Raw genomic sequence first — 288,358 nt, forward strand, 5'->3', positions numbered from 1 at the left:
ACAGGCCTTATTGGAACCTCATTGTTCATGTACACAAAGACACCAAGATGAGGTCTCTGCCCAAAAGGGCTGCTGACTGTTTGTACCATACACACTAGAGTAACACAAGCCTGGTAACCTTCAGACCAGCTGCCAGGGATAGTGGGATGAAGCTAAACTGCAGGGCCTGACACAGGCTCCTACAGCAGTAGGAGGGAAGAAAGAACACTCAGCATGCGGAAAAACGCCAGCTTTGCAGGCGGGCTCAGAGAGGCTGGGTCCATAGAGGCAAGCTGAAATATCACAATCTATTGATCCAAACAGGAAAAGCATGCCCTCTTAATATTGAGAATGACTTCGCCCAGTCCAGTAGTCTTAACAAAAGCACTTCCCAATGCAATACTCTCACACTACTAAATCTCTTGGTCAGAATTTAAGCAGAGATGGATGAATTTACGTCAGGTTTCATATCAAAGAGCCATCCACATCTGACCGGGAATCGCATCAATTCCGAGTGAACTCCCCAATGGGAGTTCATCACCACTCACATCCAACAATTCCATCCCAAGATATTGACACTGGTAGCATACGCTTTGCATGTTCAAGAATAATAAGAGCATAACTGATACATGAACACAGCTAAAGCCACAACATATGGTTCAGCCTATTTGCATGCATTTGCATCCCCTGATCATTATCTGTAATTATTATCTTATGTCATGGTTGGGGCAGAAGGGCTTATGAAATGTATAAATAAATAAAAAAAAGCCATATCACAAAAGATCTAACTACCACTCTTAATTAAGACTGAGTGGTTGTTAATCACGGTTAGGCCCTATATCACATGTACATGTATGCATGTAGTAGATGATTGACACTGGTAGTAAAAATGTCATTTCTTTACGACCACATGTGGTTCCTTGTACAAGCTATGTGTATGTTTAATAATTATATTTGTGTTAACTTACCTGGCCAAGATAAATAAATCCGTATTTTGAGGCCACTTCTCTGGCCACACGCTCTCCCCCTGCAATGTGTACGGCCCATTTGTCTGTGAAATGATTTGCATAGACAAGCGATATTTCTAAAAGGATCAAAACAAACGCTGAAATCCGCGTCAAATACACATAGCCATTCATCTTAGGCGGCAATAAGTGATGTATATCCCGTCACTCCCTCTATCACACTTCGGCGGGCGTCCGTCAAATGCCCAAGAACATACACAGAAACAACAACACAACGAACGAACGTAAAAGTGTCTTCTCTACTAGGCACAAGGCGTACAAAAGTCAGCCTTCCGGCTTTCGCTCTCAAATCACTAGCCATTTAACCATTCTCCATCTTTATCCGGTATCGCAGCGCCGCATAGAACTGCCTTGGTCGTATCAACTTGTCCGAGGTCCGCCTCTGATAACTGCTTACAGCGGACTGAGTGGTCCCGTTTCCTCACAACGCTATCGTTGGGAAAATGGCTGGGAATCAATGACAGGAAGTGACGACATGTCAGTTCGGAACATGCGCCATCGGCGAAAAGAATAACAAGTGCTCCAAAAAACTTTCTTCATACCTCTTAGACTATTTTATGTGGATTTCTGATGAAAATTCGATGTTTTGGTAAGTATTGTGCTAACATATGTTTTTCGTACCTACTGAATGCGGTTTTCCTGTAAAGCAAAACAATTTTAATATACCTGGGGCAACACCGGAAAGTTCTGCATAACTTTCGAACCCGCCCTTGTGAGCAACAACAACGCCATACTTAAAGCCTTGACTCGTAAGATGCACAACTGTTCATCATATCAATGATTTTATCCCCCCCACCCAAAGAAAACTCATATTTAGTATTTGTTTTTGTTTGTTTTATGGCCTTCTTTACTGTCAACAGGCCACTACATTGCCAGTCTATCCCAGCAATAAACCGTCGTCCATAATGGGACATGTTCTATTCACTCGGTGTTGATTTGCAAGATTGAAAACACGTCTTTGTTGGTCAGCCTGGCGGAGCAGCTTGCCCTTTCTCGCCCTCTCTCCATGTTAGTTGGTGAGAAACCTCACCTTATATGGCCTAAACCTGCATGAACTCACATGGCTCCTGAGATGCTGATTTGGCATATAGACACACTGCACTCTGAAGAAACCATGTGAGTGTTCGAAAAAGGAAGGGTGGATAATAAAATTTAGCCATATTTTTCACACTTTCTAACGGTTTGGGTACCCTTTGGTTACGAATTACAGAATATGACGTGAGTCCATTGAAGAATGTGCTTTTAGTCTGTATTGGCTGAGAATCATTAAACGACAATCAAACGTACCACCTTAAACTTTCACTACTCCCAATGGCCAAAAAAAAAAAAAAAATTATGCAGGTCAGGAAATGAACAATCTTGACAGTTAGTTAGCAACTAATGACATTTTTTGAACAAACACATTTTGTCACTGTTAACTAACTAAATAGTTAAGTGGTATAGATGGCAGGCTGTGTGTGGATAGAAGTTCAAATCCAGAGGTGGCCACAGGAAACAGAAACTTGACTCGATTAAATAGATCCTGATAACTGGTGTATACATAAACATGTTTAGATAATGTCATGATTCATTGGAAACTAGCGTTTTGTCTGCCCTTATATCGTGCAAATCTGCACCAAAAATACAGGCCATTTTATTTAAATCACTTGATTTTATTAAATCTCACATCTAGGTAATGATGATTTATGCGCTTTTTAACATTTAGTACGTAGAAACAAGCACGAAATTTGTCAAAGAAGAAAAGATATACGTAATCCTGATTTTCAAGGATAGTCAGGAGAATAAAGAATCCTTTCACATACTTCGAAGTCAGAATTTTTTTGCTATTTGGAAGCACTGTTTTCTGTAAAAGGGAGTGTGAACAGTGTTGTTTTCAGTGCATCTTTCAAATTTGTTCCTAAGGGCATTTATAGCAGAAAATAAGTTTTCTTAAATTTAATTTTGATGTACTGTTTATTCTCTAAAATTTCAGACATTACTAAATTACTTATTTTACCCTATTCTTGGCTCTCTATTCATCTCAGAAAGATATGTTCGATGTATTTAGAGGGTAAGATAATGATTTACTGGAAAAATGCGAGTTCTAGGACCAAAAATAAAACTTTACTACCTCTGTTTGCCTGGGAAAGCAAAGTGGCTAGGGAAAGTTGATTAACCTAAATGAACATGAAAGCTTTCCTGTATTAGCCCGTAGAACAGAAGAGCTCCACATAATTAAAAACATTCATGTTGCATGTTCTTGATTTAGACTAAACCCAAAACATGTTAAGCATGACATTCTTCAATATTTTAGATATAAAAACTGCATTTCATGATATTTGAAAGCTGTTGTGTTAGGACTATATTTTGTGTGAGTTTTATCTGGTTTAAAAAGTGTCTGTTTCTTGTTAATCATTCATCTATGCAGTTTCCAGTTGTCAGATACGCTATGAAAATATTGATTTAATTTTATAGTTTTATCTAATGTTTCAGTTATTTTAGTTGGATTTAAAAAATGTATAAATGACATATAACGTGAATATATATAAACAAAATGTACAGTGAGATGCCAGTTGCATGTTAATCATTTAATACATGTGGCTTCATGTGTGTGCTATTTTTTGATACATGTAGCTTCATCAGACCATTGTTGAATAAGGTGAATAAATGTTAGACTCTCAGGTCTTGGGGTAGAGATGTCAACATATAGGCACCATACATTTAAATCAGTATCTTTTTATTTACTTCTAACTATGACTTCTCACTTGTTTCCTCTGTTGCCCAGTAGATTTAAATTATCATTGATGCCCAAAAAATGTATCATTTTGATAAACACTAATATTGTATATCTAGTATTTAACAGTTCTAACAATGGAAGGTGGTGGACCCATAATTTCCGTGTGGGAGATTTTCTTTATTTACATAAATCTACGTTGTTCATATGGTTAGACCGGTGCATGTAGGAGTGCATTGGATTTCCTTGCCCTCCTTTATATAGCAAATTTATCAACTTCAACCACAAAAATATGTCGCCTAACCACCATATGCAGCTTAGACTATTATCTACCACATATCAAAAATCAATCTGCAATGTAATATATCTGCATTTTTTTGTTGAGCATTTTCTCATCCTGTTAACCTCCAGGAAGGTGCAGGGCTAGAATTTAAGGAGAAAGTCTAACTGGCCAGCAGGACCAGTATTATCAGAGTGCTACTAGCCCGACCATAGGTTTACTGGTCCTGACAAAATGAAAAGCCATAACGAGCACTTTAATAAAACGGCTCATTTCTTTGGAAATGAATCATTGGGTGTAACAAGTGTAGGCCTTGCTCGAAACAAAACAATTCCTAATTTTGCATTTACAAATTACATGACCTCATAAGTACTGTATTTCAGCTCAAGTTTCATCTTTGGTATGTAAAATGCACTTGCTGCAGCACGTGTACAAACCTTAAAGTGAAACTTCTGGTGTTAACCGGAACTCTTCGTACACTGCTCGGGTGTTTCCATCTACAAAACTGCAACCATTCTGGAACAGATCCCCCCATCTGACGAGGGCTACTGCTGTTTTTCAGCAAGCCACACTCCATGTATTAGTGACATTACTGCTGCCAATGTACGAAAAAAAAAAATTCACCTCCCAATTCAAAATAAGACAAAGACTTATCACTGAAAGTGTTTGTATATTCTACTGGCTCATCGGACCAGTGCTTTGCAAATTCAAAATACACAGGCCTCGGACCACCGGACCAGCGCTAATTTCGAGTCCTGAGGTGGGTAGTAACTGTGGTCAAATATTTTCATTCTGTAATAAAAACAATGCTCTCATGTATTTTAATTACACCTGTAGGTGCAAACTAACAGTGCAGAAATGTATAACAACAACCTACTGTGTCTCTCTGGCAGTCTTATCCAATCAGTGACCAAGGACTCTTTACAAGGACTCTTTACACATGCATAAAATATTATGCATGTGTAACCTGTACTGTAACATACGTGTACACATTCATTCCTTTTGATTGCTCTTGGTGTGGCTGCATTACCTCCCCTTCGATGTACAGATGTCATACATCATTGAGCACAGTGCATAAAATCACTTTGCTCTGTGTAAAAGCATTTATTCTGACCACAATTCATGCCACATCCTTAATGTAAATGTACAATTTCATTATCCTGAAACATCTATTTTTATTTGGTGATCATCTCAGAGTTTGTGCCTGTATATTAGATCATGGAAAATGAGTGTATCCTGTGCATGCAAGGTATGCGTATTATGTTACAGTGGAAAATAAGTCAAGCTTGACAGATTCAGTTTATAAAAGCCTATGCTGTGCTTACTAAAGAATGTCTCAGTTAAATTTTCTGTGTGAAGTACATATGACACATTTACATTCATGCACAGGTGTATGTTAACAGTCCTTAGCTCCTTTCTGCTGATTCATCAATTAATAATGTGTACATTTTACGTTAACCCATTACACTGATTATTAATATCTACCATTGTGTTCACAGTTACATGTGTTTTTTTAGAAAAATTAGTACTGCTTATTATGGTTTGAGTGACTTTTATGACTTTGTTTTGCGTGGAACTTTTATCATGTATTTGACACACATTGGAGGTCACCTTCAGGACATGTTTGTATTGGACAAGGTATATTCAGGATCTATCAATGTACAGCTGTATGTATACAGTATAGTGTAGTGTAATGTAGGTAAAACACATTTTCACTAACATGCCACCTGATTGTTCCACCTGCTGTATAGTTGAGATATTGTATTGGTTCGCATGTTCAAATCCACCTCTTACTTCTTCGACAACGGCTTATTGTCAGGCAATTTTTTTCAGGTGCTTGTTTAAGTGCATCAGTTTTCTCTACGATATGCCGAGTTTCTAATTCCAATAATCATGCTTGACTCCTGTTGTGTACGGTTGAAATATTCTCGAGTTAGTTATAAATTACTAATCATACATACTTTATATATATATTTAGATGAATATTTATTTCCATGTGCATATAACTGTGTTTGTCCAACATCATATAAAGTGATGCATGTATGTTAAAGTGACTGAATTATATATAATTGTGTACAAGGAGTATACATGTATTATGTATGTATATGACAGTGGGCGTACATAGTGGTCCCTCCCTCACGCGCAGTCGTGATAGTCTGGTGTGATGTACATGTAACATCTGACAAATCCTGCCCCTCCTTAATACTGTACATTTGCATGTACATGCCAACACCCATATATACGACCATGCAAATTCTACCGAGCTTACGATGAATGTACAAATAGTATTGTTAAAAACATACAGCTTCCATTGTTCTCGGGATGTTGGTGGCTAAAAGCAGTCTATGGTGGTTCCTCATGTAGCCTTACATGAAGTTGGCTGAAGACTGCTGTAATTCTTCAGCACTTTTTGTTTTTTTTTTGTTTTATTCATGCGAATTCTGAGGGTATTATTCTGTGTAGACTGGTGAAATTATATTTTTGGTGAAGCCCTGAAATTGGCAGATGCAACCAGTGTAATTTTGTCTTCAAAACTGTATTAAAACCATGTATAACTTGCTTTGGAAGTTGCTATTTCACATGTGAAAAGGTTGAGGAATTAGGGCACATGTACTTGCCTTCCAGCAATATGACAAATCACATATGAAAATGTTTACCGTCATATTAACTAGGCAAAAGTTGGGGATTTACTCATAGGCACTTGAACCAAGGTTTGTAAGGAATGGTTTGTGACATCAAAGGTGTCATCACGGCCATATCTAGAAAAACTTGAAAGGTTCTCATCCCATCTTTAATGGTGACGTGACTGTGCACAAAAACATTTTAACAGGGTAACTCAAAATGATGTTTTCTATGAGCCTTTAAGTCTGTTTGAAAATTGAAAGAAATTTTTATGAAAACTTTTTGTTGGTAAACCGTGGTTTAATTTACTGCCTACCTTTAATACAGCTCGTTTAGTTTGGGCGGCCAACAGGTTGGGAGCCTAAACGTTCTCCAGAACGGGAGTATTCTAGATGTGGCCATGGGCCCATATTTATCAAGCAACTTAAGACTTAAATCATAAAGTCCTTAAACGGCCAAACTCACAAGAACTCAAATGTTGTTTAATTCATGGTTTTACAGTAAAGAATTTGTGTACAAATTTTAAACGTTCGAGAGCAAAGCATTTTATTTGTACCTGTGTTTGAATTTTTGACTTAAATCTTAAGATGTTTGATAAATACAGGCCCAGGTCATATATATCATATAATACACGAGAATAGAGGCAAGGAGGGAAAGTGGGGATTTCCACTTTGTTGAAAAAACCTGCTTTTTCCAGTCCCTGCCAGCAACCTGCGAATGGTTGTGGGTTCCCGAGTTCACTAAAACTTTTGTCTTCTTATTCATTAATAATTACGTATAAGTTTTCTGTTAGTAGAAAATATGTACATGTAGCTCATTTAGGTACCTTTTGTGCTGGGATAACAGGTTTTATAATTTATACACAGTGACAATGGACACAACCGAACCCAAAGACTGCCCAGCTGAAAGTTCCACTGGCTTTATACTTTAATGCTTTATGGTGTTTTATTGGGCACATGTAAGTGTAACTAGGTCAGGAAGGTGTGCAAGTTTATAGAGGTTAAGTAGATGATTTATTATATAAACATATTTGTTATTATTTTGTTAAGAGAGCCATCTGCCAGCTTGTGGCATATGGTTAAATCTATTGTATTAAGCTGTTTACTGTAATATACGTTTATGTCGGCACGTTAAATTGTTATTTGGTAAACCCATTGACTGGCACAATTAGCGCTTGTCACATGTGGACTGAAATTAGCCGGGTAATTAATTATCAATGCAGGGCTGTATTTAATTAAGTGCCGTTTAGTGTGACAAGTTGATGGAGAGATACCAGCATGTACGTGTCATATTTCGTGCTTGGCTGTATGCTGATTTAGTATATTTGGTTTGGCTGTGGGAGAAATTCATATGTAGATAAATATATTCAGAACAATTGAAAGTCCTGAAATTACTCTCATCTTTATGTTCAATGAAAGAAAAAAATGTCTGAAATGGAGGCCGTAAGGTCCTTAAACTACAAGCTTTAAGTGTACCAGTTTTCTGTCACTTTTAAATGTATATGTTTCCAAACTTTTATACTTTATTACACGTTTGAGTTTCCTCTGAAGTTTAGTGGTCATTCACCAATGTGACAGCTGAGAGTTCAAGTCCAGCTCATGCTGGCTTCCTGTTCAGTCATATGTAGAGTCAGCCAGCAACTAAAGTTGCACAGTTTACGTGATTTGAGAGAGTTCTACTCTTTTGTCAGACAGGTGTTTTGAGGGTTGTTTGCAAGATAGGATGATATATTATATACATGTATAATATAGATAATATATATGTAGAATATAAGTTTCAGTGTCAAAAGTAATATTTGAGTACACTTATTTTATGTACATGTAATAATGCACCTCTGTGCTGGGGAGGGGGGGGGGGGGAGAGACCTCAGGACATCTATCATACATGTATATTGGGCCACAATGTATTGACTGTCAGAAAATTTCTGTCAACCAGATCAGTGCATTTAAATATATGATACAGTGTAGTTGCATTTTGCTTTTTTTAACTATACTTTGTTGTGACTAACTCTTAAGTTGATAAGTATAGCACACCTATACCAGTTCCACAGGACTTCTGACATGCAGGTGCTAATATGCATGTTTGTGTGGACATCTTTACGGTCATTCATGTAGCTCTGCGTGTTTAATGAGTGGATGAGCCCACAGATTCTGTATGATTGACCTTGTCTCTATTAATATTTCTTTTTTATGTACATGTAGATGCATGTACATACTCCTTAAAGAGATATATGGCATAGATGTAGGACTTCTGACAAGTTGACAGGCTGATTATGGCATTAGGGAGGATCTGGCTTGTTGTCACGTCAGATATGACAGTGTTTACCGACTGTTATTGACAGATTGTCCAGCAATGTGTTTAGCAGTTTGTGTATTTGTTATGTAGAGGTGTAGTGTGTACCTACATGATCTCTCCGTCAATGAGAAGGAGAAATCAGGGGAATCCAAGCAGGAAATTGCATTAAGCTGTAATTTACCTGAGGGAGAATCTCGTCAGTGTGACTGACTTCAGGTGAGCCCTGAAAGCACAGGTCAGTGCGGGCCTATTGTCACTGTATGCCAGAGCGGGTGCTATCTCCACTGATTTTACCTGGAGGTATGTGCGGAATGCAACCAGTAAACACAAGCACTACGACACCCGTGACTGCAGTTTTAGAAAATTTGTTAACTCTTGAGCATTGACAGATCTAGGCTTCTACGTCCCCCACAGATTTCACCTGTATGTACTTTGCATGTTGCACACCTGGACAGTCTGAAGCATGTAAACATGTATATGTAGTACATAATTTACAGGTGACACAGAACATGGGACTCTACTGGTAGACTGGTACTGTACCGACATTTCGGGGCTTGTTTAAGGTGACAGTGAATAGTATACACAGGTGCACATGTGTAGAAACAGGTAAGTCAGACACACACTATAGAGATTTTTAAGATCTGTTTGTAAACAGATATCTACATGTACATGCATGTATGTATCTGTGCATTTCGAGGCCTTAATTGCTCCTTCTAGAATAATGCAATGTATAGCGGTTTATGTGAAATCGCAAGTGTAATAATTTGTAAAATTGGTGACAGATATTAGTGCTGTTGAAAGTAGAATACTACATTTCTTTACCAGCCTTTTGGAAAAGTAAAGATGCGAGTATGTTGTTCATTAGATGGTCTATCCATATGAGAAAAAGAAGCTTAATATTCCTGCTAGAATTACATAAAATGAACAGACCAGGTGTTCCAAATTTTGGAAGAAGAAGATTACCTTAGTTCCTCAAATTTTTTGGATATGAAAGATCAATTTTTAGTAAAAGACATGAACATTTTTAATTTGATTTTGGAGACAACTACAATGGTTGGATCTGCCAATTTTCAGGCTTTACCAAAAGTATAATTTTATCAGCCTACATACCACCAGAATATACTTAAATGAACACCTTTGCATCAGGTGAAAAGGTTGAAGAATTGCAGTACATTGTATCTTCAATGACTGAATGAAGCAGATCAACCATTCCCAGTTCCTGTAATTAAGTCTTGTAATTGCAGAAGGATTTCATTGATTTACCTGTGTAAACAACAACATATAACTAAACTTGCATGTAGAATGAAAAAGCAAATAATTTCTCTACGCCCTATAGCTCTCTCAGAATGTTTCAAAATATTGATCACAATGGTAGTTGAAATGGTTGAAGAAGTAGGGTATGTCAGTTATGTGGGAAATGAAGACAAACTTTGGTCAATTCTTGGAGATAGCTGCACTTGTATAAATTCACCATTTAAATACTACACCTGTAAATATACAAACATTTGCACAGTACTGCAGTAAATCATGTAAAATTTCAACCATGATTAAGCCGCCAATTTTGCCTGATTCTGATGGTTGTGTTTATCTTGTGACAGTAAATGCATGTACACTATACAATGTTTTGAGGTTTCTTCACAGGGTGGGATAATATTCTATTGTAAAAATGTAAATTTCAGTATCAACAGATATATTGTATGACATTTATTTGCTTGTTGAAAAAGCACTTTTTGAAAAAAACTTTCGACCATGACTAACTTGCTAATTTTTCCTGATTCTGAGAGTTCCATTGTTTTTAGAAAGGTGTTTTGAGATTTGCTTTGAACAAGGGGCAATATTCTACTGGTTTCAGCATCAAAAGAAAATATTTTGTGCCGTGTATTTGCCTGTAAAAATGCACTTTTGTGGACAAAATATTTGGTCGTTTAGAGTATGTTCATGTGCATGGACAATTCTGAATAGTGTAGTCAGTGTTGTCCAGTAGGCAGGTGCCCATGTACATGCACAGAACTGTTACATGATTGTCTGTCTGCCGTAGTATAAGAGATGGACACGTAAAATAGACAGTCACATGTCTACCAGAACTTTACCCTGACTTACCTGTATCTCCACATGTGTCCAGGCACACCTGTATCAAGTGAAATTTATTACTAACAGGTTTTGTATGATTGCCTGTGTTCGAACTGGATTGTTTTATAACAGATTGTCACCGTTAAGGATATACATTTTAGTAGCTCTTAAACATGCATATGTAAATGTCGAGGATTGGCAATATAAAAGTGATCGGGTTTATTTGATGTTGCTGTTTCCTCGTGTACCTGTGGTCAGTAGTACACTTTGTTTTGTTGCCAATGTGATAATGCCAGTTTTTCTTAAGATTTACATGAGGGAATATACATACAGTTATGATGCTTTTTGTTTTGTTTTTGAGTTATTCTTCAAACTGTATATGAGCAGTTAACAGGTATTGATGGACTGTGTGCAAATTAGGTGTGTACTCCAGGGTGTACACATGTGCTTTAAAAGTACATACATGTATGCTCTCACAAATGATAGTCCACTATTCTTGCATAGAGCAGAAAGTGCAGAATAAGTTTTCACAAATAACTGTTTTTTTTTTAGAACTACATGTATATGTTAACTGTTCTGTTCAGTGAAGGCATTTCCTAAACTTATCTGAACCATGTCTACTGATACTGTTGCTGGACATTCATTTCCAGCCCTTAATACTATATCCTATATCTTTATATATACAAGATAATGCTGTTAAACAGCAATGATGTAAGAAACATAAAATGTGTACATGCATACAAATATAAATAAGTGTGACTTTTTCTTTCCTCATTTGAGTGATACCCTCGTGCTTCATAACCTAAGCTTACAGTCTTATTTCACATTTTTGTACTTGTCTTTATTCCTGCATTCTTTCTTTCCAGTGATAAGCATACCCCTGTGATGCCGTAAATCTAAAATGGACTGGACAATCAAGATTGTTAATGTTTGAACAGTAGGAAGACTTGTGTCTGAGTAACTCAACATGGCGAAAGTCAAACGACTGTTCAGGTTCCACAAGAGCACCACTGATGTAAGTACATTTACATGTAAGACTTACCTAGTTCCTCAACGTCAGTACAAGTGTGAAAGAGCAACTTTCAGAGCAATTTATGCACATTTATAATTAGATGTTGGAGTGTTTGAATAAACATCTTGCAAACAAGGTTGAAGAATTATAAGTAAGTATTAAAACATACACACAGCACCATTATGTTATTTTATTATGGTAGATTTAGTGTATTTTAATGCTTGCTTCAAGGTCTCTGCAATTTGACATCAGATTTCTTCTCAGTGTTTAACTCCCGATGTAAAAATAATCATTTATGATTCGATTCTTAAGTTGACCTGTATTGGTCAAGCTCTCTTTGTAGACCTTTATAGCAGAATTTATAGTGTTCATTCATATGGAGGCCTCTGCTGGGATTTAATATTTGTCATTCTCATGGGATCTTAAATTTGAGTTTTGATGTTTAACACATGTACATTTCAGAGTATTGCATAGGTTTTTCAAACATTAGGCATGTTGGATTAAACTGTGCTATGAAATCTATATATATTCTTGAGATTGACCTACAGTAAATCATCTTATTTTAGACACTTCTCCTATCTAACCCAGCAATTCTGTGCTCCTCAAGTATAGATAAATACTCCTACATGTAGAACTGCAGATTCACTTTAGTTTTGTGTTTCTCCCAACCTGTGGATGGTCATGGGTTAGCTCATTTTCCTCCCACCATAATGCTGGCTGCTGTTTTAAGTGAACTTTCCTTATGTACAGGTTATAACACCGATCAAATAAATAAATAAAAAAATGAATTTTTCTCCCATTTGTCTTACATGTATTTTACATAAGAAGACCAGGTATGGTAAATCTGTGTACATGTTTTCTGGGTATCTACAGATCTGTGTTAATATTCCAAGGCCACCTCACTTGTTTAGGTCATGTTGCCCTTATTCATCATGTCTGCTATGAGTTGTATCTATTGTGACACCTTCAGATCATAATTGATTCATGTCTGTAACAGTTGATCACAGAATTGCTCATGGAAACCTAATCATCATACCTAGCCGAACAAGTCTGATTAGTGACATATTATCTGGGTATGGCATTGTTTGGTGAGATAGACATGTCACCATGCATGTATGAAATATAAGGCCATTATGACCTCTGGCTGGCTGACAGCTCTGCCATTATAATGTTTCCATAAAGACCACCTATCTTAATTCATTAACCGTCTCACACATGTGTTGTTTTTTTTAGTAGATTGATTTTGGAGACAATCGTTGGGTTGGTTAATTTCAGAGCTTCAAAAAAAGTATAATTTTATCAGTCTACACAGAATAATGCTTTCAGAATATGCTTGAATAAAACCTGTGCAAATATGCGAAAAGATTAAAGAATTACAGTACCAGTTCTTGAGGCAATATAGACATAATCCACAAGTCTTGATTTGTCTTTGCGTTACATTTGAGCTCTCTCCATATACATGTATTGCCTGAAAGCATTCATAATTGATGAACAGTTTGCTTCAGATAGATGAACATGTTGATTATATGTGGGTAGTGTGACTTCAGAAAACTGAGGAGAAAGAAATTAATCGAAATCACAAATGTACATTATTGCATCACAGTTTGCATCAGTGGAACACAAAGTTGTTTGTGTATTATACACAGATGCCAGACATTGAAAATGTTTATGTTCAGGCTTAGTATGGAGGTACACAGATGAAGGCTAATCCCTATCCAATTACAGGGCAGTTGGAATGTACACTGACATATACGTGCAGATTATCTTAATCCAGACTGGTAATACTTCAACATTCCAAAGGTTTGCCAGCTGTACAGATTACCAAAGAGTACATGTTCCCCTGTTTACAGAGGCTATATCATATCTAAAGAATATTGGTCGTCAGACACATGGAAATATTGTCATGAAACTACATCTCTTTGGTACAGATACTCAGGTGACCAAATCGTAAAACTTGAGATTTTGGTTTATTAAAAAAGTGTAATCGTAGGCATGCCACGATGTACAGGTACATGTATACTTAGCTCAGACCAGCCCTGTGAACCAGGGCTCATATTTATCAAACGTCTTAAAACTGAAGTCAAATTCAAACACAGCTACAAGCGAAAGGCTTTGCTCTTCAAAGTTTAAAATGTGAACACTGATTTTTTGCTACACAGCAACGTACTGACCACAATTTGAGTTCTTTCCTGTTCACAGTTTGGCCATTTAAGGACTTGCAATTTATGACTTAAGTTGCTTGATAAATACTGGCCCTGAGCTAAACTACAGACAAGAAGTGAGATATTCAAAGAGACTTACAACTTATGTTTTGGGGTGCCCATCTGGGGAGTTTCCATCTTTGCAAGGCTCATTACCTTTTACTATCGAATGAAGAATGGCAAAGCAATACAAGTTTTTAAAAACATTCTAGCATCTACATGTACGTGAGTGAGTGCTTGGGGTCTAATGTCGTACTCAACAATTTTTCAGTCATATGACAATGGAGGAATGCTTAGGGTATATGTAATGTGCCTCCTTGTCGCAGTACGGATTTCCATCGCTCTTTTATCTAGAGCTGCTTCACAGAGACGCCTTACCGAAGGCAAGTAAGCCGCCCTACCCAAGCCATTATACTTATACGGATCAACCAGTTGTTGCACTATCCCCTTCATGCTGAACACCAAGCGAGGAAGTTACAACTTCCTCTCGTAAAGTCTTAGGTGTGACTCGACCCAGGATTGATCCTGGATCTACCACTCCAGAAGCGGATGTTTACCAACTGTGCTCTCTGGGCAGGTCTACATGTACAAGAAGTTGGTCAAGTAATGAGGTTGTTGATGACAAGTTACATTTTGAAATATTCTCCTAGTTGAGTTTTCTTGAAATTTAACAAATTCTGGTTAGCAAAATGCATGAACTAAATACTTGTAATCGTATACATCTGCATACAGGTTTGCGGAAACATGCATTCATTCTGAGAAGCTGTACCTGTATATAGGCCAGCTAATTTTGGACGACATGTAAGACTAGCCTAGCCTGGGTCATCACCTGTATGGCACCTGTCTGAATAATGCTTGCCTTGCTATCAGCTAAGCGCTACATTAACTCTTCAGTGGAACACCTGTAATTAGAGCTCAGGTGTTTACAACCGATAAGCCGTAAATATATAACAAATTTGTGCGTTTTCAATTCCCTTACATAGAAACAGCCAAGAAAAAGACACAAGAGACCAGTCACATGGAATTTGAAAAGGCGTTTAGCCTACATTTTCAGTGGATTCAACTCGAATTAATCTTGGATAATTTGTTTTAAAAGAAAGGATATAATTGACCTTGCAGGTTTGTAATGTAAAACAGTCAAATATTTTTTGCTATAAATGTAAAACATTTTATGGTTTAGCATGTAGCATCTACATTTATACAATGAGCTGAGAAAAAGAGGGTTACTCGTGTAATGCAACGATCAAAACAAAGAATTATGGAAGCTTATGAGATAAAACGAATTGGAAGAGAAAGTTGTTATATTTGTAAACTGAGTGCAGCACATACAGTACAAGTACATGTTGTGAGAGAATGTACATGTACTGTTAGTAATTTACATGTAACTATAATATTGTTATAGTATGGCAATTATTATATATTGTTTTCTTCATGTTCCAATTGCTGAAAGCTGATCACTCAGGAAACATTGGCCAGTTGTTACCTTGTATAGCTGTGGCCGTGAACTGTTAAGAAAATACATGCGATACATGTATCAGATTTTATAAATCTGCAAAGTGTGGTTTTACATGGGTGTGTTGTTATCGTATTGTTTTATAAGTGTTGTTGTAATCTATGTAAATATCCGGGTGATATTATTGCTTATATTACTTATTGCCTAATAGATTCCCGATGCTATTATTCCTCCTAACTCCTCATTTGTTGGAGTTTCCTCGGTAAAAGGTGTACATGTAAATTAATTTAATACAGAAACATTAACAAGGCCGTTAACACAGTCATATCACTTTGGTTCTGGAAAACATAAAGTAAATTAAACACAAATAGGATGGTTTACCCATAAAAAGTTGTCATATAAATTTCTCTCATTTACAAAAACTCACAAAGGATGATTTTGAGTTGCATTTTTATCATTTCTTTATGCACAGTCACAATGTCACCTACATGCGTGTTGCCTGAGCATGCGAATCTGACACTTTTATCATGTGCTTATGAATTGTAATGTACATATATGTTGCATACGATGAAAGCCAATACTGTACCATATATATATATATATATATATATATATATATAACTGCATAATCTATGGGTGTACATGTATTTACAAGTATGTTATCTAGGGTGGGTGATCACATTGTGTTATCTGATACTGTTGAAGGATGACTATACATACATGTACATGCCTCGCATTGTCTGGATTATGATCTCATTTGACAGGAGATCACTTCACATCTTCAGTGTACAGTCACTTGCTCTTTTAATAATAATGAAGTCTAGGCATCGCCACGTAAATGTAAAACGTTTCACAAGCTTTCAATCCACATGCCGGACTTATTATCAAGTGACATTACACATTAAGCAGTAGTTTAACAACCACTGGTGGACCTTGAGAAGTGTTTATTGGCCACTTGATAATGATTTCAATTTGTGGATGGAAAGCTTGTCAAACATTTTACATTTACGTGGGTTTACCTCGACTTATAACTGTTGCTCTTATTGCAGCTAGGAGTCTTAAGCTGTATACATTACTTACTCATTTGTTTTTAAAGCCTTAATTAACACTGCCTGTTCATGTACCAGCCTACTGTGGCATGACCAAGACCTTTCAGGCAATTGGATTGTTACAGTGTCCAGAATTTTTAGAGCATGTCTTTGCGCTGCTCGTTCTTCAACTTGTTTTTGCAAAAATGGATATCAAATTTATGTTTTAGATTTTTCTGAGATTCTAAAGTTTATTTTGATTTCACCATTGTACCCATATTTTCACACAGATACATGTATTTCAGCTCGTCTGAAAGTTAGATGTACATAAAACTATGTGTCTACACGTACATGAAACTGTTGCATCACCATAAATGTGTTGTGTAAAAAGAGTGGAGTGGTGGGGCAGGCGAATGGAAGAGTAAAGTTTAATAGCAACTACTGCATGCCCTTAGGATATGAGTAATAAAGAAGAAGGACTTTCACATTAAAATCCACCAATTTTATAAATGTTTAACTTCAGAAATTGGCAAAAATCTAATCTCCGGTAAGGGTCACAGTGGAGAAAGTGCGTGGCAGAATTTTCTCTGCTATCAAGTGCCCACACTCCCTGCAGGGCAGTGCACTCACACCCTGTGATGGTACCCTCTGCCATTATTTACAACAATGCACCAGAGCTCTGAGTGTGCACAGTGAGCGCAGCCTGGCCTGTTTATGCTACTTCTGCATCTATGTTATCACCTTCTGCTAGAGTCCAAGGGTTCTCCAAACAGGCAGACTATCAGAAACACAGACTGATAAATGTAAATGGCTCTTTAGAGAAGAGTCCTACTTCACACCCAGGGCAGTTTATGTTACACCTACTAAAAGCTCTGACAATTTACAAACAGCACTGGAGTCAAGTAGTTTACTGTAGCTGGTTTGCTAATGGTTGTCTCAGGGGGTTTGCTTAACCATGCTGGCAGCATGTTATCTGGGATTCAGGCTTATACATGTACACATAAAACCAAACTTTTTTTTTTTTTGACTTTTTAACAATAGCCTGAAGTGTTCCACTGATCTTGGGAATACCTGTAAATATTTAATACTGTACATGGATGTTTACTGGGTTACATGTACATGTATGTTAATATAAAGGTTGATGGAACTTTCTGTATGGAGTGTGTAGCTCAAGGCTGATATCCTCACCTGCTGATATTTCACGTCTCTTGTACAAAGTGTTTAAAAATGCATGTCTTAAAGGAGAAGAAAACATGGAATTGCGAACATTCAATGACAGAGCATGAAACATTATTGTTATACATCTTTTTTTAATTAAAAGTATTATTTTTGATTTTTTTCTTTCAAGGGTACTTAAGAATATGTTTGTATGGTGAGTTCATGTAGCTGAGACCACCTCTTGAAGTTTATCATCTTTGCATAATAATGTTCTCAAAAAGGATGTGATGCATGTCGAATAAATTTATTTGAATGTAAATTTGTTGCTTATATCCAAACTCATGCATTTGATCTAAATTATGATAATATTTATGAACATATTAAATGATTAAAACTCGGGTTGAACACATCCGTTAGATGAAAAGACAAAATTCTAGCGCAAATATATTTATTTAACATGTTATGTCATAATTAAGAACTGTTTAAGACCATATATATAATTAACTTTTCAAACTCTTTCTTCTGAACTTCATGTAACTTTTATCTTGTCTCCACCTTTAAACAAAGAAAGAACTCATTATGCTGGTATGGCTTTGAGGCGTATTTGGCACTCCACGTCAATTCTGCATCATATTTTTGTACGTGTACATCATGATTTCAGTTCCATCTAAGCTTCATAACCGCTCGTACATACATGTGCACTATACCTGTTAGATTATGCAACATTGGTCACAATTACAAATTACATGTATGACTAAATGTTAGGGATGAGGAAGGTAAAATAAACCCAGCAGTCCTCGTTCAGTGTAGTTAACATGTGGATTTACTTGGTAAGGTTTTGTGTGAATTTGGTATTGCTTACATGTATCCTTTAAGTTTCTTGCAATACAGCAGAAATTTACACCTACATGCACAGGTGCATGCACATGTTTCTACCTAAGACCCATCTTGCTTTCAGTTTCTTACTACATACATTACACTTTAATGTAATGATTTTCATGTACGCCTTGTAAAGGCTGATACATGTACTTTTAGTTTAAACATATAGAATTCTGTTACGTAGATCACAATTATCAAAAGGGTTCATGTGTGAAAATACTAGTAAAATTTGGGCAAGCTTTATTTTAGAGGCACTTACCTGTTGATACACACACTTGGGCTGTTCAAGACACTGTCTTACAGATATGGATGATTTATGGAGGAAAATGTCCGAACCTTTGAGGAGATGATTTCTCGTCTGTCGTGTCATTTCAGTGTTCCAGAGATTTTATCTACAGTATAGTCAGATCAGGCTTCATGATGGTCAATCTTATACCCTGTTTCATAAGGGTGTCAAGGTCAGCACATAATGACAGGGTGTCCTGCCTAGATGCTGCCACAGCATTGTGTTCCAGTGAGGCAGCATGCTAAATACATGTACATGTATGTCAGTACAAGCAGTATTGATATTGGCCTGCTACTGTCACATGTACATATACATGACTGGAATAACGTTGAAAATCGGGGTACACTTCCAGCTACATGTAACAAACAACCTACTGTATTTATCAGTGGATATACAATGTTGATGAATTCCTATGTCAAGTATTTATAAATGTGCAAGGTATCTGCATACTTGTGATATTATATATGCATAACATTATTATTATTATTGTCCATTTCATGAAGCTGTGGTTAGTATACATTACCATATGCAAAGGTTATGTATATAGGGTTGCTGTCAAACAGGGAAATAGTGAAAATAGGTCGGGTTTATTGTACATGTAATTACCAGTGCAGTGATTAAGCATCATGTGAGGGAGCTTGAGGCAGGTACATGTAATGGTAACCAAAACAGAATTCATCTTGTGATCAGCCTCTTGACCTGGGTGTATATCCATGGCTTCATCTAAGTCTACACGGAGACATCATGCACACAAACAGGTAGGAGCAAGCCACATTTGTGGCATTCGTGTGTGCACATTATACAAGTAGGTTATCTTATTTGTGCCATTTGTAAGGATTGTGTTCAAGTGTTTAAAAAGTCTTCTGTTTTGTTTTTTTCTTCGGCACAGTGTATATGCCCCTGCTCTTGGTTTGAGATGAATTTTGTAATGCTTATCATTTCAGTTGATAATGATATGCATTAAATATTGATGCTCAAATCAGTCATATCAATCACCAAATATTGATGAACACATGTACATGTGTCTTCTTACATGTACACGTATATACTCAAATGTACATTTACAGAGAATTTTACGTGTAGTATTTCATCGCAATGAAACGTTTTAACTTTAAAACTAACAGCTGTATGAGATATGTTTACATATTTTATTGGGTGAATCATTGCCTTGTGATGATGATTTTATTTAAAGCATTAGGACACAAAGTGTCCGTTTAGTCTCATCCTCGGACAATCCTAGAGACTTGCACAGAGATTTTTCGGCCACCCATGTTATTTGATGGTCTTGTTGACAAAACCTAATTGTCTTACATGAGGCTCACTAGAGGTAACCTGCCTAAAAATCTGCTAGTCACATTTTGGAAAGTGTTGGTGCTTTACTCATGCAAAATTTCTCATTCATGACACTGACTTCTATCATATAAGTGAAACCTTCTACTTGTGTTGCATTCAAAACCGCTTCGGGAGGCGCTAGATCCAGGGTCAATCCTGGGCCGAGTCATACCTAAGACCTTAAAAGAGGAAGTTATATCTGCCACATGGCGCTCTGTCGCTTGGCGTTCAGCATGAAAGGGATAGTGCAATGACTGGTCGACCAGTATCAGTATAATGGCATGTGCGGGGCGCCTTACTTGCCTTCGGTAAGGCGTCTCAGTGAAGTAGCACTAAATAAAAGAGCGGTGGAAATCCGTCTTGCAACAAGGAGACACATTACATGCACTCTAAGGATTCCTTCATCGTCATATGACGTTAAACCCAAGCGCTCACTCACTCAGTAACTCAAAAACAAACAATCATGTCTATACATGTCATGTTATTTCTAACAAAAGATGGGTGTGAAAAAAAGAGATGTGTTTATAACTGTGATCTGCATGCAGCACTCACAAAATATTGTTTGTGGGGCCTTCATGACAATATAAGCATCATGCTACCTTTCTCTCTGAACGGTACGTGGGAAGGTTTGTCAGCAACCTTGGATGATCACGGGTTTCTTCCAGGCTCTGTCTGGTTTCCTTCCACCATAATGCTGACTGCCGTGATGTAAGTGACATATTCTTGAGTACGGTGTAAAACACCAATTAGATAAATAAATAAACAAGTAAAAACAATACAGGCATTGGACAGTGTGCAAGGTGGCATCACTTGAAAACCACTTGACTTTCCACTGGGGAAAATTTAATCTTCAGTAACTCTTCAGGTCAGTGTATATATAGGTGGGTTACCTTGGGAACTCCAGTTTCCTCCACCCACAAATCTTCTTGAGTATGGTGTAAAACAAGAATCAAGTACCTCTACCTATATGCACTCCAGTTTCCTTTACCCACAAATCTTCTTGAGTATTGTGTAAAACCAGAATCAAATACCTCTACCTATATGCACTCCAGTTTCCTCCACACACAAAACTTCTTGAGTATGGCGTAAAACAATAATCAAATACCTCTACCTATATGCACTCCAGTTTCCTCCACCTGCAAAGCTTCTTGAGTATGGCGCAAAACAAGAATCAAATACCTCTACCTATATGCACTCCAGTTTCCTCCACCCACAAAACTTCTTGAGTATGGCGTAAAACAAGAATCAAATACCTCTACCTATATGCACTCCAGTTTCCTCCACCCACAAAACTTCTTGAGTATGGCGTAAAACAAGAATCAAATACCTCTACCTATATGCACTCCAGTTTCCTCCACCCACAAAACTTCTTGAGTATGGCGTAAAACAAGAATCAAATACCTCTACCTATATGCACTCCAGTTTCCTCCACCCACAAAACGTCTTGAGTATGGTGTAAAACAAGAATCAAATACCTCTACCTATATGCACTCCAGTTTCCTCCACCCACAAAACTTCTTGAGTATGGTGTAAAACAAGAATCAAATACCTCTAAATAAACACAGTGATCTACATGTGTAATAACACCAAACTTTTTCCATATCTCCATAACTGGACTAGGCCCACTTTCACAAAACTTTGTACATGTAAATCAGTTTTTCGCAACTTTTCTCATAAAATGACATCTCCTTATAGCACTGTATTCTTGACCTCTACTTTTTTGTGAGAAAAAGGACTTGCAAAGTTTTGTAGGCATTACAAGCAGTATTTATTGCCTTATTTACTTAAAAAGTTGCCACAAGCCATAAAATCTGCACATCATGATGTTTAACAGGGTACTATTTAACATTAAAACCAGGATCAAACTGCCAAAAGCATAGTGTGATGCTGTGGATTTGACTTTTAATAAACAACCGTTAATATCTGTCTGAGTCTAATATTACCCAAATCTGCTTTGTGGTTTGCAGTTGTCTGAGTGGAACAAGAATGATGACAAGCTGCTTAAGGCGGTGGAACGAGGAGATGTGGCCAAAGTGGATAGTCTCCTGAACCGCAAGACTTTACTGCCCACCAAACCCGGGCCAAAGGGGATGTCTGTGTGAGTGTTACCACAACATAAATATTCACCTCAGTCTATTTGTCTGGTTGTGCGGAGCATTATACTGTCTGCACTGATACAGTTACATTTTATTTGTATCCATAAATCGCTTGTAAGTATGACATTTGAAGAGACGTGACTACTTACATCTGGGTAAAACTTTTAGTTTACCTCTGTAAATGGTGCAAACATGTGAAAGTCACTTTAAAGAAGAGGTGAGTTTTCCTCCGTAAATAATGTGAGTGGCTGAAGCTCAGACAATATCTATGCGGTTCCATGACGAAGAGGCACTTTTGACCATCACTTTGGAAAAAGTTTTAATCTTCAGTAAAAATGTGCCTTTACATGTGAATCACCACATATGTACAGTTGCATTCCAAGGAGACTCAACTGTAAGCTTTGTTACTTGACTGCTCCATATACAATGAAACATTGTTGATATATTTTTGAAAGTGATGTTAAAACTCAAACAAAACATATGTCTATCTTTCTAACATACTTCATAGACTTTTATTCATTTATTTTCACTAAACTGATACAGTTTATTTTCATACCATTGCTAGTTTGAAACTTTGGCCTCTCCTTACCAATGCCCTGGCAGTTGTATGTGTACATGTAGAAAGAAAAAAAAAAGTATGCTTTTGGTTTCAGTGATGTGATTGTGATGTAATTATCATTTCACTCTAGAGAAAATTATTTGAATTAAACACTGTTACAATTAAGCCGCTATCAGGAATAAGTCATTCCACATCTGCACCCAGTGTTCAGATTGCACAGGGAAAAATGAGTGTTTATCTGTCATTGCAACCTGTGACATAATGGAGGAAGCTTTTCAGTGTGGTTATCCATTGTAACATAAGCTGGGTCATAGTTTAACCTGCCTGGTGTGATCCTGCTAGCTGTCAGCAGGAACCTGTCTCTTGTCAGGACGTCAAGGGCAGCTCCATACTGTAATTGAATGGGCGATCTGTAAGCTTACATGGGATACAGTTTTTAGGGCCTGTATGGTGTCACACCAGATTAGCGCTGTGCTGCTATCAATGTGTTAACTGGAGAATTAATGATAAGAGCCACGGATTATCAGTGTGTCTGTGTGTATGTGTTAAGAGGGATTGGGGAAAATGTAAGCTACATGTAACCCTTATAAACATGTATTCACAGGGTCATTCTCAACGGTATACATTTAATGACATGGATATCATGTTATGACATAAGGTATATGTGCCTTTAGACATAAACATATTCATGCACAAACGTTTACATGTCCATGTACATCCATTGCCTTTGCCACTTCAAAATTTACAGTGAAGCAGACTGTGGTCCAGTGCTTGCCTTTCAGTTGCAGGAACACAAAGTGCGCATTTTTGTACAACCATTCCATGAAAGGAAATTTGTAGATCCCCTCGCTTCTACTGCTTGTGAGGTCTTGAAGTGGTCAGTGATGCTTGTGTGGCCATATGCTTAGTTTTAACATTCACCGTATGCTGTCTTCCAGCAATATAGTGTGCATGTCTACACGTCATATGTGGGAAAGCTTGGTGACGAAAGGTCTGTGGTTTTCCCAGGGCATTCTGGTTTCCTTCATCTATAAAACCGACTGCCATTAGCAACCTTGATCGTAGAAATTTCTATATGCAAGTTCCTCCACACATAAACTTCACCATTCGTATATAAGTGAAATATTCTTTTTTTGTGGTGTTAATGACCCCAATCAGAAAAATCATTAAAAAGAACCAATGTATTGTTGACCCAGTGTCTAGTGTCATCTTTTACTCTGAGACAGCACTATACATGTACAAGTCCACAAATGTTGAAATTGTGACCAGTCTGCTACATGGAATCTTTGTATTATAATCAAAATACATTTTTGAGGAATGAGTGATTATGGCTTAATTGCCACATCAGCAATTTTGCAGCCATACCGCGGCAACATTTACAGGAAGATTGATACATGTACATGTGGCAACATGTGCCCTAACTTTTACATGAGTTATGAGAATAAGCCAATAAGCTTACAGGAACCAGATGTCTTTTTTTTAATTTTTAAGTCAAAATGTTGTAAGAACACGGCAGTTGTGTGCCAATTTTCGATCAGTGACCCACAAATTAACCTAAGGGCAGCACGGTTAGTACATCAAATGTCTGTTTCATTTTAATTCAGATTGTATTCCCATTGAGTAATTTGTAGCAGAAAGAATGAAGAAGGAAGTAGAAAGTGTTACTTTGAAATGTTGCTATTTTATTGACAGTAGAAAGCAGCTTCAGCCTCAAACTTCAAAGGCCACTGTCCACGGCAGGGTGTTAATATGTCCAAGCCTGCTCTGTTGTACCTAGTCTAGTAGGGTGTAGCCTTAAATGGAAATGTGATGTGATTGTATAGCTTCAACCATTTCAACCTCGAAAGCACTATTTCAGTGGAATTTATGCATACATTTATTATCGAAATGACACACAAAAAATGATTTGTTTGTGTCACTAAAGATGCATGCTTTATAAAACTGTGCAGATTATTTCTCTACACCCCATATCATTATCAGCTTCTATGGTATACGTCAAAGCATATGTTTGTTGGTTTGCGTGAAACTGTCTTGTTTGTGTTGGTTTCCCAAAACATTTAAAACTGTCTGGTTTGTGTTGGTTTCCCAAAGCATTTAAGTAAAACTGTCTGGTTTGTGTTGGTTTCCCAAAGCATTCAAGTGAAACAGGTTTGTTTGGCTTTCTCAAACCATTCAAATGAAACACAGGTTTGTTTTGGTTTCCCAAGCCATTCAGATTTAAGTGAAGCATTCTGATTTGTGTTGGTTTTACTCTAAAGTATTCATACTTTAGTGAAACTTCCTGATTACTATTGGTTTCCCAATCTCTCCCTTAGTTTTACACCGGGTCTTCAGGGTACTCCCTGATTACTGTTGTTTTCCCAAGCTCTCTCCTAGTTTTACACCGGGTCTTCAGGGTACCCCCTGATTACTATTGGTTTCCCAAGCTCTCCCTTAGTTTTACATCGGGCCTTCATAGTACTCCCTGATTACTATTGGTTTCCCAAGCTCTCCCTTAGTTTTACACTGGGTCTTCAGGGTACTCCCTGATTACTATTGGTTTCCCAAGCTCTCCCCTAGTTTTACCCTGGGTCTTCAGGGTACTCCCTGGTTTTCCAAGCTCTCCCCAAGTTCTACACCAGGTCTTTAGAGTACTCCATGATTACTATTGTTTTCCCAAGCTCTCCCTTAGTTTTACACTGGGTCTTCATGGTGCTCCGTGATTACTATTGGTTTCCCAAGCTCTCCCCTAGTTTTACACTGGGTCTTCAGGGCACCCCCTGATTACTATTGTTTTCCCAAGCTCTCCCTTAGTTTTCCACCTGGTCTTCATGGTACCCCCTGATTACTATTGTTTCCCCAAGCTCTCCCCTTTTTTTACACCGGGTCTTCATGGTACTCCCTGATTACTATTGGTTCCCAAGCTCTGCCCTAGTTTTACACGTGGTCTTCAGGGTACTCCGTGATTACTATTGGCTTCCCAAGCTCTCCCTTAGTCTTCATGGTACTCCCTGATTACTATTGTTTTCCCAAGCTCTTCCTTAGTTTTACACTAAGTTTTCATGGTACTCTCTTGTTACTATTGGTTCCCAAGCTCTCCCCTAGTTTTACACCGGGTCTTCATGGTACTCCCTGATTACTATCGTTTCCCCAAGCTCTCCCCTAGTTTTACACTGGGTCTTCAGGGTACCCCCTCATTACTATTGGTTCCCAAGCTCTCTCCTAGTTTTACACCAGGTCTTCATGGTACTCCCTGATTACTATTGGTTCCCCAAGCTCTCCCCTAGTTTTATACTGGGTCTTCATGGTACTCCCTGATTACTATCGTTTCCCCAAGCTCTCCCCTAGTTTTATACCGGGTCTTCATGGTACTCCCTGATTACTGTCATTTCCCCAAGCTCTCCCCTAGTTTTATACCGGGTCTTCATGGTACTCCCTGATTACTGTCATTTCCCCAAGCTCTCCCCTAGTTTTATACCGGGTCTTCATGGTACTCCCTGATTACTGTCATTTCCCCAAGCTCTCCCCTAGTTTTATACCGGGTCTCATGGTACTCCCCTGATTACTATCGTTTCCCCAAGCTCTCCCCTAGTTTTACACTGGTCTTCAGGGTACCCCCCTCATTACTATTGGTTCCCAAGCTCTCTCCTAGTTTTTACACCAGGTCTTCATGGTACTCCCTGATTACTATTGGTTTCCCCAAGCTCTCCCTAGTTTTACACTGGGTATTCATGGTACTCCCTGATTACTATTGGTTCCCAAGCTCTCCCCTAGTTTTATACTGGGTCTTCATGGTACTCCCCTGATTACTATTGTTTCCCCAAGCTCTCCCCTAGTTTTATACTGGGTCTTCATGGTACTCCGTGATTACTATTGTTCCCAAGCTCTCCCTTAATTTACACCAGGTCTTCAGGGTACTTCCTGATTACTACTGGTTTCCTAAGCTCTCCCCTAGTTTTACACCAAGTCTTCATGGTACTCCCTGATTACTATTGGTTCCCAAGCTCTCCCCTAGTTTTATACCGGGTCTTCATGGTACTCCGTGATTACTATTGGTTCCCAAGCTCTCCCTTAATTTTACACGGGGTCTTCAGGGTACTCCTGATTACTACTGGTTTCCTAAGCTCTCCCCTAGTTTTACACCGGGTCTTCATGGTACTCCCTGATTACTATTGGTTCCCAAGCTCTCCCCTAGTTTATACTGGGTCTTCATGGTACTCCCTGATTACTATTGTTTCCCCAAGCTCTTCCCTAGTTTTATACTGGGTCTTCATGGTACTCCGTGATTACTATTGGTTCCCAAGCTCTCCTTAGTTTTCCACCTGGTCTTCATGGTACTCCCTGATTACTATTGTTTCCCCAAGCTCTCCCCTAGTTTTACACCGGGTCTTCATGGTACTCCCTGATTACTATTGTTTCCCCAAGCTCTTCCCTAGTTTTATACCGGGTCTTCATGGTACTCCCGTGATTACTATTGGTTCCCAAGCTCTCCCTTAGTTTTACACCGGGTCTTCAGGGTACTCCCTTGTTACTATTGGTTTCCCAAGCTCTCTCGTAGTTTCACTCCAGGTCTTCAGGGTACTCACAAACTAAGTGTCCTGTGTTTGTCCAGGTTTCAGATGGCTGCAGGATCTGGTCAGTTGACCATTGTAGAGAGATTCCTGGCTTATGGTGGTGGACATCAACAGCACAGATCTCATGGGTATGAAATTGCACTAAATATGTACTATGTAACTTATGTATAGGTTATTGAAATAACATTGAATTTTCATCAATGTTATATTAAAGGCCACTTATGTCTGACAAATGCATATATAAGTATTTTTTTTTTTGTTTTTATTTTGCCCTGTATACATGAGATACATGTAAGCAGTTTTCTGAATTTGAAGATATATCAATACAATGACAAGTACATGGACTTTCATGTAGTTTGCAAAATATTTTTTTAAAAAATTTCAAGTATGTTAACTTTACCTTTTTTTTTAACTTGAAAACTCCTTTGTGCTAACGCAGAAAGTGATGTCTCAGTTATCAAGGTATTTTATCTATAGGTTTAATATGAATACATGTGCTTATGTACTTATTATAAACACATGTACTTATTTAATGCAACCCCTGCAGGCCGTACTGATGAATAGAATTGTTCTGATATAGATATTTCCCTGATAATTCCAGGTCGTACAGCGTTGCACATGGCTGCCAAACTTGGCTGGCCTCTGATGGTGGAGAAGCTTCTAATGGTATGAGATCTGCGCTATGATGTCATATTTACTACTAAAAAAAAACATGATAAAACAAAGCATGTCTCTTCTGTAAGAGATTTCTTAAGAATTTTGATTACCCATTTTGATTTTCTTTTCGTGTATTGGAACGTATGCATCGTTTCATGTGAACCAATACAATTTTGTGGATGACAGACTGCCAGATAATTATGTGTTAATCTTAAATGTAAAACAGTGACTATACACTGTAGATTATTTGTACTCACAGCTATTAACAAGTTTGTTACATAAAGATACTCTATTAATAACTGTCTATGTAGTTGTCTGTTTCCAGAAGTGGCACTCTCTACCATGTCGGATTTTTAATAAAAGAATGTCACAGTCCAGTGTGCTCTGTGAAAAACACACTACAGGAGAGACCATAGAATTCTTTCATTAGAGATCCGACATGGCTGAAAATGCAAGTGACTAAAACTGACTACTGTCAGACTCTATAGACAGCTATCATTTCCTAGCAATTTGCTAACATGTTAATGGTTTTGCTTTCACATTTTCCAGATGGGAGCCAATCAGAACTGTGTGGACAGTGACCACATGAGTGCTGTACATTATGCCTGCGGAAGCTCCCACTTACCCTGTGTCCAGTCCCTGATTCAGTATAGGGCCAATGTAAACAGTAAAGACAAGGTGAGAGAGCAGACTGATTACATGTACATGAGGACTGAAGAGAGGTTCTCTTTGTTAAAGGGGGGGGAGGGGGTTAGGGGGTTAGAGGAAAGATTAAAGCAAATCAGGTCATTCATTAGCACCGAAGACACTTTATATTTAGATATTACATAAAGACATTTGTCTAGTTTCTTGGCTGGGTGAAATACTTATCTTTCAGTAGTGCAGACAGAAGATTAAAAGTTAAATCAGCATCAAGGAAAATTGGGGGTCTCTGTGGTTGAGGGATTAGCATGCCAGTACGGGGCAATGGAACCTCCACCAGGAGCCTCCTACATGTACCAAAGCAGTCTGTGAGCTGTGAGCTCAAGTCCGGCTCATGCTGGCTTCCTCTCTGACCATGTGTTGAAAGATCTTCTAGCAACCAGCAGATGGTCGTGGGTTTCCTCCTTTCTCTGCCCCGGTTCCCTCCATCCATGATGCTGGCTGCGGTCATAAAAGTGAAATATTCTTGAGTACAACATGAGACACCAGTCAAATAAATGTGTCGAATAAAGGGGGATTGACCACTTTGACCTGCTCCACTTTTCTTTGTGCCTTTGTGACTTTAACCAGTAAACCACACTCACAGGGCCACACATAGGTGGCTTCCAAGAAGTTTATGGGGAGATCATCATTTGGCTTTGTGCCTTTGTGACTTTAACCAGTAAACCACACTCACAGGGCCACACATAGCTGGCTTCCCAAGAAGTTTATGGGAGATCATCATTTGGCTTTGTGCCTTTGTGACTTTAACCATTAAACCCACACTCACAGGGGCCACACATAGGTGGCTTCCCAAGAAGTTTATGGGAGATCATCATTGGCTTTGTGACTTTAACCAGTAAACCACACTCACAGGGCCACATTGGCTTCCCAAGAAGTTTGTGAGAGATCATCATTTGGCTTTGTGCCTTTGTGACTTTAACCAGTAAACCACACTCACAGGGCCACACATAGGTGGCTTCCCAAGAAGTTTGTGGGAGATCATCATTTGGCTTTGTGCCTTTGTGACTTTAACCAGTAAACCACACTCACAGGGGCCACACATAGGTGGCTTCCTAAGAAGTTTGTGAGAGATCATCATTTGGCTTTGTGGCCTTTGTGACTTTAACCAGTAAACGACACTCACATGGCCACACATAGGTGGCTTCCCAAGAAGTTTGTGGGAGATCATCATTTGGCTTTGTGCCTTTGTGACTTTAACCAGTAAACCACACTCACAGGGCCACACATAGCTGGCTTCCCAAGAGTTTATGGGAGATCATCATTTGGCTTTGTGCCTTTGTGACTTTTACCAGTAAACCACACTCACAGGGCCACACATAGGTGGCTTCCCAAGAAGTTTGTGAGAGATCATCATTTGGCTTTGTTGTATGCCTCTTGTTTCTTGCTGAAGAGTTCTGTGGATTTGATTGGTACAAGTGTACAGGAATACCTGTATGCTTTCAGTGTTCCACAAACGTTCCTTGGAGCACACTACAGACGATTTACTGGCAGGCCATTGGCTTTCTACCGGGTGATCTATGAAGATTTTGCACTTTGCATTTGACAAATCCACACTTATAACTTAGAACTGAAAAATGGCATCTGGTGGTAAATTACTGTAGTATTTGACTTAAAAATTGGTCCAATACATTGTGTTTATAGGGACAAATAAAGGTCATGAAACATTACTTTTGATGAAAAAACTTCTTCTTCCCAGTAAGAAATAAACAACCCTCCCCCCCCCCCCCCCCCCCACCAAACAAAAAAAAGGTAAAGAACAACTCTGAATGCCTTTTTAGATCAATGGAACTCTCAGATTCAGACAAAATGAGTGACTTTTTTCATGGATCAAGTTTTGGCCTGGATTAAATACATGTACACTGTTTTAGAAACCATACATCCTTCAAAGACTCTTCTGTAAATGAGCCATGTGTTTTTCTCCCATTCTATTCCAATAGAGTGGACGCAGCCCATTGTTTTACTGTGCCCAGAGGTGGGGAGGTACGCATGTGTAAGCTTCTGTTGGACAACGGTGCTGACATCAACCTGCAAGACCACTTTGGAAGGTTTGTTATTTAGCTAGTTTCGTTATTTAACACATTACAACAACTGTACTTTAAAGAATACATGTACTTTCCATAGTAGGACAAGTGTACTTGTGTTGGGTGTTTACCCTGTCAAAGGTATATTCATCTGAATACATGTTATGAGTGAGAAATGTTAGAATGTCCTGAGGAACAGAAGTTTTTGTATTGGGCTGACATTCCTTGGCCAGAACTTGTTATTTACAGGTACTGTATTTCACCCTTTTTTCAAAGGACACATTATGCTTAAAATGTTACTTTAGTTCCAAGAGAAACAGGGCAGTAAACGGGTCAAGTCTGCAACAGGAGTGCCTTATTATTCCTGTCATAGAGTATGCACTCAATATATTTGTTATTGAATCGAAACTTATTATATTTTTTCAAAGATAATTTTTTTTTTTCAAGATTGACAATTTTCTCTCTCTTCCCACTGTTTAAAAATCCTGCAATAATTCACAAATAATAAGTGAAATTTGAAACTCTGAAAAGGCTTTTTTTTTCTCTTTAGAATCTTTTTTCATCAGCTTTCTTTTAGTAATCAGTTTCTATGGACATTCAATACCATACCTAGCTATTACAGAATGTCCGTCATTGTTAACCCGTTAACAAAACCTCTTTCCTGCTCATGGTGTAGATTTTCATGTTAGGCCTATTATATCTTCAGGCCTAGCTGTATTATATTGATTTAACTCTTTTTTTTTTTTTTTTTTTTTTTACTAAATTATTATGCTGAAATTGTTGTGGTTTTGACATGAAATGTAATTCTATGTTTCTGGTTGCTTTAATTTTATCAGATTTCAGTAAAAAATGTATATATATATATATATATCATTCAGTTTAAGATTGTAACATCCAGAACTGATTTTACCCATTGAAATAACGTTGGCAAGTGTGCCTGTGAAAATTAGTAGTCTCAACAAATCCATATGTGTGTACTGTGAGGACTTAAGGCCTCTGCCTTTGCCACTAACAACCTGCTGATGTTTTTATTTCTCAGCCCTTCTGATCAGGATTGTGTTTGACTTAGAAATCTGATCTCATTGAACACGATGCTGGTATACACATTCCACAAATGCAAACATGTGGGAGAAAAACTTCTGTGTTTATAACGCTTTCCACAGACTGGTTCTAGGTTTTGTAGGTCAGCTGCTCACTGTGATTGTCATTAGGACTGACATCTCTGCTGTGTTAGTATTTAGCTGAAATGAAGTGTGAGAGATAATTTTGGATCATGTTATTTTTTAACCCTGTATGATGAAATAACTGCATTAACTTTAAAAGACTGCTTCAATGGGCCTAAAGATTAGAGCGTCTGCCTCAAAGTAAAGTAATAAAGCATAGATACATACATACATACATGTACATACATACATAATAACTTTTAATAACAAATATACCTATTTAATAACAAAGAACATTAAGAAATTATTTTTTATTCTGATGTTTGAAATGACTCGAGCTATGCAGAATAGTATTCTGGTATGAAAAGCAATATTTACCATAGAAGAGAAAAAACTCAATTTTAGAGTTGGAGTAAGAACAGTTAAATGATCAAACCTGCGCATCTACATGTATAATAGACAAATACACCAAGTACAAGTAAACAAAGGCATATCATTTCAAGCATAATACCTGCTGCCTGTCTGTTTATCAGCCAGGAGATATGTTTACAAATACGTGTAATTCAGTAGCTTTAATCCCCCAGGGAAGCTAACATTTAGCTCTCTGTGTACTGCCTCTTCCTTCAGTTTGTTATTATTCCAGTTTATCTGTGAGACGGGCATTCACTGACATGTATAAATGGACTGCTATTCTAACCTCTGTAGATCCCAGTGATCAAGCCCGACTATGCTAACTCTTCAAGGGTCTATCAGTAATAAGTTTAGATATGTTTGTTGTGGTGTTCCTGGGATGTTTGGAAAGACGTGCATTCAGTGGACACCTACCTGCCCCTACCCTAATTCATTTAAAATTTGCCCCACCTTGTCTGGTCATTTTAGCCAGTATATATGTAATCCTGGCCGGAATATTGAATTTCTTTTTTCTCACATGGTTTAAACAGGCTAATGAACAACATACCCGTATCTTTACCAAACCAAAAGGCTGGTAAAGAAATGTAATAGTCTACTTTCATCACTACTAATATCTGTCCCAAATTTTAGAAGAACTTTTGTAAGCAGCTTAGGTATATGGTTAATGTGTGTCTTAGCAGGAATTTTCCATGTCAGAGGGATTTGCCGGCTTAATCTGGCCAGATAAAGTATAACCTTAGTTGAGTATATGCACATACCAACAATTAAGTTCCTGAGGATTTATAAAGATTTCCACCCTTAAGTTAGCATGGTGAAATTACATGGCAAGAAATTCCATTTACTCTATTTCAGTTCCGGGATCACTCTCCTTACTATTGAAATGTAATAGAACACAGACAAATTATACTTTCCGCCAACTACTGCTGTGTGAAGGCCTGCAGTGCAGTTTAGAGGATACATTTATCTATATTAAGGATTAGAAATTTCGTCCATGACTAACTTGCCCATTTTTCCTGATTCCGTGAGTTCTATTGAATCCGTGGAACATGGAATGATATTCTGTTGGAAAATTGTAAGTTTCAGCACTAAAAAATAATATTTTGTGGCATTTATTTGCCTCTGAAAATGCAAATTTGTGGACAAAATTACAGGTCATTTAGGGTGTATACAACATCTAGTTCACACACACATACATGTATACTGGCAGACTCCTTACTGTACAAACTGTCAAGTACAGTGTTCAGGGTATCAACACGAAAGGGTCTTTAAAACCAACCACTGGGCATTTGAAGTGTTACAGGAAATTTAATACAGCTTGTCTCAGAAGCGATGAGGATATACAACGTAAGTAGTTTTAGGTGTCATCTTTTGTTGGTGTTAGCAAAGATAACACCAGGTCACATGAGGGTTGTTTGTCTCCAGGGTGGCTGACTATCCTATCTCTCATCAGGAGAGTCCTGGGTGGTAATGGGTGACCCTGTCCCTCAGCCCCACAGCTGGTAGAACAGGACTTCAGTGTGGGTTATGTGAGGCGGCTGTTGAAAGGTGACTTAGAAAATTAGGCAAGTGCCACCATAGAGGTGCACATTTTTGTCTGGATTCAGTCAGGCACAATTTGTTAGTCTATGTTGATGGGTCATGTCAGCACAAGGAAAGGTCTCTGGCTGAACACACTAGGTTCTCCAGCAATTATGCATCCTTCACATGCACATGTCTGGGGTTTCCAGTACACATGCGCACTTTTGGTGTCACCATTATACTTGTACATTTCTGATGTCACCATTGTACAGAAGTGTGTCACCATTGTACACATAAATGTGTACACTACTGGTGTCACCATGTACATGTACACTTCTGATGCCACCACTGTAAGTGTACACTTCTGTTGTCACCATTGTATGTGAATACTCCTGTTTTGTCACCATGGTACATGTACACTTCTCATGTCACCGCTGTATGTGTGTACTCCTGTTTTGTCACCATTGTACATATACACTTCTCACGTCACCATTGTACATGTACACTTCTCACGTCACTGTTGTTCATGTATACTTCTCATGTCACAGTTGTACATATACACTTCTCATGTCACAGTTGTACATATACACTTCTCATGTCACAGTTGTACATATACACTTCTCATGTCACAGTTGTACATATACACTTCTCATGTCACAGTTGTACATATACACTTCTCATGTCACAGTTGTACATGTATACTTCTCATGTCACAGTTGTACATATACACTTCTCATGTCACAGTTGTACATATATACTTCTCGTGTCACCATTGTATATGTACACTCCTCGTGTCACAGTTGTACATGTACACTTCTGGTGCTTATACTTATACAAGAAACACATCTTCAGCCAATACGCTCTTTCTCCAGGTTTGTAGTAAATATGTTTTCATCTGATGTCTCCAGCAAATAGGCAACCTATAGGTGTCTCAAGCACCCAAATGATTTATTTTATGTTTAATTTATTGCAGCTGCATTTCCACATAAGTTTCTTACTCTCTGTAAAGCGGTATAAAAAGAAAGCCAAAACTAGCAAAGAAATAAAGTCTAGAAAGCCATGATTGACTTGAAAGTTAAAGTTTTAAGTTTTATGATAGTGGATTTAAAGGTGTAACTGCAAAAATATGTGAATGAATATGTGTGACTTGAATGTACAGAATGTTTGATCATCAACCAGTGGTTCATAGAGGTACAGTTTAGAAGGGACAGCTATATACTTTAAAGTTGTAAAGACCTGAACATATAACACCTCCCTCTCAGCATATCACATGTACTTTTATGTGTAGATCTGATGTTTAACATGTGTTTTTCATTGCGGGACAATAAATTGTCCCAGGGTTTTCACACAGTGGTGGCAGTGGCAATTATGAACTTGTGGAGCATGTAATACTTTTAACAGTCGGGGGAAAAAAATCTAATTTGACAAACAAGCAGGATGACCGAAAACAAAAAATGTGGAAACAAATATTTCTTTATAAGAATTGACTTGGGCAGTCTAATTTGTTCCAGATGGGAAGTTAAGAGAAATTAAACATTGCCTTTCAGTGAAAACCAACCCCTTTGTCATATGCTCTATGCTGTATTTTCCACTCCCATGTTAGGTTGCCAGAGGTTGCTGTTGTTTCACCACACCCCAGTGGGACTTCTGCCCTCCCTCTATTCTCCTGACTTTTTGTTTGATACTCCCTCAATTGATTTGAACAGACCCCCTGAGCATTGGCTACTTATTGTTGTGGATAAACAGGGCGTTGTTTTAAGTACAAAGGCTAATGTCATAATTATCCTGCAGTCAGTTTATATTACAGCATTTCTTGATTGTCCTGTATTAAGGGGCCTGTATATGTTACTGTGTGGAATTTAAGATCCCTTGTTTTGGAAAGTAAGGCTATCTTTACAATGCCGATTTCCTTTTGGCTGAACTCTGAGCTTTGGGTAAAGTATTTGCTGAATACTTATTATTCAAAATAATGTTTGATTGTTTCTGTCTGTTTTGTTTGTCTGTTTTTTGTTTCTGATTGTTTTTGTTTCTGGTTTAATTCCTACGAAATTGCCATGTCAATGGGGACCTGGCAAATGCTCAGCGTAGGACCTTGATGCCATTTTATTCACGTCAAATGATCCATTACCGGTTCATCGTGATGACGCCTTTTTAAAGACAGTGTGACTTTACAGTAGAAACTGTTACGTTGTAACACTGTGGACTACAGTGTATTTTTGACGTAACAATCAAGGTCCTACTTCACATAAGCACCGTCTCACGGGATTAAAAAATATACCAACTAAAATATGTAGCAGTTAAAGTTGTGCTGTGAAAAAGCAAAAAAAGTGGTTATGTGGTTATAATGTACAGCTTGTACTGGTTGGGCTGTGCCATTGTGTCCAGAGGTTTGTCAGGTACCTGCTGAGGTGCGGCCGTCTTCTACTGAGCACTTTGTTTCCATCAACCTGTAAAATATCACCACAGTGACAGTACAAAGTGAAATTGCCGTGTTAAAACACCAAGTCTGTATAAAACATGATGAAAAGACATGTAATGCAACAAAACATTGTAGTCTCTAATGAATTTATATACTGTGTGTTTATGTTTGGCAGAATTTGGATATTATTTTCAAATATATTAAATTTTTGCTTATTTCAGGATTATAAACATGAACTGACACTGAAGTATGTAAGCTTTATGCAAATTCTGCTGAGGACAAAGTTCAAATTTACTTTGAAACATCCACAATAGCATACGAAGGAATGTGCTCTCCATGAACAGTGCATGCAGCGTGTTGTCCATAATTAAAGCTATTTGTATAGCTTGGTACATCTATAGGATACTTTAAACATATTTATTTCTTAATGTGCAGTTTAGGACTTTTCCTAACATACAAAGGGACAACAAATTAAATCTGCTGGGCTTTCTTCTTGGGATGTAAAAATGGCTCTAAAACTACAGATTTTAGAAGGCCCTAGTGGGCAGTCCGGAAATTAAGTAAAAAACTTAGCTGACAGTTGTGATGTCAATGGCGATAGCTGTCAAAACAGATCTGTGGGGAGAAGAGCCTGCATTGAGGCTGCTAAGCTAGTCCCACAAACATAATAAATTCAACACCGAAGATTTTTTCTGTCCATTGATGGAAAATACACATAGGGGAGATATGAAATATTTTTGGAAAAAAACTATTCCCATGATTTTCTCCATTTTGTCCATTTCCCTTAAAACCACAATCCTTTTCATTTGGCCGTTAAGAACAGGCACAGAATTATCATATGCTCTAGGTTTTAATAGGAGAGAAGTATAAAAGGGCGAATGTTGTGTAATATCAGCATCATTCTAATCTGGTGTTGATTATCTTATTTTAATGATTTATGAATTAACGTTTTGTAGAAATCACAGTAATTTGAGTAGAAGTGACAAGACATAAACTATACCTACACTGCCAGTGTCAGAATTATGTTGTAGTGTACTGTGTTTACAGGGGTTAGTTAGGGACTTGCTGAAAGGATTGCACATTACAAATGGCTGAAATAACTCAAACAGATGTGGCAATTGGGGTTTGACTAGCGCCAGGAAACTGAGGGTGACAGGGTGCTAAATGATAGGCGTCCTCTCACACCGTGATATGGTTAACTCTGGTTAACTCGTCGCCTGGTGGCGAGGTCATCAGGTTTGCCAAGTCTGTTGTGAAACAAGCAAAATGTCTCCTGATAATTGAACTGCATTAACCTCAGCATATATTTTCTTTGTGTGTTTGATTTAACCAATGCAGGACTAAGATCTTATTGTAAAGATAAGTTAACATACTGTACACAGAAGATTACAGTACATGTACATCTAAGAGTAACATTGTCTTATTAACTTTTGATGGTGGGTGTCTAATTACATTGTACTTACAATTGTTCCATATCCCCCTTCTATGAAGTTAGTAAGGGTACTGTATACTGGAATCACCCTGTCTGGCCGCCTGTTTTGTCTGTAGACACGATTTTGTACAAACATCTCCTCCCAAACTACTGTGCTGATTTTAATGAAACTATCATCTAAACTTGTGCATGCTGAAGTTTAATTGCAGTTAATTAATAAAATTTAATTATTTCATAATTACTGCTGTTCAGGTACTAATAGTGCTTTCATAGATATTCATGTACACAGATATTTTCCATGGAACTCTTGCTAAAGTATTTGAGACTTACAGCAACCTCCCTTTTACTCTTGCCAACTTGCATACTCGCCCTCACGTGGCAGTGAAAACACTGTCTAAATAACCTGAGAGTTAATACAAAACTCTGCTTCACTCTTTCATAATTCCAAAACCAGGTTTTAATGAAGCTCGCAATTTATATGTGCTGTGCACATTGTTATCTTATCATACTATAATTTCTGGTTGGTATCAGTTGTACTTCCCTGAATATCATCCAGTTTTCACTTCCCTATACCTTTCCATGTTATCTTTCACCTCGTCACCTGCTGGCGAAGTGAAATGCCCGGATGTCTGCAGTCTCGAATTCACCAGTTTCCCTGAAACTTTGTATATATCTTTTATAACATCTACATGCTTAATAATAATGACAGTCTGATCATTATTTTTATTCTTCCAACTGTTGGTGGACAGAAGGGATGTGTTTTGGATATCCGGATTGTAGTTTATTTTACTAAGAACCAGAAAGAGCGATATCCAGCTATACATGAACATGAAACTAAGAGACACCAACCAGCCCCGATGGCACATTTGGTAGAGCATCTGCTTCGGGAACGGTAGATCGGGGTCAATCCTGGGTCAAGTCACACCTATGGCTTAAAAGAGGAAGTTGTAACTTCCTTGCTTGGCGTTTAGCACGAAGGGAATAGTGCAACAACAGGGTGACCCGTATCAGTATAATGGCTTGGGTGGGGCAGCTTACTTGCCTTCAGTAAGGCGCCTCAGTGAAGCAGCTCTAGATAAAAGAGCGGTGGAAATCTGTCATTGCAACAAGGAGGCACATTACATGAACTCTAAGGATTCCTTCGTCATTATATGAATGAAAAATTGTTGAGTACGACGTTAAACCCCAAGCACTCACTCACTCATTCTTAAACACTATTGACACAAATCATAACACATCCCTGTAAAGTGCACTTTACAGGGATGTGTTACACTGGAAATACTAAAATGATAGAATGGAAATCCCCTTGGAACAGAGCTAACATTGCGGTTTAACTAGGAATAACACTGGAAATACTAAAATGATAGAATGGAAATCCCGTGGAACAGAGCTAACATTGCGGTTTAACCAGGAATAACACTGGAAATACTAAAACGACAGAATGGAAATCCCATGGAACAGAGCTAACATTGCGGTTTAACTAGGAATAACACTGGAAATACTAAAACAATAGAATGGAAATCCCATGGAACAGAGCTAACATTGCGGTTTAACTAGGAATAACACTGGAAATACTAAAAGGATAGAATGGAAATCCTGTGGAACAGAGCTAACATTGCGGTTTAACTAGGAATAACACTGGAAATACTAAAACGATAGAATGGAAATCCCATGGAACAGAGCTAACATTGCGGTTTAACTAGGAATAACACTGGAAATACTAAAAGGATAGAATGGAAATCCTGTGGAACAGAGCTAACATTGCGGTTTAACTAGGAATAACACTGGAAATACTAAAACGATAGAATGGAAATCCTGTGGAACAGAGCTAACATTGCGGTTTAACTAGGAATAACACTGGAAATACTAAAATGATAGAATGGAAATTTTGTGGAACAGAGCTAACATTGCGTTTTAACTAGGAATAACACTGGAAATACTAAAATGATAGAATGGAAATCCTGTGGAACAGAGCTAACATTGCGGTTTAACTAGGAATAACACTGGAAATACTAAAACGATAGAATGGAAATCCCATGGAACAGAGCTAACATTGCGGTTTAACTAGGAATAACACTGGAAATACTAAAACAATAGAATGGAAATCCCATGGAACAGAGCTAACACCAAAGTTCAGTAGGATTTGCAATGAATAACACTAACCTCTATAAAGCAAAATCTTTGGCTGTTTGTGAAAACAAACTTCCTGGTATGACCTGATAATATTTCTTATGATGTTAAATCAAGCAGATACGTGTATGATGTTGAATTTGACAGTTATGCTGCAATGACGTCATTAGTGCTTGAAAGTAGAGCAGCATTTGTGACTATCGCTAACACCATTTTTTTTTTTTTTTTTTTTTTTTTTGTGCGTGACGTCACTCCAGATGAAAGTGGAAAGGAACGAAAATTTTTGATTCCCTTTTATCCTTGGAAACGTTAAATAGTGAGCTTTTAATACACCAAAATGTTAGTAGAATTTAGAAAAGCAGTTCAGATCATCTGGGTGTGTGTCATTGAACATACATTTATGTACAGCCCTTGTTGTGTATGTCCAGTCCCAATCAGGGGATACTAAGCCCACACCGATTGTAATTCTTGTTTTGTGAGAAGAATAAATCTTTCATCATTGTCCGAGAGAATAGAAATAAAACTTAAATGTTCTAATTTTTGGAAAACGTGGACTACACTATTTAGAAAGCCTTGAAAAATTGAAAATTATATAAACTTAAATATTGGATAAAATAAAAAGGTAGGTTTTCAGTTTTATTTTCATTCCATTTTTTTTTTTTTTTTTTTTTTTTTTTTGTAATACTTTACCGGCGGCTCAGCCATATGACAAAATAAAATTGATGTTGCTTGAAAAGATTCCTCTGTTCTTGTGAAACCTGAATATAGAGTGTAAATTACTAATACTTTATGGTTATCAACTTTTGTTCACAATCGAAAAGACTTAATAATGATATGATCATTGGTGTATGTCCATGTATATACAGGTAGTTGTGATGTACACAGTTGTACATAAATATGGTTACTGCTTCGGTGGCCTGATGATTAGAGCAACCGCCTTGAAGTCTGGAGACTCGGGATCAAACCTGGGTCGGGACATATCAAAGACTTGATATCACAGACTTGATATCAAAGACGGCAGCACTTTGGTGGCTCTGCCACAAGAAGACACACACATGATGATGGCTATGTCATCAAATTGTTATGTACGGCACTAAACTAAAAGCATACACACATACAGAAATGTGGCAAATCACTACAAGACATGCCAGGCTGATTGGATATATAATATCAAGTTGTAACTATTACATGTACCTGTAGGTTGAAGGCACCATTCAGCAGAGTGATGTGTAGAACTCCGTTTGTGAACTCGGGTCATCAATTTTGGTGATGGAAGATTGAAACATATATTTCCAAAATTACACTTTTTTGTAATTTTTATGATATGTTTGTTACACTTTGTAATGGCGTTATTTTAAAGTTAAACATGTTATTATTGTCATGTATTTTCAGGACAGCCTTAATATTTGCAGCAAGTAAGGGTCACAGAGAGGTGTGTGAGTTACTGCTGAAGCACGGGGCAAATGCAGAGTGCCGGGATGAGGAAGGTATCAGAAACGTTACTCTCACTTTATTACAAGTTGGTTCAACCATACATTGGTCTAGAGATACATTTACATGTAATTCAGAGTCACCCCACGGATTAATCCGATTATGCCCACAAATTTTGTCAAGGTCATCACTGAAGAGGACAAAATTTTGAACATTTTGACCCCTGAAACTGCATAAAATTCCAATATAAATAACTATGCTAGTTTAAGGTCTCTGTTTGACATGCATGAAACATTGTGTTTTTGTGCTTGTCTAGGTCTGAAAGCTGTGGAGTATTCTATAAAAGCTGGTCATACAGACCTCCAGGAAGTATTTGACAATGCACTTGTACAGGCCTCTTGGGAGGTTACAGGAGGTAGGACATGTAATTTCTTGTACCTTTTTATTTTCTTTTTTGCGAATGGATGATCTTGATAAATTGTCAAAAATTACCTTGATTTGACAAACCAAATAGTGTGAATATGTGGTAATGTGGCATAATTCTTCATCCATTTAAACTGTCTCTGCCACTAATATTTTGAAACATTGTAGAGCCTCTCCGGCCGTGCGTGGGAAGGTCTTCCAGCAACCTGCAGATGGTCGTGGGTTTCCACCGAGCTCTGCCCGGTTTCCTCCCACCATAATGCTGGCCGCCGTTGTATAAGTGAAATATTCTTGCATCATTTTCATGATAATTATATGCAGAAAAAAAGGGCTTTAGTGGATCAAAAGGTTAAAGATTTATGGTATGTTATGGTAGACATTCTTTTATATGGTGTTGTGGCTAAGCAGTCAGATCGGTCAGTGTTCAGGTGGCAAATCCAGCTCTTGGCAAGTTGCGAAGCATTCCCCTATTGACCTCTGATTTTCCTGACCACCATCATACAGCTGAAACATTCTGTTAGACCAATCAAAACAATTGTTAAACATGCTATGTCAGAAACCTGTGACAATAAATCCATATTCGCCAATCAAGTTAAATTTTGTATATTTACCACGAATAGCTCAACTGACTACCTTACAGTAAGTTTCAGACTCGTACTTGTACTGTTTATAGTACTAGAATATGTGAGAAGGTCTGCCAGCAACCTGCGGATGGTTGTGGGTTCCCCCGAGCTGTGTCCGGTTTCCTCGCACCATAATGCTGGCTGCCGTGATATAAGTGAAATATTCTTGAGTACATGTGTAAGTTTGAAAAAAAAATTATACATGTAATATGACCTGCGTTTTAAACTTTAGGAACTTTATTACAGATTTTGAATTAAACATGTGCGCAGACACACAACTGATATTTGTGAGAGGAATGATTTAGGCTTTTGAATAATAGTAGCAAAAATTCAGTTTGATTTGAACTGATTTTTTTCCATCAAAGTAAATCAGTACTTTGTGATTGTCAATTTTGTAGGGGACTCAGGTACGCCTGAAGGTACGGATAATAATGTAAGTATTCAGTGCCTAACACAGCTCTTTTCACCATGTGATTACCAGACTTTGCCCCTGCCCCAAAGTGCCCTTAGCAAGATTTCAGCATTTCCGCTGTTGGAAGGGCTTTAGTGACAATAAGCAATTCAAAATGCTTGTAAAAGCCTTCAGACGATCACGCATGAAGTTGGTTGGAGATCATTTGCCTTCTCCCTTTGTATGCTAGATTAAATTAGAAATCTGTATCCAAAAGTTGTTGGGTTACCCGGGGCATTCCCATTTTCCCCATGGAAGAAGCTACATGTACCAGAATACAAGTGTTAAATTCTTAAGTATAATTTTAAACATCTATGATGTAAAGAAATAAATATCCCAGGTTGGGTAATAGAAGCAGGATAGTTTCAGTACAAATTAGTGGGATACAACCAAGCAGTACTGTAGCTAGGACTTCCCCAAATAATGATGCACCAAAATATCAAACAGTTAATGATGTATTAAAAAGTTCATTTGCTGGAATGTTTTTTTTTTTTGTGCAGATCTCCCTTTGCGAGAATCCATTGTTATAGTTTGGTAACCATCCATTCCATCTAAGCATCTTCAAATCTTAGGAGATGGTCGCTCAGTTATCAAATAATTGAAAAATATAAATGTTAAATGCAGGAACAAATGAGTTTTGTTTTTTTTTGGCATCTGACCTATGGACATACTTTCTTTACGCATATAGTGTGTACACATTTATGTACATGTATGTCAAACTCCAGTTGTTTATTTCCTGTGACTTTGTCTTCTCATTTGCCCAGTCCGACATTGTGAATCCCTTCAGCCCTGAAGACTCTCCTACAACAAGTGCCAAACAGTCTGCTCCAAAGTTCCCTAAGGTGAGGCCAAGGTCAAAGGGCATGACCTTCATCACAAGCTTTACACATTTTGATTATTTGCTACTCACACTGCACACACAGGCTATAGTGTTGTTGCTGTTGCATGAGTGAGATGAGTAGGCCCTAATAAGGGCATCCCAATTCCTCAACCTTCTCGCATATGAAAGAACAACTTTAAGTGCAATTTATGCACATTTTTAAGTTGATTTTTTGGAGATAAAACTATATTGGTTGCGTTGGTCAGTTTCAGGGCTTCACAAAAAGTACAGTTTTATCACTCTACGCAGAATAATGCTTTCAGAATATGCTAGAATAAAACACCTTGCAAATATGCGAAACGATGGAGGAATTACAGTTATCATGTTCAGTACATGGGATAAATAGTGCGTGTAAAACTCTCTCCAAGGTAAACATTTTGCCTCTTCTTTTTTGAATACATACATGTATTTTAAAATCATTTAAAGGTTTAATATCAGATTGATTGATGTGTGTCCACAGGGGTCATTTATTTTCCCTTGCTTGCTTGCTTGCCAAAAATCATTTTTGCACTCTACCATGTAAGCATTCATGTTTTATAGTGTTGTTCACACCTCACATTTTGTGTTCTCATTAAAACCTAGAGATATTTATACTGGTAAACATGTATGTTGGCTAGTTTTAGGTGTAACTTAATGTACTAAAGTGCTACAGTGCTACTGAGGACTTTTGAATGTCTAAATCCAAAGAAATCCATAATAATGAAAACCGTACATCATCAAGATACTTGTATCAAATTTATCCTTTTGATTTGCTAAATTTCATACCGGCCACATTGTTAGATAGTAAATGATTAGTCACTGATAGATATTGGAAAAGCTTGCTTGAGCAACTTAGTTTTGAAATTTTAACAGAAGTAACACTGATAAGAAGCCATATAGGGATTCGCTGGCAAAGTTTTGGTGCCATTCAGACATTAAATTAGTTCATTTATTGCCATAGAATCGTTGGACTTGTCTGGGTGAATGCAATCTTAATACAAGTACAATGTGTATGGCCCAAGATTCCAGTCATTTCTCCGTCTGTTTTAAAATTAATTTATGCCTCTGGGCAAAGCTATAATAAGGTACATGATTAATGATAATTAAACCCAATTAAGGTCTAATTGTAGGCAAAAATCTTGCCTCTGTTGTTTTGAGGTTATATTGATACACATTTTTGTATGCCTTCAGCATCTCAGTGAGCTAGGCGTTACATCATCAGATTTTCATTCTTTTCTTTCCGAGATACACGTACAGGCGTGATGTAGACCTGATTTTGTTTCACGGCTTCATCCCGATTTGATTTCAGATTTTTTTATCACTATTCAAACAATTCTGACAATGGTTAATGACCTAATAGTCATGACTAAGCTGCAAATTTCACCTCGTTCTGAGAGGTTCTCTATGGATCTTAGGAACGGGTTTTGAGATTAGTTTGGAAGGTAGCATGATACCTTACCTGTGAACATCTGGGTTTTCATAAATAAAAGTTAAATTTTTGAACATTTATTGGCCAGATTTTGGGTCATTTACCATATTTCACCTCATCATAATCAAACTTGACCTGAGCACGGACAAAAGCTATTTGTAGATGCTATCACATCAAAATTCAATGTAGTGTTAAATGCATTTCCTGCTGAGGCGGAGCACTGTTTTTATGTTCTGGGAACCCATTAGTGTTGAAGTAATGCGTTAATAGCATCTTATTGTCATCATAGATATCGTCATGCAGTGAGTAATAACCTGCTGATCAACATCCTGATTACAGTCACTATAACCTCTATGAGCTTGTGTTTCTAACAATGTAAATTTAGATGGACTTTGGCTTCCAGGATTCACCAAGTGCACCATCTACACCCAAATCACCTCATTCATGGGAGACAACTCCACACTCACCTTCCACTACTGATCAGCGAACCATGGATGCATATAAGGTTTGGAGGGCTCCTTCACTGATGCCATGCATGTGGACATCTTATCTGCACCAGATATTTGTGGTTACCAATAGACAGTTGTGGTTGGCATTAGACAATTGTGGCTAGCAGTAGACAATTGTGGCTAGCAGTAGACAATTGTGGCTAGCAGTAAATGCTTAGTTTCAATTTTGGAACTTCGTGCTCAGATATATAGGTAAATTAATGATTGGATCTGTATTTTATCTCAGAGGATAAGTGTATTAAAACTGTGGTTACAAAGATCATAGAATAGTCCTGAAGACAAAACCCCATATTTATCAAACGTCTTAGGTCTTAAGTGAAAAATTCACTACTGGAGAGTTTAAATTGTGCACAGTAATACCTTATTGCAGAGCTTTGTACTCATCACAGCTTGAGTTATTTCCTCATTTGAGTTTGGCTTTTTAAGCTTTTGTCGTTTATGACGTAAGTCTTTAATTGCTTGATAAATATGAGCCCGGGCCTAAGATTGCAAAAAAAAACAGGCCACATGTTAAGGCTGTGTTAATGCTAAGCTTATGACAGTTTTGAGAGCCTGGAAGTTGAGAAATGTTTCTTCTGCATGCAAATATTTGTTAACTTTCTATTGTCACATTATTTCTGTTTATCATTGATTACCAGGTGAAAATCCTCCCACGTTCTAGCTTCATGTCTTGTGATATCTATGTCAAGCTTGAACTATATTGATTGGTTCTTAATCTAAGGGTTTCTACTCCACTGTCTGTGAATTTTCACTAACAAGAATAATGTTATGTTATGATTAGAAGGTTGATAAAAGCCTCAATTTTCCTCAAATTTGCCCTTTTCAGGAGCTGGAAGAGGAGCATGAGTTGTTAATGGAAGAATTACGGGCCCTGCGGGTCTCTCACATTAAACTTCAGGACAAATTACAGTTCATTACAGAGAGGTCACAGAAATCAGGGGAGGTAAACAGAAATCAAATGATAGCATGTACAAATGTGCAGGCATTCTTGCTCATCTACGAGGAATTCTGACTTCCATAAATTGTTGTCAGAATTTTTAGTAACCAGTGTGTCATGTGATCATTGTGTAAAGTATTTGTTCATGTTTGCACCTCAGATGAGATGTCAATATTTCCGCTCGGTGTAGTACTATGCAGTTTATGTGAAATATTTTCCGTAAACCCTCTAAAGGCAATTAACATGCTGATGATAAGGTGTTAATGTTTTTTAACATGATTTTAAATTTATGCTCATATTGCATACCAAACTGTTGATTTTCTTTCTCCAAGCTAATTGTGATTGTTGACTCATGGTTAAGGATGCACTTCAATTTAACTTCTAGATATTTTTGTAGCAAAGGAGGAAGTCCAGGTTAAGTGGTCTGTCAGTGCTGAAGGTAAATTATCAGTAAAAACCAGAAATGTTTATCCATGTGCACTTGCTTTCAGAATGGAGCTGACAACCAAAGAATTCAAGCACTGGAAAACGAGGTTAGTATCAAGTAGTAGAGTTTCAGTTTTTATATACTAGTGATGAGAAATGTCTACGTTTGAAGATACCACAGGTGACCTGTCATACGTTAATGTTGTTTCACTGATTTCTCAATAAATTTTACAAGGAGATTACCTAGGAACCTGATGACTCTCTTGTAAATGAAGTATTCTTGAATACTGCGTAACATTCTGATAAGTGAATGAGTACAATTTTGCAAAGAAACAGCTTTTGGAGTAAATTCATGTCTCATCGTTTTTCCGTTCTCATAAATGCCTAGTATTCTGCATGGTTATAATTGATTGATTTACATTTGCTGTATATATATATATATATATATATATATATATATATATAAACACTAACAAACAAACGACAAATAACCAGTGAAACTGTATGGTGTTACATATCATGAAAGGAAAACAGGTTTATCAGTTAACAAACCACAGAAGAATGTTGCCATGACAACAGTATGCGTTTGCCACTGATCCAGGTTGGGTCATATGAAAGACTTTAAAAAATGGTACTTGTTGTTGTCTCACTTAGAGCTCAGCACTGGAAGGTTAGAGCAAGGAAACAGGACAGGTTGGCCCAGTGTCAGTATAATGTGACTGGATAGGGTGTCAGACCTGGTGTCTGAGGCATGATATTTCAGTGGTGACAGCACTTTAGTGGCACGGACTCGCACTGCCAGAAGAAGACACTGTATATGTACACACAACTTTAGTCTACTCATATGATTGAAAAATGGCGAAGTCTGACCCAAGCATTCACTCATTCCTTTACTACTGACAGGTATTATGTTCAAAATTTCAACAACTTCTGTGTTTTGCACTTTCATTGTATGCTAGCATAGTGCAGTGTATGAAAATTTTCCACTTTCCAGCTGAAGAAGATCAAGAATTTGTACTCTGCCGAGCAGGAGAAGAATATGCAGCTAGAAACCAAAATAGAGAAACACGGTCTTCGAAGTGAGGTATGTTTGATCTGAATCTGTTAAGCTGACCAGTTATGATCAGTTTTGTTTGCTATAAGGATCAAACATGAAGCTTGTTAATCAAATGTATGAGTTTATTCAAAAATGATGATTAACTAAACCTATAAACATCATGGAACAAACCAATTAAGTAAGAACATACCTTTAGTTATAAAGGGGATAATCTTTTGTTTTTGTTCCGCAGAGTCCCTCAGAGAGCCCTGGTGGTGTGGATAGCTGGGAAGATAGCGATGACGATCTGTTTGGTAATCCTACAGGTAGGTCTGTCTTCATCACTAAACTTGGCTGTACAATTCTTTATCAATATAGTACATTGACATAGTTTGTCACAATCTGTGAATAAATACTGTGATGTAATGTACATATAATGTGTCACAACTTTATCACCAAATGTAATGCTTGAATATAATAATGTTTTCTCAAGACATCTCGATGACAACTTGTTGATCCTAAAGGAAGGTTTTTAGCCTTCTAGACCTGAATATATTCAATTTTGAATGCTTTTTGTAAATGATCTTGGTCTAATGGACCCGAGATTTGAAAGCAGAAGTTCTCTCCCTTGCTCTGTCTTACAAAGCTTACAAAATACGCATAAACCTTCAGTTGCGTCTCTCTTGAGGAAAGTGTAGGAGTTCAAACCTGCAACCAGCAACCAGTGACATAAATATTCAAAAATTTGTTCTGATCTAACTTTGACATTGCATAGGTTATTATACCATAAGATTATATAATGTGTTTCCCTGAAGTGGATGCACAACTTTTTCTCACTTCCAGAAATTCATATTAACTGTGGATGAGTCTATTCTACAACTCTACAAAAGTGATTTAGTGCTCTAGAAAGTGTGCCCTACCATTCCTTGACTACTAGTGATTGAGGACACATTTGAAAAGCAGTTTCTACCACTACTAGTGATTGATGACACATTTGAATAGCAGTTTCTACCACTACTAATGATTGACGAAACATTTGAATAGCAGTTTCTACCACTACTAGTGTTGACGAAACATTGGCAGTTTCTGCCACTACCAGTGATTGATGACACATTTGAATAGCAGTTTCTACCACTACTAGTGTTGACGAAACATTTGAATAGCAGTTTCTACCACTATTAGTGTTGACAAAACATTTGAATAGCAGTTTCTGCCACTACTAGTGTTGACGAAACATTTGAATAGCAGTTTCTGCCACTACCAGTGATTGATGACACATTTGAATAGCAGTTTCTACCACTATTAGTGTTAACGAAACATTTGAATAGCAGTTTCTACCACTACTAGTGTTGACAAAACATTTGAATAGCAGTTTTTGCCACTACCAGTGATTGATGACACATTTGAATAGCAGTTTCTACCACTACTAGTGTTGACGAAACATTTGAATAGCAGTTTCTACCACTACTAGTGTTGACAAAACATTTGAATAGCAGTTTCTGCCACTACGAGTGATTGATGACACATTTGCATTATTAAATGTCAATAAATATCACAAAATAGTACTTTTGAAGGTGTGCTACTACTATTGGATATTAGCCTACCTTCCAAACAGACCTTTAAACATCTTTCTAAGATCAACAGAACTTGCAGAATTAGGCGAAATGAGCCAAGAAGTCAGGGGCAAACTTTAGGTCATTTACCAAAAGCTTAATAATTTAACAGTTTATACTGATGTTTTTGTATTGATTGCAGAGAAGAAGCCCAAGTCTGGAACGGGTAGAGATGACCAGTTAGTGGCCCTTCTTAGGAGTCAGATACTCAGCCTGAGGCAGGAGAATGATCATCTCAAGGAAAAACTTCAGGTGGGAACAGTCACTCATTGTTGATTTTCTTCTTTTTTTAGTATTTAAATGTAACTGTATAAAGTCCCCTAATAGGAGTATTGGAGATACTATATATGACCTTCACCAAAAATTCTTAATTGTCGCCAAAAAGTGAATGAATTAATCACGATAATGCAAAATTTGTCAACTGAAAAATGCTAAACTTGATGTGAAATACGATATATGGTTTTAAATATCAACCTTACAGAGAATTTGCTAAAATTTTGGGAAAAGTTTTCAAATATTAGCCAATAGTGAATAATTTTATTTCTTTGTCCTCCTTTGTTCTTTAAAGGTCATCGTGAAATCTTTCAATGTAACATTCAGATAGGCTTTTTTTAAAAAATCTGTAGTTTATTTCTTTGATTGGTGATTGGTACTAACAGTATGCACCTGTGCCATGCATTTTGTCAAAATGTCAGAACATTAAAAAAATGAGTATCATGTAAACACATGTACATACCATATTCATAGTCGAGATATGAGTTGCTTCCAGTGGCTAATTTTGTTACATGCTTCCATTGTATCTGCTAATATAGTGAAAGGAGAGAGGAAACCAGGTATGTTACAGATGCTTTCACCAACACTCAAATAATGCTGGTATCAATTTGCATTTTGTTTCCCAACCACTGTTACATGTAGCGAACAACTTTACCTTGCAAACAACCTATAAATATATGGCTAAGTCGCCGAGTGGTCTTTTTGAAGCATGTCAAAAAATTTCTGAATCTGGTGACACAAAAGAAAAATATATCTGTTTTAAATTTTGGAATTTTTCCAGTGATGCATTTTAAATTGTTTCCTGCACTGTAAATGTAAATCTAGTGTTGTCTGAAATGGCTCCCCATCCCACCCCATCTCTTGTTTTTTTGTTGGTGTTGCTGATTTGAAGTTTGATTTTATTCTTTATTTTTCATATGTGCACGAGAAAGCATTGTCTATTTATTTATTTATTGATTTATTTATTTGATTGGTGTTTTACGCCGTACTCAAGAATATTTCACTTATACAACGGCGGCCAGCATTATGGTGGGTGGAAACCGGGCACGCCCGGGGGAAACCCACGACCATCCACAGGTTGCTGACAGACCTTCCCACTTACGACCGGAGAGGAAGTCAGCATGAGCTGGACTTGAACTCACAGTGACCGCATTGGTGAGAGGCTCCTGGGTCATTACGCTGCGCTAGCGCGCTAACCAACTGAGCCACGGAGACCCCCGCATTGTCTATTTAAATGCTTCAGAGGAGTGAATGTTAGTTTGCGGCAGAACAATGCGGCAGAGAGGGGCAAGTCAAATAACATAAACCTAGTCAAGTTACGATCCAACTCAATGTTAAAGTAAGAACAATTTCTGGGACAGTCCACTTTTCCACATTTTCACTCTTATTCATTATTTTTATACCCTCCTCAGACTTTCTGCCTGTGTAGCAAAACTTAAACTTGGTGTCGTCTTACATTGAGGTAGCTGTATAGGGAACTATACACATTGGTCAAGGAATCATTTACACAGAGTATATGTCAGGTGAAAGCCCTGCACTGGAAAACAGTGTGATTTAATTTTTGTTTCTCAGCCAAGTAAAATGTATTTGAAACATTACAATTTAATGTGCCATTTTCTAACTACATTGTGACCAGTGAAATGACATCATGTTTTGGCCTTATAATATGCACAGACTAAAACTCCTGCTTTTTGAGATGCATGTACATAAAAAGCAATGAATTTATTCACTAAATGAGCATTTAATGGAACTTTTTCAAGCCGAAAATAATGGTTTGTCATTATTAATACGCTCTAGGCCCCAGCTGACCACCATAGAGTTTGATACTTCAGAAGCATTTTACTCTGTTAAAAAAATCATGAATGGAATCGTTTTACTGGACAGTGTTCAGAGGTCTTTCAGCTGGCATGTCCTTTATCCTAGTGTGTTATAACATAAGCATGTGTGTAGAGATCACAAGTAAACAGGTAAAGATGATGTGTTAAGACATTCCTGTTTATGTTCAGTAATTTCTCATAACTCTTGTTTAGTATCTGTGGTAATGGCGCATGCACATGAAGGTGTGTTTTACCAGTTTTTTTTTTTATATAGGCTGGAATCAAACATAAATCTTGACTGTTCATCATCCAGTCCATAATCTCTTTTTATTAAAGTACCTGTAATTACATCCATGTATACTGAAACACTTTCAATATGCTTAGCAACCAGTGGAACTGAAAGCTGTTCACGATTAATGAAAAACATGTATCATTAGATAAACATGAGAAGAACTATTGCCTGACCACAATATTTCTTTATTTACTTATCTATTTGGTTGGTGTTTTACACCTTACTCAAGAATATTTCACTTATACGACGATAACCAGCATTATGGTGGGAGGAAACCGGGCAGAGCCCGGGGAAAACACAGACTATTCTCACTTATGGCCAGAGAGGAAGCCTGCATAAGCTGGACTTGAACTCACAGCAACCGCATTGGTGAGAGACTCCTGGGTCATTACGCTGCGCTAGCATGCTAACCAACTGAGCCACGGAGGCACCCAACATGTCTTTACCATTCACAAATGTTATGTTTACCTCAATATGTTTTTTGGCTTGAGAAAAAAAATTTTCCACTTTCTATGTTATGCGTTTTCAGGGTGTTTGGTGAATATTTTTCTGTTTCAGGCAAAAGTTCGCAAAATTTGAGGTTACCTATTGCCCTGCACGCCCATTGAGGCATCAGGCAAACATGTTGTACATGTATGATAATCACACATGTTCAACAAAGGTAAGTTAATTGTGACATACAAAATATACGACAAATGTATGTTGAAATATGTCTGACGCCACTTCTTTGTGAAACTGGGCCCTGTTTTTTGTGAGCATTCTGTTGTGATTGTTAATGATATTTGTTTATTTACTACAGAATGACAGCAGTGTAACCAATGGGGTGCCATCTCTGAGCCAGTCGCCGCTGACACACTCTATCAGCGGGCTTTCTGAAGGGGAGTCTGGGATACTTATGAACGGAGAGCGTTCTCGGACACCCAGTGACGAGGGGGATGTTGCACCTAGAGATGAGACAAGCGTTCGGGAAGAGAACCAAATTTTAAAAGAAACCATCAAGAAAATGCAGGTGACATACTCTGCTTTAGTGGAGGCAGGCGACAAGCTTCAGATAGAGTATGATCAGCTGTATGAGGAGAAAATGGTGCTAGAGGAAAAACTACAAGTACTCACCAAGGAAAAGGAAGAACTTACCAAAGAGAACAATATCTTGGCTGCAGAGAATCTGCACGAAGACATTGAAAAATTGTTGAATGAGCTTGAGACACTTCAACAGAAAAACAAGCAATTAGAGAAGGAGAAAGAGGAGCTTAGCCGTCAGCACCTGGGGCTGACAATTAACTCAGGTGTTGACGTGAGTGGTGAGCTGGCACGTGTCACAGAGGAGCGTGACGCACTGAAGCTACACTGTGACGAGCTGGAAGAGACGGCAGCTAGGCTGAAACAGGACCACGATATCGTCATTGAGGAGATTCAGAGCGTGCAAGAGCGATTTTCCTACGTCCAGACGGATAGAGACCAACTGCAGCAGGAATTGGACCTGATCCAAGATGAACTGGAGAAACTAACACAACAGTATGAGGTATGCCAGCAGGAGTATAACCAGCTGGAGCAAGACTATGCGGAGCTGCTGGCCGAGAAGGGCAAATTAGAACAGGACATCCTGAACGTAGAAGTAGGATCCTCATCAGAATCAAACCAGACGATCTCCCCACATGAGCAGGAGGTCCTCATCCAGCAAAATAGCATTCTGTCAGAGGAGAAAGAAGTGCTGGAAAACAAAGTGCTCAAGCTGGAAACTTCCAAACATATGCTGGAAACAGAGCTGGATAGCCTCAAGGACAAAGGAACGCTCAAGGTCAAAGTAAGCGATGATAACCAGAACATTGTTACAACCAGTCCAAACTCCACAATCCCACTGTCAACCAGTCCCCTACCAGACAGCTCAGAGAAGGACAAGCAGATTAGGTCTCTGCAAGTGAGAATCTCACGGTTACAACAGCAAGTTACAGTGAGTTCTGCTCCTTTTCATTTCCTTGGGTTTTTAGCATACCTGTCTATCTTGTTTAAGGCCAGTTATCAAAACTTACATATACCAGTTTTTTGTTTGAAAAGCATGTACTCAGCTACATCTAGGGGTGTTCACCGTGTTCCAAGTAAGATCAACGATGACATAATATCTGAAAAAATCCGACGGTTGACAGAAAATATGCATAATATAGAGGAGTAATAAACAATTATAAAAAATACCCCCAATTGAGTTTTTTTTTAACAAAAATTCCGGGGTATAATTTTCTTCTTTTGGCATAGAAACATAATCTTTGTTCTATGGTTCCTTTTCATGTGTCCTGTAAAGTCTCTTGAGTTACATTGGGTACCTAAAACTAGGTGTGCTGGTGAAGACTTTGAGTCTTAGTCTACCCCAGTTAAACTTTGGGTAAGGCTTTGCTGGATTGGCTTTCTCCGAAATGAGTACTGTGTTAAACGCAAGTGCAAAATAAATTTGTATTTTGTTGTACCCACAGGAGATGGAGAGGAAGCACAAAGATACAGTGAGCACCTACAGAACACACCTCATTAGTGCCGTACAGGTGAGGGTCATCTTACCATGTTTAGTCGTACTGTATCACCAGACCTTCGACCTTCTGGAGTATTCCAGGCAGTCTCTCATACAAGCAGATGTCTATCGCAGGAGACCCTGTGCCCAGTGTCAAAGAATTTCAACAACCCCACACCAGTTAAAATTTTTATTTTGCGGCTGAATGCATCTTTGTTCAATGTCAGAGGAGGGATTAAAAATAAATTTAAAATAAAATTTAAAAAATCGCCTGAATCTTGGGAAATGTGGATTATCCCATCAATTTTTTCTTGTTTGAGATGTATTTTGCATGTGTGTGATTGGAAATCTTTGAAAACAAATCTTTAAAATATAAAGATTGGACAAAATAAATCGCCTGAATCTTGGGAAATGTGGATTATCCCATCAATTTTTCCTTGTTTGAGATGTATTTTGCATGTGTGTGATTGGAAATCTTTGAAAACAAATCTTTAAAATATAAAGATTGGACAAAATAAAAAGGTGAAGTCCTCTCATTTTGAACTTTTTAGAGTCAATTTGCTCATAAAACACAAATTAAAATTCCTGTGGCCTAAATTGCTAATGTACTTTTGTGGCTTACATGCACATGCAAGTCTAGCTTGGAATGTTTCTTGAAAAAACTTAAGTCAGAAACTACATGTAGAGGTGCAAAAACACTTGTTTAGGCAAAACAAATATTTTACATTTCTGGTCAATCCCTTGCTCAGGTTCAGTCTCAAGTCCAGTCATGCTGTAGGCCTTATAATTGACAAGCTTGCTGCATGAACAGGTGCTTGTATACATGCAGTAGGCCAAGCACTGGTATGGCAGGTCAGCCAGCCACCTTGTACTCTTACTATAAACATAAGGTTGGACCACATTCTGGTGGCTGAAACAAGGATGTTTTAGTGCATTTTTACAGCAGTGCATACATATATGTGTATGTGGGTATCTTGAGTCAAGTCTGCTACACTAGAAGCTATCTTTCTACAATTTACATCATTTCTGATGTTTTTACAGGTGGGCGTGGTTTGACTACTTTAAGTTGTCAACAAAATAAAAACGGTTGTTCATTGTGAGATAACAAGGGTGTTAAGAGGCATTCTCTGAACCTTTTGACGTAAGACAGAAGATAAAATTCTTTTTGTGAGTGTGGTGATTGGATTGTCCCAAAACACTTTTTACAACAATGTTTCACAGACAGCCAATCAGAATAAAGAAAGGAACACAGGGAAAATTTGAAGTATTTGAAATTAGGTGTGAAGAGAAATAAAACTTGTTTTCTGTTCATCGTGCTCTGCTGCTTACTGTAGACTGAAGATGATCCATTGCAGACACCGCCATAGTTTTTGTCCAAAGCTTTGAATAGAGAAAAGCGAGCCATTGACAGAAAAGGATGACCGTTTATCATCTTATTGCTGTGTATAGCACTCCCATTCTGTTAAAAACCATTTCAGTCCCACGATGTATAGAGTGCATAGTGAAATCCATCAATTTACAGGTTTTACCCCGTGCTTTTGCAAAACTAGAATAAAACAGTTTAAATGTTGTCTGTCAGTCAGGCACCCTGTCCTTTCTCTGCAAAAACTGCTCCAGATATGTAATAAAATTCTATGTGCAGATTCATGCTTTGTCCACCTGGGTCAAGCTCAAAACCCAGCCAGATCAATGTATTCTATTTCACATATTTGAGGAAAATATTTTTGATTGTTCTTGTTAAAGTAAAAGAAAGTTAAAATGTGAAGTAAGGTTCATCATGAAAACAATTGAAAATTATGCATAAAAGTACTTTCATTTATTTTTTCAGATTGTTTGAGAGTAGTGAAAGGCATTCAAATATTTGAAAACTGTGGTGTGCTTTATGAGCGATACTGACGGTATCTAGGAACTCTGACATCACCACATTTTTTTCCTGCTGTTCATCAGAAGGAAGGACTTTTGGGGAACATTATTTCAGTAATCTTTCCCTCATGGGTAAAAGGAGTTATTCAGTGTTATGATTCCAGTCACCTCACTTTCCTAACCTCTGATAGCATCGTTGATAAAGCCCACCTTAGAAGTCATATGTTTGAGTGCCTTTAACTCTTTTCACAAAAATCAACGAAAATAAATGAAAGTATATTTATCCAAAGTTTTAATTGGTCTGCTCAGTGTTGCCTTTTCCTTAACTTATTCTATGTTTCTGCTCTTCTTTCAGGGTCGGATGCATCCAGAAGTTCAGGAAGCTTTACACCATATTATAGACTTACGAAGCAAGGAGGAATACTGCTGATGTGGGGTGTGGCAGGGGGAGTGGAGGGTGGGGCAGGGGAGTAGTGAGAGTAGTGACTTTCCTCCTCTTTTGAACTCATCAATCTTGCGAGTACAAAATGCTTTCCTCAAAGGGCATTTCGCTCTAGTGTTTTTATGTACTTCATGCTACTCAGGGCTTTGTACAATTTTAACTCTGCTGTTGAAATTTTTTTATGTCCACCATAAGGAGGTTTATCAAGCATGCATCTTGATTTGTAAAATCATTCATGAACTATGTATGTACCAATGCTTGTACATGTTGGTGGACAGCAAGAAGAGTCAGTTTAGCGAGTTGAGAGAGTTCAAGTTTAGAGTTCAGCTCAAGTCTCTTCCCCAAAGGAAATAGGAAATACTTTGTGAAGTTTTTGACTGTTAAAAGTGCAAAGCTGTGACCCCCATCCCCCCACCCCCCAACCTTTCCAGTCTTACCGCTCAGTTATCTCAGGTAATTGGTCAGTCATTGGTCCTTTTCTTCTTGCACCTTGACCACACAGTTTGTCCTCATTAGTAATCCTGAGTGAGAGTGTGTCAGCTCTGTCCATGTTTAATTACTTCTAAGACGTGACTGAGCGAATTAAATGTTATCAGTGGACCAAATACTAAGCTGGTTTAACACCATTGGCTGGGATATAAATTGACCTTGTGGTCATCATAGTAAATTATCTTATTGTCCCTTATCCTATGTGGCTGTGAGGTCACCTCAGCTCGGCCAATCGTTTAGAGATGATAGTGTGCTAGATTAGCCATGTCGTGAAGCTGAATCAGTTTAATGAGTATACCGACAAAACATCCTGTCTTGTAACAAAAAAAGCAGCAAAAAACAAAGATTTGCCGCCCCAGGAGATACGTGTACCTATCCATGTATGTGAATGCAGCAAGACCAGAAGTGTAGCAGTCTAGACGCTCTGTTATTATACTTGCTGTTTGATGGTATTAACTCAAGTGGAACATCCAAGCAGCTGGTAAAAAGGCCTAGACCTTGCCCCAGGCACAATGTACATATGTGAGCAAATTACCGAGCCTGAGCATCGCCCGAAATACCACACGTAGTCCTTCAGAGTCATTACGCCGACAGCCTTTAACTGGTTACGTCTGGATTATGTTTTGAGTAGAGTTAATCTTTTTGTCCTGGATTGTTATCTTGTTGTTTTGTCTCTCTGCTCGGATTGGCTGTCCCATGCACTGCAGCTCCTGTTATTCTGCAGTAACTGCTAGACCGGAAGTACATGCAAATGTAACAATAGCGGAAACAGCTGAGAAATTAGCCCTTTGGCTTTTTCCACAGATTTTCCACGCAGATTAAAATGTTTTTGGTTTACTGTCATTCTTAAGTAATGTAATAAAAACGGTTTTTTTTGTTTTTTTTTTGCAAACCACACAGCCGGTTCAAGAGTTCTAATACTGATAAAGCAGCCAGTAAACTAACCTAACATCCACTTCTATTATGTCTGAAGTCACTCCATTTATTTCAATCTTCCAAAATTCTATACAAGTTGAGTTGTAAAGTTATTATCTTAGTAAACAAGACAACGCAGACAAAACATTCAGTTAAGTTTGTAACAGTCTTAAAATGTAATTAAATTCACTAGATGTACATGTAGTTACTATTTTCTTTACCTTTTGGAACATAACGGAAAAGAAGCTGTAGATGCAATTTTTCCACTGAAAATATTTAACTTTAAATGCGTTGTTGAAAAGTTTTGTTCTGCACTGATGTACATGTAGCAAAATTGATATCTTAGGCCAACTTAAATTTTTTTATATATATATATAACTGTAATTCGTCAACTGTTTCACATGTTTACAAGGTGTTTATTTAACTATATGCTGTGTCGTTCTATATAGGCTGATAAAATTATACTTTTTGTGAAGTCCTTAAATCTGCCAACACAACCAGTGTAGTTTTGTATCTGAGATCAAATTAAAAAGGCGCATAAATTGCACTGAAAGTTGCCCTTTTATATACGAAAAGGTTGGGATTTAGGATCGATACATGTAACAAGCACATTTTGATTATTCATTATTATATGTTGTAAGTTTTTGAAAATTTATAACATAATTTATGTACTTTTAAGTGTGCACTTTAATAAGAAACATAAATGAAGTAGGTTTGAAACACAGGTTTGGTGTTGTGGAGTTCTTGGAAGTTTGAACTAGTCTGCTAATCAGGTATTCTGTATTGTATACATATTATTGACAATGGCAAAAGTTGGTGCTAGTTTCTCCTGTGCAGAAGTGAAATGTTCTGTTTTTGTGATTTTTTTTTCTTACCAGAGATTTCATTATGCATGATAATGTGTACATCCAGTTCTTATCTAATCAAATCATTGTACCTGTGTGACAAGTAGCAGTTATCAGTTGATCTTGCTCTGATTGGACAGCTGACAGATATGTTTTGTATCATGCCTGTTTTGATTGGCTCCTGACTTGTGGTTTTTTATGCTTAATGTCACATGTGATAAGAGATGAGTGTTGCATTTTTTTAACGCAGATTATGCATCAGATAACGTGCTGTGGTATTTTAACTGCCCATCATGACACTCTGGGTCTGCGTTAAAGTTAAATATACCCTAATTTTTCTAATTTTGGGGACAGATATTAGTAGTGTTGAAAGTAGAAAATACATTTCTTTACCAGAATTTTGGAAAAGTAAACATATGAGTGTGTTGTTCATTAGATGGTTTAACCAAGGAGAGAAAAAAAGAAATTCATTCCTGCTACAATTACATATGTATTGGCTAAAAAGAGCAGACCATGTGACCCAAAAATTAGAAGAAATAGGGTAGTACATGTAGTACAAAGGGAAAAACAAATACCCAGCTTTGTGTGAATTGCTATCATTGGAATCTTCACGATGTGCGAGTTTGGAGTTTGTTTGTGTTGGTAGACAGTCACCTGTGCTGGTAATATGGAGCACATTAAAAAACATAATTCATGTTGTTCATTATCTATAGGTAAATCTTCCCATTTTCCTATTTGGGTGGGTAGTTATTTTCAGGCTTTCAGCTGTAAAATGGCTACATCATGGAAGCTTGACGTTTGTAGGAGTTGCAGTAGCGTAAGTATTTTTGAAGTTGCAGCAGACCACATTGACTGAGGTTGCAACATATCTCATTTTTGTTATCTCATTAGGTTGAGTAAAGCATGATACATATTGTATTTCAAGATCAAATTTGTTGTTTGAATTATTTCACTCAACATTTGACTTGAGTTAAAGAGTATAAAATATATGTAATTATGTCACATAAAATATTTTGCTGAAAATAGAGTACACGGTAGATGGCTATCAAAAGATTCATTACCACAATTTTGATTCAATCAGATTCAGTTTGGGTAATGAGAAGTTAATCTTAAAAAATTCAACAAGTCACGCGTTGAAAGAACAATGTCTGTTACTCCGATTTTGTCTTAGCACAGAATAACTGCCGACTCAGCGATAAGCAGCAATTTCCAGCAGCTGGATTATCATAAACATTGTATTAATTGTTATTTTGTAACTACTACGTGTAGAGTATAGAAGAGCAGCTACTTGCCTATTTATTTTATGAACTATTTATACCAGTGGAAGGCCTGAAATGTGTAGTGACCAGTATTATGTAACATTGATTAATCCTCAATTAGGCAACATATGTGTGTATTAAAATGCATCGATGTTAAAGTCTTTGTAAATATGCAATGAACCAGGTGGGTTTTTGCTCTTTACATAAACTAGAAGAACCTTTTAGATCTGACAACTTGGGTTGGGTTAAATGAAAGATAAATACATGTACTACTACATGGTGTATGTTCAACACACATCTTAGTATTGACTTTTTGTCTTCCAAAAACATATCCTAGAGTCTGAAGATTTCCGTATCATAGATGTTGGTTCTCTCACTCTCTTGACTTCTTTTTTTTAATTTGCTGTGTAGGATGGACTAGGTAAATTTTACATACCTAATAAATTTGTCGCCTACATTGGAAGGTGTACTTGAACATCAAATCTCTCCAGATCTTCTCTGCAAGCCTATGAAGTTTATATTAATAAAACATCAAGATCAAGAATTATTGAACGAAATAATTAGTGACTTTAATTAAAAGTCTTACAAATACATATTGATTCATTTATGCTAGTTGTGGAGTCCTGCCTGAAAAGTGAAAAGACAATGCTGTTATATGGCTCCAAAATAATGTTAAATATAACATTTTAAGGCCCAAAAGGAAATCTCCAATGGAAAGTATTGACAAAGTGGCTGTTTCGTTTTATAATGGTGATACCAACTTTATCTTCATGATCTTTAAACTTTCATGTCCAGGACTTTTTATTATGTGCTCTTTTATTCATCTAGTTTTCTTGCTTGATATTAAATTTTCTTTGCATACATGCGTGTGTTTATCTTATTGACATAACACAAAACTGTATGTGCCATGTATATAGATATGTATTTGTACTTACATATGAAATGATGTTTCTGCCTTATGTACCAATAATCTTAATGGAAAGTTTGATACAATATGTAGTTAATTTTACACATATAGTGTATGAGTGTCTTTCTGCGTGCTTGTTTTGCTAATATACAACATGTGTATATTTCAATACATCTTCACGTATTTGTATATCAGAACACTGTTGGTAATATTAATAACTGTAAAAATTGAAGATAAAATATTTTTTTTTTTAAATTCACTATGTTAAATTACAAGTGAAATAATCTTGCACCGCTATGCCCTGTTGGCCGGTCCCTGTTCAAGGTTTAAAATATGGTTTGATAATTATATACATAATTCACAGTGAATATTCAATTGAGATAGTTGTCAAATATTCATTGCTTAATCGTTTATATAGAAAATTCTATATCAATTTTATGAAAGTGTTTCAGCCATTTTGTATTTTTTATACCTTTGTACTTGAAACAGAATGTCATGTTTACTTATAACAAAAAAAAAAGAACAATGGTTATAACAACCATATTTTGTTGATGTTAAGAAGCCTCATTTTTGCATGAAGTGCTGAATAACCAAACTAATGGAGAATGATAAAGCTTTAGTAAGAAAATGTGATGCACTCATTTCATTCCATGTTAAAATATTTGCAGATTGTACTTACCTTTACTGAATACGTTATATACTGTTTCAGGTGACGCAAGTTTTACTTAATTAAAAGAGTTTATGTTATACCTTGACCAACCTGTGTTTGTATTGTTTTATTGTAGGTTATTTTATCATAATCACTAGGCCACAGCAGGTGCGCAGTCTCAATCCAAGTTTTATACCGTGAATTTGAGGATTGTTACGCCCCTATACTGTGTATACATGAGTACATATCTGTTGTCACAAGTTCAGCTGTGTAAACGAACAAAAATGGGTGTTTACCTGAGAAGATACATTGGTTCATCCCTGTGATCTGTCCAGTTCTCTCCAAACATATGACAGTGTACAGTGGTTCTTCACTGAGATATGCCCATTTTCCTAAAGAAAAATGACAAGGTACAGTGGTTCTTCACTGAGAGGTACAGTGGTTCTTCACTGAGATGTGCCCAGTTTCCTAAAGGAAACTGACAAAGCACAGTGGTTCTTCACTGTGATCTGTCCAGTTTCCTCCACACATATGACAAGCTGCAGTGGTTTCCTGGCTGATGTGCTCTGCTTCCTTCCACGCATACATCTGATAACCGACATGTTAGCAAAACATTTAGCTGTGACACCTAGCTGTATTAATTTAGGCGCTTGACATATATGTCAAAACTTCGACATCCCATTTAACATTGTCTCTATATACATTTTTCATGGTAAGGTTCATTCACTTAACGAGCGACCTGTGTGCAAGACGAAACGAAACAATACGCCTTCATGCCTTTGACGTCAATGGTACACGTGGCACCATTTAACTTCATCGAGACAAGGGGAGGGTTCCACAAAGCCATTCCCGACAAATATGATTTTGACCCTTATTTTCGTGCCATAAAGATTAAATTGTCATCATCGCATAAATGTTATCTTTAGACATGGTACAGTCGTTCTTCACCGTGACAATCATTAGACAAATATCTAAAAATTTCGACTTCTTGTACCGTACAAAAATGTGAGTATTGTGACGAGGTTTTGAATTTGAGGAGCCAGAAATGCGTCTTGGGCATTATATATAAGGCAGCACTGTCAGCAGATTGATGTATGCTTGTTTTATGTTATACTAACGCGTTTTCAGTCACATTACGACAAGGAGTTGTGTGAACATATATGTACTGAGTTTTCTTGTGGCAGGGCGAGTCCATACCGTCAAATTAAGTCCTACCGCCATTGAAGTATCATGCCAAAGACGCCCGATATGAAACTCCACCTAGTCACAATACTAGCACCCTGCCAGTTAAGCAGTCCAGAGTTGTGGAGATAACTTATTCCACCTATAACTATACACCCCAAAAATTAATGTTGATTTAACAGAAAGTCTCTTGTCTGAGTGATGCTAGAATGTATTCTGTTATTGCAACAGATTATTCTGGTAAATATAACGCATCTATTCTGTTAATTCAACGTAAAGGTTTCATTAGAATAAGAGGATATTATGTGGAATATGACACATTATTATGTTATAATAACAGACAAGACAACAGATTTCTTTTAAAATGAGATTAGTTTTTTTGAGCGTATAGATTAAAACCGTACAACAGAAACCGAAGATATGTCATAACTTTATTGTCCACTAAAATCAAGAATATTTCACTTATACAACGGTGGCCAGCATTCTGGTGGAAGAAACCGGCCAGAACCCGGGGGAAACCGACGACTATCCGCAGGTAGCTGTCAGATCTTTTTACGTACCACCGCTGAAGAAGCCATGATGGGCTGGACTTGAACTGACCGCGACCGCATTGGTGATAGGCTCCTGGGTCACTCTGCCACGCTGGCACGCTAAACATCTCGACCACGGAGCCCCCCAGCTAGGGTGTTTTTATTCTACACGATATGATGAGTGCAGGTGAAGACGAAGACCGCAAATATCCGGCACAGAGAGATAAATGTATAGACAAGATTCTGCCAAGTTCATTGGTGCATGCGCAAAACGTTTTCTATCGTATAATTGTTCACTAATCTCCCTGAATCCATCTTGAATTCCGTTAAGTTACTATTTTGTAGAAATTATACGCCTGCTCGATAAAACACAATAGTGCGATCTCATTCACGACAAAATCTTGAAAACTTTTTAAGAGTGTACCCGATATACCGAAATCATGCGTTCCTATTTTTCATTTATGCTTTTACATCATATTTTTTATTCTATATGTAATATATAAACCTATGTACAAATCAAATAGATTTTTCAGTATAACAGCATTTTATAAGATTGCATGGCATGTATACCCTTTATTTTGCCGGCCATTCTGAGAATCTTTACATCCTGACTGGTAAATGAAACACAAATATTATAATTGGTCGCTTGACGGAACAATATTATTTTGGATATTGTTATGGTTTGGCTGTTATATGGAGAAAGGCCGAATGTTTCATTTGAACAAAGGAGAATTATACTGTACAGCCATGCATTAGTATATATATGTGTGTGTGTGTCTGTGTAAAAAAAACTTTTGTCGGATTGGTCAATTCTACTGGCGTTTCAGATTAGCCCCAGGCTGTGTAAAAGTTTTATTCCTCTGTATTTTTTCCGGCAAAATAGTTCATTGAAATTATGTAATCTTAAATACAATCTATGTATCTCCGCCCCCTTTTTTTGTGTTTGGGTTTGATCGTTTTCGACCTATCATTATATCGGCCAAATATAGACTGTCGGAATAAATTAGGCAATTGTAAATACATACGATCTGCATGTATGTATCGTATGTATGCGCTACCATATACGAAAGACGCAAAAAGTAGATGTCCAGTTAGCTATTTTTCTTCGTAAAAGAAGGTGAACTGCAGATGTGTAAGAAAAAGGAGAATGCAGACATGACGTCTATATACCACTGAAAGTTTTCTGTAATGTTTATATCCGCACAGCAGATATAAAATTATTACTTTGTCGGGAAAAAAGTAACTATATACGTTTTTTTTAACCTTCAGCAATAGTAACTTGCAAGCCACAAATCTGCATCAAGCCACAATGCAATTAGATACATTTGCAAAACATATCTATATTTCGAGTCAAAAAAACGCAAAATGAGTAGCATACACTGACCTGAGCTATAGCTTGCATGTGGGAATATGTGCCACTGTTTAGAAGTGTAGCACGCACCTGCATAAGTTAGAATTCGCTATGTACATTTTATACCTTGTCACCGTTTGATGGTGGACAAAATAATAAAGGGCGTGGTAGTATCACAAACAGACTGCCGCGAGATTGTCTCTGCTCCAACCACTGCAAACCTTAAAGTTATTTACAATAATTTACATTGGAGACAGGAAACTATGCATTGTAGACAATAACTCTTTATATTTATCTTGTCGCTCTGTGGTATTTACAGTAATCGATTTGTTTTTGTTTATAGGCTCCATTCACGTGTAGGTCCCCAGATGATGCACAACCGATCAACACAAAATTGAACGAATACGAGAAACTTTTTTATTATTAACAAGTTAGTCTTTGTAACTTATGTTTACACGAAATATACTGAGATCTGTATTATCTTTTAAAACGTTGCTGATTTTTTTTTATTTCAAAAATTGTGTGATTCGTGCGGATGAAGTTCTACAAATATTGACTATGTATACAGTAATTTATCTGCGCTGTTGTTAACTTTTCCTGTCCTGGTTGTTTTTGTAAAGTATATTTGTGGTTTCCATTGTATGACCTCCGCATAAAAGAATGCCCTTTGTTGATTGTATATGCGGTGTTTTATTTGTATAGGCGTCAAAGGGCTTTCATCCGTTGGCCTAGTTTTGAATAAACGAATATATAATATTTATCTCATCATATCATGTTTGAAGCTTGTAGTGACACCTGTTGCAGTTTATAGTATACTCTGTTGGAATATGGCACGCAGAGCTATGATATAAATGCAGTTAAGTTGACACAGGTTTCAGAATGTAAACTCACCCTTCTCCACCTCTCAATAAACAATTTATGTTAGATATCCATATTATTTATTTATTTGATTGATGTTTTACGCCGTACTCAAGAATATTTCACTTTTACAACGGCGGCCAGTATTATGGTGGGTGGAAACCATGCACAGCCACATCCGTAGTTTGTTGCCTGACCTTTAGAAATCCGTAAAGTAATACGGCCCTGCGTCAGTCATTCAAAAGTTCTATATCTTTTTCTTATAACCCATGCCTGTTTTTACTTTATACATGACATATGTTTAGTCTGGTGCAAATTGGCGATTTTGCCCACATTGCATCACCTGTCAGGTGTCATGAGGGAAAAATTCGCATGAACTAAAAGCACGCATCAAGGATTGCTGGGGAAAAAATTACTGTTAAGGAGATTCAGGTGAATCAGTTCATGAAAGAAACGTTTGCGCGCCGTCTACCGAGAAGATGGAGGACTAATTGATCACCTATCCAAGTTAAACAAGGTAGAATATAATTTTGAAATGTCCTGAACATGCGTTTTTGACTCCATTTTGATTTTGGTCCCATGAACAGAAATCTTAAAGGATGAAATTGAAATTTGCTCTGTATAGTTAGGACATAATGACTTTTGAGTGTTTAATTTTTAGAAGCTGACGTAAGAGGGTTTCGGAGATATTGAGCGTCAAAGTACGGCCCATTTTTTTATGCCCACCCGATACATAACTATAATGAAGCATACACGATATACTTGAATTACTAAGTTAGAAAAAAAGAGAGATCAAACATGGGAGTTCCAACGTTTCTGATCACAAAACTGTTTTTTAGACTTGAGTCAGAATTATTTTTCAACTTATTTTGCAATTTCGCTATGCAAGTCTGAGGCAATTCTACATCTTAAAATAAAAATGCGTAAGGTAAGTAACAATTTTAGGGCAGTGAACTTCAGTTTATAAGACAGCTTCTTGGTCACAGGTTAACTTATTCCTATATTTTTTTGGAGAGACCTGTTGGCTGAATGGTATAGAGGTTTGAAGTGCACGTATTGCTGGCCATTGTTAGTTGCGAGGTTGGCTTTGATGTGGCTTGTTCGAAACAGGGTGTGGTCTGGGCCAACTTTCATCGCGAGAATGTGTGCTATGTACCCAGAATGTGCAGTAAATCCCAAATGACGAGCAAAATATTACTTAAACCACTTTCTTTAAATGACATCGTAGGGGCCTCCGTGGCTCAGCTGGTTAGCGTAGCCTAATGACCCAGGAACTTTACATTAATGCAGTCGCTATGAGTTCACGTCCAGCTCGTGCTGCCTTCCATCTCTGGCCGTTCGTGGGAAGGTCTTCCACCTGCAACCTGCGGGTGGTCGTCGGTTTCTCCCGGGCTCTACCCGGTTACCTCCAACCATAATGCTGGCCCCCGTCATATAAGTGAAATATTCTTGAGTACGGCGTAAAACACCAATCAAATAAATAAATAAATGACATCGACCTATCAGAGTACAGACCTACATATGCTTGACACTGCTTTCACGCTATATACATCTAGGCCTATATATACGCTGTAATTCAAGCTAGTTTTAATTTAGGGGTTTGTACATGTACATGATACGACTGGTCCCCGATCGACTGCGAAAAACGGAAGAAAAGCCGAAATAGGTAACTGTCAGGGAAGCCCACTACGTCGTGTTGGGAACTGGCCTTGCGATTATTGACCTGTATGGAATCTTCATTTTGGTTGATGGCTGGTAAACGAATGTCTGTTTTGGCGCATAGATTGAATGAATGCCTTGTATTTATATAATGTGTGATTTTTGTTCAGCGCCATATACACCAGAATTTCTCACTGATACTATGGAAGCCAATTTCAAGAGTGGAGAAAAACGGAATGCCTCGAATGAATAAATGAACGAACGAATGACTTTTGGCTTAATTTAAGACGCAGGCTTTGCATTCGTCAGTTTGCATATTACGTTATACAGCCGTCGTACAGAACTTGTCTTAGATGCTAACTATATGTTTCCGTCTTAACCACCTGTCGGAATAACTTAATAATAAAGAGTAATTTTATTCCTAAAGCTGGCCAGTTTTAGTAACAATGGGGTATCAATAAACCATATTGGATATGTCCTGCTTGGTTGATTGGTTGCATGCATGCTGTTTAGAACCGTGCTCAGTTGGGGGGTTGGGGGGTTGGTGTAGTATACTTTGTCGAAAGCCTGTCGGATTGGGGAGGAGCCGTGGGGAGAAGCAGCGTTGTTGAGTCCCCCAGCCCGAGGTGAACACTACATGGGTTGGTGGATGGGGGAAGCCCCTAGGTGAGGTAAGGTAAGGTGTGGTATACTGTACTGTGCAGTACTGTATAATATACTATATATAATGACTGTTGCCAATTTTATAAGTCACCTGGTTAGTGCATACATGCTTGGGATGGGAGAAGCCCCTAGGTTTGCATGAGTGTACGTCCAATACACGAGTAATGCCACCACGTCTCCATCGAGAGATGCAGGTCATACCATATACATATGTACCAGTACTGACATCATTTGTCATATACATCTATTTGGCGCATATTACAACGGGAACCATTTGGGTCCTACACGACATACATCTCAATAATGCCATCGCTGATCAACTTTACATTTGGTGCAAGTCCAAAATGCGATATTATACATTAATCGCATCTGTTACGCGCTCTCTATGTATATAGAGGAAATTCACAAATAATACATAGGAGAGGTTCACAAAAGGTGCATATATATAGTTGTACGCCACGCTGACGGGAGTTCTACTTGAAGAAGGCGTGCCCAGCCCGTGAGCATTTGACCTAGGGAGCAGACGTTAGTCGTCGTGGACGATCTTACCGGGAGACATTCAGCACGCCTACCTACCCAACCTCGTACGCACGGTTCGCCGAATCCGTTTCAACGTCGGAGCCCGTGATATCACGCCGGCTCCAACGTTACGCCGCCTTGCAGTCCCTGCTGGCTCGAGCCACCACAGCCGTTCGAGGCGCCGTTCTGCGTGGCGAGTTTACTTCGCTGTTTGTGTGACTGTGCGAAGAATGTCTTAAATGGCAACGTTCCACTTACGCTCACTGACAAGGCGAGGTTACAGCGACACAAGACGGATCTCCGCTCCTTGGAAAGAAAAGTGTTTCCTTGCATAAGAAAGGGCACATTATTCAGCGCGGTGGTTTAATTGGAGCGCTACTCGCCCCCTAGTTCCCATCATAGCAACCGTCGACAGTGCCCTCATGAATGCCATCACGCGGTAATGCAGCACTCCAAGAAAATGGCATTGGTCGAGCCTGGGCTCTTAGGCACGCTCACGTGGCCACCACCCGTCTCCCAGTGCCCAGTGTCCAGTATCGTCAAAGCCCTCAACGCGCTGGACCAAGAGATGGCAACGATCCACCGTGACACGACCCTCTGGGACGTTGAGAAAATACAGCGGTATCACCACACCCTTCAACGGTGCTGTATTCAAGATCAATATCAAGCAGCGCAGTACCCAAAGACCATACCCTTATCAACGAGCAAAATCTTGATAGTTTACCGATGCGTTTAGTGGGATGCTTGAGCAAGATATCTTTTAGAAACCCTTTGCATTTCCAGCACTTCCACACAAACTTCGTCGCTTTACATGTTGGCGTGCGCCAAATTCCTTCTTAGCCCCTGATATCCGACTTTTAAACCAGGAATTTCGTCAAAACGTACTTGAACCTCTTTACCAACACGGGGAAAGTGTTCCACGAGGAGAGGAGCAACGTCCTCCGCACAACGTTCGCCAAAGGCAGCACGCTGTTTTGTTTCGATCTGACACCTAATCTCCACGACGATCACTAACTGAACCTGGCCCAGAAAGGCGATTTACACCTGGAGATGTGGTTTGGCAAACAACTGCCAGAAACCGTTAAAGCAGGGTGCTACACCGAGTTCGACAATATTATAGATGTAGACAAAAGCCGAAACTTGATCTGTGACCAGTTAAACACCATGGACAGGGCCCAAATGCGGCGCGCCCTACAGGGGGGCGTGTCTATCCGGGCTGGGGGATTTCTACGCTCGGGACCATCTCCCTCGCCGAGTGACTGACGGACCATTGACGGACCGGATGGCCGTTTTCATTGACTTGTAAACAAAAAAAGACCGTCTCCGGGAAGAATACTTTGATTCATACGGATTGCCACCCCTCAAAACTGATATCATTCCTTGGCTCAACCGGAGAACACACCACTGGACGTGTAATGATTGGCAGCTGCAGAATCTGGACATGGCTGAGTGCGGGCAGTGTTCCATGTATTACTTAACCCAGCGGGCCCGAGGCTCTCCCACGGATGTTTTTGTACATACGTTCAACACGTCGTGCACGACGTACGATAACGATTTAATGGTGTTCGATTGGGTGGATCGCCAGTTTGGGGACTAGCCCACATTTTTTATCACTAACGCAGCCACTTGGTGGTAATAACTTTGCATGTTTTCCTGTTCGACGAATATTAACCCTGTTCTATGAATAAATGACCAAACAACGAGATGACATTCGCATACAGTATGTTTGACTTGTATTTATTTGGCCTTGAAGTCATGGTATAACTGTCGGTAGCAGTCATGTCAAATGTCGAGGTAAGTAGTGTTCACACCGTCCGGCAGTACTTTACGTTTCCCGTAAAAATAAGTGAAAGCGTCTTTGTGCTGCGTGTAGGAATGCATGCTGTTTCCCCGCATACACATACCTAGGTCCACTCCATTCGTGCTTTGATGATTTAGCAACACGGAGAGGTATACGTCCTTGTCCACAGCCCGAGCGCTAACTCCTTTGCAGGAGAGTTGTCTCTGCTATTCGACTCACCGCCGTTCTCATAGTACATGTATGTCTTCGAACACAAGCTGATGATAGCGTCACCAGTCCACTCGACTTTGAAGAGCCCATCGGAGCGTTTATCAAAGTCGTTTTGGTCGCTTTGGGGCAACCACTTGCCTCGAACTCGCTGCCCGCAGCTGAGGTTTGACGAAGAATTCCCAGTCCCAGCCATGCGCGCCGAGTCCGTGCCTAACCCACAGTACTCCCAATCGGACGATGAAATGGTAGTAGAACACCAACACACGGATTTTGGTGTACTGGTACACCATGCATCCTATTTGCAACGATAGATGATAACGAATGGCCCTCTTGCTGCTGACCCCTTAGAATGTGTAGTCATCAATCTAGTCGACGGTATGGCACCGTACATTCCCTAGTACCTTGAGTGCCTTCACCAGGCCACAGCTTTTCTCATCTATGTGTCGATCTTGGTTTGTCACGGTTTTGCCGTAGCCGGAATTTACCAACAATAGCACACTTGGTGCTTCGTGTAGGATTGGGCGAAACGAGCCAGGTCCTTGATGTAGGTCAAATGACGATCGTGACCGTTCTACTCCATGAAGTAAAAGTTTTCCATGGGGACGAGTTGATACACTTGATATTCGCGTCGAACAGGCTTTCTACTGTGTCCAGCGCACTCTGAGAGGAACACTGCTCAAAGGCATGGGCTCCACCTCTACCGTCTCCAGATAAGCTCGGTGGTAATGCCCGACCTGGTTCTCGCGGTCGCTGGGGTTGGCCTTGCCCAGATGCACTGCCAAGCACCGAAAACAAAGGAGTGCGGCCCTCTAAGATCCATGACTCCCTTTCACTAACGCAGACAGTCCCTTGTTATCCTCCAGGTAGGTTATTAACGATACCCTCCCCGCACTGATGTGCTGATCGTGTAGCTTGTGGACAATAAACAACACGTTAGTCAGAAGATCCACGGTCCATTTCGTGTCGGGGCGCTGTTGCTGGGACCAGGTGAGCAGGTGAGTGATGGGGAGCTGGGTGAGGAGTGCTCTCATGTCGAGTCGACCCCCCCACGCAATATGGGATTTCGAGTACCCGGGTGTTATTGCTGCTGGCGTAAAAGTAATACGCCTGTCCCATCTCCTCTTGGCGTAGGATGTAACTTGACGGTGAACGCTGTGGGCTGGTCGTCGTAGATAGTGTTCAGGTACTCTTCCATGGCTCCGAGGTCGCTGAGCCAGTAGTTGTAGAGGTCCTGCACTGGCCTGTCGCCATGGAAATGGTGGCGGATGGAACGCCAATGCTGACGGTACAATTGCCTTATATCCCTCGCACAACTAGGCAGGAGATAGTCGGGTGTTTGGAATGGGTCTGGCTGGAAGCCGCTCTCTCAAATCTTCCACTTTTTTGGACTTGGTGGGACCCCGCTGCTCGAGCTGACTTCGTTCCTTGGTGCGGGTGAGACCTTTGTGGGGATGTCCTTGCTGCTGCTGTGTGGATGGTTTGCTGGTAGGATTGGAGAAGTCGGGGCTGAAGCGCTGGTTGTCTTCGTCGCTGCTGCTTTGGCGTGACTGTAACATAGAAGCATACACATGGTACACACACATGTTATAAAAATAAAAGAAAGAATGGTCGTATACTTGAAAACTGCCAGGAACCCTATCCTAGTAGTCCTGCCTTTTTTCACAGCGAGGACATGTGAGACATGAAAGACACGTGAGCTGGTAGATGGACGAACCAAGTCGGCTTGTGGATTGTCGTGTCCTTCACGCCAAAACGAACCAATTGTCGACGCGTATGTTCCCGTGCGAATGTCGTTGATTTGAAATGATATGATTTATGATGTCATATGATATACGATATGATATGCTATGATATAGCATAATGCAGTGAAGTACATCAGAGTGTAGTGTAGCGCAGCGTAGAGTAGTACATAGTGTATCGTAGCGTTATGTAGTCTGTGATCTTATATAGTACAGTGTGTTGTGCAGTGTTGTCTGCTCTTTCTTATGCTACATAGTGTAGTATAGTATAACTGTAGTATAACATAGTGTAGTATACTACATGGAATAGTATAGTGTATAGTATAATGTACAGTTTGTTACTGTTTATTATTTGTTACAGTATACTTTAATGTTTTGTAAGATAAGGACAAGGAGAGGTAATCCCTGGGGATTACAGAACGTAGCTTGGTGCACGGAGTTATATATGCACTTTTTGTGGACCTCTCCTATATATTATTTGTGAAATTCCTCTATATACGTAGAGTGCACGTAACAGATGAGGCTAATGTATAATATAGCATTTTGGACGTGCACCAAATGTAAAGTTGATCAGCGAAAGCATTATTAAGATGTTGTGTAGGAACCAAATGGCCCCCGTTGTAATGTATGCCGAAATGCGATGCAGGTGGAGAAACATATGTAATGCCACCTCAATAATGCCATCGCTGATCGTCTTTGTGGTGCTTTAACGTGAGAATTTTCTGAAGCGTCGAAGTAATGTCTAGGTGCTAAGAACGATAACTGCGTAAGAACGTAAATAGAGCATTCACTACAAACAGCGCCCTTTATCATGTCTCTTCCTCGTTGATTGACTACCTATGTTGTAATACTGTCCGTCGTAATATACACCGAATACATGACAAATGATGTCCACAGCGGTGCATATGTACTGGCATGACCTGCATCTCTCGATGGAGGCGTGGAGGCATTACTCGAGTATTGGCCATATACTAATGCAAACTTAGGGGCTTCTCCCATCTACCAACCCATGTAGCGTTTACCCCGCGTTGACTTGTGCTTAGAGCGCGAGATCTGCATTCTAACACGATTCCTCAATGGTCAAGGGCCTAAGTTGCAGAGAGCTAGAGCTGTTAACAATCCGAGTCATCATTATAAAAGCATAAAAACTCGAATGAAATCAGTGGTTTGACGATGTTTTCATTGATTTATTTATGTATTTGACTGGTGTTTTACGCCATACTCAAGAATATTTCACTTATACGACTGAGACCAGCATTATGGTGGGAAGAAACTGGGCACAGCCCGGAGTAAACCCACGACCATCCGCAGGCTGCTGCAGACCTTCCCACGTACGACCTGAGATGTTTTCATTGATATGTGAAAACAGCACATGTGACTGTTTATGGCGTATACTTGGAAACTGCCTGGAACCCTATCCTAGTAGTACATGGCTCTTACACTCACTAATTTTGTATTCAATGGGCTATTGAAATTTTCATGGACATTTGCTGGTAATGCATGCATGTGTAGTACAGCATTGTGGTCAGCTCATAAAACATTCTGCCGTGTAACCGTTATATGCATGCACTCGCTGGGAGGGCACATGCATGACTTAACAGTGCAGTTATAAGAAGGTAGGAGGATACAGATAAAATTGTCAGGATGATATGGGTTACACTTAACTGCATTGCTACAGCTGTGTCTTGCTGTACCATTAGAGTCAATTTGGCTCTCTGTCGTCGTCGACTATGTAATTTGGTCGCGTGTTCGAATCCAGCTTTCGCTGGACTTTAAGTCAAATGGTTTGTCAAGTATTTGTTCAACCATGGTAGTTTACTGCAGGCAATTCGGTTTCCCCCTCACATGAACTGGACCAAAGTTATGTAAATAAAACGCTGTTCATTATGGCGCTAAACATCAGTGAAATACATGATTGTTTATTTTATTTATTCAAGTAAAATAATATTCTTCAATACATCGGTTAAGTGGAATGACCAACCAAACAAACATGTATAATTCATTTTACATACATATATATAGATACATAAATGCGTATTTCGACATTTCATTGAGCCTGCAGAAATGCTTTGTAATGATACATACGAACTGTTGCAGGGCCACATGCTTCAATTTTTGTATGCACGACTACCCTTGTGTTACCGCAGGCTATACTCAAAAACGTAGAAAAACAAAGAAATACTGCTGCATTTTCATTTTGTCCGCCATGTGTTATACGGTAACACTTAATTGTTTAACGATATATTCTAAACTTTCAATGTAGCCTCGACTGAGTGACTTTCTTTTTATGTGTAAATTTTGTTTCCAGCTTCACGCACCATCAAATTATATTTTGCAAAATTCTTCTAAACAAACCAAATACTAACAAACATCATCGTCCAGTAAACATCATGACATTGCATGGATTACATAAAACATCAGCACACGTATACATCTGCACGGAGGCATAAAAGTAACATGGTGAAATATTTGGTAGAGGGAAAAAAAATTTTTTTTTGGAAGAGAATTTTTTTTAAGCTCCGACTAAATGGCCTCGAAATATTTGACTATTCATAAGGATTACGCTATAATCTCATCTATACACAGGGGGCTATTGCATGATTGTCAGTGCCATAATGCGTTTGCAAATTAACTTTTATCGCTTGCAAACTGTACTTTATCAGTCCAAAAACGTTCTTTTAGACGACGAGGAACGCCGACACGATTTATAGCATAACATCCAACAATGTGGGATTATTATAAATAAGCATTCAGCCAAATAATACGATAAGACGTGTATATAACATCAAGCTGAGGCTTATGGTCCTAACCTATATATAGCTTGCCTTAGCTCCACCCTGGCTGGATTAAGTGCATGTATTCGAAAAGTGTCTCACATATAGTTGTTGCAGCTGAGATTGAAAGAACTCAACTAGTCTACCGCATCGGGACCGGTAGATCCAGGATCAATCCTTGATCGAGTCACACCTAAGACTTTAAAAGAGGAAGTTGTAACTTCCTCGCTTGGCGTTCAGCATGAAGGGGATAGTGCAACGACTGGTTGACCCGTATCAGTATAATGGCTCGGGCGGGGCGGCTTACTTGCCTTCGGTAAGTCGTCTCAGTGAAGCAGCACTAAATAAAAGAGCGGTGGAAATCCGTCCTGCAACAAGGAGGCACATTACACGTACATGCACCCTAATGATTCCTTCGTCGTCATATGACTGAAAAATTGTTGAGTACGACGTTAAACCCCAAGCACTCGCACTCACTCAACTAGTCTATATAAGGGCATGGCTGCACGCTGTATTTTGTATTTTATTTTTATTTAGTTCATATATGTCTCTCTGAAATCTGTTTATTAATAAGCTGCCTTGTTGATATATAGGAATGCATTGCCCGCCTAAAACAAGTCTAAAGCGGTGTACTCTTTTATTCTTTCAACATCTCAGTGTTTCTGCGTAGACCTACCTAGTCGTGTCTGTCAGGCGCGACAGTTGTACATGTATATGAAGTTCACAAGCACTGTAGCGTGACAGCTGAAAATATGTGGTTTTTTGCACAGATTGGAATTGGCCAGTATAGGCGATCATGCCCATGTTATCCTTGTTCTTAATTTAAAATACAAGTAATTTTTCTACATATTTTAGTCAAAATATGTAGTTATCAGTGAGAGATGCTCGTCTGCCACATGGGCTGTTTCATGGCAAACGACATCGGCTGTTTGATGGGCCCCGACTTATGAAGCCGGGGATTAAAAAGAATATTTGTCTTCCCCAAAATTTTTTTGTCACCGCGTCATTTTGTTTTATCATCCAAAATTTTGTTTGCGTCTTCTAAAATTTTAATTTTGCCATGTCACTTTACGTCTCCGTACCTCTGGGACATTGACCTTTGCCGCCTAAATCGGTTCGCACTCAATTATGAACAACCACAGACACAAAACTTTCGTTGAAGCATAAAGTTTCCACCTTTGTTAATTGACGTGGGTCAAGAATCATGGCAAGCTTTTTTCAGTTCATTAATATCTTTGTAGCATGAAGTTAATTAGTATATGTAGCTAACGCCTCGCCCTTCTCACAACTAAGCGATTCATTGTTTTTGTTTACTGCGCATATATACCTGACATGTAATGTAGTCAGTCCAGCATGTAGGCGTGTCGGCCACTGGCATGAAGACTGTATTCAAATAACTTTAATCTTTTGATCTAGTTTCTCTCTTACGTAAATGTTGTTTGTGGCACATTACCTCAACATATTTGTAACTTATTAAATGTTTACTTTACTTTTACATTTGTCATTTAGATGTCTGAAACATGCAAATTCGTAAGTTTTTTTTGATTGTTTGTTTGTTTGTTTGCCAAGTATACATGATCTACACTATTCTTTTGACGTCCTTGCGTTCTCTCGAAATTTCGCATTTTGACTTTCCCGCCATAAATTTTTTGCTCTGCGGAACTGGATGGTTTTTTCGAATTTTGAGAACGAATTGTTCACAACAGAACAGTTTCAAACCCGTGTTATTGTATTTATTAAATGTATTGTATGTATATGTAAGATACAAACTGTAAGTATGTACGTCTATTTAAAAAAAGCACTTACATACATATGTATACATGTACAGTTCTTTTTAGAAGTGCGTCATTCACTCACCAAAGGCCGATTGTTTTCATTGAGCATTCAGGTCTCATAATTACAATAACTTTGAATGCTGTTTAAACAACAGTCAATGAATCAACGTGCACGCATGAATATAAGGTATACCCGGTACATGCACCATGTATCATGCAAGGACTGCATGATGGCACAATGTTACAAACCTATCAGCTATAGGGTAAAAGCCCACGCTCTTTTTTGGGTGACAATGCAGGTTTGATTTTATTAATCTCAGTTAATTAGGATGATAGCTGCACAGCAGGAACAAGAGGTGAAATTTCGTTGCTTGATCTCGTTTCACAAAAATGTAGGTACAAAGTAAACCTCCTAACCAAAAGCCAGCGAGAGCTGGATTCGAGCCTGTGACAACAGGACAACGTTGTAAAGAGCAAAAAACAAGTAACGCCTATATGAATGAAAACAGAAAGGCACGCGCAATTGTCCGATCTTCTCTTCTGGTAAGACACTGTGGCGTATGCTTCATGCGTTGGTTCTCAGATCTGTAAGGCAGTTATGGGTTGAACGCTGTATATATGTTGTAGGGATACAGCTGGAAAAGAACAGTAAAAAGAATCTTATGGCCTATCTCTAACTTAATGTCTGTATGTGGCAGTGTTGTCAGACAAGTATACCAGAGGTAACTCTTAGACCTGCATAATTGTGCGTCTATATGACATACAACATTGTTTTCATGACAGAGAGATTTTGTTTGAATTTATGGTAGATTTAAGGTGCATCTAAGTGGCAGCGTGGATTTAGCGCATGTTAACGGTATAAAATATGAAATTTTATTCGTGTCAGCACATAAATATGGCGAACACTATATACATGTACATTTCAAAAATCTGATGCCGAGGAGGCCTCCCTGGCCGAGGTGGTTAGCACGCCAGGGCGGCGGAGTGATACGGAACCTCCCACCAAAGCGGTCTCTGTGAGTTCAAGTCCAGCTCACCAATCAAATAAATAAATAAACCTGTGAAATTGTGTCTCTATTTAAATACAACATTGCTATCGTAACATGCAGCAGAGTGTTTCCTAGATTCACAATTTTTGGGTTGAATTTATTTATATTATAGTTTATTTCTATGTGAAATTATGAAATTTTATTCGTGTTAGGATATAAATATGACAAACACTATATACATGTACATTTCAATAATCTGGAGGTGTAGCATCATATCTTAACAAGGCAAAACATAATAACGTGTGATGATCTTCTCTCAAAGTAAATTCCTCGGCAAGAGCTTGGTAAATCTCAACTATAAACTCAAAAGGCAAAATACATAAATGACCGCTGATAACGGTGTCAGCTGAAAACGAATTAACGTTTATGTACCAAAGAAATTAAGGTTCATCCAGCGTATGGGGCACCCATTGACTATATACTATTTTCAGAAATGACCGTATAATGGGCTCTCCACGAAAGCTTCCTCTTCTATTGTGGCTGAACGCGGGATATGCGGGAAGGCTATGTTAGGGGTGGTATATCAAAAAGTAGTGCATGTATTGCATGTATGTGTGTGTGTATGTATGCATACTTGGAGTTTAACGTCGTACTTAACAATTGCTCGGCCATATGACGAAAATGAGTCACTAAATGTGTGTACTTATACATATACTGCATCTTCTTGTGACAGGGCGAGCCTAAGCCGCCATAGCGCTGCCGCCACTGAAGTACTATACCGAAGACACCAGACATGACACCCCACCCAGTCATATTATACATTAGCGACAACCGAGGAAACAACAAATACCATTTTTTAAAGTTTTTGGCATGACCCAAGCCAGGTTTTCCGACTTTGAATTGGACACTCTAACCAATAGGCCACCGAAGCGTTCTGAATGTACTAAGCTGAAGCTTTATGCACATGTCAAAGCTTCACACTGACACGAGGGGGATGTTCCATTGTTGATGTACTGTGAACACATTCATCACCGTAAATTTCCAAATTCGCGACTTCAGTACTTTATGTCTTGAGCTGAAGTTTTGCGTTTCATCCAGACGCCATTAAAACACACGCATGGGTTCTGGTTATCATATCAAATCAATCAGTTATAAATAGCGGTCTATCGGCCAGTGTAGGCTATAAGTACTTCGGCCTGATACATATCTGTATTTACACGATGAACTGGGCCAATGCAGCTATCGTCCACCTTAGATATGGACCTGTTTATTTCTTTATTTATTTGATTGGTGTTTAACGCCGTATAGTCGATTTAGACATACGTTGTGGCGAATATAGTTGTAAACCCGGAAGTTCAAAGCGGATATATATATATATATATATATATATATATATATATATATATATATATATATATATATATATATATATATATATATATATATATATATACGCCTAGATATCTACTTTGTTTGCCTTCATTTTAAACAGCTGTATAACTCCAATTTCAAGGTAACGCCAATTTCAAGGTAAAACTGTTGCTCGCATTGTTTTCTGAAGACCACGACGATAAAAGTGGGCGAACGTCAATGTAAACTGAAATATGATACTGTGAGATTTAAGTGTTTGAGATTTGAACATCTGCTTGGAAAAGTAGTGCTCTCAATTAATCATTGTTATACTCTTCCCATGTGTATTTACTTGTTTTCATGTTTGTTTAAACTACAAGTGATATTACTTATATTGTACTACATTGAAAATTTGTTTTCTTAAATATTGGATTGTAAATATAAGGAGAGAGGCTAGACCCCTTTTATAAGCCAGAGAACAATGAAGAAACGGGCCAATGCTTGACTTGCATAAAACTGCATGATCCGGTCCCGATGTCCAATGCCGGACCAAGATCATTTTGCACACTGATGTTAAATAGGCCCCTTCGTTTTATGCACAAACGGTAAAAAAATCTGTCGGTATTTCTCTATTTATGATCCTATGCAGGTGCCCCAGGCAGTAAATTCGGGAGTTCAAGTCTAACTCGAGTCAGTATTTTCAATGGAGAAATTTGTTTCGAATCTATTTACCTAAATTGGTATGTTCAAAGTGTGCCTGTAGACTGAACGTGGATATATATATGGAAGCCGGATAGAGCCATCATCATGTCTGCTTCGTGGATTAGGGCTTTGCCCTTACCCAACTTCGTCATAAAAAGTCGGAGTAACATTACTAATTATTCAGTGGTCAGCAAAAATACTGCAGAGCAAGTCACACATCGCCTCGAGCTAGACTGACCAATCACAGCATAACGTGTGGTAGATGAGAGACCTGCTGTGATTGGTTAAGCAAGTCTGGTGCGGTGGGAATGATAGGGGAATGAGATGTTACATACTGTATGTCGTACATGTTCCTCGAGCCACAAGCGTTGTACAGATGCAGACGTGCAGCTATAGATAAACAATGTAAAATTACATGTAAAATGCATGTTTTCTATAATTTATATAATTTCTTGATGTTTAACTTTTCATTTATATGTTTCGTACATAATGTAACGGAGATTCCGAAATAGTGAAATACACGTCACCAAACATTTTTATTTGATATAGTTTGTCTTACTCCATAATATTTCACAAAAACGACAGATTACGAAACCGGACAAAGGAAACCCTCGAACCTAGTCTGGTACCAGACAAACCTCCTGGCTATAGGCCGAAGCCATTTGCCATGTACAGGAATATCACACATTCATCGCTGCTCTGGTTTCGTCACACATTCGTCGCTGTTACTCTCTATTTTCTTATATCTGTATGAATTGGGGGAAAATGTGGCCACGTTATTTATAAGAGGACTTAGATGTACATACTTAGTAAAGCTAGCACGTCGGAGATACCCTGTGCCTGTGAACACTTTGTATATTAATCCTACAGATAACTGAAATTGTTTTTAATTTGCCAGCCCGGAGACAGGATACGTCAGAGGTTAGCGAAGTTGCGACGCTCTGGGGTAAAAACTGCATGATTCAGAAGCCTTGTCCCTGGTGCATATCAAAATAAATGAACTAATTTATTTATTTATAATTACGCGTCTAATAGCGCAACTAATTTTCTCAAGCATCTACTGTATGCAGTTTTGTATTATATGACAAATGGCGAGAATTATATAATTATTAAAAGATTTTTTTTATGAGTAAGGTCATTTGAGCAGACTGGTGTAGATAAATATGATTTATGTGTTTTCACATTAGAAAATAATAAATAAACTATGGAACATATATTAAATTATATATCTCATGATTCGAAAAAGGGAGGTTAAAATCGACAATTGTAACAGTTACCACCGACAAAAACAATAATAAACATTACATAGAAAAATATGACTATTAAAATACAAAAGAGAAAAGTTATGACCTTGAAGGGAAGAATTTGAAAAGGCCCACGTCACTACCCCCAAGGCAAATTTCCAAAACACGTTCAACACAACCCTTCATATTAACTGGAAAAGCACACTTACAGGATGGAATAATGTAAACCGAAACATGGAAGAGTTTTCAGTGATGAAGGAAAGGCGCTATTAAGAATGTTTTATAGGTGTGTAAATTTAATCTGCATATTAAAACTTTGTGCGATAATTAGTCTACAAGTTGTCGATAAAAGAAATGCAATAAGAGAAAAGTTTAGGTGAACTGACTGAAAATTCTGAACTATACAACTGAGCTAATTCAACTCAGAAAACTTAGTCATATGACTAAGATCTGCTGAGTTATGAAACTCAACTGTTTATATTGTTGACTCATTTACTTAGTTGAAGAAAATGTTTCATGACTCACCTGATCTGGTTATATGACTCAGTTTTTTTAGTTGAATTAGCTCAGTTATATTTCTCTGATTTTTGAGTGAGTTCACCCAAACCTTTCTCTCAGAGTGCGCTTGATTGCAACTGTGCACATATTCAACGTGGCAATTATATAACACGATGCGTATGTCGCCGTTATAGCCTCGGGTTAAGCGCATTTAGATGCATGTAATTAACATGAAGCTGGGTGCAAAAGATTCTGGTCACTCGGAGAATATTTCAGTTCTGCACATTTCTATATGCATGGCGACCATATTAAAACAACTGAACAAACCAAAGAATTTCGTTTAAAAACTTATGCGAGTTTATATTTAAAGAGCTCTTACCTACACTTACCCACTTTGAAAAGCGGATGACAAGGTTTAGAGACTTAGAGCTGTCAATTAAAGAATTATCTTAGACATATCATATGTCGGATATAAAACAGATTGATGCTCATCATGTTCAAACATACAAATAAAACAATAGCTTGTTATATTTCAACCATTCATTACACGCATATTGTTTCAAACGACATCGCCATGGCAACTCGAACCTTTCGGGTTCGTCAGCTTACGAAGCAGTATGCCCCTGCCCTAACTTACGTAGAATATACATGCTATATTATAACGCGATTAACCTATACATATCATAAACTAGTCCAGGGTACTGCGTAAACACCAATCAAATAAATAAAATGTGTCTGTCATGGACCGTAAAGTATGCTTGACGCAGCGTTGTAGCGGCTTTGTGAAAAAAAAAAACAGATGCCCCAGTAAAGATTTATCACCTGTTTTTTAGATTAGTTGTTATTTTCTTTTATCCAATGTCCCGGAAAACTGTGGTATTTTCCCTAACATATACCTTGCATAATTCAAAATTATAGCCAATAATTGATTCACCTGTGATTGTTATATGTGTATATGTTCCTATAGGTGAATATATGAAACTCTGGATTCTGGACTACTTTTCGGCAGTACGTGGGACGGTCTTTCAGAAACCTGCGGATGGTTGTGGAGTCCCCCCTGGCTGACCGCCTTCGTATCATGACATATTCTTGAGTACCACGTAAAACACCAATCAAATAAATAAATAAATCATTCTGGAAAATAAGCAACGAACGTTTCCACGCGAACCCAAAGCACTGAATGTGTATGAATGTGTGTGAGAAAACGGTATACCCTACAACGTATTGACAAAAACAATGTTTTCATAGTAAACATAGCACGTAATTTCAATAACAAAAAATAGTGTATGTTTATTATCCAATAGTAACGTAGAGCCTATCTCTCATGCACGGAGATCTTATCGCATGCACGTTCCATGGAGTAGTCTTACGTGTACGTGCATTGTGAAGGTTAGTATTATTTGATAAACAAGCGCTGGCAATTGTATGGAATTGTTTGGCCAAAATGTTTGAATTCAAGTTTCACAAAAAACCATAACGATTTATATCTTTTTATTTATTTATTTATTTATTTATTTATTTTGTCACTTTGAAGTTGTGCGAATAAAGATATTATCAGTCAGATTACTTTACTGCAGACATTTGAAAAGCTCTGACATCTGTATTTTATATAAAAGGAATATTCATTCTGATGCACTATGTTTTGCAAATGTTTTCTGCAACGTGCAATATAGTATCATAAAAATGTACTTATTTTGCTAGACGTATACATATATTAGGTATTACGAAATGCGATACTACTCAGACATTTTTCTTGTAGCCGTAAAGATCGCATTATAATTTATTTACTTGCAGAAGGTCATCGTAAAATATAACCAAAGTTGATCAAAAAGGTCAAAGCGAACATTCAGCTTCGCATCGACTTGGAATGTAATACATTTACCATATGCACAGTAGTATATAAATGCATGCAGTTTCAGATTTTTCCCAAACACAATTAAACAATGGTTTTTGCACGACATCGTCACCTGTAATCCCGCTCATCACGGTGTCAGAAAGTTCAAGCAGGCAAGTATCCATGGCCTCGACCTGGCCTAATGCATTTGTGTTTTTGCCCTTGACGATCTGCAGTCATTGGCTGAGCCTATGACCAACCGCCAGAAGCGAGTCTGTAATCAAAGCATCGGCAACGAAGCGTGAAGCCGAAACACACCATCCGTTCTCAAGGCGACTCTGACTGGTTGAGGAGGTAAAAAGTTCAACTCATACCCACAATCTTCCTATCTGGCTGTGTCCTTTTTTATACAGGAAGTCGGTGATTGAAAAAGTGTATAAAATGCGGCATCTTGCTATGTAGTAATCATTCGAAACTCGACACACGACTGATATACAGGTCTGTAGTCCGCTGATATACTTGACCAGACGTTGTCTTCATCACTACAACTTCTTCCGCCAACATGTTCATGACATCCGGAGAGGAGTGCCCCAAGCCGGGATCTGCACAAAAGACCACAACGCTTCCTAAGCCGCTTTCCAAGCCGGAATCTAAGGAGAACGCTGTCTGTCCCCACCCAGGCGTCTGCTCCACAGGTTTATCCTGTACTTCGTACCGTGAGATGCCTGATCCCTACATGCCCAAGAAACCATCCATCTTCCAGAGAGCCTTCAGCGTGGAGAGAACGGAAGGCTTCGCTGAGACCATTCACTTGACATATGCTTTCCGGCGCAACATCTTCCTGGCTTACCTCATTGTATCAATGGTATGTGTGATATATCTGTATATGCATCATCGTGCAAAACATACATGATATATAATTTGAAATAATATTGAAACCAGAACTGCATTTTGCAAAATCATGGGTACTAGGCATTTATTGTGGACATAATGCTTTATAAAGCATTGCACATGTATATTATTACACATGTCCATTCAAGGGTTGGTTTTGGAGTCGGGTATTAATGACTAAAATAAATACTGTATAATGTGATTAAACTAATAAGTTAACAACTGTACTGGATATCCAGGTTAGACTATGCCGAAACACGTTTCAGGGATTGCTAGCGTGGAAGTAAGCTGGATGTAAGGGGAAAGACAAATAGGAAATAATTTCGAATATAGATAATCTGGGAAAACCTCTAAGTCTATAAACTGTAAATAAACTTTTGATATATATGCACATATGACTGTATAGGCATAAACACTGCATGAACAGTAACAAATGCGTGTTATTCGTGTAAAGTGTATACGTGAACTGATCTGTCGTAAGATTTATCACACTATCTATAGCTATGGATGTTTCTGGGTTTACAGCTGGTTGCCATTTCATCGGCCTGTATCTCGGTGCTCTTGGACAAGTCTATTCTCCAGTACCTCGGACTTATCCGAGGCCAACTTCACTCGTCCTTCATCGTTGTTGTTGCCCACTGCTTTTTCGATCTCATGCTTTCTGGACTGGGATGTTTCTCCGTATACAGAAGAGGCTACAAGACCATAGTAGCGGTGCGTATTACTTTGATATCATGCCATTTTGAGCATTATTATTTTCTTATGCAAATTAATGTCCGTTGTGCATTTTTCAAAAGGAAAATACTGAAAAGGTTGAGATTTAGTACGACAAGATCCTGAGCATTGCTTTTTCTACATGCTTTGATCATATCTTTATTATAAATACAATATTGAATTCAGTTTATGAATACATTATAATAATAGTTAATGGTATTTTATACAGCGTATTCATGACTGCATTTATTTCGTTCTACAGTACATGATTCTCTCCGCGACTCTCTTCATGCTGGTAGTCTTAAGCATCTTGTACGGTCTGGCCATGCGCCACGAGGTCCACATTCACCTGTACAAGACCATGCTGACGGGTGTCCACAATTACGCTGAAACATCCGAGTTGCCAATAAACGGCTACTGGGACAACGTTCAGACTCAGGTGAGCTTTCAGTACGAAACCATGGTGGACTCCGTGAGCAAGTCCATAACTGAAGAGGTTTCTTCCTGTTGATGTCTAAGTCATATATGTTCACCCAATCCCAATACTCATAACTGGCATGCACCTATAGTATAAGCCGTACTGGGCGGAATGGTCTAACTAGGGAAATTCCGATTACATCCCCTATAACTGAGGTTTTCTGTATAACCAAAATTTTATCACATATAAATATGTAAAAGTTTCTTTATTCTGGCGTTAACGGCAGTCTAATTAAAAATTTTTTTTATTCATCGTTAATGACTGTGTTATTAACCAACGATTTCTTTGTATCTTACAGTTCCAGTGCTGTGGCCTGTATGGACCTTCTGACTGGAAACACAATACCCACCTTAACGCCAGCCTGCCAGATTCTTGCTGCAAGGATCCTTCCATGGGGTGCGGCAAGGAGCAACTTGCTCATCCCGACCCGGAGCTCATATTTGTCCAGGTTTGCGGGCTGAATTTACATACTTCATGTACAAGAGGGCAAATAATAAATAAGAGTTAAATATCGCATTTTTCCCTTAAAAAACATCTATGGATGGATATCCATGTCAAAATTTTTGGAAAAGTTCCAGACAATTGAATGACAGTATGCAAGGAATTAAAATTACAATCGTACTTAATCATGGAAGTATTTGGAAATAAACAAGACACATCCTCGGAGAGTATGGGCCTTTTTATGGAGGAAATTTATTTTTGTGTGAATTTAATTAACAGTGATACTCTTACACGTACATGTATGATGCATACATCACGTGATTCCGGGTCGCCTTTTAAGATCTGTATAACAGATAGAGTTTTTTGCTGCAGTCTTTTTCTGAATAACACACTGCCTACAACAGAGCAGTCTACAACATTTACTTATATCCCTTCTGATTTTTTATTTTTATTTTTCACAGGGCTGCTATAAACCATTCTTTCATTGGCTGGACGTTTTTACCTATGAGATGATTGGCCTCTCCAGCTTACTGGTTATCTGGCAGGTATGTTATTTTCATCTTATGTTTCTATATAGAAAAAAGAAAGAATAGACATAAAAAGAATTCAAAGATCGCGTGATAAAATGTACAGTTATATTCAACTCGGCTCACTTGCTTTGTGTAATTTATATACAGCATTACATACCTAACCGGCTGTAGATAAATGATCCCGGTGGCGCGAAAAGATAAAGTGTCTGAGCTCTTACTTCCTGTGTGATTCATCAAGTATTCACGTATAAAATCTTTCAGGGGAAAATGAGTTATCTTCCAACGAGCCAATTACTTTAATATCACGTGACTAATATTTCCTGGAGGAAGTAATTTAGTGTTAGATGCTTTTCACTGCCAGTCAAGGATAGCTATAAAAGTTCTATGTCTTTCTATTCGTAAAGATAAGTTTACGCCTCTGATTTTGTCTTGTGTGTATAGTTTAAAAGTATAATGTACTTATAGCATTCTACTATGTTTTCTTCCAGCTACTTGGTGTGTTCGTAAGTTGGAACTTGGCACGTGTCACCAAGGTCATGTCCAGAAACGAGCGCAGGGAACTGAAACTCAGCTGTTGTTGTTGTTGTTGAACAGTGGTGCAGGGAACCAGCTTACCCTTATTTCGCACTGCAGACCCAGGGAATATAACGAACGATTTACCATCTAGTCAGCCAATAGCATACAGTCGCAGTCTGTTTTCCACTGGTGGCTTGCTGCTTCCCTTCCCACGGCAGACTGGATCAAACGCCTTGATCAGAGAGGAAAACTTAAGGCTATTAACTGTGATATATAGGCCCAGTATAATGGCTGGGCATAGGTGTATAAACGTCTTTGTCGCCTGCTTGCAAGGCTTACTGGTCGTTTCCAGGACTATCTACCCATTACAAGCGACAATTCTTATCAGCTGCGTATTTTGCAGGACAGGATAGACTGCGTGCAGTTTGCACATTCGTTTTATCCATGCGTATAAATGGATTAAGTTAAATAATTTATGTTTGGGTTTTTTGTTGCTAAGCTGTTTTAACGGCTTCATTGTTGAATGCGTAACACTTTCCATCCACAGTCGTTTTGCTTTGAATGAAAATATTTGTATATAACAAAATAAACATTGTTAAACCTTAAAGCAAAGCGTTCTTTTTTGTATATTCTTATGCGTATATTCTTAATATGATTATTACAATGCATGTTATTTATTTGATTGTTGCATAACGGCCAGATTCTTAAAGCTGGTTGCTGTCGTAAAAGTAAATATTCCTGTGTACAACGTAAAACACCATTAAAGTAAAATAAATGAATAACGCCATATTCGAGAATTTTTCACTTGGCGGGTCAGCTGTATTGATAGAGGATGCATTACTGGGTTCCTCGTATACTCAAACGGCTGGCTCTTATTACGACACAATGAGTATAGGCTATTTCTTCAAAAGAATCCGCCTCGCTAATTCTACCAAATAGTTCCCTGGCTCAGTGATGTAATGCGTTGGTCGTCGCTGCAGATCACAAGCACTTCGCCAGTGAGATCAAAGATTTGAATACAACTTCTGCTCCCTCCTCTTACTCCCCATCCCACCCCACAACTTCTACCATTACGTCAGGGACGTTCTCCACAAACAAACAAACATAACGGTCATTCATGCAAATAATGAAAGTTTCCTGGCGCAAAGCGACAAACGCTATATATAGCAGTATGTTTTCCCTCGCAACGGAGAACCGGTTCCAGGTCGGATTGACAATTATTCTCTCGCAATGCATGGGAGCTACGTTAGCAGTTTCCGTACAACTCGACACTAAAAAGGCGGGAATAAAAGATGTCCCTCATCGATGTGGTCACTGTGAGTTCAGTTCAAGCTAGAACTGGCTTCCTCTCTGGTCGTATATATACTTAGGAATGATTGTCAGAAACCTCGGTATGGTCGTAATCTTTCCAAGGCTCCTTCCTCCCACCATAATTCTGACCCCATCGTTTAAGTGAAATATTCCTGAATACAGTGTAAAACACCAATCAAATAAATAAATAAATAGATCTGATATTAAGGCAATTGACGTTTAGTATGCATATGGCTCGCCTCGGTCAACCATCACCGTCGAGGTAGTATTTTGCCTTGTTACTCAATGAACTGTACCCTGAATCCTGAACAAATTCGACCAGTAAAGTATAACCTTAGATACAATTTTGAAGACAAAATTTATTCGATTTTGAAGAATAAAATATGTTGATTAGATAGGGGCACATGTGAACTTGACAGGGATTATGAAATAACCTTTACAGATCAGGTAATATTCCTTTAATATGTCAAAACTGGTATTATGTGCGTGGTGGATTTTGTTGAGGATTTATCACATTTAATACATCAGTGATTGATGATACAGTTACAGAGATATTACTGGGACATGGTTTCGTTCCAACTGACGTCAGCAATATAAAAACATGGGAGAAAGTTATGCAATTTAAATGTTTAGTTATTCAACTACTTGAATGTTGTTACTTGACGCCATGCATGCATACTCAAATATTGTGCTCTTAAACGATGCAATTTAAATTTAAATTTGCAGCTTGGCGTCTTCTTTGAATTGTAAATGTGAGTAAAAACTGAAACTGCAAGATGTACCGTGAACAGTTTCTGTCATTATATCCAGTTTCAATTTTCGCCCGCTCACCGTTTGCTGTGTCTTGGTGACAATCATCGGTCAGTGAGGCTCATGTGGCCGTTTGCGTACTGTCTAACAACCACTGGTCCTTCATCACTATAGCTAGCGCAGCGTAATGACTCAGGATAATAATAATAAACACATAACTATGCTGGATAAACACATGACTACATTAGTTAAACACATGAATACCTTTGACAAACACATGACAATAGTTAAACAAGTAACAGCATGTACAAGTATATAGTTAATTAAAGGGTGTCGGGGGCCTCCGTGGCTCCGTTGGTTAGCGCGCTAGCCCAGCGCAATGACCCAGGAGTCTCTCACCAACGCGGTAGCTGTGAGTTCAAGTCCACCACAATGCTAGCTTCCTGTCCGGCCGTAAGTGGGAAGGTCTGCCACCAACCTGCGGATGGTCGTGGGTTTCCCCAGGGCTCTGCCCGGTTTCCACCCACCATAATGCTGGCCGCCGTCGTATAAGTGAAATATTCTTGAGTACGGCGTAAAACACCAATCAAATAAATAAATTCATCACTATAGTGTGCACACCTGTACATCGTATATGTGGGAGTGAGTGAGTGATACATAGTGTGCACACCTGTAGCCTACATCATATATGTGGGAGTGAGTGAGTGAGTGATACATATTGTGCACACCTGTACATCATATATGTGGGAAATTTCGTCAGTAACTGGCCAGAGGTAGGCCTTACAGTTTACCCTGGTCATTCAGGTTTCTTCCACACATGAAACTGACTGCCATTGCATAAATGACAATTTGCTCTACATGTGTGTAAATGCTGAGCTCAATAAATTCAGAACTATTTTTTAGATACTACCCCTAAAAACAGCGGTGAACAAGAAATAAATTAATAAATACATGTATATCAGTTATTAAAGTCCGAAGCTTCAAATAACGATCTAGTAAGAAAAGTTATTTGTGAACAAGGGCCTTGAATATCTCCTTGATCTTCATGTGCTTTGCAAGTCAAGAATAAGTAGTTCACAATACTATATAGAAATTTTCTCTGCATGCCTAATCCAAAACCTTCCGGCCTCCAGTAACTGGGACCTAAGTTGTGTATAGTGTGTTGCTTATAGATTTTATAGGAGGACGTTTTCTATTTTATTTATTTATTTGACTGGTGTTTTACGCCGTACTCAAGAATATTTTAATTATACGACGGCCACCAGCATTGTGTTGGGACGAAAGTGTGTAGAGCGCGGGTGAAACCCACGACTATCCGCAGATTGTTGACAGACCTTACCAAGTATAACCGGATAGGAAGCCAGCATAAGGTGGACTTGAACCTAAAACATCCGCATTGATGAGATGCTCCAGGGTAAATGTGCCGCGCTGACGCGCTAATTACCACGGCCACGGAGGCCCCGTGACGTTTTGTGGACAAACTGGTATGTAGTGATCGAGTATTACAAGGGAACAATAGTAAATTTACCTTCGCTAAATGTGACCCATTATCAACGCACAGCCTTTTAATTTTGACTGTAAGGTAAATTTTCAGCCTGATTTAACCCAATGTGCAGGTGCATTTAGTCGCTGTTCCTTCACAAACATCCAGCTGAGGACTTTCACACTGATTTCACTCAACAGCGTGTCATCAAACAGGTGTCATCTCCGTCGGCGCAAACGCAGCCTAAATTCACCCTTAGCTTGAATGTGAAAGAGCAATGCCAAGCACGAAAACCTTTACATTCTTATATTTTATTTTAATTTGTATATAGACCTTCAAATTCGGAATACAAGGAAACGTTCAACTGCAAACATCTCAGAAATATTTATTACACGTGTGTTACATCCTCATTTATGACATTCTTAAACATACTATAAATACCAATGGTGGTCCCGAAAACCCACCATACAAAAATTATTTTCAAGTGTCTTTTTCTCCTTAGGGAAAAATATTGCAGACCACATTTAGGAATAACTTTTCGCACTCTTTCATCTCAACAGTCATTGTTATGCTTTCTCCCTCTTTAAGGCCCCTTGCCCTTGCAAATGGAAGAGTTACGACTGGCCCGTCTGAGGCAGAAAGCGGCCCATAGTGACATCGAAGAACACTTTACATAATACAAAAAAGACTACAGTACATAGAGCAAAACCAGAGCAGCGATGACAATGGGGTAGTTGGTAAATGCTTACACCAAAACCCGGTGAAATCCAGCTTTTGGCAATTTACCTCAACTGGGGTTTTATTCAGACTATCCACGTATAATGTACTTTACTTGTGCACGTACATGTAGACACGAAAAGGCTATCTTGCAGGTTAGCACCATTGATTAAACAGATTTGGGTAAACAGAAAATGTAATGATTGCAATTCTTTATACGTCACTGGTCTAGAACGCGTGTGCTACATTAAGGACTTTCAACGGTACAGTGTTTTCTCAGTAGAGCTCATGCAATCAGCGAAGAAATCTTGGGTTTTCGACAAAAACGTTTGTGTGGGTATGTGGGGCGGGACAGGGCGGGGTTTGGGTGTGTATCACGGGATGGGGTGATAGTTTCAAGAACTTTGATATAAGTTATCTATTTCAAGCCTAACATCTTATAATCTACTATCTGGTATTGGTCTTCATGGTTTGAGAGTAAGCCACCCAAGCCCTTCTTTCGAGGTTCGCGTAAAACACAAAACGAAAATGATCATATTTTGCTGATCTCTACGTGCATGAAGTACTCCGGGCATATTTGTGTATCTCGCGTATCCAACTCGGACCTCGCTATTACTCCGATTATATTTTCAAATCGGACCACGGCACCCATTATTTCGTGTTGACGTCTAACTTTATAGGTGTGCTCAAGATGCTGCTTTTCTAAACCGACTTGCCCATTAGAGTTCTCTCCCCTGAACGTACATATATTCACAATTATATAGCACTATATCAGATAACATGAAATGCACCTTAGATTACCTTTCCTTTTCAGAAAATAATGTACATGAATATAAGTTGTATCGAAGTCAAATAAACATAGGGCAAGCACTATTTCACACGACTTGCAACATTACAGATTTCAACAGACTGCATTATGTGAGCACAGCTCATTAACAAATGTCTTATTTTCATTTGACCAGTCTATATGGCAGGTGACACTGCAAGAATCTGGCTTAATGTGAGAAATCTTGCTGAAATCATGGTGGAAGAACACAGCGCCAAGGGGTACTTTTTATACTACTTCAGCTGAAGGTGCTGCCTTTCACATACATCAAGAGATATCACAAACACAAAAAAACTACAACACACCGAGTTTGTTTCGGCCACTTTATTTACATGTGTAATTGTCTATTTGAGAGGGATGAATCTGGAGGAGTGGGTGGCTCCAATACCCGGGCGACCGTGCTTGACAGGTTTGTATGTGATGCTGAACTCTCCCAAGTAATGGCCAATCATCTCGGGCTGAAACAGCGAAACAGGGTTTTCAGTGAGAATTACAGATGCTGGGTTTTCAGTGAGAATTACAGATGCTGGGGTTTCATCGAGAATTACAGATGCTGGGTTTTCACTGAGAATTACAGATGCTGGGTTTTCACTGAGAATTACAGATGCTGGGGTTTCATCGAGAATTACAGATGCTGGGTTTTCACTGAGAATTACAGATGCTGGGTTTTCACTGACAATTTACCGATACAGGGCTTTCACTGAGAATTCACAGATACAGGGCTTTCACTGACAATTTACAGATACAGGGGCTATCACTGAGAATTACAAATGCTAGGTTTTTACTGAGAATTCAGAGATACATGCTTTTCATGGACTATTTACAGACAGAGTTTACACTGATAACACATGCAGGAGTTTTCACTGATAATTACAGATGCAGGGGTTTTCAGAGAATTACACATGCATTACACACTGAGAATTACTGAAGCAGTGTTTTCATGGAGAATTACAGAAACATGGTTTTCATACAGAACTGTAGTAGCATACGACGTCAAAAGTAATCAGCTGATACTGATACAGAGGCCACTCTTGATTCATTCTCAGTTTCTCATGGCCCAGCTCATGACAACAGTGCCGCTGAGACTGATTATTATTAATTATCAATTTCAAACAAAATGTATGGAAATTTGAAGAAAATTCTGTTAAAAAATACCAATCCTGCATGTATTTGTATTCTGCCTGAAATAATACATGTTAATGGGCCATGAGGGACCACAGTGGCCTTATACATTACTATATGGCCGTATAATGTGAAGACCTCTTTCAGGTAATACAAAGTAACACTATCGCATGAGACTTTTTTTTATGTTTTTGGTATTTAAATGATATCAGACAGCCTTGAGCTCACAAAGTCAGCCCTAAAAATTGAGAGGCTGGATTTTGAATAGGATCTAAGAACCTCACAAGGTTGTCTACTTCAGTAGTGGCTCAATTGTGTTGTCCAAGAACACATTTTCAATTTCTACATTATTCTGAAAGAATTGTGGAGGAAAAAAAAAAACCATACAATGTCCGAAAACTTTGCATGTCATTTATAGTACTTTATTATTTGAACAGGAATTCAAGCCACAACAGCTACTCAATGCTTGTTTCTTTCAGTTCCAATACACTTCCTATCAAGTTAATAACTGATAAGTGTCCAGCAGGAATGACACAAGCTGAATTTTTTTTCTGTAAGACAGTTATCCCCCTTGATCCATGCCAAATTCCTGTTTCTTGTCACCACTGCAGGAACCAACTAATGGTTTGAGTAAAACAGTTCTTATCTGAACATACTACCTTAATTGTTCATTCATTGAAGTTAAAACACTTCATTTCAAGCAAAAAATTACATTTACGTGATTTCATGGAGATTCATACAAATTTTGATCCAGCAAATGGAAATGGGATATTTTAATCAGAAAAACAAGTTGTCACTTTGCTGTTCACTTGTGTTTGTACATTTCAAGCTTACGTGCTGATTAAAGTAAACCAGGAACAAACAAGCAAGTGCACCAATCTGTGGTCATTACCTTGATTTCCACCTGGTTGAAAGTCTTCCCATTGTAAACTCCCACCATGCTACCAATCATCTCAGGGACAATCACCATGTCCCGCAGATGGGTCTTCACCACCTGAGGGGAAGTCAGACAAGTCACATTTACACCTGGCTGGCAGTTCACACATTTACAAGCTTTACACCATAGTATAGTAATTTATTTGACTGTTTTCTTTTGTTTAATGTTGAACTCAGGAATTTGTCATTGATGTGATAGCAGTCTAGTTTATGGGTGGAGGAAACTCAAGTCTCCAGAATTGATGCTGCACTCCACATCTAGAATATGCATCGGTTCAATTCTAATTAAATCCAATTCGGTTTGCAGGTGGAGGAAACTGACTGAAACCACACCAGCTCTAGATATCGGACACTTCTCTCGTATGTGCATAGATCCAAGCCTGCAACCTTGTTGGTCTAGGATCTGTGGATCTAAGCCATTGGTTTCCAATAAATGGTTAGCTCGTCTTCTTATCTACTTGCTGTTGACCAGCAGTTCATTTAAAAATTCTTCTGTTGCTCTTATTTTAAATACATTTACTTCATGGTTTCAGGTGTACTAACAAACTCTTCCCTTGTAAGTAGATGCTGGTGAGAACTGTTATCAACATTAACACTGCACAACTATAATGTGGCTGAATTACAAACTGCACATGCTCTTGCAACTTGAATATTGTACTAAAAAAGTCACAAACTTCAACATACAATGCACATTTTAGGAGGATCCATACAGACAAGAAGCTAAATTCTGGTGATTTGCTGTCTTAGTTACCTCTGGTTTGTCAAGTGGGCCGGCCTCCTTCTTGGCTTTCCGTAAACGTTTAATCAAAGCCATGGGTTTCCTCTTCAAGCCACGTGAGAAACGGCGGCGAGCACGACAATGGAAAAGCTCCATCAACTGTTCGCTGAAATAATGAAATACAGCTTTTGTAATAGAGTCTGCATTCACATGACCAAAATGGCTTCAGTGCAGCAATATGATGTACAACATGTTACAGTACAGATGCTGAAGCAAAAGCATGTTAGAAGCCAAATATTCTTGGAGGTCTGTGTTGGTTCTGTGAAAATTTGATTAATCCCACTGAACCTTGTATCACAAGGAGCCCAACTGGGAATCGGCAATATCAATGACTCCTGAGTTAAAACTTAATATTTCCTATGCTGCAATGTTATATATTTTTGCTCAGGGGACGCTTGTTCCAAAAAACAATATCATGTGAAGTTGTATGCAGTTTTATCCAAAAAATACAGGCTGTAAATAACACAAAACATATTAACAACTAAATCACTGTTAATCTGGTCAGTGAGTTTCCAAAAATACATCTCCACACATATATATATATATATATATCACATATAAAATGTCACAGCAATGTAGCAAATCCATTACAAATGTCAGCAGCTCAATCTACTATAGCTTACATCTGATGATGCAAGTTTTGGTCTAAGGATGGTTTATATTTCACTAATAGGACCAATGCAAGGATCGCTGGCCCCAATATTAAAAGTTCACAGCTCATTTCTTGGTAACAAATCCCTAGTGCCATAACCTCCTTCAAAAAAATTGTTCATGCCATCAGCAACCAGTAATTCTGTAATTCTTTGAACAACGATAATAACACTCGACGATGTTAACACTTTACTGGCGTGGTGCTTTTATCTATCATGAAACCAGGGCCTTAAAAACTTGGGAAACGGCCAGTTGATTTCTAAGTCAACTGGCCCTGCTGGCCTTTAGATTTGTGGGGTTTATTTCTACCCCTGTACAGTGATATTTATGTCACCCCAAATCCCCCAAACTGTTTGATTTTACATACCATGTATTAACCCTTGGAGTAACTGCATATTTTCAGTCTGTGGTACTAGATTTGACTGAGATTCTGGTGAATGTCCACAAAGCAAACCTGTCAGAATCCATTTAGACTCTGGTAGAGAATCATCATGATTATAGTGTCTGCAGAAATGTCTCATGACTTTTTTACCTAAATGTAGTTGATAAAAGTGTTAACACGAAAATGTGACCAAGATCTAAAATCAAGATCTCGTTCTTCCTTACCTGGACATGTCTAACAACTGGTCGAGGTCGACCCCCCGGTACATGTACTTCCGGAAGGCACGCCTCTTCTTCTTCTCCGCCAACTCCTGATCAGTTTCAGTGGACTGAAACAAGCATCAATTCACACATTACATTCCAATTTCAGACCACAGTCAAGAGCTGAGATATATACTTTTCCTCACCATTCACATGTATTTATGCTTGGGGTTTAACGTCATACTTAACCACCATTCACATGTAATTTTCTTTTCCAGAAATGACTTCACCTTTACATATCTGTTCTGGCATTACACATAACGATTCTTTCTCAAAACTACAAAACTGGTCATAAAATTATCAAATTCTAAGAATAAATATAACATGTTGATTTATTTCGGTGTTTTCTTAAATTTTAAGAGGGCGCTAAAACAGAGACATGCAACATTTGTTATCACCGATTAACTTAGGGAGTTTCCCTGTCTGGGACAGCTGTACAGAATATCATTTCGACTCCTTATTGTACAGATCTAATAATGAAGACCAAATACATACAACGGACTGTCATTCTAGCACATAGGTGCAATATGAACAACCACTAAATCGTTGTGTTTTGGGTCGCATGGTGCAAAGAAATGCCTTGTATGGACACTAGTTCATCACTGAATGGAAACTGAAAGGGCTCCAACATGGTCAATAACATACCAACATTATTTCATATTTTGCTTCAAGTTGTGCAGTATTGGCAAGATATAGGGCCTAGGAGATATACAAGTTCTTGGGAATTCCGTGTGGAGGTGCTCGCACATATACAGGAAGTTGGGGCTAGAACCCTGGTGGTACACAGCCTTTACGAACGAGCGCAGGGTGTAGTTGCGTTTCCTATCCCCAACTCCCAGCACATGTGCGAGTAACCCCACGTGGAATTCCTGAGAACTCGTATCTCTCATAGGTCGTATTAAGCTCAGGTTGATGTCCTGTGGTAGAAAGACACAAATTCATAGAGGGACCAGCTTTTTGGTTAGCCAGCATTTTTTTAAAAAGAGACAAATCCTAACCTAACGCGCCATGCGATAGCTCTCCATAACGAAACGTGAAAATAAGCGGCTTTCACGCAGTTGTGAAATATAAACGTACATACTGCATGTATGTTGTTGTTTTACAGAATACAGATCTGATCCGATTGATGCAGACTCATAATGAATATAATGAAAACATGTATAGAAAAGCTAATACAAAACATAACTGAAGTCTACACTGATTTTCTTTCAGGGTACGTATTCTCTGACTTTTAGCAGTACTTTGGCTAGACAATGTACACTGTCTGCTATGAACGTGTAGATGCATACTTAGACAATCTCATGACGAGTTGCACTTTTCACAACGGTATGTATCTCTTCTTGTCTATAAGACAGACAAGTACTAATGTTTCTCTAACAAGGATCTTATTTCGACATTTTATTGTCTAAACTGTTGTCTGATCTTGTGGATTGATTCCGATTTTGACCGATTGCTGACACTAGTATGTAAACCCACCATGTTGACCGTACTTGCTGCGAACCAAAAGGAAGTTAGAGTCCCCGGATGACCGGAAAGCGAATTATATTTCCCATGACTCCGTGCGTATCGTAGTCATTCTCCAATATGCGGCTGTTTTGGTATAGTGGTATTTTATTTTACGTCTAATCACGTTTTACCCGTCAACAGTCGATTCGCAGAGAACAGCATTGGGAGCAGTCTGTTCATAAGGATTACGGTAGCAGAGGTTGTGTCGGACTTTTTCTAGTGCAAAGGTAAAAAGTTGTTGGGAAAGAAACAATGTAGAAAGTCTAAAAGTAGCATGCCAGTTAGTTTAAGGATCATTGAAAGCCCAGGGAAGGGCACTGTTTCCTCTGGCACTGCTGTAAATTTTTGATCGGTTGAATGACTTCGGGAGTGACAACTGACGCCACTCGTGGGGCCGTGTGAGAAATGTCATTCCGTATTTCTAAACTTCTACCAAAGTTTCTTCGAGGGGAAAAAGATAGAGGGAAGACCCCGGAAAACACCAATGACCCCAAGAATCAAGTCCTGCTGCTAGATGACACAGAACTTACTGTGCATCTGAAGGTAATTATTGTATTTTGAGTCTCATTTAATAACTGCATGTCTGTTGCCTGAGTGGGACACTTGTACACGTACGTTGCAGTTGTATCGTATGAGATGTTGGTGACTTTATCGCTAGGCGTTAGGTACGACGGCCCGTGGGTCTGTGCCTAATATACGCTAGGCAACAGCATCAGATAAGCGTAGGATTATGCCCCAAGCAAGACAGCATGACTGCCTAAACCGCTCGACTGCCAGCTGTGATGCCATTGTCATCTTATCACTTGGCCTTTGTGCAATTACAGGATAGTGCCTGCACTAACTAGCACTGTGCCTAACACTGAGTGGTCGTGAATTGTTGGTGTCAAAACGTGCTTATAATAAGAGCCACTTAAAGCCTGGCCTCAAACAAATAAAATAAAGCATTAAGCATATGCAGCACTGGTGTGAAAGGAGTAAAGTAGAAAAGGTTTAAAGTGTTGCATATAACTGAAAAAGGTCTAATTATCTTGAGTTACATTCACGCTGGTGTTTTGTTTTGTCATCAACTTTGTTTTAGTATCACAGCTATTATACTTCTTGAACATATGCTTTCACTCTGTGAACTTATTTTTGTCTTACGAAAATTCACACGAAAAGATGAGCACTAAAGTGAGTACTATAATTATTTAACAGGGTACAACTGTACTTAACATTCCTGTAGTTAAGTGTTTAAAAGTTCTAACATATAACATCTTCATATGGAATGTTGTGTACCTGTGTGAAATTGTGAGATGAAATACATGTTAAGCCTGAGCCAATCTGACTTTTCTAAACTCTGCCTTTATAGTTGTTATACTGCAGGTCAGGAAGGATTACTGCAGCTATCATGCTGATGTCACATGATTACTTTACATGTAGACATGGACAACATGAGACAAGACATAGTTTTGAGAGATGCAAACTACATGTATATGTATGGTTACTGCATTGTCCATTTCCATATTTCTGTTTTATTCTAACAGTTTTTTTTTGTCATGTGCAAGAACAATAGCAGAAACCGCCAATGTTAGTTGTCCAGTTGTTTTAGACTTTAAAGTGTATTGTCTGATTGTTACGTGTTTGTATAGTCTTTCATCATGCTTTACATGACAAATAATTGAGGAAACCAGTCTGCTAAATGCATATACATGTGTACGTAACATTTTAGGTTGATGCTAGTCTAAAGAAATGGTCGAAAAATTTAAATAATGAAGTTTTGTGCAGGTGAATCCTGTGCACCTCCACTGTTTAGACTGTTACGCAGGTATGTCTTTGGTATGTATACATAGTATTATGAAGTATATGTGCACACCTGTCTCTGGAAAACAGGTTTAAGAAGTCCAGGTTAAGGCTGTTATTAAGGATAGTAGGCTCTGGAATTCTGAGGTAATGTTCTAAATAAAAAGTAACATAGCACTACCTTTAATATAATGAAACCTGTGTGTAAGACTGTACGTGCTGTTTGATTTATGCATACAGGTTTCACTGTTTACATTTATAATTTATTTACATGAAGATGTACACCTCAGATAAATTTATTTAACATATTAATTTTTTTATTAATGTTGGTCAACTTTGCAACCTTTATATATATTATATAATCCTAACTTTACAGTTTTATTATTAATGATGGTCAACTTTACAACCTTTATATATATTATATAATTCTGACTTTACAGGTACGTGTATATTGCTTAGAAAAGTTAAGAAAATCCTTATTTTTACACTATCAGGATGTGAGTTTATCCATACACAGCACAAGTGATGTCACTCCATTGGTAATGGTGTTAGTATCTACATCAAAATACGTCCTGCTAATAAACCAAGAAATTGAATATCCACAAGGAAGATCTTGTTAGTGTTCATCCTCACCAACTTCTTAGCGGCAGCGACTAAAAGCAGTCATTATCTCTTTCTCTTTTATGTATATGTACGTGTAACATGTAATATTAGTTGTGAAAATATGCCAGTGGTCAAATTGAATGTTTTAATGACAGGATCAGAAAGAAATCCCCAAATCAGGTGGTTAAAGGGCTCTCACTAATCAGGAAATCTGAAAGAAAATTTAGACAGAAGTTAGAAATATTTTTCTTTAGTTTGATGAATTCACATGGTCAGATAAAACGGGGCCTGCTCTCTTTATACCAGCTCAAAGAAACATCCAAGTTACGAAATTAATTTTTGCCTGTTTTTTTACTGTTAACTAGCTTGCTGTCATTTGGAGACCTTTGTTTGAAAATAAACTCTACATGTACATTTGTGCTATTAAAGTGTACAACCTCTGCCATTATCATTCATTGTACCGTACCTGTAACTATTTTTACATCCAGTTGTTGTAGAATCAGATTTATGCTCATGATCAGCTGTCTTTTATGTTTATGTTCTAAGTAATTTTTTTTTATTGATACTCTGAGCACATAAAACTCCACACATGAACTCATTCATCATACTCACATAGCAATATTATTATAAATACACTTTTAAGACAATGATGAGTGTATAAAAATAATTGCATTGTCTGAGAAAGGAGAGTAAAATGTAGTGTATTAATACATACTGTATGCAGATGTAATATACATGTATTAAACCTTACATACATGCACACGGATTGGTGCATATTGGCTGAATTAATTTACTCCTTGACGCATCTGAACTAGATCTGGCAAGACACTGACTCTCTATTCATTTATTCATTCATTCATTCATTCATTCAGCATTTACGATACCATGTATATGTAGGCTCGTATATACATGTATGTATCATACAACATGGGCGGGGCCTCCGTGGCTCTGGTGGTTAGAGCGCTAGCGCAGCGTAATGACCCAGGAGTCTCCCACCAATGCGGTCGCTGTGGGTTCAAGTCCAGCTCATACTGGCTTCCTCTCCGGCCGTAAGTGGGAAGGTCTGCCAGCAACCTGCGGGTGGTTGTGGGTTTCCCCCGGGCTCTGCCCGGTTTCCACCCACCATAATGCTGACTGCCGTCGTATAAGTGAAATATTTTTGAGTACGGCGTAAAACATCAATCAAATAAATAAATAAATAAATAAATAAATAAATAAATAAATACAACATGGATCTAACATTTAAATGTACACTACCTGTAGATCTCTGCATGAAACCTCAATCAAGTAAAGAAACACATGTACATGTACATGTAGATCTAAATTGAAGTCCCTGTTTCATCACAGGTGTACCTGTGCACATATCAATATGTATTGAGGCTACAAGCATATTTCTGTGTTCAGAAATTTGCACAGTACATGTGGATGTTTCATAACGAGAGGGAAAAACCCATATTGTTTATGTCTACATATTAACTTGGTGATTTCTTTTTGTAGTGCACAGGTAGATACATGAACATGTATTCACTTGAAGGCAGACTCCCCACTCTCACTGCTTATGGGGCCTTCAGGTGACAAGTGGTTAAATTGCTGTATGCTTGTTTGTGTCCATTTGCAGAGTTTTATGCTTGTGAAAAACCAATTGTCTTACACCAGTATGATATGCGTATGTGTATGTCACATTTGGGAAAGTTTGTCAGTAACTAGCCAAAGGTCAGTGGTTTATGTGAAAACTTCTTGAGGACATGTATAGCAGTAAAACAACAGTCAGATTAGTAAATAAACAAAATGAGTGCATGTTCAATAATATTCATTTTTTTGTATTGATTTTATTCGTGTTTTATGCTGTCATTTTCAGTAGTACAGTATTTGGTATATAACATACTTATGTTCATTGTTGTAATGTAATGTTTAAAATTGTGCCTCTTGTAAATCAAGTTATCTTAATACGTTATTACCTGAATGCTGTTTTGCCAGAGAGTTTCGGAGGAATTGAATTGAGGAAGTTTGGCGAAAGTGGCCAGCGATAAGTACATGCCTATAGGAGAGAGCACAACGCAAACCCAGAGTTTAACATGGAAAAACACCTTACACTTCAATGCGTAATGTTTGCTGAGAGTTAAGCAAATGTACATGTATCCTCTGGAAATTGACAGATTGAGTTACATGTATGTGGAGAAACATGTACAGGTACATTGTCTTAGAAAAAGAAAAAAAAAAAAGAATCTCATTGTCAACACTGATAAGGTCGTCGACCATGTGTGTTTAGTTTTCGATGAACGTCTTGTAGACCTGTAACGTGCTAGAATAGGGAAGTTTTTATGTTTATTTGCTGGAGACATTGAAATTTTCATCTGATGAGATGTACGTGTTCAGGGACATGTATGTAGTTACTGGTGACTCAGCGCTGCATGGCAGCTTTGTTATCCTTTTTGTTCACTTCAGCATGGACTGTTTTGTCATAGACAATCAGACAGTAATGTATACATTATTGAGGTAACAATATTGTTCAAAGTGGCTGCAGCCCATTATTGAGCTAAGAGTTTTTGATTTTTATTTTTGCATTAGTTGGTTTGGCGAGTAATTTTACAAGGCCTTTAAAATATAATTAAATAAAGTTCACCTGTAACTTGCCACAGGTCAGTGGTTCACCTTGGTTCTCAGTTTTCTTCTGCACATAAAATAATCTGCCCTTGCAAAAGTGAAAAATTTTTTATGGCATGAAACAACTGTCAAATAAACACACAAAAGAAATTCTAGGATTGAAGTCACAATCATGACTTCCAAGATTTCAAATTTTCACTGAATAGTGTTAACAAAATATCAAACAGTCAATGATGAATACATGTGAAGGCAGCATAACTTTAATAGCCTTTTTGAAGTAAGGGTATCTGATTTTCATTTTCCCCATTTTCCATATACCAAATATATGTTATATTCATGATAATACATTTTTCACCTTGGCTAAACTGCTGGACTGTTGATTGCTCTTTATCAGGTCAAGTAAAGTGTCAGGTGGTAAACATGTTAAACAGTTCAGAGAGCCCTCATTGACACACCTGATATTTGTGAAACAAAACCAGGTTGGACATTCCAGGGGATAAATCATGGTTATGCTAATGCAGAGACAAAAGTCAGGTATTAATGGCCTAAAATTTTGCACCCAAATAGTGCATATTTTGAGACAAATGGACGTTGTAAAATACTGCTCTTAGTAGTAAAAATTACATTTTCTAGTGGGTTATCATCCCTCCATCCGAACAGACCTGAAATACCCTTTCTAAGATCAATAGAAATCTGAGAATAAGGCAAAATGTACAACTTAAACATTGGTGAAATTTTAGGTGATGTACTGTAATGCGACGCAGGACAATCCTGTCTGTGTGGTACGCCACTGTGACAGGTGAAACTGTGGAAGACAACCCCGAACTCATGCCATTTCGCTTAAATGAGAAGTTAGCAAACTACACAGGTTACATGTACATCATTGGCATTCAGGCTTCATGTATACTTTCGAAATGAAAGTTACAGTACATGTACATGTGTATATGTAAAGTTTATCAATCGTTCATTGTTTATACATGTACATGTACAGATCTATCAGTTCAGGCTAACTCCTAAACAAGAATTATTAATTTCTTTGTCTCTTTAACAGGAAACACATTTCTTGATAGAGAACAAATGACATTAATTTTATTTACCTCGTATTGTATTAAATAACAACAAAACTAAATACACATTGTAAATTTTTGGGTCAGTATTTAATAAGAATTATGATGATTTATGACATATTTATAATGCTACTCAGAAAATTCAGAAGCTAGTCCTTCAGCACTCTCACTACATGTATGAAGGCCTACATTTAGATAGTTTTGACAGTGTTCTGTTATTGCCTAAGTTAGTGGACATAGTTGTTAAACTGTGATAGGCCAGAAGCCTTACAGGCCAAGTAAAAGATGACCAAAAGGAAGAACTACCTGGTGGAAAAATTCAAATGCATTATTGCATTGTTTCCTAAACCGGTAACACAGTCTGTGTACAAATGTAAGGTTAAAGTAAGCGGTAATCGTGTATAATATGACTGCAGCCATTGGATCAGTGTGTAATTGCATTCAGCATCACTTCAATCCAAACAGACAGGAACTTCATAAATGTAGTATTACCATGTATATTTATATGATATATTGTATTCCACTCTCCAGACAGGTTAGAACTTCATATACATGTAGTATGTGTACAATATGTGCATTATTTATGCAGATAGTTGCACATGTATGTACATACTTATGTGCCAAAACTTCCGGATGCATGAGCTGCTGGCAAATATACATGTGGCGGTACAGTGTATGTACATGTATGTATCTTGTTGTTATGTTGCAAATGTGTAGACATTAGAAGATTTAGTAGTTAACCACTTAGGTATCAGGGATATACAGCAATAAGTAACAGTTTATGAATGAAGCTCTGACCCTAATAAATGTGCGCTGTGCTAGCCTGGACACCCCACCCCCATTAGTGATTGCCTGAGATGTATAAGGTGTACACCTGTAATTTGTAGTGCCTTACTTAATAAGTTATACATGTACCTGTATTCATGTAAGTAGTGGCAGGTAGTCCATTCATTGTGAGGCCAGGAAGTCGTTATATGTATATGATGTCATGGGTTAGTATATATGTAACACTGGTGTATGTGTATACATGTATCTGTGGAGATCATTTTGTTATCTTAGTGTACAGTTAGGTTTTCTGTGCTGTATGAAAACCAAGCATTCCTACAAGTGATAATATTTGGTGTTTGAACATAAGTCGATGACTTAAAGCCATTAACGGCCCAAAGAAAAAAAAAGAATGGCTTCAGTTGGTTATCTGAGTTCAGTACTTTACTGATACATGTATATGTATACTGTGTGCATGTACATTGTATATGTATTTACATTGTGTCCATGTATATGTATTTACAGTGTGTCCATGTACTTGCATTTACACTGTGCCCATGTAGATGTATTTACACTGTGTCCATGTATATGTATTTACAGTGTGTCCATGTACTTGCATTTACACTGTGTCCATGTATATGTATTTACACTATGTCCATGTATATGTATTTACACTATGTCCATGTACTTGCATTTACACTGTGTCCATGTAGATGTATTTACACTGTGTCCATGTATATGTATTTACACTATGTCCATGTACTTGCATTTACACTGTGTCCATGTATATGTATTTACACTGTGTCCATATAGATGTATTCTGTCCATGTACATGTATTTACACAGTGTCCATGTGTATGTATTTACACTGTGTCCATGTATATGTATTTACACTATGTCCATGTACATGCATTTACACTGTGTCAATGTAAATACATAAAGTGTATGTGTACATGTATATGGTCATGTAATATACGCTGTAATTCTTAACTTGTTTGTTTGTTTGCAAGATGTTTATTTAAGCATACGTGTACATGTACTTGGAGGACATCATTCTCTGTACGCTGATAAAATTATACTTTTCCAGAAGCCTTGAAATAGGCCAACCCAAACAATGTAGTTTTGACTCCAACATCAAACTGTAAAGGTGAATCAATTTGCACTGAATGTTGCTTTTTGCACATGTGAAAAAATTGAGGGATTAGGGTACATGTAAATGTAATTCACATATGCACAGCACATAGTATAAAGGTTTCTAGAAAAGTTTTGCCAAATGTTGGTGGTTCAGAATGATATCATTTTTATTGTTATTCTCACCATCACCAAAATTTCATTTTATTCAGAGTGAAAATATTCCTTAAGTATTAATGAAAAAAATATCGCATACCCGTACATTGAAGTTTGAAAATATTCTTGTGACAAAGGTATATGTATTTAAGGACACCCACTTGTCTCTTTGTAATTGGTGTCTTTCAACTCTCTGATATTTAAATTTCAATGAATAATATTTATTAAAACTTATGCGGTATCATGTATTGCAGATTTTCTTGTTATATATTTGTACTGTTTGTTGTTTCAGCATAGTCATAAAGGCTCGGCATTACTGGAACGGGTGTTTGAACAGCTGAACTTGGTGGAGAAGGACTTTTTTGGCCTGCGCTTCATTGACCAGTACAACCAAACGGTAAGCACATCAACTCACTTTAGCCCATCATAATGCTGGCCGCTGTCGTATACGTGAAATATTCTTAAGTACGGCGTAAAACACCAATCAAATAAATAAATAAATCAACTCACTTTACACTTACATTTTACACATATGGTTTATGATCCAAAAAGAGTTGCTCATTTTTTTTCCTGATTCAGATAGCTCTGTTGATCTTAGAAAGATGTTTTGAGGTTTGTTTGGAAAGTAAGATGATATCCTACAGGCAAAATGTAAGTTTCAACACCAAAAGTTATATTTTGCGCAGTGCGTCATTGCACTTTTTATAATGAAATTTTATATCATGTTACCGTATCTACAATACATGTTCCTCTTCATGTGACTTGATTACACTGGTCGTATAAGTGAAGTATTCTAGGGTACAACGTAAAACACCAATAAAATAAATAAGATAAATACATGACTGTGTAGGTTAGCAAATACTGTTGAGATGATTAAAAGAGTTTGCACATAGCTCAGACCTGGGGGATTATAGGTGTTACTTGCTGTTTATGTTACTTGGCATATTACTGTGATCTGGACACAGAATCAGGGAAAAACTTGTGCAGCACAGCATTTAACGCCATTGAGGTAAACATTTAAATAGACATCTTCCCTAATTCCTCGACCTTTCTGCATATGAAAGATGAGCTTTCAGTAGATTTTGCAGACAAAACTTAGATTGGCCAGTTTCAGGGTTTTCACAAAAAGTATAATTTTGAGAGTCAGCTCAGACTAATTCCTTGCAAACATGCAAAAAGGTTGAAAATTTCGATGAATGTTATTCACTTCCAGTTATTTAATGGCATAAACTATTTTATGTTTCAGCATTGGTTAGATGGAAACAAGTCCATAGCAACACAGATCAAAGGTAATTTCAGAAGTTTTTGTAACATACTTGAATGCACCATGTACCAGTGTTTATTGTATGTTGGATTATACCTACACATTTGAAGGTTTTATCTCTCAGTTGCTGAAATGAGCAATACAAATGGTCAAAATGGCTCATTTTATCATTTTCTTTGTGTTTTATGTTGATACCATCACTGTTGTACTGTACATGTACATGTTCAAACTGGGTCAGCCATGTGTGAACTCCACAGCTGTTGCTGACCATTGGCCACATCATACTGGCTAACTCACCATTACCTGGACATTGACCACTTAATAATGAATCAGTCATGAATTTGTTGGTTTAGTCCAAGTCTTGTACGGCTGTGGGATTTTCAAGATTCCCATGCGGTCACTTGTTGTCAGTCGTAGTCTGCAAAAAGCAGTCAGAGCGTCCCATGGAGCTGTTTTAATGGATGCTCTTATTACATGAAATTAGTTGATCATTACCTGCCTTCGAATGTAAATAATATGGTTTTCACATTAAGCTCATTCATCAGGTTAAAACACATGTCCCACACGTTAGAAACCATGCCATTTTGTAATGTTGGATAATCATAAACTGCCCTTTTTGTCATGATCTAACTCATCAAATGCAGGATCATGCTATCAAAATTTTGGAACATACATGTGCGATCCCCTTCACCAGAACTATTTTATAAATGAGAACACAACATGGCAATGTATAATGCTAAGCCGTTTTAACAAGAGTTGTAGGCCTCACCCTATTTAAAGGTGAGATTATTATATGTGGACATATATTTGTAAATAATACCATACATACAGATCCCTATGTTGTTTTTTACATGCTGTTGGAACTTTGCTGCTCTATAAGCTCCATTGTGGATAATAGTTTGATTTAGTTTTTGTAGAATTCTTTCAACCTAGTAAAACGTATTTGAAACTTTCATTTTGATTCTACATGTACTTTGGCCTTTTCTGACCTTATTGGGACAAGTGACGTCATATCAGGTTTTTGCCACTTGACAAACACATTGCTAGGTCTCATCATTCTAAATGCATATACAGATCTATAAATGCATTTACAGATCTATAAATGCATTTACAGATCTATAAATGCATATACAGATCTATAAATGCATTTGCTGAATAGACCTTGTAATGAGCTATTTCAAACAAAATATATGGATGTGATGTGTCTCATAGCCTCTGGCTCACTTCAGACCTCTGTTAGAGAATCTGATGTCTTAAACCCAAGTTACCTGGTTGCAAAAATGTTTTGAGAAAAATAAATTGAACTATCAGTGGGCAGTGTTCAGTGGTGTTTAATCTGATACATACATCATTGTGATGTTCTCATGTCCATGGTACTGTGAGATGTATTCATGGACATTAGTTGTGATTAAATTTGACATGTACATGTATGATGAAGATACATGTATTTGTTATGTATCATACATGTCATATATCCTAACCAAAGCATCTGTGTCATCCATGAGGTATGCTGCATATGCTGTATGTTGTAGATTTTGTGTTGTGTACATGTGTGTATTAAAGTGTATACATACAGCAAACACCATTGTACACATTTCATGTGTATTCTGACACAGTACATGTAGATGGCAGATACATGTATTTTATGTGTTGTGCACATAATGGCATAGATGAGAATGCCTGCAGAACTATTAACATTTAGACTTGTCCATGAAATTTCAAAATTATTTATTTGCTTCAGTGACCTTTTAAAAGCTCAGAAAACGTAGGCGTTTCTCCCTTCTCTTTGTGAAGCACATGCCTGGGAACTTCTTTATGCTCATATACATGTATGTGTACAGTTTACAAATAGTATGTAGGCCTATCAAATAGCCTTCATCAAAAAACAAAACAAAAAGACAAAACACTGTGACATGTCACATACAGCATGGTCACAGACATTGTTTTGTGCTCTCCAGGACGTCAGTGCCAACATACCTGTATGTGTACTACATGTACATGCATTTATATGAAATATACTTTGTGCATGTGTGTACATGTAGGTACATCTAATGTTCTTGTATACAAAACACAGCTCAGCAGCGTTGTTGAAAAAAGTTAACTTCCTTCAGAAAAAGAAAATAAAAAACATAAAAGAAAACTACACTATCTCACAACTTCTGCTTTTATGATGCATTTATGTTTTCTTCAGGGACAAAAAGTCATCTGTTAATTAATTTTCTGAGTTACAGAGTAGAATAACAGGCCTGACATGTTGCTCTGACTGTATGTGTTATCAGAGTGTACATTAATCTACCTTCTTCCTCCAAGATTAATGATCTTCTCAGGCTAATAGACTTATTTACGTTGAAGCGAAAAGTTTTAATGTCATTGCATTGTATGTGGCGTTGATAATAATATACCCTATTAAGGTTATCAGTTAGCTGTTGATATGCTTTTAAGATTGACAGAATCTGAACTTCGGGAGTAATTACAGTTTTTTAAATTTTAAAGTGGAATTAATGTGCAAATACTATTACTGTAGCCATTATGAGGCTGTGAGAAATTTTCAATATATTAATAATCATTTTGAATTTTGTCCCCAAATTCAAAATTATAAATAAGCATAAATTGCACTGAAAGTGACTCTTTCAAAAACAAAAAGATTGAAGAATTAAAGTAGCTGAGTTAGTAAGGTGTATAACTCTTAACCATGTGGCACACAAGGTGCTGGTTCAATCCCAGTCTTGGACGGGAAATTTGTAGATTCACAGCTCTCACTTTTTGTGAGACCTTGGAGACAACATGTAGTTGATGGTGATCAAAGGACTTTTTACACAGTCTAGCAATTTTTGAAGATCACTTGTCTTCATAGGTTTAGTCAGGCAATTGTCTCAGTGTCTTTGTGACACCCTATTCTGACGAAATTAACATGGGAGAGATAGAGAAAATTGGAGAAACTTGGAAATTAGCCGACCTGATTTCAAATTCTGGTTAAAAATCAATGTTTGTCTTCCACCAGTATAGCATACAAGTTTGTATCTCATACATCACACAGATTGTCACTAACTTGCCAAAGGTTGATTGTTCACCTGGGCATTTCGTTTTCCTTCACCCGTAACATCACCAACATCGTAGAAGTAAAAAGTTCTTCATTATGGCACAAAGAAAGAGTGAAGTAAAGAAAATGTATGTGTACATACTGAACAAGTCATAAATGAATTTTGCCAAGATCATGGAGTTGTAATCATAAATTAATTTAAATCCGTGGAGACAGTTCCTATGTACGTTGTATGAAGCTGTTTTATAAAGCATGTTAGCTCATGTACATGAATGCGGTGAACTAAGTTCTTCATTTGCTAAAATTTATTTATTTATTTATTTGATTGGTATTTTTGTCATATTTGAGAATATTTCACTTTAAAGACAGCCAGCGTTAAGGTGGGAGGAAAGCTAAGCAGAGGTCTGGGGGAAGACCCATTTGCTAGAAAGTATGTCTTCTTTTCAAGGGCTGATATATGTATGTAGTCTGAAAAACATTAGCAATAAAAACTCAAGGATATTTGTTCTCTTGTGTTTGTTGCGAAGTGTTCTTCTTTTGCAGGATCACAGAACAACAAGTTTTACTTTGGAGTAAAGTTCTACGCAGCAGACCCATGTAAACTGCATGAAGAAATCACCAGGTAATTTAGCATCAATGTTTATAGGTATCTGTATGCTAAGCTTGAGGTTAGGCAACGTACATGTGTAAATACCTGCTCAAGGATAGGATACCAATCGCGCTAGCACAGTTGTTAGAGTGTCTGCTTCGGGACCGGTAGATCCAGGGTCAATCCAGGGTCGAATCACACCTAAGACTTTAAAAGAGGAAGTTGGAGCTTCCTCACTTGGCGCTCAACGTGAAAGGGATAGTGAAGGGATAGTGCAATCACTGGTTAACCCAGATCAGCATAAGTATAATAATATAATACATCAGTATATTTTTTTGTAACATCAGTAGAACACTCAGAATGTGGAATAATGAGTGGCTTAGTCATGAATGAAATTTTATGTCAGGTACAGTGTATTAGAATTGGTTGTCAGTGATAGAATGCTACTAATTTGTGGTTAATGGGTGAACCACAAAAGGTTTCCTGGTTACAATACAGGTATTGTAAGATTGGGGTCCGACAGGGTATATGTTCAAGTATCTAACCAATGGTAAGATGTCGATGTGGTTAAAGAACAGATTGTCACCAGTACCCTGAGTAAAATATAATGGATCTTAGAGCATTTTAGGTGTACACCAGCTGACAGCCATATTGGATGTTCCAGTTTGACAAATAAACAAACTGTTAACATTTTAAAGTTGTGGAAGTAACAAGCTGTAAACATATCCTATATTTAAATTTGTAAAGTAAAAAACTGTGAACATTTTAAAGCTGTGGAAGTAACATGCTGTAAACATATCCTATATTTGAATTTGTAAAGTAACAAACTGTGAACATTTTAAAGTTGTGGAAGTAACACGCTGCAAAGATATGCTATATTAGAATTTTGTAAAGTAACAAACTGTGAACATGCAGCACTTCAAGTTGTTTGAGTAACAAAATACATGCAATAGAAAGCTACTGTGTTTATAGTGTTAATAGTGTTTGGTTTGAACAGTGTCTTGCAAATTGAACAAAAATGCATAACTTTGCTGTTCCATGTTAAACCATAATGGGTGAGAATGTACTTGTTTTTTTTATCAAGGTGGAAAGATATTAGCTATTTAAAAAGTGGGTGGTAAAGATCAGATGTTTGCAAGCTGTTAATTCAGTCATATTCTGAAGGCATTATTCTGTGTAGACTGATAATATTATACTTTTTGTGTAGCCCTGGAACTGGCCAATCCAACCAGTGTAGTTTTGTCTCCAAAATCAAATTAAAAAGGTGTATAAATTGCACTGAAAGTTGCTCTTTCGTTTCTGAAAAGGTTGAGGATATTTATAATATTCTCAACAGTTACTCATTATCTTTCATTCTGCAGACATTTTTGATATACAATCCATCACAACTTCATGCCTCAGCTATATTTTGTGTATTTGCAACCTTGTTGTTTTTTCTAAGTTCACACAATTAACAAACAGGCTTTTGTTCCTAGTGTAACATTTGACGCCTTTTTTCAGAATTTCTAATTTAATTATGGGGTGAACTTTGCCAAATGAATTTATCTGATGGATGTATTGTTTCTCTGATAACGGATGTATTTTGACATAGCTCATCCTTCTTGAAATAAATATGACATTTTAGGGCGGTAATTAAAGAGTTTTGTGATATATGTTGGCAAGTACATGTAATTTAATTGCAGTAATTGTGTAGCCAAGATGAACCTGTAGTGTAATAAACATCGCTCTTACTTTCAATGTCAACTTCGAATATACCCTGATTAACATTTCACTCAGACACATAAATTATTCTTTATTTTTAATGGGTCTTTTTGTGCCAAAAAATAGTTGATACATCTATGTGTGGTCTCTGTAATTATGGAAATAAATTTTATTTACTCATTGTTTTATAGTGCTTGTATCTTGCTTTGTACCTCTGTAAACACAGTTGAGGCAATGTGCCAAAAAAATTAGACTAAAAAAATAGATCAATTCAGTATGGGAACACTTTAATTTATTTATTTATTTATTCGATTGGTGTTTTACACTGTACTCAAGAATATTTCTCTTGTACGATGGCGGCCAGCATTGTGGTGGGTGGACACAGGACAGAGCTAGGGGAGGAAGCCAGCATGAGCTGGACTTGAACTCACAGCGACCGCATTGGTGGGAGACTCCTGGGTCATTGCGTTGGGCTAGCGCGCTAACCAACGGAGCCATGGAGGCCCCCGGCACACTTTAATTAACTGTATACTTGTACATGCTTTTACTTGTTTAACTATTGTCATGTGTTTGTCAAAGGTATTCATGTGCTTAACTAATGTAGTCATGTGTTTATCCAGCATAGTGATATGTTTAACTAGCAGTCGTTCATGTGTTTAACCAATAACAGTCATGTGTTTAACAGTCAGCTTCGCATAATTCACCATTGTGAACTTGTGTATAACTCAGTGTGGTTAGGCATGTGTTCAGTTGTGTTAAATGTCACTCCAAGTAAAGAGAAATGTGTACATGCATAAAGAATCTTTCTCTAGTCAGGGGATTTCCAAGGAACCTTTTAGCTTCATACAAAGGTGTGTTGTGCCATTTGATTTTAAGTACATTGTAGCACACATCTCAAGGATTTTTATTACAAAATAGGCTTACATGTTACTACATAATATGGCATGATGCGGTGTCATCAGAATGATTCCTATAGTGATGTGGCATTGTGCATATGACAGGATTGGGACTGTCCTGATAGGAACATATACATGTTTGTGATGAACCATTTCAAAGCATTCACACATAGGGGTTCAAAAAAAACATCATGGCCATATGTTACCTCTTGAAAACTTATACAGGTGATTATATTTACCTGTGTGATAGCATACCTGTAAGTAAGTCTTTTATCATTTCAGGTACCAGTTTTTTCTCCAAGTCAAGCGTGACATTCTACAAGGTCGCCTGCCCGTCAGCTTTGATGAGGCGGTGGAACTCTGCGCTTATGCTGTGCAATGTGAGACATTTTATTGCTGTCATATATAACTGATAAAATCTGGGATATTATTTTCAGTATGTTATTTATTCATAGTTTAGCTAGCGTTGAAATGTTTATACATCCATTGTCCTTTTTATATGTATTTGTAGACACATTTACAATTGTTGGAACATGTAAATTCATGAATCAGCACCCTGCAATTGTTGTGTTGGGTTTTTTTTCAAATGATTTTTACACTATACATACATTATAGCAAAACATAGCAAAATGACATAATAATGCATAAATGTTAACTTCTGGTACAGTACCATGGTAAATGTATGTTGTCCATCCCGTTCTGTTTTATTCTTCTGACTTACCCTAATACATTAACCTTTTCAACTGCCTCGGAAACCAATAGTGTGACACACTTTGAGAGAACTGTGAGGGGTAGGGAAAGAATTGGCATGGTTCTTGAAAACTTGCATCTCTAGATAGACAAAAAATTTATCATCATTTTCATATAATTGTATACATTTTTTACTCTGAAAAAAAGTGCTTTGGAGGTTGAAAAGGTTGAAGATTTACAGTATGCATAATATAGAAACATTTTCTGCTTGCAGCGGAGCTGGGGGATTTTGACCCCAAGCGACACACGGTTGGCTATGTGTCAGAGTTCCAGTTACTACCCAATCAGACGGAAGAGTTGGAGGACCGGATTGCTGGTGTCCATCGGGAGCTGGTGTAAGTGTCTGAGGCGCATGTTTGTACCGAGCAGTGGAATCTAGTGGGGACTACTGTAGAAAGGGGCAGTAATAAACGTGATACGAGTGGCAAAACAATGAAAGCTACAGTGTATATGGAGGACAAAACAGGAAGCCAGATGTACAGTGTATGTGGGTGAAAAAACAGAAAGCTCCATGTAAATCATTAAGGAAACAAAAGCCTATACGAGTAACAAAGGAGAGAGCTATATCAGTGGCAATAAAGATAACTTCATTAAGGAGACAGAATGCTACAGGAGTAGCAAAATAGAGTGCTACATTTAGCTCAATACTGATTCCCTTTGATGGCTGTGAAATGATGTGATTGCTTTCAAAATTGCATAGTCCCATTCTATAGATATTTGTAAGGTACATGTACATGTAAGTTGGTTTTGAGTATCATAGTACATTTGGCTTTGAGATATTATGTGATCTTGGAGTGATTTGGGGGCCTCTTTGGCCTAGTTGTTTAGCTTGCTTTTGCAGCACAATGACCCACTGGAGCCTCACACCAGTGCGACCACTGTGAGTTCAAATCCAACTCATTCTGGCTTCCTCGTCAGGAAAGTCTGCCAGCATCCTGCAGATTGCTGGTGTAGGTTTTCCTCAGAGCTGTGCTCAGTTTAATGCTCACCACAGTTGTAATATTCATAAGTACTCTGTAAAACTCCAGCCTTGTATACATGTGCTCCTGACTTCAGTGTGTGTCTTACGGATTTGTATTCTGTGCGGATGTTGTGTGTGTGTGCAGGGGCATGGTACCAGCAGTGGCAGAGTACAGGTACCTGGAGAAGGTGAAATGGCTGGACATGTACGGGGTAGATCTTCATCCCGTTCTGGTAAGTTACACTGTAAAAACTATGCCTGGGTTCTGCTGGAAATTATATCTCGTGCTTCAGATGCACTGAATTTATGCAAGTTCAGAGTATTTCAAAATACAGCTCTCTCTTAGGATTCATGCCAGTTTTGTACTTTTGTAATACGACTCTTCCATACTCCAGTTGGAGTGCAATTTACTTTCCCATAAATTGATTATGATTTTTTTATGTGATTATGGCCCATTGGAGTGTCAAAATACTGAACACTCAAAGGGAAAGCCCAAAAAAGTGTGACTGCGATAATAATCATTGAAGAGTTCATCTTAAGTGTTAATTCATGCTTAGATCATAGGTGAGAATTGTACGCATGAGCTTGATATGTTCTTGTACATGTACCACACCATTCCAGTATGGTACAGGTTTTCATGCATATTCATGAGCTCAGTCACACCTCATTGAACTCTACAGTACTTACTCTAGTTCGTTAATGTGAATGGATTATTGCAGTCAGACTTTTATTGCTCCAGAAATACATCTGGATTCGCTTTTAGCACACTAGTATTCTTTCTTAGTCTTTATATAACATCTTCAAGGGTTTCTAGTCAGGGTGTTAGTGGACTTAACATCACTTTCATGCTAGCATATTGTTAACACTAGAAATACTGACAGCCACACACACACACACATATATGGTATTCATGGTCATACTACAACATCAACATTTCTTGTTTTGTGCCTTTTTTGTTTGATTCAGGCATCATTGTTTTCCTACCACAAAATGTTTGTTGCTGTAGGATCCAGGAGCCTGTTTCATGAAGCGGTCATAACGCATCACGACATACACAATTTAGTGAAGGTTTACAGTGTATATGATACTTTGGTAATTGTACTTGATGCATCATTGTGACTGCTTTGTTAAAAAGGGTGTCGTATTGTTTCCACGCTAGCTATTATCAATGGCATTGAGGTCTGTTATGGTCCCCTCTACCTGCAGGATGAATAAAAAAAAAAAGAACAACAACATTATGAAAAAACACAAATTCAGATGTGATTGTCTATCGAAAAAAGCAGTGAGGTTCATGCATGGGTCATTTATAGTTCTTTTGTAAAAGGTTATTTGTGTGGCTAAAGCGCCTTTGTGTACATATATACACATGTAGAAGACAGATCGTGATAATTTGGGTGTAGTATTTAGTGAACGTAGCGTGAATATTTTAGATTATACTGCATTGTTCTGAGTAAATGGACTATTTTTCTTTTATTTTTTTTTCACTGATAGGTTGACTGTATTATTCTCAAGCATTACACTTGACAAGTTATGTACAAGCTGTCACATATACTTAAATTTTCTGAAACTATGTGGAAAAAAAATTGGAAAATTTTTTATTTTTTTTTTTATTTCTAGGTTGTTTATTACATGTATGACCGAAAAACTGTGTACAGTTCTGTAAAAGCTGGCATTCTTCATGTCGTTAGAAAATTGCATTAACCAAACAGAGGTAAATGTAAAGAAGACGCGCAGAAGATGCACCCGGATGTACAGAACAGGTGCTTTTTATTTCTTCATGCGCAGTCAAATAAATGGATCCTGTGGTTAAATGTATGCACCCCATATTTAAGACCATCCCAGGTTTAGTTACATTTTTGCCACAAGGTTTAATAATTTTGATCAAACTTTGCTTTAGATTATGAATGCTGAGATACATGGATTGTCATGTACAGGTATTCATTTGGTTGAGCATGGCCAACACTTTAGAGTCTGTAAATCAGACAGTCAGTTATTTCTTTGTTACAGGGTGAAGGTCACACAGAATACTTCCTAGGTCTTACCCCAATGGGAATTGTTGTTTACAAAAACAAGTCTCAGGTTGCCAGTTATTTGTGGTAAGTTTTTGTTTTTGACTTTGTCCAGTTATAATTGTGACAAATAGCTCTACAATTTGCTCGAGCTATCTACCTTGTGTAGGGTGGTGGTTTACTCTTGGAACTCAGGTTTCATCTACCCAAGAAGTGAAATTTGTCCTTACCTAAAATACCATTGAAATACAGTTCTGTCATTATTGGCGCACATTAATCATTTCATGTTTTTTTTTTTTTTTACAATTTTTTAAAATTTTTTAATTTATTTACACATCTTTTATCACAATTGTTGCACATTTTTTTATAGAAATATATAAATATTTATGAAGTGTATATAAACAGTAAAATTTGTTGTTTGTCTCACTTTTGCTCTGGCCATTTAATGGTATATTGATCATCAAGTTGTTGTGATTTGGAGATTTCATTGATTCTGTGCAAGTTCTGAAGAGTGATCTGGAGAATTCATTGATTCTGTGCAAGTTCTGAAGAGTGATTTGGAGATTTCATTGATTCTGTATAAGTTCTGAAGAGTGATTTGGAGATTTCATTGATTCTGTATAAGTTCTGAAGAGTGATTTGGAGAATTCATTGATTCTGTATAAGTTCTGAAGAGTGATTTGGAGAATTCATTGATTCTGTATAAGTTCTGAAGAGTGATTTGGAGAATTCATTGATTCTGTGCAAGTTCTGAAGAGTGATTTGGAGAATTCATTGATTCTGTATAAGTTCTGAAGAGTGATTTGGAGAATTCATTGATTCTGTGCAAGTTCTGAAGAGTGATTTGGAGAATTCATTAATTCTGTATAAGTTCTGAAGAGTGATTTGGAGAATTCATTGATTCTGTATAAGTTCTGAAGAGTGATTTGGAGAATTCATTGATTCTGTATAAGTTCTGAAGAGTGATTTGGAGATTTCATTGATTCTGTATAAGTTCTGAAGAGTGATTTGGAGATTTCATTGATTCTGTATAAGTTCTGAAGAGTGATTTGGAGAATTCATTGATTCTGTGCAAGTTCTGAAGAGTGATTTGGAGATTTCATTGATTCTGTATAAGTTCTGAAGAGTGATTTGGAGAATTCATTGATTCTGTGTAAGTTCTGAAGAGTGATTTGGAGATTTCATTAATTCTGTATAAGTTCTGAAGAGTGATTTGGAGATTTCATTGATTCTGTATAAGTTCTGAAGAGTGATTTGGAGAATTCATTGATTCTGTGCAAGTTTTGAAGAGTGATTTGGAGATTTCATTGATTCTGTATAAGTTCTGAAGAGTGATTTGGAGAATTCATTGATTCTGTGTAAGTTCTGAAGAGTGATTTGGAGATTTCATTAATTCTGTATAAGTTCTGAAGAGTGATTTGGAGATTTCATTGATTCTGTATAAGTTCTGAAGAGTGATTTGGAGAATTCATTGATTCTGTGCAAGGTCTGAAGAGTGATTTGGAGATTTCATTGATTCTGTGCAAGTTCTGAAGAGTGATTTGGAGATTTTATTGATTCTGTATAAGTTCTGAAGAGTGATTTGGAGATTTCATTGATTCTGTATAAGTTCTGAAGAGTGATTTGGAGAATTCATTGATTCTGTGCAAGTTCTGAAGAGTGATTTGGAGAATTCATTGATTCTGTGCAAGTTCTGAAGAGTGATTTGGAGATTTCATTGATTCTGTATAAGTTCTGAAGAGTGATTTGGAGATTTCATTGATTCTGTATAAGTTCTGAAGAGTGATTTGGAGATTTCATTGATTCTGTATAAGTTCTGAAGAGTGATTTGGAGAATTCATTGATTCTGTGTAAGTTCTGAAGAGTGATTTGGAGATTTCATTAATTCTGTATAAGTTCTGAAGAGTGATTTGGAGAATTCATTGATTCTGTATAAGTTCTGAAGAGTGATTTGGAGAATTCATTGATTCTGTATAAGTTCTGAAGAGTGATTTGGAGATTTCATTGATTCTGTATAAGTTCCGAAGAGTGATTTGGAGAATTCATTGATTCTGTGCAAGTTCTGAAGAGTGATTTGGAGATTTCATTAATTCTGTATAAGTTCTGAAGAGTGATTTGGAGAATTCATTGATTCTGTATAAGTTCTGAAGAGTGATTTGGAGATTTCATTGATTCTGTGTAAGTTCTGAAGGTTTTGAAGACCAGTGTGCACAGCCTTCATACAACCTGACATTTGATTCACTTCTAAATGAACTGGCATGTGATGATGTGTATTTAAAATCCAGATATTTGTTGTCTGCTTTTAGGCCTCGTATAACAAAGGTCACATTTAAAGCTAAAGTTTTCACTGTACGGGTTAAAGACAAACATGTGAGTATGAACTATTTGGATCCTTTATGTTTTGCTATGCCAACTGTATATTGCTGAAAGCTTCTAGGTCTGTGGTGTTTGATACTTGATATTGCCCTAACTCTTCAACCTTTTCGCCAATGAAAGAGCAACTTTCAGTGCAATTTATCCATATTTTTAATTTGATTTAGGAAACAAATGTACATTGGTTGGATTGGCCAGTTTCAGGACTTCATAATAAGTGTAATTTTATCTGTCAACACAGAATAATGCCTTCAGAGAATAAACACCTTGCAAACAAACGAAAAGATTGAAGAATTACAGTACCATTTAATGTGATGCACACGGTTACATGAGTCAAGAACTGTTGATGTCTGGACATGGATGTTTAATTATCAACACTAAATGACAGTTTTGACGTGAAACAATCTGTTATGTAAGATAAATGAATTTGTTGAGCGGAACACCGATATTCTTATCATTTTCCTGTGAAAAAATTAATATTTTGTCTAATTATGAGATGATAGGAAGTTGATGGTTGTGTATGTGTCTGTTATGACAAAGAAAAGACAATGATATGCCCATCAGGATACTTTATTCAGATACATTTCGGGTTGGATTGGGCATTTTTATGGCATCCTTGTGATAAATGTTTGTAGTGTGAATGTCGAGATTTTTTTTCACACAAAATGTGCTGTTAATAATTTTCTCACAATGTGCTTGTATTCAGATTTATTTTTTTTATTTATTTGATTGGTGTTTTACTCTGTACTCACAAATATTTCACTTATACAATGGATGCCAGCATCATTATTATGGTATGGAGGAAATTGGGCAGAGCTCATGGGAAACCCTCGTCCATCCTCTGTCAGACCTTCCCACATACGTTTGTATTCAGAGAAACATTGCCTGGTAACCTCGTTACACTTCTAACATAATCCAGAATTTAAGAAATATTTACCTGGACATGTACACTTGTCAGAATCATAAAGAAGTGGACCATTGAATCTTGATTAACTCCTGAAACCCTTAAGATGGTGTCCGTTTTCTCTGATGCCAGGTTGAACATGTGTCTGCATATTGCTTGTTTCTGCATTGGTTGTGACATGCCCGTAAATGTCATGGGGTACCAGCATATTTGCCTCTCACAATGGTGGCGCTAGTGTGAATGAGGACTTGCAGGTCTTTTGTTGCATGACACAAAACGTGGTGCATTCTGCGGTTTCATCTGTGACGTCACGCTGTTGACGCTGCAGTTGATTGTGCAGCATCACTGAAATAACGTAATACGTCTCACTTCAGACTTCTGCTGGTATCCCATTTTAGAATGACAGTCAGATTCATATCTAATCCTCACATGTATCAATAAACCTAGGATTTGATATTGATGTTTAATATCTAAACTCATAAATAAATATCCCTTTAAAGAAGCCACCAGAATTTTCACTTGTATGTAGATCATACTAATAGTGGGATATATTTCTCTGATATTTGCATTTACACTTTTAATTGCATGGACAGTTTCAAAATGGCATGGGAATGGTTTCAAGCAAGGAAATTCATCCCAAGCTTGCATTTTGCTCGCATCTCACTCGCATCTCACTTGTCAATATGTGCTTGCCCAAAGTCCCTACTGTTCTGATTTTACTGGAATGGAAAAAGTTTTTTTGTTTTGTTTTTTTCACATTCAGAGTAATCATATGGTTTTTGCAAACTTTTTAACATTACTTCTGATAAATGCAAACTGTGATTCATTGAATGATAGAATGGTTGGCAGTTTGAGTGTGTATATATTACCCTATGTCTTTTAATAATTACTGTAGAATTGCATCGTAAATAGCGGAAATGCATGGCATGATTGAACTGACAGCTTGTTTGTTGGTTTCTTTTTTTTCTTTCCTAGAATGAAGAGCACCCTTACAGTTTTGAGCTGTCAACAAAGTCTGCCTGCAAGCACTTGTGGAAATGCTGTGTAGAGCATCATGCTTTCTTCAGGTTGGAAGTTCATTAAGGATTGAGTGTTTATTTGCAACATTAGTTGTGTTGTTTATAACATTGTAGGTGTACTTGCACATGTGTGTGATGTAAAGCATCACTGCATATGTTATATCGGTTAAGGGACAGACACTACTGAATTGGCTTTGATATTTGCTGAATCTATTATCCAGAATTTCGTACTTAAACTGCAAAATATGGTACTGTTGAAAGACAATACAACACTAGACTAAATGTGTCCAGACATCGATAAACTATCCTGCATAAAGATAAAAAGCATACCTTTTTACTTCCATAATTTTGTGTAAACGCGATATCACATTTCAGAATAACCCAAACTCTGCATGTTCAGAATCAAAAGGGCTGTCATGTTATCAATTTTAACCAATCAGACATGACTTATTTGTAAAACCCTGGAATGCAGCTGTTTTTGTTGAGGTCACCTTGAACCCTATTTTTCCTTTAACCATAAGAGGGTGGGGCGTGGAGGACATGGCATCATGGTTCTGGTTTCTATAATGAATGTCCTCGTAAGAATTCGAGATTAAGAGTTTACTTTTAGAGTAACTAGGCTTAGCACAATAGAACATAATAGCTGTGGCAGTTAAGGCCTGTTTCACCCCGTCTTCTGAAATAATTATGGTTTAATAAAGTATTTGTTCGTTGTCTCATTTAAAAATGTGGTCAAAAAAGCCATGTATGTGGCATGTGCATGAACAGATATGTTATTGTACCCTTATTACGCATTTCCATAATTCCAAAAACATGATACAAGTCTCATCTCATCCAACCATCATCAAGCCATAGCTTCTGGCGTTTAAGGTTGTGCAAGTTATGAAATGTCCCCCCCCCACCAGAAATGAATAAAATTGAAATCTGGCACCTGTAATGTATTATTCAGATCAGAAACGTATGAACATATTTATAGGCAGGCCTTTGTAACCGTGTATATATGTTATTTGTTGTTGATTGTTGAAATGAGTAGATAGCTTATTGTGTAGATTGTCCCCTTTGTTTGGACACTTACTAATAATTAAATATATATTGAGTACTAATGCAAATACCTGAAAAAAGTGTATCTTTTCAATAACAAAAAAGAAATTATATGAAAAAAGAAAGGAACTTGAAGCTTATAACTGAAGTATTTGAATGTAAAGAGTTAACATTGAAAATATTTTCTCAGCATTATATCTGAACATGTGCATTGTTATGTCCACTCTAGCTGTATTTGTGAAGTGTAAATATTCGCATAGAATACGAAGTATAATATAATGGTTCAATCAGATTTGGAAATGACTGGTTTGACAACAGTTTGTGCATATCACTAAATTCACACACAGGACATACATGTAAAGACAAACAGAAAACGTGCAGTACAATATAAGAGGTAGACTGCATGGTTACCAGTGTCATGAGGTAATTCTTTATTAATTCAGCATATTTCTGATATAGGATCAAACATTAAGTACCTGTTAAGCCACACACGGTTACATACATGTAGTCATCCCGCATCAGACAAAATAATCTGCTTTTCATTGGACAACAGTTGGACGAATATAGATATATTCTCGAATCCTGCAGACAGTGTCAAATCCACTGAGTGGGTTATCCCCCTTTGTTGGGTTGTGAATACAATGGTCACATTGCTGAAGCAATCAGTCTTCTGCACTGAATTAATGGGTCTTTGCGGGATACATTTGTTATATGGTTACTCAGTGATAGGATAAGCAAATGTATGGTGTCAGTGATCCTCATATTGGGTGAGACTGACACCACATATTTGCGTATCCCATGTGGGTACGTATATATTCAATAAATTTACATGTGACCACTGATTTATGACCATACAGTATTGGTTAAGTGAGACCACTACAATGCATGACAGTGAAGGTATGAATACAGTACAGGTACTAACCAGGCTATCTAGGGAAGAATGGACTTAAGTACTCACATAGACATATACATGGGTTTTGTGTATTATGTGATTCATGTGTTGAACAGTCATACGTTACGATACATAAAGCGTCATCAAAGAGTTAGTCCGAGAGTTAAAGGCCCAAAACTTCAACGTGTTATGTGTACATGTACATATTCCAGATTGTAGCTCTGTTGTGTGGAATTTGTCAATATGCTTATTGTGTGGTAAATGACCTATTCACCGTTTTCCTGAGACTTCTTTAATCTTAGAGCAGTGTTTGGAGCTTTGTTTGGAAGGTAGGTTGATTCCCTACTGGAAAAATAGAAGTTTCAACACCAAAAGTAATGTTTATGAGATTTGTTTGCCTCTCAAAAATGTAGGTTTGAGGGCTAATTTTTGGGTCATTTGCTGTAAGGGTGTCTCTACATATTCATGTACATCGTAGTTCTTAATGTTCCAACTTCAAAGTCATTGGAGGCTGTGTCTGTGAGTTTTGTTTGTTTGGTGTACATTTACATATGAAATCCATGTAAACACTGTTATAAAGTGCTCTCTGTTAGATATTTAATGTAGAATACTCCATTATCATTTTGTTTTTATGACAATTGCCTTCAAAATGAAAACAAAAAAAAACAAAACAAAAGAGAAAGTATCATAGTGCTGTATCCTTTTCATACTATTGCTTGCCATAGAAATAATGGCATGTTGCATAATTATCAACAAATGCTGTGGCAATTCAGCAAAAGTTCCTTCATGCATTTATATTCTCTGTTTCATGTTTTATGTGCCAATGTCCTTTCTTTTTCATTTATACTTTCTTGCATCTTGCATCTTTGTTATTACTAATGTCATATGTGGTTTGCTTTGGTTTTTATAAATACATAACCCCTTTATTTCTCCCTCTTGTACTAAATGTATTCTTTGGTGTGCTTGGGATTGAATTACCAATAAAATTTGGTGATTGGAAGAATCATTGTTTCTCCTGGTTTTTGGATTTTTTTGTTTCCAAATGTCATTTCATTTTGGTTTCCACTAAAGAGTCGTTCCCCCCATTTTCTTGGTGTTATGATTTATTTTGGAATGTCAGAGGGAACATCTGTATGCTTCAGAGTGTGTAAAAATGGCATTTGACTAGCAAGGTGTTTCATTTCTACATCGTTTGAGTATGGCTCAAACACCAGTCTTCATGGCATGGTTATTTTGGCGTGTCATTTGTTGTAATGTTTGTAAATTGTTCTGCTGTTCAAATTACACGTACATGTGCATCGATAAGCATTGAACTTGATTTATTTTTCATGGGCATTTTGTTTTGGTTTTTTTTGGAAATAGACATGTTTTTTGGAAAAGATTTTAAAGGTGCAGAAACTATTTAAACTTTTAAGTGTGTTCTCCTGTTATCAGGGAAAATATCAAGTACCTTGCTAGTCCAAAGCCATTACAAAGAAGTGGAGTTCTTTCCCTTGGCAGCCTTCTCAGTCATTTTTATATCGAACAGTGATTGAGTTTGTGAATCAGTGTCTTGTCTTTGTTGGACCATGACGAATCGTTCATCCTTCGTCTTTCATATCTCTCCATCCTGCCATCTAGACTCAACCAGCTGACCGAGTCCTATAAGTCCACTGGAAAACTCTTTAGCTTTGGTTCTAAATACCGCCACAGGTAAGCCCGTCCCCACCTTGCTTGTAAGGCTTCATTTCAGAGTGTGGCCATCTGTTTGTCTCTGTTTTGGCACGTGGTTGTTGGGTGTGTTTGCACTGATAGGTAGGGGTAGAAATTTGTGTGGTTGTTTAGCATGACTGGGATAGATTCATCTTGATGCTTCCAAAGTAGACAAAATAGTTAATGAATGGGTTGAAATTTTATCAGGGTATGAGAGATTTGACACATGCATTACACATGGACTTCAGCAAGTTTCAGCACACTGCATTATGAACGTAAGCTAGTTAAATGTCATAATGATGAAGAGTTTGATTATAAAGACAAGACATTTTTGTAATGTTCAAGATTACATCAAAGTCTAATCCAGTATGTCTATGGCAAAATGAAGTAATTTAAGACAGTTGCTTCAAAATGTGGTGAATAATTCATAGGATTGCCAGCAAGAGTTACTCCCCTTTATTTCTTGTGGATTGAGTGCTGTAGTTGAAGGCTTAGCTCAAGTTACACTATTCAGATCAGATCTTTGTCCCCAGTACATGCACTTTTCAAGCCCTAAATAAAACTTGTAGCTATTAGCTTCAGTAGATTAACAGATTATTTCCACACTTTAGAAATCAAGGGTTGACGAGTTATTCTTTCTTTGCTAAATGCTAAATTGCAGATGAAACTGTTTTGAAATTCTGAATTTTGACAGAAAAATGGTTTGACATTCCAAATTTTTGGCCCAAAAATGTATCGACATGTTGAATCTTGGTCCTAAAAAGATTTTGAAACTTACATGCAGCAGGTTACTTTTAGTTTCGTTTGTCGCTTGAAAAGTTCATCGTTCAGAGCATGTGGACATTCTGTTATTTCAGCGCTTGTAAATTTAACTTGTGCATGCCATTAAAACATAGCTTTCAGGCTTGCAGTTACCAATTAGCTTTTCTTGGAGCTTTAATTATGCTTTTATTTCTGATAGTCATAGTCTGCTTGGTAACTAAGATATTCTCATAAAATCTTGTTCATTTGGTGTCTTCTGACCACAAGACTAATAACATCTGTCTAGTTGTTCATGGTATCCAGCTGACTGTCGCACATTAGTGCACATGCACGTGTATACAAGCCTCTGATGTATCATGGATGTATTAAGTGTCAGTATTTTTCTGGTTGATAAATACTTTCAGTCTTGAAAAGTATCCATAGACACGCAGATATACACACTTGTACTTGTACCACTACAAACATGTTGTTGTACTACTGTACACATGGATATAGTATTAACTCTGTTATGTATATGTACACTCACCTACTTCTTTTTCAGTTTATTCAAATTTGTGACCGTACTTTGGAAAGTCTGCCAGCAGCATGTGGATGGTCGTGGGTTTCCCTGGGCTCTGCCCGGTTTCCTCCCACCATAATGGTGGCCTACTTTTTATTGCCATCATTAAGTCCAATATTTTTGAGTATGGGTTAAAACACCAATCAAATAAATAAATAATTTTATTCATTAATCAGTTTTAGGAAGATCAGCCCATATAAAATGCATTAAGCATGACATGTGGCAGCATTGACACATGCAGGAAGAACACCACTGTGGCTATTGCATTATGGGGTGTTCTTGACTGAAAAGTGTTAAACTCAAGTTCTATATAAAACAGTTGATGCAGTAAATGCCCCTTATACTGATTTTCAGGCTCCAGGATCACGAAGCAATCTTTAGACTTCAGTTAGAATTTCAAATCTTTTTAAAATTGTTATTTCTGACGTAACAAGGTCAAACTATAGTTTGACAGTAGGAATTATGGGTGAGCTATTGTAGAACAAGTTCAGCTAAAATAATGGAAAAGAACATACCAAATTTAATGATTAAAATTTTGACTAAAGTCTAATTAAAGATCGCTTTGTAATCCTGTGGCCTTTCCTTTATACTCACGTTAATAGCTGAGTTCACATGATGCTATTTGTCATATTAACTTGTTGAAATCAACTTACTCCAATGAAAATAGGATAAGTCAGTTCACGTGATGCAATATGTCAGGTACTCCAAATCATACGAAATACCATTTTTCCTATTTTCATTTCACTATTCAAAATTGAGGAGTAATAGTATGACAAATTGTGTGAATTGTTTTTTTATCTGCGTGTGTTTGCTTTGGTAGTTCATGCTTCATTGCTTGTGGTAACAATTAACAGAAAACAAACTGAGCATGATGCAGCTGCTGGTCTGTGCGAATTTAATTTGATTTGTATTTATAAATACCACATTCAATCATCAGCAGGTGAAGAAAAACTTCCACCTTAAATGGCCTGATTCCCAAGAAAGGATGACTGCCGTAATTCTTCAACCTTTTCGTGTGTTTGCAAAGTGTTTATGTAAGCATATTCTGAATCCATTGTTCTTTGTAGAGTGTTAACATTATACTTTGTGTGAAGCTCTGAAATTGGCTGATCCTACCAATGTAGTTTTGTCTCCAAAATCAAATTACAGATGTGCTTAGCTTGCACCGAAAGTTGCTCTTCATATGCGAAAAGGTTGAGGAATTAGGGTTGTGGCAGTGAACAGCATTTTACCTTTTATCCAACTATCTTTCTGATTATTATATGTTTAAATGTGCGTTTGTTATAAGTACAGGTACTTCATTGTCCACTGTGTTGTTGTTGTTGTAATTGTCACCCTGATACATTGCAGTACGCGTATGGAGAAGCTCTTAAACCAGGCTGGTCAGTATCGTCAGCCACCTCAGGTGTTGCGCATCCCCAGTAGGCGCCATAACCGACGCTCAAACTCCGATTCAAGGCTAGATGGTATGTAATTTTCTTTTTGTGCTAGTGTGTGTGTGTGTGGCTGAATGTCATCATTTATTACTGCAACTGGTGGTCAGCTCTTGTGTTTTCACAGCTCTGGTTTATTTCTGTTACAGCTCGCTCATCAAATGAAGGGATATATGAGGCAACTAAACGACCAGTTACCATGGTGATAACTCCAGAGCCTGTCCAACCGTAAGCAGTTTTTCTTTGGTGATGTACTATACTGTATGCTATATTACCCAAAGAGTTCAGTTTAAAAAGAGGGAGTCTCCAAGGGGAAATGAAGAGGAAACTTTAACATGTAGCATTCAAAAGATTAAGAATTGGAAAGTTATGCTTGTCTTAAAAATATAGCCTACACAGCATGAAAGGCTGTCATCAAGAACATGATGTCTTTCTATCGCTTGCTATTTGTTTTTCAGTGTGTTGTGTTTGCGTACAGTTGTTTATTCTCATTTAACTTCAACCTAACATGTTATTTCTGTTGACAGTTATTTCTTATATCAATGTACATGTACATATGTGTTGTTTTGGGATTTTTTTGATCTGTTTTGGTCTTTTCTATGCTGTTGTTTCTTCTCCCTGAATATCTTCCAAGATGTAGAACACTCTGGAAATGTCTCCTGTCACTCATTCTGCAAAATGAGTGTGGATTTTAGAGCATACTGATTCGGATGTATTATACAGTGCTTTTGTGCTTTGTCTTCAACAGCCCACGGTACAGTTATCGTCAGCTTCCTGAGTCGCCTCAGAGTACCCGCTCTGCCCCCTGGGAGACCAGATCAGAAAGGTATAGGAGGCCACTTGCACTGTGTATTCAAGGGAGCTTCAATTACTGTCATTGTAAATTAAGACATGGCTTGAAATTACCACAGGTCCTCTGGTCAGAGGGCATTGGTACTTTAGTCCAGCTTGTATAGTTTAACTGGGACTGGTCAGTCTCTGGCATGTGGTACATCTATGTCAATATTCCATTCCTGAACTTCAGTTGTGTAACTGAAGGGAGAATTAAGATCTAGGAAGACCAGTATATCTCTCAGGACACATTATATACGGGCTAGTGACATTATGCTCTTGAGAGGTGGTAATGTTTTAATCTTTCCAGGATATTGTCAGTGATCCATATGTGTATATGAGGACAGAGCTGTAGATACATGTAGATAGATGCTCAGATCACCCTGTTCCCAAGACCAAATTTGCTGGCTAACATTGTAAAGCCTGTGCGACATACTTCTTAAAACAACATGTAAAAGTTATAGTGGCAGATCAAATTATATGGAAAGGAATGATAAAGAGATGTTGATTGACAAGTTTTAGGTGCAGATAAAACTTTGCATTCACTACGGTGAATGGAATAAGGGTCTGTCCCCATAAATTGTATGCCTTTGAATAGCAGAAAATGATTTTTTTTCTGTTGTATTACAATCTATTGATGTTAAACATTTCAAATACATCATATACATGTAGATGTAGATTAAATTTCTCTGTGACAACCCAGGAGTCTTTCACCAATGTGGTCGCTGTGAATTTAAATCCAGCTCATGCTGGCTTACTCTCTGGCCATACGTGGGACAGTCTACCAGCAACCTGTGGTTGATCTTGGGTTTCCACCCACCATAATGATGGCCGCTGTCATATAAGTGAAATATTCTTAAGTACGGCATAAAGCACTAATTAAATAAATACGTTTCTCTGTGATCCTTATTATTTTCTGTTGAAACAATGGTGATTTCTTTGTCGTAGGCGAGGACTGTACACTTCTGGGAGGGAGTCCCCACTCTCCGTCCGCAGTGAGAAGATGAAGTTTCCACACCGCAGACCTGCCTCTGGAAGTGAAAGTGAAACAGGACCAAGGAGAAGGTATGACCTGTGTGGAAACTTGAACTCAGATATGTATGGGAAGAGTACTCCAAATGTTTTGATCATTATCTTTCTTTATCTTTATTGAGTCGATTGTGAAAGTCAGTTTGGACTCAGATGACCAGGTTTTCAACTCATTTTTTTTTCCATTCTGGGAATTGTTTGACTTAAATTTTGCAATTTTCTGATGTTCTCAACAACAAATGTACATTTTCAACTAAGGTAACGTCTGAAAGAGAGTATTTCTTCCTTATGTGCACTAAATGCTTACTCCATTATAACTGTGTAGATTGAAATCATCATATATAGTCTCTTTTTCACTATGTCCTGATTTTTGCTTTTTCAATGTTTTGTTTTTGTGATGTTTTGGTTTTTGATTGAATAATAATGGCTGAATTCCACCTCAGCGATACTGTTTTGCTCTTTGTTGGGATATGTATTGCTACAAGTATACCGTGTGTGTATGGTGAATTTTTTTCACTGCTACAAGTATTTGTTCAGGTTTATTGCGCAGTTAATAACATGCATAAATAACAAGCCAAGCACAGCAAGCATCGTTACTCATGCAGCTTTCAGCTTGCGGTAGAGCTTTGCCCAATCACTTGAAGTCAAAAGTCACTTTCACTTTTAAAAGACAACAAAGCACTGTGTCTAGCATAATCATCTTATATTTTCACTAATACTTAGTTTAAGAGCTTTTGTGATGAATTAATTACTTTGTAAATCTGGTAAAGAGAAACCTGTGAGAGTTGAGTGGTGATTTTGGTTTGAACAGCAGAAGTCCTGCAATCATTCATACTGTTCTTCATGTGCAGTTGTATTCTGATCGTACTGACCAATATGAAAATCTTCTGTTTTGAGCAGTCTCTCATGTTTCAAAACCATGAGCTAAAATGAGATGGGGGTTTACATGTTGCAGTACATGTGCCAGTTATTCAGAAGTGTGTTATGACTTATTAAAGTTAGACCAGACTAAAGTGTCATTTGATTTGTATTAGAATGAGACTGGAATTAGGATGTATATTAACTTTTAATACACTTTTGAACTTGCCCAATATTATTTGCTGATAAAGCCGAATTTGTCCATGCCTCAGTGAATCTCTTCACTGTTCTTGTAGTTCAAATGATCACATACAGGTGCTGCCTTGATGTATCTGGAAGCACAAATATCATAGTGCTAAGTTCACCACAGTTTTTGTTATCATTGAATGTCTGTTTTCTAGTGGACACATCTGATGACCATCAGACAAACACCCTTGCTTTGTCCCAGTAAGAAACTGCTCATTGTAAATTGAGAGTCAGCCTTCATGTAAAACTCCACCAATTTGGGATGAGCATGGATTTTTTTGCATAATGAAAGTGAAAGGGACTTCAACTGTCTTTTTGCTGTAAGCACACCCTGCTCACCCGCTGCATGATTGTCTACTTACCTTTAGATATTACTCCAGTCGTAAGAGCTCTGACAATGAAAGTGAAATATCACACACAAGGCGACGGAGAAGGTGAGTGGATGGGATGACCTAGTTTGACGTGGTGTTTCGTGAAAAAAAAAAGATCGTGTACTTTTATTGATTACTAACCAAAACTGATGACCTTTGACACTATTACCATTTACTGAAAAATAATCTTTTAAAATAATTGATATTTGTCTGTTTAAAATCATATAGCAAAATTATTTTATAGCCCAATGAAAGATGCTCCAAATGTATTTTTATGATGACTAACTAAAAATGCTGACTAAAAATATATTAAATCATTGCAGTCACAAAGCAGACTTACTTTCTAACCCATTGAAAAATGATCCATACGTCTTTATTGATTACTAACATGACAACTTCTGTGAGGACACGTAGCTTGTATGTTACCATTTACTGTAAACTAATCTGTTAATGTAATCAATATTTGGTTGATTGAAATCAAGGTTATTTTCAGCCTAATTTTGCGTTAGCTTTTTGTAATTAATAGATATTCAAACTTAGAATTAACAGTAAGTTACATAAAATGAGATTGTGACAACTGTATAGTATGGTGGCTGATAGCGGCCATTATTATTGCGGCTTCCGCGGGGGCGCGGAGGTTGAGGAAGGCCACGTGGAGGGCACGGTTTTAACAAAAAACAGTTTTAACATTCCACGAGTTTCACGGGGGCGCCAAGGTCGCGGTGAGAGCAGTTTTAATAAATCGCGCCCTATCACGAAGGGCGCTATCAGCCACCATAGTATAGGATCCTGTATGCAAAACTGTCTACAGAAATGTTTCCATATGGAAGCATCTAAAGTGCATAGGCCAACCTCGCTGAATGGTCTCAGTGGCATGCCACTGGTTCACCACAAGCTTGACTGTACCAGGCCACTGGCAGACTTCTAGCAGGACAGTTACCAATTTGATAGACTTTATCCACTGAGGATGTGGAGCGGAGCGGCAGCCAACAAAAAATTATATGGAACAGGTCTATATCGAGATAATTAAGCCACAAAAAGCCTTAGCCAGCTTGTGCGCTAGACGTACATGCAAACAGCACAAATCTGTCGTATTAACTTGCCTGTATTGGTGAAAGTTCATGTACACGTGGTGTGTGTGTGTTTAAACTGCTTCAGGTCTGGAGCTGCTCTGCTCTGCACACATTTGAACTTCAGCAGAATTTCTGGAGTTGGTCTGTTGTTTATTATGTGTCCTGTGATGGTGTTGTAATGATGTTGTACCTCAGTGGAGTGAAAGACTAATAGCTTTCAGGCTTTCCTGTGTGCTTGCTTATCTCTTGGCATATGGCTTTTTAAGGATATCATGTGTTGGATGCTTTGACTGATTCCTTGTCAGACCGTGTCTAGTAGTTTTCTTCTTCTTCATCTTCTTTTTTCACATACTATGTGGGCTTTATTGTAGTTTCAAGATGATGTCTGTATATTTAGCATGATGATTGTGTACTTCATGGTATATATTGCAGTAGTTTTGCTGTCTAAGATAATGCTTGCTCAGCACTCTTTACATAATAGTGTTCTCCAGTATCCTCAGAGTCTCTTTCATTTTTGGCTGTGGTAGGTGTTGTACGTGCTTGCCTCCCTTGTGGTTGCTCTGTTATCTTTCTCCGCCTGCAGTATTCTGTTCGGATGTGGCTTTATCATCAGCTCTCTCTTTCTTGGGTGCTGTTGTTATCAGTTGCTGGTCAGGTCTCATGATCTATTCCTAATTTGTTGACCGTGCAGAAAAGACGAAAGTGGTAGTGAATCGGAAGCAGGCTATCGACGAACTCTTCGGCAAAGAAGAGCGAAAAGTGCAGGCGAGGATTTGTTTGGTGCTGATTGGAGGAATGGGTAAGCCAGCCAAAAAAGGGCTGTGTGGTTACAGTTTTGGGTCATCTGCCATGAAACCCTTTTGTTTTCATGTTGCATAGGATAATAGGATTCAAGTACCTTATATATTTATGAGTATAGAGAAAGATGTTTTAGAATCTATTTTAGTCTTCCATTATGTACATAATCAAACCTCAACCATTTGTATAGTGACTCTCTAGTGGTTATGATTGGGTACCATCTCTACTTGTAGTTAGATTGTTGGGATTAATTCTAAGATATAAGCATTAGATCCAAGAATTTTGTACACATATTTAAACAAGTAAATACAACCATATTTCTATCTGCTTCACAATATAATTTGGTACATAACATACCTTCTGTACATGAGGCTGTCAAATCGCTCTCATGCTGTTAAACATTCTGAAAGCTGTTAAAAAATCTGTTAACTTAGAGAAAGGACATATCAAAACCTTCAAAAAAATCTTCTCAGAAGGTGGCTACCAGCTACTGTGGCTACTGTGATGAAAGCTCGTATTTTACATCATTTAATTCTCCATCAGGGTAGCCTTATGCTCAGAAAGATAATGTTAGCCCTGCATCTGTAACAACTCTGTTTACCCTTATGTTTCAGAGCATATATAGAGAGGGGAAAGGAAAACATTCCAAACGGGTAGGCATACTCTAGCTTTTCATTGCAGTCTGATGTGTCCATTGTATTATGGTTGTTTCAAAATTTTCCACACATAAAAGAAAAAGATTATTCACAATATTTTTCTTCTGTGCTGTCTCCTGAAAAAATTGAGCCCTTTTACAGGACAAAACAGCACTGGGCTAAAACATATTTCGATCGAAAGCAAGATATTAAGCTTTCGAAAAAGTATCATACTTTGTTATTTTAATGGGATTTCACTGAATAACATGTAAAACAAAATGACAACACTGCTCAAATGGCTGGTGTGAATCGAGGCAGCCATCTTGAGAATTTTTTCCAATCAAACACGTTGCTATCAGGTTCCGTGACTACCCAAGCTGTGACGTAGCCTTTACCTATTCACTCCATGAAGTGAAATATGATAACACAGAACTGTTGTATAAGACATCATTATGAGATCGTTCACAATAAATTATTTACATGTAGCTGAAGGGCTACATTTCACACTGTGTTGACGGACAGGTTTGTATCATTTACGGAGCACCATAGGTGCAAAAACAGTTGATTTACAAGCTGTGTAATATTCAGCCTGATATCACAAATTATGTCAGACTGTAGCATGCTGTCTCGGCCCAAACCACATTCATCTCCCCAGTAAACCTTAGGGCTACTTAGACACGCTGTTCAAATTATACAGATACATTTTTTGTTGTTCGTGTTAATGTTTAGTCAGCATGTGGTTGCTAAATAAACAAATGTAAGAGTCAGAGTATTCATTATTGATGGCGAAGGTTTATGGGAATGAGAAGACAGCATCTCATCGGACAATGCTTAAAATTAATTAAATTTTAGAATATAATATTTTTTCTCTGAATTAATTAGAACTGAAGAGTTTAAATTTTGCCCTTTGTCTGTCTTGCATACAAGGAATTTTTTTTTCTATTTCTTTATAAAATACAGTAAAATTATTGAAACACTGTGTTTAAGCCAAGGTGCTTTCACTGACGTCCGTGATAACCAGGTCAGCACTGCTGGTCTTAAAAGCCACCTCTACAAAATTGAAGCATAAAACCCAGAGACTGTCGAATGCCTAGGTCAGCCTCAGTGGCGCTTAGATTTATTTCCACTCATGTCAGAAATGAGCATGAATCCAGTTGTACTACAATCCTATAGTAATATTGTAAACATTTAACAGAGGTCAGAATTTAAGGTACCAACACAACCTCTCCAGAAGCTAGGCCCTGAACCAGGAATACCACGGCCGTACATCTGCAGGTTACTTGTGAACTGTATAAATGATATACGTGTAGTAGGCTTACTGTATAAACAGTTGAAGCAGTGGAAGAAATATCCTTCCAATATGTCCAATTTCCAAGAAAGCTATTTATCACTTGGCCCTTCATCGCCGAAGTCTACATATTTAATCTGCCATAGCCGAATGCCTTCGATGTTAGAGGACTAGAGTAAACGTGACGTCACCTTGCTCTCAATAATGGAGACACACTGTAACAAGACAGAGTTTTACTAAACTTTTACTGGGTTGAAAAAATTCTAAAAAAAATACTTAATGCCAGTTTAAGATGCCTTGAATGGTAGTCTTTCAGTGGACATAAGCATTAGTCAGGTGCTGGCTTTCACTTAGAAGTTAAGTATTATTGAAAAGGTGATCTAATTGGCATTGCGGTATCACTGTGGAAAACTATCAGGTCTAGAAGAAACATCTGAAACTAATTAATTATTATTATACTTTGTATAACCTCATTTTCAGGTCACTATATTCTTTACATGGGGATGAAGAAAGAAAACGTAGAAGGCGGAGGTATGTCATTTGTTCATTTGAAAAACTTAAGTGTAAAAATAAAAGATTACTTTTCATTTTTGTGCATTTTTGTTAGCAATTTCAGAATTATTTAAAATGTTAATATTGGGATATCTTTTCTTTTGTTCATGTTTAATTTTTTGTGTTTCAGTTACTCTTGATTTTGGCTTTGAGAAATGACCTGTTTTTTAACATATGTATTTTTCAGGACACGAAGTAAATCGCCCAGTAAGAGGCCGCCAGAGGAGTTGAGACAGCATTTTGAGTAAGTAGAACACATACACATGAGCTATTTATGATGTCACAGTTTTGTAGCAGTTACACATTTCGCAAAATCATTCTCCTCGTCATATGACTGAAAAATTGTTGCGCACGACGTTAAACCCCAAGCAATCACTCACAAAATCATGCAAAAATTTATTATGACATCCTGTAAAATCTTGCACTGAGGCCTTCTTGTTAAAGAGATTGTCCCATGTATAAAGATACAAATATAAAGATTTAAAAAATTTGATTGAACGACAGAAGACAGAGACTTATATATGTGATTGTTGCAGCTAAAAAGTGTGGATATAGATTATGGAGGCGTATCATATGGAAACAGTTTGTTACTTTCGTTTTGATTGAAAGCTGAGTCTCGGAGGTGTTGACAGTTTGTTGCACGTTTGTTTATTCAACCTATAAAGTGGAAAATGATGTCAAGATTGTTGATTATCTTGACCTCCTGTGATTTGTCACTATAGAGTGTGGGGTCGTAAAGGGTTGTCCACATCAAATAACAGGATTTCCAAAACGTCATTTCTGCGTCTTCTGTTTATGGATGTAAATAATGCATCCTCTGTGTAATTATACATGTAATACATGTATATAGCCTTGAAAAAAACATGACACACTTGTCTGAGTTTATTTAGCTTGAATTTCATCATATCTGATGGTCTTTTTAAAGCATTTTAATCAAATATATACATATATATATCTGTATCTGCATGTGATTCTTGTGTTTCAGATATGGTCTGATTGAAACAGAGGGGTTGAGTGAAGATCAACTCCGTGAGATCCCTTACACACAAGTCGAGTAAGTTATTTCTCGTGGTATTAGAGCTATGGGGTAACTTTTCACGCACAATGGCCACTCTACCCTAAATGACCTAAAATTTCGTCCATGACAAAGCTGCTCATTTTTCCAGATGTTGGGAGTTTTATTGATTTAAGAAAGGTGCTTTGAGAAGTGTGTGGAAGGTAGGATGATATCTTATCAGGAAAATGTAAGTTTTAGCACCAGAAGTAATATCTGATGACATTTACAGGTATTTGTTTCTCTTTTGTGAGCAAAGTTTTAGGTATTTAGGGTATTCCAAGCTGAATTGACCATCTTCCTCTCGTGGTTAATGAGTACTTGTTACCGGTTTGCCGACAAAATATCACAAAGGCAGAAATGAACAGTAGACTTTACAGCTTGGACCCAAATTACCTCAGGCTGGGAAGGTTCCTCTTAGCATATGGTGATGTCGTTATTTGTTCACATTGTCTTTTCGGATTTGTAATGGGTTAAGAAGTGGTTACTGTGCCATAATCAAGTGCATGTATTTTTTATAAATAATTTATAAGGGCTATTTTCTGTTGCGTTTGCTTGAGGTATGTATTCTTCTGTCTGTATTTACCATTGATGCATTCATCTGTATTAAAACATGAATGGTATTTGTTCTTTGCAGGACAAAAGCAGAACCATTTAGAGTGAAAGCCAAATACCGGTACAAGTCTCCGAAAAGACGTTCAACCTTGTCTAATGGGTGAGTCAGTTAGTTATTTAAGTAATTGGTGTTGTACGCTGTATTAAAAAGTATTTCACTCAGATAACTGTTTTTGGGTAAAACAGAGCTATACACGAAATTAACCCATACAGCTTAAAGCTACTATCAAGCTTTTGTGTTTGAGAATATATAATATCCATTTCTCTACTTCATTATTTATATGTGGTGAATTTTCAGTTAGTCAAGCATTAATTTTGGTCAGTCAGGCATCCTGCGAGTATTTGTACGTTCATTTGTTTGTTGGGGGCAAGCAGCTTGGTGAAAATAAGCGGTCTTTGTGCCATCTAATGTTCGTTGATGACCAGTTGTCTTCCACCAATCTGCTGTTCACATCTGTGTATCACACATGAGAAAGTTCACTTCTAACTTGCCAAAGATCATTGGAGACCTGTCAAGCGCCCAGAAGTAGTACCTTGATGTCATTTTATTGATATCAGTTGTTCCTTTCCCAACTAATCATGAAGGTGTAACGTCATCATTTTTGACGTAACAGTGCCCTGCTGTGTCCTACTTCACGCTAGCACCTCATCACGTGATTAAATATCATGCCTCGTCCTCACTGGTTATACTGAGCGCTCTGGTTTCCTTCACCCAAAAAAAGATTTGAGTTGGAGTTAAACGGCAGTCAAATAAATAAATAAATAAATATATCCTTCTGGTTTGATGTCCATGATGTCATGTTGCAGGGAGGCGAGTGATTTGAACTCGCGCCAATCAGACGGCACCATAACTCAGGAAGAGGCTCCCCCTCCGTACGTCCCCATTACCTCTGCCACTCTCACCAGACCCTCAGTGTCCCAGAATAACGCACACAATGTTAACTACAGCAACTCATTCAGGTTAGTTATAGTGGAATTCTCTTGCTATGTGTGTTCTCTAGGAAAAAGCAAGCCTATTCTACCAGGTCATGCAATTTTAACTTGATTTCTCCTTCAAGATTTTTCCTTCAAAATTTGCTTTCTGAAATCTGCTCCATTGGACAAGTTCAGGCGTTTCTCATGAGAAAATGTAAAACATGATTTAAACTCATGTAGGGTTTCACTGTTGGAGCGGTAAGCATTATTAGCAAGTCATGGACCAGTTGTGATGACTTATTTTTCTAACTATCGGACACAAGAGGTGGGTGTTCAATCCCGGACTTGGACAGAGAATTTGTTGATTTCACCACATTTTTTTTTACTACGGTCAGTTATGTCTGTGTTGTCATACGCAGGTTCAAACGGTCAGTTATGTCTGTGTTGTCATACGCAGGTTCAAACGGTCAGTTATGTCTGTGTTACTATGCGCAGGTTCAAACGGTCAGTTATGTCTGTGTTACCATACGCAGGTTCAAACGGTCAGTTATGTCTGTGTTGCCATACGCAGGTTCAAATGGTCAGTTATGTCTGTGTTGTCATATGCAGGTTCAAACGGTCGGTTATGTCTGTGTTACCATACGCAGGTTCAAATGGTCAGTTATGTCTGTGTTGCCATACGCAGGTTCAAACGGTCAGTTATGTCTGTGTTGTCATATGCAGGTTCAAACGGTCAGTTATGTCTGTGTTGTCATACACAGGTTCAAATGGTCAGTTATGTCTGTGTTGTCATACGCAGGTTCAAACGGTCAGTTATGTCTGTGTTGTCATACGCAGGTTCAAACGGTCAGTTATGTCTGTGTTGTCATACGCAGGTTCAAACGGTCAGTTATGTCTGTGTTGTCATACGCAGGTTCAAACGGTCAGTTATGTCTGTGTTGTCATACACAGGTTCAAATGGTCAGTTATGTCTGTGTTGTCATACGCAGGTTCAAACGGTCAGTTATGTCTGTGTTGTCATACGCAGGTTCAAACGGTCAGTTATGTCTGTGTTGTCATATGCAGGTTCAAACGGTCAGTTATGTCTGTGTTGCCATACGCAGGTTCAAACGGTCAGTTATGTCTGTGTTGTCATACGCAGGTTCAAACGGTCAGTTATGTCTGTGTTGTCATACACAGGTTCAAATGGTCAGTTATGTCTGTGTTACCATACACAGGTTCAAGTGGTCAGTTATGTCTGTGTTACCATACACAGGTTCAAATGGTCAGTTATGTCTGTGTTACCATACACAGGTTCAAACGGTCAGTTATGTCTGTGTTGTCATACGCAGGTTCAAACGGTCAGTTATGTCTGTGTTGCCATACGCAGGTTCAAATGGTCAGTTATGTCTGTGTTACCATACACAGGTTCAAATGGTCAGTTATGTCTGTGTTACCATACACAGGTTCAAACGGTCAGTTATGTCTGTGTTGTCGTACGCAGGTTCAAACGGTCAGTTATGTCTGTGTTGCCATACGCAGGTTCAAATGGTCAGTTATGTCTGTGTTGTCGTACGCAGGTTCAAACGGTCAGTTATGTCTGTGTTGCCATACGCAGGTTCAAATGGTCAGTTATGTCTGTGTTATCATACGCAGGTTCAGACTTTTAACTTTTATCTCCATATCACAAGTGAGAAGGTTTGTCATCACATGTATCTTGTCAAAAAGTGGGTGGCACAGCAGTTTCTCCCGCCCATCAAACTGACAACTGGCATATAAACGATTTCTTGAGGCTGTTGTAAGAGAGTTGCAGTCTCAAACATACTTCTTAATACCATATTGTTTTAAAAGATATTTCTTCTGATTAAAATGGCAAATTTTGTCTGATGGCGGCCAGTGTAACAGTGTAATAAAAATTTGATTTTCTAAAAAATGAACAACCTCTGCTTATTGCACATTGTCAGAGCCAGAACTGGTACATGTATTCATAGTTTGGAGTTGGTGATTGTACAAATTATTGCACATACAAAGATGATAATCGTTTTGTTTATCTGTCTGGGATTCTCTAGATCCAAACATGACAGTAGTGCTTGGGCGGTTTAGCTTTTATTTTTTTTTTTTTTTACAGCAAATGTCTTCATAGAATATGAAATATGTTTTAAATTTGTACATAGCTGCACGGTACGTTTTTCCTGGTGTTATATACTTAATTTGTTTGATTTCTTCCTCTTCTTCATCCAACAGTAAACCGTCTCAGGAGTCTAACCATGGTCCACCCTCTGTTGTATATAGACATGAGTCCTACACAACCAGTCCTAAGTCCAGGAATGCAGTAAGTAGTGTCTGTGTTGAACATATAGTAATTTCCACTGTTCATCACTAACTACATCATACATGCCATTGCACTCTTTTAATCGTGATGTGCTTGTTTGCTTTTTTGAATGACCTGAACAGGACCCATAATTCTAAAAAGTCTTCAGCTTAAAGGGAGTCAGTGCTGATTGGCTAACAGTTTAGATCCATGTAGGATTTCCTGGGTTAATGCCCGCAGGCTTGGTTGGACTTGCATAAATGTACAGTACCTAAATTTCAGATTAGCCTGTGCTTAACATAGACTCTCCAGTCTCTTATAACCGTCAAATCTGTTACAAACAGCCTGCCGGTTGTGGCTTTCCCCGGGTTTTCTACGGGCTTTCCTGCCACGATTATGCTGGTCTGCCGCCTTATGAGTGAAATATTCTAAAGTACAGCGTAAAACACCGACCAAGAACAGCCTGCAGTGTTATGGCTGTTTTCATTCTTGTCATCTCTACCGATCATACATACCTGCTTACTTCTTGTTTTCTTTCCCTCTTACATGAATACTCACATACTTGAAAAATTTGTACTTTTATTCAATTGTAGTTATATTTGTATATACCATCACTTTTTGAGTAACCTCTGATCTAACTTGTTGTTGTATGTTTATCAGCTGTATGTACATATCAGCTGTAGTCTCATTATCATCACCTGTCTATCTAGCTGAACTGCCTAATTAACCCTATAACCTGTATGTTTGCTTACCCAGCCTCTTTCCACCCTTCAACCCTCCACCCACTCCATCACCCACCCTCATCACCCTAGCAGAGGCTCCAGGTATCTCGAGTCAGGTGCTAAGGTATGTACATGTAACCAGCTCCCGTAAGCGAGGTCATCATCATTCACTAAAGTAATCATTTCCTATTTCACATGTATTTATCAGTTGTAATCACATACATGTATTTTGCTCTATAGCATGGTCTTGTGCATATATTGTTGAAAAACACAGGCATTGAGGGCTTGACAATAAGTGTCCACGTGTTTATGAAAAAATTGGAGTGATGAGCTTATGTGAGATGTTTGTAAGTGTGGTGGTGTCACTTGGTTTCCTTGCTTCTTGTTAAAAGAACCCTTGGTTGTTGAAGTGAAATAAAGTCGCATATTGCAACAAGCCATGATATACATATATGTGTGTAGGGAGGCTTGTGGTTGACCAACTTTGAGGAAAAGTTTGTAATGTACACGTACTTCATTCAGTTAGTACAGTGTGGCAGGTTTCCATTTTTTTATAGGCAGCCTACATGTACCGTCTGTTGTATATTAAGCATGTTATAAAATGACATGGCCGTGAGCTTGACCTTCAGCTAATTGGCTGGATGAGTTCCAGACACTTATAGGTATTGTTTGAGACCAGTGCTGAGTGTTGTAGCATTACCGGTGGAGGTTTTTTGCTAGGTATCAGGCCAGGTGTGTTATTTTCACCTGAGCTCTGTCCAGCTTTCCTGATAACATGGAGACCACCTTACAGGAGTAGTGTCCAGATTTGCCATTTACGAGTTTTAAGAATTATGAAAAAAGGGTACATTAATCAGAGTAATGGTGATACTAGCATCACTTTCAACCACTGGAAAATGATGCTGGTATCAGCATCGAATCGTTGTGGGGGCCTCTGTGGCTCAGTCGGTTAGCGCGCTAGCGCAGCGTAATGACCCAGGAGCCTCTCACCAATGCGGTCGCTGTGAGTTCAAGTCCAGTTCATGCTGGCTTCCTCTCCAGCCGTACGTGGGAAGGTCTGCCAGCAACCTGCAGATGGTCGTGGGTTTCCCCCGGGCTCTGCCCAGTTTCCTCCCACCATAATGCTGGCTGCCGTCGTGTAGGTGAAATATTCTTGAGTACGGCGTAAAACACCAATCAAATAAATAAATAAATAAATCAATCGAATTGCTGTGTCCTTAATAAAAAAGAAGTTGTTATCCATAAGAAGTCTGTCTTCTCTTAGTATTTAGCATTAACTATAACATACAGATATTGGCACAAAAGCGTTAGAGCAGTGCATTTTTGTATTTTTTGTTTCAACATTTTATGCACATAGATTTGTTGTTTGGACATAGCATTTATTTTGAATTCTTGGTGATGCGTTTCCCAGATGCAGCTTCCTCCATCCTCATCAGAGAACATGACACATTCTCCTTACTGGGGAGGTAGAGAAAGTCGAGAGCGACCAACTGATCAGAGGTACCCCCCTACATCTCGGAACCAGCAGCAAAGGTGGGAGAAGAATTTTAATAGAACGAATACTGTACTAGGCTAATAGCCCTTCATGTAAGCTGAAGTTAAAAGTGCTTTTGGACATGAAATGTATCTAGTACATATAGATAGGTACATGTATCTAGGTCTTGTAATAGCTTCTTCATTATTCAAGTATATCACTAAAGATATGTACATAACTGATGTTAAAGGTAAAATTATATATATTCTGCATATTATATTGTACTCACCTCCTCAGTATGACATACAATCCTTATGACCAGAGATAAGCTCTCTACAGGTATATCTTGGGATATCCCCACTCTCCACATCTCTGTGTGACTGTGACATGTATAATCTCACCAAGTATAGCCATGAATATCCTCAGTCTCCCCATCACTGTGTGACTGTGGCATGTATAACATCCCCAAGTATAGTCATGGATATCCCCAGTCTCCTCATCACTGCGTGACTGTGACATGTATAATTTCACCAAGTATACCCAATCCATATCCCCCGTCTCCTCATCACTGCGAGACTGTGACAGGTATAATCTCACCAAGTATAGCCATGGATATCCTCAGTCTCCTCATCACTGTGTGACTGTGACAGGTATAAGGGTGGATTTTTCAATACGGGCACATATTGAGTGTTGAAAGTCACAGACCAAAGAGGTTGTAGGAAACTCACCTAACCTTCCATGCTGGTCATAGGGGTCATGTTCTATATAGCCAGCATAGCAGCAGAGCTGAATGTCCTCCACAAATTTTTTTATGGGGGTTTGAAATATTTAAGCCTCTCCACTCCGTTACCTTTTCATTACATTACCTAATTTTGTGATGTTGCCACACTTAACAGTGCCAATATTTTGTGCTTTTGAAGTTTATGATAATTTCGCCTGTATTAAGATTGGATGACAACTAGCAAATGGAATTTAAAGTTTACTAGAAGGACAATAATAAATTTTATTGAAGAACTGGTAACGGAGTGGAACATTTGGTAACGGAGTGGAACATTTGGTAACGGAGTAGAGTGTACCAATGTTAATCATGACACAAGTATAATTTTAGAGTTCTGATTTTTTATTAACTTTTAATACAGTGAACAAAGAAGTCAATGAGTCAATACATTCAATGAACAACTTAAACTCAGAAACAGTTCAACTAACATACAGGTATTTGAAGTCTGGCTTACCTGCAATAAGTAAACATAAAATGTGAATACCTGTAATGAACATTTTATAACATTAACACTATCAAAATTAAAATTTAAAAAAATCAACAGAATGACACCTGGTCAAAAGAACTGCCTTTCTCTGGAGTTGACAATTCAATTGCACTGACATAAAATCAGCTCAATTTCGAGTTCCATTTACTGAATCTTAATGTAGCAAACAAGATTCACGATTCACAGCTGCCGACTATTCACTTTGTGTACTTTTTTATTGTCTCTAAGTCATTCTTCGTGAATATAACATGACCTCTTCTGTCCATGTCGGGCACGTGGAGTGGCTCAAGAAGGTCTTCTCGTGGCTGCCATGAAGATGACGAAAACCCGCTCATCCAGTCATGATAGGATCCTGTTGATTAAAAGAATAAAATATGATGCTAAATTGATAAGAGTACAGACTTTTAAAATTTCTAAGAGACTTGAAATCATGTTACAAATTGTTATTTCATGTGTTTAGAATCAAACAAGCTTACCTGTTGTTGTTCGTTTCAAATACTTCATTTCAAAGCAATCACCTTCTACCGATATCACCGTCCCGGGGTAATATTTTTCTCCACACCTTACAACAGCGTAACATCCAATCTTAGGCCAAGAGTTGTCATGCTGAAAATAAAGATAAAGTAATTTATAATGTATGGGAATACCTTGTTGATAATTCTAGTTCTACTAACTGAAAATATGATAAATTTAGGTTAGTAACAGGAGTCTCTGAAGCTCTTACCTTTGGATCAGACTTGTTACTGTTGGTGTCTTGGGTATCATCATCAGGATGGATCACCAGGGCCTCTGCTTGCTGGATGCTGGGTTGCTTTAAGATTTGGCCAACCTCACATCCTAGTTTGGGGATATGTTGATCATAGTTAGACTGCAGTACATCATGTTCCACTGGAGAGTAGCAATCACACTGTGGTCCACAGTAGCAGCTTACGTCTCTTGTAAGGATGATACCAGGCCTCTGTGAATAGATCTGGTGTACTTTCATCACTCCCCTGACTGCTGGTACCGCTGTTGACACATGTATCTGCACATCTTCAGGAATCAGACATAATTTGATGCTTGTCTTATCTTCCAGATGTTTACCAAGCTCTCTGCATCATGAATGTCTGTGCCAGTCATGGTCACCTCATCTGCCAGGCGTTTGATGGTTGCTCCCACTCCATCACAGGCTCCTTTCCCGTGTCCTGCTTCGCTAAAGTTCCACCAAATTTCTTTGAAACCCATTTGGAAGGGTATGTTGCACAGCAGGTGGAGATTGTGTCTACCCCTGTATTGGGTTACAGGGCCATCGCTCATGAAGTGCAGTTTAGTTACTGTCGGATGGTTCTCCCTCAGGAATCGCAGAATCGGTATCAAATGGCACCAGACCATTGCTGGTGTATGGCTATTGTTGTCACTCAAGCTACAGAATGGGAGTGTGGTTGTTGTTGCCTCACCACCTATGTAGGCTACACCTGTGTGTAGTGTTATTTGCGAATTGGATGCACCATAATGGGCCGACTGGATCTGACGCAGGCTTTTCATCGTCCAATTTTCAGCAAAATCTATGTGAAGTAGGACCTCGTCCTCTCCTAACTGACTTTTCTTCACTCTGCACACCTCAAATTGGTGCAAGATGTTGTAAACATGGGTACTGAACTTCTGAATCTGCTTATTGTATTCTTCTTTCATCTCAGCGACAGTTCCTTCAACTTTCTCCTTGACTGTCTTCTTTGTTGTTTTTAGCTCTCCCTCTTTGTCCTTGTATGTGTGGTCTGCTGATTTCCACTGCCACCACCAGGTCTGGCTTTCATCCTGGCCTGTACTTTCAGTCTGAGTGAAAACAACCTCAGCATGCTTGCACTTTGCACAGTCCCTGTACATACATCCCTTGTTGTCTCTGCTGCAGACAATCTGGTTTATTGTCTCGTCAGCGGACCCTTCGGCTAAATACCCCAAGTTTTTTAGCTTGTTATGCAAGAGGTGGACATTCTCATGTACTTTACAGAGGCATGTTTCCCTGTCAGCGAGTTTAGGTTTCACTACCCAGAACGGCTTCAGTTTCCAGAATTGGCTGAAAGACACTGGTCTCACGGGATGTAGATGCACATACTTTCTATAAGTGCTTCTCAACGATTCCAAAAGGAAACGCTTCTGCTTCTTAACTTTGTTGCGTGTGATGACTTGCTTTTTACCAGCAGCACACCAACTGACATCATCCCTTTCAAAGAACTTTTGAATCTTTTGTTTTACAGCATCTGTGACACAGTTGCGTTTCTTAGCTCTCTCATAAACTAGCAGATTTTCATTTCTTTGCTTAGCATTTGTCTTCAGCAGCTTTTTGGACAAGAGACCAGTGTTCTGTGCTTTGGTCAGCAATCGATATTTTGACAAGATGTTTCCAAAACCAAAAAGCTTTGCGAAGAGTTGTGCCCGCTTCGGATTTTTTTCACAGGTGTCTTTGCCCTGTTTTATTTGTTGAGTGAGAGCATAATGGAAAATCAGTTCCTTTCTTATAAAGCCCTGTCCAGCATTTATCGTTTGTCGAGCCCTCTTCCGTGGTGAAGCATAATGGGTAGCACATACATCGCCTTCCTTGCAGTTCTGTCCAAATGGGACTTTGATTTTCAGTTTTGTCCGAGAGAGCTGTTTGCGTAATTTCTGGTTTTTCCGCTTTTCATTCTCAAGCTTTTCTGTTAACTTTCTATTAATCCTATAACAGGCCGTGCGGTCCCTACGAACATTCTTCCGACCTCTCTTTTTCTGTGACGAAGTGGGATTCGCGGAGGTACCTGGTTGGGGTTCAGGCTGTCGCTGTGGCTCTTGCTGTGGCAGATTATGAGGTGGACTTGTCGGTGGAGTTCCAGTCAACAGTCAACACTGCTGCTTCTTGTTTTTCCAACCAAGCCAAATGATCTTTTTCAGCCCTGCGTTTATGATAGGCTATCCTCCATTTTCTCCGCGTGGCTCTAACCTCCCGTTTGGTCATATCTGCTACGTATTTTACTTTCTTCTTTACCCTTCTAGCTTTCCACCTTAATCTCTCCTTCTCCTTGGCTGCTTCCCTCTTTTCTGGGTCTGCATTTATACGATTCCTATAAGCCCTCTGCTTTTCTGCTGATGTCATTTGTTTCTTCTTGGGAGGCATGGCTAAAGAAGAAGTGGAATAAAAAGACAGAGAATAAAAAATGCTCAGTTCATAGCAATCAGGGATCACAAGATTTTATGAAATTTATGAAATCAAATATGTTTGGCTGATTTCTGAAGATTTTTCCTATTTTTTAAATATTAGAACAAAAATCAGCTAAATCAGCATAAGATCATGCAGATACATCAGGGATGTGATCAGTTAAGCAAAAAAAAAAACAACAAAAAAATAGGAAATGTTTTTTGGGTTCAAGAGATCACTGATGGTCCAATTTTCGTGGCCTTTCGAAAATACCTAATTTGTACAAACAGCATCAGAATGTGGTAACTAGTTGTTTTATTTAGCAATTTTGGGGCATGTGGAGGTGTTATTCTAATGAATACATTGGAAAAAAGTTGAAAAAATCCAAGGAGTTCAATTGTTTTCCACTGGTTAAGGTCGTTGTTGTTGTTGTTGTAAAACGAATCTGTTGGACCACAAAAATGCGTAAATCCACGAATTCGCGGAAAAATCACATCCCTGATTCAAGTACCAATCATCTAATGGCTAGTGTACATCATTATTTCTTGAATGACACCTCATTCTACCAGTCAGATGATAGAATTGGCGAAAATTTCCACTCCGTTACCAATCACTCCACCCCGTTACCATATTTGAGTAACGGAGTAGAGTAACGGAGTGGAATGGTAAACCTGAAAGTGGGTCACAGCCATAACACAATGAGGTACAGCTCAAAGGTTCCTGTTGCAATCTTTCAAGTCCTCCATTGCCTTTTTAAAAATTTACTTCAAAAAGTTGTTCTCTGGTTTCCATGGATATGAATGCTGGTAACGGAGTGGAAAGAAAAAAGCATACTCACCTGATTTCTCAACTATTTCAGCAAAATCTGGACTTGAGTGTGGACTTGCTCCACATGCTCCATTGTTTTATCTATGGGGGTTACACAAGATACATTTTAGCAGGGGCTAACTTGTTGCCTCCCCTTTCAGTTCATAGATGGAGACACTGATCAGTGTGGTAACGGAGTGGAGCCAGTTTTTTGTGACAGCAACAAAATTATTTTTTTTTCACAATTTGGGGGCATGGAGAGATATTTAAGCTTTTGAATATCAATTCCACTGTGATATTGAATAATAAAAATGTTTCAATGCCTTGTTAGCATTGAATTTAGCATGCAAAAGAAACCTTGCAATGGGGCGACCCAGAGTTGTGACACAGTGAAAAGGGCCCAGTTCCATCATTCAAACCTGAATTACAAAAAAAATAGAGAGCCCACAGAACTGGGATTTTTATGCTTTATTAAGCTATCTACCAATATTATTTCTGCAGATAAAGTTTTCCTATATAATAATGTAGCATAAATATCAGGCCTGGACATGTTTTTTCCATATGTGCCCGTATTGAAAAATCCACCCATAACCTCCCATGTGTAGCATGGATATCGTCAGTCTCCTCATCACTGTGTGACTGTGACAGGTATAACCTCCCCATGTGTAGCCATGGATATCGTCAGTCTCCTCATCACTGTGTGACTGTGACAGGTATAATCTCACCAAGTATAGCCATGGATATCCCCAGTTTCCTCATCACTGTGTGACTGTGGCATGTATAACATCCCCAAGTATAGTCATGGATATCGTCAGTCTCCTCATCACTGTGTGACTATGACAGGTATAACCTCCCCTGGTGTAGCCATGGATATCCCCAGTCTCCTCATCACTGCAAGACTGTGACAGGTATAATCTCACCAAGTATAGCCATGGATATCCCCAGTCTCCTCATCACTGTGTGACTGTGACAGGCATAACCTCCCCATGTGTAGCCATGGATATCGTCAGTCTCCTCATCACTGCGTGACTGTGACAGATATAACCTCCCCAGGTGTAGCCATGGATATCCCAGTCTCCTCATCACTGCATGACTGTGACAGGTATAATCTCACCAAGTATAGCCATGGATATCCTCAGTCTCCTCATCACTGTGTGACTGTGACAGGTATAATCTCACCAAGTATAGCCATGGATATCCTCAGTCTCCTCATCACAGTGTGACTGTGACAGGTATAATCTCACCAAGTATAGCCATGGATATCCTCAGTCTCCTCATCACTGTGTGACAGTGACAGGTATAATCTCACCAAGTATAGCCATGGATATCCCCAGTCTCCTCATCACTGCGTGACTGTGACAGGTATAACCTCCCCAGGTGTAACCATGGATATCCTCAGTCTCCTCATCACTGTGTGACTGTGACAGGTATAATCTCACCAAGTATAGCCATTGATATCCCCAGTCTCCTCACCACGTTGTGACCGTGACAGGTATAACCTCCCCATGTGTAACCATGGATATCCTCAGTCTCCTCATCACTGCGTGACTGTGACAGGTATAACTTCCCCAGGTGTAGCCATGGATATCCTCAGCCTCCTCATCACTGCGTGACTGTGACAGGTATAACCTCAACATGTGTAACCATGGATATCCCCAGTCTCCTCATCACCATATGACTGGGACATATATAACCTTCCAGGTATAGCCATGGCTATTACCAGTCTCCTTATCACTGCGTGATTATGGCATGTATAACCTCTCCAGGTATAGGCATAGATATCCTCAGTCTCCTCATCACTGATTGACTGTGACAGGTATAACCTCCCCAGGTGTAGTCATGGATATCCCCAGTCTCCTTATCACCATATGACTGTGACATGTATAACCTCTCTAGGTATATCCCTGGATATCCCCAGTCTCCCCATCTCTGTATGACTATGACATGTATGATCTCTCCAGGTATAGCCATGGATATCTTCAGTCTCCTCATCACTCTGACTGTGACATTTATAATCTCTCCAGGTATAACCATGGATACCATCAGACTCAGTCTTACCCTCTGAACTCCTCTAGAGAAAACAGTAACCATGGTAACACAGCATTGTGGAATGGTAGGGAGCACCCTTATTACCAGAGGTGGGTAGGAAGCTCTTAAACACTGGAATAACGCATGAACAGGGATGTGACATAGTTCTAAATATGGGTGTATGTATAAGCTATGTGGGAGCGGACAAAGGGTTGTCTTGTAGCAGTCAAATTCATGCATGTGGCCTAGTAAAGGACAGTGCTGTTGCACCTATATTCAGCTCTATGAAACATTATCCATTATACATGTACTTGTAGCATATGGATATCTGCTGTATCTTCTGCATGATTTCGCTAAAATTACAAATCAGGTTTGTGCTTGGGGGTAATGTTAAGCTTTTGTGTGTATGTCATTTGCTTGTCACCAAAAATTTTACTCACCACACTGCTCTGCACAAATGTGTAAGTGGAAGCAAATTTTGTAACACATGTGGAACAACAGTGTCTAATCTTTATTGTTAGAGCACATGTTTGCTTCATCAGTTAAAGGATATGCTCCTACATGTACCTACCTGTACGTGAATAACAAGGCCAGTGGCTTCAATAACAGTGCAAGTGATCATGAATAATTTTAGCTGGTAGAGGGCAGTTCTGTTCCATCTGAGACAAGATTTGGTTCACTTATTAAAGGGCTAGTGAGTTTCATTCAGTAAAACGAATATTAATACTTGACTTATGCGATGACAGCTAGCATTATGGTTTGAGGAAACAGGGTAGAACCCAGCAGAAATCCACAACCATCCGCAGGTTGCTGACAGACCATCACATGTACAGCTAGAGAGAAAGGCAGCATGAGCTGGACTTGATCTCATAGAAACCGCATTGGGGGGAAGCTCTTGGGTCATTCCGTCTTTAAATGATTCTAAAGTTAAACAAATTGTCAAATTTTTTTATTATACTCATGAAGTTATATTAAATATTAAAAATAATAAATAATAAAATGTTCTTTAATACATGCTTGCAGATTACACTAATTTCAAGTTTTGTTGTTTTGTCATCAGTGTTGAGGTTGCTAAATGTATTAACTGAGCTTTTGTGTGCTTTCTCTGTTGTACTGTGAATGCATGACCAGATCTGTGTCTTTTTCCCAGCCCTGTAGATAATGTAGACAACGAGCAGCGACCTTCAACTCACATGACCCCTGAGAACCTAGGTCAAAGTCAAAGTGAAGGTCAAGGTGGAGGTTACAAGAGTGCACCATTGTCAGAGATAAACAGGTAGACTAATCAAACCTAAATGTACAGGTGTTGGGAAAACTTCATTTATTTTTTTTTTTTTTTTTTTTCACAAAGACAACTGTATCAAAAACTTTATTATAAAAGAAAAGTATATCCGAATAAGCATAATATATCACCTGAAAGATCCGGGTTTGCAGGATAAGGCAGTTATATAAAAAACTTGAATGATTAACTGCTGTGGTTAGGACTGCTGTGATAAACAGCTCCCTGGTTACTGCAATGATGATTGTTATTATCAACATTTGTCATATTGGTGGCAGCCATATTTGGATGTTTTCTGGTATCGTCTTCATCTGCTGCCCAGTTCATGTCCTGCCCAGTCCATGTGCTCCCCAGTTCATGTCCTGCCCAGTTCATGACCTGCTCAGTTCATATCCTGCCCAGTTCATGTCCTGCCCAGTTCATGTCCTGCCCAGTCCATGTGCTGCCCTGTTCATAACCTGACCAGTCAATGTGCTCCTCAGTTCGTGTTCTGCCCAGTTCATATCCTGCCCAGTTCATGTCCTGCCCAGTTCATGTCCTGCCCAGTTCATGACCTGCTCAATTCATATCCTGCCCAGTTCATGACCTGCTCAGTTCATATCCTGCCCAGTTCATGTCCTGCTCAGTTCATATCCTGCCCAGTCCATGTGCTGCCCTGTTCATGACCTGCCCAGTCCATGTGCTGCTCAGTTCATGTCCTGCCCAGTTCATGTCCTGCCCAGTTCATGTCCTGCCCAGTTCATGACCTGCTCAGTTCATGTCCTGCCCAGTCCATGTGCTGCCCTGTTCATGACCTGCCCAGTCCATGTGCTGCTCAGTTCATGTCCTGCCCAGTTTATGTGCTGCCCAGTTCATGTGCTCCCCAGTTCATGTCCTGCCCAGTTCATGTCCTGCTCAGTCCATGTGCTGCCCAGTTCATGTTCTGCCCAGTTCATGACCTGCCCAGTTCATGACCTGCTCAGTTCATGTCCTGCCCATTCCATGTCCTCCCCAGTCCATGTGCTGCCCAGCGCATGTTCTGCCCAGTTCATGTTCTGCCCAGTCCATGTGCTGCTCAGTTCATGTGCTGCCCAGCGCACGTGCTGCTCAGTTCATGTCCTGCCCAGTTCATGTTCTGCCCAGTTCCTATGCCGCCTAGTTCTTGTGCTGCCCAGTTCATGTCCTGCCCAGTTCATGTCCTGCCCAGTCCTGCACAGTTCATGTCCTGCACAGTTCATGTCCTGCCCAGTTCATGTCCTGCTCAGTTCATGTCCTGCCCAGTCCATGTGCTGCTCAGTTCATGTCCTGCCCAGTTCATGTGCTGCTCATTTCATGTCCTGCCCAGTTCATGTGCTGCTCAGTTCATGTCCTGCCCAGTTCATGTCCTGCCCAATCCATGTCCTGCTCAGTTCATGTCCTGCCCAGTTCATGTGCTGCCCAGTTCATGTGCTGCTCAGTTCATGTCCTGCCCAGTTCATGTGCTGCCCAGTTCATGTGCTGCCCAGTTCATGTCCTGCCCAGTTCATGTCCTGCCCAGTCCATGTGCTGCCCAGTTCATGTTCTGCTCAGTTCATGACCTGCCCAGTTCATGACCTGCTCAGTTCATGTCCTGCCCATTCCATGTCCTGCCCAGTCCATGTGCTGCCCAGCGCATGTGCTGCTCAGTTCATGTTCTGCCCAGTTCATGTTTTGCCCAGTCCATGTGCTGCTCAGTTCATGTGCTGCTCAGGGCATGTCCTGCCCAGTTCATGTGCTTTTCAGTTCATGTCCTGCCCAGTTCATGACCAGCTCAGTTCATGTGCTTCTCAGTTCATGTGCTGCCCAGTTCATGTTCTGCCCAGTCCATGTGCTGCTCAGTTCATGTGCTGCCCAGTTCATGTGCTGCTCAGTTCATGTCCTGCCCAGTTCATGTGCTGCTCAGTTCATGTCCTGCCCAGTTCATGACCAGCTCAGTTCATGTCCTGCCCAGTCCATGTGCTGCCCAGCGCATGTGCTGCTCAGTTCATGTCCTGCCCAGTTCATGTTCTGCCCAGTCCATGTGCTGCTCAGTTCATGTGCTGCCCAGTTCATGTGCTGCTCAGTTCATGTCCTGCCCAGTTCATGTGCTGCTCAGTTCATGTCCTGCCCAGTTCCTATTCCGCCCAGTTCTTGTGCTGCCCAGTTCATGTGCTGCCCAGTTCATGTCCTGCCCAGTTCATGTCCTGCCCAGTTCATGTCCTGCTCAGTCCATGTGCTGCCCAGTTCATGTTCTGCCCAGTTCATGACCTGCCCAGTTCATGACCTGCTCAGTTCATGTCCTGCCCATTCCATGTCCTGCCCAGTCCATGTGCTGCTCAGTTCATGTGCTGCTCAGTTCATGTTCTGCCCAGTCCATGTTCTGCCCAGTCCATGTGCTGCTCAGTTCATGTGCTGCCCAGCGCATGTGCTGCTCAGTTCATGTCCTGCCCAGTTCATGTTCTGCCCAGTTCCTATGCCGCCTAGTTCTTGTGCTGCCCAGTTCATGTCCTGCCCAGTTCATGTCCTGCCCAGTCCTGCCCAGTTCATGTGCTGCACAGTTCATGTCCTGCCCAGTTCATGTCCTGCTCAGTTCATGTCCTGCCCAGTCCATGTGCTGCCCAGTTCATGTCCTGCCCAGTTCATGTGCTGCTCATTTCATGTCCTGCCCGGTTCATGTGCTGCTCAGTTTATGTCCTGCCTAGTTCATATCCTGCCCACTTCATGACCTGCTCAGTTCATATCCTGCCCAGTTCATGTCCTGCCCAGTCCATGTGCTGCCCTATTCATGACCTGCCCAGTCCATGTGCTGTTCAGTTCATGTGCTGCCCAGTTCATGTCCTGCCCAGTTCATGTGCTGCCCAGTTCATGTGCTGCCCAGTTCATGTCTTGCCCAGTTCATGTCCTGTCCAGTCCATGTGCTGCCCAGTTCATGTTCTCCCCAGTCCATGTGCTGCCCAGTTCATGACCTGCTCAGTTCATGTCCTGCCCATTCCATGTCCTGCCCCAGTCCATGTGCTGCCCAGCGCATGTGCTGCTCAGTTCATGTGCTGCCCAGTTCATGTTCTGCCCAGTCCATGTGCTGCTCAGTTCATGTGCTGCCCAGTTCATGTGCTGCCCAGTTCATGTGCTTCTCAGTTCATGTGCTGCCCAGTTCATGACCAGCTCAGTTCATGTCCTGCCCAGTCCATGTGCTGCCCAGCGCATGTGCTGCTCAGTTCATGTCCTGCCCAGTTCATGTTCTGCCCAGTCCATGTGCTGCTCAGTTCATGTGCTGCCCAGTTCATGTGCTGCTCAGTTCATGTCCTGCCCAGTTCATGTGCTGCTCAGTTCATGTCCTGCCCAGTTCCTATGCCGCCCAGTTCTTGTGCTGCCCAGTTCATGTGCTGCCCAGTTCATGTCCTGCCCAGTCCTGCCCAGTTTATGTCCTGCTCAGTTCATGTGCTGCCCAGTCCATGTGCTGCCCAGTTCATGTCCTGCCCAGTTCATGTGCCGCTCATTTCATGCCCTGCCCAGTTCATGTGCTTCTCAGTTCATGTCCTGCCCAGTTCATGTGCTGCCCAGTCCATGTCCTGCTCAGTTCATGTCCTGCAAAGTTCATGTGCTGCCCAGTTCATGTCCTGCTCAGTTCATCTCCTGCCCAGTTCATGTGCTGCCCAGTCCATGTGCTGCTCAGTTCATGTCCTGCCCAGTCCATGTGCTGCCCAGTTCATGTCCTGCCCAGTTCATGTCCTGCCAGTTCATATACTGCCCAGTCCATGTCCTGCCCAGTTCATGACCTGCTCAGTTCATATCCTGCTCAGTTCATGTCCTGCCCTGTTCATGACCTGCCCAGTCCATGTGCTGCTCAGTTCATGTCCTGCCCAGTTCATGTCCTGCCCAGTTCATGACCTGCTCAGTTCATATCCTGCCCAGTTCATGACCTGCTCAGTTCATATCCTGCCCAGTTCATGTCCTGCCCAGTCCATGTGCTGCCCTGTTCATGATCTGCCCAGTCCATGTGCTGCTCAGTTCATGCGCTGCCCAGTTCATGTTCTGCCCAGTACATGTCCTGCCCAGTTCATGTCCTGTCCAGTTCATGACCTGCTCAGTTCATATCCTGCCCAGTTCATGTCCTGCTCAGTCCATGTGCTGCCCAGTCCATGTGCTGCCCTGTTCATGTCCTGCCCAGTTCATGTGCTGCTCAGTTCATGTCCTGCCCAGTTCATGTGCTGCCCAGTCCATGTGCTGCCCAGTTCATGTCCTGCCCAGTTCATGTCCTGCCCAGTCCATGTGCTGCCCAGTCCATGTCCTGCCCAGTCCATGTCCTGCCCAGTTCATGTGCTGCCCAGTTCATGTGCTGCTCAGTTCATCTGCTGCCCAGTTCATGACCTGCCCAGTTCATGTCCTGCCCAGTTCATGTCCTGCCCAGTTCATGTCCTGCCCAGTCCATGTCCTGCCCAGTTCATGTCCTGCCAAGTCCATGTCCTGCCCAGTTCATGTCCTGCCCAGTTCATATCCTGCCCAGTTCATGTGCTGCCCAGTTCATGTCCTGCCCAGTTCATGTGCTGTTCAGTTCATGACCTGCCCAGTTCATGTGCTGTTCAGTTCATGTGCTGCCCAGTTCATGTGCTGCCCAGTTCATGTGCTGCTCAGTTCATCTGCTGCCCAGTTCATGACCTGCCCAGTTTATGTCCTGCCCAGTTCATGTGCTGCCCAGTTCATGTCCTGCCCAGTTCATGTGCTGCCCAGTTCATGTCCTGCCCAGTTCATGTGCTGTTCAGTTCATGTGCTGCCCAGTCCATGTCCTGCCCAGTTCATGTCCTGCCAAGTCCATGTCCTGCCCAGTTCATGTCCTGCCCAGTTCATATCCTGCCCAGTTCATGTGCTGCCCAGTTCATGTCCTGCCCAGTTCATGTGCTGTTCAGTTCATGACCTGCCCAGTTCATGTGCTGTTCAGTTCATGTGCTGCCCAGTTCATGTGCTGCCCAGTTCATGTGCTGCTCAGTTCATCTGCTGCCCAGTTCATGACCTGCCCAGTTTATGTCCTGCCCAGTTCATGTGCTGCCCAGTTCATGTCCTGCCCAGTTCATGTGCTGCCCAGTTCATGTCCTGCCCAGTTCATGTGCTGTTCAGTTCATGTGCTGCCCAGTTCATGTGAGTATAAGCTGATTCCATAGCTTACTTCTTCATACGAAGAATTTGAAGTATGGAAGTAAGGCGTATCCATCACTTTCTAGAACACTCTGGAAACTGTCTGTTGTTAGGAACTAAGGTAGACTGAGGAAAATTTACATGTATTTGAAAAGGGCATTGTCAAACATTTCTTATGAAGATACATAGTGACACATTTCTTTTAACTGATGTGTGATCCAGTGCCAGGGAAGATGACATACCTTCAGCTACACATTTCTTTTAACTGAAGCGTGATCCAGTGCCAGGGAAGATGACATACCTTCAGCTACACATTTCTTGTAACTGAAGTGTAATCCAGTGCCTCACTTTGTTATTAATCTGTTATTAAGAGATCTGTAGTTTGTCCGTGTATGGTGCAGTCTCAATCAAACTGATCTGGATGGCTAAAATATGTGAAGATATCCAAGAATCATGATGAGAATCATTTCAGCCGTATGCCAGTAGTTTACCAGTAGTTTGCCAGTCGTTTGTCTGTAGTGAGTCTGTAGTGGGAAAGCTGGTCAGTATGTGAAGCTAACTTTGTTTTACATGTTTATGGTCTGTAGACGTTAACATAATGGAAAAGCATGCATACAGCACTCTGAAAAATAAAGTGTGAAGCCACACATTTGACATCTCAGTATTTCAGTGTCAAATACATGTATACAACTTCTCATTTTTTTGCAGACCATCTATACTTTTGCACTATGCTAAGCTTATTGATGGATTAGCAAGATTATTGCATGTATTGAACAGATGGTATGTAGACTAGATATACGTATATGTGACTAACACCTGTTGAATTCCTCATTTTATACATGTATGTGCAGCTGGGGTAGTGGTCCTGTAATTCCAAGATATTATTCACCTGTTGATCACGGTTCTTTTCAAGCTGCAATACAGTGTACAGAATGGTGATTAGAAGTTCTGTGAAGTTACATTACAGTTGATTTACTGTCGGTCCTTTCATAGCGCGTTTTTTCCATCGTTTGTAGACCTGAAGTTGATCAGTCTCGCCCTGCCCCTCAGCATTATAGAACACCGTCTGATAACCGTTATCAGACACCCACCTACCAGAGGCCTAATGGGAGTGGCTACTCCACAGGCAGGCACCAAGCCCCACCCCACAACGTAAGTCTGCACACTCAAATCTGAACTAGGTAAGGACCACCCTGCTCCTGGGACTCATCAGCTGTGCTGTTCTGTTCCACAACTTGGTTCTGGTATTGTTTTTTCTCTTTTAAATTTTTTTTTTTTGTTTTTTTTGGTGGTGGTGGTCATTTTTTAATGGAAGCGTTGAATACAGGAAATCCACAGAAGAACAACTTGTGCTGGATTTTCATGAGTTTTGTTCGTGTATGTGTGTATTCGTGTGGTGTTAAACATTTGTTCTTGAAATCACCTAGAAAAGCACTGATGTTTAGAACTAATCCGTTCTAAGCAAAGTGTAAGCAAAGTGCTGTGTATAAACTCCTAATCTTTTTCGGCTGTGGCACAGTGGACACAAAACTTCCACCTTTTAACCAAACAATTTCAAAATTGATGGTACTGGTGATTGGGACCACTATCGGGTGTCTACAGCATGTATGTAACAGTCAAGTTAAGTTTAGTAAATTGCCCATTTAAGTCAGGTTTGTTTTGCCAACATGAACCGTCTCTTGAAGTCAAACTCTACTCGAGTGTGGTAACAGATTTTGCGCCAGTAAAAAAAAAAAAAAGAAATGGAAGTAGTCTCATGAACCAGACGCAGCTCTGTGGTGTTTTAATAAAATATTTTATCATTTGGGCCATCCAACGATAAATCCAGATCCATGCAGGAAGCACTGTCATCTGACTAAATACATTATGTGTATTATTCAAAGCCATATTTCGATCAACAGCTCTATTTAATGAAAACCTTTTCGATGTCACATTCTAATGTACATGTGCTATGGATGTGTATGAAGTAAAAATGTTAATATTCAGTAGAGTTTTTATATTGCAGCCATTTTAAGGCACACCAGTTTGATCCTGTTGATATTTTACTGTTCTGGTCGGCTCCACACGAGTTTTATCCTGTTGATATTTTACTGTACTAGTCAGCTCACACGAGTTTGATCCTGTTGATAGTTAACTGTTCTAGTCAGCTCCACAAGAGTTTGATCCTGTTGATAGTTAACTGTTCTAGTCAGCTCCACACGAATTTGATCCTGTTGATATTTTACTGTTCTGGTCGGCTCCACATGAGTTTTATCCTGTTGATATTTTACTGTACTAGTCAGCTCACACGAGTTTGATCCTGTTGATATTTTACTGTACTAGTCAGCTCACACGAGTTTGACCCTGTTGATATTTTACTGTACTAGTCAGCTCACACGAGTTTGATCCTGTTGATAGTTAACTGTTCTAGTCAGCTCCGCAAGAGTTTAATCCTGTTGATGTCTTACCGTATTAGTCAGCTCCACAAGAGTTTGATCCTGTTGATAGTTAACTGTTCTAGTCAGCTCCACAAGAGTTTGATCTTGTTGATATTTTACTTTTCTCCACACAAGTTTGACCCTGTTGATATTTTACTGTACTAGTCAGCTCACACGAGTTTGATCCTGTTGATAGTTAACTGTTCTAGTCAGCTCCACAAGAGTTTGATCCTGTTGATATTTTACTGTACTAGTCAACTCCACCCTAGTTTGATCCTGTTGATATGTTACTGTACTAGTCAGCTCCACACGAATTTGATCCTGTTGATATTTATTTTACTGTTCTGGTCAGCTCCACACGAGTTTAATCCTGTTGATATTTTACTGTACAAGTGAGCTCCACACGAGTGTGATCCTGTTGATATTTTACTGTTCTGGTCAGCTCCACACGAGTTTTATCCTGTTGATATTTTACTGTACTAGTCAGCTCCACACGAATTTGATCCTGTTGATATTTTACTGTTCTGGTCAGCTCCACACGAGTTTAATCCTGTTGATATTTTTAGTCAGCTCCACACGAGTGTGATCCTGTTGATATTTTACTGTTCTGGTCAGCTCCACACGAGTTTGATCCTGTTGATATTTTACTGTACTAGTCAGCTCCACATGAGTTTGATCCTGTCGACATTTTACTGTTCTGGCCAGCTCCAAACAGGTTTGATCCTGTTGATATTTTACTACACTAGTCAGCTCCACACGTGTTTGATCCTGTTGATATTTTCTGTTCTGGTCAGCTCCACACGAGTTTGATCCTGTTGATATTTTACTGTACTAGTCAGCTCCACATGAGTTTGATCCTGTTGATATTTTACTGTTCTGGTCAGCTCCACACGAGTGTGGTCCTGTTGACATTTTACTGTACATGTTGTCTTTACATGATGTTTCATCTTCATGACATTTTTCCATTGCAGCCAGCTTCCAGTCAGGCCCCCGCCGTTCACAGACCTGTATACGCTTGGAGCCATTTCCAGCCAGTCAAACCCTCAGCATCTCCTGCCAGCCAATCAAACAACAGCACCATGGGAAGCTCACACTCGGAGATCACGCATCATGTGATCAGTGCCTCGGGACGTCACGAGAAGTGGACTGAACTCTGACAGAAAAACCAACAATATGCAAATTTTTGTACCAAAGCCGTAATTGGGGCATTGTGTGCTCTCCTTGTTCTGTTTCAGGCTGTCTTGATGCAGTGTGTTTTTGTTTAATAGATCACATTTTTGAACTAGTATAGTTGTGCACTTTAAAGCTTGTTTTGTCACTCAAGATAAATGCTACCCTGAAGTACATTATTAATTGGTGCATATATTTTAACTAACTCTAAACAGAGATAATGCCAAAAGTAGGTGTGGCAAAATCTTGAAGAAAAAAAAAACCAGAATCAGTGACACAAACATGTAGGTGTAGTTTTCACCGTTCCTCTTTTACTATTTAAGACTTGTTTTTTTTTTAAGCAGAGATGAATTTCTGTTGAACTAAGTTCGCTGCTTAAAAGCCACGGAATCACTATGATGCCAGTATAAATATGAATGCTGTAGGAGTGGACAGACTTTTTGTAACTTTCTTGCAACTTCTCTGACTGAACTAACATTAAAATGTGCAGGGGATCTGTTTTCAGCATTCATCTCTGCTAAAACTGTGCGAGGTATGAGGAAAATACAATGGTATATATGAGATTTGTGTTATATATGCTGAAATACAGGTGTACATACAGGTGTGATTTGCATTAGATCATCTACATTAATAGAAAACTGTATAAATCAGGAAACAGTACATGTGATTGGTATTAGGTAAGCTAAGTTTGAGGAAAACATACTGCACTGTCTATATGATGAGGAAACAGTACATGTGATTTGTATTAGGTAAGCTAAGTTTGAGGGAAAACATACTGCACTGTCTATATGATGAGGAAACAGTACATGTGATTTGTATTAGGTAAGCTAAGTTTGAGGAAAACATGCTGCACTGTCTATACGTATGAGGAAACAGCACGTGATTTGTATTAGGTAAGCTAAGTTTGAGGAAAACATGCTGCACTGTTTATATGATGAGGAAACAGTACATATGATTTGTATTAGGTAAGCTAAGTTTGAGGAAAACATGCTGCACTGTCTATACGTATGAGGAAACAGCACATGTGATTTGTATTAGGTAAGCTAAGTTTGAGGAAAACATGCTGCACTGTTTATATGATGAGGAAACAGTACATGTGATTTGTATTAGGTAAGCTAAGTTTGAGGAAAACATGCTGCACTGTCTATACATATGAGGAAACAGTACATGTGATTTGTATTAGGTAAGCTAAGTTTGAGGAAAACATGCTGCACTGTTTATATGATGAGGAAACAGTACATGTGATTTGTATTAGGTAAGCTAAGTTTGAGGAAAACATGCTGCACTGTCTATAGGTATGAGGAAACAGCACATGTGATTGGTATTAGGTAAGCTAAGTTTGAGGAAAACATACTGCACTGTCTATACGTATGAGGAAACGGCACATGTGATTTGTATTAGGTAAGCTAAGTTTGAGGAAACAGTACATGTGATTTGTATTAGGTAAGCTAAGTTTGAGGAAACAGTACATGTGATTACTACTTCGTAAAGCTGAAAGTACATGGACATTTAGGTAAGAGGAAATATTACATGTATACCATTTGCACTACGATCTTGCTGCACAAATCATTCAGTGATGTTATTGATATGGTAACAAGCTGTGAAAAGTTGTTTCACTTTATCGCCAGTTAATTAATAAACCTTCTCAATGTTTGCAACTGCACAAAATGTGTTAGATGAATACAATTCAGTGTCAACCCTCTAATGAAAAAACCTTCATTGCAAATTGGAATTTTTCAAATAATTAATTGTGTACATATACCTGTGATTTGCTGGCCAAACCTGCTCTGTCAACTTCTTGAATAACGTTTGTTGTCTCATGTGTGCTGCATTTGTTAATTATTTTTGATTCTTTATTTGTGTAAATATTTTTCCTGAATCAGCAGGTAATCCAAGAGTTCAAAACTCAAAAAATCATGTTTGTATATAGTTTTAGTACATAGGTTTTTCTTTTTTTTGATAAAAATATTTATTATTGTTATTCCTAACCTTTTTATATTTACATTTTGCTATGAATATTTATTTTGTAGTTAACATTTAGAGTGTATATTAACTTTTTGGTGCATTTTTTTTTAGTTGAACTGTTGTTGCAAAGAAATTGGAATTCTGTTTCTGCATGGGGCTCCTGTATCATATTCTATGTTCTTCCTTGGGGGTGGGGAATAGTTGTGGGTAAAGCAGGAGGTGTGATAGGGGGGAGAAATTCCACAAAAGATTTAACTTTGGAGGGACAGTTCTAAAGCAAACTGTTTTTCACTTTCACTGGACTAGGGCATCATAAATAAAAGCTGATAAATGATATTTCAGACTTTGATATTTACAAATGGTAACCATATTGTGTTTGTGAAGCAGAAGTTGTCATGTTCCTCAAAGAACATGCAAATGGTATTAATCCAGGCTCAGCGATGTTGAACACATGTACATGTACACACTTAAGTACTTCAAAGATTATTGATGCCATTATTGATTATTGGAAAAGAAAAGCAATTTCTTGCTTTATCTTAAAATTGTAATCGAAATTAAACTATTTAATATTTGCATCAGTGGAATTTGACCACTCATTCTGTCATGTGAAAATTATAATTTCTGCCAAGTTTGAATGCCCAGCTTCATATATTCTGCTTGGCCCCAGGATCAGAAATTGTCCTCAGCCTAGTCTTAACATGAGGTATTATTCCCTAGCATGTATTTGAACATAAACTGAAACAGTACTATTTTGTCATGCAAGTACAAGACAACTCTTAGGATTATAAAAGTGAAAAAAAATCCTTAGTCATAAATTTAGTATTATAAAGTGTTTTGAAATGAAGACTAAGTCTGATTCAATTCCAAGATATGTACAGCTTTTTTCTGCCTGGATTTCAGCCCAATATAGCCTTATGAATCAGGCCCTGTAAGATGGCATGCATGTTTTTGCTGGGGCAGGTCTGTAGTCCCTTTCGTGATAGTAATTATGGTTGATTTGTTTTCTGACTGTCTAACCCTTATTTCACAATATTAACTGTGAATACATGTCACCAGTAACAAACTCTACTGGTAGTAAGTTGCAGGTTAGATCTGAGATCTGTTTCATTCTTCCCAGCTTAACTTTCACAAATGTAATGTAGAGGCTAAGTTCGGAGCATGGCCAACCGATCTCAGAGCTAGTTGCATTTGCATGTAATACCATGTTAATCTTATAAGGAGGTACCTTGCATATAAGTATCTTTACACCATCGTCTATTTATGATTTTACTACCACTTGTGCAAATAACCATGCTTGGCATCAAATGTCGCGTATTCTATGCAATACTAAATCAGCAGTTGCCATATAGTCGTGTAGTGCGTACGTTCAGTGGTTCTGCCATGTTATATATGAAGCGCATTTGAATGCCGTTAAGTAACTGTCGTGTGTGCTTCAAACCAAGAATGATACGGTATTGAATAGGGGTGATTGGGCTGATAATGAAAGGGCATTCAAGCAAAATTTTCTGCGATCACTCCGCATTGCTACGTAGTAGGTTAGAGTTTTCGTTTGACACAACGAAATATATAGTGCCTTTTGATACAGTTTCGGTTTCAGAGTTGACATTTACGTTTATTGGCTTCACACATTTTGGCCCAAAGCTGCTGCTGCGATGGGCGTAGTAGCTCAGCCTTTTCCCCTTGCACATGCTACTTGTAAGCTGTGATTTCTAGGCTGTTGCGCAGAAGTGCCTATGGACTTTGTTTTACAAGCACAGCTGTATACAGAAAATATACCTGTTACAGAAAAAGAATAAAGGTGTACACAAAACGACCGGCTTGTTTTAGGCTGCGGTGCCCCCAGGACATTTTGACAAATTAGTGTCAAATTGTTAGATTGCTCGTTCTTATACCATGCTACATGTATTATCATAGGCCATTTGAAAACCTATAGGCTATGTATAAGCACGGGCGATCTACTAATTTAATACAAGGGCTTGTGTCTTCAGGTCTTTGTGTTATCCCTGGCACCTTTTTGTCTGGTGACTGTTTGTCAATGTATATGCAGGACTTCAGTCGAGTACCTGGGAGAAAATCGGGCATTTTCTTCATTTATATGATTGACATTTATGTCCAAGCGCGGAATCCATTTACAGCACAAACTCCATAGTTGCGTTTGAAAGTGTAAGATGTAACGGTATATTTGGTGGAAATGTGGCTTATTTTTTAAACTATGCACCATGTCTGTCTTCATGTTTTCATATTGGAAAGTAGAACTGGGGAATCGCATATGTTACCCATTTTGGGCTACTATGCGCATACCCTTACGGCGTCTTAAGATGAATTCCAAGTCTTCTAAGTTCCGAGGTTGAACACGGTGCAAAAATGGCGGGTTCCATTTGTACAGGCGTTTGTACGTACACGTTTGTTTGTATTAAAAGTCATTATGTTTAACTAGATGTTTTGTTGTCTGTTTACTGTTCTTAGAGCATTATTATCGAAGATCCAGCTAGATACAAATATCACGGGGAACTCAAGATAAAAGCTTAGGCTTTCGGCATGGTGGAGTGGAACCTAAAGATGTAAAGCAGTTCCTAGTGAGGCTTGGAAAATATACAGTATACACTGTATCAGGATGTATAATCTTGGTGATAATATGCAAAGTAGCTCTAAATCCCCCGTCTCAGTCCGGTTTTCCCCACGATTTCCCTTTTGTTGGTTGGGCCTTCATGAGTATATCCTACGGCCCGCTCGCAAGTCATACTTGTATTTAGACGATTTTTTGTCAAAGGACGGCGGTATATGCCGGGAGAACCGATTTCCTTTACCGGTAAAACTGAAAACCAACGTATCGGTGAAAAAAATCTTAAACTACATAAACCAAGAAGGTCGCACGTTCAAATCCAGTTCTCGCGGATATTGCTTTGTAAGTTTTTCTGGTAGTTTGTTAAGCCCAGTTGTCAGGCCAGGGCTCTGCCTGTTTCCTGTACTCATAATTTATTAACCGACTCGGCGCCATATTAACAAAGCATGACAAAAAACAGAATCCACATCAAAATAAAAAGTAGACTATAGGAATTGTAAACACTTCATACCATCATGTGGTAGTGTCTGATCTAACAGGGATTACTGGCACAAGGCGTGTTTTTCACAAAAGATGTCATAACTACCATTATGGACATGAGTAGGCCTACCATTTGCAGCTAAGGAAGCCATAGACGAAGACATGGAATTACCACCAGCACCTTTTGTCTTTATTATCATAAGATTTGTTTGATACAGGGGTAGTATTTGTTAAACATGTTAAAATTGGCTTCAAACATACAGAGTAAGTTATGAAAGCACAAATATACCTTGTTGACATGGGAAGAAAATCTGAAGCATGTTAAAACAGCTTTTAGGCCCAGTAAATAGCCTCGCATATAAACCACGTTGAGAATAAATACATCATTGATGACCAGTCTTAAGTTTTACTAAATTTATAGTCTGGTAACATTTTGATGATACTTTTTAAAGCCACTCTCTTCATCCAATACGTTACCCGTATATAGGTCTAATCTACACTGTGAATAATCCCAGTACAGTCTTGTAGATGACAACTCCATGTATGTTTGCACGCCCAACTACACCTGTTTTCCAGTTCAGTTAACGACTGAGAGATCTACATTGCTCACAATCTCGTACGGCGAAAACACTGACAGAGATTCATGCAGGTCGACATGAAATGAAGTGTTGACTGATGAACATGCAGACGGACTTGATTGACTAAACTGGCAGATATATTATTGTTGGATTCTTTGAACAGGGATAATGACTGGGATTGAATTGATTCACAATATGGGCTTACATAAGGCTGACGGATTGTTTTGGCAGGGACAATGACAGAGGAATTAAATTAATTTAAGTGATTGACATATTTAGTTGGCAAGTTGTCTTGATCTGTAGTTCACAGACCGGTCTAAGCAGTGGATACCAAAGATACAAGTAAGTATGACTAGGAATTTCGTAAGGTATAGGGCTTTCAAACTGTGCCCTGGCCAGAATAAGAGTTATAATTATCAGACGTATAAGAATTATATACAGAAAAGATGTCTTTTAGGTGCTGCTAAACATTTTTGTTACAAACATTGATTAAAAATATTATTTACCAATTAATACATTTAAATATACATTTTCAAATCAAGTGTTCAATTTATTTACATTTCTGTCCCGTATTTACACAATTGGCAGTCGCTTAAAGAGTTTCCTAAACAGCAAAGGTTTCTTCTTCTCAGTCCTGACGTCCTCACCATCCGGGCGTCTGGAGCGCTTCTTGAAAATTCTCTTCACAAGTGATTTCTTTTTGGCCTTTGGAGCTGTAAGTTATAAAAACATATATCAGACTGAATCAGTTCCTTCATTCGCAAGCTTTGTAATATTCGTAAAATATATGAAATGCATGTTCATATAAACACACCATATAAACAGTGTTTTCTAGTTCGTTTATAGAGGACTGTAGGATATTGCTATCACAACTTGACAATATCTACCGTTTTTCATCAGAAAATATTTACTCGCGTCTCATTAATCGCATGTGTCATAATTACAGTCTTACCTTCAGCCTCTTTGTTGTTGTCATCATCCGGGAACCTCACGCTAACGTCATCAAGGGGAATTTCCTGAAAAAAATCGAGGCGTTCATGAGGTTTGATAAGACTTGAGAATGAGATATACAGCTAGACATGTAATCATCGCTCGCTTAAAGCGTTTTGAACATGAGTTTTCCCGGCAGACCTAAACCAATCAACCTAAACCCAATTTAGATTTTTCTAAAATATATGCCCTTCAGTCTCCCAAGCACATTCTCCGCTTATCTCATATATATATGCTTATTAAAATTCAACTGTAACTGTTTCGTAAATCGTTATTTTAAGCGAAAAATATGGTGTTATAAGACTCTATATAGACCATTGTGAAAGACCTTGTGCCCAGCCTCTGTACATATTCTATACATATTCAGAAAGTGATTGCGATGTAGATCCCTGTAGCACATTATAGTCTGCATTAACAGAGTAACGTTGTATAAACACTGTATGAGCTCACCTCCATATCGCTGTAACAGTCCTGGAAACTGACCGACGCTTCTGTGGACTGGACACTGGCTGACTCGTCTGTGGACTGGACACCGACTGGCCCCTCTGTGGAGTGGACACTCACGGATGAACCAGCGCAGTCCTCAGAGGGGGTTTCTTCTATGGGGCAGAATAATACAGTGCACACATTAAACCTATACTTCTATACACATAAACAGCGACAGTTTGCCCGAAAATAAACACGTAGACAGATATATGCGTGTAGCACCAGATGTTTCAAATTGCTGAAAACCAGGAAGAAACTAAGCGAATTAAATGCGAAAATTAATACGGTCTAATGACTGGCATGTCAAACCCTTCGCTGTAGTCACCGCTACGTTTATAATCTATATCAGTCAGTAGTTATACGGCGTTATAATTTGGAAGTTTTCCGTTTTCTGGTTAAAAACTGGAACGTCTGGTTGAAATATGTACTGTAATTTTCCTATAAATAATTTTAATGAGCATATTCTGTGACGCACAAGAAGACTTACTGCATGGAAGTTAAACCCTTTTGCACATTTAAAATTATGTTTAACACAGTTAATCTTCTGGTGGTGAGGAAAACGTGTAAAAAACTCAAATCACACACAGGAAAACGCATTTAACCAATTGCAGAAAGCGGCTTTACGTCTGAAGTGTGAGGTCATGGAGGTGCCTATATACTGTTTTGAAAACACCGTTTCTTATACAGAGATATGTGACATAAGTATTTGTACATGTATATAGATAACAGCTTTTGCTTTTTTCAGAAATTGAATTCAATATTTTACTACTTTTTATTGTAATCATTGTTATGTCTATTACATGGAACTGGCATGAAATATCTTTATAACTGAATGCCCAGAATTTAGAATTAAGCCAAGGACATCATGTCCGCCAAACAAGTTATAAAGTAATGTTGCAGTTATTGTTTTTGCATGCCTCTCTAGCTCTCTACATGTATCACGGATCTGTACTCACGTTCGGCTTCAGCAGCCAGTCGGCAAAACTCGAGTAATTCCGTAATCTTCTCGTCGACTTTCCGGTCTATGTACTTATCGAGCTGCTCTTTGATTTTCTCCATGGGCACGGGTTCGGCGCCATACACCTGGTCTACAGAGACTAGAACCTGCTTCAGGATCTGTCTCACGATTTCTACCTGCACGTGGTCAGTCTGGAAGTCTGAGGGGAAAATGTACAAATTAAGCATTTCATGAAATATAACTTCGATCATCGTACTTAACTGATCATACACCTCGCCAAGATATATGTAATTGAAGCAGTTCATAGAGAGATTTAACTGATTTGCTACCATATATTTTATTGCATGATGGCGGTTTTGTATTAATGACAAACTTTTAGATGTGCGATTATAATATTGCAATTCATGCTACTTCTACAAGTATTTAAACGATTTCAGAGAAGAGAGACAAATAAATAAAACTAATTTTCAATAGTTTATAACGTGTATTTTATGTAATTTGAACAGATCCTCCGCATTTTATCACCCAAATTGTAACTTGAGAAATGCGAAGTATAAAGTTGACCGTGGAAACTTACATGTCGTCAGACGCCGGAACCACTGCTGGATTTTATCTCGGGTAATACCTGTGTAAAAAATCATTATGTGATCAAACCGTTGTGAATTACGAATGATTTTACGTGCAACGGAATGTTTATACTCTTCCGTATTATTGTTTGGGTTTTTACACTCCTGTATTGCCATACATGTGCTATATAGGGCTGTATATGTGTGTTTATATCCATATCGCATGCAGAATATTTATAAATACGGAATTACATTAAAACCAGTTTCACACAGAAGTGTTTGAAAATAGTGGATCGCTCCCTATAGAAAGCCACGCACCAACATAGTACAGGATCTGTACTTGACTGTTTCTAACCACACAATATTTGAAGTGAAGTAACATACAGATACGTGTACATGTATGCATAGGTTATGCATAGAGTCCATAGCCTCCTGCCTTGTCGAAAATCATTGAGAAATAGTATCCTATTACTCACTAGAAATCTTGATATGATGAATTTACACCATGGAAGAACATTCAGTTCACTTACCTAAACAAGACATCCTCGATTTTCGGTAAATTATGTCGTCTAAATCGCAAACTGTTTACACTAAGGCAAATATGAAAGCTGAGTAAAGCTTTATTCTGGAACGTGATTGTCTACGTCACTATTTGTTATGTCATAATAGCACGCTGTGTGATGTCACACGAGTCACGTGCTTTCTTTAAAGTTCCTACAACACCGGTGTTGGCATCACAGTAGAAACTGCTACACTGTAACGTTGTAGATGTTGCGCTACAATCCATTTCTGACGTTATAATGATTGAAGGGGCGCGCTTTTTTTAATGTATATCATGACCAAACTTTAAGCCTATTATTATTTGCTTTAAGTTATTTGATGTAATTGACTAAATTCCCATTATCCTTGAAATACCCTATATTTTAAGCGAAACCAGGTGTTTATTTTTTATATGGCTGTGTTAGAATTTAGGACAGAACCAAAGTACGCTTAATGGTTAGTCATTGTAAATCTGGTACATTGGCTGTCATTGCTCACCTTCATTATTGATTTGGAAGTTTTTATCTTGTTGGTACGTGATTTTCAAATGGACAGTTCATTTATCGGTTTATGTGTGTAAGTCACAGGCCTGGAAAGTGGTATTTGTGTATGACGAAAGACTTAAAACTGAGCAGAGTAAAATTAGACCGTGAACCATTGTGACAGTACGAAGTGGAAAAGTGAACTGGACTTTTAGTTGGGGTATATATATGGCATGGAGGCCTGCACGTAACATCTGCGGAAAGTTAGTAAGGGATATACCAAAGGGAAGTGGTATATTTCGGACGCTGCGATTCCCACCATACATTAAACTGACCGCCATCGTCAACGGTTTAAAATTCTTGTAAAAATGTTCAACCTTTTCATCCTCTAAAGCAGATTTTTAGTGTTATTTATGCAGGTAATTATTAATGAAATAATTTGTTTGTGTCACAAAAGATGCAATTTTTGTGTACACCCTATAGTTCTTTCAGAATGTTTTCAAAATACTGATTGCAAAAACCGGTTGAAAAGTTATGGTATGTAGTTAAATAAGTCAGCGTGACCACGTGCTCAAATCAAGTCCTCGTGCGTTCCTGGCCGTGAAGCTTTTTAAATTGCCTGTATTTTATCTGGTAAGGTCCGATGGTTTCCTCGTACTGCACCCTAAGCTGATCGGCATCATATTAGTATATTCTTCTTGAGCACGACGAAAACTCCAATCTAGGCCTACTTCAAGATACAAGAGTTATTGGAAAAGAGTTAGGAACGCTGAAGTCCTCACCTCACTATCAGGCAGTACATATATACTTATTTTGATTGGTGTTTTACGCCGTACTGAAAAATAATTTACTTATACTATGGCGGCCAGCATTATTGTGGGAGGAAACAGGGCATTACCACGCACGGCCGAAGAGGAAGCCAACATAGGCATGAGCTGGACTTGAACTGACAGCGACCGCATTGGTGAGAGGCTCTTGTGTCATGCCTCGGCCACAGAGGATCCCAGTACAAGTATACAACGCTTTACAACGATACTGCCGAACAATTAAAGACCTGAGAAATAAAACGTTTCAGAACAGTCCATCAGTCAATTAATTTACGGCTGTATAACTGTACTAAAAATCAAAGATTAGATTTATCTACACAAAACTGATACAATAAGAGTAATTATGTGTATAACAACAGTCTTTACAATGGTGAAATAGGATGACAAAAATGTTTTTGTTACATGTTTTCCATGAGTTTAGCGTGACGTCAGCACCTACATGTATGCCTTTGACGTCCAAACATTGAAGCGTCGAAAAGGAGGTGCAGTGTTCTACACAACGTTACACAACTGTTTATGATGACGTAACAAACAGTGACGTAGACAACCACGTTCCAGTAAAGCTTCACGTAGCTTTCACATTTGGTTTTGCGTAAACAGTTTGCAAGCGAGGCAAACAAATTGACCGAAAATCAAGAATGTCTTGTTTAGGTAAGTGAACTGAATATTATCCCTTGTTGTGAATTAGTCATACATCAAAATAGGCCTATTCACAGACAAGATTTCCTGTGAAATGTACGTTAATGTTTCTCAGTTTCATTTACAATTTAAAGTCTTAGGCTATGGCATATAAACCTGCGTTATTTCACTCAAAGTATCACAGTGACCAGTGTTCAAAAGTGTATTAGCAGTCAAGAGCGGTATTAACTTGTCTGTACTAAAATCACATTAGTATTTTGTAAGGCCAAGACTGGTATTGAGATTTAAGCCTAGCTTAGCTTTTAATACACGTTTGAACAATTAGGCATTAAAATCTTAGTATTCCAGTCGGTGGTAATAAAGTGATCGACTCCACTAAAGTAGTATACATACATTAGGATGCAAACATCAGGCCAGTGTTGTAAACATATCCATTCAGTGCGATTTTTGATTTAACTATATCCAGCTAAAAATAGATTTAATTCTTTGTAACCTGCATATATTATTCACATCTTCCTCTCTGGTCGTACATGTACATGGGATGGTCTGGTAGCATCCTGTGGATGGATGGCCGTGAGTTTTCGTTGGGTTCTGCCTCGTTTCCTTCCACCATACAAGCATAATGCTGGCCGCCGTCGTATAAGTGAGATATTCTCAACTACAACGTAAAACGCCAATCAAATAAATAAATAACTGAATATTCATATTCATATGTGGACCAAATTTGGCTAAACGAGGGCGTCTCCAAAAACATAACGGTTAATCCACGGGTACCAATACGATGGAAAGATGACATTTTGTTATACTCGTGAAATTGTTTGTAGCTCATAATAATTCACTTATATCATATTTTTATAGGAATAACCAGAGATAAAATCCAACAGTGGTTCCAAGGTCTGAAGACATGTGAGTTTCCAGGGGCACCAATATATTTCACAGTTTTCAAGTCATGCATAGTTTGTCTTTTTATTTGTAAAAGAACAGAGGCCTCTGTCTAATATACATATACAATTACAGAAGGGTTATCAGATATTTGTTTTTATTTATTTTTATCTCCATCAATCTTGAAATATAGAAGATGAATACCAGTTAATGAATCGTGTGCTTTATAAGTTAAAAAAATATTCATAACTCATAAATTGTACAATTTAAATCTCTTCATGAACATATAAAATTATTTTCGCGAGACCTGTCTGCGCATTCATGTACAATTGTCAAATTCAATAATTTAAAGATTTGTTAAGAGCTTTTAAAATGTTTCTTATCTCTCAGACTTCCAGACTGACCACGTACAGGTAGAAATCGTGAGACAGATCCTGAAGCAGGTTCTAGTCTCTGTAGACCAGGTGTATGGCGCCGAACCCGTGCCCATGGAGAAAATCAAAGAGCAGCTCGATAAGTACATAGACCGGAAAGTCGACGAGAAGATTACGGAATTACTCGAGTTTTGCCGACTGGCTGCTGAAGCCAAACGTGAGTTCAAATCTAGAGCTGTATGCAATTAGAGTATCATCATTCGTTGTTACCTTTAGGGCATTTAGTAGGGGTAGGGACTCTTAATTAAAATTAAGAAAATGAATTTTCTTAATTTAATTAGAAAATACAAGTTTGGAGCGTCTTTCAATATAAAACCAGATGAATGTAACAAAGAAAATGGATTATAAGAAAACACAAGACAATGAAAATTGAGTTTCTGAAGAAAAAAAAAACAAAGCAAAAAAACCCAGGTTTTATGTAGATGTATAATTATATATACATGCCATGAACTACATTGCCTTAGGAGCAATATATATCTCCGCATAAGCTAGAATGCCTTCAGAACAATATATATCTCCACATAAGCTACATTGCCTTCAGAGCAATATATACATCAGCATATATCAGCATAAGATTACAGAGCAATATGCACCTGCATTAACTCGCTGTACAAAAGCCGCTTTCTGCCATTGGTCAAATGCGTATTCCTGTGATACGGCTCTTTTCCCTCTAACAGTCTTTTATTAAGTAAACATCATTTATTAATTGTTGTTTTACGCCGTGCTCAAGAACATTTCACTTATGAGTTGCGATCACATTGGGGGTAGGCTCCTGGGTCATTTCCGCGGCCAGGGAGGTTCCTCCACTTTTTAACTAGGAAGCGAAAGATTTGAGCAGCAAATTTCAGAGCCATGTAATTACTGACTGGTTAGTTTGTCAACGTAATTATACAGCATGTATATAAGAGACAGACTTTGAACTACCAGTAATTAGACCTCATTAATTTCGCCATTTAATTTGGCTAATATCTTCCTGGATTTCATGCAGGTTTTAAACGCGCATGCTTTTTGGGGAACTGTTGATGTGTATATAAAGTATACTGTATAGGCCCAATGTACGCATTGTACTGTACTGTCCATTACAGTGAACCCTCCAGAAGAGATCTCTGCTCAGGTCAGCGCTGGTCCGTCAGTCAGTGTCCAGCCTGCAGACGGGACACCCAGCGTCCAGTCCACAGACCAGTCAGCCCGTGTCCAGTCCACAGACGAGTCAGTCAGTGTTCGGTCCACAGACGAATCACCCAGTTTCCAGGACTGTTACAGCGATATGGAGGTGAGCTCATACATTCTATATACACTGTGCATGCACCGTTACTGAGTTAATACAGGCTATAACCAATTATACATGGAGGTCAAAACGGACAGGATGTTTAAAACATAAGACGTGAAATTGTCCAGTTTTCCTGAATATACCTGTCTCTGTATACACTATATACGCAGAGGAAGATGGGCATTGAAAGATACAGGCTGGGTGCTCAACTTTTTCGCTTGTTCTAGTCTTTTTACAGCACAACAACGCCCCCCACCCTCCCCCAATATATATATATATATATATATATATATATATATATATATATATATATATATATATATATATATATATACTTGCTGGATATATAGAATGTTGTATAGTTAGAATACATTCGGGTCAGGGATGAATTTGAATATCATCATGTATAAGCGAAGAAATTATACTTGCTGGATTAGGTCTGTCAATGAAGCCGATGTATCAAAACGTTTCTTTCATGCGTTGATGTCATGTCTGTATGAATATCTGCACCATATGTATGCATATATATATTCTATATACTTTCACGAACATCGTCATTTCTTCAGGGAATTCCCCTTGATGACGTAAGCGTGGCGGTCCCAGATGATGACAACAAAGAATCTGAAGGTAAGATTTTTATCTTGACTCAACTGACACCTGAATAAATAAATATTATATTATACTTTCTTGACTCAACTGACACCTGAATAAATAAATATTATATTTATAAGTGAAAAGATTACCTCATGAAAAAGGAGGGTCTAATGCTATGCCGATGTAGACCGCTAACCGAATAAACGAACGCAATATGTGTATTTGTAAATGTCGTATTTCTGTGTAGATGTATTTCATATTTTTCAAATTATTACAAACCAAAAAAAAAAATAAATTGTTCATGTTAAATGTTTTAAAATTTACAGTTGCAAAGACCAAAGAGAAATCCCTTATGAAGCGACTTTTCAAGAAGCGCTCCAGACGCTCGGATAGTGAGGACGTCAGGACTGAGAAGAAACCTCTGTTGTTTAGAAAACTCTTCAAACGACTGCCAATTGTTTAAATATGGGACTCAGTGAAACTAACTTTAACATCTGACTCAAAGATGTGTACATTTAAATGGGATATTTTTTACAAAAGCATTTATTAGCGCTTGTATTTCACAACTCTAAAGGTATTTTTTTATATAATCGTATCTAAGTATTCTCATTAGAACAGTATTCAGTTTGAAATAACGATCTTCAGTATGATAGCTCAACGTTTATCAAAATTTAGTGTCATACGATAGTTACTTGTGGTGTCGATTCATCGAAGCATTTAGTCAGCTATAGATGGATCTCAGTCACTATCCCTGTAGAAACAATCTTTCTGTAATATATCTACCAGTTCAGTCATACAATTAGTTATCTCAGTCACCGTCATTGTCAAAATAATTTGTCAGCGATATATCTGCCAGTTCAGTCAAGGGGGTCAGTCTACCAGTTCATCAGCCTGCACATCAGTTTGTGTCGTCCTACATGAATCTCTGTCAGTGTTATCGCCGTGCAAGGCTTTGGGCAGAGCAGATCTCTCTGTCATTCACTGAACTGGAATACAGGTACACAGGTATACCGTGATCTGGAAAGATTTTATGAGTTGATGATAACTACATGTCTATGACTGGTCTTTTACAGATTAGATCTATGTACAGACATATATCAGTTGACAAGAATGCCTTTATGTGTCACACAAATCATGGTATAGTAAACTTCGAGACTTCATGATTGATATATTCGCTCTCCACAATAGTTTATATGTGGAGACTTATATGGGCTTATCTGCTATGCTAATAACATTGTTTTTATATGGCCTACATACTGTACCCTATGCTGACCTTGTATAAGCCTATGTTCATGTATTTAGAAATATACATCTAAGTATAAATGAATAGGCCCTAGTGCCATAGCAGTTATATTCGAAACCAGTCATAATATGTTTAACAAATGCTACTTCTGTATCAACCAATACTATTTATCATAATAAAGACAAAGTGCTTTTGGCAATCCTATAATTTCGTTTGTTATTTTCTGTTCATATATAGCAGAAAATTTACTCATTATTGGACAGTCATCAAACGCTGTATTGGTGAGCTGATTTATGTTTGGACAGTGGTGAAATGTTGAACCCCAGAACGGATCGCGTGTGGGGGTAGCGGGGTGGGTGGGGGTAGGTTGTGAATTTCTGAACTTTTTGTTTGCTGACAGAGATGAAAAGTTTTATCTCTGAACGAGTTGAATGTTAACTGGAGAGTTCTGAAAGGTTATTTACCTATAAACTAATAAATTGTCGGGTACTTGTGAAGCATTGTATGCGTGAACTAGAGTCACTTTCAATACCAGTCATTACCAATTGGACCAGACACTATGCCATCGTATACCAGTCATTACCATTAGGCCAGACACTATATCATCGTATACCAGTCATTACCATTAGGCCAGACACTATATCATCGTATACCAGTCATTACCATTAGGCCAGACACTATACCATCGTATACCAGTCATTACCATTAGGCCAGACACTATACCATCGTATACCAGTCATTACCATTAGGCCAGACACTATTAGATAGTTTAAATTAGGTAATATGATTAGTTTTTATCTTAATTTTAATACAAGCTATAACTGACATCTGTCTCAAAATTTACACTGTTTTTCTATGAGTCGGTGTAAAAATTTAGCAGAGAATGGAGAACCCCCCCGCCCTCCTCCATCCCTGCTTGAAGTAGACAGTTGTTCACTCATGCCTTTGCGATCACGATGTTGTGGGTAAGCTGGTAACGTAGATGTAATGCTCACGCAAAGCAAGAGAGCTATTGACTGTCTGTCTGGCTTGGAACCCAGTTGCCTCTGAGCGGGAAAATGTACTCCATCACTGTACAGTTATCCATTTAAAAAGCAAGTACTTTGACTATAGTTTTTCATGACACCTAGAATTGTTTTTTGTATCTAGTGTGTATACATTTACAACACTCATCACTGGTGGAAAATTCCAAATCTGTCATTAGAAGTTATAGTCTTTTTGGTTTCAAAGCATTTACGCTAAGAGATGATTTGTTATGTGTTTAATGTATACAAGCTGTAACCCCCGCCATACATGATGTAGTTGTCTCTTGTTTGTATGCCTTTGGACCAGTTGGTCTTGTGCAACAAAGTATTATTATTAAACGGTCGCTGTGAGTTCAAAACCAGCTCATGCTGTCTTCCTCTCCGGCCGTACGTGGGAAGATCTGCCAGCAACCTGCGGATGGTCGTGGGTTTCCCCCGGGCTCAGCCCGGTTTCCAGCCACCACAATGCTGGCCGCCGTCGTATAAGTGAAATATTCTTGAGTACGGCGTAAAACACCAATCAAAAAAAAAAATAAAAATAAAAAATTATTATTAAACATATGTCATAACCTTTTCCGTAAAACTGCTGACAGAGAGACGGACATTTAGCAATAGTGAAGAATGCCGGACCCGGATACGGGTCAGGATGACTCCAACATATATTAGAGTTGTGCATTTTCACAAGGACAAAGTTTCATCTGTGCTTAACTTCTTTACGGTATTGCACAAGGCTGAAAAATTCAAAAGTTCCTTGACCCAGCCACAAGTAGACCCGGATCACCACAGCAGTTAAATTGATTGGTGCTTGTACCCAAGAGTTACCAAAAGACGTGAATAACATTTATCCTAAAAATGCTGAACAATCGTTAAAACATTTTCTCAACAAGCAGACGGATCCAAATCCCCATCACATTTTAACTACTGACAGACAAACAGACAGATAGACAGACAAACATACAGACGGTCAGACAACTCCGCCAAAACCATATCCCCCGGTGGCAGAGGTGGTAAATCCATTTTTGTATATTGGATGTAAACTTATAAAAGGAATATATATAGGTAAATTAGAACTGGATATTAATTTTTTTGTTTATTTATTTATTTAGCATGAGGGAAACCCACGGCCATCCGCAGGCTGCTGACAATCCTTCCCACGTACGGCTGGAGAATAAGTCAGCATGAGCTGGACTCACAGCGACTGAGATAATAATTTCATTGGGGTTTTAACCCCGTATTCATGAATTTTGTACTTACACATTCGACGGGAGTCAGTTTAACAATGGCGGGAACTACTTCGGAGTAAACCATCCACTTTTTGCAAATAAATGACAATCTCTCCAACTTGTTACACAGAGATATTCATCCACAGAGACAGCTCATGCAAGGTGTGCGTTATACTGATGGATAGCAAGTGATCTCCACAGAACTTTAGGGAGTCTACCTGACTATGCAGTCCTAGATGTGCCGTCAACCGCTTAGACCATCCAGAACCCCAGAGCAATGAGGGTTGAAGAATTTCGAAGATTCCCTACACAAAAAAACAATGGAAATCAAACACAACTTGTGTTGTTTCGTTCAACACAGAAATATGTCACCCCAACACAAACATGTGTTAAACAAATGTGAAGTAATTCAACACAAAACAGAGTTGTTCAAATACGACACAAGACTTTTGTTGGAAAAAACACAAGTTTGTGTTCATATGGCTGTTCCATCAAACATCCTCTCCCGTATATATAGGACAAAGATGGGGAAACTAGGAAATTCGTGAATAAAAGTTTATCAGTGTTTTGGAGTATAAGGGAACAAAATATTTCTGTCATTTTCTCTTTTGCAGGACCCTATACGTCACCCTATACGTCACCTTGAAATACTTACGTCACTCACGATTTCAGTTTATTCCAGGATAATAAGTAAGTTTCGAGTGTCGATTCAGTATCACATAATCTGTCAAAAATGTTAGGCAACTATCTAGGTATACACCAACTACTTCTAGAGCGGCCCACCCAGTTTGATTAATCATCGGTATGCGTTTAAAGTGAAAAAGTAGATACAACCACTTGACTTCCATTGAGTGTCGCTTTGATACACGCTATCCCTTTAAGTGTGTCTCTCCTGTGGACGAACGAGTGAGCTTCCAGCAAATTGCGAACTTTATACAACGCAATGGCCGTTTGATAGCTACGACAAGGCTAGCGGTTTCTGATCGGCTACAGAGGACGATTAAAGCCATAGGTAATCCAAAACTAATGGTGTTACTTGACTGCGTTAATCAAGAATTAATGACTGGGTTTGAAATAGTGGTTGTTGATGAAAATTACTCATGAAAAGTGCGAAAAACAAATGACATCTCTTTGAATACTGCTCAGGGTAGGTGCGAAAGCAATCTTACATAGTGATAATGCATCCCCAATTGTTTTCATCTCTTATCCAGATTACGAGGATTAGCGACACCACAGGAAATAAAATACTTATTTGACTAGCTTGAGTAATTCCGGCCAAAATATAACTAGGAAAGTCTAACAGTTGTAAGAATTTTTTTTCAGTATTGCCTTGATTAAATGCAAGAAAAATCATTTTCGCGAACCCATTTTTGAAGTAAATCCACCCGGGGAATAAATTAATATATAGTGTGAAGCGGGCAGAAGGAAAGAATAGTAAATACTTAATCTGGCATACACACGAATTGTAGATCTACAGTGTAGCCCAGGACAAAACTATAGCTTACCAGTCCGTATTGGCAGTGTGGTTGGAAATGCCTAGACAAAGATCAAATTCAACGTCTGGAAACTCAGAATCTTCAGTCTGACCAGAGATGTCAGTATCATAAATCGGAACTTCAACGTCGTCCATTATGGGTTCAAATTTGTAAGGCAGTATATTTGCTTCTGTAGTTAGGATCCATCTAAAAATGACATCGTTTTGATACGAATTCCCAGGTTAAATAGGCCAGCTAGGCTTGGGATGGCCATCTATGACCTCACCCGCTGAGCTTTGCCAGGCGGCCGGGTGGAGATCGGCTAGGGTAGTAAATCTATTGTTTTTGGTGATTTAATGTCATAATTACGTTTTCCTGAGGGCCTTCTGATAAAGAGGTACTAATCTTTATGCTAAAAACAAGTAGCTAACTCTGGACACTGATCCTTTAAGGAAGTATTCCTGAAGGTAAACACTCTGTTTTTAAGTTGACTGGGGGTTCAAATAGCGCTGTTAGTCTAAGACTGTTGGCAATATATGTGTTAGCCCATTGAATATTCCTTTAAGGAAGTATTCCTGAAGGTAAACACTCTGTTTTTAAGTTGACTGGGGATTCAAATAGCGCTGTTAGTCTAAGACTGTTGGCAATATATGTGTTAGCCCATTGAATATTCCTTTAAGGAAGTATTCCTGAAGGTAAACACTCTGTTTTTAAGTTGACTGGGGATTCAAATAGCGCTGTTAGTCTAAGACTGTTGGCAATATATGTGTTAGCCCATTGAATATTCCTTTAAGGAAGTATTCCTGAAGGTAAACACTCTGTTTTTAAGTTGACTGGGGATTCAAATAGCGCTGTTAGTCTAAGACTGTTGGCAATATACGAGTTAGCCCATTGAATAATAAGTATGTTTAATTAAAAGGGGCATAACCCATACAAAGGTACCCATCTGCGAGGGCTGCCATATCAAAACGTGAACTAAAGACATGTAGCAACTTAAACATAGGAAGGAGATTTGGCCGCCCTGGGTGGTACAAATATATGAAATTTTGTGCCTTGGCCCATGGACTAGTGCTTGGGTGAGTGCTTGGGGTTTAACGTCGTACTCCCATGGACTAGAAGTCCACTCATATGTATTTACCCCAAATACAAAACACCTGAAATAGAAAATGGAACGAAACAGCTTTTTGTATACATAAATCATCCAATTACACAACACACCAAAAACTCACCACCTTTTTCTTAAGCCACTGAAGAATTATAGAAATTTTATTTAAACAGCAAAAATTAGTTGTACATGTATTTATATATACTGCACCGTATAGGTAATTTATGGCACTCGAACTGTTTTTAGTCCTTTGGAGAAATAACTGGCAACAATTACTGAATTCATAATTTTACAATCTACACATTTGGAAATTTCTGAAAGATATTTGTAAGACAAAAGCTTGTGTCTTCGTCCGTCACCTCAGCCGGTTTCTTGTCTTGCTTGAAAATCCTCTTCAACACTGACTTCTTTCCTTTTTCTGCTTCAAGGAAAGATACAAGTGAAACGTAAAAGGCGTACAAATATTCAAATTTAGACAATCAGACTTAAAGAGGCCTTTATTTCTTGAAGAGTCGTATAAATATCCTGTATATGCCTTCGTATTACAAACATTCTGCAACTTTTATTAAACTATTAACCAGATTCATGAAAAATATATTTCGATTGCACAAATGGACAGATTTCATATGTAAATATGGCTTTGATATGGCTTTATGTCCATTATACAGACAATGAAAAATGGTTTCCAAAATACAGACGCACACACACATGCAGAATTTGACATACATTTACAATATAAACATTCTATCATGTGCTATAAAATTGTGTTTTAAAAAATACAGTATAAAACGAACGGCTTTATGAACTTGATAACCTTAACCTTTTTGCGAATTTGGTCACAAAAGAAAAACATGATCAATTTAAGATATGGTCACGTGACTTACTGCTGTCGTCTGCGGAACTGCCAGGAATTTCAATGGTGACGTCATCAAGGGGGATTTCCTAAACACAATCAGACTAAATATTACTAAGTAGGCCTATGATTTTCTATAATGCTCTCAAAGAATTACTAATCTCAACAAATTTTCCTAAATTAATCTAACCTACATTTATTAATCTGATTGTTGTTTAACAGTATTTTTCATTTGTATGGTTGTGGTCAGTTTTATACGTACCTCTATGACAAGTTGGTGATGAACTTTCCAACGTTTAACGTACAGATTTGTACATTTGTACTGGCAGAAAGAGAACTTGTCTTTAACACAATTCAATAGATAGATAAATAAATAAATAGATATATTGCCCACCTCCATGCCACTGTCGGACGAGTAACCAGTGCCAGTCGTCTTTCTTGACAACATCCGGGTATCTGCACATGGAGAAATCCTAGCAGAGTTCTTTATGGCTTGTGCTGAAAAAAAAAATTAAAAAAAGATGAAAACGAAAAATTGATCAACCAGATAACGAAATGAGGGAATGAGCCATATTTAGTAATTTTTGTTACACGAACAGAAAATTCTTACGGCAACAGATAGGTGTTAAGCTATTAATGAGTTCAATCAATACACTGGGCATGTATATAATATATCGTCGTGAGTCAATTGTCCAGAACGACGCCACGTACATGTATAACAGAATAACCAGAGTGTGATGGAATAACCACCGTTCCTCTGCAGGACACAATAAACTAACAGCCTGATTTGAACAATACGTGTATATATTTATACAAATATCATAATTTCTGATCCTAACACGTAAATTGCAACTGTACGCAGTCATCACCGCCCTCCACCTACCCTTACTAAAAGGAAAAAAACGACAGTTCGTCCCCCAAATCTACAATTATTCTCATCTTATTATACTTGTACGTAAGAAGGTCTGCCAACGATGTGCTGGCGATCGTGGGTTTCCCCCGGGCCCTGCCAGTTTTCCACCCTGTTTAATGCAGGCCGCCGTCGTAAAACACAAATCAAATAAATAAGTAAATAAATGTAATTAGATAGACGACTCACCTTTCGCACTGGCCTCAATACGATTGCAATATTCCAACAACTCTTGGATCTTCTCGTCTACTTTCCTATCGATGTATTTGTCGATTCTTTCTTTGATTTTGCTCATGGGCGTGGGTTCGGCACTATATACCTGATCAATAGTAACTAGAACCTGGGACACAATCTGCCGCACGATGAAAGCCTGGACAGGGTCAGCGTTTGAGCCTGTGTAAACACATTTGTAATATAAAGACACGTTATATGTTGGTATGTTTTTTATTTATTCATTCCATCAACTGACGTCTTGCCAAACATAATCAACTTTAGGGACAGTGGTTACACTTCGGGACTGTGGAAACCCGGAGTAATAATACTACATCTCGTCAAGTAAAAACCCAGGACGCAAAGGAAAGGGTGAAATAGCGAGCGCTGGATTCGAACAAGTGATATCGCTGGTCAAATTAGCGCGTTGAATAATCTTTATTTCTCGCATATTGAGCATTCAACCTTGTTAATGCAATAAAGTTAATTATCCGATATATGTGCACAAATCAAAGGATCAGTTTTGCGCACATCACAGTACTAAACGCCGGACATATTTATGTAAATGATATTTAACACTTTACTTAAGAAGTTTTCACAAGGTCAATGTCGTGCAAATGACTTACTTTTGGTAACTAATTACCCTCCGCTATGTATTTGACAAACCTACAGATGGAGATTAAAGATGCAACAAAACCAGCAAGGGCTGGATTCGAGCCTTGACATCAGAGGCAGATCAACTGTAGTTAGATCAAGACTGGGTGAACTAGCTGGGTGTGTGAATTTGTGAAACATTTGGTTCTTTTCGTCTGAAAATGTGTTTAGGCCTGTCTTGTCTTAGTCTCTTATTACAGGGTTTTTGTAATTTAGAGGGATCATCATAGGCAACTGCCGTATACATCGATGTTTTAAGCTGGTCACATTGTAACGACAAAGCTGTAAGTACAAAGCTAGATAGCAAACTGTTGGGGTTTTAATGTGATGACGTCATAGGCGAACCCGCATTTAAACATAAACTTCGCGTTGTGTTAGCTTTGTAACTCACAGGTACATAGTAGTGAACATCCCTGTCTGGCTCTATCTGTAAGAAACAAAAACCAAATGCGTCACATTTTCATGGGCTTATAATGTGTAATTAAAGGGATACAGAATCGATGCTGAATGGCTGACAGTGGAGATAGGATTTCCTGGGTTAAGTCTTACAGCCTTGCTCACCCTTTGAATAAATGTACCATACCTAATATTGAGCTTAGGTTAGGCATAGCCAGGACTTGCCTGTCTCTCATAGCAGACAATCAGCAACGATTCTGTATCCCTTTAAATCAATGCATTAAAATAGCCCTGAAAGTAAAATCTGTTTTAAACAATTAAAAGCGTGATGTAATAGGCCCAAAACATCTATTATATTAAACCCCTTTATTATTTTTGACAGATTCGCAATGCACATTTCAAAGGTAAGTTTATTATTAGTACAGATATGGCTTGTTGCATCGCACATGAAATCAATCTGCTTTTACTTACCAAAACAAGGCATTCTGGATATCTTGATATTGCCTCATGCCAGTTGAGAAAAAGATGACGGAGACAATGAAAGGCGAAATTGAGACGGATTGTTACGTCGTGGTTTGTGACGTCACTGCATTCGGAGAATACAAAACTCAAAGGGGAGGTAATTTAACGCGGACTCAAACTAATGCATAGTTAACGTTATGTTAATACATATGGCGCTTTTGTGGTTATTGTTTTCTTATAACAATACGTTTTCTTTAATGAAAATTTTCTTTTATCTACATGTATAAAAAAAACATTTGTCTGCTCATAAATTGATATAGCCTTAACTAAGCAAAATCTCTCCATCTCTTCACCTCGCCTTCTCTTTTCTGATGTGCAGTCAGTACTAGATCTAAGATCTGTTTCATTCTTTGAAGATTAACTTTCAGAAATACATACTGCATCTGTACTCTTCAATTTACTAATTTGGAGCTAGGTCTTTCGAGTGTGTTGTCCTCAACATGCTGGATGCTACAGAAATATGTTTTCATTAGTCCTATACAGTAATTCTGATTTCATATCACCAAACTGTTCGTGAATAACAAATACCAATGCACATTTAACACTAATGTAAGTGCCACATCGAAAGCAAGTCAATGTTTGCTAACAGCCATTTATGATACGAGTCGGCCACTCTCGTCATCGACAAGATAAACTTGTGGAAAGTTTTGATGGAAACCAAGAAGATTAAAAGGGCGATTGACAATTTGTTTGGGTGACTTAACGTTAATTCTTGCTTTAACAATTAACTGTAGGAACTATAAGCTAGGAACTATTGAAAAAACGTAGGCAATCTTAAAAATTTTCAACGGAGCAGCCGCGTCCACCCTAGCAACAGAGACACGTGATTCCAAAATGGTTGTGTACGAAGTTCGGTCGCTGTCCGAGTGCAGGCCTTGGTTATATTTGTGTTAATTGCCACGTTATGGTATTTCATATTCTCACATATTGAGATGATATGAATTCGGGATTATTTCAAGATCACGGGAAACCGGGTTTCGTGCATTACAGCTTGGAATCGTTCAGGATAGCGCAGGCGAGAAGACCGAGTTTCAGCTTTGTGACTGTAGGGCCTGCTTATTCTGAGCGGTTAATGTAGAAGCTAAACTGGCAACATGGCTCATTACTGTTCTCAGAGCTAGTTCAGTGCTTATTCAGTTTCTCGAATGTGCAATTCTTACATCATCATAATGAAACTAAGACTGTGGTCGATGCGGCACCTCTTCGCCTTAGCAGCGAATACACATGTAAACTGATTACCAGTCCTTTATAGCAATGGAGTCAACACTCATCTTTTGTTCTTCTTATTCGCGGATGGTCGTGAGATGCCTCAAAGCTCTTCCCGATTTCCGTCGTATAGGTGAAATATTCTTGAGTACTGCGTGAAACACTAAACTCATATTTCAACTTGCTTATTTTTAAGACGATGGTCCACAGTGAACATTCCGCTTCATGAAAGCAAACAAAAAAAAAAGCACTACATCTCCCCTCTCCATACATACAGACCTCATGGAATTTATGTCACCGCTGTAGTGTATGGAATAAAACTTCACGATTTCCTGTCACCGATTATATCTGGGAAATGCATATATTATGAGCTTACCAGTATTGATACAGATCAGGGTGAGATAACTCTCAACACACTGTGAAATAGGGGAAACAACTTTTGTGGTCATGCCCTTCATAAGTCATCTGATTTCGAGTCGGGCGGCGTCATTGTAAACAGAATGAGAGCCTGCCAGGATGTAAAGCGAGAGAATTCGCGGTCGTATCGGACAGTTTATTTAACAGCGATTTGCTTAGCCTTCCTCTCAGTTGTTAGGGAATGTAGGTCACGTATAATATCAGCCTATGTGATGCCACACGGAGGTATCGCTTTAGATCCCGGCCACTTCAACACGACAAACACAACCGCGAAAACTGAGGCCTGGGAAATACATCGAGCTTGTGTAGACGTGGGCAAGGAGATTGCATCTGTCTATCCCGATGTAATTTTACTCAGTACCCCGCACGGAATAGCCGACTACAGTAACTTTGTGCTTTATCTGAACAGGCGTGGCGTCGGCTTTGCTGACACTGACAACTGTGTATGTCCTCCATGTTGTTACATGGTCAACGTGTCTTTAGCCAGTGAAATCGCGGCTCGAATCCGCGACGAATTCAGCGCCCAAAGTAACGTCAGTGGGCTGAGCTCATTCGGGCCACCGGGGGGTTGAAGGGGTAGAACCATTTCCGTTGAGGTAGGCCTGAGATAGGAAATGCCTGTAATTTTGTATAAAATCGACACCAGTTACTGTGATTTCATTATTTTTGCTCGAGCATTGTACGTTAGGTTACCGTACACCAGGGAATTCTGACCTACATCCCAGTGATCACATTAACTAAGGTTTTGGGTTCTGATGTTCTGATCTGTAAATCACATTTACTCGAGTGCCATTTTTGGATCAGTGTAAGTGTAGTATATAGGAGGATACTGTTCGATGGAGTGATAAACTTAAATGGTTCTCCAACCAGTACTAAATATTGCTGTGGCCATGAGAATGTGTTGGTATGCAGTGTTTCAGCAGTTTCGCAGGAAAGGTAGCAGTGGAGTTCGCTCGGGCTCTACCCGGTTTCCTCCCACCATAATGCTGGCTGCCGTCGTGTAAGTGAAACAATCTTGAGTACGGTGTAAAACACCAATCAAACAAATAAATAAATATTTTTAACATTATCAGTACTCCCAGTTAACAGGCAATATAGCTGTGTGTACGTGTAATATTACATTAGTGCCTCTAAACTGATTACATAGTGTCTCAGGACTAATTACATTAGTACATACTATGCGGGCCGATCAGCTTAGCCAAGCTGTTCATCTCCTAAATTTGGAAACCAAATACAGAGCATATATGCTTAAGTAAACCATGCAACCCACGGTTAATTTTAGTGGTTGTTAAAAATTTATAAATTGTAAATGTCGGAGGAATATGGAGGCGTTAATGCATAACATTGATAACTGACTATGGCTAAATTCGCTCTTGTGTACTGTATAACTAGTGTCAGTATATACATGACTGTATAGAACATCAGTGTTTTAAGTACCGTACATGTTTAACTTTCCCCACATTTTAAATGTCGCGGAAATACACAGAGGGTAACAGTATAAGCGCTATTGAAAATGCATAACAGTGATAACCATGGCTAAATCCGTTCTTTTGTACAGTATAACAAGTGTCAAAACAGTTGTAAGTGCATGTCTACCTTTCCCCTCCCCACGTATACAGATGGGCGGAGGTTATTCCACTTCATTTCGTGCCATTCCTAAACGAAAGTGAGACTAAGACGGTGATATTGTCTCAGCCCAGTAGGAGATACACAGAGGATGTGGCCATGATCCCAGAGCTTCTCACTCTCGGTGAGTCTTATAGTGGATGTAGATTAACTGTCTCACCCTAATCCTTTGTAGCCTCACACCCATATTATTGGGAATTTAAAACCCGTCTTACTGGGGCCCTAGATAGCTCATAGGATTAAAGTGTTCTTTCCGCATCCCATAGACACTTGACCAGTTACAGGTTCGCAGACTCGAATCCAAATTGCGGCTTTCAGTCATGAGGGTTGTCAGGTACGCGGAGAAGGGTAGACTTTTATAACGAATATTCCTGTTTCTTCAGTCCTTAAACATCCAATGTCGTAATGTCACTATTCGGCAATCGTGTGTATACATGGGAGGTTATGTCTGGGCGTGACGTTGCAGTGAGTCAGCACTATAAAATTTTATGAGGTATAAAAAAAACTTATGATTTATACCAAAAATTTATAATTTAGAAAAAAAAAATCGCCATAGAAAATAAATTTATAAAATATTTATAATTTAGAAAAAAATTTATACTTGTCCTGCTAAATTCAGACAGTATTATCATGTATATCCGAGAAAAATGTTTAAATGGAAGTCAATGTACATGGATGTACCATTGAAGCAAACGATCCCATTTATGTTCTTGGTTGTCTTTTTTCATTTCTTCATTTAGGACAGAATCTGTACACGTTTCTGGAAGAGTTAGACGAAAGAGTTGTTGTGATCATAAGTTCTGACCTGGCCCACACTCATGACAAAAGCGGCCCATACGGGTACTCAAACGCGTCACAGCCTTTCGATGACGTAAGTGATGACGTCAAATTTGTTGGAATTTCAGTATCATGCTGTGTTCATTTTGCACACAACATAATATCCTCCTGTATGTGCTCAACATAGAAAACCCAACAACTGCCACTCAGTGATGTCTTACTTCTCACGAGAACACCAGAGAGTGCATCAAATGGATCAAAGATTAAATATTCAAGAGTGTACATTTTGGACAGTACAATCAATTTTTGTGTTTGTTGTGATTTTGATTCATATCAGTAGTCGCTTGGTTGTATCGGGATTCGACAAGTTTGCTGATGTCATGCCATTTAACGTGCAACATCACTAGCCAGGTGCTATATACATCTTCCGGGGCCTCCGTGGCTCAGTCGGTTAGCGCGCTAGCGCAGCGTAATGACCCAGGAGTCTCTCACCAATGCGGTCGCTGTGAGTTCAAGTCCAGCTCATTCTGGCTTCCTCTACGGCCTAACGTGGGAAGGTTTGTCAGCAACCTGCGGATGGCCGTGGGTTTCCCCCGGGCTCTGCCCGGTTTCCACCCACTATAATGCTGGCCGCCGTCGTATAAGTGAAATATTCTTGAGTACGGCGTAAAACACCAATCAAACAAATATACATCTTCCTGATATCCCCTCCGATATCAGCGTTTAACTTTATAGCTTGGGAAAGCAGTTCAGATTTCACGTACCATGTGTGGATTATGTTTTTTGTAAATGGATAAATGTATTTATCTATTAATTGATTGATGTACGGAAATGCGGAAATATGACTTGACATGCTCTTATGGATGCGATGGCTGTGATGGACGGCAAATATTGCGTTATTTCTTTTCACATGTACATACCTGTAGTGCATATTTACAAATTTAAAATTCTTTTATTCCAGTCTCCGCCTCTTATAGAGGGGTTTCCTGTGACATTAATACTCTGGCAGAACAATAGCCAGTCGGCCATGTTGCAACATTGACTGGTTTAGCCGCAGTAATCCAATATGGCTGCCAGAAGTGGATCATGCAACCCCTCTGTGTAGACAGGTGAGAAATGTGCGATCTAAATTACTGGATCACAAATCATTTAAACACGCATATGCAAGTTCTAGGTGGCCTGTATATATTTGTACAAAACATTATTTATCTGATAATTCACATTTTTTATTGTATGTTGACCTTTTTTATCCCTGTTGTCCAATCTTTAGGCCTGTGGAAAGTGGGCGTCTACTCTGGACGCGGACTCACTCCTGAAGACCGCCGCTGAGTACGTAGACCGGGCTAAGTCCTGCGGTTACACGGGCCTCGTCATGCTTCACGGTCTGATGCTCTCTGCAGGCTCTTTTTCCTGGCACCCAGAGCTCTACGTCAACCATCACCCGAGCTATTACGGCATGATGGTCGCTTCCTTCACAAGAAAAATAGCATGAGTGACATATGCAATTTCCGCTGAGGCATTGGGATTTGTATTATTTGATAAAAAATATTGGTCTTGATATTTATTAAAGAAACTGGATATTTTTTGACGAGTCCTGTTTTAGATTTAAGCTGGCATTTATTTCAAATCTAAAATACAGGATTTCGATTCGTATTATAAGAAAGGTGTAATAGCTATGCTTTGCTCTTCTCTGTATTTATTTATTTGGTTGTCACTTATCGCCATATTTAAGTTTTTTTCACTTGTTGACGGGCTTTGACAGTGCGGGCGCCCACACGAACGTTGTCGAGTTATTATCGTCATCAAGGCAAGGCTAGCAGAAGTAATTATACATACTCTGCCCAAAGTGGGGTTTGAACCCACACCTCGTGTATTCTGCTCCTGAGTATATACCTTCTACAGTATGAACTGTAAAATATCGCTCGAATAGAGTTCAAATTCACATTATGCTCAATGGAAAATATATTAACTTGCTTAGATTCTAAATGTATTATTTTTGTTTTTGTTTTACCGAATAGATCCTTTCAGTCGTTAGGACACGGGACGTGCTAGTTCAGTCATATCATATTGCAAAACTAGTTTACGAATCTAATCGTCAAATCCGGTATATTTATAGTAGTTGTCAACCAAAGAAAGAACCTTCCTAATCGACTATCACAAGACTCATTTCCGGTTCAAGGCCACTTGATGCCATTCAAAGATATAGGTATACGATAAGACATGTATCATGTTATGTCGAGGATGTCATCAGTGACATTTGATATTCTAAACAGGAACTCTTTTCATTTCAAACTTGAAGACTTACAATATTATGCACGAAGGCTAATACAAACACATTTAATATATATGTTAAAATAAGAAAACTCATAATGAGACACGCGTTGAGGGACTTGTGCTTAGACTTTTTTATTTACAGATAAATACAGTGAATTGCTAGGATTCTGAGATTGGCCAAAGCAAGTGATACGACGCCAAATGTGTATAGATTCATTTTTTTTGTTTTTGAAAGATTTTTTTGTGCCATAGGTACATAATCTCTTTTAATATTTCATACTATTCGGTACCAAACCTGATCTATAAACTGAACCATATAATGCAAGCATTGGTTTAGGACTGGATTTAATTCAGTGAAAGTTTTCAAACAAGTATGAGGGTGTTACTGATTATACATCTTTAGTTCCATAGGTTCAACGTACAGTATATTTAAATTAAAGCTTCAAATAGTGTGTCTTGAAAATGGTACCTGTTGCCGTCTCGACTGGCGCTCAGCAATGATGGGTTAGAGCAATGGAACAGGACTGGTTGGCCTGATGCAGTATAATGTGGGTGGGGTGTCAGATCTGGTGTCTTCGATATAATACTTCAGTGGCGTCAGCACTTTGATGGCAGGCACTCGCCTTGTCACAAGAAAACAAAGTAGATGTACACACACCTAATGACTCCTCATCGTCATATGATTTAAATATGACGTAAAACCTCGAGGATATATACATTAGTACGTCTTTAAAATTGCATTTGTTTAATGCGTATTTTTATAAATTGAAGAGTGAGTTTGCATTATGTCGAAGTATAATGTGTCGGATTTATAGATAGAAGCCGCGTTATCAGTCGATTGGAGAAAAACAATTGGAACGCTATAGCTAGGTGAGTTTGTCAATCGACAAATTAAAATGAAAATATAGCATCGATTGAGCAAACAGATATAAAATTTCCACGGAATATTCTTCGATAAATAAAATTCCGAGAACCTCACATAAAATGCACCAGTCTGGCATTAATATGGAAGATAAATGGAAACTGCATGTGGATACCAGGTGTTGCATTATGGAAATGTATATATCTGCTAATTGTTCAGATGATTGACGTTTATAGTAGATAGTTATCGGTTTCCTGTACCATCCGTTTCCTTCCAGGAAGCCGTGCCCGTTGACAGCTGCGGTAGTACTTCCTTCCTGTAAACTAGGCTCTATCCTGTGCGACGTCTTTCCGTTCATTGTGAAGGGTTCTGACGAAGGTATGATTAAATTACTACAAGCTGTACAGCAACTTTGGAGCCCAATTCATGCGCGACGTTTTACTATGTTTGGTACCATGAGAGATTTCAACAACGCCAAAACTCTAGACCTTAAATATGGAGCACCAACTAACAAGATTTACAAGAAAGGAATGAATGATCATGGCTTAAGGCCACATCGGCAATATCTCAGCCATATCGTGGCGAGTGGTTTACAAGTAAAGATAAGTATCGCTTAACATGTTAACAGTCCGCCCATCAGCTTTCATATTACAAAGGCAGAAAAAACAAAACAAAATGGCTCTGCCCGGTTTCCTCCCACCATAATGATATCCGCCGTAGTATAAGTGAAATATTTTACGTACGGCGTAAAGCACCAATCAAATAAATAAAAAAAAACTGATGCGGATAAAGGTAGAGAAGCACCCCAAATTTTCAAAATACATCAGTCGCTTACATTTTGGTGTCGACGAATCCCCACGAAGGCTGCAATCCATCGTGTTAAAATGAGCGAAATGTCAGTTTGATCAGCAGATCCTTTATGATTAAAACAGTGAATGGTCCATAGTTCTCGATTAATCTGATTGGTATTTAATACCATAGTGAATTTTTCACTTTTGCGACAGGGTGAAGGATTTAGGCATCAAAAACAGACGTTCACATCGTGTACCAGCCGTCAAAAATAGATGTTGTAGGTCAATAATCTTACGGCCAATTCAGAAAACAAAGTCTAAAGCAAACAAATGAACTAGGAAAGTATATCAAGTACGAAACTAAGGCGGCATGTAGAGTATATATAGACCGGAGACGTTTAATAACTTGCAATTAACATCAGTGCAATTTTTTTTTTACCAAATCGTGCTTAAGCTATGTTGCTCGGGGGTGTCAGAGTTGCTACTTTACAGGAAGAGTTAGCATTAAACCCTAACTGAGATAAATTGGATTCAAATTTCTCCGGTTATGCATGTGTGACCGTGTGCCAACTATATTACATTGTCTTCGGTACTCTGGTTTTACTCTGGTTTTAACTCTCTATGTTGTATGTCTTCTGTACCCGCTTTAATATTGTGATAGAACTCGTCACTTGTCTGAGTTGTACTATAACTAAACAACTATTTACACCAACGAACACGGGTTCACATAATTGCAAACAGGCTTGTATGTAAATTTGCACCATAGTTTGCTGATTGATCAGAACTACACCCCCCCCCCCTCCCCTGTAAAATTGACGTAAAAATGAAAATAACGAATATCCAAAAGGTATGCTAAAGCATATGCTAAAGCAAACGTACATCACGAATAAAGCTGGAACCCAAAATGGCAGAAAGCACAGAAAAGCGGGGTAGAAAATTGTTGATATCTAGGCGTCAAAACACTGGTATACCAGCTGTCAACCAAAATGAACGTTCTAGGTCAATAAGCGCAGACTAATTCCAAAAACAACGTTCCTCACAAACCATACACCAGAGAATTAGGGAAGTATATGAATTACAAAATTAAAGCGGATTCAAAGAGAAGCAGTTTACAGTTTTCAGTGATGTTGAGAAGACCTAGAAAGGAATTTTCTAAGTGAATGAATGAAAGACCGAGAACATACATATCTTAATTTTGCCAGCCGTCAGCGAAATTTAACAGCGCCACAGCAGGTGCTTTTTTATGATACTTCTTGCATAATTAATGTTACTGTCGTTAGTTTTCTGATTCCCTCATTTCGGACAAAACGATGGCACCTGCATCGTGCTACTGACACCATCGGCCTGCGGATGCACACTGACCTCTTCACGCTATGCAGCTGTAGTGTTTGTCCCATGGGACACGTGTAAATAGGTTAACTGCCAACTAGCATGCTCTCTGCTCACAAATTTAGAGCAGGCGCCAATGGGAAGGCATCATTGGTGAAGGCCAGGGAATGTGTGTAGAAGTACTGTCCAGATAGCTGTTCTGCGCTTCGAAAGTAAGAATCACACTAGAACCAAAAACATCCAGCTGTGACCAATAAGAGGTTACATTCGATTCTATTAAACGAGGAGATTTACACGCAGTGACAGTCATTCGATACACATGCACACAAGTAAAACGTAATGAACTGATCGTACTGTACAAGGTTACCGGTACAGACACCTTGTTTCAAGCCCTCTCATGCCAAACCCGGGAATATAGTTTTCCAGTTATTTATTTCATTTGATTTGATTGGAGTTACGTCGTACTCGAGAATATTTCCATTGTGCGACGGCGGATGACCTAATTAGGCGCTTCGAATGTCACACTTGTGCTGTTTTGTCACTTGAGTTGCCGAATCGAAAGCAATATAAAATCTTCAAAGTATATGTGCCTTATCTTGTACTCTGTATGTTTTAATCGCCTACTGGTTAGACACGTTACATTAATTGCTGGCTGATTATGGACGATTACGCTTAAAATAGTTTGGTAAGCTACATGTATCGTTTGTATATGCAATGTATGAATCCGTTTTGTGTTGAACTAAGTAGTAATATACGTATATAATGAACATACTCAAAGGGATTTCATTTAAAAGAAAAAGATATTTACGGAGAAAAAAAAAACCCACTGATATGTTTCTGTTTATAGTATATGTTATCATACAGGTGAACAATTTTTCCAATTATTTGTAATAATTTACGGTTAATAATGCATGCAGTGAACTAGAACGAGGAAAGTCGGACACTTTTGTTCTGCTTGAAAGAATACTGTCTGAAGTGTTAGCTATATATAAACTAGCTATATATGAATTCTGTAAATGGTTGCAATAGAACGCCCAAGTAAGACCTATACAGTCTTGCTTAAAAAGGCTGTAATGTACATCCTTTACATATAACTCGATCCATTACTAGATGTCCCTGCAAAATTGCAAATACGTGTTGTACTGATAAAAAAAAATGTATCCAGTGCACATGTGCTATGTGTATTTCAATGTTCCATCAAATGCATGCGGACAGCTGTCATTTCGCAGAAACCATACGGTTGTGCCGGTCCCAGCATCCGTTCATACAGGCTTGCCTCCATAAGGGTCAAACATACACACTTATAGAAAACTAGATCGATACGTACGCCGAGACTATGCACCGTAAAACTGCTAGGTGCATGGTTTGGCAGATACAATGCCGGTACCGTAAAGCTACATTTAAATATGCTTGCGGCCTACTGAGCCGGAACTTGGAAGACATTAGGAGAATGGACAAGAACTTTCAGTCTGCATGAGTTGCATGTATTCTAGCGTTATTCCAGACAAAGAGAAATAAATGGCAACTAACGAGATTCTGTCAATATTGGATTCCAGTCGACGAGACAATCTAAGGCCAGTGATTTTTGTCAGATGACATAAAAATCATATAGAGGACAACCCTGTCTGTGAGCATTATTCAGTTAAATGAAGTGCATAGGTGACCTTTGTTACTGAAGTAGGAGGCAAATGTAACATTATCTAAAGGGGAAGTTGTAGAGTTCTATAGAAGCAATTATTTATAGTATATATTTTGATTTTGTTCAATTTCTGAGAAGCGGGACCTACTGGAAAACAAACCGTAAAACGTGATGATTAGAGTTTGCCCTGCTGCTGTACATGTTGTAAAACACTGAACGCGGATCCGCGTGTTTGCATGGCGGGTGCACGGGGGTCGCGGTTTTCCCTGCAGGGTCGCTGTCTAGATGGCGCTGTCAGCCCACCACAGATTTGTGGCTCTTTATAGCGTCTTGTTCTAGCTCTTTATGAGCTCTTTATCCAGATGGATATATACATCGATAAAGTATCCCATATAAAGTTTAAAATGTATGCCTATATATTTTCGTGAAATAATGGCATAACCGAGATATCAGACTTCAAAGTAAGTCCACACTGTGAAAATCGAAAAGCACTGATATGTAATCCATTTTATCCCATCAGGTGAAAATTATTTCTGTAAACCGAACATGCAGCTGTTTCCGCTGACATTATGCAAACCCTGTTTTGCCTTTTAGTCACATGTGTGTGAGGTACGAGTGACGAGCAATCGTGCTTCCGGTTGCTTTAATATGGCGTATCCCATGGCCTCGTAAGAATTCTAGATTAAAACTTCATTGTGGCTGTGGCTGTTTAGGTCTGTTTCAGTCCCTCTATTGAAATAATTAACATTTATATTATTTGTTTTTTTTTAATACGATACCAAGGATCAGGTATATACGGGTAAGGGGAAATCAATACAAAGGGAAATCAGCCCATAACTGCAAAGTGTAGAGTCATGCGTTATGTTATGATTAGATCTAATGTCTAATGCAGAAATTTCAAATCTTGATATGGTAAGCTGTTTGTAGTGTAATCCCAGTTATTGCTATTTGCATGTGGGCCAATATCGAACATAGGCCGAGAAAATCACGTGACCGATTGCAGATCAGTGTTGGCGTGAAACCAGTGGTATCTATATGGGTACATATAACGTTGAACCCACAAGCTGCATCACGGCTGTGACAAAATAGTGACACCGTGTCTCTTTTCAGTTAGCAGTTTCACGTTCACTGTCACATGACCAATTAATCACTAAGTCTTGCATTTAATTGCATAGCATAGATGAAGTGAAACATAGACATTCACAGTATGTCTACGCTGGCCATTTGCGACGTAATTAATGAAAGAACAGTGATGTCATTCGTTGCTTGTGGCTCTGCACCAGTTGTTTAACCCCTTTAAAATGGTTGCTCTCGCAGCCGCCGTTCGGCCTCTGACCGATCAGGTCAAAAGTTCGAATCCAGCTATCGCTTTGTCAGGTACACCTAGCCATGGGTTTCCGATTTTCTTTTCACCCATAAACTTCCCTATTACGGTATATGCCACAAATTTCTTGAGAATTGCGTTTAGTGTACATGTAAGACATGCTTAGTACCAACAGTTTAATGCGCCCAGGCAACTTAAACCTGTGCATTTTTGTTTCAAATTAAAGATGTTAATATAGACTCGTACGGAGAAGCAATCCTATTCCAATTAGGACTATCAATAAAATGATAGGGATTTTATTAATATCATATTTTTTCTTTGTAATACAATTTTCGAATTTTAAGCAAAGCGTGACGAGAGAGGTGTAATATGTGTGTGTGTATGTCTGTATATATATATATATATATATATATATATATATATATATATATATATATATATAGAGAGAGAGAGAGAGAGAGAGAGAGAGAGAGAGAGAGAGAGAGAGAGAGAGAGAGAGAGAGAGAGAGACTGTCGATTAACTTGTTTGTCAACTCAACCTTATTCCGCGCCAATTAACAAATGCAACAAGTCTTCAAAAATATCCAAGTTGAGTTTAGTGGGTATCTCAGGAGATATGTTAAATTATTAAAAACAGGATTTAAGCCTATTTATCTAGTTTCGTTGACAAGGTGATGTGTTATTACAGGGCATATGACAGAGCAAATTACAGATGACTGGAAAGATGTCGAGATAAACGGAGTGGATAGAACTAGTGTCATAGCATACGTGAGGGTTTAATTTGATGACATACCGCTGTCGAGTGCTAACGCTGTCTGTTAATTTGCTGTCATGTCGGATGAAAAGTTGCAATGAAAAGGCACTATAGCAGCCTTTTAAGTGATGTTGTGATGCTGACGCTCGTATTAACAGCAAGTATAGGGAGCTTGCATTTATATGAAAGAGAAAAAAAAAGACTGCATAGGCGTCCCACTTAATGTAATTGAATCAGAGGTGATACCGGAATGTGAAGGTGGGAGTGAAGAAAGCTGTATTGACCAAATAACTATCTTTCATCATCCCCCCTCCCCTAAGCCCCCCCCCCCCCAAGAGAAGAGTGAAAATCGATCACCGATGCGGGCCCGTCCCACGTGTGACGGTCGGATTGGGACGGGCGGTGTACGCAGGTCGTGCTGTCTTACAGCGGCAGCGTGCCGGTACATCCCTCAGTGACCGCACCGCGACTACCGTGCAAGCGTGTCGATACACCGGCGGCGACTACATGCACAAGGGGACAGGGTTAGGGCTGACTAACAGAATTTTGGCGTCAGGAGTCGAACGGTAAGTGCATTGCCTTATCAGATGTCATGGTGATTAATATAAACGTATTAATTATTTCGGATAGACAGCAGATATGCATCTGTGGTTATGTATTATACAAATCAGTCACCCCCTCCAAGTCCATTTCCTTATACTGCCTACATACAGCTGGATTCGTCCATAGAAAACACAACACACATGGTGGTTAGGAATTAAATGTGAACTGAGTTCCCCGACCATGTTGTGCACCATTAGCTTGGATAAGTACAGTGGCTTTCTTTAGTCTGTGCCTTGCCATCACTTAATCTTATCCTACGCTGTCCATATATTTAGTCTCTGTGCATATACGGTTGCTTATTAAACAGAATAAAGTCCATTTAGATATTTTGTACAGTAATAATCGCACTGTACACAGCCCTACATGTACAATCTGTTCTGCGACAATATCTGCGCTGCAGCCCGCGTGCACACGCGGCCTGTAACGGTTGTCTTTACAAACATGCGGGTTCACAAAATGCCGTTTTAAGTTCAGAGTTTTCGTTGGATGTTTGTTTTTTTCCTTATCCGCCTTTGAAAGAGGTCACATAGACTCTAGCTATATCCCGTGTGAATGGCTCTCACTTTGCCGTGTAATATGGTTAGCTTGACTGTATCACCAGCGATAAGTGTCGTGACCGCGACACTGTATAGCTTCCCGCTTCAGCAGTCGAGGCTTCCTCGCTCGATGACTCATGTGCTATCCCCTTGTGCCCGTCGTTAGTGTCTGAGTGCGCATATGTGCAGCTATTAACGGACTGCATCTGACCGTCATAGCACCTTACAGTCTCTACCTGCAGACTATTCCCAATTTGCGATGACTCTTGTAAATATTATTCGTTGGACTGATTGATTTGTTTCATTGGGTTTTTTCATGGTGATTTATGGTATATTTCGCTAAGTGTATATATAGGGTCGCAGCCAGTTATGTGTGCTTATTTATCTGGACCACGTTGTTCAAAATCGGCATAATACTTGATCTAACTTTGTCAAGTTTTCGATTTTGTACATAGCTTCAAAAGAATTGTGTACCAATATATTAAATATGAACCAAAACTACTGCAGTTATGCTTTGACTTTGGAGAACTGCATTGAGTGCTAAGTTTGGCTGAAATTTTAAATATAAAATATGACTTAATGTCAATATTAGCTAACATACTTTCGAACAACTGGACCCTGATTCTTCTTTAACGCCATACTTAAGAAATTTTGAGTCATACGATGTTGGCAAGTTTAATACCTGGAGCAAACAAAAGCTCCCGGAATAATGCTGACGAACTTTCTCACTTGTGACCTACACTCTTACACGTTCTATAAGTGGAAGAGAGGTGTAGCGTCAGACAGCTCAAACTCTACAAGGGCAAGTAACCTCTGATATTTTGGTTTTTAAAATTAATTCATCCAGTGTGCGCTGTAACTACATGTAAATCTGTTAAAAAGGGCGTTGGTGACAAAGAGTGGACGACAACGTTATAGTCTTACGTTCACTGAAGACCACCTGTCTTCCAAGTGCTGGGATCACATGACGTGCAGTGTAGGTTCGCCAGTTATCTATTAAAGGTCTGTGGTTTTTACCTCGGCATAAGTGAAATATCCTTCAGAATTGTTTGAGCAGCAACTGTAAATCAATTATTCAAGCAATTAACCCATCATCACAAAAAATCAAGTTTGAATTAATGCTAAACTTGAAACTAGTGGAGGTTTTTTTACGGTGGCTGTTTGCCATCAAATAGTCAATATGGCAGCCACAGACGAGCATCTCTCACTGATAACTACATGTTTTGACTGGGCCTTACCATGAGATAAATAGCTTGTATTTTACGTCAAGAACAAGGATTACATTGGGCATGATCGCTTACACAGGTAAATTACAATCTCTTTAAAAAACACATATTCTCAGCTGCCACCCTCGGTGGTGTACGTGTAGGACTTTGCTCGACGGACACGACTATAGGTCTAGGCAGAAACTCTGACGTATTGAAGAGAATAAAAGAGTACATAGCTTGATACTGACTTGTTTTAGGCGGGTTATGCATTTCCATTAAACAGATTCAAAGAGACATATATGGACTAAATAAAATACAAAATACAGCGTGCAGCCCCGCCTTTATAAAGCATATTTGAGTTCTTTCATTCTCAACTGCAACAGCTATACATGACACACTATTCGAATACATGTACTCGATCCAGCCAGGGTGGAACTAAGGCAAGCTATATATACGATAGGACCAACTAGGCCTTAATTTCATGTCACACACATGTCTGAGGACGACTGTGATAATTTTTAAACTTATCGTATTATTTGGTTTAGTGTTTAGTTTATTAATAATAATTATCCTAGATTGTTGAAAGTCATACCATAAATCGTGTTGGCTTTTGGAAGATTTTGAGACAGAAAGTATAATTTGCAAGCGACTAAAGTTAAATTACAAAAGAATAATGGCACTGATGATCAGGCACTAGCTCCCTGTATATAGGTGAGATTATAGCGTAACCCTTAATTATGATTGGTCAATTATGTCGGGCCCCGACTTGTAAATTCTGAAAGTCGGGGCTTTAAAAAATGGATGGTTTTAATTCTGTTCAAAGGACACGCAATTAACTCTTTATTCGTACCGACGATTAGATGCGATTTCCAAACCGACCGGTTTACAAAAATTTCACTCTCTAATCATGCCTTAAATAACCAGCCGCGTGATATGATCCTATATCCTGCACTTTGAAGCTCGCAAGCTGCTTTAGCCTAAAATCATGTCTATTGTGTTTACATAACGGCGACTCGAAGGGATATTTATATACAATGCATGTGTAAACATCAAATACGTGTATGTCCCATGAAGTGTATTAAAGTTGTGCAATATTTATGCTCGGCTTCCCATGAGACAGTGTTGTTTATCGGTGATATGCATGATTGGAATGAAAAAGACACTATACTCATTTTGCTCACAAGTTGTCATCGCTGGTGTTTTTTGAACTTTCTCTTTCAAATACCCTAACTTGTGTATACGTTTTCGAGCAGGCTTCATCATGCACTGGGCGCTTATTTTCTGTACAACCAAGGCGACGGTGACTTTCACCTTGTTTTTTGCATCTGCAATTAAGAACGGGTAATTAGTGTCGTCTTTGTTGTTTGTGCCTAAGCAAAGATGTACAGAAACAAAAAAGAGGAATAAAAAGTTTTGCTCAAGTTTTCAACAAATAAACATATCAGATGTGCGTGCACTCTTGCTAATGACGCAGTCAGTGAACTGCAATGCTTTGACATTCTTGGACTGACTGTTAAAGAGCTCGTCGTTTTCTTTAATTCACAAGCTGTCAGAAATATCAAACGGCATTTCTGAACGGGCCGGGGAATAGCTATACCACACTGTGGCTCATTCTGGCTTCGCGAAGCCGATATGAGCAGTTAACTGATCAGTTTTTAATTATTGACGGCCATCGCCAGCGGCGTCGGATCCCGGAAGAAAAGCTCACGTCCCCAAGGGAGAGGCGATACACACATGGACAAATAAGGTAGGCTTGCGTGGATTATGATTGTGAATAAAGTGTGAGGATATATTAACTATAGGCCTATGTATAGCCAGGGGACCGGAAACAGAGCTGGTGTACATATAATCATTGCTCATGTAAGCTGGTGTATCCGTGTGTATATATATAGACTACTGCTAATTCACAAAGACATCAACTAGCGTAATTGTAATAATTCAAGTGTAATTTAACCGCAACACGTCATTTACCTGTCAGTCTTATATCAGCTGGTTTTGTTGTGAGCGTGTTCATTGTGCTGCCCTATCACATGTATATGCATTTTCTTGATTGCTTCTCCTTACATGATTTCTTCCATAATTTTGTATAATAAGTACAAAATATATATTGTAATTTGTTAGTTCTTTAGTGTGTTGTGTTAAAGATCGTTTCGAGAATTGGCCTTGCGATTATTTACTCGGAACGGCCATTTTGGTTGACGGCTTGTATAGAAATGTTTCGACGAATAGCTTCTTACCATATATATCTAACTATATATAATTGTGACAGTAATGACTATCTATGGGCGTAAACCAGAAATAGAGGAGAGAGAACCTCTTGTTTGCCGCAAAGAGCGAGTCAGTCAACGAGTGCTTGAATCCTGAAGCTTGCTTCAGTAGGTAGGGAATTAGAGTTCTAAAACGGCGTTGCTACCGTCAACAGTGATGCGGTGCTGATATGCTTAACAATAATGTGATGTTGTTTTGTTCAGCGTTGAGCTTTTATTGAAGAAACGTGTTAATTTTGAACTGTGGTCTGCAGCTGTCATGTTATTCATTGATGCCGTTTTGCGATGTTCAGTTATGGTTTCTTATTGACGTCGTGTTTAACGCTGGTATGGTGTTGCGGTGTTCAGCTATGGTTCCTTACTCATGCAGTGTTAAACAATGATGTGGTATTGTGATGGTCATCAATGGTGCTGTTTTGCGATGTTCAGGTATGGTTTCTTATTGACGTCGTGTTTAACGATGGTATTGTGTTGCTGTGTTGAGCTGTGGTTTCTTACTCATGCAGTGTTGAACAATGCTATGGTATTGTGATGGTCATCAATAATGCGGTTTTGTGATGTTCGACAACAGTTTCATTTTGACGCAATGTTGAACGATTGTATGGTATTGCCATATCGATGTATGTGGTGTGTAAGTGTTGAACAATGTTGTGCTGTTCCCTTGTTCAGCAATGATGCGTTTTTGCTATTGTCAGGAAAGATGTCTTATTGACGCATTGTTGAACAATGGCGTGCTGTTCTGTTGTAAAGCAATGATGCTGTTTTGCTATTGTCAGGAAAGATGTCTTTCTGACGCAATGTTTAACAATGTTGTGCTGTCCCTTGCTCAGCAATGATGCTGTTTTGCAATTGTCCGGAAAGATGTCTTATTGACGCAATGTTGAACAATGTTGTGCTGTTTTCTTGTACAGCAGTGATGCTGTTTTGCGATTGTCTTATTGACGCAATGTTGAACAATGGCGTGCTGTTCCCTTGTTCAGCAATGATGCTGTTTTGTGATTGTCAGGAAAGATGTCTTATTGACGCAATGTTGAACAATGTTGTGCTGTTCTCTTGTACAGCAGTGATGCTGTTTTGTGATTGTCAGGAAAGATGTCTTATTGACGCAATGTTGAACAATGTTGTGCTGTTCCCTTGTTCAGCAATGATGCTGTTTTGCGATTGCTAGGAAAGATGTCTTATTGACGCAATGTTGAACAATTTTGAACAATGGCGTGCTGTTGCTGTATTCAGCAATGATGCGGTGAACAATGATTGCATTTTGATGCGTGTGGTCTATCACCTTTAAACAATGTGCAGCAGTGGTGCGTTGCTGCGATGGTACCAAAAACCGCCTGTTGAACGTTCTGTTTTCACCTCAACGTGTCTCCCTTTATGAATGATTTGCGCATCCACGGTAGCATGATCGCGTGGCGAAAGCATCTTGGTAGGAAATGTCGCATTTTTCATGGCTATGTACTGTGTCTTCCCGCGGCGCCAGCCAGGTTTCTTTCGCTACGTCGCCATTTCAAAAGTAGACTGCAAATCCATACAATCTTAGAATAAATCGTACATGGAACTTTAATAAATGTAATAAATTGAATATTTTGGCAGTGTTGGAGGATCAAAAGCCTGTAACATTCAACAGAATGCTCATTCTTGTAACCTAACGCTGTTTTATGTGAAATTAACAGTTTTGGGCTTTGTGTTCCATTAACATTAAGCTACAATTAATAATCATTAGGCGGCGTACAATTTTAAAATGTTGTCACTTGCTGTATCATTTCGACATCTGGAAAGTATCTACATTGTCAATCCAACGTTTGCGTTTTTTTTCCTTTTGAAAAGTATGAATTTTTGATGCTGTACAATGCATCATTTTGTGAACAGACTTTGAACTGTTTCGGTTTTCCATTAGAGCAAGCTTTTGCTGAATGTAACAGGTGAAGATAAGAAAGTCTGATTAAGTCGATATTTCTGCCTGCGCCTCATTAGCTTCCTTTGTAGTGGACGATGTATGGCTATACAGGCAGCGTCTACCTGTACCATTGTAGTTCTTCTATTATCGACGAATTGGTCAGGCGTTCCCTGTAATACCGCGTGTAAAATCAGTAAAGTGGAAGAGCAAAGAGAAATTAAATACCTGGGATACTGCACAGGCTATGGGAACGATACGCTAAGATCATTGTGACAGACGAGGTATACCGCTATTGGGTATATTCTAACGCTTAAGAAATGGCTCACAAATAGAAGAAGGAAAAGTGTTTCACCATTCGGCGCATAACGACAATTTTCTGCTTGAAACCATCTGTAAATTGGCCTCTTTATTGTAATGGATATTTTTCACATAAACTCACTCGGTTGCACATACTGTTGCCTGACATAAATTGCCCTATTAATATGTTTTGCCCGGATATTTTTGAGATATATTTTTTGTCATGAAAAAGTTCTGTGTTTAGAAGATAGCCTAGCTCTGATATACGTTAATGGAGCATCCAAATTTACCGCCATATCTGATGGGCTGTGGAGTAGCTTGCAGTGGTTGTTTTCCCAGGATGTCATATCTCCTTCAAGCGTGTTTTGTGACATTGCGATTAATTTATTTGATTGTTGTTTAATGCAATATTCGAGAATTTTTTACTCATACGATGGAGGACGATTTTGAGGGTATATAAGAAAAAAAAATGCCAGGAGTCGAACTTTGGCAAGAAACTGGCGAACTTGCCTGTGCCTATGAAACAGCGATTTTCAGCTGCAGACTTAGCTGTGGTGTATACCGTATTGGTGGACGGCAAGTGATCTGCACTGAACATCGTTTAAGACCAACTCAGGGTCACACACCAGAGTTCAAGACGCGACCCCACTGGTTGTACGCAGCTGGTCCCAGTCACTGATGGCCATGCGACTGAAAGGTTCACCGGCTTACACGTTACGACTGGTCTACACTTAAGACGCATCGTTATGTGCATGATACTTCATTAACGAGCTCTTAGAACGTAACGCAACAGTCGATTTGAGTCTGGAGGTCTCGTGTATGCTGAGCTTTACAGACAATGTAGACTGCATATTTCCACCAAAACCTCAAGAATATTGGAGGCGGGGAATTCCCGAGGCCAAGGTTGGAAAAATATTTCGTTTACATGCTGTTCGACTAATTTATGGTATTTTGAACATTCTTTCATCGTCGAAACGTCGCATGCAGTAAGTATGTGTGAAGAACTTGCCACATGTGATCCGTCAAAGTCTTCGGGTATTTCTTGGGAGGAAGATTTTCTGCTTTCGAACAATTCTCAGTATGTAGTAGATTTGAAAAGGACGAGTTTTACCACTGTTCTGAATACATATATAGTCACATATCTCAAATGAAAGCGGACCTTACGGACAACCGTGCAAAGACGCAGAATTAATAAATTATGAATCTTAATGACCAATTAGCCCAAACTGTAACGCCGTGTAGATCTCGTTCGATATCTAGCTAATTATATTTACAGGCTGGGTGTCCCGGACTCATCGTTCATTAAAAGTGTATGGTGGAGTACAGGCGAAAGAGCATTACCGCTAGCAGGCAAAGTAATTGGTAGCCGGTGTGCTCAGTGTGTCGGGATTCAAACCTCCGTACATCAGGATTCAAGATTTAGACTGACGCACAGCAGCGATGGCTATAAACTGCTCACAGCGAAGAAACTATGACACCTGAAACATACATAGTTGGTACGGGTAGTAAATGGAATTACAATACACACTGGGGAACAGAATAAAGTAATGAAGAATAACAGATACAAGGAATTGTTTTGGTTGAAATGAAAATACAACTGAAACGGATCATACAGCCTGCTTTACTAAAACGATTATTGCAAATTGACACGTTAACAGTGACGTGTATAAGTGGTACACTCATTGTTTAAAACGGATGCACATGTAATTATGAGTGTGGTATATAACTTACACTATTTTTGTACTGCTGGAACACAAAATTATATGGATGTGCATTTTTTCCACAATAGGGTGTGCCACTTGTACACAGTTGCAAGAACAAGCCTTTACGGCGGACCTGTTTATGTCCAAAATATTCAGATAAACTAAAAACGAATCTTGAGATTTATACCTAAAACAAGTATGTGTGGTCAAGAACAAGCGTCGAGTTAGCATGGACTTCCTGTACAAGAGCAAACCATTGTCCTTCTGTAGCCGGCGTGTGTAATTATCCGAGTGTAGCATTTTTGAGCGAACGGTTCCAGGGAAGACGATGCTTTGAGGAGAATTAGCGAAGCAGTATGTGTTATTTAAGGTTCCACGTCCCCACGGGCTATTCATTATGACCATGTCTGCGTCGGCAGCTTCTCACGGCATCACCTTATCAACGGCATTAGCTCTGAGATCGGCTTGTTATGTTCCAAACTTCGTCTCTACATTTGCCGCTGAGAACCGTTACATTCGCTCAACTGGAAATGGCTAGTTTCGGCTGTTCCGTCATCTAGATGAACATGAAAACAAGGTTTTTTTTAAATCTGCAGTAATTATGACTGTAAGTCACATTGTTCTTACATCGTACAGTCATCGTAAAATACGGCAAGATCACCATTAGCACAGAAGTACGTGTAATTAGTGCTCAGACCCGAACAAAATGTAAACTCCGATAGCCGCCATTTCGAATCGCGTGACTTGATTGCTGGGCTTAACGGCTGCTCTTTTCAGAAGTAGCCTCATTTTCTTTTTCTCACAATAGTTGTTATTTTTTTCTTCTGTTTAATATTAAACATATAATTAAACTTATGATTAGAGTCATGTCTAACCGTATTTAGGGTATACATTTCCGTAGTACAATCCACAAATCTCGCGAGTTCATCATTATCTGGCTTCTGCCGAGTTTAGCTGAATCAAGCCAAGCAATACTGTGTGCCAGCGAATGCTAAGATTATGGTTCCTTTATTGAGATAATTACCGGATCTGAAGTTAGAACAACTTCGAGATCAAGTTAAGTCTGTTTTGTGGTGAACAGTTTTGTCACCATGAGGAAAGCACAGGATCGAGTTCCAGGTTAATGAATATAAGGGTGCAAGGGCGTCTTCCACAAATTCAGTACTGGCTTAAAAGAAAGGACAGTACCAGACCAAATGTTTTTGTGCAAGACTTGTGGCTTCCTAGTGGACAGGCCTTAAACATGGCAGATTTTTCAAATGTGTAAATGTTCATTCATGGACATGCCTGTTATATGTCTTACGGAGGCTGTCATAAGAGGTTTTTAATAGTAGTTCATGGATCTTACGACATAACTTTTACCAAATGTACCCATTTTTAAGTCAAAAATGAAGATGTGGTCCTATAGTTTAGTTTCGAACACACGGAGTTGTATAGGACACAGAATAAGATTTATGTGAAGAAATAATTAACACTATTACAAATCCTTAGGAAAATAATGAGCGGTGCTCTATAATGGATACTTAGATTTTCATTTAAGTCAAAAATGTCTTTCTGGAATTGGTCCCAGGCATGTAGTTTTGAATGTTAAGCTGGAAAAAATGAAACAGATCTTAGATCTGTAACAGTATATACATGTACATGTACACGTGCCATACATCGATAAGTTCATTATAACAACCATAACTACGTACGTGTTTGTCATCCGTTGCTCCGGTTTTTACAGTCAACTTACAGTCTGCGATAAGTTTGTGGAACGGGATCCTGATCCCAAGTTTCGTCTAGCGCTGTCTATCGTACACGGGTAAACATGTCTCTAGCCATTCCGAATATCACTCCTCAAATTTCGTCCAAAGTTGTTTATTGTGCACTTTGTTCAAAATGTCTCTGAAAATCACACTTTTTAACCTCTACTGTGTAATAAATTGCTATGAACCTCATCTGATTTGTTTGACCTAATTCTGCTGGTGAAGACGGGGAAGGGGAGGGGGGGGGGCGTGTAAGCATTTACATGGACAGTTGTAGAACAAAAACGCTGGCTAAGGTAAACTGAACCTGAACAAAATGGTGAATTTCACTGGTTACGTGTGACCATTTTCCAAGTATCACAATGATCAGATTTTACAAGGACTTCACAAGGCTGATACGCGGGCAAATCAAATGTACTGCTCGATACTTTTATCTTCATTCTTCCAGAATATATATATATGAGGGCCATATAAGAGTGAGATTTTCGAACATGGCTTTATTTGTAAGTGGATAGCGTGCGGAAAAGCTAATGGTACAAAGGAGATATGCGCCTTGTCATCCAGTCTCTTTACTACTAGCTGGTAACTGATGTGAAATAAAACTTGACACATTTACTGAAGTCGAGCTCAAGATATCGTATCTAGGTCACTCCGGCACTGTACTCAGTGGGATTGTGGAATTATTATTTACACACCGCTTCCTTTATTCATGGAATTTTCCCAAAGACATGCATGAGCTAAAATTTGATAAGCCCCATTTCAATGGAATGTTTTTTTATTGTATTTTTTTTTTGTGGATAATCCAAATAATCGAGGCTGTATTTGCTACCTTTTTTGATTTCTCTTACGTTAATTTCCTATGTGAAAATATAAAATGGTTTAGCTTAACATTTTCTTGACTATTAAACAATAAGGGTAAAATTTAATATTGCTGTCTTCAAGCACAAGATAAACCAAGACGGCATGTGGTTAACATATGTCTTGTGTTTAACCATCTCCCAAGCGGCGAACGCAGGATCTTTTTCGCATACAGCATCTGAGAAATAAGCTGTGCTTGCTGTTGTTACTTTATGTATAGTTTGTCATTTTCTGTGAACTCCAGACTTTATACTGTCTCACGATACCCTGTGTCTAGCGGATAGCCTGGTAGCCCTAACGTTAGAAATGCACATACACCCACATAAGCGAAGCGGAAAAGCTGTAAGACGGTCTGAATTCCGCAGCATGCTCCATCATTTTGTGTTGTTGTTGTTGAATTTAAAAGTTTCTTCACCACCGTATTTATGAAAATGTTTACTAAACTCTGTGAACAGGGTAGTCATCTCCAGTGAGATTAACAATGCCTTTACAAGTACTGCAAAAACACGTTTGGTAGAAGTTTGGAGCTCTTTTCTTTCCTCAACTTTTTTACGTTTTTACCTTCATTCATGATTTCTTTCTTTTTACTTATTGTAGTGATGAGAATGTCCTCATATAATATAAAATGTTTTATTTTTTTATGTCTATTTCTTATTTTCTTGTTGTATTTTTGGAGTTGTTCTAATGCGGTGTTTGCGTTATTATTTTAATCGCACACATCTTTGATGCCATGCCGAGCTAAGTAACGAATTCCACAAAGTGACAGATAAATACATCGTCAATGACAGAAACTGTGATCAGTTTCTCCAGCTGCATCGTAGTTGAAGCTAAACACGTCACGCACAGCTGTCTGAATCAGTTAAACTTGTCACGTGTCTATGCCGATAACGAATAAGTGGCAAGTCGCGAAGCGAAATAGAGTCATTACTTCAACCGTGATGTTGCAACTAGACACAATTTCTTATTGCACCCATGTTTAACGGGGCACTAAATATCGAATCAAATCGATCCATTTAAAAATGTGTCTTGTTCAGAAGGCAACGCGAGAAGAGTTTTACAGCGGTTTAATGGCCCATCGTTCATTGCGTCCTCTATATAATGATGATAGCCCGCGTAGAGCCGTAATGATAATAGATACTTAACCAAAGCACAAATGTGTCCTGAACTGAAATTTGAAGATGACATCACGTTTTTCACTACTTTCCTCACTTTATTTAATGGTTATTTGTTGTCTTTCCTGAGTAATTCTATGTGCTAACAATAATGTATATGTTTACGTTTATGTAATGGTTTTTCACATTTGCAATTGCCACGTAGTCACACTTCATGGATTCTTATTTAATAAGGAATAAAACACTGAAGTCCTTTTTTTGGCTCCAATGCAAAATGTTTTCATTGTTAATAGCACATTAGTGTTCACTGCGCTGGCGACTGAAGTATTTTGGGAATTCGTCTTCTGATTATTGATTCAGAATATCTACGTTGGATGACGACTGGCATACGAGTGTCTGTTTCGGCGCTCAGATTTCAAACCTGTGAGTACTGTTGTGCCGACCAGTTTTCATGAGTAATTGCATGTTTTTAACAATTATTTTGATCTGTACGCTCACATTACAAAGTGAGCGAGCGCTGTGAGGAGTATTTTGTAGTTGACGTCTTTTCGCGCGCATGTGAACACAACATGGTTCTTCTCTTTAGTATCCTAATCGCTTAATCCATATCCTATGAAACCTATCTGACATTGAAGTTTATTGTATCTCTGCATTGTCGTTTTAACCTTGCGGGGAACTGTTCTCTCTATTAATCAGCGGTTCCAAAATGTATATTATTTGTACATTGCTTCGGTAGATCATGTCGCACAGACGAGACCATTGCTTTGGTAGATCATTTCACACAGACAAGGGCATTGCCTTCTAACCACTACAATAGTTGTCATAAACTGATGGAATAAGACGTTGACTGAAGCATAACGTCAGCGGCTTTACTACATACACTGGTTATAAGGGATTAGATAGTATTTATCATCGTGCATGTCATCGTTGTTTTGGTTTAACTGGCCTCTTTAGGTGGTTTGCGTTTACAGACAGCACATATTAAAGTTATCTTACATTGGTAATATGTATTTACAGAGTGACAAATATTTTGTGAGAATAGGGAACTCGCAAAACTCCTCCCCGCGTGTAGTGAAATGGTCCAAAGCTACGAACTCTTTTGTTTTTTCCTTTATTCTGTCACAGTTATCAGTGTATGTGTGCTCCAAAAAGCTACGTATTACACAAGCACTGCAGCGTCACAGCAGAAAACGATGTGTTCTGTGTAGCCCGTCAGCAAATTTCAGTACAAAAATTAGGATAGAAACATAACTGCTAAACAGAGGTCGTTGAAATGAGATTGTTTTACAGGATTGTTATCTTGTGTAATATATATTTTATATAAAAAAAAATATATTTTTTATTACACTTTAAATATCACACGGTAGAGTATACATTCACCTTTTTCAAACATGTGGATATAGAAATGATATACAGCATTGCATACTTAAATTTTTAATGGCGTAAAAATTATTCTCAATGTTCTTCATATCATGAAAACGATAAACCCACTTGGCCAGTAATAATAATGCTGGAACCTCAAAGATCAAAGCCCCATTTTGTAGGCACGTGTTTAAATAATTGTTACCTTCCATTGATCTACATCGACTCCATCTGTACTGAACAGACTGCATAGCACAGCCACCAGTTGTCCACAAGACGTGTAACCTTTGTCAGCAAATCGCCTTGGTCACACCAGATCGATCCGACTCGTCTATGACGAGGTATCAAAGACCGGATCGACTTTACCCAACCTTTAACATACATTCTCATCACGCTCTCATTTCTTCACGCTTTCCTGTTAATTGTTTTCGTGTACTTGACGGCCCATCCACGATAGCCAGGGCGGCAAAGAAAAGTTCCCTGATGGTATCTATTCTTGACAAAGGCCCACTGGAAACGATAATTCCAAGTCAGTGGTTTTTAAGCTAGAATTCTGTCTCGTGCAAAATAGTGTTCGTTTGATGTCAACATTTTATGTCCTACCATTAATGTACAACGTAACATACAGAATACGTGCTGCTACGACAAATTACTACGTTTGTCTTAAAATCCAAGTGTTATTTGAAATGCACGTGTTGTTTTTTTTTTATCTTAGCAGTACAGTTTTGCTTCTTAGAAACATGGAATACATCCTAGGAAGATATGTCACGAGACAGGAACGGTTTAAAAGGATTGATTGACAAGCTATCACTTAGCTGTGTTTAATTTTATTATTCAAATGAAAATGTAGAATGAGGGTATATGCCCATATCTCCGAACCAGTATTCTGGTTTGGTAGCGGTATTCTAACAGACAAAGTCATTTCTGTCTTCGACAGTGAAACATTATGGCCGGTTCACAAAATTCATAGTATCATATGTATTAATATTATAACTGCGGATATTGTGAATGCTGTATACCTCCGTTGATGTACTTAAAACTGGGTAAGTACCTTGGAGCTCGATAACTTCCCGATGGATTGATATGATGATTGATACATCCATTGATTCATTTGTAAATAGAATGATTTACTGATTGATTTACAGCTTGTTAATTCGTATAGTCCGAGAAAGAACGATGAATGTGACCAGTTGTATCACGTTAGTCCCGCGAAGATACAAACCTCTCATTGCAATCATTGTCCACGTCAGAGGATCTACTTGATAGTTTTCGTCAAGTCATCATAGCACTGACAACCTTGGATTTCTGTACTTTCCTAAATTAGCTGAAATCATAAATTTTGAATTTGCCCAACGAATAACCGTTATAACCACAGAATGCGTGGAACTTGGTTAGATCTTACTAATGCACGGGTATAAGTGAAATATTCTTGAATACGGTGTAAAACACCAGTCAAATATACTGAATAAAAAAGAAACTTCACATGTGCTGCTCTATGTTCCAAAAATGTACCCATATGGAACATATGGAAATGTGTTGCTAGTGGATAAATCTGGTTTATTGACATAATGAGCGTACACTAAAAAAGTTTAGGCATTAAGATGCGCTTGGTGCATCCTCTACGGTCAACACTGGCATGATGGGGTTACGTTTTGATTTTACAAAAACTAACCATCTGTATTGGAGCTTCTGCTGTACCGCATTTGCCTCCCTCTCGCACCAAGGCTCCCATCCACTGAACATCTCAAGGCACGAAAAGTCTTCTTCCCATCCCACGTTTTCGATGAGATTGCGGTCAGGTGATCTCGATGGCCATTCTAAAACGTTAATACCCGCATTTTGCAGGAAATGTGTGATGTCGTATTGTCATGTTGGAGTTGAAAGCCTGGACCATGAGCAGTCATGAGCGGCATCAGGTTAGGGTCAAGGGCCTAATCACAATATCTCACTAGCCACGGCAGTTATGCGACACCTAAACTGTGCGTTGACATTGTGGTCTTAAAATGAGTACGCAAATGACGTGGCCGGATTTGATTGCTCTCGGCATGTATCGTCACACGTAGCGGTCCTTACCTGTCATTTGATGCACACGTGCGGTCCTTACCTGTCATTTGATGCACACGTGCCCTCAGGTTGTGAATTGTTCGTGTGCTGAATTGTTCGTGTGCTCCATCTCATGAAACGTGCAACAGCCACAGTGGACTCGTTAGCCTGGAGCATGCCCACTGCACGTTCACATTCAACATTGTAAGGTGTGGCATTAGAATTGTTTATCTCTCAAGGATTGTTAGCGTGCTTTTTTGATCACTTAGTGCTGAGCCACTTGACCTTGTGGTGCAGGATTACGTTTTTACAAAAGAACACTGCTAAATGCACCCCGCGTGGTTCACCTCAGTTGCAGTGATCGGATGCGTGAGGCTAGACATGGCCATTATGGTATTCACCCTTTGAATGGAGCATTATGACGATTTCGGTGCCTAATGGTTTGAGCGTTTGCTTCGAAGTCGGGAGGCCAGAGATCAAAACCCTAGTTGGGTCATACCAAAAAAATTTAAAATTGGTACTCGCTGCTGCCTCGCTTGGCGCTCAGCACTGAGAGGTCAGAGCAAGCAAACATGATTGGTTGCCCGGTATCAGTCTAATGTGACTGGGTAGGGTGTCATATCTAGTGTCTTCGGCATGATACTTCAGTGGTGACAGCACTATGACGGCATGGACTCGCCGTGACACAAGAAGGCACAATATATGTACACACACTTAGTGACTTCTCGTCGTAATATGACTGAGAAGTTGTTAAGTACGACGTTAAACCCGAAAGCTTACATATGTACCCATTTTCAACATAGTTCATTTCTCTAAATGTGAAGTTTTTTTTGTTTTTTTTGTTCTGTATAAATAAATAGTTATGCTTGGTTAATATAGAATATTTCCCATGGCAAAATGTTTGTTATAGCTTTAGAATTACTTCAAGTTTGCTTTATGAACAATAGACAAGACAGATGTCACGACTGAATGTCACTTTCAAAATATTGTTTACAACTGCGATAAAAAAATTCTTTAGCAGAACACTTCGAGTGTTTCTTTACGTTTCGACTCAAATTGTTCGCGTGTAATTCATTGGAACTGATTAATAGGCCTACCGCGTGTCGTATCCAGGTTGCATCGCAATTCAAACCTTTCTCCCTCCTCTAGCTATAGACCATCGGTTGCGATCAATAACATTGCGTCTGGAACTTGCACTATTCTTACAACCGTCATTCAAACAATGGTTGCAATGAATCGTTGAAGGCAGCCCAATCATCGTCCAAAGTACTATTATATGGCGGGAGCAATTTACTCTTTAATTAATTAGCACTCAGAAGCCCGGGAAACTGTATAGACTACGTATTGCTGAGCAAGGCTGCCGCTGACATGTGTCAGAGTGTGGCGAAATAGACACATTGTCAAGTACAAAAGTGTGGCTTGCTGTCACCTCCAGGTGTTACGTGAAAGTGATAAGAATCTTGAGAGGTTACCAACCACTTGTTGGTCTTAGATTACGCATGCCAGTGACGTAACGTGTGGCGCAACTGTTCGAATTTGTCAGTTTGCTCTGTAGGTGGCCAAGAATGTGTGAAATATTCAGTTGTCCGTTCCCAGCACTTTGCCCCCTGGCATTCGTAATCTGCCAGATAAGTGTGCAAGGTATTAGCCGTATTCTTCAGCCAAATGTGTCCTGTAAGTATCCCCAGCCATACCTTCGCAGCTTTCGAAAAATATCCGACAATTCTTATACACTTTTACTTATTAATGAATGTAACGAAGTATTCCATTTTTACCATATTCGTGTCTCTACCACAACCTTCATCTTTCTTTATCCAATACTGCTATTTCACATTAGATATTGTGTTACCATATAATATTTTATTCATAATCACACAGGAGTATTTCACTTCATTTAGTGTCATTCAGTCTTGGCTAACATTCTTTTGACCTTTATTCTAAATTGAGCTGTCAAAACCGAAGAGGAAAAAAAGGTGAAAATTCGCCAGTGCTGTTCTCTTTGCGGGCGTAATTAACAAGGCAATACCAGATATGTAGGCTATGAATTGCTCAAACACAGTCCACCTAAAATTTCTTAAATAAGACTCTTAATTCACGCTTAAGGTCGCTCTGTTCAGATCATTCACCGTTACTTGGAAATTTTATCAGTCAGATCATGTTTACCACCCACAGTATGCTGGCCGCCATCGTAAAAGTTACAAATATTTGAATATGGCGGTATACGGTAATTTATTCATTTACGTCATCATTACGTAAATAAACGTTCAACTGTTCTGACAAAGTTTTTCCCCCCAGATATATGTACGTCTGCATGTTAGACTTGGACTCGAAGGAAAACTGTTGGCTGCCTCTGTTTGCATGAGTCCGTCCTTGGGACGTCTATTTGGTTGACGGTTGGTATACGAATGTCTGTTTGTACGTATAGATGCGGAGATCGCAGCTATAATAGGTGTTATAGGTGACTGAAATTCACTTATATACTGATAACTATATCGTACAAATATCCAATGTTATAATCTGCCACAGAGAAAAATTTGAACTGATAACATTCGTCTGAAGAGACAAGCCTACTTTCCTCTGAGATTTTGTATTCCAGGTAGCCCGTTCTTGTTAGGACGTGCGTTGAACGGAAGGACTGAAGTACGGCATACACGAGAGCTTAAAATTCGGCATGCCTCAAAACTTAAGACGCGACTGAACTCAGCTTGGCCACTCAACTGAAGTAACGTGTATTCTGGTTCAACCTGAACCCCAATGGCCAACAGCAACTAGGACAAACTGCGAAAGACCAGTCGAGTTGAGTTTAGTGGCGCCTTAAGCTCTCGCGTACGTTGAGCTTAAGGTGCGATTCAGTTCAACACAACTGATCATACGGAGATGATTCCAGTCGCCGATGACCACACGACAATTGAACTAAAAACATATACCGAGTCAATTTTAGTTGCGTCGTTATTTCGCACTCACCTACGACCCGAGGTCGGGTTGAGTTGAGTTGATTTAGATTTTAAGACCTCGTGTATGTTGAGTTTTAAACAAGACGGTGATCCTCAGATCATGAATTCGATAGCCACTGACATAAAAATGAAGTTTCCAGATACTTTTAAAGCTTCCAGGAATTGTTCAAGTTCACTGGAATGCAATTATTGAGACTGCATTGCTTTTACGCTTTAAGTCATTTTTTTAACCCTTGACACCCGAAAAGAAAACTAAGTCAGTGCGCATGATGAATAATGGAAATTATTCTCATAAATTGTTAATTCGCGCAGTAATAACTGACTTTACGCCATTTGTAACTCAATCTGCCTTTTCCTGTATGACAATAATCTTTTCTCTAGATAACCGTCTTTAACGTTTCGGATCATACAAAATCAATTTCAAACAACCCGTCTTTGAAATATAAGCGCATCCACATGTGGTCACGATACTATAATGCGAGGTATTTCGTTCACTGAAACGGCCACCACTCCACAGAGGGGTAGGTAAGTTGGCCATTTAGCCAAGTTCAAATAATTGTTCCCTGTTGTAGCAGAGTAAAACACGGATATTCCATTAGTCATGGATGTATCCAACGATAATATCAAGGTAGATGTGGCTCCAAGTGGAAAGAAATCGGTCTTTTAATTTGCAGCCTGGCCAGCCTCCCTTGGTGACAGTGAGGAAATCATGCGTATATATTCCCTATACTGGTTGTCAATCGCAAACTGTCAAAACGTCAGTGCGTGACTTCGTGTAATTCTGTTCGACCTTGGAACTCGATATGGTTGTCCTATCGTTGTGTTCTTGTAGGTTGCAACTTTAATTACAAAAGATTGTATTCCGCACCACTGCCTCACTTCACCGACCAATCCCAAGCAGGTAATGTTGACATCATCAGCTGACCTAAAAGCACCACAAAGCATCGAACCAAGGACCACTTTTTTTCTCTGGTCCGTCTTATAGCTTTATTTTGTGGTTTAAAACTGGAAAACCTCAAATGGTTTGAAATATGTAGTTTTATTGCTTTGCTGGGAAGTGTGGTCTTCATCATTATATGGACGAAGCAATGCTCTTTCACTTCCTTCAAGATACAAAATTTGCTGATTATTATATAACTGCCTTAGGGGTTGAACGGATACAGATTTAAAGCAGTTCCACTGTAGATCACTACCTACTATTTGCGCCTTGTAATTAGCCTGTAATGAAATGGAACGACTATTATTGAAAAAGCTTTCCCATAAGGGAGAAACATTTGCTATGGGCGTGCTACGTTTGTGAGAATGTTTAGCATCAGGTTGATAAGAAGCTCTTGTTGGATTTATCCATATACACATACTAAAATATGACCACTGCCACTGTTATAGTATGCCACGGATAACAGTTATGTGCCACAAACCAGCGCTCTGTTCCCCAAAGCGCTTTTATTGCCATGTGATCTCAAGCAAAACTCACCATATACATACTATCATTGTACGCAATGACTGTAGTCATAACACGGTGGTAGAACTTAAATCGCTTTGTGGAATTGGCTTTTTGGCAAGCTGATCTCTATATTTTTAGATTCCCAGTTCATACTGATAAATAATGTACATTGACATAAAACGTTTTCACGGGCGACTTGATGTCGAACCGATCACCGCTATAGACTATAGACCAATCTATGATCCCCCTCGGTATAGTATCCCTTCCTATTAAGGAAAGGCACTTTACGCCTTGATCAATCCCCTTCATTGGTGTCCCATGTATCCCGTGTGCCCATGTCCCGTCCCGCCGTCTCATCTCAGATAAGCTTTTTATGTATATTTAAACACTGCATTGGTTGCTGATGCATATTATACCTATTTTGATGTTCCACAAGTCTCCGAAATTGTGTGAAGGGTTGGCGTTGGGCACGATATGTTTCTGAAGATTGTCGGCGTTACGAAGGTGGTCGTTTGACCACAGTATTTACCTGTTTAGGTACAGTTCCAGATTTTGCTTTATTCGGATACTTTTGTATGTATATGTGAATATTTAGGGTTTTACATCATAATTAACAATTAACAATAATATGACGACGAAGAGTCATTCGATGTGTTTACATGTACTGTGTCTTCTCGTGGCACGGCGAGTCCATGCCGCTTAAGTGCTGCTGCCACTGAAGTATCATGCCGAAGACACCAGATATGACATCCCACCCGGTCACATTATTCTAACACCGGGTCTACCAGTCTTGTTTCCTTGCTGTGACCTCTAAGTGATAAGCGACAAGCAAGGTGACAACATATTCTGATACGTGAAACACGCTGTATTTGTTGAACATCGAAGACACATAATACTATGAGCATACCCAATATCAAGCCGTATAATCGCCCAGTTTTAGGAAACTCGGTCCAGTGATGTTTCTTGCAATTTATTAGACGATGCAAAGGAACCAGGTGGGGATGCTTAGTCTACTAGCAGAATCATGGTTTATGCAGGAGTGCATCGAAAAAGTCTGATGCGAACTCATGGAGTCTTTAGAGATGGCCAGTGCAAGCTCTTGAATCCCTGAGTCTTTAACCATGTAACATGAGTTCTGTGGTCAAACTAAGCTGTGAGTTCAATAAAAAATGTAGATAGGCTTACTAAGGACAAAGACAATTTTGTCTCAAATGACCTGAGTGGCTGTGTGTGACGGACCCGAACGCTGTAACGACCGGGAAAAGCAATCAGGGGAAGTCTTGACGACTAACTCCCGGCTTCCCGGGCTATTAGACAGGATGTGGCCAAGAACTATCGATGGTGACGAACTTTGTCACATCATTCTAGCTCATTTCTGCTGCACGTATCTGCTGGGAAATCTTGTTCTGCTGTAGTGAGGTCGTGGACGGAAGGATAAAGCTTAGCGGTTGAGTGATTTGGTTTTCAGTGATGTGTGTTTCACGCTGTGATCAAGAACATTTCACTCATTCCAACACGGTGGGTTTCGAGGTGCGGGAAACCGGAAAGGTCAATTCGGATGATGAATATGATTTCAAAATCTACGTTTAAAAGTATGAAGGGGGTGAAAATAAAAGAAACCCCAGAAAAAGACTAGTCAGAATCCGTAGTATATTGCTATAGGGGTCAAGCTACATTTACGTAGTGGAAAGTGGGCTGTAAAGCGAACAAAACGATTGTGTGACAGATGAGCTCTTAGAGGACTAAAATAATCAAGAATGCGTTCAAAGTTGATTACAAAAATGAAACAAGACAAGGTTTCGCCTGTATCCGAATATATTTGAAAAAGAATGAGTCCGTTGCTGTCTTTGACCTTATTTGCGCACTTTTTTCATGAAGTGGTCACTTTATATATCACGCCATTTAGATGGTATTTTCAGGAAAATCTATAGACCAATTTCAGATGGGGCTAAGATATCCCGAAGCCAATACAAGACATACCATGCCCTTTTTTGCTAATTGAGAAATCATTCAGCAAAGTAAGCATGTACATTTGTATATGAGAACTGATGGAGAGCTTCAATCGCCCATTGAAGGTCATAACTCAAAATGTAGGTGGGTTAACTTCTTTAACACCCAAGAATTCGATGACTTATACGATGGCAGTAAGAGTTTGTGGGTCAAAGAACCCATAATGTCTGGATGAAACTACAGCCCTTCGCCAGTCGCCAGGGCCCGGCTTCACGAAACTTCTTAAGTTCAGTATAAATTTCTTAAGTTGGTAAGTCCTGCATGGAATGATTCTCACACAGCTCGAGTCAAACACTACATAAGTATGGTATTATGTTGCTTAAAGCAAAAAAATAATAATAAAATAAATAAGTAAATAAACTCAAGAAATTTCGGGCCCAGCTACTTTTGGGCCTATCAATTAAATAAAACGAGAGGGTGGGCTCCATAGAGAAGAGCGCTTTGCTCATTGAGCCAGAGAAGGCACCATGTTCACCCGAACAGTCAAACATGTACGAAGGTGAGAGAGAAAGTGCTTCAAAGCTAAAGTCAAGTATAAAGATCAAACAGCCATCACAAATGGTTGGCTAACTAAACTAATGTAAAAACGGATAAATAAACCAGTGATAAATGAAGTACTCAATAAACCACTCATTTAATCAAAGAAGGGACATCTAGCTAGGAGTGCCCCACTTCATCTGATCACAAATTCACGGGCCTATACATGCGTGTTAGTGGAACATTGGCTGATGTAAAAGGCAAATTGCTCAGCATCTGATCAGCGTTTGATAATGTTATTACATTTTGTCTAGATTGACTATAAACATACAAGGGAGCTGTTTTACTGGTTGGTGTATGGCGAACCGGCAATTAATGGTACGTTACACGCCTGTGGCCACTATACGGTATACTAATGGGCAGGGCAATCTTCAGAATATACCAGGAGCACCCTTTGTCACATGCCATGTCGGAAAATTGCTTTTCGTGACTGTATGTTCTTTGATAACAAACGTTATCATGCCCGTATGCTAGTAGTATACAAAGGCGCTCTCTGTTGAAGTCACTCTAGAAACTCATTTTGTCCGAAGCATGTGCAATAGTAGTGAGACGTGGCTGTATGGCCATGTGGTTTGAAAGGCGTCTGGAAACTTGGCAGTGAATACAGTTCCATTTAATGCGATTTTCTTGTAGACTTCGGGTGGATTTATCTTGTCAGTCCAGGTGTATTGTTTTAATATCCTTGTTTGTTGTGGGAAGTAAGTGGGTGGGTGATTCAGACGTATCCCGGTGGCGAGAAGATCAGTTCGTCTCTCATTTCTCCCCTGTACCATAGTTCTGGGACCCCCCCCCCCCCCCCCCTCCCATCATTATGAAATAACCAATGAACAGAACAGTCTTTTTCATTAAGCCTGTCTTCCTTTATTAATTAATAAATCAATCAATTTATGTAAAACTTAGGCGTTTAATTACGTTGAGTGATAAAAATAACTAACACTTCATTTGGATTTCACGGTTTATTTATTAATTATCATTCGTTTTCGTCTTATTTTTAGTGAGAAGTTAACATTGAATATGTTATTGGTTTTTGTATGAAATTGAAATTGTGTTACGTCGTTATTGATATGTAGCACTCTTAAAAACTTGAATACCAACGGAACAATGCCTGTGTATGATCATAACATCAGCGCACACTGATACACCTGTCGTGTCTAGGTACTCTGTAATACAAACATGCAGCATATGTGTATTTTGAAGAAAAGCTCGGCATTAGCTGTCATTCATTTTTCATCAGCTAAATAGGGCGCAACAGCCGGGACAGTGGGAACTGGGTTGACTCACCTCACCTGAGAGAAACTCTTTGATGTAACTAATTATCCTACAGGTATGTTTGCTGCAGTATTCTGGCAAACGGTTCCAGTGGGTAGATTTCTTCCCCGCAAGCCATTGGTTGCCGTGCTGTAGCGGACACATACTGCACTCTGGGATGGTACAAGTACTCACTGCGCCACCTTAGATAACATACGTTAAACGGGTCGTGTATAACCCTCTAGGAGGAATAGGCCTATATAGCTGCCAAGATCTCTACAGGTCTGGTCATTCGCCGTGTGTAGGAGCAGGGTGTGTAAGTATATACATTTAGTTTTCTGTTTGATATACTCAAATAATTACTTACAGAAGTAGGTTCATGACATCTTAATGAACCATAGTAACTGTAACGACTGTTAACGTAATGGTTTTAGCGACGTTTAAATAGATTGATAAGTTAAGACGAATTTGATACTTTCAAATGAATTTGTGCTTGTTATGGCTTTCGATAGAGCAAAAACGAATAATACCGACTTTCGTAGGGAAAATGTACCTAGCAAACATCTAACGAGCGCTGGATTCGAGTCTGCAACCTTCTTGGTCAGCGACCTGTCGGAAGAGAAGATGGCATGCTTTTGTTGAATGAGCCAGGGAGGTTCTTTCCCCCGCTTGCGTTTAAAAACGAATTAATAATACTTTTAAAGTTTCCGGGTTCGTAGAAATGACGAGTTTACCAGCTATCCCTTTTTCATACTAAAATATAATGTTTCTAACTACTGAATCTGCATGTAACTTCTTAGTCCCTGGTTTGAGTCCGGCGTATGTTTAAGATCATTTATCTGTATGTCTCATGTGACAAAGTTCCCCTGTAACTTGAAACATATTGGTGGTTTATCCCGTATATGAGAAATGTATATGTTACCCTCTTGATAATTACAAATGGCCGCGATATCATGGTAATTTAATATAGATATATCACGCCACACTGTGACGCCCAGTAGGCTGTTACCGAAGACATACAGGTGATCCAGCGCAGGCGTTGCTTTGGCTCAAATACTCCGGGAGTATTTCGGCCACAAAGATCCATCATTGGTTTTCCTCGGCCAGACAGAATAAGAAATACATTTCGGCCTCGTCTGTTGCCATCGGCAAAACTGTGCTCTGTGCGAATGAAGTATGAATGGGATCGGTGTCGTCCATATCATCTGGATAACACGTGTTAATTCATGCGGCTAACATTTCATTGTTTTCGTCGCTGTGAAACAGACGCACGTACTAGGGCTAGGTGACCTGCCATTCCTCTGTATACATGCATTTCTCTGTACACAAGGGCTTCAGGTGTTTTTATATTAGCCTAAATGACATTATGTGTTTGTGTCATTTGTTGTGTGTAATACTAAAGACTTTAAAAATGACACTTGCTGCTGCCTTTCTTGGCGCTTAGCACCGAGGTGAGAGCAATGTGGTTGGGTTGGATATCATGTCTGGTGTCTTCGGCATAATACTTCGGCCGCATCACTTTGGTGGACTCGCCCTGGCACAGGAAAACACAGCAAATGTACACACACCAAATGAATCTTCTAAAGATTGTTAAATGAAAAGAAAATACAAAGATGAAGTATATACCGGATGAAAGAGCGAATAGTTTGATTAAATTTTTAAGAATTTTTCCAATCAAGTAAAATGGTTTTAAACCACCAGATTTCACAGAGTTCTGTAGCGACCTAGAGGGTATCAGTGACGTCACATCCATATTTTTTCCTTGAAATAGTTCAAATAGATCTAGATATATATAGATCTCTATCTATAGGCGCACAGAATAATGGAATCTAGCAGGCTGTGTGTGTTAAGTTGCACAAACCTAATGTCACTTCACTGGTCCCAATATGGTCACCGTAAAATCCAAAGTTTCAGATGCCTGAAAAATTCTGAAAAAATTAATAAATTAATAAATCCAACTACTTTTGTGGACAGTGTTTAACGATCTGCTGGGAAATCTTGTTCTGCTGTAGTGAGGTCGTGGACGGAAGGATAAAGCTTAGCGGTTGGATGATTTGTTTTTTCAGTGATGTGTGTTTTACGCTGTGATCAAGAACATTTCACTCATTCCAACACGGTAGGTTTCGAGGTGCGGGAAACCAGAAAGGTCAATTCGGATGATGATATGATTTCAAAATCTACGTTTAAAAGTATGAAGGGGGTGAAAATAAAGAAAAAGACTGGTCAGAATCCGTAGTATATTACTACAGGGGTCTAGCTATATTTGCATAGTGGCGACGGTCTATGTGTTTTAAGTTGCACAAACCTAATGTAACCTTACTGGTCCCAATATGGTCAGAAAGCCTCGCAGTAAAATCCAAAGTTTCAAATGCCTGAAAAATTGTAAAAAAAAAAATCCAACTACTTTTGCGGACAGTGTTTAACGATCTTTCATCTGACATTTACTTCACACTGGTGTTTTATTAGCCGTAAAACCCCAAACATACATACATACGTTGTTTGTATGTTTTATTTGTATGATTAATAATGGTTTTATTTCCCTTGAAACGTAATTTAATACTGCAGTAGTGTGGCATATGTGTATATTTTAAAATGAAATGTCTTGTCTCGATCCAGTTTGATGTACAGCATACATCTGGTGTAGGGTTACTAAGTAATATGGAACAGCCTGTGTTCGGTACCACACGTCGTTTAATTTCTAAAATTCACAGAAGTTGGAGTGTCACAGACACTATTTGTTGAATACCAAAAAGGCTATTATCTCAGTGAATATTAAAACTAGCATAATACCTGTATATTTTTTCACTGAGGTTATAAAGTGTTCCGTGGGGAGGTCTTTCAGCAACCTGCGGATGGTCGTGGGTTTCCCCCGGGCTGTGCCGGGTTCCCTCCCACCACAATGCTGGCCACCGTCGTATAAGTGAAATATTCTTGAGTACGGCGTAAAACACCAATCAAATAAATAAATAAATAAATATAAAAGAGTTATGTGCGGGTATTTTATTATGAAGCAAGGTTATTCACTTTGTCGTCAAATTGAAACCACAAATGTTGCCTGGTTCGTTGAAGTGGACCTTGAAATTACCGGTACGTCACATACATTACTATACATTATATGATGAGCTGGATTAATTTGTTGAAAATTCTGCATATCAGATTTGCTCTTGGTTACAGTTTACATTTGTAACTGCGTCCAACCGCTGTGTTGATGCGACCAAAGACGGTACGAGTTCAAATCTGGTTTGTGCCAATATATTGCTTGCTTTCACAATTATTGCATTTGCATGCGTGTGCGATATTATCCTGATTTAATATACTGAGTGAAATGTCACAGGAGATGCAGTGCCGGCGAATATGACTAATGACTACATGTATGTCACCTGCTGGTGTTTAGAACGAAAACACAGTTTTGCCCACCTTCCCCCAGTAACAACCATGTCGCATGTTCATTTGTTATGGCAGCTGTTGTAGGATATAGACATAGCATGTTATCACATGATCGTTTCAATTTACGCTACACACGCTTGTCGTGTTTATGTGGTCGCGTATGGTGCACATAATATCTAGGTCATGAGTGCCAAAGGATAAGAAGGCAAGATGACCCCAGACCCCTGCACAACTGCATGTCGTTATGACTGTATGGTGCACATGCACGTAATTCATGTGTCCAACGAACAGACGCGCATACAGACAGACAGACAGCTAAAAACAGGAGTTAGATGTGATGGTTTACGTTTCAAATTTAAAAAAAAAATACCAACATCTGTTGGAGATGATTTGACCTAGTAAACCCATAGTCCCATAGGCCTACACGCAGAGATAATTTATATGAATGGATTATCTGTACGTGTTTTGAAAACTTTTATTACTTTTAATGATAGCTTTGTAAATTAATATGTTTTTATCGATTTTCGCTAGGCATATCGTGATTTAACCTGAAAAGAAACAGGAGTAATTTCCTTTTTATCTTATACCCGAGAACAACCACATTTCTATTGTTTAAACCAGTTCAATGCTTCCTTAAAATATATAGATTTGCACATGCGGAAACCTGTGTAACGCTCTTAAGCGTTGTTAAGGTGAAGTCATTGTTTCTTGGTGATTCGTTTCTTCGTTTCACAAAGTAATGTCGGCGCTTTAGTCCGAAATGTATTTATTGATTTATCAGATGTGCTTTAGATTGCACTAAAGAATATTTCACTTATATAACGGCGGTCACCATTATGGTTGGAGGAACTGAGCTCCATGTGTAGTTACTCTTCTGCGCCAGCACGCTAAACACTCGGTCACGCTTTAGCCGAAAGTTATGAACTTCTAATTATGCCTATCACATCGATTATCTGTGCTGTGTTAGCCCAGAATTTCAGCAAATTTTAAGCATGAAGCTTGAAATAATATGTTTTGCAAGAAAGAATAATGTTTTGGATATTGGTACAAAACGGTTTAGTGAAGGAGGTCGTATTTAACTCAAAAAAGTGGTGGAACGTAGATTCGAATTCTGGACATAACCAGTGCGAGGCTACAATATGAGTAAAGATCAGTGACCTCGTCGGTTGGTATATTGTGTCGAAATACCATTCAATGGCTGTCTGGAAGCTGCGCCATTTGCTTATTGATGTTAGTACACCAGATTATTTTATGTTATAAACTGGCCGCATTTTTCAGCAAAGGTTTACTTAGGCGGCAGCCCAAGCTTTACAATGTCTGTCTGTATGAATTTTAAATTGGTTTGATTTGTGCATAATAGAGGAGACATCGTTTAGGGGGCGACATCAAAATCGCTTTGTAAGTTCCCCATTGGCAACACCTGGTGCGTTCTATAAACACGTGTTAGGAACCCAGGGGCTTTCAATTCCCCTATACAGATGGGATTAGGCTTGAATGAGCTAGCCTCGCTCAGTACGATCGTCAGCGATTTTCTCCTTGTCAATGGTTGTAAGTCTGTCAGCGTAAACGGGATAAACTTGTCTGACGGTTTTGATAAGTATAGAGATTTATCGAACACAAGATTTAACCTTGTCATGCGTGCGTAAGTTTAACGCAGTTCACGTTTTTGTATACGCATATCCCTGTATGTTGTTCCCTAATGTCACATGTTGTTAGTGGAAATTTGCGACATGTTCAAAATCATGAGGTGAAAGTGTATATACCTACATCAAGCCTGGGAAGCTGATTGATGTGTACAAGAAGTTCAGGTATGTAATACTATAATACACCGAAGAAGGCTGATGGAAATTTGCAACATATTCAGATATGGGGTGATAATATATGCGTGCTCACAGCGTGGCGAACACATGGTTGGCCTGTATGTATGCAGACTTGGGGATGTTGGTGACAATGTGCGACATGTTCAACTCTGAGGTAAAAATATACATACATATAGCGTGGCGAGCATATTGGTATGTATGAAAACTCCAGGTATCGGTAGGTTATACTATAAATAACAGGGTACAGTTGCTGCATGAAATTTTGTGACATTTTAATTCACGAGAATAAATACAAACACATAACGTGGTTAACGCATAAGGGCCGGGCACAGTTGGTGGCGCTTTGCGACATCTTCAGCCATGAGGTGAACATCGGTTTGCAGATGTTATACTAAAAACTTCAGATATGTTATACTGTGAAAGTGTATACACCGTGGAGAATTAATGTGAATATGCAACATGTTCAACTGTGAGGTAAAAGTATAATTGTACATACCCACAGCGTTGCGAACATATTTCCTCGCAAACTTCATTGCGACATGTTCAACCTAGAGCTGAAAGTAAATACCTACCCAAAGCATCTTGAGCATATTTTTATGTTACTCATGTATTCAGGCTATCGAGCTGTCAGCTCTCGACAGTTCCTGATATCCCATCCCTCAGCATGCACTAGCTGTATAATAGGCCTACATTATAACACTTTTTCTATATTTATGCTGGGGGCCTCCGTGGCTCAGTCGGTTAGCGCGCTAGCGCAGCGTAATGACCCAGGAGTCTCTCACCAATGCGGTCGCTGTGAGTTCAAGTCCAGTTCATGCTGGCTTCCTCTCCGGCCGTACGTGGGAAGGTCTGCCAGCAACCTGCGGATGGTCGTGGGTTTCCCCCGGGCTGTGCCCGGTTTCCACCCACCATAATGCTGGCCGCTGTCGTATAAGTGAAATATTCTTGAGTACGGCGTAAAACACCAATCAAATAAATAAATAAATAAATACATTTATGCTGCTGCTTACATAAAGTATATATTGTATATTGAAAGGCAACATTAAATACGCTTAGCTCGCGAACTTCTTGCCTGTATCTAGCTCTCATTTCAGCTTCTAGCTGTGTTTTGATATGTGACGTAAATCACATTATTAGACCTCATAAGGTGATTCTTGGTTTCCATTGGTCAATACACGGTCACATTGTATTCCGCAATACATGATTCACAACGACAACGCGCTCAGGCAAAGCGTCACATTCACAAGGTAAGATCCCACATTCACGAGGCTATAGCCAATGATCTCGTGCGTTTGGTCTACTGCAGTTACCTCCCTTTGTGAGCTCTCCGATGTCTCTGGGCTCTGAACACGTGATATTCAAACTCGTGCTTTGCACTCGTTTAACATCACTTCTCTCGAGCTGACAATTCCTGACCTCTCATCTCAGCATGCACTGTCTGTATAATGCGCTATATGTAGGCAAAGCATGTGATTTTCCCATCTATACTGATTTCCCTATTTACATATCAAGCAAACAGCTTTGTACTTATTTATTTATTTAATATTTATTCTCGTGAGTGCGGCTTAAACACCAGATGTCGAGAACATTGGAAACATTAGTCTAAAATAACATGAAAAAGGGCTGTATAGCCTGTGCCTGGGCTAGTACCCTACATATCAGCAACCTGCGGATGGTCGTGGGTTCCCCCGGGCTCTGCCCGGTTTCCACCCACCATAATGCTGGCCGCCGTCGTATAAGTGAAATATTCTTGAGTACGGCGTAAAACATCAATCAAACAAAATAAATAATATAATACCCTAAAAGCCAAATATGAATGTCAAGATGGCCAATAGCCAAAGTTCACTTGACACCCACCTCTTGTCAACCCCCCGATCTATCAGTGTAGAGAATGACAAAAAGCAAACATAAGATGGATGGTTTCTGATATATTGTAATTTTCCAATCGTGTATAATTAACAGGTTATCCTCTCTGTTGATTAATTACGTTCTCTGACAGATATACGCGATCTGAACTGACGTGAAGAGTTACTTGTCATGTTTCATGCACATGAGCCCGTCATGAACCCATGTAATGTGGATTGCTTGCTGTTTAACTCTGCACCTAGCAATTTTTCAACAATATGAAATATTAGGCTTATCTAATAATAGCTGCTCAGTTACTGTATTTAGAACAACGTACGTAAGCCAACGTCTATACGCCATTTGCTCCGTACGTGAAAAGGTCTGCCAGCATGGATGGTCGTGAGTTTCCCCCGGGCTCTGCCCAGTTTCCACCCACCATAACGCTGGCCGCATGAGTGAAATATTCATGAGTACGGCGTAAAACACCAATCAGATAAATAAATATGCCATTTGCTGAGAATTTAGTGAAACGTAATATAATATTTACCCAGTGCTCAAATGTGACTCTATTTATCGCCATGCATGTCAACTAGATATAGGTATACAAATTATTAGAAAACAGAATCACTCGGACATTATCTTACATGTATTTTCAGTGTTTTGGGGCCTTGAGTCGACACATTTTACAATTCACATCAATATATACTTTTAATGATCAGTCACATGCCAGTTAATAACTGGTTAAAACCATCATATAGTTAAAATGATTCAATAGTAGCGATAACATAAATTTTCGTGTTTTGCCGTCAGCTTTATTGCTTTTCGTGGCCTATTGCTAAAATACTTTAAATCCCCCTTTTGAGCGCCTTAATGTCAGCTATGTATAAAACGCCTCAGGCGACTGTAAACGGTGGGACGGATTGTAGGTTCCGCAATTAACGTGGAATTACAAGTCTAAATTTGCGCTTTCACGAGATTAATTTTCCTTTTTTCACTAGCAAATCAACGCATTGGTTTTTACATGCAATGTAGTGTCTTTAATGTCGCCGGAGACATCCCAAAGGCATAAACCTAATAGAAAATACAGATAAAGGGTGTTAGGTAATGTATGGAAAGCATATATTGTGATGTTCAAAGAAATGTATTGATAACTACCGACAAAATCAATCATTTTTCTTATCCGATCGACTTATAATGGATTCCGAAGATTCGGTCGGCATGGAAAGGATTTCATAATCCCAGTATCTCGCATACATGAATTACATCCATGCTAAAAACATAATTTTGGGGAATATTTTGCCTGCAAAAAGGTTTAAATATGTATAAATGGATAGCCCAACAGACAGGGGTCTCACATGTGACGCAATGCCGCTGAAAGATAATTGGATATAGCTGATGGCATTTTTTATTACTACATAGTATGTCATCGGAATTATGGTTTTTATGCAATACCCAACTTCCACAGCAGTGTTAAACTCTGTCCAGAACTTCCGGAATTCACCTTAATCTTTCATATTCTACATATGGCACATATTTTCACTGACAAAATTTGCATAATTACACAAATTTGTAAATTTACCACATTTTTTGTGGCGTATTTTGTCAATGAACTGACGGGTTTAATGCGCGTTATCAGAAATGATGGGTTTTTTTTTTTCTCACAGATAGGAAGTGTGTTACCGGAGTTTAATGTGATCATTCCGCAACCTTTTTCTGTTTGTAATAAATCGACTGTTACCCATATGCCAAAGTGAGGTAGCTTTTTGAAGCTACAGGCTTTGATGCGGTCGCAAATTGTGGCAAAATCTATCGAACTTGACTGTGTGGAATTTCATTAAAGCCGATGGTAACATTTGATCACGTAGAAAATTCGATAAATTGTAACACGATTAGTGCTTCTAATTTCCAATACATTATCAAAGGACACTTTTCTAATACGACATCCAGGTCATGTGAAATGAGTCGGTAAACACAGTCTCCTTAATCGTTCTGGTCTAACTGGGTTATTGCGATACAGCCTCTTATTGTTGCCTTTTTTAACTTGGCCGTGTAATTGAGTCTTTATCTATCGTAAATATTTATAAGCTCTTGTGTTTATTATATTGCAGATCGTGTGAACTGAGAACAATGAATCCGCTGTCGTCGTTTTAAATCATGGACAAAAAGCCACTTTGGAGGAGGCTTGTAAGTTGATGAAGCACACGGGACGATCGAAACGATATAGGGAGGCAGATTTGGTGGAGAACGTGAAGAGGCAAAGGGGGACGGCTGTATCCCGTTGCCATGGCGACCCGACAGGGCCTCGTTTCGGGGAAGGTTTACAGAGGGCGTGACACTCAGGTCCGGGAGCACGTGATCACCCTGGTGAAATATCTCGAGACCGTTATACACGACATAAAGTACGTTGTCGGCGACTTGCAGATTCTCCTCGAACAGATCGATTTGGTATCTCGCCAGCTGGATGATTGCTCAAACCTACCCGCCAGTTCTCCGGCGAGAGACGACTCTCATCCAGCCAGGTGTGCCTGCTCAGCTCCCACAGCATCCCCGAGTGCCTTTATCAATCCGCTGCTGAGTAGGGCCAAGCGCGCCTCAGCCAATACCAAGAGGAGCAAGCGGACTGCCAAAACTAGAAAATATATGCACGAAGAGACGAGCAGTCCCGTGTCATGGAGCTCGTGCGAAGGGTCCATGCAGCGACGGAAAGAGAGCAACGCATCTGAAATGGACAAGATTTCGGTGGAGTTGAACGCTATGTGGGATAATGCCTTCGACAGTGACCTGTTGACCGGAAGCTGGACGGAAGGCTCAGTGAATCATCAACCTGGGTACTTTGATCACTCAACAAAGCCTTGTGAACTGTCAGGGCTGTCTGGGCGTCTTCAAAACAGTAACCTGGCAAGCCATGGCGCGTCGTGGCTCGACACCACCAACTTGGAACAATCACTAACTTCCGGTATAGAAATGCTATCATTTACGGACGACAGCGAGGAAGACTGCTTGTCGTCTGCTCTTTCATTTTTTCCATCAGGAGATGACGTTTCTGGACCGGTTTGTATAGATGTGGATCCTTACCACGTGTCGTGTAAAGACGTGATACCCGCTGGCTCAGGCAGAACGTACTGTGGCGTCTACGAAGCCGCCTTAGACGCCTGTCTAGAAACGTACTCTGATATGAGTACTAGTGACAGCTTTACCAGCGACGTGTCACTGTTCGGAGGAGAAGATTTGGAGAGTGTCGTGTCAGGGATTCATTACGAGCCACGTTACGACACACAGCTCAACACCTGGACGGCTTTCACAATGGTTCCTATCGAATCTCTGCACACGTCCGAAGACGATCTATCGGAAACCGCTTTAGACATCCTGAATGATAACGTTCCCTCATCTCCGGTCTTGGACAACGTCAATAAAACTATAAATGCCAATACTGAAACTGTGTCGTCTACGGAGGCCGATACACGCCATATTACCTCAGCGGTGGACGGCATAGGACAGAGTACAAACGCTTATATATTAAGTTGCTAGCTAACTGAAGTGGGTTTTTATTTTTGCTTGATCACCATGACATTCCATGTGTTTTATGATAAACATACCAAGAAGAAGTGCTCTCCTTCCGGATCTGCTTTTTGTGTCAGAGTATGGGATTCATCATTTGCATATTTTAAATAATTTTTTCCAGGAATTTTATCTCTTCCAAGATTTCGTTCAGAGTTTTCGATATTTTTCTATATATGCACTCTATCTGTCGTCTGTTCCATGCATCCTATGAAGTATCTATTTATTTTTTCCACTATTGTCCAGGATTATCCAGTAGCACCTGTGGCAATCACGTCAGGTACTGATTTTTTCATAATGCAGGGGTCTTTTGACATCTATGAGCAAGATACAAGTATACACGCTCATAATTTTAATAACATAATGCTCTCTTTGAACTGGAGTACTAGTATTTACAGTAGTTTACAAAACAACAATGCCAACTCTCCATTCTTGTAAAAAGCTGTTCACAAGCGTGTTGTGTGTCCTTGCTTTTCAGTTTACACGAATTTATGGAACTGTTTTTGTCTAGTCTCCAAACTTTTTTTATTATCATGGGCCTGAGATGAATTTAGTTCTCTAGACTATTACTCCGTTTCCCTCACTGTCACTACTGCTCACCTCCTCACCCGATTTTGTCTAATCCTGACCGTGTCTTTAACTATTGTTAAATACAGATCTGAATACAAACGTGAAAAGGCTTAGTAATCTTTTTGTCTGACATTTACTCTCCTAAATCATCACGCATTGGTTATTAGTCAGGGGATTTCACTCAAAAGTCGAATTTTGGTGCCAGCGTTGTTGTGACATAAAAGCACGCACTATACCATATTATGAATGTTCAGAAAATGTCAGAAGAGCTGACCAGATGTGTGGTAATTATGGCTCAGTCAGAAACTCTGACCAGATGTGTGATAATTATGGCTCAGTCAGAAGCTCTGACCAGATGTGTGGTAATTATGGCTCAGTCAGAAGCTCTGACTAGATGTGTGGTAATTATGGCTCAGTCAGAAACTCTGACCAGATGTGTGATAATTATGGCTCAGTCAGAAGCTCTGACTAGATGTGTGATAATTATGGCTCAGTCAGAAACTCTGACCAGATGTGTGATAATTATGGCTCAGTCAGAAGCTCTGACTAGATGTGTGGTAATTATGGCTCAGTCAGACGCTCTGAGCAGATGTGTGATAATTATGACAAAGTCAGAAGCTCTGAGCAGATCTGTGATAATTATGACACAGTGAGAAACTCTGAGCAGATGTGTGATAATTGTGGCTGAGTCAGACACTCTGACCAGATGTGTGATAATTATGACACGGTCAGAAGATCTGACCAGATGTGTGATAATTATGGCATAGTCAGAAGCTCTGCACAGATGTGTGATTATTATGACACAGTCAGAAGATCTGACCAGATGTGTGATAATTATGGCATAGTCAGAAGCTCTGCACAGATGTGTGAAAATTATGACACAGTCAGAAGATCTGACCAGATATGTGATAATTGTGGCATAGTCAGACGCTCTGAGCAGATGTGTGATAATTATGACAAAGTCAGATGTTCTGAGCAGATGTGTGATAATTATGACACAGTGAGAAACTCTGAGCAGATGTGTGATAATTGTGGCTGAGTCAGACACTCTGACCAGATGTGTGATAATTATGACACAGTCAGAAGATCTGACCAGATGTGTGATAATTATGGCATAGTCAGAAGCTCTGCACAGATGTGTGATAATTGTGGCTGAGTCAGAAACTCTGAGCAGATATGTGATAATTATGGCTCTGACTAGATGTGAAATAATTAGGAGCTGTGATGTGTGATAATTATGGCAGAAACTCTGACCGGATGTGTGATAATTACGCCACAGTCAGAAACTTTGACCAGATGTGTCATAGTTATGAATGTGTGGTAAATGTCGCACAGTCAGAAACTCAGTTTCAAATTAGTGTACTCTTATGATACGTGCTATAAATTATGTTAGCGGAGTAGTACACGCTCCCGTCCGACGTGGGCTTCAGACAATCTTCAAACGGCTTCCAAATTTAGTTTGAACAAGTGAGCAAGTGGATCCAGAGTAAATCTCTGTGACCTCATTCAGAGATGAAAATAGATCTAATTGGATTCGAATACTTTGTAATGTGGCTGAGTCAGCAGACTGCTCAAAGTGTTCATTATTTCTGCTGACGCTAAGTCTATTTAAAACTGAGCTTCTGTCTGTACTGAAATCGCACTACTTGAGTTAAAATGAATCTTTGAATTTCAGACAGTTGCAACTGACAGCGCCAATAGCATACAATAGTATATAAAGAATAAGAGAAAACGTCTCATATTTTATCTAGGTTATTTATTTTAAAGAAAACGTCTCATATTTGATCTAGGTAATTTAGTATCCAGAAAACGTTTTACCGGAATTTACTATTTTGTTTCTCTGATTGGTGTCTTCCTCAATAATACTTCATTTACACGACGGCAGATAGCATTATAGTGGAAGGACACCGAGCAAGACCCAGGGGAGAACCACGACGATCCACAGGTTGCTGACGAGAGGAAAGGAAGCCAGCATGAACTGGACTTGAACTCACGGCGATCGCTGTGATGAGAGGAAAATGAGTCATAGTGTTGCGCAAGCACGCCAAGCTCTCGGCCACACAAACCTTTCGCAAGTTTCTGACAAACTTTGCTACGTGTGACGTACACACCTACACACCATAGTGGTGGACCACATGTAGTCTGTATCGAACGTTAAACTGTGTGAAGAGATACACGGACGCCGTCGACCGCTTTTCCTCACCAAGACCTCACTAACAATGAGAACGAGGCCATTCACAAATTCCCTGCCCAGAGACGGGTTTGGTTTATTTATTCTTTTGATTGGTGTTTTACGCCGTACTCCGCGGCCATCATAATGGAGCAGAGCCGGGGGGATATCCGCGACCATACGCGGGTTGTTGAAGACCGTCCTACGTACGGTCGAAGAGGAAGACAGCATGAGCTGTCGCACGTCATGCGACCTAGGGATAGCGGTGAGGGTGAGTGCGAGAGTTCTACTTCACTGAGACGACTTACCGAAGGCATGTAAGCGGCCCCACCCGAGCCATTATACTGGTAAGGGTCATCCAGTCGTTGCTTTATCCCCTTAATGCTGAAGGCCAAGCCAGGAAGTTACAACTTCCTCTTTTTTAAGGTCAATCCAAGGCTTGACCCTGGATCTACCGCCCCCCGAAGCGGACGCTCTATCAACGATAGAGGTGAGAAATATGGTTTACCAATTATATGTTTTGATTAAACGACGATGAAAAACATTCCGAATCCGTCACGATTATGTCACATTGAATGATTGGGCGATGGTATGACTTGAGTGTCACACAGCGTCTGAATCAAGTGCAAGCTAACATTTTTTATGAGGAAGATATATGGCAATATGTTAGCCAAAGCTTTTGGTCATCCTTAAATAAGAGCTTAGCGTGATTGATTTAGGTACAGAAGACAAAGGCACTAATTACTGTAAAAAGTAAAATAAAAGAAGGTAAATGTAACCCGTGACGGAAGTTGTAAATACTGGGAATCCATTGTCTCCAATGTAATTATACTACCGTGAATGTTCCAACATGACAGGTTGATTTCAGATGTGAAGTAAACTGATTAGAGAAAACACTGGCATGTAACCAAACGGTGTATTAAGAAGTTAAGCTCTCCGTTTTGTATGTGGTCAGTATAATCAAGTCCTAGTGTTTCTATGCTGGCTGGTCTATATCTATACAGTAGTACCTTTCTATATTTCCTGGGGAAATGGACCTTTCAGTTTGTTCCGTTTAATATAAAGGGATTTGTCTGTGTTTCATGTGTGCTTTACGAAGTGCAGACGAAAGATTGAATTATATAGTAATGGTATAATGGGAAATAAGCACATTTCGTATTGTAGCCATTATACCCTTCTGAAGTTATTTTGATTGCCACACTCTGTTACCGTGCACATTTACATATCATTGTTTGTAACAAGTGTCATCATTAGATATGCCGACTAGATATCCAGCTATACCTGTACTGAAAACCAGCACATTCGTTGTCATGCCGAAGACATGACACCCGATCCAGTCACGTTGTGCGTCAAGCGAGATAGACTCATTTTAAAGTCTTGGGCATAAACCGACCCGGGTTTGATCCCGGGTCTCCAAACTTCCTTAAAATGTCTCCCTCGTTAGGTTATGGTCTCCTCCTGAGCAATCATTTTTTGGCAATATTGTTCATGGTACCCTAAAATTCCACACGGGGCAGCCGTGACCGAGGTGGTGAGCCCGCGGTGCAATGAGCCAGGAGCCTCACTAATGCGGTTACTGTGAGTTCAAGAGCAGCTCATGCTGGCTTCCTCTCCGGCCGAAGGAATATCCGAGGCATGTCAAACGCTGACGTCTAAACCACATGAGATGAGCGCGCTATGTAAGGATTCAGGTCATGACATAGTCTTTACAGAGACACTTGCTTTACCGGATCTCCAGAAGCGAGAAGCAGCAGCCAGGTTCATGAACGAAGAGGATCGCGTTAAAGCTTAACAACCATTTTCAGACATATAAATACAAAGGAAGACAGAACACGCTATGGATGTCAGTTCTGATTACATCCGATTTTAGTGCTATATGCCATTATGGGACTATGATGACAGCTTTACTGCATGGTTAACTTAGACGAGCTACCTGGAGCAATGTTAATGGTATATTACAACGGCTAAAGCCAAGTTGGAAAGTCACACTTGTTAGATTAAGAATTACACGACGTCAATTAACGTAGACAGAAATGTGCTAAAATATGCAAGCCGGTGCAAGTATGCAAGTCCTTTACCAGTAAAAGCTCGACTTTCATTTATGGAAAACGTCAATATGGGGAGCTTTAATACGGCTTTCTGATGAGTGCAGATCGAAATGTTATTGTTGAGCAACACTAAACTGTTTTCTTTGCGTGGCCTTCCTACTTTACTATGTCAATCAGATCAGTGGATTTGCTGGATTGCGAAAGGCTCTTTGCAGCCGATGATTTGCCATCGTATTTTAAGAAACTGGTTCAGCGTGAATAAAACCCATGCACACGTTTTATTGTATGGAAAAATGCCTTAATGTGAATAATTTCACCATTGAGATCGCCTGTCTTTTCTGGTACAGTCTTACATTATTCTTTTGTCATCAAGTTGAAAATTCTTTACGGTTAAATAGCTAGATTCCATTTAGATTGTACGTCTTCGCCCAAGTCGCTATATGAAAGAACCTGTCCATAATGTCCTGTGCATATATCCACGTACTTCTAACAAGAGACCCGGAACTTTCTCGATGTCCTTCAGACGTTCGCAGAGTCCTGACTGCCTCACAGTAACATCACCTGCTCTGGAATAGATACGGTCAGCTGAACGAATGCAGCCTGAGGCCAGGAACTGCATGATGCACCTGGCGAGGATGTGTCGGTTCCCACCAGTGATTTTTTTTTTACTCATTTTTCGAGATATGTTTAGATTTTGTAATTCAGACACATTTACTGCTGACTCACTGGATTGTTTTGTCGAAGACGCCAAGTATGACACCTCACCCAGTTACATCCTGCTGACAACGGTCCGACCAGTATGTGGCAGTGTACTAAGCGTTCCCAGGGAAGGATGTACCAATATGCCCAATATCTGTTGACCGATAAAGTCAGGAGTTCGAATCCACCTTCCGCTTGTTTGGGATTCGGTTTTTATATCACGAAGGTTATCATGATGATAAACTGGTGTGGTGGTTTCTTTTGAACTTGCATTTGGTTTCCTCCATCTACAGCGTAAATGCCTGGCCACCGTCATCTCAGTGGGCTACCTCTTGAATATGTCGCAATATACTAATCAAACAAATGAACACGTAAATAATTTCCTACGGCTTCTAGCAAAGTACAAGTCATTCAAAATTAAATGACTACGTCAAAAACTGATGGTTTCAAGAATGAAATAAGTACGAAGTATGTATCCGGTCACTGGTGACTCTTTAACAGCAGGTTAATTTGCCGACTTTGTTGTTTTCTTGACAGAACAACTATTTCTTGCAATTATAAATGATGAATTATTCGTTCTTTACATAGAAGTTGAAATTTAGAGTCCTAAAACAGATATTGAGTTTTGTGGAGTTTTCTGCTATTGTTAACTGGCAAAGCATTTTCTCGAACGAGCGTTTTCAAATAAAAGGCGTGAGCTGGAAATGAATGGTGTGCCACATGGCATTTCTCATTTGTCCGCAGATTGCCTTTACTCCGCTTAGTTTTCGCAGAGACTCCGTGGACTGACACGACTGGGTGAAAATTGACTAAATTATAAACGTGACTGATGTGAAATATCCAGTGGAATATAATTAAGACATACAGCACCGAGAGTAAGACCAGAATAGCGACGACAGTGTGATAGACGTACAGCACAGAGAGTAAAACCAGAGCAGCGATGACAGTGCGATAGACGTACAGCACAGAGAATAAAACCAGAGCAGCGACGACAGTGTGATAGACGTACAGCACAGATAGTAAAACCAGAGCAGCGACGACAGTGTGATAGCTGGCAAATGGTCACACGTATTCGCTGAAATACTGCCTGTTGTCAGTTTACCTAAGTGAGGGTTTTATTCTAACAGTTCATGTAAATGTATAAACAGTAGCAATTTACGCGCCCACTAGCACCTTGGCTGAAGCAGAATTAGGTAAAGAAATATGCAGTGATGTTAATGGCAATTTATTAGACGTCACTGACTATTCTTTAAAATCAAATAAAAACAAAGCGGGACCATTTTTTGTGACCAAAGAAAAAGACCCTTGCGATAATGAGTTATTTAACAGCAGTTTTACCAGTATTCTCGTATTTATGGTATGCGTTGATAATCATTTGTTTTGTTTTATTATTAGTTTTAAAAACTGACCACTTTTTACAACCTTCATGATTTTAAATTTTAGGGCTGTATGAAGAGGTCCTGTAACCGTACATTTATATTTATCTCACGTGGAAGAGTTTGCCAATAACTTGCCACAGGTTAATGATTTACCTCGACCACCCAAGTTTCCTCCATCCATAAAATTGGCCAGCATCGTATAAGAGAGAAACTTTTGAAAAGAAACTCGTGCAACAGCAATCTTAGCACTACAGCGATTCAATTAACCATGTTCATGAGGAATTTGATGTCAAAGGAGAAAAAAACATAAAAATGATGCCAGAATCAGATGAAACCTGTGTTACATCCTCATTTATGATACTTATTAACCCTGTGTTACATCCTCATTTATGATACTTATTAACCCTGTGTTACATCCTCATTTATGATACTTATTAACCCTGTGTTACATCCTCATTTATGATACTTATTAACCCTGTGTTACATCATTTATTACATTCTATGCCAAAAGGTGGTCACTAATACACACCATACAAAAATTATTTTCAAGTGTCTTTTTCTCCTTAAGGAAAAATCGGAAAAATATTGGACCACATTTAGGAATAACTTTTCGCACTGTTTCATCGGAACTTCATGTCACTTTTTTTGTTTTCTCCACCTTTAAACACAAAGCTATGCATGGAAAAACCGAGCTGGTCACCGGAAACACTGTGCCAGTTATCTCAAGAGAAGCAGCATGGTTTCGGGTTACAGATACATTGCAAAACTCAGTTGTACACCCGGTAAAGTTTGAAATCCCTGTGGTCGGGTACACCGGAAGTAGCGGATTAGCGGATGGGAACTCTATGTAGAGAAAGTTCGTTTCCGGTTGTGTCATTAAAACTGTGTAATAAACCCTTTTATTTTTAGGTAAAACTGAAGTGTTCCTAAAACTATGCTCAGTTCCAGAAGTTATTGTCATGCCGATATTTGATACGAACATTCCACTAGCAGACTGAAAAACGGAACAAAGTGGGTTTTTTTAACAATGACCATCTATGTCATATATGAATAACTCTATCTTCTGTCGAATTAACACAAGATCTTGTGTAGAAAGAATTGAACACAAGATATGGTGGGTGTTATACACAATACTTGTTGCAAAATACTCAATTTGGTTCAACACAAGTTTGTGTTTTGTTTCACATTTATTTAACAGATGTTTGTATAGGAGTAACACATTAATGTGTTGAATAAAACAACAAAAGTTGTGTTAGATTTCAAACTCAATTGTTTTTGTGTGTTGTGAGGCCGAAAGCTGTAAGGTTTCTTTTAAAAAAATTTTATCAATGTGTACAAAAACATGTATGTATGCGGTAGAAATAACATTCTTTACTGAAGATGAACCTTAACAATATATGTAGAAGTTGCATGCACTAACGACAGGCAGTAAATCGGCCAAAAAATGGCTGCTGAATGTGGAACAGGTTCTGTGAATTTTCCGGAATTCGCGTGCAACTTCTAAGTATTCTTCAAACTCCCTGTGATTGTACTGTGTGGTAGGCGGTTAGCTTTGTCCTGTTGCTATTTTGTGATTTATTGATGAACTATTGATTAACCAAAAAATAGTCCAGGTATGTTTTTTTATTTGATCTTAAAGAATTGTTTTTCACTTGGGTATTTCACATCAGTCACGTATATAATCTAGTCACTGTTCACTTATTCGTGTCAATGATTAGAACGTCAACGAAGACGAAAGGGAGTAGTCGCAATCTGCTGACACATGAGAAATGCCATCTGGCACGCCATTCATTTCCAAGTCACGCCTTTTATTTTATAAGTCCTGTTCAAAAAAATACTTTGTCATTTAACGTTAACAGAAAACGGCACAAAATTATTACAGAAAGCTTTTTTATGCCAAAGGTTTTCGGACGTGATCCAAATTCAAGCCTTTATGTAAAGAACGAATATTTTTCTGACAAAACAGGGAAATCCTTGTGGTAGTCTGTACAGCTCTGACATCGCGGGCCTGAAGGTCATCTGGGCAGACTTGGAGCCTCTGTTACATGTCAGTAGTCCATTATGTCCAGACGTTTCCTTCACACGATTGAACAATTTCACACTGTCATCATCGGCAGCATTATAAAAACTCCAACATAATTACTTCGAGTCATTATGTACAGCATAAACTCACAGGATAGTTTGACTTTTACCCTTTTCAGGGAAAGGTACAAATCACACCATGTTCTAGTTAAACTGTGTTGAGCAATACGAAGAAATGAATGGCGAGGAGGAACTCCCGTTACATGTTGTAACGACGAAGGTGTTTGATATTTGTTTTTAGTGTCTTAATTTTTCTCTATATAGAATGCATTTTTATCTTTAATTTTGAATGAATCTACACCACTATAGGTACAATATAATCGTATATCTAATTAGCATACCTGATGAAGACACCTGTTTCAAACACATATATGTAGCTATGTACCATAGTAGTATGTAATCTAATCAAAATAATTTCAGCACTCTATAATAGTTACAAAGCGAAAAGTGCATCAATTAGACAAATACTTTCACATCGACTTCAGCTCAAGCTAAAAGCTCTATTAGCCCAGGCAAAATGCTAACTTCAGTCTTGTTTATGTATGACTCATACAACAAATCAAAGAACCAAGAAAGGCGCCGGACACAACTCTTGATATTACAAAACAGGGGATGTGGCATTGAGACAGTCTAGAACTGTATGTCATCGAGGGTGTGAAGGTCATCTAGACAGCCTCGGAGCTCCTGTCAGTAGTCACAGTGCATATAGTGCCTGCCTCTCATCACACGGTCTGTAAAGGTCGAACATCATTTGCAGTATTATACCACACCATCAGTCGTCTAAAGGGATAGACGTGCAGACACATGGAGCAGAAATCATTACAAGACAACCCACTTCACCTTCAGGATTGAGGCATACTGCGATACACATGGACTTTAATGCGTCCTTTTTCACCATATCGGCCCAGCATTCGCTCAAATTGCCAAGATGTATATCGACGCTACGGGCTAGACTGCATTGACAATTAAGCCAGTTCAGAATCTCTCTGGAAGCAGTTTGCAGAGATAATATTTCATTGCTATGTGAGAGAATAATGTTATTAGTTAGTTATTTGTGATCATTTTGCAACCTGGACGAAGCCGTGTCGTCCGAATGGACGCTAAATCGTAACAAACTCAAAATACGCCTGGCTTTCAATTTTATGGTAAAGAAGTAATGTATGTCTATATCCGCGATCGACCCGGAAGTAGTTGTGGTGAAAGTATAAAGCGCATGTCAAAATTAACGCTTTTTCGTGTACTAAAGCAGTAAGCGGATCCTTAGCAACTCTGAACTGAACTCTGAACTGTAATAAAATCCTACATTCCTTCCTGCTTTTGTTGAAACTCTGAAAGCAAAGCGTTAAGGGTAAAGCAGTGGAGCTTATAAAATCCAATAAATCCACAAACTAAAAACTAGGCAGGTCGCACCAAGAAAAGGGTGGAAATTCAATACTGATAAACATCAATATTTCTATATCCTGAAAACACCAAAGCAAGTTTCAACTGTTGAAGTGTTTCAGCAAAACATGTCTTGTTTTTGCTAGCATGCCATAATGCATTTTTGTCCATGTCATTTTATAGGTTATGCCATTATGAACTTTCCGTGTTTGCTTATCCCTGGTAGTGTGACAATATCACACCTCTAGGTAACTACACTAAGTCAACCGTGGATGAAAGCTCCCCACTCTCCTCCCAAACACACACTCCTATAGTAGCATCTAGAACAAAAATTTTAGTAATCATAACTGACATCGATCACGTGTTCTGGCTTGCTTTGGTGCATTTACATGTCGGAAAATGGCTGTTAACACCCCCCAGAGTTTTCCGTTCACATATCTAACTCTCTGTTCCAAACTCCTAACGACCCTGTGAATATTTGATATCGCCTTTTGATTTCAACTGTCTTGTAAAGACAATGCCCTGACCCGAATCTTTACATAACGTGTCTCCGTGGTCTTAGACGTCAGCCCTCTACATGCCTGGGATGTTCTCTATATCCATAAATATGGCGAAAGTGGAATTGTAAGGATAAACCATTGCATCATAAAATATTTTTATCATAACTGTTCACACTGACGACATTGCGTCGGAAGCGAAAGTTATAAATGTTAGAAAACGACCACGATTAAAATCTAAAATGACCACCTCTCCGTTTTTTTGTTTGCTTTATTTCCGTTGATTGAATGTGTTGATAGACCAGCGTGACAGCCCAATGGAAATTAATGGGAAGGAATTTCGTCTATTTCCTGCGTCGGAGCAGAAGGCACAAATCACAGCAAGTCTTAATCGGACAGTGGAGAACAATATATAGAAATCAAGAACGAGAAGCAGCCTCTATAAAACCTTGCAAGGACGAAAATTTTCGATATTTGCAGGCACCCAAGGATACTGCTTTCTAATGGTTGTTATAATTTTGGCTTAATCTTCCTGTATGCTGAATGCATTTTCTGTTTAAGCATGAATAATTTAATTTTCCCGAATTTACGCTTGTCAGGCACAATGCGATTGGTCAAATTTTTGCGTTTATACTCCATTAAACCGAGTGACGCTACGCCCACGTAGGGCTACTTTTTCTATAGGAATAGAACAGAACGAGACTGAAGGCATGTCATGTAAAGTAACAAACCGAACACTGTAAATATATCTGCTTTCGCCTGTATTATATTCATGTTCATAAAGAGGAGCATCAGTACAAATTCTATGAATAGTCTTGAATGAATTCAGACTGGTTGAACAGTAGTGCCTTCCTCAGTATGAGCTTGATCGCAAAGACGTAGACATGCTGGGTCAGCGAGAGCATAGGCCTATGCATAGCTGAGTGCGTACACGCCAAATAAAGCCAGTTTGATCCAAATCACTTTCCAATTGATGTTTTTAAAATACACACTGTTGCTCTTGGATAACCAGTATGATGGAATGTCACAACTACACTGGTTTTACAACCGGCATTTGCCATCAGCACATTGCAAATCCCTCATATCCGTGGAAGTGAAACATTAGATAACAACCTTTTATTTCTTAAACTAAATTATACGCATTGACTGTTATATTTTTTAGGCTTTTGTAGGATGAACGACAAACCCACGGTGCAAACTTTTGTATCAACCGCTTGGCTTATTCATAATTTTGTTTCGTTTATACCCCATTAGAGTTCTAGTTGTTTACAAATTAGCATATCTGATGACAGCACCTGTTACAAAACGCATATTTGTAGCTGTGTACAACACTAGATTGATTTCTGCAAAACGTAAAGCACACATTCAACAAGAAAAATTCTTTGAGCTATTTTCAGCATACAGTGTTTATGTTATCATAGAAACCCTGGGTCTTTGTTACATTGACCTTCTATAATGCGACTAACTGAACATGTTAACGCACAGATTCGATATTTACAAATACATGTACTTTCTGCAATCACTCCAGTTCCAATCAGATATCAGTCTGCTGGAACTTACACCATAATTTCATAACTTTGAGGACAATGAATTTCCGTTACATGTCAAGTTTACCTTCTATCGTTGAATGTCCATTGGTTTATTCGTACTTTCTACAGTGGCTAGTGCCTCTGTCATCTGCGCGTAAATCTGGCACGATTAACACTTACTGCAGAATAATAAACATTTGTGGGTCCCGTAAAATTGTCAAAAAATTGGTAAAAAATATTGGCTTGTACAATATTTGGTACAAGTCGTACCAATGAGCAGTTTTCCCCCTGCTTGTGCAATGTAACATAATCTGTTATGTCTCGCTGAATCATTTAAGGCGAGCATGTAACTAGTGAAACATATTTCTCACCTCTATTCCTAGGGTACATGAAGTGCGGGATACCCATGTGTTGACAGTGATTTTGGGAATGTCTTTGTACTCACTGATTGTGAGGCTTTGGTAAAAGTAATAGCACAATGTCTTAGTTGCCCCTCTCCAATGTTGTCGATGTGAGTTCAATCCCAGCTCATGCTAGCTTCCTTCCCTGTCGTACGTGGGAAGGTCGGTTCACTGCTCGTGGGTGGTCGTGGATCGTACCCCCAGGTTCTCTCTGATTTCCAACCCATTAAACGCCGACCGAGTCACATATTCTTAAATACGGCATAAAAAACCAAGCAGAGAAAAAAAAACAAATTGCGGTATTCAAGAACTATACAACTAAATATATATAAATTTTTGATTGGTGTTTTACGCTGTACTCAAGAATATTTCACTTATACGACGGCATTATGATGGGAGGAAATCGGTGCAGAATCGACCGACGACCATCCGCAGGTTTCTGCAAGACTTTACCACGTATGGCCAGATAAAATTATATATACACATATAAAAACTTTCCCCAGATACGAACTAGTCTAACTGAAAGATTAACATTAACACATTAAGATTTGTCACACTCTGTTGCATCCAGTGTGTACTCTCAAGTGTGTGAGATACGCAAAGATTCATTATATCAGAAACAGCTCGATTACAGATCAGACAGAAGCTCCGTTTTAAATATAGACTTACCATCAGCAGACATATTGAACACCCTGACCAGTTCATAAACACGGCCACATTAGAAACTGTTCGAATCTAATCAGATCTCTCTTCATCCTTGAATGAGGTTACACTGAGTAACACGATTTAGGTACTTATTTGCCTCACTTTTTCAAGCTAAATTCGGAACTGTTTCAAAAGGCCACGTATGCCTGTAGCGTGCAATGAAACGATAACAAACATGTAACTTAACACTTACGTAATAGCACAAGGTAATATGAAACTGCAGAAAATTTTAACCTCCATCTTTTATACATATTTTTATATACCAAAATATGATTCATCAAATAAAAAAGCAAAGAATAGTGCTTGAAAGAAACAGATCCCGATAGAAGCCAGTTTCATCAAGCTGTCTTCACGCGTCTTAGTGATCAGAAATTGTCACTGTGGCACCATAGTCACACGTCTGATCAAAATGTTGATTTGCAGTCACAGTCTCATTGATGCCATTTGTCCATGTTGGTTTCCCGAAGTTGTTCTCCTGAGCTGGTAAAAGTTTAAGACTCCGTCATCTCGCTGATAATGTTAGGTCTTGGCACTCAACAGTTTGGATATTTATGTATGTAGATATTTATGTATAGGTGTATGTGTTTATGTGTGAATGTATGTATGTATGTATAAATGATTGGGTTTAACGTAGTACTTAACAACTTTTCACTCATATGACGAGGAGGGGTCATATGGTGTGTTTATATATAGTTTGTCTACTTGTGGCGCCGCGTTCATGTCGCCAAAGTGCTACCCCCACTGATGTATCATACCAGATATACCAGACTTGACACCTCATCCAGTCACATTATGCCGCCAACGTGAACAGCTTTATTTTATACCTTGTATAAAAATTCCACTCAATCGAAATTACAAACAACAACATGTTTTAATACAGCTAGTACGTGCAACAAAACACATAAAATCAAGTTTGAATTGAGCACTGTTGTTGTTCACAAAGTGTTTGAACAATACGTGGATGTCGCACGTGACTTTTGGATAATTCAGACTGTGGAAAATAAAAAAAAAACTGTACCACTTTCAGCTGACATTTCTGGCAGATTTACAGCCCACTGGTCGTTACTTCTAAACTGATAGTTAGAGTCCACCTACAATAAAGAATGTTATTTCTACCTCATTTATGTATTCATGCTTTTGAACACCTTGATGGAGACTTTCACTGAATGCTTCTACATGATTGGATGCACAGACATTTTCTACAGCTGGTTACAGTTATTAAAGCACAGTCATAGTTTCATTGTAGTCTGGTGGCTGTAAGTATGAAATATCTTCATGACAATAACCTCGCGAAATGGGTATATTCTTATGAACACACCAACTGTTCCTAGAAAGGGAAATACCAGATAGTTTCACTACACCGTTCCATTGACACAACCAGAAAAGGACTTCATTTACACAAAGCCACATTTTCTTCCGGTGAACCCGTCTTCTGAGAATTTTAAGCCGGCCGGATGTACCATTACCAATGAGATATTGGAATGTTCTATGCATCATGCAATGTGTCTGTAACCGGAAACCACGCTGCTTCCATTAAGATAATGACCATACAGTTTCCGGTGATCAGTTTGCTGCTTCCAACACAGGGACTTGTGTTCATTGATCTAATTTGAAATTTCTGATGAATATGGTCAGTTGAATCGCTGTATACTAACATTGTTATAGCTTATAGTGTGTCTTTGATTGACTGATTCATTGATTTATTGTATTTTTATATACCACATACAAGATTTTTCTCTTATCTAACGCTGATCACTTTTTGGATGATGGGAAAATGGGTGTTTAAAGTAAAACCATCGATATGTGGCGCGTCACTGACAAAATTCTCCATGTGTCACGTATATATTCACATCATATTGATGAGAGATAAGCCTGTCTTCAACAAACGTTGGTTCCCCAAACGGCCTCGCCAGCGTCCTTGATCGTTCTTCCGTCATCCGTTAAATCACGTTTACATGATCCAATAGTGTGTTTTGTCTTAAAGCGGCATAAGAGCTCTCCTAAAACGTTTAACATTTACTATCATGGAACTTTTTTTAAAAAGTGGTTAACTCTAGAAACTAGCAATAAAACACGTATGATTATAGATACAGAATTACCAAAATACTACTGAAGGTGTTATTAAATAACACTCTGTACTGTAATTATACTGTGTCTGAAGCTGTCCATTTTATTTTGTTTCTATTTTACGACCTGTTGATGAACTGTTGATTAACCATCAATCGATGTTCAGAATAACTCGTTTTCGCATAGTTCCTTTTTCTTTCGTCACAGAAAAAAAGTCCAGGTAAGTTTTTTATTTCATTTGAAAGAATTGTTTTCCATAGTGTTTTTTTCTACATCAGTCACGTGTATAATCTATGCAATATCAACCTAGTCTTGTCAATGTACGGAGTGTCGACGAATACCAAACGGTCTAATTGCAATCTTCTGACACATGAGAAATGCCACGTGGCACGCCATTCATTTCCATGTCACGCTTTTGAGTTTTCAAAGCCCGTTTAAGAAAACACTTCGTCATTTCATGTTAGCAGAGAAGTGCACAAACTTCTTCTGAAAAGTCATTTTATGTGAAACGTTTTCAGACAAGATGTAAAGAGGGAATAATTCCTTTTTACAAAAAAAAAACAAAAAAAAAAGCAAAATACAAGTAAACCTCTAGAGAGACGAATTCTGTGTTATGATTGCAAGAACTAGTTGTCCTGTGGAGAAAACAATAAACCCGTAAATATGACCTGCTGTTGTAGAGTCACCAGCAACCGGTTACAGCGTTCCTTATGGGACATTCCTTCGCATGAAATAGAAGAAAAAAATATTATAACTGCCAACCAAAACTGAAAACAGGAAACTTGACAATTCTGAGGAAAGCCAAGAATCACGTCTGGTAGACTTTTTCCCCCAACCAATGATTGCATTGAATTAATTGGAACAGCGCAGCGTTTGTTTTAGTCATTTGATTTGGAATGGGTTTTGTTTAAATATTGTAAGGCTGTGTTAGTGCACGTGACCTCATCAATGAGTAAGCAGGTGATGTGGCCTTGAGGCAGTCTATGTCATTGAGCAGCCATGGAGTACTTGGAGATATGACCAATAGTCATAGTGCACATGCCCTTATGTTCAGTGGTCTTCCCTCACACGGTCTGACAAGGTAATATATCATCTCCAGCATTTTACGACTCCAGCAGACAGCTAGAGAGATAGACGTGCAGTCACATGGGCTGCCTCTCATTTCAAAACATCCCAACGTTCAGACTCAGGAATGAGACACAAGGCGATACAGCTGGGCTTCATGACGTTCTCTTGTCAAGTTGCCAAGATATGTATAGAGTAGACTGTAGTAATTAATAAATCAAACTAAATCAAACTTCAGAATCATTAGGATCATTTCCAAGACAGCTTATTTTCTTACTGTTTGACGGAATAATAAATAATAATTGGTGATAATTTTTTAAAGCTAATGTCGAAGAAGTAATGTATATCTCTATCTGGAATTGATCGGACGATCTTAATGGTGAAATCATAGAGTGCATGTTAAAATTAATACTTTTTCCAATACTAAGCCATCTGGCAGTTCCTTCACAATGGAATCCAGTAAATCGAGTGATTAAGGCGGATAAGTCCAGATCACGCTCATGAAAGGTTGAAGATTGGATATTAGAAAACATCAGTATTTTATCATTTACTCATCCTCAAAACACCAACGGGCCCTTCTTGGCCGACGTGGTTAGCGTGCCCGCTCAGTGCAATGATCCAGAAGCCTCTCATCAATGCGAGTCTGAGGTCCTGTTAAACTCATGCTGGCTTCCTCTCCGGTTGTATTTGGGAAGGTCTTCAAGGCAACTTACATATGGTCATGGGTTTCCCCCAGGTTATGACCAGTTTCATTTCACCATAACGTTGGCCACTGTCGTACACGTGAAACATCCTTGAGTACGGCGTAAAAGATCAATCAAATAAATGAATAAAACTTTACCATCGGTGAAAGCAGACAATATAGTACAATAGTAACAATTAACACAAAAATCGCAATCGCGTGTCCTGTCTGAAATTGGCTGTTAAAAGCCAGTCTAGAGTTTCTCCGTTCACACATCTATTCTCTTTCCCTCGCTTCTAACGGCCCTGTGAAAATTTCATATCGACTTCTGATACCAATTTGTGTTTGAAAACTAGTAAATCTACTGACTGACGTTGTAAAATAGGCTGGTTACCCCGAAAAAGATTGGGAATTCCGCGTGAGTAAATATCAACATTTTCACCTGTATTCGTTCCTAGAAGACAAAATTAAAGTTCGAAATATTGACATTTTCCAGGGACATATACCACAATTTTACTTGCACTGCTCTACACACTTTAATACATTTGTGTCGATGATTTTACCTTAAGTAATTCTATACCCCTACGAAAGTGTAACTTTCCGTGTTTGCTTTAGCTCTGGTTATATGCCATTATAAACGGTGCTAGGTAGCGTCACTGAAGCTGTGGTTGAAAGCTGTTACTTCTATAGTAGCACCTAACACTAAAGTCATAGTAATCATAACTGCCATCGGTCGCGTGTTCTGTCTACCTTTGGTGTATTTGTATATCCGAAAATAGGTATTACCATCACCCAGAGTTTCCCCGTTCATATATCTAACCTGTTCTCCTCGCTTCTAATGACCCTGTGAATGTTTCATATCGCCTTATGTTATCGACTGTGTTACAGAGACAATATAATGATGCGAATTCTAACATAACATGTCTCTGTGTGTGCATGCCTATAGCGATAAATATAATAAATCTGGAATTTTAAGAATTAATAACTAAACTATAAAACCACTTCCAATGATAATGGTTCACGTTGACGCCATAGTTTGGTAAGAGAAGGTTATAAATGTTAAAAAACAACAGGATCAATACCTATAATTAAACATAATTAATTCTCAGCTAGTTGGTTTGCTCTATTCTCGCAAATTGAATGTGTTGACAGACCATGTGTTGAATAACTCAAAGCGATTTAATTGCAAGAATTTTCGTCAATGTCCTGTAAGTCAGTAGAATGTACAAATCACTGCAGGTGGTACTCCACTGCTGAACAACACGAAGAAATGAATCGCGACAATCAAGTACAATCAAGTACGTTCAATTGCCGAAGATGTCTGATGCTTGCCGGTACCCGACAATAACTGCCTGCTAATTGTTTCCATAACGTTTCTATACAATCAATCAATCAGTCCATCAATAAATATACGAGAGAGAATTCTGAAAAGCCGCCATATCCCAAAAAAGCCCATGAATTCTGACTCTGATGAAATTTTATATAGATAATACCTACTTCCGAGATTTGAAAAAGAGCGATATTTAACCTTACATAAGCAAGAAGCAAACAAACAGAAATGTTTTCTTTTAAACGAACCATTAACTATGTGAGGTATTACTTAATGTGTCCTGAACACTACCTTACAAAATGAACCACGGCTTTTGTGAGGTCCGAAATACTGTATAACTCACCAGGAATCTATGCATAGGTTTACGCTATAGTAAACAGTTATTGTACTAACATGGATCTTCAAATTACTTCTGGGTGGTATGGTTCCTAATTATCAACTGTTGTAAATATATCAATCAGATGACGATTTTCATGATAAACAAGCCTGACTGGTTATATTCATTCAAGTTTCTCGCTAATACCTTTCGAGTCATACCCAATGTCAAACATTAAACTATGCAAACCGCTTTGTTTGATCAAAAATTGCTATTAAGTGTACTGATTGTTCTTGTTCTTCCTTTGCCAAAAAAAAAAAAGAAATCATTAATATTTAATAAATCGATACAGATTATGATTTGATGTTCATCAATATTTGACGACATTCGTTGTGATCTTGGGATGCGACAGGCTTCCGCTCCCACGACAAGATCAATACACCGTACCCTGGCTTCATAAAGACATAAGAATCGCACTTTGCTGTTTGAGTTTACTGAGTGTATGCACGGGGGGAGTGTGCAGTACGATTCCATAGTGGTACAGTGTCAACATACTGTTTGGGAACCATCACTGATTGGTCATACCCTAATGATACCTATGCAATCATCTATCCAAAATCGATTATCACCCCCCCGCTCTCAAACAACACTCGAAAGACAAAGCACTCTTTGGCGCATGCTAAGCAAACATAATTGCTTTTTTGGAGACCCATGTAATTACCGTTTATAAGGAACCCCATTGAACTTCCTGGGATAATAATGTAAACATCGGATATAATGGCAAATGTATGGAAGATCAGTGTGAATATTTGTCTTTGTCAGTCTGATTGGCTGTTGCCTTGATCCGGAAGCGCTGTAACCTTATACTGTATAGTCTGAGTTGAATGGTCGGAAAGAGAGACAGGGCCTCTTATAACGTTTGCTTCATTTCCAGACGACTGGTACAACATTTGACCAAGACAGCCAAATGTCCAACTTTAGCCCTTTCACTCATATGGGAACCTATCGACCTTATTATAAATGGACTACAGCATAGAGAGTAAAATCATAGCAGTGACGACAGTGTGATAGTAGGCAAACTATCTAATGAAATCAGACTGTAAACCTTTTTTTGAAACCTTTTGATTTCAGCTATTCCTCAAGTGCTGATATTGTAAAGTAAGTAAAATTACCCGGAAAAGGGAACTTTTCAAAAACAGAATGATATCAAGGCGGAATATCTTGGGTGGCAGATATGCCGGAGAAAAGAACCTGCCTAAGGCAAAATAGCCGGAAATGGGATCTTTCCCATGGCAGAACGGGCTAGAGATGGATTGTCCATAGGGTGGACCGGCCCGGATAGCACAGTTGGTAGAGCGTCCGCTTCGGGACCGGTAGATCCAGGATCAATCCTTGATCGAGTCACACCTAAGACTTTAAAAGCTTGGCGTTCAGCATGAAGGGGATAGGGCAACGACTGGTTGACCCGTATCAGTATAATGGCTCGGGTGGGGGCGGCTTACTTGCCTTCGGTAAGTCGTCTCAGTGAAGCAGCAATAAATAAAAGAGCGGTGGAAATCCGTCCTGCAACAAGGAGGCACATTACACGTACATGCACCCTAAGGATTCCTTCGTCGTCATATGACTGAAAAATTGTTGAGTACGACGTTAAACCCCAAGCACTCACTCACTCTTTAGGGTAGAATTGTACGAAAGCGGAAGTACCTACTCACAAGAATAAAATCTTTGGAAACAATATAAACCGTGTGGACGTAGATATGCTTTCAGACATTTTGACTAGAACTTCGAAAATATCCCGGGATTTTTCCACTCTCTGAGATTGTCCGAATTATCCAAAATTTCCGTGATACATCAAAGTGTTGTTCAAAACACTTTATGAATTACATAGTAGGTAACATCATCGCACAATTAAGACTTGGTTTGTTGTACACACTAGCTGTTTACAACATATTGTTCTTTTTTAATTTCTGTTGCATGAAGTTTGTATACACGGTATAAAATAAAGCTTTTCCTGCCTTGTGATAAGTTGATATTTCAAATATAACCATGTGAACATGACAACTGCAATTTCACCGATGCTGTGCTAACTTTTGCAGACGTGCACATGGGTAAGTAATATAGCTTACATTGTATCAAATTTAACTCATGCAGATTTCATTGTTATCCTATGGTGAAGTTTTCAAAATTAGATAATGCAAAGCCAAATAGAGTAATGTAGACTAATTTGGATTTCATGATATTATATTATATTTTTTCTGGTTAAGCGTCTTTGAAAAGTATAACCTCCATGTGATGTTTCCTTGCAGCAAAAATATCTGAAAAGTGCTGTCGAAGTCAACTTTATTTCACATGACACCATTGAAGACACATATTTGCATATACGCACAGTGATAACCGGTTCAGTGGCTTAGTCAGGAAGTCGGGAGGTCTGAGATCAAACCTGTTTTGGGTTATACCCAAAACTTTAAAAATGGCACTTATTGCTACCTGGGTTGGTGTCTCAGCACTGATAGGTCAGAGTAAGGAAACAGGACTGCTTAACACGATGTCCGTATAATGTAACTCTATGAGGTGTCTTGTATGGTGCCTTGGGCATGATACTTGAGTGGAGACAGCACTTTGGATACATGGATTCACCCAACCACAAGCAGGCAAACTATAAATAAACACACCATATGACTCCTCCTCGTCATATGACTGGAAAGTTGTTAAGTACGACGTTAACCCAAGCACACATACACCACATACACACCCGCATACATCGGTGTGTGTAAAATATGTACAAATTACAGAAGGAGGTTTAAATTTTCTAAAGGTTCAAATGAACTTGTGCTACATGCATGTACATGTTAGATTACAAAAATTGAACGCTTCAGCCCCCTTGGCCTTCGCACAGGTTTTAAAAGGCTTCCGAATTTAGCTTGAACAAGTGACTCAAATAAGTGGATATTAACTAAATCGGTACGGTGTGACGTCATTCAAAGACGAAAACAGATCTGATTAGACTCTACCAGTTGGCAATGTGGCCGTGTCTACAGACTGCTCAGGGTACTCATTATTTCTGTTCTATATTTAAAACTGAACTTCTGTCCGTCGAGCTATTTCAGTTATCATGAATCTTTATGTAACTCAGTAAAGGGCACAGAATGAATGCAACAGATTGTAGCAAATAATAAAGTGTTCCTTCTCTCATCTAGGTTATTTCAAATCTGGAGAGAGTTTTTATTTATATATGTGTACTTATACAGTGTTTTTAATGTCATAATTTATCCTTATTTCTCTGATTGGTGTTTTATGCCGTACTCAAGAATATGTCACTTATATGATGACGGTCGGCGTTTGGTAGGGATCGAAACCGGAAAGAGCTTGCGGAAACCCACAACCATTTCACAAGCTGCAATGTAATAACTGTATTGGTGACCAACATAGGCGTTATAGATATATTCAAGTTTAAACAGAAATTCCATTTTGTGTAAAGAAAGATTAAGACAAAACTTATAACAGCCACTAACATGTATTTGTCGTTGGCCGCATCTTCGTCGTTGCAACGTTGAATAGAAGCTGTTTCTCGCGCTTGATTTCTGTATATTGTTCTCCACTGTCCGATTATGACCCGCTGTGATTTGTGCCTTCTGATCTGCCGCAGGAAATAGACGAAATTCCTTGCCTTTTATTTCCACTGGGCTATCACGCTGGTCTATCAACTCATTCAATCAACGGAAATAAAGCAAACCAAAAAGCAGAGGGCTGGTCATTTTAGATTTTAATCGTGTTGAGTCGTGAGTGAACAGGTGTGACTGGAAGTCGTTAAAATAATCAAAATTCCACGTTTGTCACATTTATCACTATAGAGAGAACATTTAAGGCATGTGAAACTGTGACCTCTTAAATGAGATGGACATATTGTGCATGGATTCGGATCAGGACATTTTCTTCACAAGACAGTTGATATCCTAAGGCGATATGAAATATTCACATGGTAGTTAAAAGCTAGGAGCAGATACCTAGATGTGTAAACGAGGAAACTCTGGGTGGCATGGTAACAGCTATTTTCATACAAATAAAACCACCAAAGGTTAGTTGCTACAACTGAAGTGTGGGGCAAACTATCTTCCATGGTTAACTTAGTGTAGCTACCTGGAGTGAGGTGAACAAAAAAACATTACAGTATACAAGTGAAAACAAGACATGCGTTTCTCAAAAACCTCAACAGTCGGAACTTCCTTGGATGTTTTGGGGATGTCGAAATATTGATGTTTATAAATATTGAATTCCCAACCTTCTCTAGGCTGTGGATTTACCGGATTTTGTCAAGTTAATTGGTTTGTCGTTGACGCTTTGCTTTGGGACTTTCAACAGAAAATACAGGGTATACGTTTCTTGAAGTAATGTTTCACTTCAATGTCAGAGTGGTTTTGGATTTGCCTGCTGGTTTAGTACGGGGAAAAAGGGTTACTTTTAACATGCACTTTTTACTTCCATCACAAGGGCTGCAGGATCGATCGCGGATATAGACATACATTACTTCTTCGCAATAAAATTGAAAACTAAAAGTGTTTGGAATTTATTACGGTTTAGGGGGTTTCCATTCAGACTGTGCGGCTTCGCACAAGTCGTAAAACGATGACAAATTATTACTTTTGGTTTTGTTAAACAGCAAAGAAACATAATCTCCTGAAACTGCTCCCAAAAGAGATTCTGAACTCAGTCTGGTTGGCCACTCAATGGTCATTGCAGTCTAGACTTAGCGTTTATATATATATATATATATATATATATATATATATATATATATATATATATATATATATATATATATATATATATATATATATATATATATATATATATATATTCAGATTTGGACCGATATATATATATATATATATATATATATATATATATATATATATATATATATATATATATATGTGTGTGTGTGTGTGTGTGTGTGTGTGTGTGTGTGTGTGTGTGTGTGTGTGTGCGTGTGTGTGTGTGTGTGTGTGTGTGTGATTAAATGTGCTCCATATGTCTGCACGTCTATCTCTGTAGCTGACTGTTGGAGTGATATAATGCTGGAGATGAAGCGTTACCTTGTCAGATAGTGGAGTGCTGAAATTATTTTCATTAGATAACACACTGCTGTTGTACACAGTCATATGTATGTGTTTGAAACAGGTGTCATCAGATATACGACTATACCGTTAAGTCTAGTGGTGTAGATTCAGTCAAAATGAAAGAGAAAATGCATTCTATGTCAAGAAAAGTTAAGAAACCAAAACCTTAAAACTGCCATCAAGAAGTAAGTTTGCTGAGTGCCGCCCAAACACCTTTGACGTTGCAACGTTCCTTTCCATGATTCATTTCGTTTACCACAGCTGAATAAGGACGTGATGTGTGCCTTCTTCTGTACTACAGGAAATGGACGAAATTTCTTGCCATTAAGTTATGTTGAGCTATCACGCTGGTCGGTCAACACATTCAGTCAGCGGGAATAGAGCCGACCAAAGAACAGAGTGTTAGTGATTTTGGGCCTTCTAACGTTTATAACCTTCGCTTGCAACGCTATGGAATCAATCCGAACAATTATGGTTGAAATTAATTTTTTGGTGCAATAAATGGACTTGGTCATTTGAGATTTTCTAAAATTAATATTCATCGCTTGCCACGCTATGTAATCTGAACAATTGTGGTAGGGAGTATTTTATTGTACAATCATTGATAATTAAAATTCACATTTGCCATATTTATCGCTACAAAAAGAATATTCAAGGGATTTCGAATTCTGATGTCTAAAACCCCAAAGACACGTCGCGAAAGGATTCGGGTCAGGACATAGTCTTCTTACGACAGTTGATAAACCTAAGGCGATCAGAAATATTTACAGGGTCGTTAGGAGCTAGGAACAGAGAGCTAGATGTGTGAACGGGGAAACTGGGAGAGTGTGGACAGCCATATAGTATCAGTGTAGTGTGGGAAAAAGCATTAAGGTTATGACACGCCGTGAGTACTTTCACCGCTAAGATCCCGACGGATCGATCCCGGAAACAGGCATATATGTACATTACTTCTTAAAATGATCAGAAATAATCATTTATTATCTTGTCACACAGCAATCAATTAAATTGTCTGGAAAATCTACCTAAAACATCATGAACGCAGTCTGTTTTAATTGTTTACAGTCTCGTGGTGGATAGGAAATCTTGACAATCTGAGCGACCACTGAGTCGATATGCTGGACAACAACGCTCTATCCCCTGATGTCTCATTCCTGAACCGGAAGGGTGGGCTGTTTTGAAATGACAGGTGCTCCATGTGACAGCACGTCTATCTCTCTAACTGTCTGCTGGAGTCGTATAATGCTGGAGGTGATGTGTGACCGTGTCAGTCCGTGTGAGGGAAGACAACTGAATATAAGTGCATGTGCACTATGACTATTGATGTTTAACACTGCCTCCAAGGCTCAAGGACCTTCAGACCCACGATGTCAGAGCGGTATAGACTGCCTCAAGGTCACATCACCTGCTCTCTGATTTATGAACTCACGTGTACTAACCCAGCCTTACTGTATTAAAACAACAGTTATTCAAAATCAAATGATTAACTCAAATGTTGCGCTGTTCCAAGTAACTCAATCCGATCTCTACTTGGAGAATATCTCTACCGGACGTGATCTTTGGCTTTCCTCCGAATAGTCAAAATTCCTGTTTTCAGTTTTGCTTTGCAGTAATAGTATTTTTCACTTTTATTTCACGTGACCAAAGGTCCCATTTAGGAACACTGTAGCCGGTTGCTGATGACTCTGTAACAGGAGGTCATACTGACGGGTTTGTTGTTTACTCGGCAGGACAGCTGGTTCTTGAAATTATAACTCGGGGTTCGTCTCTCTAGAGAGTCTCTGGAATTTGCTTGCTTTAAAAAAAACAAGAAACAACGAATTATTCGTTCTTTACAAAAGAGCATGGATTTAGAACCCTATAATCGATCATGAGTGAAAACTTTTTACATATAGAAATTTTCTGCGTTTTTCTGCTAATGTTAAATGACAGTGTTTAAGTGTTTTCTTAAACAGCTTTTAAAACTCAAAGGCGTGACATGGCATTTCTCATGTGTCAGCAGATTGCCATAAGTCCGTTAGGTCTTCATCGAGACTCCGTACATTGACACAGCTGGGTCGATATTGACTAGATTATACACGTGACTGATGTGAAATATTCTATGGAAAACAATTCTTTCAAATGAAATAAAAAACATACCGGGACTTTTTTATGAGACAAAAGAAAAAGGACAGGGTCGATAATGAGTTATTTGGGTCCGCGATTGATGAATAATTAATAATTTATTAATAACTTAAGATAGAGAACAGTTAAAGTACAGCGTGTTATTTAGTAGCAGGATTACCAGTATTTTGGTAGTTGGTTTTGTGTTTAATATGTGGTGTGTTTTATTATTAGTTTTGAGAGATAACACCTTTTTAAAAACTGTGTGTATTTAAATTTTTAAATTTTAGTTATACCGTTATAAACATAAAGTACACAATTTAGGATCAAGTGGCTTTGATTCAACAGATAATGAAAAAGCCATTATTGACACTCACGTGGCCGTTTACCCAGTCTGACTTCCGTTGAAGACGATTTGTCTTCCATATGTATTTTATTTATTTATTTGATTGGTAATATTTCACTTATACGACGGTGGTCAGCATTATGGTAGAAGGAAACCGGGCAGAACACAAGATTATCCATATGTAGCTGAGACAATTTCTCAGTAACTTTGGTGTATGGTTTACGTAGAGCACTAACGTTTCCACGCCCCTGCCCCCCCCCCCTCCAAAGAAGTTGACCAGCATTGTATAACAGAAAATGTCAGGTATACCGGAGTTTCATATTAAACAATCAACGAGTTAATCAATCAGTCACTCAAATCATATTCACCTGGTACAACAGTGATTAATCTATTCATGTTTATCAATAATTTGATGACAGACCATTGAAAACAAAACCGTGTACAGAACCAGCAAACTGGTTAAGTGAAACGCTGTTGTCGTTATCTCAAGACAAGCAGCATGGTTTCGGGTTACAAATACATTGTAAGATTCACACCACAGTTTCTTGGTACGCTATTATATTACTTTCTGGTTAAATGTCTCTTCGAATATTACAACCTCCATTTTATAATAGAGTTAAGTATCTTTACACCAAGATGCTACCTTGCTGTTGTCATAATTCAAATTGTCGTCGAAATCAACTTAAATCAACAAGACAGCAAGAGAGACGTCCACACATACATATACATGTACTCACAGTCAGACGGAACGTTCTCTCAGCTAGCTAGAACTGATTTATTCAAAATTCTCAAGTCAAATCAATATTTATATCCGAAACATATTTCGCTGACTAGTCCTGTCTGATTAATGTTCTGAAGACCGCCAATGTGGGTAAGTGGTGTCAAAAAGAGTCTGCTGTATCCAAGATATTTTCTTATACAAATTACCAGAGGTACATAAAATGGATATCCCAGCGAAAGTATCACGAAAGTATTCCTTATGATATGTGCATGTGTAAACGAGATTTGGAGGACGTGCTACGTGTCTGCTGGTCAGATCTAGAGCTCTTCAACCGGAAGGTGAAATTGGGAAACTGACATACGTTATTAATTCTTTTTGCAAATTATTTGACTGGTGAAACTTTGAGAGGCTTTTCGAAATTGTGGTTTATATTGTTTTTCTGTCTGCGGGTGGCTGCTTTCCTACAAATCTGCCCTCGGGACAGTACACATTCTACGCTCAGCTAATTCCCTTACCCTCCATTTTTCATTTGATCTGCAGCGTCATGTACTACAACAAATGTCAGCTTGAACGAAAGGCCGGTTGGAAGCAACAGTGACAATGTCTTTATAAAGTAACACAATCGATTGGTCATCCTTTGTTAAAATGCTATTCATATCGTTTCACTGAATGATTACGATCTGTCATCTGTTACTATAAATGAGTGGTACCAATAGCACATATGTAGACAGTAAAGATTCAATAAAAAGCATCTCCGGTTTTGTTATTTTTACGTCATCACTCTGTTCCTTATGTAAACAAACAGCTACCGATGTGCAAACACTGACACTTATTCACCACAATAGATCTATCGATGTTTAATGTGCACAGCTCTCAATACACTGCAAGTTCGCCTTACAATCATTGTGGTTAGTCAGCAAGATATGTGAGTACCCGAGACTTGTTGTGGAAGACGGTGGACAACATCTGCTTCAATGATTGATTAAAACAAATTGATGAAATACTCCCATCTTGATTAATTTCTTTTTGAATGGAGACATTCTCGCTTGTTGTCAACATGTATTTTTTCCGACAAATTAAACAATTTCAACATTGCCGAAAAAAATATGATAAGCTTTCGACTATCATGGCAATGGGCAAACTCTGGAATGACACTAAGGCACGAAAAGTTGGAAAAGATAACAGTTCAACCACATGTCTACAGTAATAGATCTTTTCAATATATATGCAACAGGAGACAAAGCCATCATCAAACCTGGGCCTTTACTGTATTATAGCATGCATCCTTTGAAAGGATCACTGTCAAACCCATTCAGTTTTACCACCACTGGTCAGAAACATGGACAAACTTAAGTATAAAGAGTACAAACGTCTTTGTTTCATAGCTGTGTGTAATTTATCTCGGTGCTAGGGTGACGTATATTCGATGGCCACCTAGGATATGTGAGCAGATGTAATCAATTTATAAACTAACACGGTGCACGATTTACGTTCTGAATTCAGTGACACACCTAGCACGTTCCTTGTGTCTATCCAACATTGTTGAAATCTAGTGACCGTTTGTCTTTGTAGGTATCAGCCTTACTTCCATAATATTTGTATTGGACATTGTTTAGGGAATTAAACTTGTGATTATAGACCTGAAACGTCCATTCTGATTGTCGTCTGGTATATGAAGGTGTGTTTTGACTTCGAGATCGACTATAAATGATTCATAAACCATGGAGTTACATAGGAACTATAAAGAATATACTACCTCTCACTTGGCGTCGATACCACACCAATCTATTTCTGTTAAGGCAACACTGTGTTGGATGTTCATAACATTACATTGTTCTGTATTTCGGTTTATGAAATAAAGATGTAGTTTGTCGTTTGTCGGAATATGGTCCCCTATGGTGAGCTATTCGGTGGGAATTACAGGATAGTGCACAACACCTCTGTGAAAATGTGCACGGTAAAAAAAAAGTCTCTAGGCCTCCCAACTTTTAATATAAAATACTTGTGAAATGTTTCATCTATAGAGAAATCACACGCCATGAAATGGGTTCAAAATAATAAGCCATATCTATTGAGCAAGGTTAACAAACCATACCGATGTTAACATGAAGCACTGAAAACTTGTACATCTATGAAATCTTACATCATGGATTATAGGTTTAAAATAATTAGTGCATCGTTTATGGTACGCCGTCTTCGCTTTTGCTTTATGTTGTGTTGCTTTATGTTGGTCAGTTGGTTTTTAAATGAGAAAATTGTGCTTGGGACCAATATATCTGGAGACACTTTTCGTGTCGTTTTCTGGTTGTCTTGAAGCAAAACAACGAGACTGATTTCCAGAGGAACGGTGTTTTTATCCTTAACATCACACGTGTATCAATTAAAACTCTTTCTGTCTACTAAACAATGATATAAATCAAAACTCTCAATGTTCCTTCCGGCATAGAAGCATCACGGATGGAGAGCAGTCTTGTAACAGTTAAAATCAGTCACGTTCCTCACTTCCACAGCTAACCAAAAGCATACAGGTTTTCAATTTCAAGCACATTTCTATGAAGAACCCTGTTAATTCAGTAGTCAAGTAACTGCAAAATGACTAGTTGAAAGAGACCTGTCTAATGTTCACCACCAGTGACCTATCACAGAGTTAGTGAGTGCTTGGGGTTCAACGTCGTACTCAACAATTTTTCAGTCAGGAATCATTAGGTTGCATGTACATGTACTGTGCGTCCTTGTTGCAGGACGGATTTCCACCGCTCTTTTATTTAGTGCTGCTTCACTGAGACGACTTACCAAAAGCAAGTAAGCCCCCCGCCCGAGCCATTATACTGATACGGGTCAACCAGTCGTTGCACTATCCCCTTCATGCTGAACGCCACGCGAGGAAGTTACAACTTCCTCTTTTAAAGTCTTAGGTGTGACTCGATCAAGGATTGATCCTGGATCTACCGGTCCCTATCACAGAATCCCTGCACCAAGCTATGGACCGGAGAATTTGTCGTCTAGTCAATCAAATGAAATACTGTTGACTGTTATACTGTACATTATGTAGATGATATATCAGTGGAAGAAACTTGGATAAAACCTGGATGAAAACACGAAACTTCGCCATTTACCCGACAAAGCATCTGAAGGAACATAATTAAGATAGGGATAAAACCATGGGATCTAGTCATTTAGCTGACAAATAATTTGAAGATGCCTGGATTGATCGCGAATGAAATCATGGAGCCTTACCATGCCCCTAACAAATTATCTGAGGAAACGTTGATAGGACTCGGAGGAAATCATGAAACCTCGTTATTGACCTGTCAAACCACCTGACGAAACCTCAACTGAGCATAGGTTAAATCATGAAACTTCGTCCTTAACCGTACAAATCATCCCAGAAACCTGGACAAAGCTTGGATGAAATGGAACTCTCGCTCTAGGATTCTGCAAAACTTAAAAAAATATTAGGTGACGATTTCTTTTCATACTCTTACAGAGTACTGAAATCAGCAGAAAGATTTGTGGCCACCTAATTCGAGTTTGAAATTTGATCGAGTTTGAACAGCTCTTTGGCGTCATGCATCCTGTACTGCTGACAAGGAAACACGATAGGTATATAAATGTTCGGATCGTAATCTCAGAGAATGCATTAATTAATTAAACTTAAAGTAAAACCCTAACAGAGGTAAAGTGACTGGAGGCCGTTTTTCACCGGTCACGTGTGATCATTTGCCTACTATCACACTGTTATGACTGCTCTGATTACACTCTCTATTCTGTAGACCTTTTATGTTTGATAAGGAACCAGATAAATAAAAGGGCTGAAGATGGACATGGGACCATCAATGTGAAATCAGTCGTCGGGAATTGGTCCAAACGATGCAAGAGGCCCAGCCTCTCTTTACAACCACTCACAGCACTTCCGGATTGACACAAGAGCCGATTAAAAGGACAAAGACAAATAGTCACACTGATCTTCCATACATCTGCCATTATATCCGATGTTTACATTATTATCCCAGGAAGTTTAATGGGGTTCCTTATAAACGGTAATTACATGGGTCTCCAAAAAAGCAATTATGTTTGCTTAGTTTGCTCCAAGGAGTGATTTGTCTTTCGAGTGTTGTTTCTAAACTTTGAGAGCGAGGGATGATAATCGATTTTAGAATAGATGATTGCAAACCTATTATTAGGGTATGGCGTTCAATGACAGTTCTGAAACAATATGTTGACACTGTACCACTGTAGAACCACACTGCACAGCCTCCGCTTGTACAAAGCATGCACTCAATTGACTCAAACAGCAAACTGCAATTGTTATGTCCTGATGAAGCCATGGTATGGTGTATTGATCTTGTCGTGGGAACGGAAGCCTGCCGTACCCCAAGAGCATAATAAATATTTCCCGTAATTAACGTCTAATCATAATCTTTGCCGATTTACTAAATTCAAAAATTCAAAAAATTCCATATTTTTGGGCAAGGGAATGATCAAGCATGATCAGTATGCTTAGAAGCAAACTGTGATCAAAGAAAGTGGTGTGCATAGCTTAATGTTTGATGTTGGGTATGATTCGAAAGGTATTAACGAGAAACATGAATGAATAAAAACAATCAAGCTTTATCATGTTTATAAAAAAAAACATCACTAACTAGTTGACATATTAACTTCGGAAAGTTGATAAACTTCGGAAAGTTGATAATTAAGAGCCATTCCACGCGAAAGTGATATGGAGATCCATTCTAGAATGTTTACTTTACCGTAAATTTACCAATGGGTAGGTTCCTGATGAGTTATACAGTACTTCGGGACGCACAAAACTCGTGGTTCATTTTGTACAATAGTGTTGAATACACACCAAGTAACACCTTAGTTTAAAAAAACATTTCTGCTTTTTGCCTATCCCATTTTAAACATTGCTCTTTTTCTAATGTAAATACACAAAAGGAGTCCAGAACACGCGATCGGTGTCAACTATTATTACTGAATTGTTTTTGCTGGATATTACTGAATATTACTATAGTGTCTGCTTTCCAGCATAGTTTTACTGGCATATTACCAGAGCTAAAGCAAACACGAAAAGTCACACTTTCGTAAGAGTTTAGAATTACTTAAGGTAAAGTTATATGGACACAAATGTATTAAAGTATGTATGGCAGCACAAGTTAAATTGTGGTATATATCAATATTTCGAACTTTAGTTAATGAGTGGATTTACCGGTTTTCCAAGACAGTTCGCATCATGAGGTGATACGAGATTTTCACAGGGCCGTTAGAAGCGAAGAAACGAGGCTACAAGTGTGTACGGAGAAACTGTAGATGGATTTTAAACAGCCATTTCCAGATATATAAATACACCAGACAGAACAAGGCAGACAGACCACGCGATCCTTATGGTTACTGCAATTTTTACTGTTAGGTACTACTATGTGACTATGGTGTCAGCTTTTACCAACGGTAAAGTTAGTAAAGCGACCTAGAGCCTCTGACAATGGCATATTTCCAGTTCATGCGCTACATAAAGCCTCAAAAAAATAGAGATGTCAGCGAAAAATATATTTTCGTATTAATTAAAACGTGCTTTTTCAGTTTGATTGGTTTCCTTGGTTATTTATTTGATTGGTGTTTTACGCCGTATTCAATATTTCACTTATATGACGGAGGCCAGCATTATGGTTGGGGTAAACCGGGTAGAGCAGGTTATTGCAGAACTTCCCACTTACGGCTAGAGATCCATGGTTAAGGAACCGCCTGGTAGTTAGAATTGGAAAAGTGTTAATGTTCAGATGCACTGTATACTTTCACCACTAAGATCGTCGGGTCTATTCCAGATTGAGACATACATTGCTTCTTCACCATCAACTTTAAACTTGATCACCAGTTATTATTTATAATTCTGTCAAACAGCAAGAAAATAAATTTTCTTGAAAATGCTTTTAAAGATTCTGAGCGTAGTTAAGTTTAGTTATTATTACAGTCTACTGTATATATATCTTAGCAATATGACCGACTACTCGGCCGATATGTTCTGTAAATGATAACGTCAGGTGTACTTTTTCATTGTTACAATATTAAAAGAAAAATCATTGAAAATCAAAGGACTAAGCCAAATACTGCGCTGTTCTAAGTAATCCAATCCATTCCCTATTTAGAGAAAAAACCTAGACGTGATTCTTGGCTTTCCTCCGAATTGTAAAATTTCCTGTTTTCAATTTTAGTTTGCAGTAATAGTATTTTTTACTTTTATTTCACGTGACCAAAGGTCCCATTAGGAACATTGTAGCCGTTTGCTGGTGACTCTGTAACAGAAGGTTATACTGACAGGCTTACTGTTTTCTCGACAGGACAGTTAGTTCTTGCAATTATAACACGGAATTCGTCTCTCCAGAGAGTCTCTGGATTTGGCTTGTTTTTTTCACACAGGAATTATTCGTTCTTTACATTCGTTGAATTTAGAGTCCTAAAATCGATCACATCTAAAAACGCTGCACACACAGAACTTTGTGCGCTTTTCTGCCAACGTTAAATGACAAAGTGTTTTGTTAAACGGGCTTTTAAAACTCAAAAGCTTGACCTGGAAATAAACGGCGTGCCACATGGTATTTAGCCATTATCATGCGAGATTTTTTTATTAGTTTCTAGAGCTAACTAAAACTCTATGATATTAAATATTACACCTTTTGGAAAGCTTCTACACCGGTTTAAGACAGAACACAATTTAGGATCATGTAGTCTTGATTTAAGGGAGAAGAAAATGATGCCAAAAGAAGATGAAAGAGCGTCAAAACTATGGTCTTATATGGTAAAATATGGTCTTTAATAGTTTTTGATTTTTTTTTTTGACGTGAAAAGGGTATTTGAAAATATTTTTGTATCGTGGGTATTTGAGACCAACTGTTGGTATTTATCGTTGTTGCATAATAATGTTCCAAATAAGGATGTGATGCTTGTCTAATAATTTGAATGTAAATTTGTTGTTTATATCGAAACATGCATTAACTATTCAAATTATGATATTACTTATGAACATATTAAAAATATAAATATGATCCAAATAGAGGTTTAATACAGTTGTAAGCTGAAAAGAACAAATTCTAGTGCAAAAATATTATTAAACCTGTGTTACATCCTCATTTATGACATTATTAAACAAAGACTATACATACCAAAAGGTGGTCACAAATACCCACCATACAAAAATTATTTTCAAGTGTCTTTTTCTCCTTAAGGAAAAATTGGAAAAAATATTGAAGACCACGTTTAGAAATAACTTTTCGCACGCTTTCATCTGAATTTTATGTCATTTTTATGTTTTCTCCACCTATAACAGATGACGGAAAAACTATCGATGACACACACATGGAGGTTATCTACTTACCTTCCATCAGTACGATGTAAAATATATGTACTTATTGTCAGTAACTTACCGAAAGGTCGATTGTTTTCCTAGAGCACTAACTTTTCCATCATCCATAAAAGTGACCAGCATAGTATAAGAGAAAATGTCGGGTATCTCATAGTGTGATATTAATCAGTTAAATCAATCAGTCAGTCAATCAAATATAATGTCTGCAGCAAATCTGGTACAACAGTGAATGATCTATCCATGGCCGTCAATAATCTGATGACAGAACACCGAACATAAAGCTATGCATGTAAGAACCAAACTGGTCAACGGAAACACTGTTGTCATTATCTCGAGAGAAGCAGCATGGTTTCGGGTTACAAATACATTGCAAGATTCACACCGCATTCTAATATCCCAGGTATAATGGTACTTCCGGCAAGCTTAGAATTCCGGAAGAAAATTCGGTTTGTGTTGGTGAATTGCAAATCTATGTGAATGAAACTCCTTTCCAATTGTACCATTAGAACAGTGTAGTGAAACTGTCTGGTATTTCCGTTCACAGGAACACTTGATGTGTTCTCGAGAATATGCCCATTTCTCAAAATTATTGCCATGGCCATATTTGATCCCAACTAGCAGACTATAACGAAACTGGCCGTATTTTCATAAATATAACCAGTTATGGAGAATGAACTGAATCTTGTGAAAGCAATCTTGTGTTTGCATAACAATAATAATAAACGATGTTTAAAACATTGAAAGAAAAGCTTCATCAGCGTGTACAGATATCTGGAATAAGGGTAGAAATCACATTGATGAGAAGCTCCTGGCTCACTTTGCTGCGCTAGCATAATAACCACTAGGCCACGGAGGCAGCTCGTTATCTCAGCGCTAGAAGCGTTATCTCAGCGGTAGAAGCGTGGTTTCAGGTTGCTGATGCATTGCAAGATTCAAACCACAGTTTTATGTTTGAGATATAATGGTATCGGTCGTAACATGTGCATGATTGAAAACGAGATTTAAGCGACGTGACACTCTGAGAGGCTTTCCGAAATTGTTGTAAAACATGTCCACGTGGTTTATATTGTTTAGATACTTTTTTCTGTCCGTGGGTGGTTGCTTTCGTACAACTCTGTCCTCAGGACTGTACACTGCAGATTCTCTTACCCGCCATTTCTCGGGACATTCCGTTTTTTCTCGTCCCGCCTGTACCAGGTTTCCCTCCGTTTTCGTATTATTTGCGGTCTCATGCATGACAACAAATGTCAGTTGGAACGAAAGGCCGGTTGCAACCAAAAGCGACAATGTCTTTATAAAGTAACACAATCGATTTGGTCATCCTTTGTTAAAATGCTATTCATATGAATGATTAAGATCTGTCATCTGTTACTATAAATGAGTAGTACCAATAGCACATATGTAGACACTAAAGATTTAATATCTTCAATATATAGCACCTCCGCTTTTGTTATTTTACGCCATCGCTCTGTTCCTTACGTAAACAAACAGCTACCAATGCGCAAACACGGCCTCTAATTCATCACAACAGATCAATCGATGTTTAACTTCCAATACACTGCAAGTTCCCCTCAGAATCAATGTGCATGGTTGTTTACCTGCGATATGTTATTGAAGACAGTGGACAACATCTGCTTCAATAATTGATTAAAACAAATTGTTGAAATACTCGAATCTTGATTATGAAATAATTTCTTTTTGAATGGAGACATTCTCGCGTGTTGTCGGCATGTATTTCTTTTCCGAGAAAGTGAAAATTTCCCAAATTGTCCAAAAAGCAAGGTGATAAGCACGCGATTATCGTTGTATTGGACATGATAGACAGGTAATGTATGACACAGTTTGAAAAGTTTACGTATAATAAACTAGAAAACTGTACTTGTTTTGCAACACTACCACTCTGAGAATTCATTTAAATTAAAATTAGAAAGTAAATACATAAAATGTGTTGTGCCATTGCTGTGCGGTGAAAATGCATTTCCCTGCTTGATACATTGCCCCTGGCTGGTTTATTGACATATTCACTGATTCAGTCAATCACGTGACAGATTGTCTAGAGCACGGAAAGTTGGTATATTACAATAGGCCTATATTACAATAGTTCAAATTGCTTGCCAACGTATACGGTAATACATCTTTTCAATATATCCAACAGAAGACAAAGCCATCAAAACTGGGCAAAAGGCCTCAACTTTACCTCACGGGTGTTATAATATACTGTACCTTCCATCGTAATTAAGTTATCACTGTTAAACCCATCCAGTTTTACGGCAACTGGTCAGGCACACAGACAAATTCTAGTATCAAGACAACGTCTTTACTTCATAACCGTGTGTAATTCCATTTAAGCCGAAGCGACGTGCCGTATATTCGTCGTACTGAATTAGATGCCCACCTAGGATATATGAACAGTTGCTATCAAAGAGCGTCTTAAATACATATTTTGACTATCGATACAAGCTAGCATGATACACGATTTGGATTCTGATTTCGTACACACGTCTTGAACACTCCCTGCGTCTTTCCAACATTATTGAAAACTTGTGACTGCTTCTCTATGCATGAATCCATCTTAGTGTTATACTTTTGTAGTTTCTTAGTTCTTTGGTGATTTTGTGCCTTTAATAATCAGTAAAAAAGATGCAGAGTCTTCAGTTTGTTGGAATTTGGTGCACTCAGAAATCTTGGCTCTGGATAAGGTGTGAAATCTAACCGTCAGTGTTAGCTATAGGCGCTCTGGCGGTCCTTAGGAAGCTCTGGTTCAACCGTAACGGCCCTGTGGTCGTGTGGGTCGAGAAAAGTAAATTGTCGAAAGTACATTGCAGGCTTTGGTTCTACCTGTGTACATGCCAAAGAACGAAGAGGGTGCCAAAGAACGAAGACAGGTGCCTTGAAGAACCAACCTTTCTTAAATATTATATTATTTATATTCTGCGGGCATCGGGGTATAAATCACAGTTGTACAAGATTTGCATGGTTCAGACAAGACCTCCCAGCTATTTACATCAAATACTTGTGAAATATGTCATCTAAGGAATATTATGCCCTGAAATAGGTTCCAAATAATTTGTACATACTTTTTCAAAAAAGGTACACTGGCTATTCTAGGAAGTACTAGAAAACTTGCTTATCTAAGAAATGTTACATCACGGAATAGGTTCCAAATAAGGAGGGTATAGTTTATGAGATTTGTGTTTCTTGAAGCTAGTTTATGTTGGATTTAGTAGGAATGAATATTGTGCTTTTGACCACTGTATCACGATATGCCTATTCATTTATTCGTTTATTCACTTGATTGGTGTTTTACGCGCCTCGCTGACGTGCTAACCACCCAGGTCATAGAGACCCCCGGTACGTAGTCAAACCATGTGACAAAATAAGGCCATACAAGTCCTTTGTGACTAATGCCGCTAGCTTTTTGGTGAAGGACTGAGGTGTCGCCATGGGTTTGTTTTTGTCTTGCTGGACGTTTGCGGTAGTAATCTGTACAACGAGGAGCTGAAAATGAAAATGTCTTTGTATATCATGCAGACTTACAGTAAAATTTGATTTCATTACATTGGTCTTTTATGCCATGCTCAAGTACGGCTGGCAAGAATATTTCACTTATGCTAGGTTGCGGCGAAGGCATTAGGATCGATAGAGTAGCAGATGAGTTCGAGGGCCACAGACGTACTTGGGGCCACTTTGGTCAAATATGGTATTAGTTGTGTGAAAATGACCCATGCATACGGTGTAAGAGGCCCAACCTCTCTTCCCGTTCACTCACCTCTTAGTTGATTGTTAAGAATAAGGACACAGCACTTCCGGATCAACGCCATAGCCAGTCAAAAGGACAAAATCAAACATTCACACTGATCCCCCATGCATTTACCATTATCCCAGATGTTTGCTTTAATATCCCGGGAAGTTCAATAAGGTTCCTTATAAACGGTAATTACATAGGTTCCCGAAAAAGCATTTATGTTTGCTTAGTTTGCGCCAGCAGTCCTTTGTCTTTCAAGGGCCGTGCCTAAACGGAGACCCGGAGATGATAATCGATTTTAGGATAGATGATTGCATAGGTATCAACAGGGTATTACGTTCAGTGATGGTCCAGAAACAGTATGTTGACACTTTACCTCTATGGAATCATAATACACCCTCTCCACTTGTGCAAAGCAAGCACTTCGTGAACTCAAACAGCAAAGTGCGATTGTTATGTCCTGATGAAGCCATGGTATGTTGTATTGATCTTGTCGTGGGAACAGAAGCCTGCTGCACCCCCACAAGCAAACTAAATATTTTCCTTAATGAATTTCAAATCATAATCGATACCGATTTATTAAATAATAATTTCAAAATTTATAAAGGCAAATGTTTCACGATCAGTATGTTTGAAAGCACAATTGTGTTCAAACAAAGCAGTGTGGATAATTTGATGTTTGTTATGTGGCATGGTTCAGAAAGAAATTAACGAGAAACGTTAATGAATAAAACCAATGAGGCTTAAAAAAGAAATAATACCGCCACCTAGTGGATATATGAGAACAGCTTTAGACAACTGATGACGAGGAACGATTCCACCCGGATGTGAGTTTGGTCCCATGTGGTAGAATAACTGTTTATGGATAGGTTCCTGGTGGGTTATACTGTACTTTGGGCTTCATAAAACATTACATAGGGGTTCATTTTGTACAGTAGTGTTGAGAACACTTCGTACACAACAATACATTAATTTTGCGTCTTGTTTGCTTCTTGCTTACCCAAGGTAAAACACCATTTTTCACTTCTCAGAATTAGGTAATATCTATGGAAAGCTGAAATGAGTCGGATATAAAAACCTACCGCATAGAGATAAATCAGAGCAGCGACGAGAATGTGCAAAGTGTTGGCAAATGGCTACACGTAACCGGTGACATGAGGCCCCTAGTCAGTTTACCTTAGTTAGGGTTTTATTCTAACTGTTCATGTAAATGCTTCACATTACACGCCCCCTAGCCATATGGCTTAACTAGAATCAGGTAAAGAAATGCAGCAATGTTAATTGGAATTTTTTATACGTCATTAGCCAAGAATTACTCAAAATGCTCTGCTGTCATCACATTTAACGTACAATAACATTAAAACTAGAGTACGTCAGCTATTGAAAATTGTTTTAGGCCTATCTATTCACTTGGAGTTCTGCGACGTACTCAAGAATACGTCACTTGTATCCCACCAGCAAAGTTTATGAATGAGATATACCACTGTGGGGGTTGTAGTTTAGGGATGTTTGTAAAAATTAAAGTTGAATCACAACAACAACAACTGTATGAGCTCCCGCGTTATGTAGCTGTACTTCTTATGTCAGTCATTATCTGAAATTCATGTGGTAATGTCTCAGTGCTGTATTTACCCGGTTCTCCAGAGAATGTACTTTAGTACAGGCACTAGTAACTGTGGTCTGTGTTTTTGGATATAACACATACATATATATAAATACATAAATAGACTTGGAAGGCGACTCCATTACATAGAAGGATGTTCGCCTTTGTATATCATAAAGCGGACAAACAGGTAGAAGGTGATCGATGGTTTTGGTCAATGTCACGTAAATCGTTTAACTGGAACCGTTTTATTTTGCCACTGACTGGGAGATATTGCCTTTGGATGCGAGAGGCAGGCCTGCTTGTCGAATTGTTGGGCATCATGTAATTTCGATGTGTGACGTCATTCAGAACAGGTTGTTTTTCGCATATGGTTAGTGATTTTTCAGATGTGCATTGGTCATGTGAAGGATGAGCCCTTTTCCATACCCTCGGTATAATAGCGTCCTATATCAGTGCTGAGACAATTTTTTGTTCCAGAATCATGCGCGTCCTATTTGCCTTTCCTTGCGTCCTTGATTTGTTCCTTTTACCAAATTTATGACGGATAAAACAAAAACAAAAAGATCATGGATGCAAAGAACTGTATTCAGAAGACACTCAAGATGACACAAGTGTAACTGCATAATATCAGTGTAATTATATCGTTTTTTTTTCACCAGTAAAGAAAATATTATAATTTGTGATATGAAATATGATATCATTAAATATCTGCAATAACAGAGTGTATGTTCCAAAGAATGCCGTCTACATGGCAACCATTCTCTACAGACGTCTCACGTTTCAGGTCAGGTGGAAAGCACGTGCGTGTAGCCTTCAAAACACATGAAGAGACTGTCTTTTTTGTTGTGTTACTGGGCATCATTTGCATCGGAAGGATTATCAGAATATATAAAAAGTGATATTGTCATATCTTTAAATGAAACCTTTTAAACATACGTAGTGGAAATCTGCAGATGGGACTACTATACGATTAGCCTGGACACGCATTCAGACATTGCATCCATGCAGTGAACAAAGTTCAAATAGAAATCTACAGGCATCAAATTTCCGATCAGTTCGTTGCCAAAAATTTATTACGCTTTTGCAACAATGTTTGAATGTTTCTTTAACTCCATACCATGTCGTTACATCTAACGGTCATAAATTAATGCACTGGTAAAACAAAACTCTACCGCTATGAGTGATTTATGTTTAATCCAACAAGGTAATGTGAGATGGACGTTTCATATTTTGTGTCCCTCTTCTCTCTGCACATAAAATACACTAAGAGATGCCCAATAATAAAACGTTGGCTCTTATATCGTTCAGTTTCTACTAGAAACGTTTTCGGGAAATTGGAAGTTGGAAATTGTCATACAGCATAAATAACGTCTACAAATAATCAGAAAAAAATGACCGGAATGCAGTCAAAATTTCTGACGTATGTGTGTATTTAAAAATGTACATAGCGATCAAGAACATTATAAGAGGTAGTCCACCTCCGATAAAAAAACAACAACAACAACAACGCCCTTTTCTCATATACAGCTGTGCGTAACAGCTAGTCACATAGCTGTACAGTCAGCAGTTCAGATTTGGGTGGTCGCGTCTGGTCAAAGTGGCAGTTAATGGCGTTCCTAACCTGACCCTACATCCTCTATTGACCATCTCGTTAAGACAAAATTCTCCGGAGAACAATGGCGACACATGTCGATTTATTCCCCATTTGGTGTTTGATTTCGTCTGGAATTATTGGCATAGGTACAACTATCTTCCATCAAGGCTTTCCTCGTCGGTTTTATTGAGCTTTTCACGATCCGACGGTTACGATATTTATATTTGAAATGAATTATTCTTGCGCCATATGCCTTAGATCTCAAACTGATCATCTGTATGGGTAATGTAGGCCTATTCATGATTATCTGTAACAGTTGTTACGACCCAAACTGTTTGTATTATAAAGAGATGGCTTGTTCGAAATACACGACAGTTTAGCCGCACAAAAAAGTAACCAAAATCAGCAGATTTTATTTTACAGCAATTTATTATTAATAAGAACAGATAACAAGGCTTTTACAAATACTAAAGTACTTAAAGTTTAACAAGAAAGGATAGCAGTATCTATACAAATACTAAAGTACTTACATGTACAACGGTGTCAAGCCCAAACGGACGCATATATTCCACAATATATACCACACAGGCATAAATGCTCAGAGGCAAATTCACAAGAGGGAAAATCCACAGAATAACTGAGTGTATGACGAAATATACACAAAATTCCACAGACAGGGTCCGCGTACTAATAAGCACTGTGTACACAAGAGCACAAATTAAATATACAAGTTCAAACCGAACATATGCTATAACAAAGCCAGAGGCTATAAACACACCAAAATTCAGCACAAAAGGCCTACACACAGCGAAAGCATCCAAAACTCTCAATAACTCTCCTTTCTCTCCTTTGACCTGCTTTCATAGGTCTTATATAGCCTGTTGGAATTGTCTAGAATAAGAAAATTCCTGAACAGGCACCGAACTGAGCGTATTCTGGAACATTCTAAGGTAGAGGCAGACAGCTGGCCCTGAACTTAGCATATGTAAACAGTGGCAAGCTAAATTTAGAAGTTGACGGCAGTCGTGCGCATAACACAATTCACTAAGGGGGTGATTTCGATTCAGAGTTGGTCTGTGGAACTATATAGGCAGATTACAAAAAGCCTGGCGTAAGCAAAAATTTGCTTTCTGATCTTTAGAAATAAAATTTCTGAAGACATTTCAGAGGTCATCTGAAAATGAATGTTAACTTTCATTTCAAAAACTATCAATAGAAGAATGCTGGCAAGGTTTTAAAGTTTGACGTGGGTCAAAAATGGCTTAGTAGAATCGGACCAAGGTACTTCTATCTATTAACTATTGACGAAGAAGGCCGTCATTTTTTTTTTTTTTGCAAATGAATAATATCTCTGTACCTTACACCAAGGCATTTTTTAACCAATGATAGGACATTTATTATATCCCGCAGCCACCTGGGTTTTTTGTTATAGGGACTGTGTACTTACTGCTTGATACAGTGAAAGCATAGCTGCTGGGCGTGTACGCTTTTCTTGCAACACAAAGCTGATAATTCAAGGAACCGGTATTGCACCAGGAGTTGTCTCCCATCGATTCACTTTAATTTCTTTCAAGATCTGTTACATGGCCGTTGGAAGGTCGGTCCACACCTACACACAGGGTGAACTGTAACTGTACCATAGCATGCGCTTGATGAGTTATTGCATAAGATTTTACCTTACCCATGTCATTGCACTTGAGTTTTTCTGCCAAAGCTTATTTTTCAAAACCTTATACTTCTTTCTTTAACGTTGGCAAAATGTTTCCTTTGAATGGCCCATCAATATAATTAGATGGCCATTTCTGACCATAATGAGTGCCACTCCACCTTTTTGCCACGTGATACACAGAGATTGCTATATTTCATTCTTCAAAATGCATCTTCATTTACATCTATGAATGCATTCAACAAAATGATCTTGAAACGAACTATTTCAAGCCAAAAATATTGCTGTGACGCCAATGATACCCTCTCGATCCACCATACCTACCACTATAAAATCCTATGTTTTAAATGCATTTTAGAAAAATGACAATTACAAAAATTCTAATAAAAAAAAATCAGAGTATTTTCCTAGACAGTCTTTAATGGTCTTTTCATCTGAAAAATACTTTTTTTAGTGTTTTCTTTACCTTTAATATCAAGTGTAATATGTCTTCATATTCCACAGAAAACTGGACAGAACTCTGAGGAAAACACTGCATCTCGCAAGGCTTCCTGACATAAAGTCATAACAGGAGTAGATGAACGTGACACCATTGATGAAGGGCCACAACCGCTTCCGAGATAGTGACGCTTTGGACCAAATAACCAGTGGCATCCCCTCTTGAACAACTTAAGTATCATGGGATGATTACCAATTATCTGAAATCTCCAAGTTAAAGTGTTTTAGAAACTTCAATAGCATTATTCAGAATGAATAAAATTTCTCAAAAACTGACTTTTACATTATTTTTCAAATTTTGGAGCTTTTCTAGAATACGTTCAAAATCTTCCCAGCTTCCCAGCATTTAGTAATATGAGAGAGGAAACTCTGATCTTAACCTGACCAGACCTGGTCCTCCATTAAAACGTGACAAGTACATGTAATAAGTATCACCCTTCACTCCTAACTTCATTTGTGACATTTGCATAGCGCACGTTCAGCTTGTGTGCCGGAGGTCCGGGGATACAGCCCTATACAGCCTCTACGCATGAACTGGTATCACCTTCCCGCTAAGTTGGACGAGTACTATCACTGTCATGTAAACGTATATTTTCGCATCTATTTTCATAAATGGCATACTCTCATAATAAGCAGCCATGACAAGATAAGACGAGACGATTTATGAAAAAGAAAAACAAAAACGAAACTTTCTCTTACGGGGAAGTGAAATAGTACTCCCCTAATCCACAATACATCTAAGGTCGAAATCATTTTATTATAAAATTTCATTAATGGTATTATAAATACGTTAGGAAAGAGCAGTGGTCTCTCCAGAATTTGTAATTCAATAAAAATGTAAGTTTATTTCATTTGTCGTATATAATTGGATATACTCAGTATCAGGTTATAGACAAACGACAGTCATTAATCTTCGTTAGAGATTTAGGTCTACGTATATGCCTACATCCAAATTGCCGTTTTGTTCCACATGACCTACATTGATGTAATTTGGCAGTTTAGTGACGGATCTAAATTGGCAGCCTGTAACCTCTGTCACATATAATGATCAATACGTCCTGTGCAATATCCCTTCAATCTATATGCCAGTCACGAGGTGTGAATGATGGGCCAGAATGGAGTTCGCCGTCTCGAGTCTGTCGAGGGATATAGAGCTGGCTATTTGACATCATGACCTTTGGACCTGTGCTCAAGGTCAGCCGTAATGGCTTTATACACAGCAATTTGTCTGAAGTAATAAACCTCAGGTAACAGTGGGATGAGGATCGGTCAAAACATCGGTGCACGAGTGAGGTAAATGTCATTTTTGTGATATATTCATATTAACTTTAAAGGAGAAGAAAACTTAAAATTATGGCACTATAGGCTGAAAAGAGCACATTTTTTTCTATCTGGTGGTGCCTGCTGAATAATTTTGCGATTTTTCCTCATCATACACGTAAAGCCTGAAGACGTCAAAACTGGCATAAATCGCTTAGTCCATCGCGTCCTCCATCTTTAACACCTTGTAATTTATGCTGGGAATGTGTTGCCTCTCAGACAATGAGAATCGTTAAAACTGCCGGCTTGTTCGTGTAAACTCGGAACCTACGTCCAACATTCCTGTTTTCTGATCGTCAAGCGGAAACGGACTGTACTGTTCGCTGCCTTCTGGGAAGAAGAGCTCTACCGGAAATGTACGAACTGCACTTCAGCGGTTTCCGAAGGCAATTCTCCTCCTAACACAGAAGACTTCAGGACGAGTTCTTAGGCAAAATCAAGTCGCCCACGGTGGATTTCGGCGCTGACTTAATTTATAATTTATCAACTTGAAGTACATATTAGAATTTTTTAAGGTATGCACCTGCGAGGAAATGCATACTCTTTTCAATGGTATTTGATTGATATTTAAATTTTCTCCTTTAAATTATCTTTCATTTTCACTTATACGATTTCTCATCTTTTGAAGATCTGAATGACGACAAGGAACAGTAACGTGTTATTTTTGCTTTGGTATGCAAGAGGAATATAATAGTGTCATTTTTCTTGAAGAAGTAAAGATACAAAAAGTTTTTAAACACGTACTTCCAAAAAGCCTTGCAAGCTGATGTATGAAAAGGAATTTACAGCTTACCTCTTCAACTACAACGCGCCTTGTCGCGACAAAACATCTGTTTCACGCACAAATATGCATACCGTATCAGTGGAACGTTGGACTGGCATGGGCAAAGGGCCACAAGAACGTGGTCGACCAAGGCTGATTCTGAATCAATGGTATTCTGGATGCGGTCAGTGGTAGCATCCATCAAAGATTTCACTGGTGATAAAACATCACAGTATGCCCAACCACACCACACTAACATTTTGTGAAGAAGGAATACGTTATGGAAACGGGAAAACAGGTTTAATGACTTGAAAATCGAACCACTGGATTTTGAATTACAGGCGTTTCGTTGTGACATATTGTGTTATAGTTAAAGATGTAGACTGTAAATTCCTCGTCATACATCATGCCCTAAGGGTTTATGTAAGAATGCATATATGAATTATATGAAGTTCGAGTCCTTAACGGAAAGGACTTTAACTCTTCCCTTGCTATTCCATAATAGCAGGTTACTTTTCGTTTCTTTTTAAAAGGTAAATATTCCCATGAGATGAAATGCCTGGACTAGTGATATTCGGTATTTAAGATTTCCGACGACAAACCGCTGACAAAATGTCTGGAGATTCATCACTCTCCTCATAATATGCACTTGGCTGAATTTCAAATCAGTATTTTTTTGAATACAGATAAATTTTCGATTCAATTTCGCTTACAGCTGTTCCTACCTTTTTTTGTCCGCCAGTCTCTTCTTTTATCTTTAAAGTGCATAATATTACAACTAAGTATGGTTTAACGTTCAAAGTGTAGGAAAAACATGATTTGTGCACAGAAGTCGCTTTCACAGTGAATAAGCTTTTTTCGACCACACTGCTCAACGCCAGCACAGTTTTGAGCGTAGAAGCGTTAGTTATGCGCTTCGAGATGTGTATTTTTGAAAGACGCTGTAACACTTACATTGTTCAGTGTATCGTTAAACTCTAGTCACGCAAATAACACAGAATGGAATAGCTACAAAAATCTCCGACTGAGATATAAACATCTCTTGTGATTGGCTATGTATACTCAAACGTCGAATGTAGCACCATGCTCTATGCTTGTCCTTTCTAATCCTTTCTAATCAAAATTTATCATAATATCTTCCAGATCCGTAGAATACCGGTTTGCTTGTATTTACCTGTTGTATTTTGGTTTCGTTATGCTGCAGTATGACACATATTCACTGACATCTACATGTACATGGGTGACCCATTTACACATTTACACATACATAGTAAACATACATGTCATAAGATATCACACGCTCATTTACATACACAAGCCTGAATGCTACAATATGGTTTATTATATTGTCGTAGATACTCTGTTTATACTCTCTATGCAGTAAGCCTTTCATACTGTATTCTTTCATATCAGGTATGATTCTGATGGTGGACTAAGCATCCCCCCCCCCATGCCGAGGTCATTTGTATTGCTTTCACGTGATTCTTTAACAAGTGTTATGACAACACAGCATTCTGAGTAATTCTCCGGTTGTGTGTTGCCATTTGCCAACTATAAAACTGTCGTCACTGCTCTAAGCTTACTTTTATACTGCTGTCTTTTATTATACTTGGTATCATGTACATACCTGTCATATAACGGCATATACTAATTTAGATTATACTGCTCTGTCGTATTATATGGCAACTGCACTTTTCCATGCACATGTATATCTGCCATAGTATGCTACATAGTTATTTACACAACCGTCATATCGTATCACGTAAATCTATTCATTTACATATAAATATTTATATGTATATATACATATATATAAGCAAATAAGTTAATCATACTTTGCCATATTATGGCACAAGATCATTAATACTCATTTACATGTAATATTATGGCTCATACTCATTTACATGTATGTAAAATTATGGCTCATACTCATTTACATGTATGTTAATATATGGCTCACACCCATTTACATGTAAATGTTTCTGTCGTGTTATTCTGAATATTCGTGTGTAATAGCGGCGCTCAAACAACTTTACTTACCCGTTCACACTACAAAAGAAGAGGTCCCTTGGACAGCAAATCCCACTCTCACACGTGTTAACAATGATCGATCGACGGCACTAATACACATATATGGCCCTTTTGTGCAGTCCGTTGACTGCGTTTGTTCAGGACCACCGGTTTCCTCCACCCATAAAACTGAGTACCATTGTATAAGGGACAAACTCTTGAGTATGGTGTTAAACAAGAATCAAATCAATCAGTCAATCAATCAATCAACTGCAACGTTTAGGAATGCTTTGCATTTTGTATGTATGTGTGTATGTACGTATATATGTATACATGCGTTGGCTTTATCACTTTTTCAGTCATATGACGACGAGGAGTAATTAGGCGTCTGTACATATACTGTGTCTTCTCGTAGCAGGGAGAGTTCATGCCGCCAAGGTGTTGCGCCGCTGAATACACCCAGACAGGATACCCCATCCAGCCACATTATAATGACACCGGGCCAATCGGTGCTGTCTCTTTGCTCTAACCTCCGGGTACTGAGTGCCAAACGAGGCAGCAACTGGTACCATGTTTAAAATGTTTGGCCCAGCTTTGCACTTTGAACGCCGCTTATATAAGGCTTATGTTTAGGCTAAACCCAGGCGTTTAAAACATACAGGTGTTTTTCATATTTCCCACGCGTTACCTGAGACGTCAGATGGAAAATCCATCCTTGGTGTCTTTCTGGAATAGTTTTCTGGAGCACCGAGATGTAGTCTTTGACAGAAGCTACTGGTGCTTTGCTTCAGGGGAATGCAATTGAAACAGAGGGGCACTTCTTTGCGTACACTGCTGGAGTTGTTTTCGAAACATGGGTGGAGCCTTGGGAATATTGCTATATGACAACAAACAAATTCCGTCAGCTTAGTCAGCAGTATAGTTGCTTCCTCCCGTAAACGTTACCCGATTTGTAGCAGTTATATGTGTTTTCTGACACCACAGACTAGAGCAAGAGTTCAAACTGCACTGTCATAAACTTTGCTTACTCAAGTTAGACTCGGCATCGGCTTTTCACGCATTATGAAGCGAGATGAGTCATAAGGCGTGATAATATGGCCATACGTTGTGGTCGAAAATTTCTCTGTCTTGCCAAAATTAGTACACAGCAAGTAGAAAGGAGCTAGAGTAAGTACTAGTCGGCGTTACATGGTCGGGGCATCATGTCTACTATCTGACCTGACTTTCCAGAGAAAAAATGTTGAGCACTTTGCAAATGCAAAAGCACATGTATCACATTCAATACTAAAGTTCGAATCTCATGTTAGCCATCATTTTTGCATATCTTGATTTTCAGAGTTCGGAGCAATGGTCCGTTTAATTAATGTTCAGACGTAAAAACATCAAGGCTCTTTATTGTGTTCTTTATGATCAAAAATAATGTATTGAAAATGTTGTAAATCCAAAGCAAACAAACACATTCCTCAAGCTCCAATCTCTTGATGACCATTCTTTTCTCAGTTCTAAGTTTAAGAGTTGAGAACAATTTTCCATTGTGAAATTTCTGACCATGTGTAAAAATATTAAGGCAATTTGTTGCCTTTGTCTGATGGACGAGAATAAAATGTTATTGATGTAAAACAAAAGCAAACACACGCATTTCTCAAGTTCGAATCTTACGTTGACCAGTATTTTCTCATTTCTTGATTTCAGAGTTAGGAGCTGTTTTCCATTGTGCATTGTAATTATCATTTATGATAATTAACATTATCTCGTGTGGACAGTTATGGTAGAGATAACATTGCATTAATGTGGTGGACTTAAAACACAGAGAAAACAGTCGGAATCGATCTCTTGACATAACTATCATGACGCTACAGTAATCTCAAATGTGATCTGTTTGTGCACCGAATAACCGAAGACCCTACACTTGGTTCGTAAGAGAACCCGCCATCAACATGTCGCACCTGAATCCACGAAGAAGCCGGCCAAGTTTGTTTGATCATCAGACACCATTGGTTATGTAGATCACACATTTGACATTACAGCGAAGCGGAGAGCTTAAATAGCAGGCTGTAAAAAGAGTGAATGCATCTATTTACAGGACATCGAATCCCTGTCGCCTGACTACCAATGCATTTTCCGTCTCACAGAAGTCCGCAATTCCGGCTAGCGGTAATCCTGTTTTCCATGAAATCGTAATTTTCCCGGAAAGCTCGTGGAGACGCTGGATGAGCACAGCCTTGTTCGTCTTGCTGCTTTAAAATGTGGTGAGGAATAGCTTTGATGGATTTCAAGAGATTGAGTCTTAGTCTTAGCCCAGGATCTAAGCAAGACATTCCGAAGTAATCGTTTGTCTAAAGCCCTCTGTCGTTCCATTTATTATCCTCCATTGTGCCCATTGCATGTAAGATAAAGCGAATAACATTAAACTGTTCTCGTTTTTCAGGCGTCAAATTCCTTGTATTGTCGGTACGGATAGCAGCTCCAAAATGATTTCATTTTTTTACACTTTAAAGGAAAAATAACTTTAATTAATGAGAAAATCGAATTGTTCAGTGGGAAGTACTTGAAACTCAACAACGCATTCTCCTTCATTTTCTTTGAAACGCTGCTCAAACACTCACGTTTTTCAGTTTTATTTTTACAAACTTCGTAACAGAACGTCCCTTTCAGGCACTAATTGCCTTACTTTCATTTGTCTTTGTGTCTAACCACAATTTTCACACGCACTCGCCACCATTTAGTCCTTTGCAAGACAATATCTCCATTTAGCAGGTCGTTCCAATGTCGTCTTACTTGTATCACAACCTCACTAAAAAGCCTTACGGAATGCTATAGCCTCACCAACTTCGGTGATGGGATTGTAGTGACTCAGGCTAGGATCAACCAATCTATACGTTGTCTGGTAAACGGTGTATACAGAAGCAATTGGGAGATGATTAAAGAGCTGGCTCGCTTCAACTTCAAGCCTCAATCTCTGGCTGCTTCGAGCACGGCTTCGAGTCAGCGGGTTTGAGAGGTACCGTTATCTGGCAAAGGTCGGCGATGTACTCTAGGCACTTCGATTTTCCCCACCTATAAATGTGACCGCTGTCATATAACTGAAAAAATTCTTAAACACAACATTAAACACCAATCAAATAAATAGAGGATTGATTAATTAAGCTATAGTAATTTATTTATTTGATTGTTGCTTACAAACTGTAGTTATCAATCACTTCTCTAGTGACGATTAAAACAGTTTCAATACCAGATACAAAACACATTAAGGCACTAAATAATGACAGCAGTTATTTTTCTCAATTTCCCCAACTTATTAACCTTACGGTTACCCGCACAAGAGACAAGGGAAACATTTCAAAAAACACCAATAAATTAAACAAATACATGCTAGTCAGTTTACCAGCCAACCAATCTGTCACTAAGCATTAACCTGTTTTTACCTTCTGTGTATGGTACATTAGACAAGACAAGTGTGGAAAGAGCTAACCAAACCTTGCTCTGTCACAAGTCATCATTCAAAGGGGTAATGACATGTGCTAATCACACCTCAGAGTACGGAGGACACTTACCAACACCCTCATGGGCGTCCGAAATTGGCTCGTTCCGGCTTTAACACAATCCGTCTGGTCCCTCAACCATTCAGCAGTCACGGCGCATGCCGGATGTTATTGCCTGTCTGAAAGTCTCAATCAGTCCGAGATCCGGCATGATCCTTTTAGTGAATTCCCCATTGGTTGAAGTTACAAGGTCGTCGCCCTCGCTCACGCTAGATCTGATTTGGCCACCCCATCAAAGTCAACATCGGCAATGGCGTTTGTTGAAGAGATTTCAACGGAAGGATTTAGTTGACATTCGCAGGAACTCGAATAATTTCGATAAACGGTCATTTATGAAGGAATCTTCATTAGATTAGGCGAGATCAAAGGGAAGAAAGCTACCAGGCACATCCAGAAAGTTCATGGACGTCAATTCTATCCGGACCAGGCGTCTTTTTCACTCGATCACGAACTATACTCCAGAAAGCAGTTCGTTAGGATATTTCTGTCTTCTTTATGTAACAAGGTATCGGTTTTCCTCGCTAGCCAGACAGCTCGTACATTGCTCCCAGTCAAATGCAGAGCTTCTTTGCCAAAATAAATCTCATGTTGAGAATTTAGACTAACCGCTTGTCTGAAGGTAGATCCTGGTTTATCCTTGTTTCATTAAACTGAGTGTCTTCTCCTGTCTAAAGTCAATTTAATATACAAATGAAAAGGTATTGTATGATTTCTCATGCTGCGGTTATTGGCTGGTGGTGCTTGAATTGCCTTGACCATAGTATATGGGCAGTGAATAAACGAATATTCAAGAGGATTAATTCAACTTAACGACGACAGTCTTACACTATTGCTAGTCCACCTATACTAACTTTACACCAGATCTGAAACAAAACTTGGTACCAATCTCAATAAAGTTAGATCTAGACGCCCTATCGTAACTTGTGTCCTAGTAGATTTGAAAAGAATACCCGCTTCTATTTCCAATGTCACTGAAGCTCTAAACCCTATTCCTTCTTGTCACTTACTAGATGTGAAGAAACAGCTATTTTCATTGTCACTGAAGGCGTATTTAGACGTCGAATCTATACTGACTTGTTGATGACTAGATTTGATATAAACATTTGTTTTCAAACTCACTAAACTCATGTCTAGAAGTCGGACCATAAGTTTAAGTAGATTTGAAGTAAATTCTATTTCCTTTCTCATTAAAGTTATTATAAAACTATCCGCTCCTTATATTTATCTGTTTCTATCAAGATCTAACGTCAGCGGAACTCTCTTCAGCTGTTGAGGTCGAACCTCAGTACGTCATTCCATATCAGTTTTGAAATCAAGATTCTGATTGGTACTAAGGTTTGGTCTTTTCATCCAATCAGGGATCGTTCATGGGCTAGGAGGTGTTACGCTAATCGAATCAGGGAGGTTTCGGCAAAAGAAGCGCATATAGTTCTCACAGTAGTCTTCATACGTAACAACTAGAACTTACGTCTGAACTTGAGTTTTGATGAAATTAAAAAGAGCACACTCTTTACCAGGTGAGGATAGACTTTGTATTCAGCATAGAAACATACTTAACAATTAACTTTATTACATTAAAATCCAATCACAGCTTTGCCAGCTTTAATGAAAACAAAGTGAGCGGGTAAAGACAAAATATGGCAATACATGGCAACATTTTATGGCAATACATGGTTATATATACATTCATTCAATGATTCGCCCCCAGATTGCTATACTAGCAAACACCATTACCATAGTGAACCTTTCCCGCCTACAGCACCTGGTAATCTGTAATCTGTTGGGTACTCCTTCCCTTGTGATGACGTTCAGTGGCAAACTGGCAACGTGTTACCCATACAGTGCAAGACAGCAACGTTCATTTCCGCCATTGCATTAAGAACCAAAGTCGTGGGCTGCCCAAAATATCCGCTAATATAGTGGCATATAACTGTAAAGTAACAAGAACTTTTGTCTTCGATTTCACTGTATTATTCTAGCTTTTAGGTTTAGGCGGTTTTCACTAGAATTATCGTAACTACAGCAAATCAAATGGTGGACTGCAGTTCTGCAGGACTTAAAATATTGACCAATCGAATTCTTCAGCGCTCCACGTTTCAATTTTACCCTAATTTCGCACTGGCTTTCCTAGGGCGACAGAGAAGTGGTCGCGTTCGTGTTTCTATTTCCGGCCTGTAATGTCGTGAATAATATACTACATCGCTCCACGACTTCAGCTAGCAGTACCCACAAGGGAAGTAACTGGAAATGACCCCATTTAAATAATGAAATCAGAGAGGGATTATGATGGAAGGCAGCTGACTAACAATGGTGGGCAGTAATCAACAAAACGTCCAAGATATCCCCCCTACGGCCACTGACCGATCAAATGGAACTTTGGCCTTTTTGCCTGGGGTTAGGTCGAGGTTCAATTAGCGGCCTGTTCCTTTCATATTTATGAGTAACATATAGGAGAGACGGATTTGAATTCGTTAACATTTTACAACTATCAGGTCATCGTTCATAAATAAACACCGTATAAGGTATTTTTTTTAATTGTTAAGAGATATAAAGACAAGTATTTTGAATCTGCTTTCCTTTAACGCTCAGGTATGCCTCAGGTATTGCCAACCAAGTCGTATCATTCAGAAACGGTGCTTTGCTAAGGATTTGTTTCCAAACATAATAAAAAGAAAGCCAAGAAGTTCTTTTCTCTGAGAAATGTTTGTGCAAACATGCAAAACCATCACAAATAGTTGACAAACTGCAGAAAACTCATTTGCAGGCATAGCTGGATTCCTAGCTGCTTGCGTAAAACCTGCTTTCCAGCACTTCAATGCATTTCACAGACAGGTTTTAAAAGTAAAAAACATTAGATGTAGTGTGTAGCTAGGCATATAGCCAAATGCATCAGTAAATGTTCTGAGTTCAAAAGTAAACCTCAAAACTACTAAAGGAATGTGGGTTAGCTGAACAAGAAAACACCTATAAACACGGGAGTCATTGATGTTCTGCACGCATGTAAATACTGAAGGAACGTCTTATATGAAAATAAAGAAAGATCTGTTGACAAAATCGCTATATGGGTCACGTAAGGGTTAAAACATACTGAAAGTATATTGAAAGCATTCAAACACGTCTACTGTTGTTGCCAGACATTGCAACTTTAGGACATAACGGTCGGTCAAAATTTACTCATAAAAGTTTTGGAAGGTAAATTGTCGTATTTAAGCAAAGAAATTGTCAGAGTTTTAATAGTAAACTGTCCGAACAATTCTCTTAGTTCACACTCTGCCAACGTTACTCTTCACACAAATCCTTCTTCGAAGCTTTTTTCTTTAGAAAACACCGTTTTTATCACAATGAGTGTACGTGATGGCCTAAGTGTTTTTCTTTGGATCCAATGCGTTAAAGACGCTATGTTTGCCTCGACTAGATGGAAATAACGAAGCACAGAAAAACACTGCGAGACATACCACTTCGGAAATTGCCGTAAGGGTTTAGCTGTTAGTGCTTGGTCCTTATAGATAAGCTTAATATAAAGTCTCAGCATGGGGCCGTTAAAAATCAAAAAATCCATTTTCTTATGAGTCCTATTTAATTCAAATTGAAAAGGAAATGTATGCACAATGTACGTGTGTACTGTCATCATTACACAAAAGCCAATTATACAAAAACTCTCGTACCCACCATGACCAGTGCCCTATGTTTTGCCATGGCAAACAATAACAATTTTCACTTCAAGCTCCCTACAATCCAAGGCATACACATGAACATAGTTTAGTAGAATCACCTGTACGGAGACACCTGTACGTTACAGTTGGGATGATACTAGGCTAAGTAAGCCTTTGTCATCAGGGGGCTGACTTCGTAAAGCTACTTCTGATTTAAGTCAAAACATAAAACCTCGTCACAACGCATAGTTTTTAGTATTGAAAGTTGAAATTTTGATACATCTGTCTTCAGATCAAACTCATGAGAGCGTCAAAATTTCAAGTTAAAGGCCAAAAATAAGCTCTAAAATGTTTTTTTCAAATTTTCAGAAAGTGCTTTGTGGAATAGTTTCACGGGCGAATTGCACAGTTATTTCTGTCTTAATTCAAAACTGAAAATTTTGTTTAGATTTTCATCTGTGGGATTGATATTTTAACACTATAAAGATATCATTGATTAATTCTGAAGCCCCAAAATAACCTCTAAAATCGTGTTTCAGATCCTGAAATGGTTTTGTAGAATAGACCCCTGGGCTTTCATCTATAACATTTTGCTGTCACACAGCTAACAGTTGTGTAGTCAACGTGAAAGGCTTGATTATTAAGGCCGTATCTACACTAGACTTCTACATAACTGACAACAACTGGAATGTGAACAAGTTAACAAACGCCGGCAAGTAAAGAGACGTTACGAGCACCAAAGCTGTGTGGTTAACCATTCGAAACAAAAGTTTTTCGACATGATGTTCTGTTTGTGAAAGACATTGTTTTCTTTTAGCATTAGGTTGCGCGATAACTTTTCTTTCACCACAGATAGGTCTGAAACATTCCATTGATTTGGTTATATGGCCAGTTTGCACCCTGGATCTTGCTGTTTTAAATCAGTGCAGACAAACTGTAAATAAAGAGACGTGAATTCGATGCTAGGCCACTGAAACTCATCTATTCTGCTCCTTCTCTCTCAAAACTATATGAAGCTTAAGCCTTGTTTCTAGACAAAATCCCACCCCCTTATGTCAAATTATGAGGCAGTAATTAACAATTATTTAAGTTGTACTCGCAACACTAATATTTTACTCTGGTTAAAAGTCGCTTACAACACACAGCTGAAGAATTTGCGACACACAAATAATATACTTTGGTTACTTTTGGTATTATGCATGGTATACAACATCACTTTCACCCGTAGGCGTCACACGAATTTATTCTTCCAAAGACACTGTTTAGTGTCTTGCTGCATTATCATTTCCTTGGTTAAAATATTGGTTCCATCATTAATTTGCAAGCTTTGTCAGTTTATGGATAGATCCTCCCTCAGAGAGACTGGGCGTACGCGAGGCTAAATGCCTCAAACTGACTGCTAAATCCATACAGGCCTAACTATAGTACTTGTACTTCGATATTATGTCTTCGGTTTTGTACTATTACTAGATATTCCAATTATTGTCAAAATACAACTTGACCATTATCTTTTGAAATATTCCTAAATTTTCAATAATATTCTATTGATTATGCTGTCCAGTAACACCTTTGGATTACAATATTGCAATGTTTTATTCGTAATTATACTAACCACAACTATATTAATTGATACAAAATTTACATATAAACATTATAAAAATTTTTTAAACTCGGCGTCTTTACCCTGCGTATTAATAAATATTATTGTCGAGCAACTCTAAATACAGTGAAGACTTTATAATCTTACAATCGATTTGGAATCGTTGTTGGCACGATGATATTGATGAATATTTAACAGGTCTCAAAAGACAAGCACTGATCTGTACTGACCCACGTCGGCTTGCACCTCGTTTTGAAATAACACCACATCCGAAACAAAATTATACTCTCCAATAGTAGATTTTGGAATATTTTCCTCCTTCACCGGAACTAAAATTTGGCCCGAGTCCTCCGGAAGTGCTTCAGACTCCTCACTAGTCATATTGTCGGAAGCTAAGCTGATCATAGCACATTCAGCCCAAGACGACACCATGTCGTAACGATTCTTGGCATCGGTAGCATCCGGTAAACTGGAAATAAGTCGAAAACTATCCAAATCCATACCGTCATCTTCGTCAGAACTTTCAAAACTGTCCACAATGTTGACGTAATTTTCCAACTTGTCGTCCACGTCGTTCT

The 288,358-nt window shown here is 38.7% G+C and overlaps 9 protein-coding genes across 14 annotated transcripts; 5 read left to right on the forward strand and 4 right to left on the reverse strand.

The window, feature by feature from the left end:
• Positions 1-1,503: 1,503 nt before the first annotated feature.
• On the forward strand, positions 1,504-56,925 carry LOC135473222 (ankyrin repeat domain-containing protein 24-like). Its single transcript, XM_064753067.1, is given in 22 exon segments — positions 1,504-1,593; positions 11,851-11,999; positions 22,301-22,431; positions 27,580-27,669; positions 28,143-28,197; positions 28,199-28,207; positions 28,748-28,876; positions 30,841-30,870; positions 30,872-30,948; positions 41,390-41,484; positions 41,745-41,843; positions 42,873-42,907; positions 43,690-43,767; positions 45,617-45,718; positions 46,549-46,665; positions 47,151-47,192; positions 48,080-48,169; positions 48,375-48,447; positions 49,877-49,986; positions 52,916-54,067; positions 54,582-54,647; positions 56,832-56,925. Coding segments are annotated over 21 exon segments (2,703 nt in total). The 5' UTR covers positions 1,504-1,593; positions 11,851-11,951; the 3' UTR covers positions 56,907-56,925.
• Positions 56,926-92,626: 35,701 nt separating this feature from the next.
• Positions 92,627-97,991, reverse strand: LOC135473069 (small ribosomal subunit protein uS19-like). Its single transcript, XM_064752866.1, has 5 exons — positions 97,923-97,991; positions 96,411-96,514; positions 95,127-95,259; positions 94,332-94,433; positions 92,627-92,775 (listed from the first exon to the last, which is right to left on the reverse strand). The coding sequence occupies exons 1-5, from the start codon at positions 97,923-97,925 to the stop codon at positions 92,662-92,664; spliced, it is 456 nt and encodes a 151-aa protein (XP_064608936.1). The 5' UTR covers positions 97,926-97,991; the 3' UTR covers positions 92,627-92,661.
• Positions 97,992-98,138: 147 nt separating this feature from the next.
• LOC135473223 (band 4.1-like protein 4) lies at positions 98,139-164,294 on the forward strand. Its single transcript, XM_064753068.1, has 29 exons — positions 98,139-98,495; positions 106,350-106,454; positions 107,304-107,346; positions 110,905-110,983; positions 113,830-113,927; positions 114,512-114,632; positions 115,404-115,491; positions 117,266-117,354; positions 119,574-119,637; positions 121,520-121,611; positions 127,860-127,975; positions 128,053-128,170; positions 128,691-128,768; positions 129,722-129,838; positions 131,275-131,340; positions 133,042-133,149; positions 133,763-133,801; positions 135,552-135,602; positions 135,811-135,867; positions 136,609-136,677; positions 137,315-137,392; positions 138,100-138,252; positions 140,431-140,518; positions 141,254-141,343; positions 142,631-142,752; positions 149,938-150,051; positions 151,092-151,217; positions 157,343-157,478; positions 159,715-164,294. The coding sequence occupies exons 1-29, from the start codon at positions 98,358-98,360 to the stop codon at positions 159,898-159,900; spliced, it is 2,829 nt and encodes a 942-aa protein (XP_064609138.1). The 5' UTR covers positions 98,139-98,357; the 3' UTR covers positions 159,901-164,294.
• LOC135473029 (uncharacterized) lies at positions 143,526-145,027 on the reverse strand. Its single transcript, XM_064752804.1, has 3 exons — positions 144,683-145,027; positions 144,435-144,564; positions 143,526-144,310 (listed from the first exon to the last, which is right to left on the reverse strand). Exons 1-3 carry the CDS (start codon positions 144,941-144,943, stop codon positions 144,156-144,158), a joined length of 546 nt encoding a protein of 181 aa, XP_064608874.1. The 5' UTR covers positions 144,944-145,027; the 3' UTR covers positions 143,526-144,155.
• Positions 164,295-165,144: 850 nt separating the features above from the next.
• LOC135473981 (uncharacterized) lies at positions 165,145-169,046 on the reverse strand. The gene is made up of 6 exons (XM_064753955.1): positions 169,030-169,046; positions 168,511-168,558; positions 167,932-168,132; positions 166,940-167,088; positions 166,452-166,515; positions 165,145-166,212 (listed from the first exon to the last, which is right to left on the reverse strand). The coding sequence occupies exons 1-6, from the start codon at positions 169,040-169,042 to the stop codon at positions 166,073-166,075; spliced, it is 615 nt and encodes a 204-aa protein (XP_064610025.1). The 5' UTR covers positions 169,043-169,046; the 3' UTR covers positions 165,145-166,072.
• A 1,940-nt stretch (positions 169,047-170,986) lies between these two features.
• Positions 170,987-175,587, forward strand: LOC135473224 (uncharacterized). Its single transcript, XM_064753069.1, has 5 exons — positions 170,987-170,999; positions 172,260-172,480; positions 173,352-173,576; positions 174,140-174,200; positions 174,494-175,587. The coding sequence occupies exons 1-5, from the start codon at positions 170,987-170,989 to the stop codon at positions 174,628-174,630; spliced, it is 657 nt and encodes a 218-aa protein (XP_064609139.1). The 3' UTR covers positions 174,631-175,587.
• A 4,845-nt stretch (positions 175,588-180,432) lies between these two features.
• Positions 180,433-185,495, reverse strand: LOC135473953 (uncharacterized). Of its 3 annotated transcripts, none has more exons than XM_064753912.1 (6): positions 185,366-185,495; positions 183,257-183,292; positions 182,191-182,394; positions 181,486-181,589; positions 181,123-181,180; positions 180,433-180,656 (listed from the first exon to the last, which is right to left on the reverse strand). In XM_064753912.1, the coding sequence occupies exons 1-6, from the start codon at positions 185,445-185,447 to the stop codon at positions 180,535-180,537; spliced, it is 606 nt and encodes a 201-aa protein (XP_064609982.1). In that variant the 5' UTR covers positions 185,448-185,495; the 3' UTR covers positions 180,433-180,534. The 3 variants fall into 3 exon arrangements, with proteins under 3 accessions (XP_064609982.1, XP_064609981.1, XP_064609983.1); XM_064753911.1 differs by having other exon boundaries at positions 180,433-180,659; XM_064753913.1 differs by lacking the exon at positions 185,366-185,495 and adding an exon at positions 183,733-183,854 and having other exon boundaries at positions 180,433-180,659.
• On the forward strand, positions 185,425-189,380 carry LOC135473951 (protein CA_C1420-like). The gene is given in 5 exon segments (XM_064753910.1): positions 185,425-185,975; positions 185,977-186,002; positions 187,026-187,156; positions 187,773-187,903; positions 189,080-189,380. Coding segments are annotated over 5 exon segments (996 nt in total). The 5' UTR covers positions 185,425-185,489; the 3' UTR covers positions 189,302-189,380.
• Positions 189,381-197,268: 7,888 nt separating this feature from the next.
• LOC135473844 (uncharacterized) lies at positions 197,269-231,893 on the forward strand. Of its 4 annotated transcripts, none has more exons than XM_064753760.1 (2): positions 197,269-197,348; positions 229,770-231,893. In XM_064753760.1, the coding sequence occupies exon 2, from the start codon at positions 229,945-229,947 to the stop codon at positions 231,187-231,189; it is 1,245 nt and encodes a 414-aa protein (XP_064609830.1). In that variant the 5' UTR covers positions 197,269-197,348; positions 229,770-229,944; the 3' UTR covers positions 231,190-231,893. The 4 variants fall into 4 exon arrangements, with proteins under 4 accessions (XP_064609830.1, XP_064609833.1, XP_064609832.1 ...); XM_064753763.1 differs by lacking the exon at positions 197,269-197,348 and adding an exon at positions 200,762-200,876; XM_064753762.1 differs by lacking the exon at positions 197,269-197,348 and adding an exon at positions 220,823-220,925.
• The last annotated feature ends 56,465 nt before the right edge of the window (positions 231,894-288,358 follow it).

Source organism: Liolophura sinensis, chromosome 8, assembly GCF_032854445.1.
Source record: "Liolophura sinensis isolate JHLJ2023 chromosome 8, CUHK_Ljap_v2, whole genome shotgun sequence".
Lineage (NCBI taxonomy): Eukaryota > Metazoa > Mollusca > Polyplacophora > Chitonida > Chitonidae > Liolophura > Liolophura sinensis.

Coding starts and splice junctions, on each gene's coding strand:
- LOC135473981 (XM_064753955.1), bottom strand. Junction 168,133..168,510: donor GTTCCGGCGTCTGACGACAT/GTAAGTTTCCAC, acceptor TTTTCCCCTCAG/ACTTCCAGACTGACCACGTG. Junction 166,213..166,451: donor CAACAACAAAGAGGCTGAAG/GTAAGACTGTAA, acceptor TATAACTTACAG/CTCCAAAGGCCAAAAAGAAA.
- LOC135473844 (XM_064753760.1), top strand. CDS start 229,945: ATGGCGACCCGACAGGGCCTCGTTTCGGGGAAGGTTTACAGAGGGCGT.
- LOC135473953 (XM_064753911.1), bottom strand. CDS start 185,447: ATGAAGGGCATGACCACAAAAGTTGTTTCCCCTATTTCACAGTGTGTT. Junction 183,293..185,365: donor CCTGATCTGTATCAATACTG/GTAAGCTCATAA, acceptor TGTTTCTTACAG/ATAGAGCCAGACAGGGATGT. Junction 181,590..182,190: donor TATTGAGGCCAGTGCGAAAG/GTGAGTCGTCTA, acceptor TTTTTTTTTCAG/CACAAGCCATAAAGAACTCT.
- LOC135473029 (XM_064752804.1), bottom strand. CDS start 144,943: ATGAAAGTACACCAGATCTATTCACAGAGGCCTGGTATCATCCTTACA. Junction 144,565..144,682: donor GTAACAAGTCTGATCCAAAG/GTAAGAGCTTCA, acceptor CTTTATTTTCAG/CATGACAACTCTTGGCCTAA. Junction 144,311..144,434: donor TTTGAAACGAACAACAACAG/GTAAGCTTGTTT, acceptor TTTAATCAACAG/GATCCTATCATGACTGGATG.
- LOC135473069 (XM_064752866.1), bottom strand. Junction 94,434..95,126: donor GCCCACTTGACAAACCAGAG/GTAACTAAGACA, acceptor ACTTCCCCTCAG/GTGGTGAAGACCCATCTGCG. Junction 92,776..94,331: donor TCAACCAGGTGGAAATCAAG/GTAATGACCACA, acceptor TCGCTGTTTCAG/CCCGAGATGATTGGCCATTA.
- LOC135473223 (XM_064753068.1), top strand. CDS start 98,358: ATGTCATTCCGTATTTCTAAACTTCTACCAAAGTTTCTTCGAGGGGAA. Junction 114,633..115,403: donor GGTGTCCATCGGGAGCTGGT/GTAAGTGTCTGA, acceptor GTGTGTGTGCAG/GGGCATGGTACCAGCAGTGG. Junction 131,341..133,041: donor CACACAAGGCGACGGAGAAG/GTGAGTGGATGG, acceptor TTGACCGTGCAG/AAAAGACGAAAGTGGTAGTG.
- LOC135473224 (XM_064753069.1), top strand. Junction 173,577..174,139: donor ACTGTTACAGCGATATGGAG/GTGAGCTCATAC, acceptor TCATTTCTTCAG/GGAATTCCCCTTGATGACGT. Junction 174,201..174,493: donor TGACAACAAAGAATCTGAAG/GTAAGATTTTTA, acceptor TAAAATTTACAG/TTGCAAAGACCAAAGAGAAA.